At 37.5% G+C, this 288,358-nt stretch overlaps 2 protein-coding genes and 1 long non-coding RNA gene across 10 annotated transcripts; 2 read left to right on the top strand and 1 right to left on the bottom strand.

The window, feature by feature from the left end:
* The first annotated feature begins 77,230 nt into the window (after positions 1–77,230).
* On the top strand, positions 77,231–78,616 carry LOC100023092 (V-type proton ATPase subunit S1-like). Its single transcript, XM_056800667.1, has one exon. It carries the CDS (start codon positions 77,231–77,233, stop codon positions 78,614–78,616), a length of 1,386 nt encoding a protein of 461 aa, XP_056656645.1.
* Positions 78,617–81,643: 3,027 nt separating this feature from the next.
* Positions 81,644–265,154, bottom strand: NRP1 (neuropilin 1). 8 transcript variants are annotated; one of them, XM_056800037.1, is made up of 18 exons: positions 265,101–265,154; positions 262,624–263,252; positions 259,025–259,199; positions 188,984–189,165; positions 177,751–177,978; positions 169,696–169,851; positions 166,153–166,319; positions 135,511–135,666; positions 132,357–132,501; positions 125,546–125,877; positions 118,755–118,899; positions 112,837–112,941; positions 108,036–108,095; positions 97,572–97,709; positions 90,788–91,062; positions 90,161–90,257; positions 86,998–87,048; positions 81,644–84,663 (listed from the first exon to the last, which is right to left on the bottom strand). In XM_056800037.1, the coding sequence occupies exons 2-18, from the start codon at positions 262,691–262,693 to the stop codon at positions 84,374–84,376; spliced, it is 2,772 nt and encodes a 923-aa protein (XP_056656015.1). In that variant the 5' UTR covers positions 262,694–263,252; positions 265,101–265,154; the 3' UTR covers positions 81,644–84,373. The 8 variants fall into 8 exon arrangements, with proteins under 8 accessions (XP_056656015.1, XP_007504824.1, XP_007504826.1 ...); XM_007504762.3 differs by having other exon boundaries at positions 264,582–265,107; XM_007504764.3 differs by lacking the exon at positions 265,101–265,154 and adding an exon at positions 264,582–265,059 and having other exon boundaries at positions 90,788–91,059; positions 112,858–112,941.
* Positions 132,495–147,804, top strand: LOC130454629 (uncharacterized). The gene is made up of 3 exons (XR_008912400.1): positions 132,495–133,599; positions 134,207–134,256; positions 145,164–147,804. It is a non-coding gene; the product is annotated as an uncharacterized LOC130454629 (long non-coding RNA).
* Positions 265,155–288,358: the final 23,204 nt, after the last annotated feature.

Genomic DNA, 288,358 nt, shown 5'->3' with positions numbered 1-288,358 from the left:
CTCTCCTCCTCCCACCTCTCCAAAGCTGATGTGCAGTTCCACTGGGTTTTACATGTGTCATAGATCCAGACCTATTTCCATATTATTGATATTTGCACTAGGGTGATCATTTAGTCTACATCCCCAGTTATATCCCCATCAACCTATGTGATCAAGCAGTTGTTTTTCTTCTGCTTCCTTTTCTCTACCTCCAATTCCTTATAGTTTCTAGTGACAAACTATGGAAACTGATGGTAAGAGCTCTGTATTGATGCCCTGCTCAGTTATCCTAGGATCCTGGAGGATGGGGATCCTGATGAAATGATTCTTTCCTTCCTAAGACCCAGCTGTTGCTTCCCTTATCCCTGAGACATCTGCTGAGGTGAAAATTCCTTTTGCCTCTTAACTTTTCCCAACTCTCACCAATCACCTATGTCCTATTCCTCTAGAGTCCATATTTTCTTATGCCTTCATACGCTGTTAGCCCATTGGAATCAATGCTCATTGTTTATAAACTGATTATAGTCCTGGAACAGGCAGAAGAAACCAACAAGAAGGTTCAACGGCTGAGATGGCAATACAGCAAGGCACTGTGGAGTGCTTAGGGTGTGTTGGAGCACAAAAGACAACACGGCCATCCAATGCAGCTGAGGAAGTCTCCAGGTGTAACGACTTTTCGTGCCACTCGACCCAGGCTTCCAATGCGGAGAGAGTGGGACTGCTTTGTGCATCGACTTTTCCACTTAAATCTCCTTCACACACAAGTGTCTTTGTGCACAAAAACGCACAAAGACAATCGTCATCCTTGGTTACCAAGAGACTACTACTACTACCATAGTCCTGGATCTCACCTCATACTCTATTCATCTTCTGGTGCTCACAGAAACCTAATTTCCTTTGTAGGTAATAATATCACTGGTCATCCTTTACATCAATCAATAATCCTATATTAAACATATTATAGTGGTTTTGCTCTTCAGTTTTAAGAATAAAAATGGTTATTGGTTTGCTATATGACCCAGTTGAGTGCTCATATATAGGGGTCTGAGAAAACATGGCTAAGACTTTCTCCAACAGAATTCAGCACCAGATGAGTAGAAATAGCAAAGCAGGATAGTGAGGATAACCATAGTTGGAGTCTATCAAGGGGAAAACAGTGTTAAGACAAATGGCAAAGAATTTAAGGGGAGAGGACAGTGATAAGTGAAGTGATCAAGCACAGGATTAAGACTGTGATGGGAAGAAAGGGAGGCCAAAGCATAGGTGATGGATTGGAAGAACACACTAGAGATTCACAGTGAAGGATGGGACAAATGGAGGGAGAAATGGTTAGATTCAGAGAGAGGAATTTCAGAGTTCAAATTGGAGAAGCAGTTTGAATGATGGGAATATTTAAAATGCATATATCCCTGTGAGTGGCTCAGGTAGAATGGAGGTATACATCATGGAGGTTGAGAAGACTGATAGAGGTTGGAGCCAAGATGTTCAACGGGAAATGATTAAACTGAGACTAAGAGAGGTTAAATGATTTGGCCAATAAGAGTCTGAGAGGGGTTTTTAGTTGAGGTCCTCATGATGCCAAGTTCTACTTGCTTTACCCACTATCCTACCCAAGTGAAAATACAAACTCCCTGACATAAAAACTCTTTATACTCTGGCATCCACCTACTTTTCTAAACTTATTTCACACATTTCCCTTTCATGCACTCTCTTTTTCAGCCAAAATGTACCTCTTATACTTTCCTGAAATTGGTCTCGTAGCTCCTGTCCTCATACCTTTGGATAGTATTCTCTCTCCCTTCCTTCTCCCTGTTGACCACCTCCAACCACACTATGCTCACCTTTACTTCTTAGAATCACTAACCTCCTTCAAGTTGAGCTCATGGGGTAAGCCTTGATTTTCTGAGCTTTTACCATTATCTTTTCCTATTAGACAATTGCTTAGCATCTACTTATCTGTGTACATATTGCATTCTTCTAATAGGACATCAGATCCTTGAAGGCAATAATTGTCCCACTTTTGCTTTTGTATTTCTGGTGCATGGCACAAAGTGAGTCCTTAACGACTATTTGTTGAAATGAATCAAACAGATGCTTATAATAAGTGTTCCAGGCAAATAGAACCACTATATTAAAGGCCATTCATTGGCACTAGTATGGCCACTTGTCTTTCCATCGGGGTCCTCATCCACTTTCTTCACTCCCACAGCTTCCATTGATTTGCTGTATGAGTGTGAACTTGTGATACAGCCAGGATGGGAATGAAGGTCAAGGACTTCTGGTTATATCATTCTTACATAGCAGGGCTTCAACGTGGACTGGTGATTTCATTTCATCTGTGAGTGGGCTGTGGAGAATGAATTCAAGATATACAGAATGAAAGATCCAAGGGGAAGGACAATGGAGAAAAGGAACTGGTGACATGGAATTATACTTACAGCTACCCCCGATGAAACTGCTGGATTGTTTCCCGGTAGCTTCGTCTGTCAGATACACCTATGAATGGGCACAGATGATTTGATGGTACAGCCAGACTTGCCATATACTTCTTATCTGGGGAGCAATTACAACTGCCTGGAATGACATTTGTCCGAGGGAATATGGAGACAGCTGAAGAAATTATGTCTGTGCAGCAACTAATTTGCATTTAATTGTAATCGGCATTCATCTCGGGTCCTGGCAGCTGAGAGGCACAGTGTGTCTGTTAGCCAGACTCTTCAGCAGATCACAACGGTAACCAATGAGTGCTTCTGGGATGCTAACTGCATTTGTAACAAGTGTCAATCTGGAGTACAAGCAGCATCCTTCCTCAGAAAAGAGATAAACCATAGAAAGATATGTCAAAATCAAGGATGGAATAAATCTTTGGGCAACTTTGGAACTAACAGTCCCAGCTCTTTTTTTTTTTTAAATTTCTCCTCTATCCCTAGCATCATCTCCTATACCCACTTTCTCTTTAAATTGGCACAGAAGGGGTGGTATTGGAACAAAGGATGCCTCAGTGTTAGGCATCCTAGGCAAAGCTTAACATGAAGGATAAAGAAGAAAAAGAAGCCAAATCCTTGTTGGGCTTGAATCCTGTAGCAAAAGAAGGCTCCGTTAATCATTCGTTTACTTTAGTTCAAATAGTGTCTATCATGTCAGGCACTGTGACAGGCACTGGGAATAAAAGCATCCTTACCCTCGAGGTGTTTACATTCTCTTGGGATGGAGATGTGCTATATATGTAGATCAGTACATGTGAGGTAATTTGAAGAGACATCATCAACAATTAGGGACAATTAGGGTACCCGTTGCAGAGAAGTTGGTGCTGGAGATGAGCTTGACAAGAAGACAAGAATTCTGAAAGTAAGAGCTAGATTGAGAGATATTAAGCATATTTTCTCTGGAAGAAGCCCAGGTATGTCTCTCTTGTCAATATATCTGCCTTCTGAGCCTTCAGCATATATATATATATATATGTATATATATACATATATATATATATACATATAGGTATGTATTTTAATATGCTCTGTGGTAGTGAATCTTTATCTTTTTTATTTGAAAATTTTTTATTTAATTAATTGATTTAGAATATTTTTCCATAGTTACATGATTTATTTCCCTCCCCTCTTCCCACCCCTCTCCCATAGCCAATGAGCAATTCCACTGGGTTTTACACGTGTCATTGATCAAAACCTATTTCCATGTTGTTGATATTTGCACTAGGGTGACCATTTAGAGTCTACATTCCCAATCATATCCCCATAGACTCATATGATCAAGCAGTTTTTCTTCTGTGTTTTTACTCACACAGTTCTTTCTCTGGATGTGGAAAGCTGAATTGTTATCTTTTAAGAACATTTCTTTTTTTCATTGAAATGGGGACAACTAATTTAGAACTAAATTAGCTCAATAAAATGGGTAATCGAGCTGGATGATAATCTTTTGGAGAACATTTTATTATATAAAAATGCTACTAGTTTCCTTATTTCTGTGGCCTGTTGCCCGTCTTTGAAGGGATTTCTTTTTTTTTAAAATATTTTATTTGATCATTTCCAAGCATTATTCATTACAGACATAGATCATTTTCTTTTCCTTCCCCCCACCCCCATAGCCGACGCATAAATCCACTGGGCATTACATGTTTTCTTGATTTGAACCCATTGCTATGTTGATAATATTTGCATTAGAGTGTTCATTTAGAGTCTCTCCTCTGTCATGTCCCCTCAACCGCTGTATTCAGGCAGTTGCTTTTCCTCGGTGTTTCTACTGCCACAGTTTATCCTCTGCTTATGAATGGTGTTTTTTTTTTTCTCCTAAATCCCTGCAAATTGTTCAGGGACATTACACTGCCACTAATGGAGAAATCCATTACATTCGATTATACCACAGTGTATTCTTTGTGTGTTCTCTTGGTTCTGCTCCTCTCGCTCTGCATCACTTCCTGGAGGTTGTTCCAGTCTCCATGGAACTCCTCCACTTTATTATTCCTTTTAGCACAATAGTATTCCATCACCAACATATACCACAATTTGCTCAGCCATTCCCCAATTGATGGGCATCCCCTCGTTTTCCAGTTTTTGGCCACCACAAAGAGCGCAGCTATGAATATTTTTGTACAAGTCATTTTGTCCATTATCTCTTTGGGGTACAGACCCAGCAGTGCTATGGCTGGATCAAAGGGTAGATATTCTTTTGTCGCCCTTTGGGCATAGTTCCAAATTGCCCTCCACAATGGTTGCATCAGTTCACAACTCCACCAGAAATGAATTAATGTCCCTACTTTGCCACATCCCCTCCAGCATTCATTACTTTCCTTTGCTGTTATGTTAGCCAATCTGCTAAGTGTGAGGTGATACCTCAGAGTTGTTTTTATTTGCATCTCTCTGATTATAAGAGATGTAGAGCACTTCTTCATGTGCTTATAAATAGTTTTGATTTCTTTTTCTGAGAACTGCCTATCCATGTCCCTTGCCCATTTATCAATTGGAGAATGGCTTGATTTTTTGTACAGTTGATTTAGCTCTTTATAAATTTGAGTAATTAAACCTTTGTCAGAGGTTTCTATGAAGATTTTTTCCCAGTTTGCTGTTTCCCTTCTGATTTTAGTTACATTGGTTTTGTTTGTGCAAAAGCTTTTTAATTTGATGTAGTCAAAATTATTTATTTTACATTTTGTGATTCTTTCTATGTCTTGCTTGGTTTTTAAAGTCTTTCCCCTCCCAAAGGTCTGACATGTATACTATTCTGTGTTTACCCAATTTACTTATGGTTTCCTTCTTTGTATTTAAGTCACTCACCCATTTTGAATTTATCTTGGTGTAGGGTGTGAGGTGTTGATCTATTCCTAGTCTCTCCCACACTGTCTTCCAATTTTCCCAGCAGTTTTTATGGAATAGTGGATTTTTGTCCCAAAAGCTGGGATCTTTGGGTTAATTGTATACTGTCTTGCTGAGGTCACTTTCCCCCAGACTATTCCACTGATCTTCCTTTCTGTTTCTTAGCCAGTACCAAATTGTTTTGATGACTGCTGCTTTGTAATATAGTTTAAGGTCAGGGACTGCAAGGCCCCCATCATATGTGTTTTTTTTTCATGATTTCCCTGGATATCCTTGATCTTTTGTTGTTCCAAATGAATTTTGTTATGGTTTTTTTCTAAATCAGTGAAGAAGTGTTTTGGTAGTTCAATAGGTATGGCACTAAATAGATAAATAAGTTTGGGTAGGATGGTCATTTTCATTATATTGGCTCTTCCTATCCATGAGCAGTTAATGTTTTTCCAATTGCTCAAATCTAGTTTTAGTTGTGTGGCGAGTGTTTTGTAGTTGTGTTCATATAGTTCCTGTGTCTTGGGAGGTAGATTCCTAGGTATTTTATTTTGTCTAAGGTGATTTTGAATGGGATTTCTCTTCCTAGTTTTTGCTGCTGAGCTGTGTTGGAGATATATAGAAAAGCTGATGATTTATGTGGGTTTATTTTGTATCCTGCAACTTTGCTAAAGATGTTGATTATTTCAATTAGCTTTTTGGTTGAATCTCTAGGATTCTTTAAGTAGACCATCATGTCATCTGCAAAGAGTGATAACTTGGTCTCCTCCTTGCCTATTTTGATGCCTTCAATTTCTTTTTCTTCTCTAATTGCTACTGCTAGTGTTTCTAGTACAATGTCAAATAGTAGAGGTGATAATGGGCATCCTTGTTTCACTCCTGATCTTATTGGGAATGCGTCTAGTTTATCCCCATTGCAGATGATATTAGCTGATGGTTTTAGATATATACTGTTTATTATTTATAGGAATGACCCTTCTATTCCTATGCTTTCTAGTGTTTTTAATAGGAATGGGTGTTGTATTTTATCAAATGCTTTTTCTGCGTCTATTGAGATAATCATGTGGTTCTTGTTGGTTTGCTTGCTGATGTGGTCAATTATGTGGATGGTTTTCCTAATATTGAACCAGCCCTGCATCCCTGGTATAAATCCTACTTGATCATGGTGGATGATCCTTCTGATCACTTGCTGGGGTCTTTTTGCTAGTATCCTATTTAATATTTTTGCATCTATATTCATTAGGGAGATTGGTCTATAGTTTTCTTTCTCTGTTTTTGACCTGCCTGGTTTTGGAATCAGTACCATGTTTGTGTCATAAAAGGAGTTTGGTAGAACTCCCACTTTGCTTATTATGTCAAATAGTTTGTATAGTATTGGGATTAACTGTTCTTTGAATGTTTGATAGAATTCACTGGTGAATCCATCAGGCCCTGGGGATTTTTTTCTTAGGGAGTTCTTTGATGGCTTGTTGGATTTCATTTTCTGATATGGGATTATTTAAGAATTCTATTTCTTCTTCTGTTAGTCTAGGAAGTTTGTATTTTTGTATATATTCATCCATGTCACCTAAATTGGTGTATTTATTGCCATATAATTGGGCAAAGTAATTTCTAATGATTGCCTTAATTTCATCTTCATCGGAGGTGCTGTCCCCCTTTTCATCTTTAATGCTGTTAATTTGCTTTTCTTCCTTCCTTTTTTTAATTAGATTGACCAGTACTTTGTCTATTTTGTTTGTTTTTTCAAAGTACCAGCTTCTAGTCTACTTTCCTTTAGTTTTTAGTTTTACTTTCCTTTGCTAGACGACCCTGCTCTCTGCTGGGGAAGGGGCTGTGGCTTCCCGGAGCTCTGAGGGCAGTGACTTTCACTGAGACTTGGATAGCAGGATCCAGCTGGTGAGGCTGTCTTGCCCGCCCTGAGGGTTGCTGTTGTTTCAGATGACCCTGCTCTCTGAGCGGGGCGGGGCCGCGGCTTCCTGGAGCCTTGGACTCTGCGCTCCTACCCCTTAGGTCCGAGTGATCTCGGGTTCTGGCTTTTGAGGGGGGCTGTACCTTTTGATCCAGGTCCAGGTCCAGGAGGAGGATTCCCAGGGTCTATGCTGTTGATCGTTTTGAATTTCGGTGCCCTAGGAGCCTATAGTTTGAGATCGGTTGGGAAGGGTTTCCAGAGATCTGAACTTTAGCTTTCTCTAAGCCACCATCTTGACCGGAAGTCCCTTTGAAGGGATTTCTAAGAACATAGTACCTAGCATACTAGGTACTTAATGAATATTTGTCAATTTATTGTCAAATACGTGACAATTTTGACAATTGTCAACATGTCAAAAATAAAATTTCCAAAAAATGTATTGAGTAGTGGCCATTCTGTTTGACTATGTGATAAATTTTCATTATGGACAGAATAATACTTCTCTGGATGTACAAGTCTGAGTACGTTTTTGATATTGCTATGATAGTGATTTGATATCTCCTAGGATACTGTGGTATAATAACCTCTTTTTAATTTTTTTAACTAAAACTTAGCGTGTCAGGTGGCTCATTGGATAGAAGGAAATAGGAAGTCCTTCTTACCTGTGTGATCCTGGCAAGTCACTTTACTCCAATTGCCTAGCCCTTCCTGTTCTGCCTTGGAATCAGTAATTAGTATTGATTCTAAGACAGATGGTAAGGGTTAAAAACAAAACAAAACTTAATGTGTCTTTCTTAAATCCTACCTCATACATGAGGCTTATTTGATTATTTGGAACTGTACTAGGGCAGAGGTATCAAACCCAAATAGAAGTGAATTTCTAAACTAGAGATCCCTGTGAAGCACATTGACTTAGAAAAACACATATTCACATTATATGTGTTCTATTGAGTTTTTCATTATTTTTTCAAATATTTCCCAATTTCAGATGTATTCAGGAGTGTTGTTGACCAACGAGCAATTGACACTTCTGTTGAATTATTGTTTTTTCTCACGTTTTGAGAAGAATTTGCTTAGTATTGGTACTAATCGTTCTTCAAAAATTTTATAATATTGTCCTGTGTCCTGTCCTCAGGCCTTAAATTATATTGTACCTGGAACTTGGCATAGAATTTGACAAGATCTTTAATGCTATCTTTAGGGACAAGATAGAGAGATTATAGAGCAATTGATGGGAGAGTTGAGCTGATTCAGAACCATGGAATAATTGAATGCCTGCTAAAATGGTGGTCTTAGCAGAAGAGCCCCAGCTTTTGAATACTTCAATTAATGGGTAGGATGAAGGCATAGATAGTATGCTTATCAATTTGCAAATAATACCCAGGAAGGATGAATTACTAATTCAGTGGTCAAAGGTGAGGAATCCAACAATATAAAGACAGACTAAAACAATGGGCCCAATTCAATTGGTAAATCCAGTACTTGAGGTCAAAGTATTACTCTGGCTATTCTCCTCTTTCTCTGCTGGCTGAGTTACATGTAGAATGAACAGAGCACACTTATGCATTCTTCTTCTTTAATTTTTTAATAGGCTTCCTGACTCAAGCTCTGAATCAATATCCACTGAACCACCCAGCTTCACTAAAGACAATGATATTTAACTTCAAAGCTGATTATTATTTTGGGAAGGCATGAGGGAGAAACAGTTTTCAAGTCATAGGGTGGTCTTCTAGTAAAGAAAATAAAATGATTAAAATATATTCCATACTTCTTGTTTGAGCTTTGGAAGCATCACCTTGTATCATAGTTTTGCTTGGATTGCTGGGCATAGCCCAATCAAACACTGTGGTGATATGAGTTTTTTTTTCTTCTTCATGGTTTAATATATACAGAGATAAATGAAAATTTGACAGGTAGGTTCAGTCAAATATAAATGAATTAAATCTTCATATCTGTGGCTTAGTCTTCTTTATTCTCTTAAAATCTGTAAAGGATAATTGAGCGTTGTGACCTAAACTATGTTAATTATTTGGCTGCCATGGATATCCCAAATATATAAAAAAATAAGCAAGTCACCTGGAAATTTATGGTGATTTAATCGATATAGTGAAAAGAAATTAAGAAGAAGCAAGAAGGAAAAAGGTATAGGGGGCAGGGTCAAGATGGTGGCCTAGAAGGAGCAGAAGTTCAGACCTCTGAATACCCTTCCTTACCGATCAGAAACTGAATATTCCTAGGGGACTGAAAATAAAACTTAACAAGACAGAGCCAAGGAACCCTCCTGCTGGACTTAATTCAAAAGGTACATGCCCCGAAAAGCCAGAATCCAAGAACACTCGCGTTTAAGGGGAAGACAGAAGGAAAGTCCCAGGACCCATCCTCCCATCTCACCTAGAGCGCTGAGACTCCAGCAGCAGTGGGAACTTCTGGGCAGGCAAAGGTGCTGATCTGGAGGGTGTACCTTGCGGGCAGGGCAGTGCCAAGTTCAGAGCATCCAACACAGATGGCGGGGAAAGAGCTAGAGAGGAAGCATAGACCTGGCAGTCTGGCCAGAGCTGTGGAGATCCTCCATATTTGCTCCAGCCTTCCAGGACATTTTGTACTCAGAGCACACCCAGCCCAACTGAGCTGAACTTAATCCCATCAAAAGTCTCCAGAACTCAGGGAAGCCCAGAATCCACACCCACCCTCATTGACTGTTGGACTTTAATCCAATCAAAAGCCTCCAGAGGACAGGGAAGCTCAAACCCCCAACAACCCCCCCCCCCAAGAGACTACACCTAGAGATCTTCTGTTAAAGCTCCAAGAGGGGAGACTGACAGAAGCTCCCAAAACCAAAAAAAAATGAGAGGAGCAAGAGCACAGACAAATACAGGAGTAAAGAAGGGGTGAATATGAACAAACAAGAGAAATACAAGACAGAAACTACAATAGACAGCTTCTATTAAGCAAATGGAACAGAGGGGGAGAGATCAGCAAACAATATATCAGAAATCCCAGCGAATTGGATACAGGTTGTGGAAGAATTCAAAACACAATTAAGAGAGGCTGAAGACAATTGGGAAAAGAACTTCAAAATTAAGATAAGTCATCTGGAAACAGAGGCACTGGAAAGTGGAAATCCAAAATCAACCAGTTGGAAAATGAGGCAAAGGAGATGAAAGACGGGCAAAGAAGATGAAAGATGTCCTTCAAAGAAAATCAGATCAGAAGGATGACCAAAAGCCAGGGATGAAATCTAGTCTTTAAGAACCAGAATAAAATAACTAGAATCATGTGACCTCACACGGCAGCAGGACACTATAAAACAAAACAAAAGAATGAAAAAAATTGAGGAAAATATGAAGCATCTTATTCACAAAACAGACAATTTAGAAAATCATTCAAGAAGAGACAATTTAAGAATCATTGGTCTACCAGAAGACCATGACAAAAGAAAAACCTGGACATAATAGTACAGGAAATTATTCAGGAAAACTACCCCAATATCCTAGAACAAGAGGGAAAAGTGGAGATTGAAAGAATCCACAGGTCATCTCCTCTATTTAATCCCCAACTGACAATACCCAGGAATGTTATAGCCAAATTCAAAAAACTATCAGACCAAAGAAAAGATATTACAAGCTGCCAAGAAGAAGTCATTCAGATACCAGGGAACCACAGTGAGGATAACACAGGATCTGGCTGCATCCACACTGAAGGACCAAAAGGCATGGAATATGATATTTCAGAAAGCAAGGGAACTAGGTCTACAACCAAGAATCAAATACCCATCAAAACTGATTATATTCTTACAGGGGAAAAAGTATGGTCAGTCAATACTGTAAAAAACAGACTCAAATATAGGACTACAGTCCCCACAAGACTTTGCTCCACTTCCCCAAAATGCTTTGTAATCTCACAGGAATTCTGAGGTGGGCCGAGATCGAGGAAGGATTTAAGCTGGTAGCAAAGGTTTTTGTGTGCTCTTTTGAACTTCTGTTTTGGAGCAGATGCATCTCTTCTGTGATGTGAGGTTATCTGGCCTAGGCACATGTTTTTTCTTATTCTGTATTTTCTTTAATCTTTAACCTTTAATAAACCTCTAAAAAATATAATACTCCTTGCAGAGAGAAACTAATTTCTACCTGCCTCAGTCTCCCCATATTCCTAAATTTTAATCTTTACAATACAATAGAATTCCAAGAATTCATAAAGACCAGACCTGAACAGAAAATTTAATGTCCAAGCATAAAACTCAAGAGAATCATCAAAAGGTAATTAAAAAAGAGGGGAAAAAGAAAAACAAAACAAAACAACAACAACAACAAAATTTTTAAAGAGACTCAATAAGTTAAAATGATGTATCCCTATAAGAAAAGAGGTCATTATTAACTCTTAAAAACTGTTGCTATCATTTGGGCAGCTAGAAGAATTACACTTAGAGGGAACAGTGACAAACTGTATAGGATGAAAGGACAAGACATAAATAGGTATATAGATATATACTTGCATAAATACATATACATGTTTGTGTATATATATATGTGTGTATATATATATATATATATATATATATATATATACAACTAGAGCTAAAAAAGAGGTTAATACTAAAAGAAATGGGAAAAGAAACAAATGGGGGTAAATTTATATGTCACAAAGAAGCTCAGGGCCTGAGCAGGAGAAACATTGATATACTGGAAGGGTAAAGAGGTTGGAGATAGGAAATATTCAACTGTTACATGCTTTGAAACTGACCCAAAGAGTGAAGAACAATCCAATCTATTGGGGCAGAGAATAGATTTGCGCCCTATAGGGGAGTAGAAGGGTAAAAAATGGACTATTGGGGAGGGAAGCAGTACAAGGGAGGGAGAAGGTGGGGGGGAAATTTTTAAAAGACTACTGGGAAAATAAGGGGGGAATAAGAAGGGAGGGGAGTAGAAAGGGTAGTAAAATAAGGGTGGAAACTAGGGGGACTCATTATAAACAAACATTGGTGTAGAAGGAAATAGTAAAAGAAGAAAAGGCAGGATCAGGAGTAGAAATCAAAATGCTGGGAAATACACAGCTAGTCATCATAACTCTGAATGGGAATGGAATGAACTCACCCATAAAATGCAAGCGAATAGCAGAGTGGATTAGAATCCAAAACCCTACCATATGCTGTTTACAAGATACACACATGAAGAAGATAGATATACATAGGGTGAAAGTAAGAGGATGGAATCAAATCTACTGGGCCTCAACTGAAAAAAGAAGGCAGGAGTCACAATCATGATATCTGACAAAGCCAAAGTAAAAATAAATCTAGTTAAAAGAGATAGGGAAGGTAATTACATCCTGATAAAAGGCAGTATAGACAATGAGGAAATATCTGTACTCAACATGTATACACCAAATGGTATAGCATGCAAATTTCTAAAGGAGACCCTAGATGAGCTCAAGGATGAAATAGAAAAACTATAGTAGTGAGAGACCTGAACCTTCCTCTATCTGAACTAGATAAATCAAACCAAAAAACAAATAAGAAAGAGGTAAGAGAAGTGAATGAAAGCTTTGAAAAATTAGAGTTAATAGACATGTGGAGAAAAATAAATAGGGACAAAAAGGAATATACCTTCTTTTCAGCAGCACATGGTACATTCACAAAAATTGACCATGTATTAGGGCATAAAAACATTGCAAAAGGGCAGAAATAATAAATGCAACCTTCTCAGATCATAATGCAATGAAAATAATACTTAGTAAGAGTACATGGATAGGTAAATAAAAAATTAATTGGAAATTAAACAATATGATTTTCTAAAACCGGTTAGATAAAGAACAAATTGTAGAAATAATAACTTCATTGAAGAAAATGACAATGATGAGACATCCTTTCAAAACCTATGGGATGCAGTCAAAGCAGAACTCAGGGGCCAATTTATATCCTTGAGTTCATATATTAACAAATTAAGAAAGGCAGAGAGGTCAATGAATTGGGTATGCAAATTAAAAAAACTAGAAAGCGAACAAATTAAAAATCCTCAGATGAAGACTAAATTAGAGATCCTAAAAATCAAAGAAGAAATTAATACATTTGGAAGTCAAAGAACTATTGATTTGATAAATAAGACTAGAAGCTGGTACTTTGAAAAAACAAATAAAATAGACAAAGTACTAGTCAGTCTAATTAAAAAAAGGAAAGAAAAAACCAAATTGACAGTATCCAAGATGAAAAGGAAGACCTCACCACTAATGAAGAGGAAATTAAGGCAATCATTAAAACTACTATGCCCAATTATATGGCAACAAATATGGCAATCTAGGTGAAATGGATGAATACTTACAAAAATATAAATTGCCTAGACTAACATAGGAAGAAATAAATTACCTAAACAACCCCATATTAGAAAAAGAAATTGAACAAGCCATTAAAGAACTCCCTAAGAAAAAATCCCCAGGTCCAGATGGATTCACAAATGAATTCTATCAAACATTCAAAGAACACCTAATCTGAATATTATACAAACTATTTGACAGAATAAGCCAAGAAGAAGTTCTTCCAATTTAATTTTATGACACAAACATAGTACTGATCCCAAAGCCAGGCAGGTCAAAAACAGAGGAAGAAAACTATAGACCAATCTCCCTAATGAATAGTATAGATGCAAAAATCTTAAATAGGATACTACTAGCAAAAAGACTCCAGCAAGTGATCAAGAGGGTTATTAACACTGACCAGGTAGGATTCATACCAGGATTGCAAGGATGGTTCAACATTAGGAAAACTATTTGCATAATTGACCATTTTAACAAGCAAACTGACAAAAATCACATGATTATCTTAATAGATTCAGAAAAAGCCTTTGATAATATACAGCACCCATTCCTATTGAAAACACTAGAAAATATAGGAATAGAAGGGCCTTTCCTAAAAATAATAAACCATATATATCTGAAACCATCAGCAAACACCATCTGCCATGGGGATAAACTAGAAGCCTTCTCAATAAGATCAGGAGTGAAACAAGGATGACCATTATCACCCCTATTATTTAACATTGTACTAGAAACACTAGCAGTAGCAATTAGAGAAGGAAAAGAAATTGAAGGTATTAAAATTGGGAATGAGGAGACCAAGCTATCACTTTTTGAGGATGATATGATGGTATACTTAAAGAATTCTAGAGAATCAACCAAAAAACTAGTGGAAATAATCAACAACTTTAGCAAAGTTGCAGCATACAAAATAAATCTGCATAAGTCATCAGCATTTCTATATATCTCCAATCCATCTCACCAGCAAGAATTAGAAAGAGAAATTCCATTTAAAATCACCTTAGACAATGTAAAATACTTAGAAATCTATCTGCCAGGACAAACACAAGAACTATATGAACACAACTACAAAACACTCTCCATACAATTAAAACTAGATCTAAACAATTGGAAAAACATCGATTGCTCATGGGTGGGACGAGCTAACATAATAAAAATGACAATCCTACCCAAATTAATTTACTTATTTAGTTCCATACCCATTGAACTAGCAAAAAACTTCTTTGCAGAATTAGAAAAAAAACACAACAAAGTTCATTTGGAAGAACAAATGATCAAGGATATCCAGGGAAATCATGAAAAAAAAATGCAAGGGAAAGAGAACTTACAGTCCCAGATCTCAAACTATACTATAAAGCAGTGGTCATCAAAACAATTTGGTACTGGCTAAGAGGCAGAAAGGAGAATCAGTGGAATAGTATAGTATAGTATATATTGTAGTAGTCCCTCGGTAACCGAGGATGATGATTGCCTTTGTGCGCTTTCACCTGTGATGTTGATGAGTGTGCACAAAAACACTTGTGCGTGAAGGAGATTTGTGTGGAAAAGTCGATGCACAGAGACAGTCCCCCTCTCTTGGCTTTGGAAGCCTGGGTCCATTGGCATGAAAAGTCATTACACTTGGAGACTTCCTCAGCTGCATTGGATGGCCGTGTTGTCTTTTGTGCTCCAAAACACCCCGAGCACTCCACAGTGCTTTGCTGTATCGCCCTCTCAGCTGTTGAATCTTCTTATTGGTTTCTTCCATCTGTTCCGCCGAAGCAGTCTTCACATGCTGGCTGAGCAAAGCCTTAGTTCACCAGGGTTCTATGACCCAATGGCTACCCTCACAAGGTTTAGCCGGCCTGTCGAAGCCATTGCCCAGGGTGTGGCCACTGCCGCATGCTAGCAGCTACTAGGAGCCACAAGTGAGAGCTTAGGTGAGGGTCAGAGGTTGGAGAGCTGCCCTAGGAGCGCAGGACAAGCCCTCCTTACCAGAGATACTACTCCTCCTTGAGCACCCCATTGGGGTAAATGACTTCAGCATGACAGTATATGATAAACCCAAAGATCCCAGTTTTTGGGACCAAAACCCACTTTTTGATAAAAACTGCTGGGATAATTGACAGTATAAAAAGTATATTTTTGTACATGTCTTTTTCCTTATTATCTGGGGTACAAACCCAGCAGTGCTATGGCTGGATCAAAGGGCAGACAGTCCTTTATCACCCTTTGGACATAGTTCCAAATTGCCCTACAGAATGGTTGGATCAATTTACAACTCCACCAGAAATGAATAATATATAAAAAGTATAAAAAGACAGTATGGGAGAGATTAAGTTTGGATCAATATCTCAAACCCTACACCAAGATAAACTCAGAATGGGTGAATGATCTGAATATAAAGAAGGAAACTATAAGAAAATTAGGCAAACACAGAATAATATACTTGTCATATCTTTGGGAAAGGAAAGACTTTAAAACCAAGCAAGAGCTAGAAAAAAATCACAAAATGTAAAATCAATAATTTGATTATATCAAATTAAAAAGGTTTTGTACAAACAAAACTAATGCATTCAAAATTAGAAGGGAAGCAACCAGTTGGGAAACAATCTTCATTTCAAAATTGTCTGACAACAGTCTAATTATTCAGATTTATAAAGAGTTAAACCAGTTGTACAAAAAATCATTTTCCAACTGAAAAATGGGCAAGGGACATGAATAGGCAATTTTCAGTTAAAGAAATAAAAACTATTAATAAGCACATGAAAAAAGTGCTCTAAATCTCCTATAATCAGAGAAATGCAAATCAAAACAACTCTGAGGTATCACCTCACACCTAGCAGATTGGCTAACATGACAGCAAAGGAAAGTAATGAATGTTGGAGGGGATGTGGCAAAGTAGGGACATTAATTCATTTCTGGTGGAGTTGTAAATTGATCCAACCATTCTGTAGGGCAATTTGGAACTATGTCCAAAGGGTGATAAAGGACTGTCTGCCCTTTGATCCAGCCATAGCACTGCTGGGTTTGTACCCCAGATAATAAGGAAAAAGACATGTACAAAAATATTCATAGCTGTGCTCTATGTGGTGGCAAAAAATTGGAAAATGAGGGGATGCCTTTAAATTGGGGAATGGCTGAACCAATTGTGGTATATGTTGGTGATGGAATACTATTGTGCTCAAAGGAATAATAAAGTAGAGGAATTCCATAGGGACTGGAACAACCTCTAGGAACTGATGCAGAGTGAGAAGAGCAGAACCAGGAACACATTGTATACAGAGACTGATAGACTGTGGTACAATCGAATGTAATGGACTTCTCCATTAGTGGCAATGCTATGACCCTGAACAACTCAGAGGAACCTAAGAGAAAAACCACTATCTACATCAAGAGGAAACACTGTGGGAATAAAAATACCAAAGAAAAACAACTCCTTGAATCCATGGGTTGAAGGCATATTGTTGGGGTTGTAGACTCTAAATGAACATCCTAGTGTAAACAGCCACATGGAAATGGGTTCTGATCAAGGGACACATGTAATACCCAATGACATTGCATGTTGGTTGCGGGAAGAGTGGGTGGAGGGGAAGGAGGGAAATAATGTGATTATTGTAACCAAGGAATAATGTTCCAAATTGACTAAATAAACTCATCCAAATGGAAAAATAAATTAATAAATTTAAAAAAATAAAAAAAAGGTATAGGATTCCTCCTGCCTGGCAAGTGCCAGGAGGAAGACCAGAGGCTCTAGGAAGATAAGGTTTTTGAAAAGTTAGAAGGAAGGAATCAGGCTGAACTCCAAAGGGCTCAGCCAACATGCCTGAACCTGAATCAGCTCAAGGGCAAACTTACTGCCAAGGATGCTTAGCATGTTGCCAGCCAGAGTGGCCTCTCCAGGGAAAGAGGGAGAGAGAGAGCAAGTGATGTTCCTTATATAGACGGTTTTATGTCACTTTCCTGCATCTCATCTCTACCAATAATAGCTTGGCTTGACTTAGGACTGGCCAGGGGTCTGTCTGCTTTTTCTGCACATGTCTGTTGAAGGCCGTTTCCTCAGATAATTAAATCTTTGAGTATGATGCAGGCATCCTGACCTTGTTAAACTAAGTAGAGTGGAGAAATGTATAGTTCCCAAGACTTGATTCTGCTAGTATCGCCATTGTTACTAAGCAGGAAATAGCTAAATCAGATCTTCTAAAGTATGGCCTGAGTAGGGTGTAGTAGTTTTAAAATTCCCAATTCCCAATAATAGATATCTTTACTTCCAAATTTTGTGATGTCCTTCCCTATGTTTGGGTAATGATGGCATACCTACAGTGCTTAATGACATGATTTGTACTGAAATGGTAATTGTATAGAGAAACACATGTGCATTCTTTAAGTGTAGGACAAGTAGAAAGATGGAGTCCTCTACATACCAAGAATGATCATTCACATTTCTCACAAATGAGATTATTTAGAAAGTACTGAGCACAGTCCTAGATCATAACAAATACTTAAGAAATGTTTCCTCTTCTTCCTTCCCTTCTCATAACTCATCTTTTGTGGCATGACCTGTGGGACTGGTATCATTTTTCTGGTTTCCTCCCCTGGTCATGTTCTAGCTTATCAATTGTAAGAGAAGGTTTGACATCTTGGAAAGCAATGAACTGGAAAGAGCTGCAGAATTCTACAGAAGTAGGGGATGGACAAAAAAAGGAATACAGAATTTGGAGAAAGAGGGGAAGTGAGCTGATACAGTAGTTGGGAAATGGACTTCTGTCTGGTACCACACACCAGAGAGGTTAGCTCCGGCTAATTCCCTGATCCAGTGATCTTTTTCCCTGTGATTCCTGACCCAGATCTCACCAAAGGACAAGTCAATTGGAGAGAACTTTTGAAACATAAGCTATCCAACAAGGAAGATTTTCATTTACCTCCTTGAAGTTGAACTTGGAGATACTCACTGAGCAATTAAGAACTAGAGTGTCTTTACCCCAAGGGTAAAGGTGAACCAACCCTGATCTGCCTGACTTTGATGGGAAGGATACTAGTTAGATAGGGACCCCTTCTCCCTCCTTCCTTCCTGAACATCAATTCCTTACCCTCCATCTGCCCTGTTCCCCTTTCTGTTTCCCTCCAATAAATTTCAGTTAGGAAGGCTCAGGAACTGCCTCAGACTATTACTAGAGGGAAATTTGAGAGTGAAGGGGAGAGGGGTGACATTTCTCTCCCCAAGAAGAGGAGAATTTTTCACCATAAGCCTCTTCAACAGGATCCTTTATAGAACCCAGCAGTCAAAAGTGAAGGCAACCATAGTGAAGAGGGTTTGTCAGAGAGTGCTGAGGGGGAAAGACAAACCCATTCTCCTTTCTTTCCCTTGACTCATCAACATCACTTCATCATTCTGTCCCTACCTTAGAAGGGGAAGACTCCATTCCATTCATCAGCCCTTTCCCCTTATCACAAATCTCTCTCCTTTTTACCCCTCTATTACACAATGTTTTACCTAAAACATGGGACCTGGACTGGTCACAATATTCCATGTTGGGTCTGGCTGGGGCATAGTGCAATATAGGTCTTTTCCTCATCCCCAACCAGTAGAATTTGAAAAACTCAGAAAGTGCTTATTTCAGGTAAATAGTATGAAAATAAACCCAATTAATAGCCTCTCATTGATGATTTTTATTGCTGTATATATAATGTATATGTTTGGGTGGTGATGGTGTACTACTCTCCTGAGTCCTTTTCAGAACAAGCCTCAGTACTGGCCCACCCTGTACTTATATTGCATTTATCTTCTTTTTCTTATGATAGATTTCTCTTAAGCTGAACTGACTCATTCGTGCTACCAAGCACGGATCTCTCTCCAGCACTAACTCACTCCTCCCCAACAGCCCCTGAAGGACCCTCCTGTTCTGAAGCAAATTCTGAACTCCCAAGTCCTCCACACAAACACCCTCTTAAACACTTCACACTATACTCCAACACAATGATGTCTCCATCACAACTCTCGCCCTTCCTTTCCACTCCTCCTTTCATTAGAGCCAAGTGAGCCTCTAAGCTAGCCAACATCAGCAATGCCACCGCTTCCCAATGCTCTTAAATAAGCCCAGAGATTTCCTGGCAGCTGTGTACCCCCTGTACTCGTTCCTCCTTTTCTAGCATGCTCAACCACTGCTAGGGAGAGAAAAAAACCTTCTGTGAATCTACAATGTGAAGGGTGGGAGCATAATATTATGCATGCTCTGCACTGCAGGTTGTAAAAAAGAAAAGACTGTAGATGGATATAATACAAATTAGAACTGTGCTAAGTGCCTAAAAGGAATGTAAAATACTGAGGGATCAGAGCAGTGAGAAACCACTTCCATTTCTGGGGATGCAGGAAGACTTCTAAAGGACAGGCTATTTGAGCTGGACCTTGAAGGAAAAGTAGTGTTTATAGGTGAAGACAGTGTATGTGGTTGGGGAGCATTACAGGCATCAAAGGAAATAGCATGGAAGTCAGTCAGTCTTTAAATAAACATTAATTAAGTGTCTACTGTGTGCCAGGCACTGTGCTAAACATGGAGACGAGAGATTAGGATAAACACAGAGGTTGATAAATGATCTGATTTGTCTAGAGGGTAGAAAATGAGTAAATGAAGTAGGGATCGATATAAGAGGGTAGGATGTGATATGGTGGAGGGCTTTGAAATCCAGACTGAGGAATTGGAGTTTTATTGGATAGCCAATGGAAGGTCATTGAAAGTTTCTGAGCAATGGAGGGATGTGAACTACTCTGTGCATTGGGATTATTGGCCGAGTTGTGTCATTTAACATGGAGAGGAGTGGAGGGAGACTAGAAGCCTGGGATCCAGGAAGGAGACTATTGCAAAGGCTATTTGAATGGCTGTTTTAGTTGGCTAACCCTCTGAATTAGATTCTGCCAGTTGGAAGGCTAGTCCTGGCACTGAGAGCAAGGTACTTGTGCCCAGGCTGTCCTATCATTTCATGCCTGCAATTCATTCCTTTACCTTTGCTTTGTAGAATTCCTAGCCTACCTCAAAATTCACCTCCTACAGGAAGCATAAACTGGTCTTCAACCTCTATCCTTAGTGACTGAAACCCTACCTCCTGAATATCTCTTTGCATATCCTTTTTACATTTACTCTTCTGTATATAAATTGTTCTTCTCTTCTACCCTCCAATAGAATCTAAGCTCCCTGAAGGCAAGAACTATACCATTTTTACATTTGTATCTTTAATATTTTACACTCAGCCTATCACACAATAGGCACTTAAAATTACTTCTTGAATAAATGATAACTGGAGGATATTTCTTGAGGGCAGGAGTTATATTTTCTTTTTTCATATTGCACAGTGCTGGGCAGGTAGTACAAAATTGGAATTCTTATCCTTTTCTGGATTATGGATCCCTCCTTGGATCTGGTGAAAGCTATGAACTCCTCAGGATAATGTTTTTAAAATGCATAAAGCAAATACATAGGCTTACAAAGGAAACCAAAGATTCATGAAAATAGTTGTTGTTGTTCAGTCATTTTAGTCGTGCCCGATTCTTCATGATGCCAGGAGGGATTTTCTTGGCAAAGATACTGGAATGCTTTGCCATTTCCTTCTCTAATCAAATCTTACTGTATAGCATCAGCTATTTTTCTGGTTTTTCTAATAAAAGGGTTTAAAGCCAGAAAAGTGAGAGATTCTCCCAAGTGATCCTAGATTCTTTGTTCTATAAGAGCTACAAGGGTTACATACAGATGTATAAACTTAGAGTATATTTACAGTATAAATGGCTCTGAATTAGTCTTATTCTATCTTCCTTTGTTTCTATTCTTGGGAGCCAGGAACTTCCTATTGAGCCAGGAAGCATGTCAAGACATCAGTGATTAGAAGCAGTTCTATTTGTAAGGAAGGAGGGCTCACTGTGTGGTGAAACCTGAAGGCTACTGAAGTATCCCATCTGTTTTTCCTCCTGACCTTTATTTCACATTTTCTGAAATTCCCACCATTAGAGTCATTTCTCTGAATTAAAGTACTGTCCAGAGCAACCCAACAAACATTTACTACGTGCAAAGCATCCGCTTATGTATCATTGCTCTCAGAGAACATACAATGTTTACAGATAAAGTACAAATCAGTTTAAAGTGTTTGGAAGGGGGGAGGACAGCTCATAAGTAAGGGGATGTGCATGGACCTCTTGCAAGTCCCTGTTAAAATGTGAGTATTATTAAACCATTAACCCAATTCTGATGGGGGTCTGCTGTGAAAATGATCATCTTGAAGAGTTGCCTGGGCACAGAGAGATAAAATGAGTTATCAAGATTCTTTCAGATATTATGCTTTAGAGAGACCAGACTTGACTTCCTGATTTTGAGATTGACTTTCTAACCAGAGTAACATATTGTCTCTTTTCTCCATAGGGAGATGCCTCCTCAGCAGTGACAGCATACCAGTGTTTCCTCCTTTCTACCCTCTCTAAAGTCCACTTTATGCCCTTTGCCCTGGTTGGAGATCTAAGCCACAGAGGGAGTTTGCTTCTCTGGAGTTCCAGTGCCTTTTGTCTTTGCCTAAATTGCCTCCCCCCCAAAGATAACAAAACAACAATAATCTAATCAGCCATGAACACTTGGTTGGATTGAGGGTCTGGTAGGTAGTCATCATTTTAATAGAGAGATATATGAAAGATGCATTGCATCTCTTATTAAGAGAATGGATTAAGGAAAGTTGGGGAATTTTGGCAAAGGTAGAAAACACTTTTCCCTTATTACCCCTGAGATCTAGCAGAAGTTCTTAAATTGGGGGTACAAAGACCCAAAGAACATCCATAAATTTTGATGAGAAAAAAACTATATTTTTATTTTCATTGACCTCTAAATGAAATTTAATATTTCTTTTGACTGTGAATAAAAAAAATAACATTCTGATCCAACCACTACAGAAGGCAATTTGGAACTATGCCCAAAGGGCGATAAGAGACTCTGCCCTTTGAGCCAGCCATAGCACTGCTGGGTTTGTACCCCAAAGAGATAATAAGGAAAAAGACTTGTACAAGAATATTCATAGCAGCGCTCTTTGTGGTGGCCAAAAATTGGAAAATGAGGGGATGCCCTTCAATTGGGGAATGGCTGAACAAATTGTGGCATATGTTGGTGATGGAATACTATTGTACTCAAAGCAATCATGAACTGGAGGAATTCCATGAGGACTGGAACAACCTCCAGGAAGTGATGCAGAGTGAGAGGAGCAGAACCAGGAAAACATTGTACCCAGAGACTGATACACTGTGGTACAATTGGATGTAATGGACTTCTACATTAATGGCAATGCAGTGATCCAGGACAACTTGGAGGAATTTATGAGAAAAAACCACTATCCACATTCAGAGGAAACACTGTGGGAGTAAAAACACTAAAGAAAAACAACTGCTTAATGACATGGGTCGAAGGGGATATGATTGGGGATAGAGACTCTAAAGGAACATCATAGTGCAAATACCAACAATATGGAAATGGGTTCTGATCAAGTTCCAGTGGAACTGCCCATAGGCTATGGGAGGGGTGGGGAAAGGGGAGGGAGGAATAGAAAATGATTTTTGTAATCAAGGAATAATGTTTGAAATTGACCAAATTAAAAAAAATAATATTCTGAGAAAGAGTCCATAAGACTTCATCATACTGTCAAAGGGATCCATGATGCAAAAAGCATTAAATACACCTGATCTAGAAGGCCACTATTCCCATTTGCTTTCCCATTGAAATCTTTCAACTTGATTATACATGATATTCTTGAGTTTTCTTCTGATTTTATACAAAGAAAACTGACCCATTGGTAGAGTTCCTTAGGGAAGTTCTTTTTCAGTGAAACTCCCCAACAGAAAGTCTAGATCTTAAGAATTTCCAGGCAAATGAAGAGCCCCAATTTTTAAACTTTGCAAAGGAACAAGAATATAGTTGCTATTATGTTGTTTTTTGCCCTCCTCCCTCACCCAGTAACATGCTTTTTTTAGTAGCAGTGGAGGCCAAATGATTTCATCTCACAGGCCAATGATGAGACTCTCTTAGTCATGGACTTCTGCTCCTTTTACCTGGCCTGATCTTAATCTGTAAAGCCTTCAGCAAGACCTGACTTTTTATCCTGCATAGAAAATCTATCTTTGTGGAATATCTATGAAGTAATTATGGATAATAGCCTAAAATCCAGGGGTTATGACTTCGGCCACTTTGTTGAGAAATATGAATTCCCTGTCTGCTACTCCAAGACCTCATCATGTGCTATACTGGTGAATCGATAATGAAAAGGCTCTTTTAAAAAAGAGTCTGATAGCAGAAAGGATCCTTTCTTAGCCCAGCTCGCCTATAGAGCAGGGCCTTAGAGAGCAGATAATCTTTAACTGAATTCAATGCAAATTGCAAATAAGATTACCAGTCTGTGACCTTATTGCCCTTTTGGAACTCTGGGGATGTAAGAACAGAAAAAAAAATCAATGAAGTAGAGTGATAAACTGTCATTATAGAGAAAAATCTCCTCTTGGATAGAGGAATAGGAAGAAACACGACTATTGTTTGAGATCCTGAATGACTTGTGAAGCTTTTTTAGATATTTGGAAACCATCTTCCCGCTGATCAAAGACCCAAGGAAAATGAATATAATTTATCATGGTTAAATTCCCAGGTCAGTCAAAGGGAGGAGGAAAAGAGAAGGAGAGATATAAAACAAGTAGAGTACATTTAATTCACCAGCTTCAGGGTTTTGGCTTCTAGTCACAGGCATAATTATTGCCAGGGAAGACCCTGAAAGCTCAGATGACTTGTAGATACTCAAGAATTCAACCCAGAGGAATAAGTGGTGAGATTCACTAGAGAATTCAAAAATTCTATTAATGTAGAGGGATAGGCAAATGCTAATCATTTCACTGTAACAAAGACTTCCCAGATGAGGAAATTCCTTTGACCAATACAGGTCAGCACTTTCTCTGAAACATATAGTTTCTGAGTTGCCTAGAGCATCAAGAGATTAAATGCTTGGTTTGGGATCCAAAGTCCCTAAGTGATAGGAGGATTCAAACTCAGATCTTCATAGTTCTAAGACAAGTTCTCTATTCACCATACTATTATGTCTCCATTAATATAATTTGTAAACAGGACTTGGCATTTCTACTGTGATCAGAGGCTCTAATAATTCCTGCAATTATATTCACATAGTTAAGAAAAACTTGCTAGATATCAATTATGATATCATATAATTTTAGAGTTGGAAAGGATCTTAGAAATTATCTAGTGTTTAGATTAACTCCTTCATTTTACCAGATGAAGAATTAGAACTAAGAAAGTGAAGGTCGTATGGTATAATGGAAAAAAGATTGGCCCTAGAATCAGAAAGTTTGGGTTAAAATCCTGCCTTTGATGTTTCCTACCTGGGGAGCCTCAGGCATATCACAACCTTCCAGGATTTCAGTTTTTTCATCTGTAAAATGGGAGGGTTGGACTAGATAAACTCAGATGCCTTGTAGTTCTAGATCTTTGATCTGATGATAAAGATGATGTTAGTTAAAAGCAGATGTAACTAGTGTGGGGAAACTGGAACCTTTTTCCAGGGTGCTGAATTTAGAAAGCACTGGCAGCATTTTCAGTCCGTTAGCAGCATAGAAACAACACCACTTAGCAACTCCTTATCAAGAATAATTAGTTGAAATAGGAAGCTCCCAGATGGCAGGCTGAAATGGTCACATTCTGCTATTGTCCAGTGGCTTTTTTCTCACCATAGTAACCCAAACCATAGTTGCATTAGCTTAGAGGTCTCTTTATTTTATAGTTTTTGCTTGGGGACTACATATGCCAGCCCTCCAACCAGATTTCTAGCTAACATAATTAAATCAATTATATAAGTTTATATTGGCTAGTGGTATATTGCAGGAAAATCTACAGGCTTCAATAAGACCAGGCTTTAGCCATTCATTTATCTAGTATTTATGTATATTTCCATTTATCCATTTATCATCATCCATTTGTCAATCACCTCTCTATCCATCATCCCTGTATTTGTCCATCCCTCTATCCATTAGCTATCCATCCATGGACTATCTATTTTATTGCTATCATCTATTTTATATTTATTCACCCAGCCATTTATCTATTATCTATTCATCATTCCATCCATCCATTATCTATCTATTCATTTATCCATCTATCCATTCAAATATCTATCATTATCTACCCATCCATCAATTATCTATTTTATCTTCTATTTCTCTATCTTGCTATCTAGCCACCAAATCATTTACCAATCTAGCCATCTATTACGATCTATCCATGCATCTACTTTTGTCTACTTATTTATGCATTGAATTTCTATTCATCCATTAGCTAATCCCTCTATTGTCTATTTTCCTATCTACCCAACCATCTATCATCTAACTCTATGACCCTTTATTATCTATCTATCCATCCATCTATCCATCTATCCATCTATCCATCTATCTGTCTATCTATCTGTCTGCCTGCCTATCAGTTTGTCTGGCCATTCATCTACTATGTAATTTTTATTGGCCAGTTATCTATCCATTCATCTATCTATACTTAAATTTTATGTGTTTTTTATCTTTAAAGTATCATATTTTTTTCAAAGCCCTTTTATTTTCAATATCTCATCTAATCCATTAACCTTATTAAATAGGCAGAACAGATATTAACCTATCATTTGACAGTTAAAGAAGCTGAGGCATAGGGTAGCATAGTTCAGGAAGAAGAAATATAAACCTGAAGTCAGGAGACCTGACTTCTAATTTTATCTTGGCCACTAAGTATGTGACTGAGAATGAGTCATTTATATCTTTGAGCCTAAATTTCCTTTCCTATAAAAGGAGGATAAGAAAGTTTGTAGTGCTGACTTCAGTGATTGTTGTAAGAAATTAAAGATAGGTTGTCTTTGAGCCTCAATTTCCTTATCTGTGAAATGGGGATAAGAATCATTTTTACCACCGACCCCATAGAGTTTTATTTTAAAAAATTGCTTTGTAAAGTTCCATAATAAATGTCTCATGTATAGAGTGGAATGTTAAATGTAGAATCAGGAAGATATGAATTCAAATCCTGCTCCAGTTATTTACTAGTTCTATGACCCTAGGCAAATCACTTAATCTGTCTGCTACAATTTCCCCATTTGTAAAACAGGGATAATAATATTTTGTGAGATTATCATGAGGATGAAATGAATATATTTACATATAAAGCACTTTGCAAACTTTCAAATACTATATAAATGCTAGCTATTATTTAAAGGCATGTAGAAAATGTGGGCTAGAAACAGTATTTTAAGTTGAAGTCTCCTAATACTTGCTGAAGGGATTGATTGAAATTTCATGCCTTGTGAATTCCCCAGCATCCAGTAAGAGTGTAAGAGCTCCCATGTTGGACATGGGCAACCATCCCATTGGTCGGTAACAATAGAAACAGTATCTAAAGGCAGATACTTACAGCAAAGACAGAAAACTTTCCTCACTTTTTAAACTAACTTTACTCCAGAGAGAAATGCCCTCCTGACCCCTACTGGTTATGATGAGTTCATGCTTTGAGACCTGGGAGCTCTCTTTTGCTCTGTAGCGTTTCAGGTATCAATATAGGTGTCTTTACAGTCTCCAATTGTCAGGGATCAGAAGGCAAACGGATCTGAACAGAATCTGAAGACAAAAACAAATGATGGAATAACCTAATAACTGCTCATTGGGGTGACTGCAATAAAATATTTAAGTACTGGATTAATCTAAAGAGAATGTGTTTTAAACAATTTATATTTATCAAGGCAACTGGCAAGGCAGAAGTGACTCAATTATGATACATTGTTAGAGACAAGGGAAGAGGAAAGGGGTTGAGTGCTTTGTTGAACCAAAGGTTAGGGAAGTACAATGTTTAATCAGAGGTGATTAAACAAAGTGATAATGACAGGAAATAAGCCAGGCTTGTAAGTACAATGTGATAGTTGAAAGTCTGAGACAGGAAATGAGACAAACAGGCTCACCGTAGAACCCTACACATCCAAATCCCTTTGCTCAGTCATTCTTTGAGGTTCCTGTATAAATTTCCTTGAAATCAAAGATCCTGCAGACCCCCTAATCCAGCCTGACCTACTTGTTAATGTATAATAAAACAAAAGGGAGATTTTTTTTTTACAGTGATGCTTCTTTCCCCCAACAAAAAATGAGAAGAATCAGGGAGGAATGGCTTCATGATTAATGAAATGCTATTTTTATCTTACAGTCGCCATTTTACTTTCAGTCTGGAAGCCACCAAAAAAACCCTCTGGGAATAGTATGGGTTTCTGAATAACCCTGGGCAAAGTCAGAAAAATAAGTAATGACCATTGTCCTGGTTGATTACTAACAACTCTGTGTGTCAATTTCTCTAAAAGTCTGGAGTAAGGCCAAATATTTTGTTGGTGACACTAGTGACCCTAAATATCCAGGAATAATTTAGAAAAGAAACCCCCTCTTGAATATTTGTATAAAACAAGCTTGATCTATGTAAGTCTATTACAGCTATATTTATAGCAGTAAAATTCTTTATAGCAAAAATCCAGACGATAACTTGATTTGCAAGATAAATATGGATTTTTATTTTATCTTTTCTCCAGTCAATTTCTCTGCTTATTATCCTATTTTAACTGAGTAGTCCCTCAAACACTGGAGGTGATGTTCCTCTATGCCTTCTTGTCTTGTGTTATTTTATCCACTGCTTTCCATAAAACCTTCATAGAAAAGTCACCAAATGTAAGAAAGACATTATGTTCATTCTTTAACTATCTTGGGAGAACCAGTGTAGGCTAGAGTTTTCATTCTCAAAATATAATAGACCCATCTCCCTTTTTTTCCCTCATTTAATATAAAAGATGATCAAATCATCAGTGGTACATTATGCCCTACTCATGCCTCCTGTTTGTCTCTCTATTGCCATTTGTGTTACTTTCATTCATTCATTTCTCAACTCATCAAATATTTACTTATGGATGTTTGTATCTTAACAGTCATAAAGGAAATACTTTTATCCAGATTCACTGGTCAGTGACATCATGGGACTAGAATATCAAGAGAGAGTTTGTAGAAAAACACTGGAAAGGAAGCAATCCAATTTGAGAGTGAGAAATCAGTTTCATTTTCCATCTTGGTACAACCGGGACCTGATCTCCATCTAATTTGAATTTACTTGGTCTTACCAACATTGATGAAATGTGAAGTCAGTGGTTTAGAGAATTTGGAAACAAAATGCTATGTGAAGACTGTTTCTTACAAGGAAGAGGGATATCTTCATAAAGAAATGTGGCATTTAGTTCAGGTTCTAAAAGATAAGTAGGAATTCAGTAGGTGGGGGAGAAGAAAGATAAAAGAATGGCCTCTATGCACAGGAACATTGAGAGGGAAAGCAAGAAAGCTGAAAAGATCAGGGTATATTCAGGGGAAGGAGAATAGTAGAATTTGGGTGGAGTAGAGAGTAGGTCTAGAGAAGTAATATGAGGATAATGCTGGAAAGATAGGACTCCAGATTTTGAAGAACCTTTAGTGTCAGGCTGGGTAGTTTATTTTTTACTTGGTAGACAATAAGGAGCCACTGTAGATTTCTGAAAATGGGAATGATGTGATTAAATCAATATGTAAGAAAACATTATTTTGGAAGTCATATCATATAAGCAGATTTTTGGAAAAGGGCTTGAGAGTCAGGGCAGGGAGCCCTGTTATAAGGCTATTGCAATATTCCAGGCAGGTGGTAATAAGGATTTGTACTATGGTGGTGATGGGAAATAAATAGAACTTCAGCATCAAGTTCAGAGAGCATTGTAGCCAGGGAAAAGGTAAGATGCCTTTAAATCTGTTAGCAGGAAGAGGAAAGAAGAAATAAGTAACTAGTTTAATTATGTAAATGTTTGTAGATAATTGGTTATTTGCTTGAGATGCACTTACAGAACACAGTTGAAGGCAGCTTCTGTTTTCATTAAGTCTTGGAAGGAATCTGATAATTCCAATCAAAGAAAACCTTCATATAGTGAATTCCTGTTAAATAAATTAAGGCTACTCATAAGACTCTTGCTCCTTCTCCTTCCCTCAATTTATCTCCCAGTGCACCAAATAAGCAGTTTGATCAAAGTGAGAGCTAACAGAAATGACAGAGGCCTGAAGACCTTGTTCTAATACAAGAATTTTGCAGAGAACTGAATAGAGTGTACTATGTTTTTGTTAAAGCCTGAGGCAAATAGCTATATATTTGCAAAGGTTATTTTGATCACCTTCCTAAGAGAGAAACCGAAAAGGGTGGAGAGGACTATTTTATTCTCTAGGTTATATTACATAAGTTGAAGGTTTTCCTAGGGGAAAAAATAAGAAATTATTTAAAGGTGAGAAAATATAGGAAGAGGTTGGGGAGAAGAGTGGGTGGGAGTTGGGAGAATTCTAATCTTTGTAATGAAGTTGGAGGGTGGCTGAATGTCAAAAAGTGAAAGGAAAAATGAAGGATAATAGCATTTGGATCTGTTTAATTCAATAAACATTTATTAAGTACTTGCTATGAGTCAGGTACTGTGCTAAGCTCTGAGGATACAAATAAGAAAAATGACAGTCCCTGCCAGCAAAGAGCTTATAGTATAATGGGAAAAAGACAACACTCAAAAGAAAACTGAAAAGAAGGAGTGCATCCAGGGAATCCTAGGTAGGGGTATGTAGTTCTGTGGAATCAAAAGAAGTACAAGTGCTTTTTGGTAAGGAAAAATGTAATTACATGCACAATATATATGAGTATCTTCCATTAAAAAGGAGATGCCACACTGTTAAGAATAAAACAGTATTCTAGTTCTTTAGGGAAGGATGGTGTGGACCCATTACGCCATCAGAAGATACTAATAGTGGTCAGAGGCAGGAGAAAAGAGGAGTGATGGTTGTTTTTAGTCCTTGCTCAAGGGTATTGAGGTCACTCTTTGTTGATGGCACAAACAGTACAGATGCCAACTACCTTCTTGGGATATGTTTCTAGGATGTGAGAGAAACCCTTCAGAGAATTTTTTCTCGTAGATTCCTCCAAGTTGTTCAGGATCACTGCATTGCCACTAATGGAGAAGTCTATTACATTCGATTATACCACAGTGTATCAGTCTCTGTGTACAATGTTCTCCTGCTTCTCCTCCTCTCGCTCTGCATCACTTCCTGGAGGTCATTCCAGTTCCCATGGAATTCCTCTAGTTTATTATTCTTTTGAGCACAATAGTATTCCATCACTAACATATACCACAATTTGTTCAGCCAATCCCCAATGGAAGGGCATCCCCTTATTTTCCATTTATTTGCCACCAGAAAAATAACTTTGCCACATCCCTTCCAGTATTCATTACTTTCCGTTGCTGTCATGTTAGCCAATCTGCTAGGTGTCAGATGATACCTCAGAGTTGTTTTGATTTGCAATTCTCTGATTATAAGAGATTTAGAACACTTTTTCATGTGCTTATTAATAGCTTTGATTTCTTTAATTGAAAATTGCCTATTCATGTCCCTTGCCCATTTGTCAATTGGAGAATGGCTTGATTTTTTGAACAATTGGTTTAGCTCTTTATAAATCTGAGTAATTAGACCTTTGTCAGAGGTTTTTGTTATGAAGATTGTTTCCCAATTTGTTACTTCCCTTCTAATTTTGGTTGCATTGTTTTGTTTGTACAAAAACTTTTTAATTTGATGTAATCAAAATTATTTATTTTACATTTTGTGATTTTTTTTCTACCTCTTGCTTGGTCTTAAAGTCTTTCCTTTTCCAAAGGTCTGGTATGTATACTATTCTAAATACTATTCTATGTTCACCTAATTTGCTTATAGTTTCCTTCTTTATGTTCAATTAATTCACCCATTCTGAGTTTATCATGGTGTAGGGTGTAAGATGTTGATCCAAACCTAATCTCTCCCATATCGTCTTCCAATTTTCCCAGCAATTTTTATCAAATAGTGGGTTTTGGTCCCCAAAGCTGGGATCTTTGGACTTATCATAGACTGTCTTGCTGAGGTCACTTACCCCAAGCCTATTCCACTGATCCTCCTTTCTATCTCTTAGCCAGTACCAAATTGTTTTGATAACCACTGCTTTATAGTATAGTTTGAGATCTGGGACTGCAAGTCCTCCTTCCTTTGCATTTTTTTTTCATGATTTCCCTGGATATCCTTAATCTTTTGTTCTTCCAAATGAACTTTGTTGTGTTTTTTTCTAATTCAGTAAAAAAAAAAAGTTTTTTGGTAGTTCAGAGGGTATGGCACTAAATAAGTGAATTAATTTCGGTAGAGTTATCATTTTTATTATGTTATCTCATCCTACCCATGAGCTGTTGATGTTTTTCCAATTGTTTAGATCTAGTTTTAATTATGTGGAGAGTGTTTTGTAGTTGTGTTCATATACTTCTTGTGTTTGTCACAGCAGATAGATTCCTAAGTATTTTATATTGTCTAAGATGATTTTGAATGGAATTTCTCTTTCTAATTCTTGCTGCTGAACTGGGTTGGAGATATATAGAAATGCTGATGACTTATGCAGGTTTATTTTGTATGCTGCAACTTTGCTAAAGTTGTTGATTATTTTGACTAGCTTTTTGGTTGATTCTCTAGAATTCTTTAAGTAGACCACCATATCATCCACAAAGAGTGATACCTTGGTCTCCTCATTGCCTATTTAATACCTTCAATTTCTTTGTCTTCTCTAATTGCTATAGCTAATGTGTATTGTACAGTGTTAAATAATAGAGGTGATAATGGACATCCTTGTTTCACTCCTGATCTTATTGGGAAGGCTTCTAGTTTGTCTCCATTGCAGATGAGGTTTGCTGATGGTTTTAGATATATATGGTTTATTATTTTTAGGAAAGGTCCTTCTATTCCTATGCTTTCTAGTGTTTTCAATAGGAATGAGTGTTGTATTTTATCAAAGGCATTTTCTGTGTCTATTGAGGTAATCTTGTGATTTTTGTTGGTTTTCTTGTTAATATGGCCAATTATGTGGGTGGTTTTCCTAATATTGAACCATCCTTGCATTCATGGTATGAATCCTACCTGGTCATAGTGAATAACCCTTGTGATGACTTGCTGGAGTATTTTTGCTATAGTATCCTATTTAAGATTTTTGCATCTATATTCATTAAGGAGATTGGTCAATAGTTTTCTTTCTCTGTTTTTGACCTGCTTGGCTTTGGAATCAGCACCATATTTGTGTCATAAAAGGAATTTGGTAGAACTCCTTCTTTGCTTATTCTGTCAAATAGTTTGTATAATATTGGGATTAGTTGTTCTTTGAATGTTTGATATAATTCATTTGTGAATCCATCTGGACCTGGGGATTTTTTCTTAGGGAGTTCTTTGATGACTTGTTCAATTTCTTTTTCTGATATGGGGTTGTTTAGGTAGTCTATTTCTTCCTCTGTTAGTCTAGGCAATTTATGTTTTTGTAAGTATTCATCCATTTCACCTAGATTGCCATATTTATTGCCATATAATTGGGCAAAATAGTTTTTAATGATTACCTTAATTTCCTCTTCATTAGAGGTGAGGTCTCCCTTTTTATCTTGGAGACTGTCAATTTGCTTTTCTTCTTTCATTTTTTCAAATTAGATTGACCAGTATTTTGTCTATTTTATTTGTTTTTTTTCAAAGTACCAGCTTCTAGTCTTATTGATTAAATCAATAGTTCTTTGACTTTCAATTTTATTGATTTCTCCTTTGATTTTTAGGATCTCTAATTTAGTCTTCATCTGAGGATTTTTAATTTGTTTGCTTTCTAGTTTTTTAATTTTAATTTTAATTTGCATGCCCAATTCATTGACCTCTGCCCTCTCTAATTTGTTAATATATGAAATCAAGGATTTCCCCCTCAGTAATGCTATGGCTGCATCTCATAGATTTTGAAAGCATGTCTCATCATTGTATTTTTCTTCAATAAAGTTATTAATTGTTTCTATGATTTGTTCTTTAACAGATTTTGGAGAATTGTATTGTTTAATTTCCAATTAATTTTTGATTTGCCTCTCCATGTACCCTTACTAATTATCATTTTCATTGCCCTGTGGTCTGAGAAGGTTGCATTTATTAGTTCTGCTCTTTTACACTTGTTTGCAATGTTTTTATGCCCAAATACATGGTAAATCTCTGTGAATATATCATGTGCTGCTGAAAAGAAGATGTATTCCTTTTTGTCCCTATTTATTTTTCTCCACATATCTACTAACTCTATTTTTTCTAGGATTTCATTCACTTCTCTTACCTCATTCTTATTTATTTTTTGTTTTGATTTATCTAGTTCTGATAGTGGAAGGTTCAGGTCTCCCACTAGTTTAGTTTTTCCATCTATTTCATCCTTAAGCTCCACTAGTTTCTCCTTTAGAAATTTGGATTCTATGCCATTTGGTGCATACATGTTGAGTACTGATATTTCCTCATTGTCTGCCTTTTATCAGGATGTAATTACTTTCCATATCTCTTTTAACTAGATTTATTTTTACTTTGGCTTTGTCAGATATCATGATTGAGACTCCTGCCTTCTTTCTATCAGTTGAGGCCCAATAGGTTTTACTCTAACCTTTAATTCTAACCTTTTGAGGGTCTACTCATCAAATCAATAGATTTGGCTCCATCCTCTTACTTTTACACTATGTGTCTACTATCCTCAGGTTTGTTTCTTGTATACAGCATATGTTAGGGTTTTGGATTCTAATCCATTTTGCTATTCCCTTGTTTTTATGGGTGAGTTCATTCCATTCACATTCAGCTTTATGATTGTGTATTTCCCAGAATTTTGATGTCTACCCCTAGTCTTGCCTTTTCTTCTTTCACTATTTCCTTCTACACCAATCTTTTGTTTTTAATCAGTCCCCCTATTTCCCACCTGTATTTTACTTCCCTTTCTACCCACCTCCCTTCTTATTCCCCCTTTATTTTCTTTACAGTCTTTTTAAACTACCCCCCTCCCTCCCTTTTACTGCTTCCCTCCCAACCAGTCCATTTGTTACCCTACTGCTTCCCTTTAGAGAGTAAATCAATTCTTTGACCTAATGGATTGGATTGTTCTTTCCTCTTTGAGTCAATTTCAATGCACATAAGAGTTGAGAATTTTATATCTCCAACCTCTTTACCTTTCCAGTGTTTTGATATTCTCCTCACTCCTGCCATGAACTTCTTTGTAACATTTAAATTTTCTTCCTTTTGTTTCTTTTCCTATTTATTTTAGTAATAACCTCTTTTCTAGCTCTAGTTGTATATTATACACACACACATATATATGTATGCATATGCATACATGTATCTATATACATATTTATGTCTTGTCATTTCATCCTATACAGTTTGTCACTGTTCCCTCTAATTCTTCTAGCTGCCCAGGTGATAATAACAACTTTTAAGAGAGTTACCAATGACCTCTTTTCGTATAGGGATATATGTCATTTTAACTTATTGGGTCTCTTAAAAAAAGGGGTTTTTTTTGTTGTCTTGTTTTTGTTTTGTTTTGTTTTTCTTTTTCCCTCTTTTTTAATTACCTTTTGATGATTCTCTTGAGTTCTGTGCTTGGGCATCAACTTTTCTTTTCAGGTCTGTTCTTTTCTTTACAAATGCTTGGAATTTTTCTATTTTGTTGAATGACCATTCTTTCCCCTTTAAGAATATAGTCAGTTTTGCTGGGTAGTTGATTCTTGGTTGTAGACCTAGTTCCCTTGCTTTCTGGAATATCATATTCCATGCCTTTCAGTCCTTCAGTGTAGATGCAGCCATATTCTGTGTTATCCTCACTGTAGTTCCATGGTATCTCAATGACTTTTTCTTTTTCTTTTTCTTTTAGATTTTTTAAAAACATTATTTTATTTGGTCATTTTCATACATTGTTCATTGGAAACAGATCATAATCATTTTCTTTTCCTCCGCCCCCCAACCACCCGCCACCTCTTCCCTAGCTGACACGCGATTCGTCTGGGTATCACATGTGTCCTTGCTCTGAACCCATTTCCTTGTTGTTGGTATTTGCCTTAGGGCGCTCATTTAGCGTCTCTCCTCAATCATGTCCCCTCAACCTCTGTAGTCAGGCAGTTGCTTTTCCTCGGTGTTTTTTCTCCCTCAGTTTGTCCTCTGCTTGAGGATAGTTTTTTTTTTTTTCCTCATAGATTGCAGCAGGTTGTTCAGGGACATTGCAAAGCCATTACTGGAGAAGTCCATTATGTTCTCTTGTACCACAATGTGTCAGTCTCTGTGTACAATGTTCTCCTAGTTCTGCTCCTCTCACTCTGCATCAATTCCTGGAGGTCGCTCCAGTCTCCATGGAATTCCTCCACTTTATTATTCCTTTTAGCACAATAGTATTCCATCACCAACATATACCACAATTTGTTCAGCCATTCCCCAATTGAAGGGCATCCCCTCATTTTCCAATTTTTGGCCACCACAAAGAGCGCAGCTATGAATATTCTTGTACAGGTCTTTTTCCTTATTATCTCTTTGGGGTACAAACCCAGCAGTGCTATGGCTGGCTCAAAGGGCAGACAGTCTTTTATTACCCTTTGGGCATAGTTCCAAATTGCCCTCCAGAATGGTTGGATCAATTCACAACTCCACCAGCAATGCATTAATGTCCCTGCTTTGCCACATCCCCTCCAGCATTTCAATGACTTTTTCTTAGCAGCTTGTAATATTTTTTCCTTGGTCTGATAGTTGTTGAATTTGGCTATAACATTCCTGGGTATTGTCAGTTGGGGATTAAGTAAAGGAGGTAATCGGTGGATTCTTTCAATCTCCACTTTTTCCTCTTATTCTAGAATATCAGGGCAGATTTCTTGGATAATTTCCTGTAGTATGATGCCCAGGCTTTTTCTTCTGCTAGACCAATGATTCTTAAGTTATCTCTCCTGGAATGATTTTCTAAATCTTTTTGTTTGTGAATGAGGTGCTTTGTATTTTCCTCAATTTTTTCATTCTTTTGGTTTTGTTTTATTGTGTCCTGCTGCCTTGTGAAGTTGTTTGTTTCTAGTTGTTGTACTCTGGTTCTTTAAAGACTGGCTTTTTGGTCATCCTTCTCCTTCTGGTCTGATTTTCTTTGGAGGCCATTTTTCATCTTATTTGCCTCATCTTTCATTTTCTTTGCCTCATTTTTCATCTCCTTTGCCTCATCTTTCATCTTCTTTGCCTCTTCTTTCATCTCCTTTGCCTCATTTTCAAGCTGGTTGATTTTGGTTTACAAGACACTATTTTCTTGTTTTAGTTCAAATACCTCTGTTTCCAGATGACTTATCTTAGTTTTTAAGTTCTTTTTCTAGTTGTCTTCAGCCTCTCTTAATTGTGTTTTGAATTGTATTTTGAGTTCTTCCAGAGCCTATATCCAATTCGCTGGGGTTTCTGTTTTTTTCCCCCCTTGGTGTTCCCTTATCTTTCTCTGTTCCACTTGCTCTTTGTTCGTTGCCTGTATAGAAGCTGTTGATTGCAATTTCTTTTTTCTTTTTCTGTTGTTTGCTCATATTTACCCCTTCTTACTTCCTGTAGTTACCTGAGCTCTCACTCCTCTCATTTTTTTTTTTTTGTGGTTTGGGGCTTATCTTTCCTCCTTCACCCTTGGAGCTTTATCAGTAAATCTCTCAGTGAAGTCTGTGGGGGAGGGGTTTTGGAGCTTGAGCTTTCCTGCCCTCTGAAGGCTTTGATAGTATAAAGTCCAGCTGGGTTACTGGATGTGCCCTGAGGCCAAAACTTTGGGATGGGAGTGGGGCAATATTGACTGTCTTTGCTGCTGCAACTGCTGCCTTCTCTGTGCTATGCATTTCTTCTCTAACTGCTTCCCCACTACCTGAGTTGGATGCTCTGATACTGGCACAGCTTTTCCCACAAGGTACTCCCTCCAGTCCAGTGCCTCTGTCCTCCCAGAGGTTCCAGCTGCCACTGGAGACTTAGTGCTCTATGTGGGGGAGGGGTCCCGGGACTTTCCTTCTTCCTTCCACTTAATCCTGAGTGTTCTCAAATTCTGGCTTTTGGGGGCATACCTTTTAAGTTGAGTCCATCAGGAAGGTCCCTTTGCTGTGTCTTGTTGTTAGGTTTGACTTTCAGTTCCCTAGGAGCATTTAGTTTGTAATTGATAAGGGAGGGTTTTCTCTACCCTGCCATCTTAACTCCCAAAATCTCCATTAAATTTTCTAAATAAGTTTGTACACTAAACCTTATGCTATCTTTGCATAGCATTTCCCTTTAGTTGGGAAGAAAATAAAATATTTGATAGCTGAAGTTGTTTTGGGGTTCCTTCTGAACCTCATTAAAGTGATTGTTTTATATCAATTAGACTTGTCCAAGAAATTATTATCAGACCCATTTCTTCACTTTCATTCATTTCCCATTTTTCAGAATCAAAAGTTTATTTTAAAATGTCATTTTGGTGCATTGGTGATTGTACACCACCTTATCTTTGTGTTTTCTTTCAATTTGGTATTGACTTTGTTCTAATCAGTTGATCTTATTATATTGTGTACAGATAACTGATTCACAAAGGTGTTCCACATTGGCAAGCATTTCTCATATTGCAATTTAATTTTTTGTGAGATTATTTAATGCATGCGGTTTCCATTCCCTTCTAATTCAATTCTTAAAGAAGCTATTCACCATATGGAAGGATAAGGCTTTTGAGTACAAGTCTTTGACTTTGATCATTTCTTAATCTCAAGGTGTATTTTCCAAAATATTTCTGACCTTCTGTGCCCACATTCATGCTAATGTCATCACATAGCAGAGTATATATTGACATGATTGGAGGATCTAGTTAACGTCTTCACAGAATTTTTCAGTCTTTTCATTCTCAACAACAGATGCTGGCACATAGGCAACAATTATCTTCATGTGGGTATTTTTGCTTGCAAGCATCATGCGGATTACAAAGCAAGATGGCCAAGTATCCGTGAAATGACGTTTCTTATTGCCTTTGGGTACAATGAAACCAACTCTGCCAAGCTCTTTATTCACCTCTCAGAGGAGGATCTGTTAGCTGTTATTTTATTTAGTTACAACTTCTTCATGTCCTCTGATTTCATTTATGGAAAGAATGTCAGTATGGATATGGTTTGGGTTCTTGAGTAGCATATGAGGTCTTCAGTTGTTAGACCTTTTGTTAGAACTGTTAGATTTTGCCTTCAGAGTAATGATTTAAATTCAGCTTTATATAATAAATGGTATAAAACCAATCCTCTTCCCTTCTCCTTCCCTGATGTTCTAACTCTGTTAGTCAGTTTATAAGCATTTATTAAGAGACTGCTATGTGCCAGGCACTGGGAGTACAAACAAAGGCAAAATATAGTTCCTGCTTTTAAGGAACTTATAGTCTAATGGGGAGGGTAACATATAGACCATTACATACAAAGGCTTATATATAGGATAACATGAATCTAATCAGTAGAGGGAAGAATTAAGTGGCATTAGGAAAGGCTGCTTATAGAAGTTGAGATTTTTGACTGAGACTTTAATGAAGCCAACGTCATTGTAGAAGTAGAAGGAGGCCACCTAGGATTGAGGGTCATTTCACTTTTTTAATCTTTTACATGATTTGCTCTGATCAAATAATTTATCACTATGTAATCAACTTTCTTACAACGAGGCTCTCTATTTAACTTGACTTGTCTTCACAGTCTAGCTAGGAACAGACTTATAGCCATTCCGGCATAGAACGTGCTCTGGGGTAGCAAAGCCATCAAGAGTCACTTTGGTGCCATATGGAGGCATAAGAATAGTATTAATAAAATACTTAAAAATCTTTGAGGGTTACTAACATATTTCTTTATTTTGCTTAATTGTACTTGTTATAAGGGATGAGTTAATAACTAGAAAAGGAGTCACTAGAACATGACAGCAATGTAAGAAAAGACTATAAATAGGAGTGTTAAAAATCTTATATAAGAAGAATTTTTATATTCTTTACATGTATAAATCATGTGGATGACCATAAAGAAATATATTTTAGAAAATAATTTGTGAAAGACTGCTTCTTCATGTCTCCTGTTTTCACTGAGGATTTTAGCCTCAAAACATTTTATAGAGATGAAAAAACAGGCATAATAGAGAAGCACCATCTTTGATCTTCTTCCATTCCTTAAGAATTTTCTCTTCTTAGAGAAATTTTGGAAAATGATTCCCTGGTGCTTTAAAAATTATGTTACTTCAGCAGGGATTCCTCTGTTCTTCAGCCAGGCTTAGGTCTTTTTTTCCAGTTTTCTCTTCTTAGGTGCCCATGGCTATTTTGTTACACTGACCACAACTGACCATAAAGGTGATGGAGTCTGAAGTGGTGGTTCCATTATTATTACTTATGGAAATACTGTTTTCAAATTTACCCCACTCAGAACAATTGCCATATGTCAAGGCTTGTGGGTCACCAGTTCCCATTAGAATCACAGAAAATAGATCTTTGAATTGTTCCATTCAGGGAGTCTTGCCTGGACAATAGTTTATATGAAAAGGACTAGAGGATATTAGTGGACCACAGGCTCAATTCATATGCGATTTAATGGCATACTATGCCATTTTTTTTAAAGCTCTGTGAAATATAGACTGGCAATTTAACTTTATTTTATTCTTTCAAACTTTATTTCCATTTTCTCTGCCACTTATATGTTTTATTTAGTTTCTGAGGCTTAGTCTCCCCATCTCATTGGAAGTGCATTGGCCCCTCATGGGACTGATATCAAAGCTGATCAATGCAGAAGCTTTAATTTTCTCATTTTATGAAAGTCTAATTTATCCCTCCATAAATAGCCTATTGCCCACCACTTTGGGGGTTGATCATATTGGTCCCAGATTTAGCAATGACATCTAATAAAGCTTTAGGCTTTACCATAGCTTAGAACCCCCAAACTCAAGAAATTCACCCACCACAGTCTTTCCTAATTGCAGGGATTATGAGCATGTGCCATTATGTCTAGCTGCAATTTATGGTTTTAGGGAGTTGCCAAAAGCATCCAGTGGTAAAATGATTTGCTTATAATCACACAGCAATTAAATGTCAGGAGTTGGATTTGAACCCAAGTCTTCCTGGTTTTGAGGTAGGTTCTATTCACTCTGCTACACTGACTCTCACAAGACTTAAGGTTATATTGGACACATATAATGTCCAGAACAAAGAAGTGATAGACCATATAACACTTGTACCTAAGTTTGAGTACCACGATTTTAAGGGCAATGACCAGAAATGTGTGTTGCATGATTGCACATGATAACACATCATATCACTGTCCATCTTGGAGATTGGAGAGGAGAGAGACAGAAGGAAATAATATGGATTACAAAATGTCAGAAAACAATCATTAAAAATTATATCTATATATAATTTAGAAAATAAAAAAAATATCATAAATTTAAAAAATTTAAAAGGATATTGACAAGCTGGAAAACATTTAGAGATGAATAATCAGGATGGGTGAGAAGAGCTAAAACCATGTCTAGTATAACTTGTTGAAAGAACCAGGGGTGGTTAGCCTGGAGCAAATAAAACCTTAGAGGAATCATTACTATCAGAAACACTATGTGTAACAGGGAGCAGACCTCTTCTACTTGTACCCTGGGGCTGAAACTAGAACAAAAGCGTAAAAACTACAGTGAGGCAGAGTTAACTCAATCTAAAAAAAAAAAATAAATCCTTAACAATTTAGAATTGCACAAACGTGGGCATGACTGCCTAAGGGGGTAGTTCTATATCCTCAAAGGTTTTCAAGCAAGAGGTTGGACAGGCTATTTCAATGGAGGTTCATATACCTATTGGAGATGGAACTAGATGACCTTTAAGCTTCCTTCTGAAGTGTAGATTCCATGATGCTATATCCTTATGATCCCCTATTTTTCTTTCAATAGACGAATCAACTAACTTATTTTCTTGGGTCTACTGAAGACAACTTTAATATAAGAATGCATGTTTGTCACTAAAAGTTGGGGTACATTGGGAATCCAATGGCACTTTAGAAATAGGAATAATTTTTCTTTAAAAGAATTTGCTAAATCATCATTTAAATAAGGACTAGACCATAATGAGAAAGCAATAGACACCTAGTCTGTTTCCCCCTCCCCAATCCATCTTCCCAAGCCTGGGTCTCTCTATGTTGACCACACTAGAAATGTAATGACCATTTATGTACTAACCTCAATACTGATTCTTACAGGAAGTTTAAACTACTCCACTCTTCCTATGAGGGCTGGATTGTCCTTCTTCAAGCAGCCTGGTGACCTTGCTTTCTGGAGGGTACTTTGTGCCAGACTTACTGTATTTGCCCAACTGCTCTTAGGCTTACCACATTTTCAAATTTCCAAACTCAAGAGCAATTTACCAGCCTCAGTTGACCCCAGAAGCAGGAATTATAGGTATCTGCTTTAACAATTCACAAATAATGTCTTCCAAAGTTTTGATTCCAGGAATTGGTGCAATTTTTTCCTAATGATTTAAGCTTCTACTCCTTCCTTTTGCAAAGACTTTTCAGTAATTTCACTGGTCATTAGCACCTCCAACAAGGGTTGGGTAAAGCCGGAGAAAGATAGTTCTGTGCAAACATTTGGTGGAAAGAGGGAGACTGAAACTAACAGATATGCATTTCACTGGTTCCTGTTTTCCATTACCAGAGATTACAATTGAACAGTTCTGTAGTCCTCATTTTTCAGCAGGCTAAAATCCAGACTTCAGAAGTTTAGCACAAGAATAGGGGAAAATGAAGACATTTTAATGGATACAATGGTAAGAGGAAGCAAAGGAATAAACTGAAGAAGGAAAACTTCATTGTGTTTAGTCCTTTATATTTTTTCATGAAGCAACTTTTCATCTTCTCTGTCTCTCACTCTCATTTTTCTGGACCTGTGATTTCATTGATGTAGTGATATCTCAGTATGGAAACTCAATTCACAGATGCCTATCATTAATTATTCTTTGTAACTTATAGTCTTGGAAAGTTGGCGTGAAGGGCACCAAAGGCCAAATGCCTTACCCTTTGTCTCACAACCATTATGTTTCAAAGTCAGAGCTTGTACCCAGGTCCTCAGGCCTCCAAAAAGAGCCCTCTATTTACTGTGCCAGGCTATTTCTCCTCAGTGGCAATAGTTTTGTTTTAAAATGACTGATTATATTGCTGAACAAGTGAATGGGACTGAGGATACATAAGTGTCATAGGAAAAAAAAAGAGGAAGGAGATGAATCCTAGGGGAGTCTTTAGAAAAGAAATTCCTTTCAGAAATATCCTACATGTTATTGCAGAAGGAAATTAGCTTAAGACAAGGTACTCCTCTACTTAAAACTTTTTAAATGGATTCCTATTGCCATTGAAATAAGTTCTAAATTTCTTAACCATAACTATTCAAATTATTTTATAACCCACCCCTTATCTATCAAACTACCTCCTCATGCTCTAAATAATCAATATTTATTTATTAAGTGCCTACTATGTACTACGTACTGTGCTAGGTTCTTGGGATATAAAGAAAAATAAAGTAAATCTTGCTCTCAAAGAACTTATATTCTGGGATTGGGAGTGGGGAGAAAACATTTTCAGATGTAAATATACAATGAATAATTATAATATAATTTAGAGTTTGGAGGCAGCTAGGTGACTCAGTGAATAGAAGGCAGGGCCTGTAGTCAGAAAGACCTGTGTTCAAATATGGTATCTGACACTCACTAGCTGTGTGACCCTGGGCAAGTTCCTTTCTTAATTTACTGGAGAAGCAAATGGAAAACCACTCTAATATCTTTGCCAAGAAATCCCCATAGACGGTCATGAAAAGTCAGACATGACTGAATGACTCAACAACAAGAAGTTTAAAGTAAGGGAGTACTAGCATTTATTAACTTTCATTTCTCTTTTTTAATCTCACTAGCTTTATTTAGATAGTTTTTGACCTGAATTCCTAAATAAATAAGCAAGGGATTCTGCCAGTGGAGGTCTATGTTCTAGACATGGGGGATGACCAGTACAAAGACATGGAGTGGGAAGTCTGAGAAACTACAAGAAAGGTAGAGTGGTTAGACCATAGGGTTTTAGGAAGAGGAGTAAGATATAGTGAAACTGGGAAGATAAGTTGGGAATACCTTGTGATGGGTTTTAAAGGAGACTGAGAAAAAAATAATCTTAGGAGAAATAGAGAGTGAAGTGACTGAAGTTTATTGAATATGGCAATGTCATGGTTAGATCTGTGCTTAAAGAAAACACTTTGGTAACTTAATGGAAGACGGATTGGAGTAAGAAGAAATTCGAGGTGATCTGGACCATTCATTATTCTCCAAATGTACATAGCTATATACTATCTTTAAGCCTTTGTGCTTTCTCTTCTGTCTATAATCATTCTTTCCTCCTTTCTCCCTTCCTCCTTTCCTTTTTCTTTCTTTCACACACACACTCTCTCTCCCTTCCTCTCCACCTCCAGGAAATTGTGTCTATTGAAATGGTGCTCATCCTTCAAGAACCAGCTCAAATGCCTCTTCCATAGAAAGTTTTTTTTCTGCTGCCCCAGCTGGAAATGATTTCTTCCCTTATAGATTTCTGGAGCATTTAGCTCACATGACTCATATGGTATTTATCATTTACTGCCTTATGTTATAATTCTTTCTTTAAAAGTTGTCTCTACTTCTCAAAAGTAAGCTTCTTAAAACAACAATCCTATGAAAAGTCCAGTGGATTATCCATAGTAGAGTTCACTAACACTTAAGAAAGTCCCTCCCTTAAGGTACTTAAAGTGCAAAGTGCTTTTCAGAATTGGGATACTTGTATAGACTGAAGGGTAAGGAACTGCCAGTACCTAAATGAATATTTGTAGAAAGGAAGAGGGAGAGAGACACACACAGAGGAAAGAAAGAAAGAAAGAAAGAAAGAAAGAAAGAAAGAAAGAAGAAGAAAGAAAGAAAGAAAGAAAGAAGGAAGGAAGGAAGGAAGGAAGGAAGAAAGAAAGAAAGAAAGAAAGAAAGAAAGAAAGAAAGAAAGAAAGAAAGAAAGAAAGAAAGAAAGAAAGAAAGAAAGAAAGAAAGAAAGAAAGAAAGAAAGAAAGAAAGAAAGAAAGAAAGAAAGAAAGAAAGAAAGAAAGAAAGAAAGAAGGAAGGAAGGAAGGAAGGAAGGAAGGAAGAGAAAGAAAGAAAGAAAGAAAGAAAGAAAGAAAGAAAGAAAGAAAGAAAGAAAGAAAGAAAGAAAGAAAGAAAGGAAAAAAGGAAGGAAAGTTTCTGGGAGCACACTTATTTCCTTTATTTTGCAATACTTCTGGTTCACACCTCTCATGGCCAATGTGAAAAAATTAAATGGTTAAAAAGATTACCTGCTGAGCTTTAGGCTAAAGTAAATGCATATCCCCAATGGGCTTTTTTTCTTTTGGAAAAAAATGATCTGCCCAGGTATATTACTAAGAACTTAAAACCCAGATTCCTGCCATTTAGATAATTTGGGATATCTGTGGCTAATCAAGAATGTGAATGGTCTACACTGCTCACAGCACAAATGTGAATGTTTTGCCCTGTTTTATTATATGCCATTGTATCTTGTGCTCGCTCAGGAAATGAAATTAAATCACTTTAGCTCTTTAAAGATTATAATTCTTTACTTTGCGTACAAAATAGATAATTGGCATTGTAGCATTTGACATATGCTTTGCATAATATGTTTTCATGGACTCAGAAAAATGGACCAAATTGGGGGTGGGGTAAAAGGGAAAAATATGGTATGGCAATCAGCTGTTCTGCATTAGCAGGTCCTCTATACCTTACCATCTCATAATAAGAACACTTTGCACTTATACACTTCTATCCATGGGCCTGTAAGTATTTTATAAACATTAATTCAATTGTTTTGCACCCCATGGGAATTTAGAAGGACTGGCTTCTTACCAAAGTCAACAGGCAGATCACCATTTGGCATCAGTTCTGTGTTCTCCCTTTTACCTTGCAAAGAACTCTCATTGCATTTAATGGGAACATTGAGTATGATGGGAAAATTAAGTCTAATAATGATATTTCCTATTAAAAGTTCTCTCTTAAGGTACTTGAAATGCAAAGTGTTTTTCAGAATTTGGATTCTTGCATAGACTGAAGGACGAGGAACTGCCGATACCTAAAAATGATGACCCATCTGGCAACACTGGGAAGGGAACAAGGCCAAATTTCAGAAACCAATTTTCAGATAAAAGGTGCCCCTTGCACCATTTTCTTTAACCTCTATAAAAAGCCTCATATTTCTTATGCATTAAATGGGGATAATAACAGCACCTACCTGACAAAATTGTATGTAATATGATAAAATAGGGAAAACATTTAGAAAACTTAGAGCATCATGTAAATTATCATTATTCCTCCTCCTCTCCTTACATTTCTTTTTTAATATTTCAAGTCTAGGTGCCCAGTTGGTAGCACAGAGAGCTGGCCCTGGAGTTAGGGCTACTGTTCAAATCTGGCCTCAGGGACAAGCCACTTAACCCTGTTTCCCTCAGTTTCCTTATCTGTAGAATGAGCTGGAGAAGGAAATGGCAAATTGCTACAGTATCATTGCCAAGAAAACCCCAAATGGGTTACAAAGAATCAGACATGATCAAAACAACTGCACAACAATAACATTTACTAAATGCTTAATAAAAATAATATTATTATTACTAACAATTATATTAATAATAGTATGTAGCTATTTCTTATATGAAAAGATGCTGGCAATTTTAATTTTTTTGTATATACAACATTGGTAATCCCCATGTTCACACCCAGCCAACTTCCTTGAAGTGTTTATGATATAAAACATGTGAATTGTGGTTAATTTATAATTTCTTAATCCTGAATCAAGTTTTATGATGTGCTTGTTTTCATATTGGAGCCACAAAAGATGCTGAATTCTTTTGGAAGATCTCATCAGTTTCTTCACAGAATTTCTCTACCTTCATATCCTCTACAACAGATGGTGTATTAGTTACAATTATCTTCCCGGTGGTCTTTTTGCTTATGCTCATTATGAGCATTTCAAGGCAATATGATCAAGCACCTCATGGAAAGATGTTTCTTAACTGCCTTCTGGTACATGAGGAGACCAGTTCTGCCAGCTCCTTTATTTACCTCTCCAATGAGAACCCCTGAATAATTCTTCCACTGAGTGGCAACATTTAGGGCTTTCCAATTTGATAGTGAGAGTATTTATATTCTAGCAGTATATTAATTATTGGAAGATCAAATTAAAATGTATAGATGGTTTAAAAGTCATGTTTTTCTTACTATCTTCCGCCTCCTTTTCTTCTCCTCTACCATTGTCACTGCTAAAGTGAAATGGTTGGGGACAAACCCCAAAATGAGGGCTGTTTTTTGGTATCTGGAGTTACCATACCCAAAGAATTAATCATTTAACTGCAAACCATTAGTGGTACTCTCTACTCTTAGCAAGTGTAATCCTTATTTAGCAGACTCAATCTGTCACCAGAAGAGTATTTGATTCTTTTTTAGTTCATACAACCATTCAAAAATACAATCTCCACTAGCAAAGTCTTTTTACAAAATAATATTTCATTTTTTCTCCCATTACATGTAAAAACAATTGGAACCATTTTAAAAAGTTTTGAATTCAAAATTCTCTCTTTTCTTCTAACATTCCCTCCCTTGTTGCCTTCCCCAATCCTTGAGATGATAAGCAATTGGATATATATTTTTACACATGTAATCATGTAAAACATTTTTTCATATTAGTCATTTTGTGGAAGAGATCCAAAATGGAAATGAAAAAGAAGAAAGAAAATGAAACAAAGTATGTTTCAGTGTGCATTTAGACTTCATCAGTTCTTTCTCAGCTTCATCAGTTCTTTCTCAGGGGGCAGATGGCATTTTTTTTTTAGTTTTTAAACATTATTTTATTTGGTCATTTTCATACATTATTCATTAGAAACAGAGATAATTTTCTTTTCCTCCTCCCTTCTGCCACTTCTCCCCTAGCTGACACACAATTCCACTGGGTATCACATGTGTCCTTGATCTGAACCCATTTCCATGTTGTTGGTTTTTGCATTAGGGTGTTCATTTAGAGTCTCTCCTCAATCATATCCCCTCAACCCATGTAGTCAAGCAGTTGCTTTTCCTCGGTGTTTTTACTCCCACAGTTTGTCCTCTGCTTGTGGATAGTGTTTTTTCTCATAGATCCCTGCGGATTGTTGAGGGACATTGCATTGCCACTAATGGAGAATTCCATTATGTTTGATTGTACCACAGTGTATCAGTCTCTGTGTACAATGTTCTCCTGGTTCTGCCCCTCTCACTCTGCATCACTAGCTGGAGGTTGTTCCAGTCTCCATGGAATTCCTTCACTTTATTATTCCTTTTAGCACAATAGTTTTCCATCACCAACATATACCATAATTTGTTCAGCCATTCCCCAATTGAAGGGCATCCCCTCATTTTCCAATTTTTGACCACCACAAAGAGCGCAGCTATGAATATTCTTGTACAAGTCTTTTTCCTTATTATCTCTTTGGGGTACAAACCCAGCAGTGCTATGGCTGGATCAAAGGGCAGACAGTCTTTTATCACCCTTTGGGCATAGTTCCAAATTGCCCTCCAGAATGGTTGGATCAGTTCACAACTCCACCAGCAATGAATTAGTGTCCCCGCTTTGCCACATCCCCTCCAGCATTCATTATTTTCCATTGCTGTCATGTTGACCAATCTGCTAGGTGTGAGGTAATACCTCAGAGTTATTTTAATTTGCATCTCTCTAATTATAAGAGATTTAGAACACTTTTTCATGTGCTTATTAATAGTTTTGATTTCTTTAACTGAAAATTGCCTATTCATGTCCCTTGCCCATTTTTCAATTGGAGAAAGGCTTGATTTTTTGTACAACTGGTTTAAGTCTTTATAAATTTGAGTAATTAGACCTTTGTCAGAGGTTTTTGTTATGAAGATTGTTTCCCAATTTGTTGCTTCCCTTCTAATTTTAGTTATATTGGTTTTGTTTGTACAAAACCTTTTTAATTTGATGTAGTCAAAATTATTTATTTTACATTTTGTGACTCTTTTTAAGTCTTGCTTGGTTTTAAAATCTTTCCCTTCCCAAAGTTCTGACATGTATACTATTGTGTTCACCTAATTTACTTATAGTTTCCTTCCTTATATTCAAGTCATTCATTCATTCTGAGTTTATCTTGGTGTAGGGTGTAAGATGTTGATCCAAACCTAATCTCCCCCACTCTATCTTCCAATTTTCCCAGCAGTTTTTATCAAATAGTGGATTTTTGTCCCAAAATCTGGAGTCTTTGGGTTTGTCATAGACTGTCTTACTGAGGTCATTTACCCCAAGTCTATTCCACTGATCCGCCTTTCTGTCTCTTAGCCAGTACCAAATTGTTTTGATGACCACTGCTTTGTAATACAGTTTGAGATCTGGGACTGCAAGTCCTCCTTCCTTTATATTTTTTTTTTCATCATTTCCCTGGATGTCCTTGATCCTTTGTTCTTCCAAATGAACTTTGTTATGGTTTTCTCTAATTCAGTAAAAAAGTTTTTTGGAAGTTCAATGGGTATGGCACTAAATAGATAGATAAGTTTGGGTAGGATTGTCATTTTTATTATGTTAGCTCGTCCCACCCATGAGCAATCAATGTTTTCCCAATTGTTTAGATCTAGTTTTAATTGTGTGGAGAGTGTTTTGTAGTTGTGTTCATATAGTTCTTGTGTTTGTCTCGGGAAATAGATTCCCAAGTATTTTATATTGTCTCAGGTGACTTTAAAAGGAATTTCTCTTTCTAATTCTTGCTGCAGAACTGGGTTGGAGATATATAGAATATAGATATATAGAATAAGCTGATGGCTTATGCGGGTTTATTTTGTATCCTGCAATTTTGCTAAAGTTGTTGATTATTTTGACTAGCTTTTTGGTTGATTCTCTAGGATTCTTTAAGTAAATCATCATATCATCTGCAAGCAGTGACAGCTTGGTCTCCTCATTCACAATTTTAATACCTTCAATTTCTTTTTCTTCTCTAATTGCTATTGCTAGTGTTTCTAGTACAATATTAAATAATAAAGGTGATAATGGGCATCCTTGTTTTACTCCTGATCTTATTGGGAAGGCTTCAAGTTTATTCCCATTACAGATGATGTTTGCTGATGGTTTTAGATATATACTGTTTATTATTTTTAGGTAGGCCCTTCTATTCCTATACTTTCTAGTGTTTTCAATAGGAATGGGTGTCATATTTTATCAAAGGCTTTTTATTTTGCATCTATTGAGATAATCATGCGATTTTTGTCAGTTTGTTTGTTAATATGGTCAATTATGTGGATGGTTTTCCTAATATTGAACCATCCTTGCATTCATGGTATGAATCCTACCTGGTCAGAGTTAATAACCCTCTTGATCACTTGCTGGAGTCTTTTTGCTAGTAGTATCTTATTTAAGATTTTTGCATCAATATTCATTAGGGAGATTGGTCTATAGTTTTTTTTTTCTCTGTTTTTAACCTGCCTGGCTTTGGGATCAGTACCATGTTTGTGTCATAAAAAGAATTTGGTAGAACCCCTTCTTGGCTTATTCTGTAAAATAGTCTGTATAATATTGGGTTTAGCTGTTCTTTGAATGTTTGATAACATTCACTTGTGAATCCATCTGGACCTGGGGATTTTTTCTTAGGCAGTTCTTTGATGGCTTGTTCAATTTCTTTTTCTGATATGGAGTTGTTTAGGTAATTTATTTCTTCCTCTGTTAGTCTAGGCAATTTATATTTTTGTAAGTATTCATCCATTTCACCTAGATTGCCATATTTTTACCATATAATTGGACATAGTAGTTTTTAATAATTGCCTTAATTTCCTCTTCATTAGAGGTGAGGTCTTCCTTTTCATCTTGGATACTGTCAATTTGGTTTTTTTCTTTCCTTTTTTTAATTAGACTGACTAGTACTTTGTCTATTTTATTTGTTTTTTCAAAGTACCTGCTTCAAGTCTTATTTATTAAATCAATAGTTCTTTGACTTTCAATTTTATTGAATTTTATTGACTTTAAATTTTCTCCTTTGATTTTTAGGATCTCTAATTTAGTCTTCATCTGATGATTTTTTAATTTGTTCTCTTCCTAGTTTTTAAATTTGCATGCCCAAGTCATTGACCTCTGCCCTTCTTAATTTGTTTATATATGAACTCAAGGATATAAATTTCCCTCTGAGTACTGATTTGGCTGCATCCCATAGGTTTTGAAAGCATGTCTCACCATTGTCATTTTCTTCAATGAAGTTATTAATTGTTTCTATGATTTGTTCTTTAACTAACTGGTTTTGGAGAATCATATTTTTAATTTCCAATTAATTTTTGATTTATCTCTCCATTTACCCTTACTAATTATTATTTTCATTACATTGTGGTCTGAGAAGGTTGCATTTATTATTTCTGTCCTTTTGCACTCCTTTGCAATGTTTTTGTGCCCTAATACATGATTAATTTTTGTGAATGTACCATGTGCTGCTGAAAAGGTGTATTCCTTTTTGTCCCTATTTTTTTTTCTCCACATGTCTACTAACTCTAATTTTTCTAAAATTTTATTTGCTTCTCTCACCTCTTTCTTATTTATTTTTTGGTTTGATTTATCTAGTTCAGATAGAGGAAGGTTCAGATCTTCCACTAGTATAGTTTTTCTATCTATTTCATCCTTGAGCTCCTCTAGTTTCTCCTTTAGAAATTTGGATGCTATGCCATTTGGTGGATACATATTGAGTACAGATATTTCCTCATTGTCTATACTGCCTTTTATCAGGATGCAATTACCTTCCCTATCTCTTTTAACTAGATTTATTTTTACTTTGGCTTTGTCAGATATCATGATTGTGACTCCTGCCTTCTTTTTTATCAATTGATGCCCAATAGATTTGGCTCCATCCTCTTACTTTCACCCTATGAGTACCTACTTTCCTCATGTGTGTTTCTTGCAGACAGCATATGGTAGGGTTTTGGATTCTAATCCACTTGTGAGTTTATTACATTCACATTCAGAGTTATGATTATTAGCTGTGTATTTTCCAGCATTTTGATTTCTACTCCTGGTCCTGCCTTTTCTTCTTTCACTATTTCCTTCTACACCAATGTTTGTTTATAATGAGTCCCCCTAGTTCCCACCCTTATTTTACTACCCTTTCTACTCCCCTCCCTTCTTATTCCCCCCTTATTTTCCCTGTAGTCTTTTTAAAATTCCCCCCCCCCACATTCTCCCTCCCTTGTACTGCTTCCCTCCCCAATAGTCCATTTTTTACCCTTCTACTACAATATAGGGAGAAAATCTATTCTCTGCCCCAATAGATTGGATTGTTCTTCCCTCTTTGGGTCAGTTTCAAAGCATGTAAGAGTTGAGTATTTCCTATCTCCAACCTCTTTACCCTTCCAGTGTATCAATGTTTCTCCCCCTCAGGCCCTGAGCTTCTTTGTGACATATAAATTTACCCCCATTTGTTTCTTTTCCCATTTCTTTTAGTATTAACCTCTTTTTTTTAGCTCTGGTTATCTATATCTATATATATATGTATATATATACACACACACATGTATATGTATTTATGCATGCATATATCTATATACCTATTTATGTCTTGTCCTTTCATCCTATACAGTTTGTCACTGTTCCTTCTAAGTGTAATTCTTCTAACTGCACAGGTGATTGCAACCATTTTTAAGAGTTACCAATGACTTCTTTTCTCATACAGATACATATAATTTTAACTTATTGAGTCTCTTAAAATTTTTTTGTTGTTATTGTTGTTGTTTTTCTTTTCCCCCTCTTTTTTAATTACCTTTTGATGATTCTCTTGAGTTCTGTGCTTGGACATCAAATCTTCTGTTCAGGTCTGGTCTTTTCTTTATGAATGCTTGGAATCCTATTTTGTTGAATGACCATACTTTCCCCTATAAGAATATAGTTAGTTTGATGGGTATTTGGTTCTTGGTTGTAGACCTAGTTCCCTTGCTTTCTGGAATGTCATATTCCATGCCTTTTGGTCCTTCAGTGTGGATGCAGCCAGATCCTGTGTTATCCTCACTGTGGTTCCATGGTATCTGGATGGCTTCTTCTTGGCAGCTTTTAATATCCTTTCTTTGGTCTTATAGTTTTTTAATTTGGCTATAATATTCCTGGGTATTGTCAGTTGGGAATTAAATACAGGAGGTAATATGTGGATTCTTTCAATCCCCACTTTTCCCTCTTGTTCTAGGATATTGGGGCAGTTTTCCTGAATAATTTCCTGTAGTATCATGTCCAGGCTTTTTCTTTTGTCATGGTCTTCTGCTAGACCAATGATTCTTAAATTGTCTCTTCTCGAATGATTTTCTAAATCGTCTGTTTTGTGAATGAGATGCTTCATATTTTCCTCAATTTTTTCATTCTTTTCATTTTGTTTTATAGTGTCCTGCTGCCTTGTGAGGTCACATAATTCCAGTTGTTGTATTCTGGTCCTTAAAGACTGGATTTCATTCCTGGATTTTTGGTCATCTTTTTCCTTCTGTTCTGATTTTCTTTGAAGGTTGTCTTTCATCCTCTTTACATTGTCTTTCATCTCCTTTGCCTCATCTTTCATCTCCTTTGTCTCATTTTCCAGCTGGTTGATTTTGGCTTTCAAGACACTATTTTCTCATTTTAGTTCAAGTGCCTCTGTTTCCAGATGACTTATCTTAATTTTGAAGTTCTTTTCCCAATTGTCTATAGCCTTTCTTAATTGTGTTTTGAGTTCTTCCATAGCCTGTCTCCAATTTGCTGGGATTTCTGATTTATTGTTTGCTGATCTCTCCCCTTCTGTTCCATTTTCTGAGTAGAAGCTGTCTATTGTAGTTTCTTTCTTCCTTTTCTGTTGTTTGCTCAAATTAACCCCTTCTTTGCTCCCCATATTTGTCTGTGCTCTTGTTCCTCTAATTTTTTTTTTGTTTTGGGGGCTTCTGTCAGTCTCCCCTCTTGGATCTTTAACAGGAGATATCTTGGTGTAGTCTCTGGGGGAGGGTTGTTGAGGTTTGAGCTTTTCTGTCCTCTGGAGGTTTTTGATTGGATTAAAGTCCAGCAGTCAGTTAGGATGGGTGTGGAGCCTGGGATTCCCCAAGTTCGGAAGACTTTTGATGGGATTAAGTTCAGCTTAGTTGTGCTGGGTGTGCTCTGAGTACAAAATGTCCTGGAAGGCTGGAGCAAATATGGAGGATCTCCATAGCTTTGGCCAGGAGGCCAAGTCTATGCTCCCTCTCTAGTTCCTTCCCCTCCATCTGTGTTGGACACTCTGATCTTGGCTCTGCCCTGCTCACAAAGTATGCCCTCCAGACCAGCACCTTTGCCCGCCCAGAAGTTCCCGTTGCTTCAGGAGTCTCAGCGCTCTGGGTGGGAGGGGTGGATGGGTCCTGGGACCTTCCTTCTGTCTTCCCCTTAAACCCAAGTGTTCTCAGATTCCAGCTTTTGGGGGGTCATACCTTTTGAATTAAGTCCAGCAGGAGGGTTCATTGGCTCTGTCTTGTTAAGTTTGATTTTCAGTCCCCTAGGAATATTCAGTTTGTGATTGGTAAGGAAAGATATTCAGAGGTCTGAACTTCTGCTCCTTCTATGCCACCATCTTGACTCCACCTCTGGCAGATGGCATTTTTGATAAGTCTCTGGGGTTATCTTAGATCTCTCTCTCATTACTGAAAATAACTAGATTATTCATAGTTTCATTTTTCAATTTCTTTTTTAGAGTTGGGATTATTTAACTATTCTATTTCCTTTTCTGTTAACCTGGGCAGTTTAAATTTTTACAAATATTAATCCATTTCACTTAAATTATTAAATTTGTTTGCAGATAATTGGGTAAAATACTCCTAATAATTGTTTTAATTTCTTTTTCTTTGGTGCTGGATTCACCCTTTTCATTTTTGATACTAATAATTTGATTTTCTTCTTTTCCTTTTTTAGTCCAATTTAGAAATAGTTTATCTATTTTATTGTTTTTTGTTTTCAGATAACCAACTTTTTGCTTCAATGGTTTTCTCTCAATTTTATTATCTTACCTTTGATTTTCAAGACTTTCAATTTGGTGTTTAAATCAGGGTTTTGAATTTTTTCTTTTACTAACATTTTACAAATTTATTGAGGTAAATATTTAGAGACATAAATTTTCTACTAAATACTGCTTTTGTTGTATCCCATAAAATTTGATATGTTGTCTCATTGTTGTCATTCTCTTCAATGAAATTACTGATTGTTTTTATAATTTTTTCTTTGACCTACTTATTCTTTTGAATTGGGTTATTTTGTTTTCAATTACTTTTTAGGCTATCTTTCTATATACCTTTATTGATTGAAATCTTAATTACATTATGATCTGAAAAAAGATGCACTTAATATTTCTGCTTTTTTGTATTTGTTTATGAACTATTTATGCTGTAATATATGGTTATTTTTTGGTGTAGGTGCTATGTTTTTCTGAGAAAAAGGTCTATTCTTTTCTTTCCCATTCAGTTTTCTCCAGGGGTCTGTCAATTTTATTTTTCTAGAATTCTATTCACTTATTTTTCTCTTTTGTTTATCTTTTGGTTAGATCCATCTAATTCTGAGAGCTGAAAGTTAAGATTCCCCAAATAGTAATTCTTTTTTCTCATTTTTTTCAGTTTATGATATAACTTTTTTACATTAAAGTTGGGCTCTGTTTCTGAGTTGGAGAAGTCAGTGTCCCAAGCTTGTTCCTGTGGGGCTCAGGTTTTTGCTTCTATCTTATGGGAATCTCAAGATTTAGCTTCTGACTTGAACTGGTATGGGGGAGGCCTCTCTGAAGGAGACTTTGTGGAAGACTTTGTGTCTTTTGTCAGGGAGCTTTACAGTTTGCTTGTGTACCTCACTGCTGGCTTTCACCAACTGGGGACTCTTAACTGCTGGCTTATTCAGTGGAAGGCCTCAGCTGCTGGTTTAAAGTATGCCTGGCCTGATACTATCTTGCATTGGTTAGAGGCTTCTTTGCTGTAGAGGAGGGATCACCATCTTTCCCCACTTGAGTGCTGCCTGCTCTGAATCAATCTGCCTGCTCAAGACTGTGCTCTCCTTCCATCCCAGGGAGATGATTGCTTTCCTGATAATTCTCTGAATTCTTCTGGGTTGGAAAACTGTTTCACTGCTCCAAAATTCAGCAAGAGGCTTTGTTTCTAAAGTGCCTTGGAGGGAAAATTGAGAAATATTAGTCAGGTTCCTTCCTTACTTCACCACCTTGGCACCAGAAGTGGCCCTAGCAAAGTCTTTAATAGATGGTTATTCATGCTAGTTTTCCTTTACCTGTCTAGTCACTCCTTAGTTTCCTTAGCTTCATCAGTGTCCATGTCAAACTTCCATTATGCCTTTTTTCTCTATATTCACTTTCTTGAAAATTCTTTGGATTCCATTATTATCTCTATGTAGTTGACTCTCAGAGCTGCATATTCAGCTATCATCTCTTCCCTGATAACCTAGTCCTGTAATACCAAATGCCTGTTGTTAAATATCTCCACCTAACTGTCCCAAACTCAAGACATCCAGAATGGATATTCTTCCTTCTTCCTAATTCCAAAGACATTCCCCTTTTCTAACTTCTATATTTCTGTGCTGGGTACCCTAGCATTCTGATAACCCAGGTTTCCAACCTTGGAATCATCACAGATTCTTTATTCTCCCCCTCACGTCCATACACATTCAGTTTCCAATTTTTGCTAATTTTCCCTCCACCTTTTGAATGTCCTTCCTTCTCTCCTGTTACACAATTATCATCCTTATTGCTTTGTAAACATGGTTTTGCTAGTTTTATGTGTTGCTACACATGCTACAGCTTTGGTATCTTCGATATTTAACCAAGGTCCAAGAACTCTATAGTATCTGCTTCAGTTGATTTATGACCATTGGAATAAATTGCTCTCATCTGCCCATCCACCAGAAGTTTTCACATACTTGGGGTAGATAACCCCCTAACTCATCAATGGGTATGAAGCCAGTCAGTTACCCTCACCTAGTCTAGCCTATCCACCTTTGGGGTCTATCTATCACCCAACTCTCCCCAAAGTCATCTGCTGCATCCTGGGTCATCACCAGCTGCCTTGAATTTTGTCTTGCCACTGGAATTTAATGACTCTTCAAGAGAGAGTGATACTGAGGACTTTGTGCAATTCTGCCTCATTTAAATCCAATACAGGATCAAGTCATCATCCAGTAAATCACAGTCTTTTAAATTTTTTTTATTTTACAATATTTTCCCATGTTTACATGATTCATTTTCTTTCTCTTCCCTCTTCCCTCCCCCTCCCAGAGCTGACAAGCAATTCCACTGGGTTGTACAAATGTTGTCACTTACTACCTATTTCCATATTATTAATTTTTGCTATAGAGCAATCTTTTAAAGCCTACATACCCATATACACATGTAATAAGTGATGTCATATGTTATTTTTTTGCATTTATATTCCCATAGTTATTTCTCTCAATGTAGATAGTATTCTTTTATAGAAGTTCTTCAGAAGTATCCTGGTTTGTTGCATTGCTACTAGTAGCAAATTCCATTACATTAAATTCTTCCACAGTGTTTTATTTTCTGTGTACAATGTTCTCTTGGTTCTGCTCATTTCACTCTGCATCAGTTCATTTAAGTTCTCCCAGTTCATATAGAAATCCTCTAGATGATTGATCATTCCTCATAGCACAATAGTTGTATCACCATCATATACCACAATTTGTTCAGCTATTCCCCAACTGAGGGACAACACTTCATTTTCCAAATTTTTTCTACCACAAAGAGTGCAATTATAAATATTTTTGTACAAGTAATTTCCCTTATAATCTCTTTGGAGTACAAACCAAGTAGTGGTATTGCTGGATCAAAGGGTATGCATTCTTTTAAAGCCCTTTGTGCATAATTCCAAATTGACTTCCAGAATGGCTAGGTTAATTCACAACTCCACCAGCAATGCATCAATGTCCCAATTTTGCCACCACCCCTCCAACATTTATTATTTTGCTTTACTGTCATATTGGTCAGTCTGCTAAGTGTGAGGTGATACCTCGGCATTGTTTTGATTTGCATTTCTCTAATTATGAGAAATTTAGAACATTTTTTCATGTGCTTCTTGATAGTTTTGATTTCTTTATCTTAAAACTGCCAATTCATATCCCTTGACCATTTGCCAACTAGGGAATGGCTTGATTTTTTTGTACAATTGACTTAGCTCCTTATAAATTTGAGAGATTAGACCTTTGTCAGAGTTTTTTGTTATATCTCCCAACAATTTAATGCTTCCCTTGTAATTTTGGTTGCATTGGTTTTGTTTGTACAGAAACTTTTAAATTCAATATAATAAAAATTATTCATTTTACATTTTGTAGTGTTCTCTTTCTTCTAAATGTTCTTAAATTCCTTCCTTTCCCATAGATCTGACAGGCATACTTACAAGTTCACTTAATTTGTTTATGATTTCCCTCTTTATATTTATCAGTTACCCACTCTGAATTAATCTTGGTATAGGGAATAAGAAGTTGATTTAAGCCTAATTTCTCCTGTTTTCTACTGTTTTCTAATTCTCCCATCAGTTTTTTTTCCAAATAGTGGGTTCTTGTCCCAAAAGTTGGGATCTTTAGGTTTATTGAACACTATCTTGCTACTACCATTTGCCCCAAGTCTATTCCATTGATCCACCCTTCGATCTCTAAGTCAGTACCATATTGTTTTGATGATAACTGTTTTATAGTATAGTTTGAGATCTGGTAATACTAGGACTCCATTTTTCACATTTTTTTCTTTAGTTCCCTTCATATTCTTGATGTTTTGTTTTTCAGATGAACTTTGTGATAATTTTTTCCAATTCTATAAAAAAAGTTTTTTGGAGAGGGTAAAACAAGCATACTCAGTAAGGAATAGAATTCTATCTTTACCCCTCAGAGAAGCAGAAAGGGAATAGAGAGGTAATTGGAGGGAAAGGGGGAGAAGCAGGGGTGACAAAAAGCAAAATTCTAGTGAGGGGGTGAAACAGAGAAAGAGAATAGAAAAGAGAATAGAAAAATGTTTTTGGTAGTTTGATAGTTATATTATTGAATAAGTAAATTAATTTAGGTAGGATTGTCATTTTTATTATATTAGCTCATCCTACCCATGAGCAATTGATGTTTTTTCCAGTTATTTAGATCTATTTTTATTCGTATGAAGAATGCTTTGTAATTATGTTCATAAAATTCCTGAATTTGACTTGGCAAGTAGATTCCCAGGTATATTATTTTGTCTAGAGTGATTTTAAATGGAGTTTTACTTTCTAACTTGCTTCTCAGTTTTCTTGGAAACATATAGGAATGCTGATGATTTAGTGAGTTTATTTTGTACCCTGCAACTTTGCTAATGTTATTGATTACTTCAACTAGTTTATTAGTTTATTTTCTTGGATTCTCTAGGTATACCCTCCTGTCATCTGCAAAAAGTGATAGTTTAGTTTCCTCATTGCCTCATTTAATCCCTTCAATTTCTTTTTCTTCTCTAATTGCTGCTGCTAGCATTTTTTAAGTGTTAAAAATGGTTTGACTAAATTTATGAGTTAAAAATAATTATTGTGGTTACCACTAATAAAAATTAAAAATTAAACTATGCATATGTTAGTAGCTTTAGTAGCTTTATTACAGCAAAATAATGATAGTAAGAGAGAAAATTGTAGGAAGTAGGTTCCCCTCTTGTTCAAGAATATTGGGGCAATTTTCTTGGATAATGTCTTGTAATGTGATGTGATGACTTTTATTTTGTTCCAGGCTTTCTAGTAGATGAATAATTCTCAAATTGTTTCTCCTGGATATATTTTCCAAGTCAGTTGTCTTTTCAATGAGATAGTTCATGTTTCCTTCTGTTTTTCATTCTTTTTATTTTGCTTTATTAATTCTTGCTATCTTGTGAGATCATTAGCTTCTACTTGCCCAATTCTTGTGTTTAAAAACTGATTTTCAGCTATGATCTTCTGACTTTCCTTTTCAGTTTGATCTATCCTGCCTTTTCATGGCTTTCAGCAGGTTGATTCTGGTCTCCAATTTGCTTATTACTTCATTTGATTTCTGTGCCTCTTTTTCCATATAGGCAATTTAGTCTTTTAAGCTGTTATTTTCTTCTTGTATTACTTTCATTTCTTTTCCCCACTTTTCCTCCCATTTTTCTTCTATCTTTCTTACTTGGGTCTTGAACTCCTTTTTGAGTTCCTCCGGGTTTTGTGACCAATTTCCATTTTGGGGGGAAAGTTCAAATGTGTTTGCTTGTTTCTCACTTTTTGCTGTTGTTTCTGAATTTTGCTCTTTTTCTCCATAGAAATTCTCCAATGTCAAGAGTTTTTTTGTTGTTGTTGTTATTGCTTATTCCTTTTTCCGCTAGTGGATTGGGGTCCCTGCATGTTGGTGGTGATGGTTTTATTAGCTTCTGTCTTGCAGGGTTTTTCCTTGGTATCTTTCCTTCCCTATCAGAAGCCCAAGTGAGGGCAACTAAATCTGTGATGTTCTTTGTGTGATCTCCCTTCACTGCTGTTGCAACTCTGAACCCTATCTCCTATGGGTCTGTAGTGTAACAGCATGCTGTACCACATTTTGCCCTGAGGCTATCTTCTTCAGCTGCTTGGGTTGTTATTCCTGCTTCTGTTGCTTGGGAATGATCTCCCTGCTGTTCCCCGAGTCTCACTACCCATGTCTGGCACAGCCCTGGGGTAATTTTGTGGTGCTTTCAGTCAGCTGCCAAGAACTTGGAGATTTCCTGGCCCTGGTTCTCACTGGTGCAGTGAGTTGGGCAAGGGGTAGTCCCTTGTGCAGTTTTACCCACTTATAGTGAGGGAATCCCCTCTCTCTGCCTGCATTTCATGCTTCATCCAGTGTAAGAGCCCCTTTACTCATCCTGTTTTGACTTCTGTCCTTTTGAGATGCTTTGTAATGATCAATTTGGAAGAAATTTCTGAGTGGCTCCAAGTTTTTCCTTCTACTAAGCCACCATCTTGGCTCTGCCCAATCACAGTCTTTTTGAAAACAAAGGAAGAACACCAACAACCATCCTAACTCAACTTCTTATGACACCAGTGCCTTAAAATGTCCTCTGACTCCAGGTTATCCCTTCTCCAATATGTATTCTATGTACATTAACCAGGTTGATATTTTATGAGTCTGACAGCATCAATCATCTGCTTGAGAAACTCCCCATATCCTAGGATATAATGTAAACTCTTCTCTCTGATATTTAAAGCCCTTTACTACCTTATGCCAAACTATATGCTCAGAGCAATTATATGGCACCGTTTTATCAATTTACATGAAAAAATGAAATTAGCTTATTGGATCTAAATGTAGGGTTATTCTGTCTTTTAGTATTTTCCCCCATAACTAGAATGTTCTCTTTTCTTATATCTTTCTTTGTAAAATCCCTTGCTTATTGCAAAGAACAGGTTAGGTGATTGTTCCTATAGAAATCTTTTCCTAATCCACTATTCCCTTGCTCCAAATTGCTTTGTATTTATTCAGGATTTATTCTTTGTTTTCTGCCCTAGGTACATTTTCTTTCTCTGTTTGTTCCAGAATATAAACTTCTTGAGGGCAGGATCTGTTTTGTCTTTAGTCTTTGTATTTGCACTCATGTTTCTTCCTACTTCAACCCATCTTTCCCACCCAGCAGTCAATTTGGGTTTAGCTACATTACATCAGCTAGCCAATAAACCACAGTGGTTTGCTATTTCCCTTAGAATCAAGTATGAAATCTTCTGTTTGACTCCTAAAATCCTTCATAACCTAGTCCCTTCCTACCATTGTATGTGTTTTTTTTTTTAATACTTTACTTTGTCTACAGATTTTATAATTCAGTGACATGAACATTTTGGCTTTTTCTTTAGTATGATATTCCATGGGCCAGTTCTGAGCATTTTGACTGGCTTCCCCCATGCCTAGAACTCTCTTCCTCCTTTTATCCACCTTCTGTTTCAGGTGTTGGCTAAAGTCCCATCTTCTTCAAGAAGACATTCTCAGTCTTAATCCTGTTGCCTTCCCTCTGAGATCATCTCCAATTTATCATGTATGCATGCACATGGGCACACACACACTTATTTTGTTTATATATATAGTCATCTGCACATTGTCTATTACATTAGGCTGTAAGTTCTCTGAGAACAAGAACTTTTTTTCCCTCCTTTCTTTGTATTCCAAGCACTTATTGCCTATCACATAGCAGCTTCTTATTTGTTGACTTCATTCATTTGACTCAGCAAATTCCACATGTTTGGCTTATAGTAGCTTCAGAAATGCTGGTCAAAATTAAAACAGCTCTGAGGTACCACCTCACATCCATCAAATTGGCCAATATGACAGTAAAGGAAAATGATAAAAGTTGGAAGGAGTGTGATGGATACAAATGCATTGCTGGTGGAGTTGTGAAATGATCCATCCATTCTGGAGGGCAATTTGGAATTATGCCCAAATGGCTATAAAAGAATGCATTCCTTTTGATCCAGTAATATCACTACTGGAGGGGAAAGAACCTACTTGTACAAAATTATTAATAGGTATTCTTTTTGTGGTGACAAAGAATTAGTAATTAAAAGGATGTCCATCAATTGGGGAATGGCTTAGTAAAGTATGGTATATATTGGTGATGGAATACTAAAGAATGATGAACAGGATGATTTCAGAAAGAGCTGGAAAGATCCACATGAACTGATGCAGACCAAATAAGCAGAGCAGGAAAATATTGTACACAATAAAAGCAATATTGTGTAATGATCAACTGTGATAGATTTAGCTACTATCAACAATACTATCATCTAGGACAATTCTGAGGGACTTAAGACAAAGAATGCTATCCTCCAGAGAAATAACTGTTAAGTCAGAATATAGATGAAAGCCTATGATTTTTCATTTATTTATTTGGGTTTATTTTGGGGGTTTTGGTTTTATAAGGTTATTCATTTACAAAAAGGAACACTATGGAAAAACGTTTTGCATGATAATACATGTATAACCCAGATCGAATCACCTGCCAGCACAAGGAGGGGGAAGAGAAGAGAGGGAGGGAAATAAGTTTGATCATATAACTTAGAAAAACATATGTGGAAATTTGTTATTACATGTAATTGGTAAAAAATTAAGAAAAGAATAAATCAAATTTTAAAAAGAGCTTGTTTAATTGGATATAATGATATATTGTAAACAGAAAGAGAAATTGATTTAGCTAATAATGACTAAATGCTAGAGAGTATGTGATATGGTTCCATTGTTACTCTGTTCAAGTCATCTGGAACACAAGTTTTCTCCGAATAAGGTAGTATAATCTAGTGCCAAGAATTCTGATCTTAGAACCAGAACACTGGATTTCATTTCTTGTTCTATTATTACTGGCTGTATTACTTTGGACAATTAAGTTACTCTTTTTGAGCCTTAATTTTCTCATTTGCTAACTAGGGATAATAGTGATCTCATTACCTGCCTCACAGGGTTCAGAGGATCACAGAATTAGAGGAAGAAGTGACCTCAGAGGCCAGCAAATTCAATTTATAGAGGAGGAAACCAAGGCAAGTGATTTGTCCCAAGTCACACAACAATTAAACATGTTAGGCTGTATTTGAGCACAGGGCTTCCTGGGTCCAAACGCAGGACAATAAACATTCCATCATATTGCCTTTATACTAATGTGATTTATCATCCTCCTCCTCCTCCTCCTCCTCCTCCTCCTCCTCATCATCATCATCAAATTCAATAGACCACTGTTTGTCTTAAGGTAATGCTTATGCCTTATCAGTTCCAACCAAAAAGGCCAGAATGGTTGTTTTCTGTCTGTTAGGACTTCAGTCAAATATATCATTATATACTTGGATTTGGTCATTAAGGAAGAGTTGAACAAAGATACTTCCTCCCTTGCTCTCCCCTCCCCCTGCCCAGGCTATACACTCCTGTACCATTCATCTAGAATTAGAAGAGATCTTAGTGCTTTTCTAGTTGACCTCTCCATTTTATAAATGAAGAAGTTGGGGTCTGGAGAGGTGAAATAATTTGCCCAAGGGTCATAATTTGAATTCAGATTCCATGATCCCATGTTCATCAGTGTTTCCATCCCACTGTTCTTAATCCTGACTGATTTTGAAGATTTTCTTAAAGGAGGGGTTCCCAGGAATTCATTCCTGTGCTGGGCTATTTGAATGCCCTGTTGGCAGCAAGGCATCCTTTTTCCATCTGAGAACTACCCTCTCTGTAGCCTGAAACCTTAGAGTACTTACATGCTTTCTTAACTCCATGACTTATTTTTGGTCCTGACCATTATATGCCTATGTCTCATGAATTGCTCTTCTGTCACTTTTGATTCCCTTTGCCTGTGATTTTGCCCTTCACCTCCATGCTTTTATGTCTCTCCTAAAGCCTGCTTGCTCCAGCAAGGAATCCCCACCCATGACCTGACCCTACATGACTAATCCCTTTTGCTCTGCTCCTATTTCTCCATCTTGAGATTCTGTGTTCTGCTCTGGGAACCTGCATCACAAGTAGTGAAGAGTCCATGACCAGCTCTTTAGCTGTAGCTGTATACAGGGTCAGACCTGGCAATGTAGCAATACTGGCCCCAGAAAATACACTTGTAGTTGAGAGGTTGGAAAGACTTTAGAATATGGGCACAGAGATCCTGGAGAGGGAAAACTGTTAGGCAACCACTAGAGTGATGGAGCAAAGGTGGAGGGGAGCCCATCTGGGCTACAGCTCTAAGACTGATAGGGGAAATATATCATCTGATAACTTTTCATTTATTTTAATGATATTTTTGGTTGTTACCTAGGTACTAAGCTTCATTATGTCTACTTGTTGAGGGAGTACAAATGCTGTGTCATAAATTTCACCCTCTCAGAACCAATCCCTGATCACCCTGCCTCAGTTATAGCTCTTCTGGCATTCTGTCTTTCAGAACTTATTTCCAGAACCTGATACTCTAACCTAGCACAATATCAGCTCTATAGGAGAAGTCTGGGTCCTCTTTTGGGTCCTACCCCTGGATTAACCTTGGAATATCTGATCAGCACAGAGTAGGACATGCTTATGTTAGTACACAGAGTAACTAAATAAAAGGCCAGGATAAATAAAAATAAGTCAAAGGGTAGTTCAAATTCATAAATAAATAGAATGAAACCATTGCGATATTGAAAAAAATAGGAGACAGAGATTTGACAGGCTTTTGTTTCTGCTCAGGGCTGGCCAAGCTAGGGCAGCTTTGAATGTTGATGAAATGAAATATTGACACAAGAAAAGAATTATGCTTTGGGCTCTGAATCACTAAGCACCTTCTAGATGGAGGGCTTGAGTTCGGAGCGGAGGCACTGAGAAAGAGTTGAGAATAATAATGGTGAGATGGGCTTTAAAAAAATTATGTGTGCTACGTGTTAGAGCAATTCAATCAGCCTTGAAAATGTTGAGAGGCTACATCAAATGGGATGTGTGCGAGTCCTAATAGGAGATTAGACACTTTTCTGGCAGGACTCCACTGAGAACAGCACTCACTGCCAGTGCAATCTTCATATCATGGGGATGATGACTTTGGCGTCCTTGAGCAAAGATATAGAGAAGGACAAGGAACTGACCTGTGTCCAGCATTATAGGGAGGACTCAGGAGCTGCAAGACAAAAGACCAGGGGCTTCTTTCAAGCTGGGGAGCATGAGATGCTCATTAATATTTCCAGGAGTTCAGTTAGCTCAGGAAGGAGAGCTCCTTGTATAGAACTGCTCTGGCAGTTCATTTACAGACCAGAGAATACATGATAGACAAACGGATATATTTTCAGGTAGTCAGACACTTTCATCTCTATTCACAAGGCATAGCTATGAAAAGTAGATACCTATTTACTAAGAGCTCATAGCCTATTGAGATTGAGCCTCTTGAGGTGGGGATCTGGTGTCCCTTTTCTGCTGGGCTCTTTTGATAGGAAAAACCTGCAATGGAACTCTATTTGGCTGCAAACTTCGCTCCACTGATACTTCACAGAATTGCAGAATTGAGCATTGGAAGAGAGCTCAGATGCTATCTAGTCCAACCTTTATCATAATTTTTCTTTATATACTGGTCAAACAAAGATATCTTCAGCACCTACCAATATTCCTCATATGGAAGAATTTAATTTCTAGTTAAGTCATTTCAGTCATGTCCTACTTTTTGTGAACCTATTTGTGGTTTTCTTGGCAAAGATACGGGAATAGTTTGCCATTTCCTCATCCAGTTCATTTTACAGATGAGAGTACTGTGGCAAACAGTGTGAAATGACTTGATTAGGATCACACAGCTCATGTGAGTGTCTGAAATCAGATTTGAACTCATGAAGATGAGTGTGAAGATTGGATTTGGCTCTCCCCTGATTGTAACAATGAAGGTACTTAACTTTTCCTTGATTGTAAAGCTTGAATTGGAAATTATTTGTTGATTTAATCCCCAGAAATGTAAGCACAGTACTTGAATATGAGTGGGAATATCTGCCCATGTTAGATCTCATCACCAAATGTGCAAATCTCCCACTAAATCATGAGGTGGGAGGTCTGTGACCCATGTGTGAGATAGTAAGTAATGAATTAGAATCTACTAACTGCCTTCTGGGCAGTCCTAGAGCACAGCATCAGCTGTGATTGGTAGATTTGGAATTAGGGGAAATGATGCAAGAAAAAAGGTCTTTAAAAGAAAAAGAAAAGGGCTTGAACCAAGTTGGTTATTGAGGGTTGGTCTTCTGGGAAGTGGTGGTTGTTCTTCTGGGATTTTGAAAGAGACACACTTGGAGTGGAGGCTGGCTACTAGAGTGGAGGCTGATAAAAGAATCTGCTGATTGAACTGACAATGTGGTGAGTATAAAGGATGACTTCCTTTCTTGCCCTTTCTGAAGGCGTGAGCCTCTGGGAAAAGCCCATCATCTTGAGACTCCTTTCCCCTGGCTGGGGCCTAGAAAATATTTGGGTCAGAGGAAGCCAGAGCTTGCACTCTCTCTCTGTCTCTGTCTCTGTCTCTCTCTGTCTCTGTCTCTTTGTCTTTCTCTCTGTCTCTGTCTCTCTGTCTCTCTTCCTTAATAATGTCTTCCCTCTATTGTACAATAAACTACCATAAACTCCATTTGACTTTAGTAATTCATTTTTGGGATTTAGAAATTTTATCCCTGGTGTAAGGATAATTTTAGGGTTGTGACCTAATCTAAATTAATTTGGTCACCAGAGAAAATCCCAAATAAAATAATCAAGTTAGTTTGGAAATTTATGGTGATTTTAATTAATACAGAGGGAAGGCATTAAGGAGAAGAGAGAGAAGAGGGTATAGGATTTATCCCACCTGGCCTGTGCCAGAGGGAGTTCAAAGACCTCTGCCATGATGTCTTTGAAGAATTTTAGAGGCTTTCTAAGAAGGAGAAAAGAATCAGCCTAAACTCTGAGAGAGCTCATTGAAGATTCCTCACCTGAACTAGGCTAGTCAGCTTCTCCCAGTATAGTATCAAGGAAAACTCACCACCAAAACTGAACAATAACTGCCACCATGCCAAGATGCCAAAATGCTCAGCAAGCTGCTGTCAGAGCCACATCTCTGCTGAAAGAGGATGGAAAGAGGAAGTGATGCGAAATATATAGACGATTTTACATCACTTTCCTCTGTCTCACATGTACCAATGGTAGCTTTAAGCTTGACTTAGGACAGCCGAGGGGTCTGTCAGTTGTTTCTGATTTGTCATTTGCTGGCACATGTCTGTCATAGGCCATCCTCCTAAATACTTAATCCTTAAGTATGGGTGTAGACATTCCTGTTTTTGTTAGACTAAGTAGGGTGAAGTAATCTAAAGTTCACACTGGCGACCAATTAACTATTCAGTCCAAACATAAAACTAACATGAGTCTTCCTGATTCTAAGTCCAGTTCTCTAGGGTATCACCTAGCATGCCCTGCATATACTTGGTGCTTAACAGACATTTGCTATTTGGGGTTGAATTGTATTAATTCTCAAATGACTATATCCTACTGTATTCTTTAGACAGATAATACACAAAATCTGACCACTAATTCTATCCATACCTTTTAGAAGGAAGGAGGGTTAAAAGAGATTTTATTAAGAATTGATTATTTGTCAGGCACCATAATGAGTAAGAACTTTAAAAAATATTATCATTTGCTTGTCACAACAACCCTTTCAGGTAGGTGCTATTATCCACATTTTAGAGATGAAATTGAGACTGTCAGGTTAAGTAACTTGTGCAGGGTATCTGAGGCCAGATCTGAACTCATATCTTCCTAATATGAAGACTGGATTTGGCTCTCTCCCGATTGTAACAATGAAGGTACTTACTTCTTCCATGATTGTGAAAATTAAATTGTAATCCCCTTTCTATTTTTAGATTTTAATATCCAAAGTATAAAGTTCAGTACTTAAAGTTGAGTATGGAAATCTACCCATTTTGGATTTTAACCACAAAAAGGTGTGAACACCCATTTCATACATTGAGTGGGAGGTCTGTGACCCATGTGTGAAAGAGTGGGCAGACCTGGAGTGGAATGTCGGCTGTGATAGTTAGATGTAAAATTTAGGGGAAGTGACACAATAGAAAAAGGTCTTTAAAAGTGGAAACATAGACACAAAGAGGAACAGACACTCAGACTTGGAGTGAAGAGGAATTCTTGTCTGTGGAACTCGACCCTGGAGGACCTCATGTGGGAGACCTCACACTGCTTTCTTTTTATATGGTCAGTGTGGTGAGTGTAAAGGCTGACTTCCTTGCCCTTTCTGGAGGTGTGAACCTTGAGACTCCTTTCCCCTGGCTGGGGCCTAGAAATTCCTACCTGGGTCAGAGGAAGCCAGAAGTCTTAATCTCTCTCTCTCTCTCTCTCTCTCTCTCTCTCTCTCTCTCTCTCTCTCTCTCTCTCTCTCTTTTCTCTCTTCCTTAATATCTTCCCTCTATTGTAAAATAAACTACCATAAATTCCATTTTACATTAGAAATTCATTTTTGGGATTTAGAAATTAAATCCCTGGTGACCAATTAAATATTCAGTCCAACCATAAATCTAACACTAACTCCAAAGGAAACCTTCTATCTACTCCAATTCCTTTATCCATTTATTTCACTGTAGTACATAGCTGCCAATTATTTTTCATAATACTTTTGTAATTCACTGGAAATCATAGATCTTTTTCATATGAACTGTTTTATAGCCATGCCTTCACCATCTTTGACTTGAGAAGTTTTTTTTGGCAAGATTCAAGTAAGTATAAGACTGTATCTCTATTTGAATGTAACTAAACTTCCAATTTGTTGAAATTTTTTATTCTAATTTTGATACCTCCCTTGTTAGCTTTATGTCACCCATGAACTTGATAACTATTTCATTTATTTCAACTCAGTCATTGATACTTTTTAATGGAACAGGGAATAGTCAAAAGTTATAAACATTTTAGAGAAGAATTGCTAAGTTTTCACAAGCATGTGATAAAATGATCCAAATCACTAATAATATGAGAAAATTAAAATTAAAACAACACTGAGGTTTTATCTCATAGTCTGAAAATTGGAAAAAGTGAAAAAAATTACAATGGTCAATACTGGTTGTGGTATGTTGGTAAATCTGTGAGATGCTACATCCATTTTTGAAAGTAATTAGGAATTATGCAAAAAAAGTGAACAAAATATCCATACTCTTTGTACCAGAGACTCCATTATTGGGTTTGTACTACAAAGAAGCTATCTGTTCTTAAGAAGTAAATCCCCATAAACACCAAAATATTTATAGCTGCACTTGATAAGCAAAGAATTTGAAAGGAAGTAAATGCCTATAAGTTGGAGTATGGCTAAATAAATTGTAATGGTACATAAATGTAATAGAATATCACTGATGCATAAGAAAAGGATGTGTGTGATAAATATAGAGAAGCATGGAAAGATCTATCTGAACTGATGTAAAGTGAAATATGCAAAGCCAAGAGAAACATATGCAGAGTAACTACAACAATGTTGATGGAAACTACTACACACAAAAAATGAAGTGGATGTAACAAAATTATAAAGAAGAAATATGAGAAGATACCCTGAACCTCCCACTTTATGGAGGTGAGAGGCCCCCCAATGTTATACATCACATAGATTTTCAGACTCTTTTAGTACAACAATTACACTGATCTTTTTCCTCTTTAAAGGTAAATGTTTATTATATGAAATGGCTCTCTGTTAAGGGAAGGGAGGGAGATACAAGGGCTAACTGTAATGATGTAATACACAGAAGATAGCAATAAAAACAAACAATAAAATAGAATAGTAAACATATCCTTTCTTGCTGGCATAATAATAGTAACAACAATGATCCTATGGTATAAGATTCTTGTTTAAGAAAGAAAAATTGAAATATGTTGCTGTCAATTTCATTTCATTTAAGCTTTGAACATTGGTACCCCACATAGTATATTAAATATAATGTATAACATAATATATTCAGAAACATTTTATTATGCAGAAAGCATTATTAGCAACTGGGCTGAGTTTGTTATTCTCATAACATTAATGCCTTTCCCTAATCTTTACACATTAAAATATTTTTTTTAACCAACATTAATGCTCCACTAGACTTTTTGCCCCTCTTAGACTATAAGCTTCTTGAGAGCAGGGACTATTTTGGCTTTTTCTTTATCTCACTAGCACTTAGCACAGTGATTGGTACATGTTGTTCGTCATTTGTCAGCTGTGTCCCACTCTTTGTGACCTCAGGTAGTTTCCTTGGCAAAGATACTGGAATAGTTTGCCATTTCCTTCTCCAGCTCATTTTAAAGATGAAGATACTGAGGTAAACAGGGTTAAGTGATTTGCTCAAGGCTCATACAACTAGTAAGTATTTGAGGCTGGGATCTGAACTCATGATTAGTCTTCTTGATTCCAAGTTCAGTAAGTTCAGTACTCTATCTAGTGTGCCACCTAGCTGCCCTTCCTGAAACATAGCAAACATTTAATAAATCCTGATTGATTTGACTTGATTAATGATTCAATATGTGAAAATTATTTTTCTTTATTTTTTCTTTTTTTTTAAATTTAAAATATTTTTCCATGGTTACATGATTCATGATCACCCCCCCCCCCCCCCCCCCGCTTTCCTCCCTCCTCCTGGAGCAAACAAGCAGTTCCACTGGGTTATATATGTATCATTATTCAAAACCTATTTCTGTATTCACATTTGCAGTAGAGTGAACTTTTAACATCAAAACCCTGATCATCTCCATATCAAAATATGTTATCAATCATTTTCTTCTGCATTTCTGCTCCCACAGTTCTTTCTCTGGATGTGGATAGTGTTCTTTCTCATAAATTCCTCTGGATTGTCCTGGGTCACTGCATTACTGCTAGTAGAAAATTCTGTTACATTAGATTTTGCCATAATGTAGCAATCTCAGTGTACAATGTTCTCCTGGTTCTGCTCCTTTCACTCTTGTAACAGTTAAAGGAATTGTTGAGGATTGAAGAGGTACAGGGGATAAGGAAGGTTTTGTAACAGGGAATGGAGGAGTTGAAGGGATAGAGGGAATATGAATGCTGGTGAAGTAAAAGGAGGAGATACCTTCTGCTGAGAGGCTGTCTTTGAAAAATGGGGTTCCCAATAAATGGACCAACTATGATAGCCTGAGAAGACGTCTTCTATTGATTGATGTTGAAAATACCCAAGGGAAGGTAAGCACGGACCTTCCTGAGGGACAAACCTCCCCCTGACCAAGGCTGCTTGGCAGGGGTCCAAATAATTAGGATAATTTATATTTGAATGGCTGTTCTTAGGTTCCGCTTATTCTATGTCCTCCTGAAATGATAGTCCTCTTATCTGAGTATGGGTTATTTAACTCAAGATGAATTTAATAATAAGTTCAAACTGGGAAGGTATCAGGGTAGAGGGAAGAGGGGTGCCCTATACTTTTCACAGGTTGGGTTTGAGTCTCAGCTTTTGAGCTGAGGCTGTAGGCTTGTGGAGGGTTTCTTTTATTCCTGTCTATGCTAATTTTTGCTAGTTTTCTTAAGTTCAAAGTCTTTAGCAGTAGACAGAAAAAGGAAGAAAAGGTTCTGATCTTCACAGCTGGTTGGACCTGTGTCTTCAGGCTGATGCCCCTAAAGACCAGTCTTACAATTTAAGTTGCTCTCCTTAAATTCCCTTGTTTGATGACATAATCACAGGAATTCAGGTAGAGCACACAGTTGGGAAATATCCAGGAATAGAGGTACCTCTATCCAGAGACAGGGAGAGAGTTCTCCTTACAGTCTAAAGGCCAGGAAAAAGAGTTCTTGAGAGCAACTGTGACTCTCCCAATTGCCCCTCCCCCCACCAACTGTCATCACTGTCTGTCAATCTTCACTCTAACATTCCAACTTCTGGCTGCTCCACCTCAGTGGCAGAAAATATAGAGCTTGATTCAGTTTTCCTTTCCACACTCTGCATCAATTCTTGAAGGTTTTCCCAGTTCACATGGAATTTCTCCAGTTCATTATTCCTTTCATCATAGTAGTATTCTATCACCAGCAAATACCACAATTTGTTCAGCCATTCCACAATTGATGGATGCCCCCCTCATTTTCTAATTTTTGCCACCACAAAGAGTGTAGCTATATTTTTGTACAGATCTTTTTCCTTATTATCTCTTTGGGGGTACAAACCCAACAGTGGTATGGATGAGTCAATGAGTAGGCATTCTTTTAAAACCCTTTGTACATAATTCCAAATTGCCCTCCAGAATGGTTGGTTGGACTGGTTGGACTAATTCACACCTCCATCAGCAGTGTATTAGTGTCCTAATTTTGCCACATCCCCTCCAACATTTATCACTTTTCTTTGCTGCCATATTGGCCAATATGCTAGGTGTGACATGATGCCTCAGAATTGTTTTAATTTGCATTTCTCTAATCAGGAGGAAGTTTGTTGCTTTCTTTCTAATTTTGGTTGTATTGGTTTTGTTTGTACAAAACCTTTTTAATTTGATAGTCATCCATTTTATATTTTGCAATGTTCTCTGTGTCTTGTTTGTTCTTAAATTCTCTCCTTTCCTATAGATCTGACAGGTATACTATTCTGTGTTCACCTAATTTATTCGTGATTTCACTCTTTATACTTGTCATTTACCCATTTTGAGGAAATTATTTCTTTTTCCTACCAAATTTATGCACAAAGAAATCAATAGTCTTTTTGTACCTTTTTTCAAGGTCACAGCTGGAAAGCTCTCTTTGAAAGGTATTTTTTGATCTTGAAGGAATCCAGAAATTCTCAGAGGTGAAAGTGAGAATAGAGAGAATTGTAGGCATGGGGGACAGACAGTAAGTGTAAGGACACACAATTGGGAGATGGGATATTTGTGCATTGGACAGCAAATAGACCGGAATGGATGGATTATATAATGTGTAGAAGGCAGTATAAGAAAACAGAAGGAAATAACCAGGTTATGAAGAACTTTAAATGTCAAAGCATATGGAACCCTTGGTTTTTCTTGAGTAGTGAGATGACATGGCCAGACCTACACTTTAGGAAAAATACTTTGGTTGCTTAATGGAGGATCAATTGGAGTGACAGAGATTTGAGATTGGGAGATCAATTGTAAAGCATTATAACAGTCCAGGGAAGAGGTGATAACTGGAAATAAGGCCATATCAATATGTGTGCAAAGAAATGGATGTATAGCAGAAATGGTGTAAAGATGAAAATGACAAGTCTTAGCAAGTGATAAGATATGTAGGGTGAATGAGAGTGAGGAGTCTAGAAGAGCAAAAACATGATGATGCCTTCAAGAACAGCAGAGAAATGTGGAGAAGAGGACTTATTTGGGTAAAGATAATGCATTCTTTTTGGAACATGTTCACTTAGAGATGTCTATTGGATATTCATTTCAAAATGTTCAGTAGGCAATTGGGAATGCAGGATTAGATTTCAGGAGAGACAAGAACTAATTGTTCCTATGTGTGTGTGTATATGTTTATATAATGTGCGTGTATGTGTGTGTTCTGGAAATTGACTGTATAGAGATGATAATTGAATCTGTGGAAGCTAATGAGATTATCAAGTGAGAAGGTATAGAGAGAAAAGAAAATAGGGATCAGGACAAGAGGGGGTATCTTCCATTAGAGGATAAAGATCTAGCAAATGATCCCAAGAAGGAGCTGTCAGATAGATAGGAAGAGAACCAAGAGACAGACTAGTGTCATGAAAGTCCAGAGAAGAGAGAGTGTCTAGGAGGAGTTGATAAGTAGTTTCTAGGGCTGTAGAAAAGTCAAGGAGAATTAGGATTGTGAAAGAACCATTAAATTTGGCAATTAAGAGATCAATGGTAAATTTGGAGAGAGCAGTCTCAGTTAAATTATGAGATTAGAAAGCTAGATTCATTCCAAAAGGGAGTGGGAGGAGAGTACTTGGAGGCATTAAGTATAAATACTTAAGAAAAAAAATGGAATTTTGCTCATTAGGCAGCTAGGTGGTGCAGTGGATACGTTGCTGGGCCTGGAGTCAAGAAGATATGAGTTCAAATTTGGCCTCAGACACTACCTGTATGATCCTGAGCAACTCATTTAACTCTCCCTTGTGCCTCAGGTTCTTCATCTTTAAAATGAGGTGGGTGGGGGTGGACTAAGTAGGTCAGTGGGTTGAAAGCTAGGCCCAGAGACCAGAGGTCCTGGGTTCAAATTTGACCTCAGACACTTCCTAATTATGTATCCTGGGGCAAGTCACTTAACTCCCATTGCTTGGCCTATAACTTTTCTGTCTTGGAATCAAAGTATAGTATTGATTCTAAGAAGAAAGGTAAGGATTTAGAAAAAAAAATGAGGTGGAGAAAGAAATGGCAACCACTCCAGTATCTTTTTCAAGAAAACATCAAGTTTGGTCATGTCAGACAAGACTGAAACAATTGAACAACAAACAAATTAGCTCAGAAGAGGAGAGATACAAAAATGATCACAAACAGGGAAAGCAGGATCAAATGAGGGTTTTTAACCAATTACAGGTAATAACAAATTTCCACACAAATTTTCCCAAATTATATAATCGAATATGTCTCCCTCCCTCCCTTTGCTTTCCCATCTCACTGATAGAAGGCAATTTGATCTGAGTTATACATGTATTACCATATTTCTATCTTTTTCATTAAATGAGAGTATTTTAAGGAAAGAGGATACACAGTTGTGTTTGTAGACAGAAGGGATGGAGCAAAGAGATAGGGATACTTTGTTGAACTATCATGACATTTGGCTAGAATGCTTTAATGGTATTTTTTATGATATGATGATATTTAGGGCCATTTTAGGTGATGGATGCCTGTGATTCTTTTCTTTAAGTTTAAATTAAAATTCTCAAGTAATTCCTTCCCCCTATCCCACTCTTCATTAGAGAAGGCATGGTTCTACAAAAAGATACACATATATGTATATATAAAACTGTCTTGCTTATTTATACCCATCAATTCTTTCTCTGGAGGTGGATGTATCCAAGTCATTCTTCAAACAATATTTCTATCACTGTATTTAATATTCTCTTGGTACTTCTCCTTGTTTCATTCTTCATACTTTCTTGTAGGTCCCTTCATGTTCTTTTAAAATGAAACTGTTTGGGTGATTTCAGAAAAAGTTGGAAAGACCTACATGAACAGATGCAGAATGATATAAAGCAGCATCAGGAGAACACTACACAATAGCAGCAATAGTGTACAATGATCAATTGTGAAAGACTTACCTCCTCTCATCAGTACTATGATTTAGGACAATTCTCAAGGACTTATAACAAAGGATGCTATCCATTTCCAGAGAAATAACTGTTGGAGTAGGAAAGATCATAGCTTATGATTTTTCTATTTAGTTTATTTGTACTTTTGTTCTGAGGTTTTGGTTTTATGTGAGTATTCTCTTACAATAATGACCAATATGGAAGTATGTTATGATAATACATATATAACCCACATCAAATTGCTTACCATCTCTGGGAGGAGTGAGGGAAGAGAAGTAGGGAGACAATTTGGGTCTTATAATTTTGGAAAATGTATTTTGAAAATTATTATTACATGTAATTGGGAAAAAATTTTGAAAAGTATATACATATTTATAAATCAACCTGATTGTCATTTCTTATAGCATAATAGTATTCCATCACAATCATATTCTACAACTTATTTAGCCATTCCTGAATTGATAGGCATTTCTTTAATTTCCAGGTCTTTATCACCACAAAAGGAGCTGATAAAAATATTTTAGAACATTTAGGTTCTTTTCCTTTTGTCCTTTTAAACTTGGGAAATAAACCTAAGGATGGGTAAGAAGTTTTATAAATCTTTGGACATAATTTCAGATTGTTCTCCAAGATGGTTGAACCAATTCACAGTTCCACCAATAGGGCATTTCCCCCCTATCTCATCCCACATTTGTCATTTGGCCCTTATATTATTTTAGCCAATCTGATAGGTATGTATACTTCAGAGTTTTGATTTGCATTTCTCTGATCAATAATGATTTTGAGCATTTTTTCCATATAGTTAGTTATATATAGCTTTGATTTCTTCATCCCAAAACTGACTATTGATACCATTTGACTATATATCAATTGAGGAATGGCTTATATTCTTATAAATCTAATAAAGTTTTCTATATATTTTATATATGAAATATGTATTGGAGAAACTGTAAATGTTTTCCGCAACTTGATGCTTTCTTTCTAATCTTGGCTACTTCAGTTTTATTTGTAGAAACTTTTAAATTTTAATATATTCAAAATTATTCATTTTACATCTCACAATATCCTATCTCTTGGATATTTATAAAATTTTCTCCTATCCATAAATCTGATAATATGTTCCCTATTTTTTAATTTGCTTAAGATATCTCCTTTTTTGCCTAGGACATGCATACATTTTGATCTTATCTTGGTAAATAGAGTAAGATATTGGTCTATAGTTTTTGCTAGGTTCCTATCCAATTTTCCCAACAATTTTTTACCAGATAGTGAATTCTAATCCCTAAAATTGGCTATTTTATTAAAATACAAGGTTACTATAATATTTTACAACTCTTTGTTGTATGTTTTTTGTGTTCTACTGATCTACTTTTCTGTTTCTTACCCTGAATGAGATAGTTTTGATAATTACTGTAGTTGAAAATATAGTAATGCTAGACTTCCTTTACCTTTTTGGATTAGTTCCTTTGATATTCTTGACCTTTTGTTTTTCCAAATGAATTTTGTTATTTTTTAAGCCCTTACCTCCCATCTTAGAATCAATGCTGTGTATTGTTTCCAAGGCAGAAGAATGGTAAGGGCTGGACAATGGGAGTGAAGTGACTTGCTCAGGGGTCGCACAGCTAGGAAGTATCTGAGACCAGATCAGAACCCAAGATCTCCTGTCCCAGGGGCTGGTTCCCAATCCAGGAACCATCTAGCTGCCCCCTATTATTTTTTTTTTTCTAATTCAGTAAACACCTTTTCTGGTCATTTAATTGGAATGGCATTGAATAGACTGGGAAGGATTGCAATTTTTATTATGTTGGCTCTGACCATTCACGAAGAATTCCAATGATTTAAATCTGACCTTATTTGTATAAAAACATATTATAATTTTCATGTTGTTTCTGGATTTATTTATTATATTCCTAGGGATTTTATTCTATCTATGGTTGTTGGAGGCCAGTAATTCATTGTAAGCCTTCTTACCCTCGGGTTCTATTTTGCCTGCACTTCCTGTCTCTCCGATCTAGGCTGCTGCTCTAAAGTCAGTTATTTGGACCAAAGGGAACTGGTTCTTTATGTGATTCAGCCTCTTACTTCCAACGGAAACTGGTGTCAGGAGTCACCTGAGCGGCGCTGGCCTTCGAAGGTGCTGTTGGATCATGGCGGTAGTGGCACGGGCTGCCGCACCCCAGCGAATGGCCAGTGCGAAGACCGCTATGTCTTTGCCCTCCCTCCCGCCGCTGTTGCTGCTGTTGGCACTGGTCACCGCCTCCGCCGCTGCCTCTGATGTGAAGAGGCCGGTACCGATGTTGATCTGGTCCAGCTCTCCTGCTGTGTGGGTCCCTCCAGCAAATGCCCACGAAGGTCACGTCACTACGGATCTCCAGCTTTCCTCTTACCTACAGCTCGCCCTGGATAAAGGACCCCCAATAGTGTTGCTGTTACTGCAGGAAGAACTAAGCGTAGAGGATTTCACTGTATTTGGCGGTGCGTTTGGCAACAAGCAAGATAGCGCTTTCCCTAACCTGGAGAACGCGCTGAAATCGGCCCCCTCTTCCTTGATCCTGCCTTTAGTGGAGTGGCGTGCAATCAATATTACCTTGCCCTCCTTCCTGAAGAAATGGGGACCAAGACCCGTCATAGTGGAGCGGGCCAGCCTGGAGGAATTGAAGCTCAAAGACAACGCCTCTGTTTCACTGCACCTGACACTGCCCCATGCCAACAATTCAGGCTTGGTGGCTCGAAAAATGCTGTTAACAGGCAATGATGAGATCATTGGGCAGGTGGTGAGCAAGTTCAAGGCAGAAGGTGCACCCTATACAGCCATAATGACTGCTATTCAGCCTTCCCGGGTGGTTCGGGACTTGTTGCTGCAGCATCGGACTCTGAATCCAAAGCCAGTGAGAAAATCTATACATCCATTGTGCTACAATGATACACAGCCTCGAATCCTCTTCTGGGCCGATCATATCCTGGTGAATAATGAATATCAGTCACTCGATCTGAATAATGCCACCTTTAATAATCCAATCAACCTGACCGGCTCCAGCTGGAACAGCACCTTTGCCCAGCTTGTGCTGACATATGACAATATCTTTGGTCCTTTCCTGACAATCAAATTTAAATTGAGCAATCGTTTCTACCCCATTTCGGCTAGAACGTGGTTCAACATTGACCAAGTAGAGCTCCACACCACTAACTCAGCTGTGGTCTTCCAGGGCACAGGGCTCACGGGACCCAGCCCCTTCTCCTTCCACTGCCACGCTTTTTCCACTGCGGAGCCGGATGGTTTCTTAACCCCTCCACCTGGGCCCCATCTCTGGAATATAACTTTCAAGGGCTTCCGGATTCAAGCCTTCCATGTGAAGGCTAACGAGTTCGCCTATGCCTGTGACTGTGCCGGATTCTTCTCAGGCTTCATCTGGATGGGGCTATTCTCCTGTTTCTTCTTGCTTTTAGCCTTCATATATGGACTGCATATGCTGCTCGACCTCAAGACCATGGACACTTTTGAAAACCCTAAAGGAAGACGTTACTATGATTAAGAGAAAGAGTGACCCCTTTGGTCACGTGGGGGGACCTGAATGGACTGGAGGTGCCGGCACTTGTTGACTTTACCTCCTCCCTTTGGAATAGCTGCCAGGTTATTATTCATTTGTGTTTCCTCAGTACATACCGATTTCCTCGCTTTCCCACCTCCATCAACTGTCCCAGAGCCCTAGTTTCCTTTCTCTGCCCTGTCCATGATAATAAAAAACATTGTCTGTCTCTGACAAATACCAGTCTCCCATCCCTGTCTCCTGAAAACCAGGAGGCTAGAATTTAGCTTTGCCTCTGATACCCTGAGGAAACTCATTCCTGTGGAGAGAATCATCTCTATGGTACAGGAGAAGGCAGCACCTCCCTATTCTCCCCCTGGTCAACAAGAACTAAACATTCACTTATACAGACACACACACACACACACACACACACACACACATCTAAATATATATCCATAGACACTTAATTGTACATATATTCCTTATTTTGAAGTGGAATCCCATTCTTTCCCCACTGTTGGCTGCCTATCCTTATTTATTCTCCTCAAATCCCTGCCTTTAGGATTAGCCGCTTCATTGTGGGAGATGTATCCTGGGGATTATAGTCAAAATGTAATCCTAAAGTTGGGAAGGGAGCTCAAGATAAAGGTAAGAAGGGAGGGAGTGGACTTGAAACTTAGTTATTTGTCTTGTTATTTGCTTGTTGTTTGGCCTTTTGGGTTGGTTTTTTTTGGGGGGGGGATGCTAAAGTTGGATGCGATAAGAAATTGAAATAAAATTTTAACCAGGTATCCATAAAAAAAAAAAAGAAATTGGTGTCATTATCACTGGGAAGCTGAAACTTCAGGGGAGCAGAAAATTCAGGACAAATTCATAATTGAAATTGCACATTCAAACAGGGCAATTCAACCCAATTGGCAACTAATCAAGTTACCAGGGATTGGAGGCAATGGAATCATGAATAATCTTTGTGTTTTAAGTGCTTAAATCCTTGTGATTTATTTAATTCCTGAATTTAGGACATGCACAGAGACTTAGCTCATCAAACACAGTGGGAAATACTCGATTTTGCTAACCTCAAATACTGAAAAGGACAAGGTGAGAGTTGTCAGGTTTGTGGTCTTTCAAGGAAATCAAACAGGAGGAATTCTATAGGTACTTTTTCTTTTAAACCCTAACCTTACATCTTAGTATCAATTAATCAGAAGAGTGGTAAGGGCTAGGCAATAGGGGTTAAGTGACTTGCCCAGGGTCACACAGCTATGAAATGTCTGAGGTCAAATTTGAATCTAGGACCTCTCTTCTCTAGGTCTGAGTCTCAATCCACTGAGCCACCCAGCTGCCCCCAGTATTTTTTTTTAAGTCTTTGAATTCATTAAACTAGAACTTTATATGTAATATTCACGCAGGTATTTTTGTTTTTTTAAAACAAGTATTTGTGTTTATTCTAACTTATATATTACAAGCTGATGGTTAGTAGTGGGATAGCTTATACAGGGGAAAGAATGCTTACTTGGAAGTCAGGACTTGGATTCAAATTCTACCTCAGATTCTTACATGTATGACTGTGGAAAAGTTACTTTCAGTCTCTGAACCTCAGTTTCCTCATCTATAAATTGAGGAGGTTGACTAGGTGGTCTCTGAGATCCCTTCCATCCCTAGGATAATGATCCTGGTTTGATTTCTGACTCTGCCACTAAACTACTGTGAGTTAACCAAATTACTTAACCTAAGTCTCAGTTCCCTTATCTCTTAAATGAAAATGATGAGTAGATGAGTAGATATTAAGCTCAAAAGAATAATTTATGTAGCAGCATAGGGCTAGATTTTAAGCTGTTGTTGACAATAGCTTTATTCTCAGCCAGCCTTCTTAGGTCTAGGCCTCCTTACTTAGACTCTTGTTCAGGAGGAATTCCATTTTAGGTTGATGTCATTAATCTAAGATTATTATTCCATCCCAGTAAAACTGTCTTTTGCTTACAATCTTAAAACGAAAGTGTTTCTTTGTCTTTGGTGCAGGACAGGAAAGAAAAGAATGAATGGAAATAAACTCACACAGGGAAGTAATTTTTCTCTTTGGGAAAGACATCCTTAGAAAGAATGGGGTGCTGTAGAAACATTCTCTTCAATGTACCTAAATATACCTATAATTAGGTATTTCTAAAATAACTAAGGAAAGAAAAAGAAAGGAGGGGTTTTGGTACCTTCTAGATTATAATGGACAGGAGGACTACAGATTATTCTATCTAGAGAGTAACCCTGAGAATTATGTTGATCCTACAATTCTGCTTTTTCATTTTTCCAGATGGAATTGGAAATTCCTCAAAGGCTACTGAGTGGGTTGGTTGGTAATGAATCTATCATATGCAACATGGTATGGTGTTTATCCCTAAAAGGAGAATGAACTTACATGTTTGTTTCTGTGTATGTAGGTATACAAATAAGCAATATGACACAGTACTGTGGAGTCAGAGGCCCTAGGTTCAAATCCCATCCCTTTTAACTACTACCTGTGTGCATTTCAGAAAAGTCATCAGTTTCCTCACCTCTAAAATGGAGGAGTTGGACTAGATGGCTTCCGCAGTCCTTTACTTTTTTATATCCATGATACCATAAATGCTATACACATCTCTCTTTCTATTGCTGTCTCTCCCCTCCGGCCAACTACCACATCATTAAAATGCACTGCCATGTTCTTATGGCTCTTATAGAGGGCAGTATTAGCTAATGGAACATAGAGCCCCTTGATATAACATAAGAGATTAAAAAAATGGCACCCCATACCCATACAACTTGATTTTCTCTCTTCACCCAAATTTAAGCTTTCATTAGGGCAACCTGATATCTATTCTGACCGAGGTTTATTCAGAAAGGATCATCTTCTCAACCTTTTATTCTGAGGAGTATATTCTCTTCTAACAATTAACTTCTTAAAATTCTATTCTCATAAAGGGAATCTGATTCTTGAAGAAAAAGACCGTCTTCTCTAATGATAAGAGCCAAGGATAATAAGAAGCATCAAGTTTGGACTATTTTATGAAAATGTTTAATCCAACTGTTTCTTTGGAATGTAGTAGTCATAGTTTGGGATTTCAGTTACAGTTCAGTTCTAGGTGGATTTTCTGCTACTCAGTGTCTGAGAATACAAACGTCATTTAAAGTTAAGGCTTCACTGTTCATTTTGAAATAACAATTTACAAGTGTCCTATTGTCATAGAAAATAAAAATTTCTGTAAAAAAAATCTGCACAAAATTTCATGATGGTACAAAACATGAAGCAATAATATACCAGTAAAATGAAATCATTTTACTACAGAAGATTTTTTTATAGTTTTTCAATAAAGAAAAAAATATGTTATTTTACACTTTTAAAAATTATGAAACAATCTAAAACAATATAAACTGAACATTCTGTAACACTGCCTTTACAAATTAATAACTTTATAAACATATAATTTTTAAATATATTTATCAGTGCAAGATACTTTTTAATTTAAAGTCGCAGTATCATTTTTCCTTGGTTGAAGGTAACTTGAAGTCTGTTACCTTCTAATAAATGAAGTCTTTAGTGCTTTAGTCCTGGTTCTGGACTGGATGCCATCAGGGACAAAACTTCTTCTTTTTTGGCCCTCCATACTTTACAAGAAACAAACAGCATTTCCAATCCAATTAAAACAAGATGAATGGGTGCTCCACACTAGGATGCAAATGTGACTCCCAGGAGTGTATCTGAGAGACCAGTCCTTGTGCAGGAGAAGGGGAAAGACTTACAACTCATTATATACAACATGACACAAGTACACTGAAAACAATCAAAACTTCTTTGGGATAATTCACAGGCTGCCTTGATACCAGGATGACTCACTTGCTATGGCGTTAGGAGCCCTAAGTCCTGCCCCACAGAAGGCTTCTATTTTGTTCAGCGACTTGGAAAGAAGCCCAGGGGCATTCATTCACAGGAGCCACCACTTCCCCCAGCTTCTGAGTGAATTTTTTGATAGGGGTTTTGACGTTTCCTACTTTCTTCATCTCAAAACATTTTCCTTTCCTGACCTCCAGATCTGGAGTTCTACTCTTGAATTAATCACTAGCTCTTTTATTTTCCTCTCATCTTGCAACCAAATGGTGTCATCAGGGTTTAAAGGAATCTGACAACCTTACTTACTTAGGCAACCTGAGACCCAAATAAGAAGGTTCCAGTGGAATATTTCTCATTGAGATTTTGTCCAGCCTTTCTTGGAGGTCTCATTTGTAACTCAGTTCTGGAAAAAAGCACACCCCATAGGCCCCCAATTTCTTTTTTCCCAACTGAACCCAAATACTTCAATTAATTTTGATTCTGATTTTGAGATAAAAAAGGCCAAATGAGCATAAAGTTGAAGGAAAAAGGATACTGTCACTTTACAGAGTTAACAAGAAGCCCAAAGTTAGACTTTGGGGGAGGGGGTAAAATTAGGAATATCCCCTTATTTATTTATTTTTAAACAAAGTCTAGTAAAATCCTCTGCCATTGTCAGCAAATTAAAGCTGCAGGTTTCTTTCCTTGACAATGGCAAATGCCTATCTTTTAATAAGAGAGAAAAGACAGAGATAGGGGGGAGAGAGAGGAGAGAGAGAGAGAGAGAGAGAGAGAGAGAGAGAGAGAGAGAGAGAGAGAGAGAGAGAGAGAGAGAGAGAGAGAGAGAGAAGAAAGAGTTTACATCTGAAAATACATTCCATATGAAAGGACAATAAAAGAGGATATTGCAGCTTTCTACAAAAGGGTCAAGAGACATGAAACTGAATTACAGAAAAAGTAGAACAATCAAAGCCAAGTTGCCCAATCTTCTGAGCCCTTGCCTTCCTGGGGGTGGGGGTAGGATTTGAAGGTGGGGGTTGACATCTCACACTAAAATATACTTTCTTCTTAGTCAGGACACCACCAGGGTTTGATTAGAGATAAGGGCTTCTTTTTATCAGAGGAAAAGATAGCGGGTTGGTCAAGTGAACACAATGAGAACCAGTACAAACGAAAAGGCACTTGAGAGGACATAAATTAGCTAGTGCCAAGGACTGTTTGTTTCGGTTTCCGGCGGTACACTCGGGTTGGTGGCCAGTTGTGGCTGATGATGGCACGTTATTGTGTATGGAGTTCACAAGCACGAAGTCGATACAACACTGAAAACATCAAGGGAGATTGGACTGTATTGCTTCGTAAACAGAGCTGACACACTATACCGGTACTGTGGCGACGGTACTCAAGAAAACAGCCTAACCCTTCTTTGCCTATACACAACACGAGCAATTATACACAAGTCAGGCGTGAGAGTCCACTAAATCGCTGTTAATCCAATCTTTTCTGGGCACTGAGCTACAGGCAGCAAAGGGACCCCACTGAATACACTTGGTGACAGCATCTTGGATTTTGCACAGTTTAGAATAAAATCCATCAAAGGAAAAGGAGAAAGAGAGGGGTATGGGGAAGGACAAAAGGAATCATTAAAAGTCAATCCTACTTGGTCTCAACACCAGCATCTGATTATTTAAATCAAACCAACAGAAAACGTTGACTGTCCATGGTTCGGATTATTAATACAGATGATTGTTCAGGTTTGTCTGTTGGTTATACTCATCAAACCTCCTGAGAAAAGCTTGGCTTAGCGTCATCAACGCCTGTTTCAGCCTGTATAGTAAAGGAAGATGAACAGGATTAACAGTTCCCCAGCACGCTTAAATTATGTCCTTCCATTTCATTTCCTTGATGTCTTTTCATCTTTGCCTTCATGCCTCCGAGTAAGTGTTTTGTGTGTTCAGTTTGTCTTTTTTCAACTTTACACCATCCACAAGTTCAAAGTTGTAATTCTCCAGGGCAGATAAATTTCTTTCAGACATCCCATTGTGCCAACAGGCACAGTACAGGACAACACCACATATGGCTCCCAGAAGGACACCAAGAGCACTCATGGCTATGATGGTAATGAGGATGGGGTCCAAGGTCTTCAACACATTGCCTGGCTTTCTAGAGATGTTCTCATCACCTTCTCCCATTCCTTCATATCCTAGCGTGCTTCCTAAGGAGGTGGGGGAAAGGGTAGAAATAATATCTCTGTGAGCTGTCAGAATACCAATAACAGTAAATGGTAAAAAAAAATGAGAAAAATGCAAGCCCTGCCCTTTCTGTCACTAGTGTCCTTAGTAAATTTATAAAAGCTAAGGCCTATTCCCATAATAATATTCCATCACCAACATATACAACAATTTGTTCAGCCATTCCCCAGTTGATGGACGCCCCCTCATTTTTCATTTTTTTGCCACCACAAAGAATGCAGTTATAGATGTTTTTATACAAATCTTTTTCCTTATCTCTTTGGGGTAAAAACCCAGGAGTGCTATAGCTGGATCAAAGGGCAAGCTTTCTTTTAAAGCCCTTTGGGAATAGTTCCAAATTGCCCTCCAGAATGATTGGATCAATTCACAACTCCACCAACAATGATGCATTAGTCTCCCTTGGTATCTTATGCTTGGGTGAGGTCAGAGGGAGGTTGGCTTTGGGTTGTGTGGCATTATTGACTAACAAGGGCTATATTTTATTCTAATTCAGATTTCCTAGGGTTTGGAATGCCTCTGTCTAAATTGGATAGCTAATAATAATGACGATAGCTAACATTTATATAGTTTTTACCAACTGTTAGGCATTGTGCTAAGAAGCACTTCACATTTCTTACAACAACCCTCGGAGATAGGAGCTATTATTATCTTCACTATATAGTTGCCAGAGTCACCTAGCTAGTAAGTGTCTGAAGCTGGATTTGAACTCAAGTTCTCTTGACTCCAAACTCAGAGCTCTATTCATCATGCTACCTAGCTGCCCAATAACTCCATGCAATAAATACCAGTCAAACCTTTGGTCATCATGCTTTTTGAAATGCTTACTCAACCCACTAAGTCAAAACACTTAGTGTAAAGATTAATGCATCACTTGTTCATCTGACTAACTCCAAAATTAGACATGAGGAAAGGTTCAGTGCCCTCCTTTTATGTGACAGAGGCTCCAATCTCCCCGTGAGTATTACACATGTGCTTGTCCTATCCAAGTGTACAATTTTCACTCCACTCAACAATATTTTTCCAAGCCTACTGTGTTTTTGTTCAAGGTAGAATGAAGCCTTCAAGATATTCTCATTCTGAGAGCTAAAAACATGGAGAAATTGGGCAGGGCTCAGGAAAGCTGGCATGTGTTTTAGAGAGGCATATAGTATAGCCAAGATACCATGCTGGCTAGAAGTTATTTCATACTCCATGGCTTCACAATCCTGGTGGTTTCACTACAGAAAGCAGCAGAGCTCTGTAAATCAGTCACTGGGGAAATCTGTGCTTCAGTTTGGTGCATAAGGAATTATTAACAGGAGAGCCTGGTGACTAATTACCTTGTACTAGAAAGGAGACTAAAAAGTGTTAATGCTGGACAAGTTTGGTGTTTACTTAATGGCGTTCAGAACAACAACAATTCTAATCAAAGAAAACTAAAAATATATGCAGTGGGTCCCTAACCAGGGCAAGGGGAATACAAACCAAGGGACATATTAATACTCTCTCCCTTGATGAAATATTGTTTTGAAACAATGTCTAGTAAGGTTTACATGACAGTGTGGAGACAGTAACTAAGAACCATGAAGTATATATTAATATTAATATGCTTGGCAGCCCAATGGCTATACACCAAGTGCACTTCTGGATACAGCAGATGAATGGAAGATGCCTGCTCTAGAGTCAGAGGTCTTGCGTTTGACTTCCAGTTCTTTTATTTATTTAACTGTGTGACCTTGGGTCAAAACATGGCCTCAGTTTCCTCTACTCTTAAAAGAAGGGGTAACATTGCTCTAGGAAGTTCCTTTTGAATCCTACAAAGGGCCAAGTTTGGTTGCCTTTGGCAATTCCTAAACCAATTTAAGGTAGACATTTCTCAGGTGAGGATTAATTAAAAACAAAAATCTTGAATTATCATGAAAACCATAATTTTTGTGGATGAAGAAGGAAATGGAAGAAGGAGGCCAAACACAATAACATCAAGAGGAACAGTTTGTTACCATTTTTGGATAATTTAAATCTGGTGAATAATCAGGAAGAAGAGTTTGAATTGGTCTCCATAAGATGTCAAAGCATGAAGATGTTTTCTCTAGGATAAGTAGGGTTTGGCCTTCATCAGAGTCACAAAATATTCCACTGGACTGAAACTCTTACGCAAAATGAAGTAGGAGTAGGAGCTAATTGATATCATCAAGGGGAATCTTATTATGGTACATTACAATAATCCAAACCAGAGCTTGAGGATTTATATTAAAAAATTCACTACAATGACAGCACAAATAACAATTAAAGAGAACCTGTAATTAAGACAATTTTACCTGTTCCAGCATTTGAGTTTTCTTTGTCCTTATTATCCAAATCTGTTGATTCTATTGAGGAAAAAAGAAAATAATTATAATTAAGAATGTAAACACATAGAACACATATGTGTTTTCCTTTCCTTTCCTTTCCTTTCCTTTCCTTTCCTTTCCTTTCCTTTCCTTTCCTTTCCTTTCCTTTCCTTTCCTTTCCTTTCCTTTCCTTTCCTTTCCTTTCCTTTCCTTTCCTTTCCTTTCCTTTCCTTTCCTTTCCTTTCCTTTCCTTTCCTTTCCATCTTAGTAACAGCTCTAAGACTGAATGCCAAAGGTTAGGCAAATAGGGTTAAGTGACACACAGTTAGGAAGTGTCTGAAATCAGACTTGAACCCAAGTCCTCCTGACCCCAGGCCAGGTACTCTGTCCAAGTTTCTAACTACTCCAGTCTTCCTACAGGCATTCTTCAGGTAGGAGGCATGGAGTGCTGTGCTTTGGTCTTTCTAACCAAATTCAGGTCAGGTTTCTATAATGAAATCAATGTTGTAAAGCAATTTAACTGGCTAAACACCCTTGGAGTACATAACACAGCCACCTAGCTGCCCTGAAAATTTGAGTAATAAACGTTCAACAAGTTGAGTAACTGATCTTTTACAAGGGGATACTTCCCAAAGGTTGGGGAAGGGGAGGCAACTCAAGTAGATATTGTAAAACATACAAATGAGCATATAGAAATCTCCAGAACCCTCCTTAGTATTGCTTGAAGAGCCCCCAGGATCTGCCAATTGGGAACTCCATTTATTCTCTTATAGCCCTATGCTGTGCCCTAGCCATGCTGGCCTCATGAGTAATTGTCAGTGGCCAGCACCAAAATATTAAGCATTACTCTTCCTTGTCACAACCTGATAAATACAATTTATACCAGTCTACTGGGATATCAAATGTAATATCTCCTTCCATAGATCAAAGAAATAAGTGTTTTTTTCACCCTTTTTCCCCCAGTTGCCACTACTAAGTCAGTCACATTTCTACCAATGCTTCAGGGTCTGTGTGCAGTTAAACACACTGGAGGGAAATGATTTTGGGAAAGCAATGGAATTTCCAAAAAAAAATCCATTATGAAGAACAGGTTTCTTTCCCCTTAAACTGATGTTATAATCGATGTGATGAATTTCTATGATGATAAACAACTTTGAAGTTGTTCTTAAGGTGCTTAAGAAAAATAAACAGGCATGCTATTACAATAATATTAACAATGACTTTTGAAATTAGTATAAAAATAAGGATTAAAATTTTTTTGAATTTTGAATGAAAATTTATTTTGAATATTTTTTTCAATATCAGACATGCTTCAAAGTGGCACTATCACCATAGCCAACTTTGGGGGCAAAACATAATTGTCTTTATTCCATAAAAATTAATTTCAGGAATTTTGGAGTAGAGAAACCTTTTTTGCTAGCTCTTAACAATACATGATGTTTATGGTGTTCATAATTTCATAATATTTCATGCATTCAAACTTTCCAGGTTGACTATATGCATATATCTACTATATACATCAAAATACTTAAAAATTCTTAAATTACTTAAATATTTTAGTTATCTTCCAGAAATTTTTGGTGTAATATAAACACTGCCCTTAATAACACCTTTTGGACCATACTTAGAGAAGCAATGTGGCATAGTAGAGTATGAGACAACCTTGGAAACAGTAAGACCTTGGTTTAAATCTCACTTCTGATACCAATTGGCTATGTGACCCTGGACAAACTCATTAACATCCTAGTGCCATGAACAATTATCTAAGACTAGGAATTATAGGGAAAAGGTTGTGATGCCAAGATAAAGAAAATTTCCTTATCTAGAAATTTCTCCTTATGCCAATTAAATCAAAAGTCTAGTCTCTATGCCCTATCTTTATAGACATCAATTATTAGATATAGCTCTGAATTTACCCTATTCTTTACTGGTGCATCCAAAGCAGACATTTGATGAACTAAGGGTTCTAGATGTATGCTATCACACCAAGGAACCAAGCTAGGATGCCATCCAGGAGTAGGTTCGTTTACCAGTCCTTTCCTCCATTTCAAAAGCATCTATAGCCAGCAGACAAAAAGAAGAGTGCTGGGCCTGGAGTCAAGGAAGACTCATCCTCTTGATTTCATATCTGGCCTCAGACACTTACTATCTGTATGACCCTGGGCAAGTCACTTAATCCTGTTGGCCTCAGTTTCCTCATTTGTAAAATGAGCTGGAGAAGAAAATAACAAATCATGCCAGTCTTTGCCAAGAAAGCCCCAAAGGAGGTCACAAAGAATTAGGCATGATTGAAAAAAATGACTGAAAAACAAAAAGCAGGGAAGATTTATTTATGTATTATAACAACATATTATATCAATCAATTTATTTAAATATTATATCAATATATTATATGTTTATATATCATCTCAATACATCAGATATTGATATAGCATATAAATGTATTTATATGTTACATATTGATACATGATATCATATCATATATTAGTTAATATGTTATGTAAAATATTATTTATTTATATAATATATCAATCGACCAGTCAACACGTATTTATTAAATGTGCTCTGTGCAAAGCTCTGTGTTAGCCTCTAGGGATACAAATAGAAAAGTGAGACAGGGGAACTCCTGGATTAGTGTTTGTCTAAATGGCCCATTCAATGACTATTGCAAAGCTATTTGTTCTGGAAGATCTGGAAGAACTGAAGAGATCATGAACCAGGTGAGACCTCTTTGTGGTGAAATAGTATATCTGTGAGGGTTAATCTAGCTAAATTTCCCTATGTTCACTTGTGTCCTATGTCTGTATCCTGGAGCATTTTTTTTTTATCATTGACTGAAGTCTTTAACCTTTGAACATGAAAAAGCTATGGTGGTGAAAGTTGTTTGTTATCAGAGTCATTCAGTAACCTGGATAATACTTTTTGGGGGTGTCTATTCTCCCTGGCATGCCTCCATCAGAGGTAACAGGACCCTGAAGATTGGAAATGACTTAATTTGAAATATGATCTTACTGATATTTGTAGCTCGCCAGTACCTACTGAATCTTGAAAATCTAGTCCTACAGGAACAAGATAAAGACAAGAGCAGAATGGAGAACATTTTTGGAAGTCATATCTTCTTTGGTTCCACTCTGTGGCACCTCATACTTACTTTTACAATCCTCCTGTGAAATGTGGTTATTAATACTAATGTCATCAACTGCGATTCCTCCAAGGTTTCCTTTTCCGATTTCACCCTCAACAATCACCTAGTGAAGTGAGAAGATTTTCACACTGTTTAACTGATAGTGCCAAATTGCAGTGCTCACAAATGCTTGCTCAGCTCTAGCAACAGCACCCAAATTAAATTCAGGAGCTTTCACATAAGCACATGCTTTGCTCATCAAGTTATTAGTTGGTTGGTAAGGTAGAGAGCATCACTTCACACATTCTTTTAAAAATAGAAACTTTAAAACTAGGGGAAAAATCAGATGAAAAGAATGAAACATTGTGATGTCCCAGAAACAGTTTGTAAGGCAGAATTTTCATATAATTTGGGAGACCAGAAGACAGGCTGCCACGATTACTTTCAAAGCAACAATATCCCAGACTCAGGTGATGTCTTCTGGAATTTCTGGAATATATTCTGCTTTCTCCTCATTTCTCTTGCATAACCTCCAAACCAGTTTTTCCCCCAAAGGGAGCTTGGTCTGATTTCTCTGCCTCTGTTTCCAAAGCCTTTTAACATTATCTAACTGAAATTAATCAACTGTCCCCAAACCCAAGAAAGCCAACATACCTGATAATGCTTTAGAGATTTATGAAGAAGAACACGCCCTTCTTTCCAGTGGTTCCCTTGATGTCCAATGGCAGTCCAGAGAGTCTGATCATATTCATCTGGCTTCTGGTAGCGAAGCTTGACCCTCAAGGTACCAACATGGGAACCAGACATATGGTACCAGAAAGTCATGCAGTGGGCAGAGTTCTGTGAATAAACGACGGGGCTCAGCAGCCGAGCCACTTTGCCCTTTTGATTTTCATCAGCTTGGGAATAGATGAAGTTGCCATCTCCTGCTGTGACAATAAGACTGTGTTAGGAAGAGTGGCTACATTCACTGCTATTTTATTTTTTGCTTCTTTTCATTTGAAATGTCCCTCTCCCCTATTTTTCCCCAGATGGGACCCTACCCAGAGAAACTCTAAAAATCCTTGCTTGGTATCCAAAACTGTTCTGTGCTTATGTTTGCAACAATAGCCCGATTAGGAGAAAAGCCTGGTGGTAATTCTCTATTCTGCAAAGCCTCATTAATTCATCTCCTGTTCATTTGGAACCAAGATCATTTTGTCATGGTTTGGGGATGAAGTCTGGCTTCTTGGAGAAAACAAACTGCTTTTGAGCACCTTTAATACCACTCTTGCCATGTTCATTTGCATACAAACATCAACTGGACTAATTAAAAGGGATTCTTGACTCTTCATTAAAACATATCCAGAACTTCTTCCTGGTGACATTTGTTGTCAGTGTTTATTGAATGGCCTTGTAAATGTTTGTTGTATTGAATTGAATCTATGTGTAAATGACACTGTGCTAGGGACCAGCCAAACTTGAACAGAGCCTGGATGGACTATCTACTAAGGCATCCTGCATTATCCTGGTCAGAGATGAGGAAGAGAATGATGAAGATGCTGACAACTGCAAAGTACTTTATATATAAAAAAGATTTCTACATACATATGTGCAAATATATCTATATATATGCATAGAATATATATAAATATTTATATGGATACATGTGTGTGTCCATACACATCTGTGCTATATCTATGTTTCTATCTAGTCTTCAAAACAATTCGGTGAAGTAAATGTTCCTATTATCTCCATTTTACAGCTGAAAGGGGTTAAGTGACTTTCCAGCTAGGTATGGGATTTAAACTCAGGTTTTCCTCACTCCTGGTCCACTGAGATGTCCCCACTGTTCCTAGATGCTACCAGTACTGACAAGGGCATGCACATACACACAATGAGCAAATTTACAACAGATAACAGAAACCTTTTTTTTTTTTGGTAGAGATGTTGGTCAAAATGAATCAACAACACTTTATTAGCTGCTGCCCTGTGTTCTGTATAAAATTTGAATTTAGACTATTAAAATTTATAAAATACCAATGCATTGCTTTAAAAAAATTGTCCTGGTTTTCTTCCCAGGTGGCATGAGATGGTTGGGTCTTTCTTATATTTGAAGGATAGGGGTAAAGTAAATAGAGATCTGGTTCTGGAGTCATAAGGACTAGCATTTGAATTCAACTTCAAACACTTAAACTTCAAAACTCTGTGGCCCTGGGCTAGTCACTTAACTTCTATTTGCCTCAGTTTCCTCAACTATAAAATGGGGAAAATAATAATACCTTCTAGAGTTGCGAGGATCAAATGAAATAATATTTGGGAAGCACTTAGCACATGTCTGGCACATAGAAGGCAGAATGTAGATATTTTTATTATTAGTGGTAGTGGTGGTAGTGGTGGTGGTAGTAGTAGTAGTAGTAGTTGTAGTAGTAATAGTAGTAGTAGTAGTAGTAGTGGTAGAAGAAGAAGAAGAAGGAGGAGGAGGAGGAGAAAGAGGAGGAGAAGGAGAAAGAGAGGAGGAGGAAGAGGAGGAGGAGGAGGAGGAGGAGGAGAATGCCATGGGAATAATTTTAAAGTATTTCTACTAATTAAGTAATCAACATTAAGAAATAGTTAACAATAAAAACATGGTTGAGAACCAAATAAATATTGATATTTTAGAAAATAAAATTTTAGAGTTGGAAAGGTCTTGAAATCTGTCTAATCTAGCCTCCTCATTTTACAAAGAAAACTTGAGGCCCAAGGAAGTAGGATGATTTGCTCACGTTAGTGGTAGTAGATGAGAGGATCACAATTTACTCCTGGATAGTACCATAGAGACCATTAATTAAGATTGGGATAAGAATTTCCTGAATCACAATCCAAACATATTTCCCTTCCCACACTACTGCACTGCCTTTCCAAATGTAGACAAAATCCAACTTGGACTAAAAACAAAACAAAGCAAAAAACTTAAGACATAAACTCAATTTGATTGAATTTTCCACCCAAAGCCCTTCTTTTATTGAACACTAATAAATACCTAAAAAGTCAACTAAAGCTGGAAATGAATCTATATATTTTCTAAAACTATAGAATAGAACAAAACCAGAACATTGTTTTCTTCATCTGAAAGATGAAAGGGTTGGACTACATGATTCCAGACCCTTTTTAGCTTGCAATCCTATGATCTTAATGCTATATGAACTCAAAGTGAACTAATATTAATTCAGTTCAAATTCTTGGTTTGAATGAATTAACATTATTTTCCCTTCTCTAAATTAAGTTTTAGAAATTAATTAAATTTTAATCAAAAAAATGATTCCCCTAACCAAGAGAATGGAGAAGGAAATGCCAAAACAAAAATCCCAAATGGGATCACAAAGAATCAGTCATAACTGAAATGAATGATAAAAATCCAAGAGAAGCCAATTTTCCTGACTTCCTGCCTTTTTATCTGGGGTATATAAGAAAAATATAAAAGATCAATGATTCAACAATTCAATCGAACAAGTATTTGCTTAGCACCTACTATGTGTAAGGTACCTTGATAGGTTCTAGGGATACAAAAACAAAATGGTTCAACCCTCTAGAAACTTACATTATACTAGGGAACAATACAACATTGTCTTAGATACTGCTTGATTAAAGCTTTGCTTACAGATCTGTGTTTCCCTGAAAGAAAGGTTCTTCTGGCTCAATTCTACCTCTCTCCACCAAAGAAATTCCCCAAACGCAAAAACCTTGGCAAAGAAACCATCATAGTTAGAAGTCTAATATGGAAATTCCAACAGTGCTACTTTAGATAAATTTAACGTTGGGCAGCATGACATAGTGTCTGGATAATATTATTTTAAAATTGTTCCCATGGCTTGAATAACAAAATTTTCTCAAGAGGAAGGATAAAAGGAAGTAAAGAAGAATAGAAGAAAGATGGAAAAGAAAGATACAAAGAAATGGGAAGAAAGATAAGGAAGGAAAGAAGAAAACTAGTGACTGTGAAAAACTCAGAAACTGTGTGTGTATGAGTGAAATTTTTGTTAGCTTTTTAAGATGTTTATTTATTTTTGGTAATGGCAGAACTGGTCTAATAACCAAGCTGAGATGGGTGGTCATGAAAACATAGGAAGCAGCACTTTTCGGGTTGTTAATTTAAGCTCAGAACAGCCCGTGTGATACGTCTACTCAGACAGTACACATATTTTTTTCCTTTTAGGGATTTTATCCCAGTTCTGGGTCAGGAACTCTGTGTTCATTGTCTCAATTAGTGCTTTCCTTCTGCAGCCTTTTAGCTTTTGTCAGTCTCTGGCTCGCTTAGCTTTTAACCTTCTTTGAATGTCAGATCCTACTGAGCCATTTGCCTTCACTTTGCATCAATTTTTTCACCATTACTGCCTTCATTTCAGCTAATTGCATTTAGTTAATTTGATGCCATTTATATGTACAGTGCCATTTGTAGTCAAAGTATTTTAAGTTTTTTAAAAGTACTTGTCTTGAGATTCAATGGAAAGTGTCTCAGGACTGAAGGAGTCCAATTTTATCTAATTTCCTTGTGATTCTCATTAGGGCAAGGGGGAGGGTGAGGTTAGAGCGGTGCAAGAGGAAAGCCCATCTAGCACAATTAATGACTCGATTCACTAGCTAAAAGGGGAAGAACAAAATGGGCCAATAATACACGTGCCCACTGACCCACTCTACCAAAGCACTAACATGAGGGGGATATTCTTTTAATGAGGTCTCAACACACCAGCAAATTCCGACTCGGAGGGATCCTTGGGGAAGCCATTACTTCCGAAAAAGCAGTATTTGGAAAAATACCAGTGTGTGTTGAAAGTTTTTATCCAAGATGGGAAATTCATACTTCTCTATATTATCAGCTAAGTGAATGTCAAAGAGGAAGTGAGCTGGGAAAACAAGAAAAAAGAAATTGGGATTGTTCCTTCCTAGCTTGGTGTTTTATTAGATTCTTTCTACAAAGTGTAGAAGGATTATTTTGGAAGGTAATGGTAGGTTTGGTTTGGGCTTTTTTATTTTTTTATGAAAACTCCACACATGTTTGGAAATTAATGGAGTAGAAGCCTTTCAAGACAGAAATATCACAACAAACCATCTAGTTCTATTCTAACTTAAAGCCTAAGGAAGACTTTAAGTACTGGGTGACTTCAACTTTCCTCAGCTCTGAATATAAAGGAATATTGCAGACATAGTATACTTATATTTCATTTGAAGAGGTCTTATGATACCCCTGTGGACAAGGTGAAGAGATATGGGCTAGGGAAAGTACAGCCTGTTGGACTTGGAAATGATTGAATGGATAGACTGTAAATATTGTGTTTATTGAATGGATTGAAGTCAGTCTGGAATAAGACTTCTAGGGAACCATCAGAGGATTCTTCTCCTTAGCCCTATTATATTTAATATTTTTGTTAATGACCTGAATAAAGGCATAAGCAAGGGAGCAGCTAGATGGATCAATGGATTGGGAACCAGACCTAGAGACGGGAGGTCCTGCATTCAAATACCTCAGATACATTCTAGTTTTGTTGAGTTAAATTCAACTGGATACATATGAATCGAAGAAGAACTGTGTGACCCTGGACAAGTCTCTTAACTCACATTGATTAGCACTTATAGTATTGATTCTAAGACAGAACATAAGGGTTTTTAAAAATAAATTAAAGGTATAAGCATCTAGTTTATCCAGTTTGTAAATAATATGAAATAAGGAGAGATTATTTATCCATATCTGGATATAACAATAGCATCTATCTCTCAGGGTTATTGTGAGGACCAAATGAGCTAATATTTCTAAAGCATATAGCATAGTACCTGGCACATAGTAGGAGCTATAAAGATGCCACCTATTATTATCATTTTTTACTTTCCTTAGATTGTCTTGTATTTATTTTGCATATATTTTGTACATATACTTATAGGCAGATAGATTGTCTCCTCCAAAAGATGGTAAGTTTCTTGAAGGCAGGGACTTTTTCATTTTCATTTTCATGTACAGGATCTAACCTAGCAAGTATGTAGCCCCTAGTAGTGAGAGTGGACCCCAGTAAAAATCAAAGCCATGGTCTGGCCAGAATCACTCTTCACATGAGGCCCCCCAAACCCCTCCTTTCTAACCCCTCCCTGCTGCACTTTGTAAAAACTGTATGTTCTTCCAAGAAATTATTGATGCTTAGCTAGGTGGTTACATATTTTCCTGTGATTTATTATCCTTTAGAAAATTCTGTCTAAGCCTTGGTGAGGTAAACTAAGTCATTGTAATAAGATTATAAATCATTACTAACCATTGCCCCTGAAAAAGCTTACCTAATCCCTTAGCTTATGTCACTTTCTCTTTAAGTATCTATCTTCAATCAATAAACCTTGTCACTCATCCACAAAAGGCCTTTGAGTCTGTTTGTAAGTCTGTCTGTGACCCTCATGATCCCAACCTCATTCCTCTTATCCCATCCTGTGACCCACAAATAATTTGATGAGCTGGACTCATCACAAGTACATTGATTCCTAAACCTGGCTCTTTATCTGTTATACTTATCCTAATCAGGATCCCCAAACATCTTGGCAAGCTAGAATGAAGTACCAACTCTAATAAGATGACATTTAATGATGATAAATATAAAGTTTTATGAGTTAAACTCAACTAGATAAGTATGAATTGAAGAAAGACCTGGCACTCAACAATGTAAGAAGGACTAGTAGGCATATAGTTGAGAATAAGGATGATTATAGTTCCACTGTTATATGCTCCTGATTTTATAAGAATATTGAAAAACTTGAGGTTTTCTGGAGGAAAGTATGTGAAATCAAGCCACACATCAGATGAGATCCAGAAAAAGCAGAAGAGCTAGCTGGCTTCAAGTGTTTAAAGAGCTATTTTGTGAAAAAGAGATTACATTTGTTTTACTTAGCTCCAGGGGGCAAGACTAGGGATCATGAGTGGATAGTTGCTGAGAGACAAATTTCAGCTAAATAAAGGAAAAGTTTATTAACAATTAGAACCCTCAAAAAAATGGACTACCTTGGGAGGTGGTGAATTCCTTGTCTCTTGAAGGTCTTTAAGCCTTTGTAGGGTAAATGGCCAATTGTATGAGCTGTTTTATAGGTGACTTCTGCCTTTCTAACTGTGACTTAATTTTTTTAAATTTTAGGTACAAAAAGGACTAATTCATGGGCATTTTCCCTCTTCTATATGCCTTCCCAGGAGGGACATTGCTCATTGGAGAAATAAAGCTATCATTCTTTTCTCCTTGCCTTGAATAAATCTTTATATTAAATGGAAAAAGACAAATGGGATATCTTGTCAATGGAATTCATTTGTAAGTCTCTGGTCTCAGGATGACTTTCTAACTCAAAAGATTCACAGACAGCAGTGTGGTGCCTCCTTCTCCCCCTCTCCCCACCCAGAATTCTCTGGTTCTAAAGGGATTTTTGAGCAGAATGGAGTTTACCATGAACTCATGTTTACCTGTGTGATCTTGAATAGGTCCTGTTTTGCTCGTCAACACACTCCACTTCAATTCCACTTGATTGTCATGTTCCCACTGACAGAATGTCTTATGAGATCCCCAGCCAAATCCACAGTTAAAACCATATGCTGTAAATTCTTCGTTGGGCAGGGAAGAGAAAAAAGAGACAGACAGAAAAAAAGACAGAGTTAATCATCCAATTTAGAATAAGATAGAGACCTCAATTAATCCCTGGAAGGAAAATTTGTATGAGTTTCATTTCTACTTGAATATTCTGGGAAGGCCATAAGTATCAGGATTGCCAGGAACTCAAAACCGGGAAAATGTCAAATGTTTTCAAAATTTCATTTAGTTGCTCTTTACTGGCTTTGAACAGATTTGATAGGGCAATGTCAAATTAGTTTTACATTAAAAAATTAAAGATGGTATCTTTCAATGACATGAATAGTACCAGTTGAAGTCCTTCCTTTCAAACAATATTTAATGGTCCTTGATGAGGCTGAATTGTATGAACTGACATCCAGAAACAAGAAGTGTATTAGGAAACTGACCCATAGACTTCAAAAAGTCTGGACACCGGGACTCTTTTAAGAGTGTGATATTGATGTCTATCCAAATTTTCACAAGACTCTTTTAAAGTTTCAAGTTCTCAGAGTTATACTAGATATTCCTGAGGAAGTTTTTTTGGGAGAGGAGAATTAGATGTTCTTCATATAATAAGTTTAAATATGTTTTTGTTTTATGGTTTGTGTGGTTTCTTTTTCCCCACTTAAAGCATTTGATATACCTAAAACCATGGAGGTAAGTGAAACTACATGTACATAACATTCAGAAATTTTTCATCTTTAAAAACTTTTCCTTTGGAATTTGTGGATTTCATTGATACACATGAACTATTTCCCCATTCATCTGGCAAGGCATTGTCTGACAATGCTCCTTTCTAAATACATAATCTTAAAAGATTTTCTTATGATTCTATCCTTTATTATTTTCACTTAAACTTGTGAATGCTGAAAAACAACAACAACAAAAAACTATTGAATGTTGGAAAATTTTGGCAAAATGAAGGCTTCCCCCCTTCCCCAATTCAAACTTAAAATGGATACAGTGACAAGCTATGGATGCCTTGACCCACAATTTTTTTGTCAAGGAAAATAAGGCTTTCAGAAATCATTTGGAGGGACAAGCAGCAAATTTCATTGCCTTTAATTTAGTTTAGACCGCCCACAAGATGGCAGCATTGAAATGGAAAGGGGAGAGAGACAAATAGGGCACCCTACCAATTGCACTTTAAATAAACCCCACAACAAGACTTATGTACAGCAAGGTAAGTTCAGTATTTTAGGGCTTAAGATGGCCAGAATGAGATCATATCTTGTTTTGAGCTTTTTTTTTTTTTAGCTTTTTCCAAGTATGTTGCTTTCCCTACTACCTAGGTTATTCTTTCCGCCCTAGCCCCTTCCTTCTTTGCACTCTAACAATAGTACTTGGAATTTTAATGGAAAGATCTATTAAACAGATAAAGATGAAATTCTTTACATTTCAGGTGTCCAAGGAACACTTTGAAAATGCTAATATTTGCTTCTGGTTATATCAAATTCTGGAAGAAGGGTTCCAGCCAATATACTGTTAAAATGGAATAGAAAAAGTTCCTAATTCTAGGGACAATGTGACCTCTCCAAAGGATGACACTAGAACTCCAGAGAAATAAACTAGGAAACCAGATGAAGTGTATAATGTGAGCATTATCAGCTAGTGGAAAAGGGCCATATTTCACAGCTCTGGTGTCATCGGAGAGATATATTTCATGCCTAGTCTTTCGTAACCATGAAATAAGACTTCTTAAAGAAAGAGAAAGCCGCTCCAAAATTTACCATACTTTTGTTTAGCAAGATTAAATTATGTAGATGAAGGACAATAAATTGAAGTTGGCATGGTTGGGTAGCCTTGGCTTTCACAATTTGATCACACTCTGGGCTATATTGTTACATAGCTATATGTTAGAAAAATGTTAATAGGAACATTTTATTTCTTGTGTGTCATTCTCAAACATCCAGTACAGGAAGGCAGTGAGGCATTTTATATATAACTCAGATTATGTTTTCTTTGCTAAAACCCTATCCATAGCTTTTAGTAGAAGAAAGCACCACATCGGTGAATGAAGCTAAAGGATTTCTACTCGTGTCACAAATAGATGAGTTCAGATTCTTATTATTACCAGGACTCTCTTTGCCTGGAAGTCTTTAAAAAAAAAAAGACTTAGATTATCATCTGTCTAGGAAGTCATAGGTGTGGCCTTGTATGGTGGGTCAGGGACACTTCCAAGGTTCCTCTCAGTCTGGCAAATCTAAATTTTGATCAGAGCCTGCTGATTGCTAGGTGTGCCTTTATTCTACTCTTTCATTCTTTCCTTTTGGCCATTGAATTTATACTAGCTTGTGGCTAGTTTTTCATTCTATAAGAAATGGTGCAAGGGAAGGCATTTTAGGGTGGTGGATATAGCTTACAGTTTCAAACTGTGGTCTGGGCAAAAAGGCAATTAGAGGCACAAGATACCCATAAATGTAAACTGAACATTGGAATATTGACCCCCTAAATCTTCCAAATTCTATCTGGGCACCATAGCTGCACAATTCTCATTAAAGCAAATGGGAATAATGTGGTTAAGTCCCTGCTTGACTCTTAAAAAATAGCAGGAAACAATATTGTGAACTTAAAACAAATTTATAGTCTCAGAGAGCAAGCACCAGCTGTACTTATAGAGTCTATCTTACTCACAGTTGAATCATTAATGGTGAATGTGCATGAGGATTTAATTTTAAAGTCTAGTATACAAAGTTTCTATTGAGTAGTGGAGCATTCCCAACTCACAGGCTGGTCCTTACAATTCAAACAAGGAGAGGTGATGAGGGGCATGGAAATTGCAAGGACACTAACACACTTTGAGTTGCTATAGCAATTTTTGAAGACATAAGAGCATATGAGGCCTTGTAGAGGGAAAGTATAGTTAAAAAGATGGTGGTTGCACCAGCTGTCTTGGCAAAGCACTAATGGAATCTTGCATATAATGCAACCACTCCAAGGTGTGAGAATAACCTTACCGAGCTTACTAACTCTGGTAAGAATTAGACTTTGGCTGGTTTTATATGACTAATTGTATTCTGATAGAAATAACTGGTTTTTTCCATAGTTTATGAAAACTAGTGAGAGAGATCTAACCTTCTAGGTTCCTTGGTGCACACAGAACTAGATAGACTGGCTGGGGGAGAACCAACTGGGCCAAATGAACCCTTCAATCATTTCAGTATCTGTTTTGGTATAAATTTTGCCTCTTGTTCTTCATGGCTCCAGAGGGCAGAAGTAGAGGTGTCAGGGGGGAGTTACTAGGGAAGCAGATGTAGACTTGATATCTATCAAGAAAAACTTCCTCATAATTGGAACCATCCAAAGGCTGCCTGGAGAGGTAGTGAACTCTTCCTCACAAGTGGTCATCAAAACACAAAACAAAACAAAAGGAAATGATCTTTAAGCAAAATGACCATCTGCCAGGTGAGTTTTAGAAGAAATTCCCATTCAAGACTAACTGGCCTTTGAGGTCCTTGCCAGATCTAAGATTCTCTATAAACATCCAGTCTGCTTTATGATTGATGGCACTAATGAAATAGAATTCAATAAATAATGTTAATATAGCATTTTAAGGCTTACAAAATACTTTCCTCATTACCAACCTGGGAGATAGATAGGAAAAGTTTTATTTTTCTCATTTGGTAGATGAGGAGATCAAGCCTCTAAGAGGATAAATGATTTGCCTAGGTGGCTCAGTAGACAAAGTTTTGCATCTAGAGTCAGGAAACCCTGAGTTTAAAGCTGGCCCCAGACATCTAGAAGCCATGTAACTCTGGACAAGTCATTTAATCTCTATTTGCTTCAGTTTTCTGATCTATAAAACGAGAGTAATAATAATAATAATAATACTCAGCACCTACAGTAGTTGTGAGAATCAATTAAGATAATAATTGTAAAGCTTTTAGCACTGACTGGCACATAGTAGGTGCTAAAAAAATGTAAGCTATTAGTTGTGGTTGGAATAGTAAGGAGCCTGGGGCAAGTGTCTTTTGACTACCCATCTAGTGCTACATCCCAGATGCTAGACTGCTGCTGTTCCTCAGCTTTTCTAAATGTATCGGATCATCAACCTTCACTTCCACAGTAATTTATCAACGTGGGTGTGATGTAGATCAGTGTTTCCTCAACAGTATGACACCATGACACCTTCAGACTAGCCTGAAAGCACTGGTCTAATTAGTGTACTTCCTTAAAGGATGCTGTCATGACTGACTTCAATAAATTGGAAAACAAACATGTTAGAGGAAGTTCTTTGTGAGTTACTTTTACCCGCTTTGTTACCCCACTGCCACTCCCAAATGGCAGCTGCTGATTCAGCAGTCCCAAACTACCCCTTGGACAATAAATAGGCAGTAAATTAGGGAGTTGAAAGAAAGATCCTTTTTGCACACAGAAATGAACCTGCATTCTTTAGTATCAGTAGGATATGATTTTTGAAGTTGTTAAAATTTTTTCCCTACCCAAATTAATTTACTTATTTAGTGCCATACCCACTGAACTACCAAAAATTTTTTTACTGAATTAGAAAAACCATAACAAAATTCATTTGGAAGAACAAAAGATCAAGGATATCCAGGGAAATCATGAAAAAAATGCAAAGGAAGGAGGTCTTGCAGTCCTATAAAGCAGTGGTCATCAAAACAATTTGGTACTGGCTAAGAGACAGAAAGGAGGATCAGTGGAATAGACTTGGGGTAAATGACTTCAGCAAAACAGTCTATGATAAGCCTAAAGATCCCAGCTTTTTGGGACCAAAATCCACTATTTGGTAAAACTGCTGGGAAAATTGGAAGACAGTATGGGAGAGATTAGGTTTGGATCAACATCTCACACCCTACACCAAGATAAACTCAGAATGGGTGAATGATTTGCATATAAAGAAGGAAAGCAAATATAAGCAAATTAGGTGAACACAGAATAGTATACATGTCAGATCTTTGGGAAAGGAAAGACTTTAAAACAAAGCAAGAGCTAGAAAAAAATCACAAAATGTAAAATAAATAATTTTGATTACATCAAATTAATTTTTTTGTACAAACAAAACTAATGCATCCAAAATTAGAAGGGAAGCAACAAATTGGGAAACAATCTTCATAACAAAAACCTCTGACAAAGGTCTAATTACTCAAATTTATAAAGACTTAAACCAGTTGTACAAAAAATCAAGCCTTTCTCCAATTGAAAAATGGGCAAGGGATATGAATAGGCAATTTTCAGTTAAAGAAATCAAAACTATTAATAAGCACATAAAAAAGAGTTCTAAATCTCTCATAATCAGAGAGATGCAAATCAAAACACCTCTGAGGTATCACCTCACACCTAGCAGATTGGCTAACATAACAGCTATGGAAAGTAATGAATGCTGGAAGGGGATGTAGCAAAGTTGGGACATTAATGCATTGCTGGTGGAGTTGTGAATTGATCCAACCATTCTGGAGGGCAATTTGGAACTATGCCCAAAGAGTGATAAAAGACTGTCTGCCCTTTGATCCAGCCATAGCACTGCTGGGTTTGTACCCCAAAGAGATAATATGGAAAAAGACATGTACAAAAATATTCATAGCTGCGCTCTTTGTGGTGGCCAAAAATTGGAAAATGAGTGGATGCCCTTCAATTGGGGAATGGCTGACCAAATTGTGGTATATGTTGGTGATGGAATACTATTGTGCTAAAAGGAATAATAAAGTGGAGGAATTCCATGGAGACTGGGACAACCTCCAGGAAGTGATGCAGAGCGAAAGGAGTAGAACCAGGAGAACATTGTACACAGAGACCAATACACTGTGGAACAATTGAATGTAATTGACTTCTCCATTAGTGGCAATGCAGTGATCCTGAACAACTTAGAAGGATCTACAAGAAAAAAACACTATCCACATTCAGAGGGAAAACTGTGGGAGTAGAAACACAGAAGGAAAACAACTGCTTGATTACATAGGTCGAGGGGGATATGGTTAGGGATGTAGACTCTAACCTAAATGAACATCCTAGTGCAAACACCAACAACATGGAAATAGTTTTTGATCAAGGAGACATGTAATACCCAGTGAAATTGTGTGTCAGCTACCGGAAGGGTGGAGGAGGGGAGGGAGGGAAATAATATGACTTGTGAACCAAGGAATAATGTTCTAAATTGACTAAATAAATTAATTTTAAAAAATTTCCCCACTCCTTTATATAGCTGTGATAGGTTGAACTGAATTTAGTCGGGTGGGTATCCTTTGACTCTTGTAAGATAGGTGGAGAGATAGTCCTCTGAGCAGAGAACAGTCTCTGACAGAGACTAGCTGAAGAGAGAATGGAGGAGGAGCAAGAAGAAAAAACTGAAAATTCTAGGAGAGAATCAGAAGCTTGGAGGTCCAACTGGCCAGTCACTTCCAGCTGGGAGCCTGAGGAGGGAGGTAAATCTCCTAGGCTAGGAAGAAGCTTGTCTCTCTGCAAATCAACTGTCTCTTTCTGAACCCCTGGGTACCTCTCACTCAACTCTCAATATTAGCAACTGAAGCCATGAATGGTTTTTGTGGACTGGGACTTTGAAGAAAGTTGTCCACAGATCCCTTTCAAGGATTTCCCTCTCTCTCTCTTCTCCCTTACCTGTCCCTGGACTCCTATATTCAAGTTAGCTAGCTTAGGAGTAGGGACAAAAAGAGGGATCAAGGCTGAGAAGCTTTGAACCCCTAGACTTTGGAGGGCCAATTTTCCAGAGGTAACAAGTTGTAGGGCTTCCTGTTCATCCATTTCTTGATACCCTTACTACTCCTTCCCTGTTTGAACTCAAATAAATCATCTATTACTCTAGATTTAGGTCTGGGCTAGTTTCTAACAATAGTAAAGGGGATTGGTGATTTGGGGAGGGTCACACCTCTCCCCTAAAAAGAGGGTTAGCCTCTGGATCCCAGTGATCTAAAACTGCCAGACCCAAGGAATAGACATCTCTCCTTGGCAGTGGGATAGTCCCAAGATCCTGAAGGGCACTAACAGTGGTGCCCCTGAGGAAAACAGAGGCATAAGAATTCATCTAGCCTCTCAAAAATAGATTGGACCTCAAGGGGGGTATTATGCCATCTTACTAAGGCTTCCCCCTGTAGTCTCTTGTCCTCCATCTCCTAGAAACATTCTATGAGGAGACATACTCCCTCTTTCAAGGAGACAGGACTTGGCTATCCCCTCCCCCCAAAGAAGGGAGGGGAATAACAATCTCTTCGCCCTTTCAACCCCATTCCGCCCCCCTCATCCTTATTTCCCTTCAGTCCCTATAATACACTCTGTCATTGGTGAGATGGTGGGCTCACTGTCTGTGTCTATGGAACAGAGTTTCTTTATGCAGAACTAAAGAACCGTGACCTTGACTTCAAGTTCAAATCAAATGAGTCAAGTAGTGGAGGGTTTTTTGGGTCACTTTCTTAAAGCCCTTGTTAGAAATTCTTAATTATATAAAACTATCTTGACTGTGACTTCCAAGTTTCTTGATTCTCCAATCTTCTTTCTTTCAAAGGTTTATCTTTTGGTCAGTTTTATGTTACTAATACTTGGTTTTATATTAACTATACCTTGTTGAAGGCTACGATAGTAGCCTACAAACTCTGGCTAGTAAAACTGTGGAAAACCCATATGGCCTCATATTCTTTATTGTTTAAAATCTGGGCACAACACAACCAAGATAGAAAGGTTTGGAGTATGGAGTCAGTGAAGGACAATATTTGTTGTCTGAGTACCACAGAGGGAATCATCATGGTCCTGTGGAAGGAGCACTGGATTTGGTTATAAGATTTGAGTTTGGATCAGTGACCCTGAGGAAATCACTGAACTTCATTAGCCCTCATTTTTAAAGTGATAGGGTTGGACAAGATGATCTCTAATTTTAGACTATGATCCTGTGACCTATGACCAATCTAGCTAAATTCAGAAGGGTTCACCTCCAGATGGTTAGCCCCTAGGTAATGAGAACTTTTTGTATATATCAACTTCAATTAAAAAAAAATTCTTATCTTCTCTCGTAAAAAATTTAAATTCTTATTTTCTCTCTCAGAATTAATACTAAGTATTGGTTCCAAGCAGAAGAATAGTAAGGATTAGATAATGGGGGTTAAATGACTTGCTCAAGGTCACACAGCAAGGAGGTGTCTGGGGTCACATTTGAATCCAGGAGCTCCTGTTTCTAGGCCTGGTTCTCTATTCACTGAGCCACCAGGTTGCCCCACCATATTGACGTTTGATTGTAAGAATTAGAAGTGTTGGGAGCTACATTGGTAGAGTAAGGGTCTAATCAGATGTAGCACTCTCGGGGATGAGCATCTCCAGCCGAAGATGGACGGGAAATTAAACTGATAGCAGTTTCATCACAAAGTCAATAGTTGTTCCAACTGAACAGAAAATTGGAATGAATGACTAAAGCATTTAAGGGAATTATCAGTACTTCATTTAATCGATCCTATCCCTTTTCCCCATTCATGTACCTAATGGACAGTTGGTTGTATTTCCTTTCCCCATTAGCACCTATAGTGGAAAATTGGCTGTATTTTCTTAGGACTGATTATTACCATCTTACTTAAAGCCTTACGTTGACTGCAAAGAGAGTTCTAAAAAGGCGCGAGACACAGATTTTAGAGAACTTCTCATAAAGTCTAGAGAGTGATGCGGAGGGATACATTTCACAGCAACTTCACAGAGTAGGAGAGAAGGAGTGATCGAGCAGAAAAAACTAAACAAGGGTTCTACAGTGTAGCGTTTATCACGACTGCTTTACACTCTGAAGGTCCTGGGATTGACCCAGATTTTAGAGGACTTCTCATAGGGTCCAGAGAGTGATGCGGAGGGATACGTTTCACAGCAACTTCGCAGAGTAGGGGAGAAGGAGTGATCGATCAGAAACAAGCTAAACTAGGGTTCTACAGTGTGGCGTTTATCACACTCTGAAGGTCCTGGGTTTGAATGCCGGTGGAACCAAACAAAATTCTTTAAAAAACAAAACAAAACAAAACATGAAAGAAACAAGCGAAACTATGAGAATTCATCCCGCTGACGAGTGAGTTGTCACTTTTATTCTTAAGTATTAAGAGTAAGCTAGGACTCTGAGGCAGCAACCTGAATGCCCAACAGGGACTTTGCGGGCTAAGTTCAACTTGAGTGAAGTTTGTTTTGCTGCCTAATTAGGTCAATGGTGACAGTGTCCTTTAAGAAAGCATACTAATTAGGCCAATCCTTTCTGCTTTCAGTTGGCTGGATGGTGTCAGACTGTTGAGGAAACATTGATATACACCACATGCCCCATTAATAAATTACTGTGATGGCCATGGATGATTGTGCTTTAATAAAGGAAATGGGAGAAACTGAAAAACTGACCTATTCACCTTACCATAATGATTAACTCGAAAGTATTTAAAAACTGCTGCTTTTGCCCATACCGATTGTTTTCCCTTTGGTGTGTGTCTGTGAGGAAGAACTGCTCAAAATACTTAAAGGAAAAAAAAAAGAGGCCATCACCCCAAAGTGTGGTTAAGCTCTGATAAATGGCCACTGAAAGACTTTGGAAGTCATTAGCTTTTCTATTAATACAAGAATGAGGAGGTGCTGCCCCAGGGCTCCCCGGAGGACTTTCTTTCCTGCACACATTTAGAGCAGCGGTTTCCTGTGCCCCGTTTTTTGTGGCCCGCCCACTGGCCCACTGGAAACAGTACTGTAAGACTGCCAACTCTGTGGCAGGCAAAACTGACAAACTTCGCCTGTCTTGGTTTTTGCAGTATTGAGAGGAAAATAAACAGTCAGGCTGCTGCTGCCGCTGCCTGCGAGGCTTCCTCTCCCCACAGTTTGCAAACACAGTCCATGTCCTAGATGTGCGGCGTTTAAACAAAGTATGTTATTCCGTTCCTTTGGTGGAGAGCTGGGATTGTCACCATTTGGCAATGGCTCATGGGCAAGGAAATCTCAGTCCCTGATGCATATACATGTGGATGGAAGGAGTAAAAAATACATCTACAGTATGGCACTCGGAAACCAGATGCTGCTGGAGGACTGGAGAGCAGAGGCAGCTAAGTGGAGCAGAGGGGAGAGAGCCTCTCATGTTGAGCCTAGAGTCAGGAAGACTCATCTTCCTGAGTTCAAATCTGGTCTCAGACACTAACTGGGTGACTCTGGGCAAGTCACTTCACCCTCTTTGCCTCAGTTTTCTCATCTATAAAATGAGCCAGAGAAGGACATGGCAAACAAGTCTCGTATTTTTGCCAAGAAATCTCCAAATGGGTCAGGAAGAGTCAGACACAACTGAAAAATGAATGAACGACGAATTCCTGCCCATGATTCCTGCCATGCTTAGGACAAACAAACACAGAATGCTGTACCTGACTGCATTGTGCTGTCTATTACTGTGGGCTTTTCTGTGGTCAGGATAGTGGTACCACCTGGAACAGAGAACACAAAGGAGGAGATGAACAGAGGGCACATTACATTAGAAAGATGATATATTTAAATGCACGCATTGTAAGCATCTACACACTATACCTATAGCTTTTGGTATAGCTCTGTCTTTGTCTCTCTGTTTTAGCCTCTGTCTCCTTATTTCTGTCCTACTCTCTGACTCTATTTTGCATGCATATGCTGGCACACACATCCCTATAGTTTATTTAAAACCTAATGTTCTTCACTTAGCTTGCTGAATTTCAGCATTCGCAAAAAGGTCAGAGGAACTAGATGTCACTGTGGGTTACTGAAAACAAACACAAACAAACAAATCAATGGGCTGGGGGAGTCCCAAGGACCTGGGTTGGAATCTTGGTTACAACATTTACTACATGTATGACTGTGGGAGAGTCACACATCTTTCTGAGCTATTACCATGTAAACTTGCAGGCAGGGACAATTTCATCACTCTTTGTATCTTCACTGCTTAGCAGAATGCCTGAAAACTTAATACTTATTGATTGACTGAACCTCAGTTTCCTCCCTAACAAAATGAGGGTAATATTAATTGATAGGGTTTTTGTGAGGAAAATACTTTGTAAAATTTAAATTGCTACAGGCATAAAAGTGATTAATGAAAATATCAACAACTAACTTTCCTAACAGATTTTTATAAAACCTAGAAACATGTGAGATTTTGTTAAAGGACTATCTAGCTTGAAATCCATATAAGATATCAATTTTAGGAGCAGCACATCATAGAGAGTATTCATTTTTGGAGGTCTCTGGTAATTTGGAAATGAACTTGGTCTAGAGGACATTACTTGAAACTGATCTCCAAATATTTTAGCTATATGATCAGAATGAACTCTTTGCCTTGTTTTCAAAATCAGAAGGTTATTGTTAGCTGCCATAGCCTCTCCTTTCCAGTGATGAAATTATTTTTTCTAAGGCTAAGGTTTATGCCCAGTTCATCTCAAACTGATTGGTTACAAGGAAAGAGGAAGAGAAATCTTTGAGTCCTTAGAAATAGAACTATATAAAAGTGAAAAAGAAGCTCTAAGCAAATCCTTTAATCAATATTAAACAAAGACCAAAGACTTAGCAGACTAAGTCTTTCACTCCTCTATTGTTTCTTTAGTTCTTGTATTCCTTTTCCTTTTTTTCCTCACACTCATGTATTCTCACTACCCTTACAATTGAGTAGTATTTTATTTAATACATACTGCTTGAATATTCAAGAACAATATTTCCTATATTAGTGTGCTTGTCAGCCAAGCTAATTCACTTGCCATCTCCAATGCAAAGTATTAGATAAGCTCTGTGTGTGTGTGTGTGTGTGTGTGTATGTGAGAGAGAGAGAGAGAGAGAGAGAGAGACAGAGACAGAGACAGAGACAGAGAGACAGAGAAAGAGAGACAGAGAGACAGAGACAGACAGAGAAGGAAAGAGAGAGAGAGAGAGAGAAAGAGAGAGAGGGAGAGAAAGTGAGAGAGAGAGAGAGAGAGAGAGAGAGTGAGAGAGTGCTGGAGAGTGTGTGCTTGGAGAAGGAGTTTAGGAATAAATGAAATAGGACAGGCAGGAGTCCAGCTAGAAGATAGAAGTTATTATGAATTAGGGAAGATCTCTTGCCTTATGTGCCCGGCACATAGTAAGTACTCAATAAATGTTAGTGGTTGTTACAGCTGATGATGACAATACCCTCCAGCTCCAGCTGGGCCCTAGTCCTGTGCTTGGAGTTCCCACTGATATTCCATTTACACATGGAGCAGAAAAGCATGGGGCACATGCTACACATCCCGAGTGTGAATCAGAGGCAGGCAATGCTGCCCTTGGAATGTTCTTAAGATCTCTGAGATAATCAGCAGCAGTAACAAGTCTCGATACACTCTCCCCCAGTAAACCTGCTGGATGTGTGGTCACCCATGAACAAAGCCTCAATGAGGCAGGCTCTGGAAAGAAAGAATTATATGTATTATGGGTTAAGGAGGTGAGTCTATAATGGCAGAATTGGAGGTAGTCCAGGGAACATTAGCATTATGTTACCCGTGGCCCTTTGGAATAAAGATTCAAGGTGAAAATTCACTTTAAAAAACTGATATGCATTATCAGTTTTACACGCATGCTGTAGGTTGGGAGCCAAATTCTGCTTTCAGAGAGATACAGAGCTCCAAAGTAAAAAATCAGACTCCTGGTGCCTTTGAAGTCAATTGTATTATCTAATGACTCCAAAGGCATTTGCAAATGAGTTACTTCTGGGGTGAATTTCACCTTGGCAAGCATGTATGAAAGAGCAGAATTGTCCTCATTTGCATGCATTTCTTATAAATTCACCTGGAACTCAATGTATTCCTTAAGGAGTGGGCACTCTGCTATAATACTTGTCCTCTCAACCCCATACAAATAAGTCATGACAGGAGCAGAAATGAAATCAACCTCAGCTGTGTAAAATAACTTTCAAAACTCTAATGAGAGCATTAATGAATGGATTAGGATGAATAGAACCTAATTTCTATGTTCCCGCCAATCAGTATCAGAGCAAGAAGGGTTTGATTTGGCTTCGTGAAATTATGAGGCACCACAGTGAAAGTCCTGTTGGAAGGGGTTAAGAAGAAGGGGCAGGATGAGTCTAGACACAGGACTTGTGTAGGTTAGAGGGACGATGGCAGGGGAAGTTACATGGATTGGATAATATTATTACTCTTGGTGAACATTTATGTCTCAGCAAATATTTTTCCAGAAAGGGAGAGAGGGCAGTTTAATAAAACAAAAGATGTTTTAAAATAATAACTTTATCTCAGTTTAGTAAATTAACAATACACTTGGAAGGTGGGCATAAAGGAAGCCTTTGATGCCTGTGGCAAAAGTACTTTCTTATATCCCTCCTCCTGCATCCAGCAAAGCAGTGTCCATACCCTAGACACTTTCTTGTGTCCAGACTCTTACTATTTTCATGAATATACTTAGAAATTCCTTGAGACTTGTAACAATTATTAGTGAAAGCAACATTTGGCCTCTACTTGGACTCAAAAAAATACCAAGTGCATTTATATATCTCTTTCTAGAAGGGGTAATTTAGACCACTATTGATCATACAACTGCTCTTGAATAGTTAAAGCGTTGTCAGTGTTTCCTCTACAAATGTCTTATTTTTGCTGATTTGCAACTGTATGCCATACACGATTTGCTCCGGGCTAACATACTTGCCCAATTTTATTCAAAGGCTTTGGTTTCAATTGGTTCAGTCATGAATGAACGTGAAAGCAAGGAGGTTAGTTATTCTGATATCAGCAGTAAAACTGAAGCTTTGTTTCTAATCAATACCAACTGCCTACTTTAGTGGGTTATAAAGAAAAGAGCTGGTTTAGGACAGGGATGTACAATGATTGCTGTAGTCAGCTCTTTTCATGAGGAATTTCAATATGGATATAGGCTATACTTCACCAAAAACTTAGCATCTAGGGCATAATGTTTGTGGGAAATTATGGATAGGCTCAGAAAGAGCTGCTTGTATAAATGGTACTCTGCTTTTGCATCTACTCTAGGGTTTTCTATGGGATATCAGTAACATCAATAAAACATTTTTCTGCAGTTATAGACTTAGGTAACAGTAAACAGTTTAAAATGAAGGAAAATAGTAATATAGATTTCATTAACAGCATGATCAAAAAATGACTAGCCTGGAAATTAGGAGGGTGGTAACACTACTCAATGGAGTTTTTTTGAACTTCCCTATCCTCTCTATATTTCCCTTTCCCCTTCTTCCCTCATCCTATCTTCTGATTTGGGATTCTTGCTTAGAGATTTATTAGTGAAAAATACAGAGGGAGAGATTATGCAGTCATTAGTAAGGTATTTTGGGAAATATACTTTGAAATCTTATAAAAACAGTTTAGCCAATATATGGAGCCATTCTGACTTCCCTCACACCTTTAACATAGCCAATGGAAATTAATTATGTCAACTTTCTGTTTCCCTGCTGTGTAAAGATGCAAACCTTATTATAAACACTAATATTTAATCTCTGAGATTTGGGATTCTCCAAATGAAATTCAGATGATATGAGAAGCTTCATTATGACCTGGGTAGAATTAAAGGTCCCATGGTATCTTTTGTAACAATAGGGTGAAAATCCTTGTGCTTTGTCCAACTTCTAAATACTGTAATCACATTTTCCCACTTGACTAATATTTCCTCTGCTGTTCCAACTAGACAGAACTCTCTCACTAACTCTCTCTCTCTCTCTCCCTCTCTCTCTCTCTCTCTCTCTCTCTCTCTCTCTCTCTCTCTCTCTCTCTCTCTCTCTCTCTCTCTCTCTCTCTCTCTCTCTCTCTCTCTCTCTCTCTCCCTCTCTCTCTCTCTCTCTCTCTCTCTCTCTCTCTCTCTCTCTCTCTCTCTCTCTCTCTCTCTCCCTTTCCCCCTTCCCCCCTCTCATATTTATTGTTGGATGAAATACTAAAGTACAGTATTTGCCATGTCACTTATGGGTGGATATAAAATCTGACAGTTAGGTGAAATACTGAGTTAATATGTTACATATAAATTGGCATATAAGATATTTTAGCATCTTTTTTCCTGAAAGGTAAAGATGTCTTAAGTAACATAATATAAAATTTCTGATAAAATTTGTCATCATCAGTGAAGTTATAATGCTCTTCTGCTATGGAATTTTAAATATTAGTTGGAGATGACCATGATATGAGCAAAAATGATGTTGCAATGAAATGAAGATGGTTTCTGCACCTGTCAGTTGGAAGTCATCACCTGTTCCACTGTGACAGTTGGCCTGGTCATCATCACATTCATCCACTGGATTCCCATTAGGAGTGGTTGGTCCAGCTGTAGGTACTGAAATAAGACCCAAGGGTTATGATCCACCATAACTAAAATGTGTTCTTCAGCCTATAACAGTACAACTTGCCAATACTGGGGGAAAAAATCTCCAATCTATGCTGATAAAGGTAAGACACATTATCTTGTTTTTTCTTTTAGGTGCTTTCTTTGAAGGCATCATGGAATGCTTAGTCTGGATATCTGATTTATTCTTTTAATGAGTTAGCAAACCCAAATTTGATCAATTACATCCTCTAAAGACATCTTTTTTATTGCAGAAGCTTGGGTTTTCACTAGGTATTCAAACTAAGGGATTAAGAACATCAATGAGACATATTTTAACTGATTTTTCCCTTTCTTTTAATTTTTGAGGTTCTGGAGAAACATACTTGTCATGACTACATTTGCATAATTAACATTTTATAAATTTATTCAAATCTTAGCATAGCTTCCCTTTTCCCAAATGGCTTCCCCATTCTGCTACTTAATTCTATTTTTCCTCTAAAAGTTTATTAAGTTTTTCTCTAAGAAAGCTTTTCCACATACTTGGTAATAATTTTTTCTATTTGGAGCAGGTTTGTGAGAGGCATTGTCTCAAGGTAACTTGGCATCAATTTTTGTTAATTTCCATAGAACTGCATTCCATGGTTGGTAGGTATCCCCATATCTTTGAGTTTGCAGTTGAAAGGTAGCTAACATTAATCAAAAATTCCTTTAAATTTAGTTCAGCACATTCTTCCCCCCCCCCAGCCTGTTACTCATTTTTCCAGTCTGTTTAATATTTTACAGTTTTCAGTATTACATTTCATTTTACAAGACTTGAGATATTGTACATTTCTATTGAAGTTTGAAAGCCAGACAAGCTGTAGCCAAGGGGGGTGGGGAGGGGATCTGTTCACTCACAGCTTCTGGCCAGTGGAAATGTTCTGGTAACTGCTGCCTTCCCAATAAAAATCTGACACTGTTTGTTATTGTGATTAAGTGCTCTGCAGAGTTATGACAAATGTAGCTAAGCTCCAGCTTCCTCCAATCTCCAAACATACACATCGACAGTCCACTCACTCAACATTCTACCAACATTTGTGGAGCTTTCAGTATGTGCAAGGCACTATGCTAGGTAAAAATGCAGATAATGCATATACTATTTACTGCTTCACTCATGATTTCATAATAGGCAAGTTCATTCCACTCCATGCTCTTCCCTGGGGTATCATTGAGTCAATATAATCAACCAGGGCAAACTCTTGATAGACTTGGATGTCCATAATGCTGTCCTACTGTGTTAGAACTGCTGTCATTAAGAACTTTAGACTCTTTTTTTGTCCTTCTCCCCAATTTATCACAATATCCTTGTTGTCATGAAGGCTCAAAGAGGAGAGAGAGCACCTCCCTTGGTCCTATCAAGACTCCATTGGAAAAATGTGGAAAATGAAACAAATGTGCTACCTGACTAAATGCTATCATAGACCATTCCTTTATTGCTTCCTTTGCCTGAACTTGATTTTCTTTCAAAGATTTAAGTCCTTCTAGATTGGGGCCAAAGTTCAATTACTCTTTTCTCCTTTGTATTACTAACACATACCTAGTGCTCAACAAATGCTTATGGACTGATTTATAAGAAAATCCACTAATTTATATGGGGAAGTTGAATAGCCATTTAGTAAGTTGGGTTTGAGTTGTCATGGACAAATAACTTGATCTTTTCAAGTCTCAGTTTCCTCATCCATAAAATAAGTAAGATGTGTTAAATAATCTCTAGGGTGCACAGCAGTCTGAGTGTCTGATTTTTGGTGCCTACTATGTGGAAGATCCTATGCATAAAGATGAAATAAATATAATCTCTGGCTACAAAAAGCTTACAATCTAATAGGGGACCTATGATATGAACCAAAATAGCCCTGTTACAAGGAAGAAGAAAAGAGGAGATTTAGACACAGAGCAGGGAGAAATGTGAGCAGGGGAATATTATCTTCACTTGAATGTCAGAGGCAGCATGAGGTGGGTATTAGAGAAGAGGAAGGTAGGCATTAGGGAAGACTTCATATGATAACAGATTTGAGTTTTCTTCTTTGTATCTATATCTGTATATATGAATATCATCTATATGCAGTGTATAATAGCTATGCTTATAAGTATAGACATACAATGCATATACATACATGTGTATATATTTCATAGTATTAGAGACTCCCAGAAAGGACTTTAGGAGCCATCTAGTCCATCTTCCCCATTTTATAAATAGGGAAATTGAAGCTCTAAGACGAGTTCCTTAGTTTTATGAGTTCTTGAATATTTGAGGGCAAATTACATGAGCAAATTCTCTTATCTATTTCATGGAAAGCTGCCACTCAGTTTAGTCTTTCCATCCATTGCATTCATCCCACTCATCAAGCCAGCTTTTCTTTCCAGAATTAGGGACAGAATTAGTTATAGTACTGTAAACTAACTTCTTCTCCAATGGACTCCAGCCCTCACTACTTTGGGTGACTGAGTCTGCCCTCAGTCCATTTTGTTTGTTCCTAGCAAGTTCTCAAACCTACACAACCGGTATTCCAACTAAAATCCCTGAGACATGGTTAACTGAGATCTGTTTTGAGAGCATTAAGATAATACAGTGGCCTGGGGGTGATGCTGTGAATATAGAAACATAGCTACAATGTTAAGGAGGGAGATAATGGGCTTGTTTTAAATAAATCCATAGAAAAGTTGCCATGAATTATTCAGTAGTAGTGAATTGATTGAACTAAGCACATGTATATTTTTATGGTGTTTAATTTGCCCAGGAATGTAATTATATTTGATTAGCTCAAGGCCCAAATACTTTTGGAAACCAAAAGAAAGAGGTATTTTTTTAAAAGGCATTCCTCAGGAATAGTATGAGTATAGGTTTAATAGTTTAATGTTTGGTTACTGACATGTTGGCAATACTTATAATAAATAGAAATAAACTAACAACAGTCATTTTCCTAAGTAAATCTTGAATTAAACTTTTGAGTTCATGAATTGGTCAGTCTTAAGGCTACTTTGTGGTGAGAATGTACATGGGTATAAAGTTATATAAAGTTATATACAATGAATCAAATCAATACTTACACCGCAAGAAGCCATCATTCTACTTAGCAACATTTTCATCATAAACCATTGTATAGGTGTCCCTTCCACATCTTGAGGGTTAGGGGTAAGGTGCCCCCACTATCTGGAAAATCCTTATAAATATTTTTGGCCCTCCCTTCATACCAGAGAAGTCTGAAATCATTTCTTTTTCTTTTATAAAGTATTTACACTACCTTATTGTAAAATTTGGGTCAGTGTAGGTCAATATTAAGTAGAAATACTGTGAAAAAATTAAAAATATAAAATAAATATAAAAATTAATATTTTAACTTTTAAAAAGAAATAGTGTATATTTGAGGTATTAAAAGACAAAATATGTTAATGTTAGATAATACTATACATATATTTTATGCATTTCTGAATTTCTAAACTCTTTCTGTGTTGTACGCTGCCTTTATGTGTCACCTGTAGTTTCCACAAAATTTCCCCAGATTCTCATTTTATTTCTTATGCTGACCTGCAATATATTGAAATTGCAATGGGAAAAGTTGCAATGTGGAAGAGATACTTATGTTTATTAAATATAATTACATTTTAAAAATGGAGTTAGACATTATTACATAGACAGTATTTTAACTCTGCTTGGCCTTACTGACACTCCCAAATGACAATAATGAAAACTGAAATATACAGATCATCTGTTTTTATAAACCCTTACCTTCTGTCTTAGAATTGATACTAAGTATTGATTCTATGACAGAAGAACAGTAGGGGTGGGCAACTGGGGTTGTGACTTGCTTAAGCTCACACAGCTGGGAAATTCTGAGGTCAAATTTGAACCCAGGATTTCCCAACCCCAGGACTGGTACTCTGTCTCTTGTGCTACCTACTGCTCTGAGGGCATCTTTATAAAAATACAAAGTGCCTTCACATAAATGGCTCCATGAGAACCATAGAAATGCAGGGCTGGAAAAGACCTGAGAAGTTACCACACTTGACCCAAAATTACCTTGACAACATTCCCAGTCACTGATCATTCATTGATAATTCACTGACTAAACCTAATCCTAATTCAGTCTCTATGCAAAGACTTCCAGTGATAAGAGAACCATTGCATCCTAGGACATTGTATTCTATTTCTACATAGTACAAATTGTTAGGGAATTCTCTTCAATGTTGACCTAAAACATGTTTCTCTATAACTTCTACCTCTTTTTTTAGTTCTCTTCTCTGGGGACAGACAGAACAAGTCTAATCTCTCTTCCACATGACAGTCCTTTAACTATCAAAGACCATCATGATGGATCCCTTAAGGATGCCTTTATCCAGGCTAAACATGTTCATTATCTTTAACCAATTCTCATGTGCTATGACTTTTTATTCCCTTCCCCATCATTGCCATTCTGGTTACTCTCTCCTGGACACACTCTAACTAGCCAATGCTTTTCCTAATCTGGAGCTAAATACAGTATTCTATTTGTGGTAAAACTAGGGCAGAGTACAACTGAAAAATCACCTGTGTGTTCTGAACATTCTGCTTCTGTTAATGTAGTCCAAGATTGCTTAATCTTGGATTAGCTTTTTTGAGTGCTGTCACACTATGAACTCATGCTGAGCTCACAGTTCACTTTGACTTCTCCAAATTAACTCCTAAATATTTCTCTACATAGCCAATTAGACTGTAAGCAACTTGAGAGCAAAATATCATATAAACAGTGCTTGATGTTTTCAAGACAATGCCTCATACACAATAAGTGTTCCAGTTTAATCATTTGCTTTGTCAACAGAAGAGTCACTTTATTATCAATCTATCAGTCAATAAACATTTTTGAGGCACCTATTATGTGCAAGGATCTGTGCTGAGTTAAAATGAAGCTCTGTTTCCTAAAAAATTTAAATTTAAAAAATTTTTGAATGATCTGCCCATTTTCTCCCTCATACCTCCCTTCCTCTTACCTCAATGAGAAAGTAAGAAATCTAAAACCACTGTTAAAAAATATGTATAGTCAAGCAAAACAAATTCCCACAGAAGCTATGTCCATAAAATGCCTCAATCTGCAATCTGAGCCCAAAATCATCCTAGCAGGAAGTGGACATCATGTTTCATCATGACTTCTCTGGACTTGAAGATAATTAATCTATGGCTTAGAGTGTTCAAATTTTTTAAAGTGTTTGTCTTTGTTAATATGTAGATTGCTGCCATTGTTCTGCTCCCCTGATTCTGTATCAGTTCACATAAATCTTTCTGGGTTTCTTGGAAACTCTCCTTGAATTTTCTTTCTTTCTTTCTTTTTTTTTAAGTAGCATCAGATAATTTATGGCACAGATAACTATTATATAGCCATGAAATATTTGAAAAGCAGTGGGGAGTTTGGATCTGAAAGTAACCTAATGATAGGTTTAAATATCCATTTGGGGTGGGTGGGAGAAACTATTTCTGAAAATTAAATGGATAAAGATTACCTAGAGAAAAATGTTTGCCAAGGCAGTTAGTTACAATACACTTGGGAGGATTAATGGAATTTCTCCCACCACTTCCATATAATTCCATTGTCATAATTATAATAGTATATAATTCTGGCAGTGTTCTGGTGAATGAGTTGCCTTCCTAGAACTTTGTACAGAAATGGTTTTTACAAAAACATGGAAGGACCTTTACTACCTGATGAAAAACAGGTAGTTATCAGTATGAGCACCAGTGAGAACACACACACTTTAAGAGGAAAAACCAAGCCAACCAGCTAGAACTGGCTCTGAAAATTATAATTAATTACCTTCCACTTCACAACCCAGCAGCTCCATTCTTAGCCCTAGTCCTCCATGAGTTGCTCTCTCCGGGTAGATCCTGATGAATCGGGTGGTCAGAGGAGTAAAAGTTCGAAGCTCAGGTGTATCATAGTTGTTGTTACCCTCAAAGGACTGTGGAGTGTGAAAAAGGTGATTTATTAGGATAGTGCTCCTTATTAGCAAAGAACTTGCCTCCCTGCCCCTCTCGAAGCCCCTTCCATCTTAGGGCTCTGGCATTTGGGCTAAGAAGTAGGCTATATTTTCTCACTGAGTGTACAGGTATCGTTTCTTTCTTAAATAAGGAGGGAACAAATGGGTAGTTAAACCTTTGATGACAAGTGAAAACATTTTTCAGAAACAGTAGCCTTCAATGTCAGAAACTAAAGATTTAATGAGGGAAGTTTTTAAGTGATTCTCGGATGTGTAGCTAGCACTTCTTGAAGGGAGTGAAGGGCTCTGAGTATGTAGGAAAATAATTGAGAATAAGAACTTGCCACTTTTACAAGCTTATCATAAACTGCACAATTTAACTAAATATGGCTGTTTGATTCTCTCCAAGGAGTGGGGTCCCAGTCAGATAAAATCTAGTCTTCTCAAAGAGATGAAAATTACATTCCAGGAGGGTCAATTTTATCTAAGAAAATTGCTATTTGTTTAAGAACTGCCTACTCATTGAAAAAGGGTATTTATTTAGGAAATGCCAGCCCACTTCAGCCATTTGGAGATAAAAGATTTCCTCGGCTCTGGGAAAGTAGTAAGTGACCCAACTGGCAACATTTTCAAATTCATGTTATGAAGAATGGCGAAATCATAACATGAATCTGAATTTCCTTTGAAGTAGATTCCTGACAACTGGATACATTTTCCTTGTCAAATAATGGATTGGGACACAGACATCCTTTGTATTCCTGAGTCAGCACCTTCACCCTATCCTCCCTGGAAAGTTGGGGGAAATGACAATAAAATGCTTTTAAGCTACAAGGGATTTTTAGCTTAACCTCCTTGTTTGACCAATAAGGGAAATAAGAACCAAAGATGTTGACTGACTCCAAGATCACATCAAAAATCAATCTCATCAAATATAAAAATCCTGAGCTTGCATGTGATTTAAAGGTTCCAAATCCTATTTATCAGAAAGCAATAATGGTCAGTCCAAAAACCACCGTATATAGCAGCACATTTTTATTTAAAAAAATTTTTTTTAAACCCTCTTACCTTCCATATTAGAATCAATACTCTGTATTGGTTCCAAGAAAGAAAAGAAGTAAGGGTTAGGCATTGGGTATTAAAAGACTTGCTCATGGTCACAAAGCTTGGAAGTATCTGAGATCACATTTGAACCCAGGACTTCCCACATATAATCCTGGCTCTCAATCCACCTAGCCACCTAATTGCCCCAGCTGCACATTTGAAAAAAGATAGCTTAAGAACATGGGTCAGCACCCCCCTACCCCCATGCCACTAGTGGGATAATCTAGAGTGCCACCATAAGGTGCTAAATCTTAAAAATCTCACCAAGAAATTATAAGCAAAATGAAACAACTGGTCATCAGGTGAGAGGACATGGTGTGAATTCAAGAGGAATTTCAACAGACAAGTCATAAAGGGAAATAGTTGTTGGTTCCAATAACAAATAACCCATCTTCATGCCATGCTGCCTCCACTCTGCCTATCAACTTCACCTCCTCCCAGGAATCTTGCCCTCTGTCCTTGGAAGCACTCTAGTTTCAGAGGTGAGCTCTTTCCCCGTATTCTACCCAGAATGAGGCTTCCTCTATTTCCTAGCCATCTCTCAATCATGCTGCCATGCATGTATGTTTTGCCCATCTTCCATCCCTCCAGTTCCCCCTTATATGTTGTTTCACTCCATTAAAATGCAAGCTTCTTGAGGGCAATGGCTGCTTTGCTTACTTGCATTTGCAATTACCAGCACTTATCACAGTGCTTGGCACCTAGGACATAGGCATTTACTAAGTGCTCTGTCTTTCTGTCTGCTTGGCATATAGAGAGAGCATTTAGTAAATGCTCTCTCTGTCTGCCTGTCTATATGAGCAGACAGGCTACCTAGTCAGAAAGGCGTTTGCTGGCCAAGAGGAGCTATCAGAAATCTAACAATAGCCCGGGCACCGGAGGACCCTCCAAGTTTCCCATCATTTCAGAAAAGTGGGCATGGTAGTAATAGACCTGTATTCCTCAGAAGGCCCTGGAAAATTCAGAGGTAATGAGCTTTTAACTCTCACTGTTATTAGGGTCTAATTAATTTGTTGTCAGTAAGGCACTAATTATCACAAAGATTCCATTATTACTTAGACATGCTTTGTGTACATTAACATAACTCCAAAGATCCTGGGAACAAAGCATGTGAGGAGACGTCCGTATCTACAGAATTCCAGACTCTTCTCTTAATAATGGTCTTAATAGAAGCACGAAACAATGAAAACTGAACTACTAAGATATTGGTGCTGAATACTGATGAAGAGTGGAGCGGAAGAGGCATATGGAATCAGGATGAATCTTTGTCCTTGGTGACCCAGGTCTATCTGGCAATGGAGTTTGAGTTCTGCCCTTTGAGCAAAGGAAGTGGGCTTTTCTTGGAAAGGGGGCCCGATTCTATCCATTGGGAAAGTCTGGTTACTCGAAGGACAGTGACTTCCTGGACACACGAGTGTGCTAGGTGGGCTTTAAATCCCTGGGAAAGGGCATGCTTCATTTCATGAACTCGAGCCCTCTTTTCCTCCTAACTCTCTACTGCTTCTCTCACATTTTCATATTTAAAAACTGAGGGCATTTCATTGTCCTTATAAAAATGTAAAGGAGAGCCTCCTAAACAGGAAAATTTACTGGATTTCTTTTTCTTGCGAGAAGTTTCTTTTGGTCGGAGGATATTTTCAGCATGACTGTGAAAGGCGCTATATAAACAACTTAGATTTTTTTTACATTTCAGGCTGTTACAGGAAGATAATGATGCTGGTCTAGCTCATGTTTAAGAAAAAAAAAACAACAACAACAGATCTCTCTCTCTCTCTCTTTTTTTTTTTTTGGTTAAAGATGAAAACTGTGAGTAGCCCTCCTGATGAATCTTTCTCTCGATTTGCTGTGTAGGCTGAGAGCTTCAGACTTGATTACAAATGCCTGGATGAGATAACAAAGGCTCAAGAAGCATATGATGCATGGTATAAAAAGCATATGGTGATTTTTTTCTCTCTCTCTTCTAGAACTGTGGTGTTGAAGAACGTGTCAAAACAACACACACTTTATTCCGAGAGCAGCTATGTGAAGTTGTTGATTTACACCATATTCACACTTTGCAATGAAGTCACAACTCACAGGGCTGTGAATAATGATTGGTTTTAAGCTATTTCCTGATGTTTATTTTTTGTTTATTTTCTGTTGGTGAAAATTCAAAACAAAAACTAATAATTGATTTATAAGTACTTTGAAGTTTCCAAAGTGCTTTAGAGGCATTATTTTGCTCTATTCTTACATAAATTCTTTAACTTAAGTGCTATAGGTATGATTGTTCCCATTTTAGGGGACTGAGCCTCCAAGAGGTTAAATCGACCTCTTAAGGTCATAGATTCAGAGTTGGAAGAGCCTTCTAAGGTCACATAGTCTGACTTTCTTCTTAGAGAGATGAAGAACTCACATAATGCCATCCATTTGGCAAGAGCAGGAACTGATATCTAAAAACCAGGTCCTCTGACTTGCCTAAGGTTGTCTAAGTGGGAACTGAAAAGACATCTTTCTCTTGACAAGTCAAGCACTTAATCTGCTCTGTGATACTTTTGGGGAAAGGATGGATGTGAAAAAAAGAAAGAATTCAGGAGGGAGAGGCAGATAGAAAGGAAGAGAAAGAGGGAGGAGACAGGAGAGGGAGCTCAAGAAGGAAAGGATGGAGGAAGAAAGGGAGAGTGAGAGGAGAGGCAGAATCAGAGGGAGAGATTGGTAAATTGAGAAAGAAAGGAAAAGGGAGAGGAAAGGGAAAGAGGGATGGAGAGGAGAGGGAGAAAAATCGAGGATGTGTGTGTGTGTGTGTGTGTGTGCACGCATGTGTGATGGGGATAAGAGAGTGTTCCCCTATTTTAAAAAGTATAAGCCCTGCGTAGATGGCTTGATGTATTAACTAGTCCCACATGGGAGACATGGCTTGTCTCCACAGAGTCAACACATCTGGAATGAGTGGGAGTTGGAAGCATTGTAGAGTTTATGTTTCCTGCCTCCAGCAACTTGGCCTGCATCACTTTATCAAACCATATTCCCACACTCATTCAGGGTTGGTGTGATGATAATGTTCCTTACAATGATCCATGATTTCTCTTTCTCTAGAGAATAGGTCATACATAGGCAAAGCTGGGTAGAAATAGTGGGGCAGGAGAGGGCTATTGGGGGGAAGATTGAGGACTTTCTTGATTTCAAGGGACAAGTTGTCTCTTGATAGCTCTTTTATTGATTTAAAAAGGGCACTGCATGGCAAAAAATACCAGTGGATATAATCATTCAGTCAGTTTTATGAATTCAATTTTTGATTATACAGATGAGGATTATTCCCTTTGTAGACTAACTGTGGAAAAACAAATCTTTCTGGAAGGAAGGAGAGATAGTAGAATGTGGAAGAAAGAGGCCCCTGTGTCCTAAATTATTTAAAAAAAAAACCCAATTCTGAGAAGGCTTTGCCAAAGGGATCCATGATATAATTGGGGGTCAGAAGATTTGAGGTTTGAGTCCTAGCTATGTTACTAATAATTTGGCAACTCTGGGTAAGTAACTTCAACTGTCTGGGTCTAGGCTTTTTCATGTAAAAAATGATAGAGTGATTTCTGATAATCTTTAAAGTCCCTTATCCCCTTAGCCCTTTGATTCTTATCCAAACATGGTACTCCTGCCCTTTAGCAGTTTCTCAATTGTTAAGAAGTTTAGGGGAGTTTTAGATACCCTTTTTGTTCATGGATTCCTTTGGCAGTTTGATGAAATGAATGGTCCCTTATTCAGAAGAATTACTACTTTAAATAGGTTAGTTACATAGGCTTAACAAAGGAAAACAATTATATTGAAATACAGTAATAAAATATTTAAAAATGCAACAAGTTTATAGACCCTCAGATTTTAAGAGCTCTTGGTTTAGAAAATTCAAACCAATTTGAATACCAGCTGAAACCAACTTAATTAATTGGACAGGCCCATTTATTTTTAAAAATCACACAATACAGCAAAATGAATTTTGGATTATATGTACTACAACTAACAGTGTGCTGGTAAATGTTTAACAACCAACTGTGGAAAAATGTACTCATGACATTTTAAAATCTAATCTGCTATATTCACATTTTCTATATCATTTTCTTAAATCCAGCCAATATCTAAAACAATAACTCAAGTCCTGATTTGGAGATTTACCAATTTCTGAAATATAAATATGCTCAGAGAAAAAATTTAACAATTGGCTTTCAAAAGCTGCTTGGAGCTGGCTTCAGTATTTGTCTTACCTAGAGTCCCCTTTCTTACTATTATGGAGAGACAGTGTATTTTACAGAATCAAGGGACTTAGCTTTAACAATTAAGCTTGGTTAATCTCAACTTCATCTGTAAAATGGGATACTAATACTTTCCCTTATCTTAGAGTCCTTGTGGAGTGAATGCTTGGTAAATTATATACTAATTAAAGTTTAAAGCTGGACTAAGACTTTTGGAACATCTTGTATTTACCCTGTATCTGGTGTATTTCTATTTTTATGTACCTGTTTTTTCTTTCACGTTTTGAGGGGAGGGAGAGTTTTAGTTTTCAATTTTCCTTTGTGTCTCTTGCACTTAGAATGGGGCCTAGAGCATGGTATGTGCTTAATAAATGCTAACTGAACCATGAGTGTCATCACCAAGAGTGACACATTTGAAGCCTTCTGTATTTCAAACATTTCTATACTAAACAAGTAAATTATATTAAAGATCCTCTAGGTGATGACAATGATGAGAATTTATATATAGCACTTTAAGGTTATTTTATCATCACCACAGCCCTGTGAGGTAAAAGCTATTATTTCCCCCATTTTAGAGAGGAGAAATCTGAAAAGTAAAGTGACTTGCCTAGCCTTACAGAACTAGTAAATATCTGGGATCACATTTGAATTCAGGTCTTTCAGATTCCAGGTCCAGGATCACAAAGCCTTACCTGGCAGACTGTCAAGCTACCTTTTTATCCCTGTGTCCCATAACAGCCCCAGAAGCACTACCCTTACCTCTGGAACGTCATTAGCAGTACCCTTACTCCCCAATTCTGCAAGGATCCTAAGAAGCTTCTCATTTCACCAAGGATGGAGGGACTTGGCTTCTACTCTTCTCCCTTCCTTTAATCTCTTTGCCTTTGCTTTTGAAAGCTGGTGCCCTTTGGGTGGCATGCTCTCCCTCCCCACTTCTACCTCTTACACCATGATTTCCTTCAATCTATGTAATCAAGGTCGGGCTATAATTAAGTCAAGCCCCGCCTTCTGGGGGAGTTCCCTCGGGCTGCCAGCGCTACCTTCCATAAGGCGAATTTGTATCTGCCTCATATGTATTTTATATCCACTCATAGATGTATATGTAACCTCACCCATCAAAATAGAAGCTCCTTGGGACGGGGATGGGGATGGGGATGGGGATGGGGATGGGGACAGGGACAGGGACAGGGACAGGGACAGCTTCGCTCTTCTTTATAACCCCCCAGCATGGTATCTGGCTCATAGCAGTAGCTAATAAATGCTCACTGATTCAGTGGGGGGACTATGGCCACCTCCAGTCCACTCACCTTAGTCTTCCGTTTGCTTTCATCCATAATCATTTTCCAGTCGGAGCCATTGTTACTGTATCCAATCTTGAATTTTTTCATGAACACCTTGTTGTCTCGGTGTTTCCCTCCCTGAATGATGATGCCCTTCACGATTTTCTCCTCACCTAGGTCTATCTGGAGCCACTCATTTGTGTAGGAGTGAGGGGCAGATGGGAGCGCCCAACCTGAGCGGCTTGTGACTAGGCGGATGTTTTCAGGCATCCAGTTTCTGTCTCCTTGATTGGAGGCTGTAATTTGTGAGTCTGAAATGAGTCCAGACACCATCCCCAACATTCCCGAGCAAGGGTAATCTGTGGAATGAAAGGAAATAATTAGAAAATGTCAAATGATTTTCTGTGTAACTACACCATCTGAAGGAACCTAGGGCATTAGCAGAAAAGTCTAGAATGTTTAGCCTTAATCTGAAAAATAAGGCATCTCGCAAAGAATAAACTCCAGTAATGAAGGCTTCCCTCCCCCTTCATTCTTTTTTATTTATAGTCAAAGTTCTAAGGCACAAAGGGTCAGTTTGTGCTTAGTTTGTTCAGTAGCTGAGCATTCTCTCTCAAATACTAGTTCTCAAAGTGTGGTTGGTACTTCTTTAGCATCTGCATGGGCAGCTATGTGGATCAGAGGTTAGAGCATCAGACTGATTTTTGCCTACCTGTACCTCCACCATCTTTGAGTCTTGGTTTTGTTATTTGTAAATGAGAGGTATTCCAATAATATTTGGTTAATTGGTTAATATAGTTTTAATTTTCAATTAAATATGTAAATTTATATATATAACTAATGATAAGTATTATATTAATAAGTCTTAATAATATAATAATTGGTTAATATAATTTACAGGGTTGTCACAAAGAAAGTACTTTGTAAACATTAAAGTGCTATATGAGCTGCTGCTGATCATTCTTTCCCTGAACCTGTTTCTTCTCTTCCTTTCTGTTGTAGCAAGGTGACTTAATGGATAGTACACTGGACCTGGAGTTGGGAAGACTTGAGTTCAAATCCAGTCTCAGACATTTACTAGTTGTGTGACCTTGGGCAAGTAATTTTCTCAGTTTTTTCAACTTAAAATGGAGATAATAATAGCATTTATCTCCCAGGGCTGTTGTGAGAATCTAAGAAGAGGCTATTTTTAAAGTACTTAGCACAGTGCCTGAAACCTTATAAGTACTTTGTAAGTGAAAGTTATTATTATTATTATCTTTCTCTGGTTCTATTATCTCTGATTACTCTTTCTGAAATGCTTGGTATCTTGCAAAGCTCTGTCATCCTATATATTTTATTAGTGACTTCAATTATTCCAGCAATTAAACTCCATAATATCTATCTGAGGAATCCAAAATCTTTTTCTTGTTTCAGTTGTGTCCAACTCTTTATAACCCAATTTGGGGTTTGCTTGGCAGATACTGGAGTGGTGTGTCATTTCCTTCTCCAGCTCATTTTAGAGGTGTGGAAACTGAAGCCAACAGGGTAAAGTGACTTGCCCAAGGTCACATAGCTAATACCTGAGGCAGATTTTAACTCAGATCTTCCTGATTCAATGACCTGCGCTCTATCCAATGTACCACCTAGCTGTCCTAAAATCTCTCACATGTGCCCTCTAATTCAATGTTTTCAATCGCCTGTAGGATATATCTAAGCTTTGATAAACTTCATCTTCACTGTCAAATTAGCTTTGCTTTCCAACTATCAAATTTATTTAAATTCAACAAACAGACCTGAATTACTTAACCATGTTGCAAGATACTGTGCTAGGCACACAAAAAAATGAAATATGAGTCAGTCCCTGCCCTCAAAGATCTTCCTCTCTGGAAGAAAGAGGGGATTCTATGAAGGGGATAAAATGAGACCTAATTTCTATTCTTGACATCTGATCTTTCAGGTCTGTCAGACATGAAACCTCAGCATCATCTCTATAGCTTCTTTCTCTCCTTCATTATATCCATTTTTCATAAATTCTTGTCTTTTCTTCCTTCAAGTCCCACTTTCTCCATGAAACCTTTTCCTACAACTCTAGTCTACATCGATCTTTCACTTTTCTACCTTCCATTTTACTTAGTAACATGCCATACTAATTGGGAACACTTTTTCCTCTAGTTGGTTTATGTATGTATGAGTATTGCCTCCCCAGCTAGATTGAGGACTTTTTAAGGGGTTATGTCTTTACACTTTGTGAATTTGTCAACATCTACTACAGCAGTGGAAAAAACAGATGCTTAATAAATATTGACTGATTCATTGACACATCTCTCAAAATGAGATCTACTATTCAGAATTTTCTGGTCAAGTCTCTACCTAAGAAAGCTAACAAGTGACTTCTTGCATCTCCAAAATGGAGATAACCGTATTTACCCTGTTGACTCCATAGGATTGTTGAGATAAAAAGGGTTTATAAAGCTTAAAGCACTATGCAAATGTAAGCTATATTTTTGAATAGACTAACAAATCTTTTTATATCAATTTCTTAACTGTTTCCTTAGAAATTAACAAAAAAATCAAAACGATGACTTTTTTTCACCCAAAGTTGATTGCATGCATTCAACATGTCTTCTGACTAGTCTCAGGTTACCAGAGACAGTAAAGAATTCTTAGATATGATCAGACTTCTTTACAATTAAATGTAAGTACAACTAAAGACATCTGTCATTTCCTCAGTTGAAATCTCATTTTTAGATTTAATTGCCTTTATAATTTAATAATAAATACCTACTCCCTTGGGTTAGGATTTGGAACCCCAGGACTAAACCTGATGAAGATTTAAATACACCCATGCACACAGAAATAAATGAATGAATAAATAATAAATGGACACACATATATCAGGAACTGAATGTGAAATGCAGTGTTAAAAATAGCAGTGACATTTTTGGCCACTGTGGTCACACCTGCTTGTCTTAAAACCAGCTCTTGACAATGGCAATGTTTAGCTGGTAATGGGGATCAGATGTTGCCATTTAGGAAAAAAATGTAATTTACTTGAATGTTGTAAGGAAAGCATAGCTTCTACTAGATGTATGCTATTTTGCTAATGTAGTTTATATGTTCATATAGCTAATAGTGCAGAGTCTCTACTCCAACTGCATATTCATAGCCTACAGCCAAGCTGTTATCTATTGTGTTTGTATGACTCCTTCCAATAATAACTAAGAAACCCTTTAAGACATTCCTTTAACAAAAAAACTATTTGGCTGATTTTCATACTGACTGTGAGAAAAAATGAGCATTTATAATTTGAGATTGGACTCCAGAGAACACATACTTCGATATTTTGAAGAATCATCACACAAAGGAATGGTTCTCATGTCAAATTCACTTTGTAAAGTATACAAATAATTATTGGGATTAGTCTCCTAACTCATCCAATGGCTCTGTCTCCATCCAAGTTCTGTGAGATAGGTTGTAAAGCCATGATTCTTCCATCTAAAGGATGAATGAACTGAAAACCAGTGTGGTCATAGTATCTTATATTAAGAGTTGGAAGGTGCCCTGGAGATCACTGATTTATATAGATGTGGAAACTGAGGCACAGAGAGGTTGTGACCCATTCATCCACAATCATGATAGTATGTGTTGAAGCTGAAACCTGAAACCAGAACTGCTGAGGATTCCAAAGTATAGATGTACAGAAGGATAAGGAGGGATGGCTCTATGACATCTTAAATTCTTTTCAACCTAAAATAGTAAACTTTCTGTTTTGTTTGGTTTGGTTCAGATCTGTAATCTCATTGATATAGGAAATTTCCCATGACAAAGTTCCTTTACCAATGAAGATCTGGAATTGTTAAGCAATTCATGGTCTTAGAAAATTACTGGGAAGAACCGAGAAATACCTTGCCTAGTAACCATTATGAATCAAAGGTCAAATATGGTCCCCGGTCCTTCAGAGTTAGAAGCTGGTTCTTACTCTATAGTATACCATTCTGCCTCTGTCTGTCTGTCTGTCTGTCTGTCTCTCACTGTTAGGGGATAGGTGGTTCTTGTTAATAAGGTATCTGAGTAAATAGAAAGTGAGAAGATTGTTAAATGTCTAGCTGTGAAACTGAGCAATATAATTTAAACATTTTTAATGACTGAAGGTCCTTTAAGATATTGTATTGTCAGAAGGAAAGCCTTATGTATATAATTTATCATAAATACATAGATCTTTGAGAACTCTGGTTATTAGGGATTTAGGTAAAACACTGCTGAAATTTTTTAGTAAATACATGTCTAGTAGTATCTGCATATGCCCATATATGTCTAAGTTATTTCCTTTCAATGTCATTCCCCAGAATTCTATATTTGCCATAAATAAATAAGTAAATAAACAAATAATAAATTGGCAAGCATTTATAAAACTATTTTCCAGGTGTATGTGAAACAACAATGTTAAAAATAGAAGTTACATTTTTGGCCACTGTGGTTTGCACCTGCTTGACTCAAAACCAGACTCTATAATGGCACTGGTTAGCTGGTAATGGGGACCAGATGTTACCATTTGGAGAGAAAAAAAAAAACATAATTAACTGGAACAGGTGATCCTGCTAACAATAATATTTTATGAACTATCATCTACATAGAATGAGATACATTGTTTTAGTATTAGTGTTGGGAAAGTCCAAGATCCTTATTTGGGGGTTCAAGAAGCTGGGAGTCAGAAAGATAAGAGTAACTAGATCATGATCACATTTATAAAGTTGTAGAGCATAGAATAGAAATCAAGAATCTTTACATCTAGTCCAATGCTCTTTCCTCTGTGCCATATTCTTCCTTCCCTCCATTCTTCCCTTCTTTCCTTTCTTTCCTCACTATCTTCCTTTCTCCCCTCTCTCCCTCCTTCCCTATGTTCCTTCCTTCCTTCCTTCCTTCCTTCCTTCCTTCCTTCCTTCCTTCCTTCCTTCCTTCCTTCCTTCCTTCCTTCCTTCCTTCCTTCCTTCCTTCCTTCCTTCCTTCCTTCCTTCCTTCCTTCCTTCCTCCTTCTCTATCTCTTTCATTTCATCTTCAGTGTTCTTAAATACCAAACAGGATTGCTTCAAAGAGAGAAACAATAAGTTTAGTAAGAAAAAATACATCATTTTTCAAATGACTACTATATGCAAGTATAATTTCCCTCTCAGTTAGGTCTTAACATAGTGATTTATTTCACAGAAAATGGTTTGATGGATTATTTTCTTCTCATTTATTCCACTGAATCTAACAATATCAATATTTTTCTCTTTCCAAAATACCAGTCTTAAAGAGTATACATACCAAAATAACAAGGCCAGAATTTATGACAATGAAAAACAAATGCCCTGATATTGTGCATATAAAATGATAAAAGTTTTTCAAACATTTAAAGTCTTCTGTCTTTAAAAATAAAGATGTTAGAGTAGATGATATTTAAAGTTCTTTCCTGTTTCGCCATTTTCTGTAGGGCCAGAGATCCTAAGCAAATCCTTCAAAGAATCTTAACCTCAGAGCACCAAAAGACCTGGTGGGGTGAGGAGGGAGGAAGCTTCCTATGACCCAGAGTTTGGAAAACATGGATTTGCTTTCTGTGAGGGATATTTTCTAGGAATGCCTAATTTTTGCTTTCTTCAGAAGAGGCTATGAAGTTATTCTCTTACACTCTATTGCCCTTGTCTTCCATTCATTTCTCAACCTTTTGCAATATAGCTTCTGGACAACTTAGATCAGCTTTGTCAAGCTGATGGATATGAGATGGGAAATGAAGAAGAGCCACTAATCTCTCCTTCAAGGTTACTAATGATACCTCAACTGTTAACTAATCCCTCCCCCCCTTAATACTCTGGTGATTTAACATTTATGCATTGGAATATTGTAATCATGCTTTCCATTGGTTTTCCTGATCCTAATCTCTTCCTTCTCCAATGTATCAGCTAAAAAGTTGTAAAATTTACATGACTAAAACACATGTCTGATCATATCACTTTCCTACAGAAAAATCTCCGTTTTCTTCTTGTTGCCCTCAGGATAAAATGAAACTTCTTTAACCTGTCAAAGTCCTACACAATCTGGCTCTCATCTACCTTTCTAAACATATGTCATAGTACTCTGCTCTGTTGGTCTTTAGTGTATTACATTTCATCTCTTCCTTACGTGCCACTACACTGGCTGTGCCTTGCACCTAGAATGGCTTCCCATCTCACAGTTATTTCTTAGAATCCCTACCTTCTTTCAAAGCTTATGCTAGGTGTCACCTCTTACTTCAATTTTTCCTTTGTCCTGCCAGTTGCTAATGCCATCTCTTCCTCAAATTATGTGGCATATTTCATATTACATATTCTCTTCCCTTCCTTCTCTGCCACCTAATGTGTATTTGTTGAAATAAATTTTAAAACATTATTCATTATTCACTAGATGGAGATATGTTAATTTGTTGATTTTTTTTTTGAAATCAACTATGAAATGCTACCCATTTTCATGTTTGGAAACTAAGTTTAATCTCTTAAAAATCTCTGGCTTAATAGACTTTGCAAAGTTAAAGCCTATGGTCACAGTAGTAGAGTTGGAAGGGACCTGAAAAATCATTTAACCCAATTCTCTTGTTTTTCAGGTGAAGAAACTGAGGTCCAGAGAAATGAATGACTTAGACAAAAGTCTTCTAAGTGGTAGTAAAAGTGACCACAAAATATGATCTTCAGAAGAAACAATTTAAATAAACATGATATGATGATACCTATAGATTAAAATCTAACAACTGTATAAGACATAAATATAAAATAAACATAAGCTTCCTTTCTTCCCCAAATCCAAATTTCTCCAAATAGAAAATAATATTGCTAATATTTGAACTTACCTGTTATCTTGCAGCCATATACCTCAAATCTCATTGAGATACCAGTTTCCCAAGTTACTGGTTTGATTCGGATAAAACGTGTTATAAAGGGCTTGGGGAAAACCCCATACACAACATCTGTGGGGTTGGTGTTCCCTTGGAAAATCTATATAAAGAAAGAGAAGGACTCATTAAGTACGGCATGCCTATAAAAATATTTTTTGGAAAATCATTTACAAGGAGTGAGGCAGCTTCAATAACTTGCCAAGTCTTTCCTGCTAAAGCTCAGAAATAATCCGTGTCTAACATAGTATATTATGTTAATCATCTATGGGTCTGGAGGAAGCAGAGACTAGAGAAAGACAAGCATTGTTGCAAGAATAACTTTTGGTAAAGGATATATATTATTATCTATAAATAGTGAAACCATTTACTTTACCAGAAATGCCTTCAAAATGCTACAGGAATTCTCCATGAGAATTCACATTATTCCATTTTCCCAGAGATACAAACAAGAGAAGCTTCCCTTCTGTCACTAATCATAGGTAAAGGCATCATGCTGTTTGGAATTCAGTAGAGGTCCTAGCCTCATTTATTGCACTGAGGTAAACAGGCAACATAATGCTTTGGAGAGAGTGATAAACTTGAGTCATGGGACCAATATATATTATGCTTTATATTACAAGAAGTTCCAAATGAATATATGACCTAAATATTAGAGATCATTTCACAAAGCAATCAGAGGAGAATGGAAGGAAGTATCTTAAACAACTAGGCTAGGTGGAAAATTCTTAGCTAAATAATAAATTCTTAACTAGAGAGGTAGATAAAGGATAGAACAGACAAATTTGATTGCAAAAATTGAAAAGCCTTTAAATAAACAAAATCAATACAACTGAAATAAGAAGAGAAGCAGCTAATTGGGACAATTTTCATAGAAAATATTTCTGATAATCTCTGATATTTAAGGTAAATATGAAATTGATACAGATATATAAGAACAAAAATCTTTCTTAATATACGGTGGTTCAAAGTATATAAAGAGGACATCTTCAAAAGAAGAAATGCTAGCTATCAGTAAGTATATGAAAATAATTCTCTAAATTATTGATAAGAGAAAGACAAAACTTTCATTTTCATTTCACCCTCACAGAGTGGCAAAGATGACAAAAGATGACCAAAAAGTTGAAAAGATGCTGAAGAAATTTTGGAGGATTAGTGGAAATGCAGTACACCCAGAAAGCCAACTCTATTTTATTTTAGGGTAGGAAGACATTCAGTGAGGAATTGGAAGGTGGGAAGCAAATGAACATTATTAGATTCTTACTATGTTCTAGGTACTCTAGTAAGCTCTGGGGATATAAATACAAATCAAAAGATGATTAAAAAAAAGACATCTTGAGACAAATTTATGGATGTAATTGTGTTTTAAAGACAAAGACTGAGCTCAGTTTTACATGGTGTATTTTCCCCATTTGCTATCTCTTTTTGTTTTATGTTGAATTAACTTTTAAAAAGTGCTTTCTAAACTAAGAGCATGTTATTTAATCAAGAGGCTCTGAATGGTTTTCTTTCCTTATTGCTCAAGTTGATCCCTTGATCCCTTGCTCATTGTGGGTGGATTTTCTCACACCAGAATAATTGTTTCTTTCCTCTTTTCCTCACTGATTATATGGAAAGGGCTGTGTGTTCCCTTGGCTTGAAAAGATGTATGACCCACAAGCTGTGATTGCATAAGAGCTATTTCCAGGCTTGCTTTTTGCATAGAATCTCTCCAAGAATAAATTTGTTATTGATACTTCAGGAGGGGTATAATAAGAAAAAGCTTTTTTCCTGCCACATGTTGAGAAACCTTTCCTCTTCCATTCCAGATGTGAAGAATGCTTCGCCCACTGGAGTTTGGAAGAGAAATAGAGTCAAGGTAACCATTTTTGGCAACTAGATGGGAGTAGAAGACAAAAGTTTTAGAATACAAATCAGGAAGGTCTGAGTTCAAATCCTTCTCTAGACACTATCTATGTGACTTGGCAAATTAATTTTGGTATGCCTCAGTTTCCTTAACTATAAAAGAGGTGAAATGATGCCTTTTATGGCATAAGATTGTTTTGATGATCAAATGAGATAACATATAAAGTGCTTAGTAAACCTTAAAGCACTAAATAAATTCTAGCTCTTATTATTTTTATGCCCACTCCTTACATATTCATGATTTCACAATACCTGGATCTGAGTTTCTGTATTTCTCTTCTCCTGGTGATTTATTCTGCCCCCAAGGACAAGCTCTTAATTCTTGGCAATCGATAAGTATGAGTTCCCAGAAATCTTTGGATTAGTAAATCAAGGCAAGCATAATTTCAAGTAAGCTGTTTACCCCAGAACATTTCCCAAGTCCAAATGAATTAGTGCATAGAGCCCAAGAGACCTAGCAAGATCCTGCCTCCATGGTTGGAAGCACTAAAGGGACAGCATGTAAATTCTGCATGGACTGGATGAATGACCCTCGTTTCTCATAAGAAGCAGTCACAAACTATAAATTGGCTTGCAGAATCTACTGGCTAGATAAAAAGTTTTCTTAAAAGTTGCTCAGTTATGGAGAAGGGAGAGAGAAATCATGAAAAGGAATGAAACAAGGACAGCTAGGTGACTTAGTAGATAGAGGACCAGGACTAGAGATGGGAGGTCCAGAGCTTAAATGTGACTGTAGATGTTTCCTAGCAAATCACTTAACCCCAATTGCCTAACCCTTACCATTCTTCTGCTTTAGAACCTATACTTAGTATGAATTCTAAGACAGTAGGTAAGTGTTTAAAAAAAAAAGGAATGAAAGAAAATGGGAAATAATATGCTCCTTGAGGTTCCAAGAAAACATTATTTCTCTCATATATAATCATGTCTCTGTGGGATATTTAAAGTGACTCAAATTTTATATTTAATCTAACTAGCATTGACTTTTCTTGGAAGACAATAATTTCCACTTTTTTCCACTGAAATTAGAAAAAATAAGACATGTTGGTCTGGTATAAATTTCTAACTTTACTTTTTATTTTGAATTAATAAAAAGAATAAAGCAGGTCTAAGGAAAAAAAAAGAAACTAGATGCATATTGACTGCTCTTTTAAACAAAACAAAATAAAACAAAAACCAAATCAGTTAAAGGGATGGGAGCCAAACTTACAGTTGGTTTGTTCCCTTCTTTTATGGTAATCCAGTCTTCGCCATTGGAACTAATATCCACTCTGTAAGTCTTGACGTAGTATTCCTTTTTGGTTTCTTTTGAAATCGCCCCCTGTGTCCCTATGGCAGAGACAAAGCGGAGCAAGCCTAGGTCCACCTGTGGCAGAAAGAAAGAATAGGCTGTGTCAGTTTCTCTGAGTCCGAGGTTTAATCCTATGTCACAAGATTGTAAGTTCCATGAGGCCAGGGTGTCCTCACTAAACACCCAGCCTCCTAAACATTCCTGTGCATTCACAGAATCATAGGTTTCAAGCTAGAAGAGAGGGAGTAACTGTAAAGTACTTAGCACAGTGCCTGGCATATACTAAGAATATATAATGCTATTTATTATTTTTACTCAGCTAGTCCAACTCCCTCATTTTATAAGACCCAGAGATGTTAAGAAACCTGATGAAAGTATATAGTTTAGTAAGTGACACTCAGAAGTCATTCATTAAATTTTTTAAATTGTTTAATTACTGAATCTACAAGCAGTTATTAAGCAACAACTGTATGGTAGGTAAAATACAAAGGAAAAGCAAAGTAGTTCCTGCCATCCAGAAGCTTAAATTTCTGGGAGACATGTAAGCATGTAGATTTGTGTAAAATAGAAACAAAACGGATTCATGTTGATGGGGTTGAGGGTACAATGGTGCTATTTGTCATTAGAGAAAATTTGTTCTAGTTAAAATTCCAACTTCCCTAGGAAGTCTTTCCTGATCCCCTTAATTCTAGCGCCTTCTGAAATTTATCTTGTTTATATATATTTATTTGCATGTTGACTCCCATTCAACTATGAGCTCCTTAAAAGGTGGGACTGTCTTGTGCTATTCTTTAGTAGTGCCTGGCACATAAGAGGTGGTTAATAAATTTTTTCCCACTGACTGCAGATAACAATACCTGCCCTACTAGAAGAATAAGAGATCTCTCAATTTTTCTTTTTAAAACATCTCTTATAATACATGTATAAACTATATCATATTGCTTGCCCTCTCAGGGAGGGAAAAGAGGAGGGAATGAGAGAGAGAATTTGGATCACAAAATGTCAGAAAACAATTATTAAAAATTGTCTCCACATGTAATCAGGAAAAATCGAATATTACTAGAGAAAAAAAAACAAAAAACAAAAAAGAAAAAAGAAACCTCTGTTCTTTCATTTCTGAATGATTCTCAAAAAGACAGCAGCTGGACAAAGGCAGGTGATTCTGGGCAGAGATGAGAACAGAAGCCTCTGCTCCATTCTACAAATAAGAATACATGATTTCTGGTGCACAAGGGAGAATGGAGATGAATACCGTATAAATATATTATGAATGCCGTGCAAATATAATTACGTTTTCTGAGCATCTCAAAGTATATTTCAGACATCACTTTATTATAATTCATTTTACAAATGAGAAAACTAAAAGAGAGTGGCTAAGTGCCTTGCCCTAGGTCATCAACTGGCCATTGGTTTGGTCTGGAATGGAATGGAGGCTTTATCTGACCCAATTTCCTTCTCAGTCACAAGGCAGCATTTTGCTTCCCCTCAAAAATAGGGTGCCAGATAAAGAAATAGCAGCGATTTGGGAGGGATGATGAAGTAGGGGTGTAGACTGTGCTTGGGGTGGAGGAGGTGGGGAATAAAGAGAAATCAAAGCTTTTGGTGCTTCCTTCCATTTCCTCCATCTTTTTCTCTTAAATCTTATATAAATTGCCAACTATGAGCTGCCATGCTGGTGAGCTTCAGACAAAGAGGCTTCTTTTAGTAGGCGGTCTTGTCTTTTTTTTCTAGGGACACATTTCCCACCTGAATTTTGGGATCAGGCACCAGAGGAGCTCTAAGATCTCTCTATGGTCTTCCATTAATGGAATTCATAACAGTAGTAACTAAATGGTGATTTTGCTTTGATGGCCTGATCATTGGGAATAATAGCTGACACTTATGTTGGGCTTCAAGGTTTGCAAAGCATCTCATTTGATCCTTATAACCATATTTTGAGGTTGGCAATAGAGCTGGTATCTCATTCCACAGGAGAGGAAACTCCAGATTCCAGAAGTTCAATGACTTGTTTAGAAGTTCAATGACACAGCTAGTTAAGTGTCAGAGGCAGAATTAAAATCTGGGGTGCCCCCCCAATCTCTAAGCTCACCTCTCTCTCTACCACTCTAGATAGCTGGCTTTTAAAAAAAATGATTATTTCATGTAGAACTTGACTCTTTCCTCTGTCTCCACTGGACTGTGGAAAGGACTTTAGATTGAGTCAGGGAATACAAGCCCTTTGTATCAGCAGATTTGCCCCTAACTGAATGAATCATTTAGCATTTCTGGTTGCTTCCTCATCTGCAAGTGAAGGAACTGAACTAGATGATTTCTAAGGTCCTTTAGAATTCTAATGTTCAGTATAACCTTTGAAGAGTGAAGATGATATTTCAGTTAAATATCATCACAGATTTTGATTTTAAAATTCTGTTTCTAGATGTAAGAAATAGGAATATTCATATCTATCATTTATGGAGCACTTTAAAGTTTGCAAATTTTTTTTATCTTTTTTTATCCTCATAGCTACCCTAGGAAGTGGGTGCTATTATTATCTCCATTTTACAGTCAAGGAAACTGAGGCAGAGAGAGGTTAGGAGATTTGTCTAAGGTCATAAAAATTAGTCAATGTCTGCATTACAATTTGAACTCAGGTCTTTATGACCTCAGGTCTAGAGCTCTAGTTATCATTCCATCTAGTCAATCTTTGAATAAACCAATCAGTGGATAATTACAAATAAGAGAGAAGTTCAAGTTTTTTTTAAAGTAATAAATTTGCTTTTATGTTTAAAATGCTTTTCACTTATTTCTATGCTCAATCGTTTGCAGAAACTTTAAAGAAATGAAATCCAGATTTCTGGTAAATGTTTTTCAAAGGGCATGAAACCTTAATTAAATATCAAAATCAGTTACAATTTATAGAACATTACAACAATACATTTACCATTGAGAAAAATTAGAATGCCATTTTCTTTTGGAAGAGACCTTCCTTCTGAATCTTAATCTAGTTGTGATAGCATAACATCCCAATTCACAGGTCTGACTTCAGTTAACCCCTCCAGTTCCTATGTATGGGCCAAGGGAACCTTAACTTGTGACCCATGTACTTGGTATTAAAAATATTTTGCTAACTATCCTTCCATGCACTTGATTTCTTTTGCAGCCCTCCCTATTTTATAGATTTAAAATGATTATTTTGAGGTGGGCTCCATAGGCATCACTAGATTGCCAAAGGGGTTTTTGACTCAAATAAAGGTTCAGAATCCTTGCTAATGGCCATGAATATTGGAAATATTCCCATTTTATGCAATGCCAGCCAATGAAGAATGACTGAGGTCTCCAAGCTCTACCTTTTTCCTGTAGGTCCTTGAAGTAGTTAAAACAACCAGAAGTTAATCTGTTATTCAGGGCAGACTGACTTCTATTTCAATATCGGTGTCACATACAAGTCGTTTTGAAGTTATACAGTACAAGAATTTCCCCTCACTGAGAAAGGATGGATCTCACTTTCAATGACACACTATCTTTTATCTCACTCTAATGATTTTAAAGGTGTAAAACCTCTGCTTCCTATTGCTCCAGCTTCAGGAGAAAAAAGAGAGCAACTTTAGTACACAACTTATCTCTTAGTAGGCTAACAACAGTAAATTTTAGAGTCTGGACTGAGCAAAGGAAAAGGAAAGGAAAGAAAAATTTAGTTATTTACTACAGCAAATAACATACAATAATTAATTCAGTAAATATTTATTAAGAGCCAAGCTTAATTATTTATTTCATTTTCCTTTTAATTTCATTGCTACTGTGCTCAGTAAAGAATGACAGCCTTAAAGAATGATTAGGGAGGAACCCTGAACTTTGGACCAACAATTTGCTAGTAACTAGAGTACCACCAGCCTTCCAACTGCATGGTATGGCAAGATTTCTAAGCAGCCACTTGGAGTTCTTTCTAGGCATTCCATTACTGGTTTATTAATTCTCTAAAGTAGGGAGAAGAGACAGTAAACTTTCATTTTCATACATGTTGTATCATTGCTGTCTATTTGGGAAAAACCCTCCTGATTTATGGATTTATGGCTGAGTTGTTTTTTTTTTTTATTTTTAAACCCTTACCTTCTGTCTTGGAGTCAATACTGTGTATTGGCTCCAAGGTAGAAGAGTGGTAAGGGCTAGGCAATGGGGGTCAAGTGACTTGCCCAGGGTCACACAGCTGGGAAGTGGCTGAGGCCAGATTTGAACCTAGGACCTCCCGTCTCTAGGGCTGGCTCTCAATCTACTGAGCTACCCAGCTGCCCCCTATGGCTGAATTTTTTATAAAATATAAATTCTTATTGTTATAATGTGCACTATTGATATCATCACTTAAGTTTCTCTCCGTATCTATCCTTCCTCCCCATTTCAGACAGTCATCCCATGAAACAAAGAATATTTTTAAAAGAAAAAAAAAGGAGAAAAAATGAACAAAAACAATAAAATGGAAAAAATCTGGCAATATATGCATTGCTTCACACGGGTAGATTTGCCACTTCTGTATTGAGGTGGAAGGTTGTTTCTTTAAATATCTCTTCACTGGGGCCAGGTTTCTTTGTAATTCTTATGTATGAATAACAGTGCCCCTAGCCATTCTTACAGCTCTGATTCTTATTTACTAATAATAGATTTATAAGAACTTTAAAGTTTTCGAGGCACTTTAGCTATGCTATCTGATTTATTTTATTATTTAAGCATCCAAAAACCTAGTCAGGTGTGGCATCCTGGAGGGGAGGTGGCTTTGGAAGCTGTGGCAAAGGTTACTGAACTGTAAGGGCTTGAGATCTAGGTTGGATCTTTAGTTTTGAGGACGAACGCTACTACTTTTAGACAAGGTTGCTAGCAGAAGATTGGCTAGTATATGAAAAAAATTTTTTAAAAAGAACTTCATGCAGGTTGTCTGCTTAGATGTATGGAAGGGTTATATTCCAGTTAAGGAATACTTGCATAGCTCAAACTACCAATCTTTTTTTTTTTTTTTTAATATATTTTATTTGATCATTTCCAAGCATTATTCGTTAAAGACATAGATCATTTTCTTTTCCTCCCCCCAACCCCCCTTAGCCGACGCGTAAGTCCACTGGGCATTAGATGTTTTCTTGATTTGAACCCCTTACTTTGTTGATAGTATTTGCATTAGAGTGTTCATTTAGAGTCTATCCTCTGTCATGTCCCCTCAACCTCTGTATTCAGGCAGTTGTTTTTCCTCAGTGTTTCCACTCCCATAGTTTATCCCAATCTTTTGAAATATTGAAAAAAGTGTGGTGATAAGTACCATAAAGAGCATATTTTTTTCACCATTGTGATATTAGTTAATAGATCTCTAAATACTTATCTCATCTGGCTATCTTTATGCCACAATGAGCAGCTGTTAAAGAAATCAGTTTGGTTCAAGCCATTGACCAATCAATAACTTAACAATAGATCTATGCCAAAGGGATCTGGTTGCCTGTATTAAAGAGGGCTTCACATGGATTCTTATTCTCATGGCACTCAAATCCTAAAAGAGATCATTGGCACATTGTGTGGGATAGATAACAGCTGGAAAGGGTAAAGGGATAGTCCAGGAAAGTTTTAAAAACTGTCCTAAACTCATGCTTCCTTTCAAACAATGACTGAAATTAAGCAACAGGTCTTATCTAAATCCAATCAGTCTTTCTTTAGTTACAGTTTCCTCCTTCTAAAGGAATATTATCATTTTACAGTTGCTTTATTTTTAATTTTTAAAAGTGGTGGTGATTTCAAATTTGAGTTTGATGTACTTCTGGTTTGGATTAAGGCTTATAGTGAGGGGATGTGGTGATGAGAGGCAGGACATGAAGAACTGAACATCAAATGCATTCACTAAAATTATTGGATGTTTCACTCTTATGTGTGTAACAAACATAAACATCTGGTACTTATCTGATGGTATGTAAGCTATTTTTTCTGAAGTTTATCAAACTCCTATTGAGTTCTGGTGGCTACTCGGGGAGGAGAGGAAGCTCATGATGGACATTGCTGACCAGACAAGGTGCATGGTTCCCAATACCAGTATTGAATAGCTCTTTGGAAGAAGGCGTTTTTTATTCTTGTCAGTTTCCTTTCTTCGATGTAATCAACAGTAACCGAATAGCCCTTCGTGGACAGTATAGGAAAAATGAGGAAATCCCAAGCATCTCATTTTGGGTGTGGGTGAAACATTGTCCTATTAAAAGAAAACAGCTGTTCTTGCTTACTTTATCAGGCTACTTGTAGCAATTCCAAGGAAGGCACTGAGCTTTAGAATTACCACTGGCTGTCTGAACCACTGACTTGCTTTTTGTTGTAAGATGCCTTTTCATATACAGTAAAAGTGTACTTTATCGCTATGGCATTGTCTTAGTAATGACAGGAAACGCATTCCCAAGATAAAGAGAAACAAGGAGAGACACACACATTTTACTTTGGAATCACTTCAGGACAAAGAAACACATTTAGCATTGTAGAGTAAATCATAGAGCAAATCTTTGCAAACTGCTGGTTAAACACCAGCATGCAGCCCGCCAGCCGTGAAATGAATATCATTGCTTCCTATAATAATACATAACTAGCTATTGGTCATGTCAGAATGGAGAAAGCCTTATTTCCAAAATGAAAATCTGTCTTGCTCAATAAAATACTGTCCATCGAGCTTGCATTGGCAAGGGAGTAGTTCCCAGTTTTTAACACCCCTGCTGCAGATCTATCCAACAAGCCTGAGAAAATAAAGGACAAAGAGCTGGGGGCTGATTTAAAACAGGAAGATAGTTTGTGCATGAGTGTGTGTGTGTGTAGACTTTGTTTTAGAGTATCTCTTATGACTCAAAGGACTGCTTAATTCATCACTTGACACCATAGCCCAAAGTAAATATTTTTAGGCAATTGTCTCATTTCCTTAGGTAAGCCACATGTTTTCTGATAAAGACTTAACCTTTGAGAATTTTTGCTATTCTGGGATTTCATACCCTAATTCACAGCATCTGAGCTTTGTGTGTTTTCTTGAGCACCATCTACTTTTAACACTGTGTTGGACCATGACTCCCACCAAATAATCTAGTGCCCATTAATTCACTTTCTCTTTAAATACTCCACCAACCCATTATCATGTTGCTCTGTTGAACTATTTAGTCTTTTATTTTTTAAACCCTTACCTTCTGTCTTAGAATCAATATTAAGTACCTGTTCCTAGGCAGAAGAATGGCAAGGGCTAGGCAATTGAGTTAAAGTGACTTGCCCAGGGTCACACAGCTAGGAAGTGTCTGTGGCCAGATTTGAACGGTGGACCTCCTATCTCCAGACAGGAATCTCTATCCACTGAGCCATCTAGCTTCCCCTGATGAGCGATTTATTCTTAACTTTGTTGCTAGGAAGGTTCTTCTGATTTCCTTGGCAAATAATAATTAACTCTGGAAGCCGTTTCCATCTATACCTCATGTCCATCATGGGAATAAGGGATTTTGGCAGCTGTCCAGAAGTGAATGTATTATAATTATTGCAACCATGCATAGGTTTTGTTTTGTTTTAAATTATATTATCACTAAGAGAAGGAAAAGTCTACAAATGTTTGGGGTTTACTGTTGAAAAACAAAATGGTGCATTGGGCAGAATATAAATGATGGGATAGTAGATAGACTATCAGACTTGGAATCAGAAAGAACTGAGTTCAAATCCTGTCTCACATATTCACTAGTTATATGTTTCTGGTAAATCAAATATCCTTTCTATATGCCCCATCTATAAAATAATGAGGTTTGACTCAATGGTCTCTAAGGTCCCTTTCTGTCCCTCATAAAGGATCCTCAACATGTCTTTTAAAAGTCTGGGTCATTGAAAAATAAAATCACCAAACAAGAAAAATACAGTGTCAAAATCTCATTGGGTATCTTATGACCTTAGTTCCCTGGACTGGACACTTTGTCCCAGTTGGATAAATGCAAACCTTTGCCGGGATGGAATAAATCATTGACTGTAAGAAAGTCTTGGCTAATACTAAGCCAATCCCAAGTGACTAGGCAGATGGATTTTCCTACGGAGACGGCTGGAATGATAATTTTGAATAATATTTGGGCACAAATATGAGAGCATGGATTCATGGGGGATAGGAGCCTTGTTGCCTTTCACTGTGCTAAACTCAAAAAAGAGAAAAAGAGCAAGGAAAACAAAGTCCCCCAAAGAAGAGCCCCTGTCTTTCTGACAGATAAAGAAGATAATGCTTGTGTGGGATGGGCTACATCTGGATTCACAGCACATTCTCTCACTCTTATGGTAATTTTTCTTGCATAAATCAGAAGCGACTAATTAAAAAAGAAATATTTAATTCTGACATGTTCTTTGAACTGGTGTTCCATCTGGTTCTGTTTGAATAGTAAAATCTGCTGTAGTTGTTAAAATTGGCAAGCAGTACACTGGCAAAAAGAAACAAAAGGGACTCAGGGCAGCAGGTTAATACACTAGCATTTCAACTTGAGACATTTCCAGAATTCAGCTACCCAAATCACTCCAATATGGAAGCTATAAAGATCAAATGTGAAAGAAAAGAATGCTGTTACTGGGGTGGAGACCCCAGTACCACTGGTCCCCATTAGTTCAGTGTGATATTTATAGCCGTAAGCTTTGAAAGGACTTTGGTTTGAAGGCAGTGTATTGGGGACAGCAACACCCTCAAATATGCTCAATGTACTTCATGAAATGCATTAAAAGTAAATACAATACTGAAAAGAGTTTTCAAATATTCAATTCACTCTTCTACCTGAAGGAGTTCCGTCCACCCCACTCCCTTCCACATTTCTGGGAAGAATATAATTACATTCAGAAAAAAATCAGACAAATACTCTATTCTAATTCATCTCTTATTTAATAAACCCATAAAACCTGAACACCAAGATACAATAAATTCTGATAACAAAATGGGAGAAAATGTAATGGTATTGGGGTTTCTATGGACTCTAGGATTCAAGTAATCAGCAGTGGAGGCAATTTGAAACCTCTGTGCAGCATTGAACAGAAAGACTGATTAAATCCCTGTGCTTTAGAAAAGATTGTTTTACATCTTCAAGAAGTATAACTACTCATAAAATATTTTCCCCCTTAACATGAAATCCTTTGCTTCAGTACTATATTAACTTGCAGATGGCTATACCTAGGGCATAAATAATAGTCTGGTCAAAAAGGGAATATTTCAATAGTCCTTTTTCTGACTAAGATACTGAGAAGCCCTCACTGAGCAATAAATGATTCAGGAACTTAATACTTTTAATTAACATTTTTTGAATACTTATTTGTAATTTACATTTAATTTTAAACCTGAGCTTCATCCTCTCATCTGGAAAGAGGACAAGTATTCTGAACAGACCCAGTATAACCCCTGCAAGCTTGATTAAGAATTTGTTTAACTGAAAAACTCTAGAGCAGCAATTACCAAACTGGTGTGTCTCTAAGAGAAGAAAATAATTATACTACATTAAAAAAATTTTTTTTAACAAGCTTCAAATACATATAAATGTGAAGCAAGCTTTCAAAGTCTCCAGTCAAATGCTTTATGTGAAAGTCCTGGCTTGTTTTCTTCCTAGATAATGGCTTCATCCTATTACTCTGGGTCCAGTCCTAACAAGAGCCTCCTTTTATGCATAACCCCCATTAAAGGCAAAGAGAGTTCTGCACTCAGAACTAAAGGGGAAAACAACACACCAAGAGTGGCCAATTATAGGTAAGTAGGCCTTGTAAACATCACAGGGACATATGGTACAGACACAGCTGCTTACTGAGATATGGTTTTAAGCATCCAGGCAAGCAGAGCCAGCCGGATACCCGAAAGCAGATTGTACATGAATGCGAGTCTTTGGCTCCCCTTACCTGGCTTTGTCAAAGCAAAGGAAGTAGCAACAAGTAAGAGAAAGGATCATTCCTTCATTCAAGAGCTATCTATTGAGTGTCTACTCTTTGCAAGGTATTATGAGGAAGATAATAGGATTAAATAAACCATGCTCTTGCTCAGAATGACCTTGCAGGTTATCAAGGAAGGATGGCTTTGGCATCTGGGATCTGGCTGTGCAACTTACTACCAAAGGGCCATATTGGATGAATCACTTGACCTCCCTAGGGCTCAGTTTCTCAGATGTAAAAAGAGGTACTTGGACAAGATGATCTTTTATGTCCCTTCAAGTTTGTAATCTATGATCCTGTAACCTGATTGACTGAAAAATGGGCAAAGGAGAAGAAATAATCAAAGAGGACTCCATGGTGATTTGGAAAAAAATGGAAACAGTGTTAGGGAAGAGAGGAGAAGCCCATTTGGAGGTGGCAGATGATTGGTTTTGGACGAGGTGGGTTTGTGGTGCCAGTGGGACATGCTGCTAAGACTTTCTGGAGATAAAGATTTAGGAACTATATAATTATAGGGAAGGGTTGAAGTCAAGTTAGTTGATGAGCTTGTTAGTTGATGAGCTTGCCAAGGGAGAGATATAGGAGAGAAGGAAGAAGGTGGAGCCTTGGAAAAAATGGCTACATCTCAAGGGCTATTTTCTCTCAAGTCTTCCATATTGTACCTTGCTAATCACACATTGCTTTTTATTCTGCTTTTGATCTGGTTTACATAAATCGTTACAACATCTTTCAGTTATATAATTCCCGAGAGGCAGTGAAGTTCAGTAGATAAGAAAACTGGCCCTACAGCCTGGAAGATCTCAGTTAAAGTTCCTCCTCTGACCCTTAGCAAGGCACTTGACCTCAGTGTCCCAGAAAACTTTCTTAGAATAAGTTATTGTAAGTACCACGTTGCCTTGGTAGAAAGAGAATTCTCATGTGGGAAGCTGATAGACCAGTGAAATCACAGGTCCAAGTCCTAACTTTATCCTGGTAAGAACAAAAAATGTCTACATTTTTCAGATGAAAGAAATCTAGGCACAGAGAGTTAATAATTGGCCAGGACTTTCCCAACCTTTGTTTCTTCATCAGTAAAATGGTAATAATGCCTGCTGTACCTATCTTTTAGTTCTTGCAAGTTGAGATAATGGATGTGCAAGGGCTTTGCAAAGTATGAAGTACTATTCAAATGGAAAACATTCTAATGTGACCTCTAACTTGGCTAAGTCATTTGGGTAATTTTGACTAGAGTTAGTTCTGCCTGAGTAACTCAGATTGTGGCTATTATGAAGTTCTGACTTTACTAGCATATAATGGAACTTCCCTCCAGCCCTCTCTGCCGCCCCCCAACCCTCCCACCTCCCAGTTCTATCCAACTGTACAACATTGAACAAGGGATGAAAACTCCTTTGGCAATCATCATGTACCCTCGAGCAAGGGATCTGATTATTCTTATCTTGGCATTTGTAACTGCAAATACTATAATTGGTCATAAAATTTCCAAACCTTTTAAAAATCCACTACTTGACTCTAGAGTCTCTAGTTGTAATGTTTCACTGGCTAGCATCATGCTGTGCGAAGAAGCATTGCTTTTTATTTGTGTCTTAATTGACCCACCATTAACTTCACAAATGCATCCTCCCCCTAAACTTGTCCCAATAGATAGCATATAAAAAGAACCCATTGGTTTTTACCATACTCATCATAATTTTAATGCTTTACTCAAATTCCCGTTAGCAATTCCTTTCCTAGTTTGTTTTTTCTTCTTTTCAAAAGTGGAATTTATCAGGCTATCGATTTATGATCATTTCTGTTCTCCCAGACTTTCCTCCATGTTCATTTCATTTTTCTTGAGGGACTTGAGAGAAAATAATCATTCCAATAATAAAGGGTGTTTTTTTTTTCCTTCTAAGACTCTTACCTTCTGTCTTAGGATCAATACTGTGTGTGGTTCCAAACTAGAAGAATGGCAAGGATTAGGAAAGGGGAGTTAAATGACTTGCCCAGAGTCACACAGCCAGAAGTGTCTGAGGATCAATTTGAATTCAGTACCTCCTATGTCTAAATCCACTGAGTCATCTAGCTGCCTTACCCCAACCAGTAAAAGTTTGATAGCTAACACTATTCCTTACACTGGGAGCATAAGATGTGTGTATTCAGGAGGTGTGGAGAGTGTTTAAAGGGAGGGCAAATCATGGACTAAGAAAGAATTTAAAGGTGTTGAGTTCTAATCCCCATTCTGTGCTGGTGTTCCCAGATGCAGACAGAGGCAAATATACCTTCTTCAAAGTCCACTGGGGATTTAAAGTACTAAAAAAAAAAGTCTAAGGAAAAAAGTTAAATAATAAAGCACAGACTATCTTCTTTCATTTTTAAAAGCCTGTTTCTGGCCATTGCACAAAAAAGTTTCAACTGATCTGTTGGCAAGACTCCCAAATAATTGAAGGTAAACAAATATTTGTGCTCAAACAGCCTCTGTCTTTCCCAGTACACACAAAATGGTTTATTTATTATGAGTTTCACAGTAGGTCACGCCTGTAACTTTCCCCCCCTCCTTCCTACAAGCTTGGTTTCAAAAACAAACACGAGGATGGATTTATGGAAACTAAAGACTTGCAGATGGGGCAACGGTCTCAATCAGACATTTGGCCTGTGAACTTTGACAACATCCTTTTATACCCATTTTCCATGTACTGCTTCCACCCCCTAATTCGAGGTTGGCTTTCCATTGTTAATGAGGGTTTTACTTCCCGACTGAAGACCCATATGTATAGATGAGTATATTGCTAGAAAGCACATTTCCTGGGTACTAAAGATTACTTAGACTTAAATCTGCCACTACACCTGGGATCACAATGGATCCAGCCCTGGAGACCCCAAAGAAGAGAAAGAACAGACTACCTAGGTACAGCTGGTTGCCAGAAATTATATATAAACAGCCAGTCTCTGAAGAGATGCCAATTGTTCTTGAGAACAGATGAAACGAGCCTCCTCTTTTAATGTTTGGTCTATTAGATTTTCCCTCATGGAAGCTTTGTTTACTATTCAGCCGAAAAGTTTACACTCATTCCTTTTGAAGATTATGCTTAAAGAATTAAAAGTGTGCATGCACGCGTGCACATACACACGCAGGCACACACACTCTGAAATCATGTTATTTCAAAGAACCACTCCTTAATAATATCATTTGGACTTGAGGACACATCTTGAAATTTTGCAGGTGGGGGAGAGGAAGCAATGCCTCAACTGTGGTTGGGGGAAGATAGTGGCATTCTAGAATTCATTGGGATAACTCACATCACTACTGTGCTTAGCAGTTTCTATAGTCCTTTCCCCAGGACAACCTTCTCAGATAGGTAGATAGTGCTGCTGTTATTACCCTAAAGGTTGGACCATGCCACTCTTTTGCTCAATAAACTCTGATGACTCCCTATTTCTTCTAGCATCAATCAGAAAATCAACAAGCATCAAGAGAGATAGAGGTAAAGTGGTCAGACAGGTCAGAAGATAATGCAGGAGAGCAACATCACAGAAACCCACAAGGAAGAGATAGTCAAGGTGATTAATAGTGTCAAAGATGGCAGATATGTCCTGATCTTCCCAAGTATTACTAACTTCCCTTCCCAATAAGCTTGTATTTAACTACTTTGCATTGACTGTGTTTCATCTCATTCTATTTACTCTGCATATATTACATATGCACTTCTTGTCTCTCTCAGAATGTAAGCTCTTAGTTGTGTAATGATTGCTATGTTCTTTTTAGTTGTATTCCCAGTTCCTAGTACAGCGTCTCCTGGCATAAAATAGGTACTCAACTGATTGACTGCTTATTGCTTTACATTCTAGATTCAAACCTGGGGGAAAATAGGGCTTCTGCTCCTCATCCATTCACAGTATTACCATCCATCCAGTCTCCTAGATCACAATCTCAGGACCATCTTCAACTTTTCCCCTTTCCTCATCCCTACATCTAATCACTTTCCAAGCGCTGCTGATTCTACCTCCACAATATTTCTCACATCCTTCCCCTTTGTAATCATATGGCTACCACCCTTAGTTAGGTCCTTATCACCCCTTACTTCTTAATTTGTCTTTTCCCTTCCTATCTCTCCTCTTCAATCTATCTCGTGTATGGCTGCCAAAATCATCTTCCTAAAGCAAAGATCAGAACAAAGATCTGCTCAAGAATTGCCAGTGGTTCTGTATAATTGAAACTCTGTTACCCTAAAAAAGAACTACAAGACTGTCTGCCCTTTGATCCAGCCATAGCACTGCTGGTTTGTACCCCAAAGAGATAATAAGGAAAAAGACTTGTACAAGAATATTCATAGCTGCACTCTTTGTGGTGGCCAAAAATTGGAAAATGAGGGGATGCCCTTCAATTGGGGAATGGCTGAACAAATTGTGGTATATGTTGGTGATGGAATACTATTGTGCAAAAAGGAATAATAAAGTGGAGGAATTCCATGGGGACTGGAACAACCTCCAGGAAGTGATGCAGAGTGAAAGGAGCAGAACCAGGAAAACATTGTACACGGAGACTGATACATTGTGGTACAATAGAAGGTAATGGACTTCTCCATTAGTGGCAATGCAATGATCCTGAACAATCTGCAGGGATCTAAAAAACACTATCCATAAGCAGAAGATAAACTGTGGGAATAAAAGCACTGATGAAAAGTAACTGCTTGACTACAGGGGTTAAGGGGACATGACTGAGGAGAGACTCTAAATGAACACTCTAATGCAAATACCAACAACATGGAAATGGGTTTGAATCTAGAACACATGTGATACCCAGTGGAATTGCGTGTGGGCTATGGGAGAGGTGGGGGGGGGAAGAAAAGAAAATGATCTTTGTTTCCAATGAATAATGTTTGGAAATGACCAAATAAAAATAAAAATAAAAATAAAAAATAAAACATTAAAAAAAAAGAACTACATTTCCCAGGAGCCCACTGACTCCCTGTTGTAATGTACTTCCTATAGACAGGGGATATTAGGCAAGAACATGGAAGGTCCCAAGGCTTTACTTCCTTTCCTGAGCTTGGTGGTGGTAAGGCAGGCTTTTGAACTGACTGATCAGCCATAGGCATGTGATCTTTATTTTGTATCCCTTTTATTCCTTTATTTTTAATGATCATTAATAAATCTCCTAAAATATAACATCTTATATGTGAGATTTAATTTTAATTTTTACAGTTCCCAGTGATTTCTAGGCTAAAATACAAGGACCAACTTGGTATTTACATACCTTCAAAATTTGGTTCAATCTTACCTTGCTAAACTGATTATACATTAGTTCTCTTCATGCACTTCAGATTTTGGCCAAGCCTGTCTTTTTGCTGTTCCCAAAACTTGCTGTTCTGCTGCCTTCTACTCCTGCCTCTGCCCTTGCAAGCCCCTTCTCCTGTTGATGAGTACAGACCAGAACTTTTATTTTGAGGAGGGTCCCAGATTAACTACCTTTTATTCTTTGGCCTTTGTCACCATGTCTCCCATTGACATTCCAACTTCTTCTTCCCTCTCTTCTCCCTGCCTCACTTCTTACCCCAGCTTTTCACTTCTCTTTAATGTTCATGTGTTTCATCTTCTCCTATAGAATGCAAGCTCCTTGAGGGCAGTACTGTCTTTTCTTTTTACTTGTATTTGTAAGGTCATTATTTAACCCAGGCCTGGTACCTAGTAAACACTCAATAAATAATACTTGTCAACATTCCTTTTTCTATCCATTAGAATCTTTAGATCCTTTAAAAAATTTTAATTTGAAGATTCTCTTTATTTGCTTTTATAAGAAGTGCTATCTAATCTTCCTTTTTGTTATTACTTTTTCCTCAAATTAAATTGTATCTACTTATATGTTTTTATGATATGTCCTTTAATAGAATGCAAACTCTTTTGAGGTTAGAGGATTTCCTCTCTCTCCCTCTTCTTCTTCTTCTTCTTTTTTTTTTTGGTTCAATTTTCAACTTCTCTAGCACAGTGCCCTACAAAAAATAAGCAATTTGTAAATATCTGTTGAATTGAGTTGAAATAAAATGACCAAAAGAGCCAATACTTAATGATGGATCTAATAAACTGAATCAAAATATGTCTTAGCTAGTTATGATAAAAAGATTTTAATTAAGATGCAGTTGAAGGGATACTTATGAATATTCCATATCCAGATATTATTGAGAAATGCATTTTAATGCTGATAAGCTAGTCAATATTTAGGTAGACCCTCCTGCAAAATATTATAATTTATAGGAACTCACTTTTAGTGTAAAAACTGTTAATCAATGCCAAAATTCAGGAAATATTTGAAACAAAAAGAGGCATGCATTCCTTTACTTTTTATATCATCTCTTGATTCTTAATAACCCAATAAATTGTGGAGGAGGGGAAGTCTGAAGAAAATGCCTTCGATATTTGCTTTTCTAGAAGAAAATTCATTTATTATCTCTTCATTGATCCTAGTTTAGTGGAAATAACATTATAAATGAACAAATGCACGTATGGATTTTTCTCCCCAGGGCAAATGATTTTTCAAAGGAAAGAGTCTTATATTCCAGGTGCTCAAATTAACCAAATTCTAGCAAGCTAGCCCCAATTATCTGAAATATTGGGAACCACTGGACATAATACTAAGGATACGTTCTGTGTTTGTGGGCATGCACAGGCATGCATATGTATCTGTATATGTATGTGGAAGGTCAGGGATGGTGGCGATGTATTTTGCTGGGTGAATACAACAATCAGTGACTTCATTAGCTGGAAATTTGATTGGTCCAGAATTGCTCTTTCATGCACTTCATTTATTTATTCGGGTTATAGATACTTTCATTTCAGTTTTTCATGTCACCCTCACTGATGCTCCTATATATATATGTGTGTGTGTGTGTGTGTGTGTGTGTGTGTGTGTGTGTGTATTTATATATATGTATATATATTTGACTCAAGGAAATAATTTTGCTTCAAAGCTCCCCCCTTCTTTACACTCTTTTCATTCTCCCATTTCCAGCATTTACCTCTCTAAGCTTTATGTTTCATTTTAGTGTTGTACACAATATTCTCTTCTTGCAAGTCTTAGTCTGGGTCTGACCCATTCTTTCTATTGATAAGGGGTTTTGCCTTCTTCAGTATGGACTCAGTGCCAATATACCAAAAATTACAGAAGAGAAAAGCCAATCTACACGACCTTCCACACATCTGGATCTGAAATAAGGCTTTTTACAGTGTTTTGTTTGCTAGTATGATCTACAAAATGACCCAACCTGAGGATTTAAGCTGATGTCTTTAAGGAAGAAAAAAAAAAGAATAGATGATTGCTGCTGTTTTTAGGTAAGCATAGCTAATCAATGTACTGACCAATAAACATCTCTTAAGCTCCTGCTATAGTAAGGGCCAAGCACTGGGCTGCTGGGCACTGAGGACACAGAGACATGAATAAATGGAAAAAGCCCTGAAAAAGCTCTTTTTTTAATATAATATTTTATTTCTCCCCCAACTACATGCATTAACAATTTTTAAGGGAACTTCCCTTTTAATGTAGGAAAACACTATGGATGGGGCTTGGGAGTCAGGAAAACCTCAATGTGGTCCTTGAGTTTAACTTTGAAGGAAATGAATAATCCTAATTTCTTAATGGTAAGTCTATGGTTCAGATTATAGGATGAAAGGGTCTAAGTTCTAGAGCTGGAAAAGACCTGAAGCTCATTTTATAAATTAGTGACTCTCACAAAGTCACAAAGGTCATCAGCAGCACAGACAAATTTGAAGCCAAGCTCTAATTCTAAAATTGAAAAATGAAAAGAGGATTAAAAAAAAAAATTAGGGTTTCATATTATCTCACCCTGGACTGATATGATTCCTAACAAACTAACTGGAAGAAAAGCATGAAGAAAGGTTCAGTACAGAGAGGAAGGTAAAACTTGAGGGGTAAAGCTTGATATGGCAGAGGGAGCAGGGAGCAATCTGTTCACAAAATAAAATTGTAGTCTTATGTGATTCAATAGAAATACCAAGTGTGTCTTAATTAATCCGAATTAAAAATATAATTTTCGACATCTCGAAGCCCATAATACGAAATGATAAAATATAGGTATTTCTAAAGAGTCTTGTGAGTTAGAAGGTCTGTGAGAAACTCTCAGACAGTAGGAATTAAGACTTACTAAAAGGCTTATTAAAATGATAGGTTCCCATAATGTATTGAGAAGTTAAATGAAAGAGAACTGAAAGAAGGAATTCTCTTCCACTAACTATGTTTTTTTTTTGTTTGTGTGTTTTTACTCTTAAATGGGGTCAATGAGAGGAGTATTCTATGACAATTTTTTCTACAGGGAAAAAAGAAATTGAGAAATGTATTAGAAAAACACAATAATACTGAATTAGTTCAACTGCCTTCAGTCTAGAATGAATGATCTGTCCTACATAACTAGAACTGTAAAAGCATATGAAGTATTTTAATTAAAAGATGCTATTGGAAGTTATTTATAAGGCATTGCTACTCAATCCATTCTTCTCCACTCATTCCAACTCCCTTCCCCCACCTTTTTTGTTCATGGATCCAATGATTTTTAATGAGAAGTGGTGATAGGTTAGAAGGTGAAGGAGAGAAGTATATATAAACAGAGGACAAGAGAGAACTCACAAATGCATTCAATTTTGTCATGGATCATGTAGCACTCTCTCATTTTATCCAAATGTCTCTTATGAGCCTTCCTAATGCTCTAAGGAAGGATTTTTAGTTTTAGGACATGAAATATTTGAGGACCACATATATGTATCCAGAGCTTTCAGGACTTTGCTATATATATTTCTCTCTTTTGTCTCTTGAAGAGGGGGACAAAAAGGTTGGTTAGCATCTGTTGGGATGCTGAGGGAAGTGAACAGAACTAGGAGAAATACCAACATTGTAAAAATAACTTTTGAAAGACTTATGAACTCCAATCAACAAAATAATCAGCTATGATTCCAAGAGACTGATTCATGGCAGTATGGTGATGGATTAACATGAAGAATAAAAAATGTATTTTTGGATGGGGCTAAGGTAATAATTTGTTTTTACTATTTTTCCTTCCTTCCTTCCTTCCTTCCTTCCTTCCTTCCTTCCTTCCTTCCTTCCTTCCTTCCTTCCTTTTCTGCTTGCTTTTTGGTGGATGAGTGAAAGTGAAAGGGAGAAAATAGAAGTTTGATCATTGAAATTATTTATTTATTTGTTTGACATGTTTATTTAAGTTTCTACCAGGGAAGGCTCTGAAGATGAAGATATTCACAGATTTTTAAAACAATGAGTCTGAAAATAATTTATTAAAAATATAAGATAATGCAGACATCTTCCAGTTTGGGGAAGGAATGTACTTTTTTTTTTTTACCAGAGCGTTCAAATCAAGATATGAAGGGTATTCGAAACCAAGAATTTCATGTGTAACATTACACATTGCATAAATGTAACTATTGGTACTAAATGTGAACATTAATTCACTCTGTAAAAGGTATGATTATTACTGCCAGGGCAGAAATCAACAATCCCTTGTGAGGAGATGTCTTGAAACTGCTATCATAAAATCTGCACATGCTATGGATTTCATTAACATTTTAGTCCCTGAGGATTCCCAATTGTATAATAACAGAAGTTCTTTAAATTTTAAAGACCACAGACAGGAACAGCCTTTCACCCAAAACAGATGTGGAACCCTCAGACTTGCCTTCTCATTGGTTCTAAGACATAGAACTGGTTGGTAATTGATAGCTATTAACATGTTTGTTGTTTAGGTTACAGAAATGGAAACTTTATACTATTTTTTTCTGTGAAAAGATAAGTTAATGAGCAATAGGACTGGCTTTTCAACAATAGAATCTTATTCTTGATTAAATCATATTTCTCAAAAAGACGAAGGGTGCATACTTTATGTGAAACAAACAAGGGGAAGACCAGGGAATTAGCAGTGTTCCTTTCAAGGATGAACTAACTTCAGTCTTGTTTTTCCCAGTTCTCATCAACCCAGTGAAATTTTGTGCATTGAATTTCCTTTTCTTCATTCCACTCTTATCAGGGGAGTTGAAGACCCAGTGGAATAGCCTCCCTAAAAGAATGTCCCAAATGACTCCAGCTAAATATAGCCTTTTGTAAAATGATTTAAAAAAATGAATCATAAGATATAAAAGTAGAAAAAGCTCATGATGCCATTTTCCTGAAGAATGCACATAGACATCTTTATTTTTAAACACAAAAAATTCACATTCAATTGATACTATCATAAGTGGTTGAAAAGTGACCAAATCATTCAATAAATCAGTTGTTTTCTTGGCCTTGAAATGTCAAATAATCAGTTACTTGGATTTATTTCCCTCCATTGTGATTACCTCTTGGGAGTTAAGGCATTATGTAAACACAACCCAAAAGTTTATATAAGACATATGGTTCAATCGAATAAGTATTATTTACACAACTCCAAGGACACACAGAGAGACTGATATTTGGCTTGAGGCAGCTAGGTGGCTCAGTAGATAGAGCTTTGAGCCTGGAGTGGGGAAAACTTGAGTTTTAATCCAGTTTTGGACACTCACTGCCATGTGACCCTGGGTAAGTCCCTTAATCTCTATTTGTGTTCATCCATTGGAGAAGGAAATGACAAACCATTCTGTGACCCCATTTGAGTTTTCATGGCAGAGAAAACTATATGGAGTCACAGAGTTGGACCTAATTGAACAACCCAACAACAACTAAATACTCAAGGCTGGCTTTGGGTCACCTAGGTGTGACTCAGAGGCTCTGAAAACTTCTCTCCTAAGCTCTACTCCATAGGCAGGATGGAATGATCCCCCCCCCCCATTTAGCTTTTCTCAGTATTTTAAGGGTATCCCTAAGGGAATGGTTTTCTAATGATGTAGCTTATGAACTCTCTTCACTATGCCTTCTTCCCAATATTTATCAGTTGGTATAAATTATTAGCCAGATCTAAATCCTAGAGACATTCTTCCACCAGTCCATAAAGAGTCTAGGGCTAAGGAGTAAAGAGAATAACTCACATTTGTTTAGAAGTCCTTTGTCTAAAGTCCTTGAAGTACTCCCCTTAGGAGTAGCATAATTTTCTGTGTGATCCTTGTTGAAAGAGTTAGTACTCCTTTTTTTCAGTATATCATGAATTCTTAGCTCCTGATACAGACATTGCCACCAGTCACTCACTACTGGGAGATGCTACTAACTAGGATGTGGCTGGAGAGGGCAAAGAAAGAGAGGTCTTCTCCTCCCTTCCCCAAGCTATTTCCTCCAAAGGCCTTCCAAGAGACTGCTTTCAACACTCATTGGTCAGATATTGGAATTCTGCATTCCAAAGAAACTTGTGCTATTTTATAGAAGACCCACACATACAACATGACCGAGTTTCTACATTTAATTTAAGTATTATCTTCCTATGCAGCAACACTCACTCAGTTTCATCCAGTAGATTCCAAGCATTTCTCAAAACTTGTCTATGCCCTTGATGGGCAGATTCTTTGATTACATTCTATGACTGAATGTTGAGATATTTCATAAAGATAGAATTTTGTACTTTGAATAGAGTTGAAAATTATATTTAACAAATATATGTTGGCCTTAGTAAAAGAAGATAAAATACTAAAAGGGTTTTCATTATAAATAAACCACAATGGTACTTCTGATACAGTTCTCCTTTATCTTAAAGTTTCAAATGCATCCATAAATCTTTATTTTCTCAAGAGTGTAGCAAAATGTTAAATTTGTCATGGGCTTAATTGTTATTTTTAACTGAATTCAAAAAAATTGTTTGACTAAAATAACTGGCCAATCAAAATGTAAGGAAAAAAGGCTGTTTTTGCATGGGAAAAAAATTAAAAGTGGAAAAATCTATTTAAAATACTCTTTGGCATCATACAGGAACTTCCTTTTCTCCAAGAGAGCTAGTTTTTTTTTGACTAAATATCATGAATTTTTAAAAGCTGAATTCAGTTTAACTAATATATATATATTCTCCATATGATGAATGTGTGTTAAATATACAAAATGTGAAAAGAATGTAAAGTTTCGGAAAAATATTATGAAAATCTTTAGCATATTAGATTTTTCTCTAAAGTTAGGATGTTTGTCTCAATGGACTTCTAACTACTTTTTATTCATAGTGATGCATTTATGTCAGAATTGACACAGACTATGGCACTATGTATATGGCCTTTTCAGTGTTTATTTTACATTAAAATCAACATTTTTGTCAGAAAAGTTAAAAGCTCACTCTGAGTTCCTTAGTATCAAATTATATCCTCATATTGAAATTTAAGGAAGTCACCAGTTTAGTAATCTTATTGGTTGAACCATTGGACCCCTCTGTGCCTCAGTACCCTCATCTATATAATAGGGATATTAATCATTGTACTACCTACTTCATAGTGTGATTGTGAGAAAAGCATTCTTTGTAAATCTTAAATCTATAATTCACAAATAAATGCAAGTTTTCATAACTGCTGCAAGTTAATGTTAAACATTTTGCAAATCTTAAAGTGCTATGTAAATGCTAGTTATTATCATCATATTATTTGTTGTTATTATTTAAGAAATATAGAGGCATATTTTGGTTCAGCAGCATTTTTCCTAAAGTGTATAAGACATATGGACAGAGTTTGCTTGTTGTCTTCCTCCTTGAAGGAAGGGACTATGGGATTATTTTCAGCCATTTTTTTTGTTTTTCTTTTCATGTCTTATAATTTTCTTTTTATGAGGAGGAGGAGAAAAGGAGAAAGAAGAGGAAGAGGAGAAGGAAAGAGAGAAAGAGAAGGAGAAAGAGAAGCAGTAGCAACAATAGCAAAATCTGGATCCATTATTTTCTTTGTGGATGAAGAACGTTTATGTTGTCTGGAAATGAATTCTTCCTGTGACTTCTGCCACATTTCCAATTAATTCTCATTACAAAAATACGTAGTTTTCTAGAGTAAATATTTCTAAGACTCTGTGATTCATTAAATTCATATTTAAAGTTTTGGCTCTCTGGATGGCCCTGGCGATCTCCCATTTGGATGTTCCCTTCAGTTCCATGCCTCTTGTTTCTTTGTGGCCATGCTCATGTAAGCTATTTAGGTAATATTTTTTCTCTTGTTTAGTAGCTGCTATTGAGATTCAGAACTATTCTCTACCTCCACTCAAGAGTTGAGAACATTGGGGAGGAGTTGCTATAGGGAAAGGACTTTCTAGGTTCTAGGTAGGTCTTATGCTAAGGGCTTCGGGTTGGTGGTCATGGGACCTGAGCTCTTGTCATAATTATGACCCTAAATAGTCTCGACATCTTCAAATACAAAATGAGAATAATAGAATAATAATTCATATTTAAAAAGCATATTTCTCACAGTGGCCATGTAACAGATGAGGAAATGGAGACTCCTCTTACTCCAAACCAGAACTCTATGTGGCACAACCAATGATTCTCCTGTTATGAGCCTCCAAAGCAATTCTTCAGACTCTCTCATCTCTCTTCCATAAGAGAGTCTTCAAATATTTTAATGTCCCCAGTTCCTTCAAGAGTTCCTCATGTGGCGAGAGGAGCAGAACCAGGAGAACATTGTACTCAGAGACTGATACACTGTGGTATAATTGAACGTAATGGACTTCTCCATTAGTGGTGGTGTAATGTCCCTGAAAAATCTGCAGGGATCTAGGAGAAAAAAACACTATCCACAAGCAGAGGACAAACTGTGGGAGTAGAAACACCGAGGAAAAGCGACTGCCTGACTACAGCGGTTGAGGGGACATGACAGAGGAGAGACTCTAAACGAACACTCTAATGCAAATATTAACAACATGTCAATGGGTTTGAATCAAGAACACATGTGATACCCAGTGGAATCACGCGTTGGCTATGGGGGGGTGGGGGGGAAGAAAAGAAAATGATCTTTGTCTTTAATGAATAATGCATGGAAATGATCAAATAAAATATTATAAAAATTAAAAAAAAAAGAGTTCCTCATGTGACAGAGTTTGAAGACTTTCTTTTTGAGACCTCTTCTGAATACTTGGTATTCTGTCCATTTTTCTCTTAAAATGTGAGGACCAGGCTTGCCCAAAATCAGGCAAATGGTTTGAATTTGAATTTAGGTCCTTGGATACCAAATCCACACCATCACTGCCTCTCTACAGAGAGAGCGAAGACATCCTCATTGTCAAAACAGCACAGAAATGAATTATCACAAAAGGTGACTTCCAGCTTCTCTTTTTCAACTCTATTTCCTCACTTCACACTTTTGGAATCAATATCAGTCTCAGAAAAAGGGAGGGAGGAAAAAAGCCAGTGGTTTCTAGATGATAGAATTATTGTTGTACATGGAGGCACATAATGTGTAGTGGTGAGTGATTTTTTTCCCTCTTTCTCATTCATCTGGAAATGTTGTGATTTGCATACAAGAAGACAGATTTACCAAACCTAACAGGATGTGGTTATGTGTTACCACCAGAATGGTGTAAGTGTCTTCCCAGGGCCAGATTTTTGACTCAGAGAGACAAAACATACAATACAGAGTGGAGTAAAGCTTCATTTTGCCTAAAAAAAAATTGCCAAGGAACTTGACTTCTGGATCCATCAGAGGGTGTGGTGACTGGTTAGTAGTCCCCAAGGCTATCTTCCTTTCTTCATGGTAACATTGTCCTCATCCTACCCGGTCATTTTTGTTTCTTGGTTTTTTTTTTTTCCTGTCTCCTGGCATTTTAATCAGGGAAAAGTCTCAGTTGTTTTGAGGGAAATATTCCCAAGAGTTTTAATTAAAAATAGGAAGATAAATCTGTTTACAGTGTGGTGAATATTATCATTAATAAAACATTAAAATAATTAAATGAATTAAATTCTGCTTTGTCTGAGAGGTTGCTTTTTTTTTTTTTTTTTTGGTCTCCAAAGCAAAAGTATTATGTCTCTGTTTTTTTGGAATGAACAGGAGAAAAAAAAAGATTGGGAATATTTTTTTAGAAGATTTTCAGAATTAAAGAATTGAAAGAAGCTTAGTGATTGTTCTCCCTCTTCATGTAACAGATGAGATCACAGAGGCTTATGGGGTAAATGATCTGGATACCTCTGTGAACCTCATAAAGTAAAGGCATCAGTAGCAGCAAGAATATTTCCCGTTTTGACCAGGAATTGCTATGCTATTTGCTACTACCAAAACCAGAAGATCAGCATAATGACGAAATCCAACTAGTAAAATGGGGGAAATGCTTCCAGGAAACATGCTTTAGAATGACTTTGTATATACATAATGATGAAATATCCAGGTGGAAGAAATTTCAAGGGAAAAACTTGATTCTTCATCTTCTAGACCACTAATGTCAAAATGAAATAGAAACAGGGGCACTGGGAATTTCATGTTGCCTTAGAAAACTAGTCTTCTGGCTGTTTAACATCTCTATTCCAGACCGTGCCTTCTTAACCCTTTTGATGTCATGGACCCCTTTCATCATCTGATGAAGTGTATCTTCTCCTACCTATTGTTACCTGCATTCATAATGGAAGGAAATGCTAAATTTTAATGAGAGCTTAGTGAAACTACAGATGTATTTTCTTTTTCTATCCAAGTTCATAGATCCCTCCCCACCTGGATCAGAGGTTGAGAACCCCTCTGTGATCTCCACATTTCTCTGGATATTTTAATGGATGTTTAGTATATGTGCTGTACATCCACCAAAGCGGGTCTCCTTTTTCTTTTTGATCTTTGGGGTTCAGATGATTAATGTTGAGCTCATATCTGCTTAAACTAGAGGAGAAGAGGCTGTGCCACACACGCTAAGCATGGGGGACTTGGCACTTCCTGATTTTGAAGTATGATCAATTCTCTCATTGACAATTAGGGATTTTCAGGAGCCCAGGATATACGTGCAGGGGCCTTTGAGCAGGATACCTGAGAGTCCCATTGGGTCCAGTCTCTGAAATGAAAGACCTTCTTGTTTTTTTTCTTTCACACGAAAGTACCACTTGACTTGTTTTTAAGCTTTCTTGCAGACAACAAATCTCACAGGAAACACTGTTATGACCATTCATATCAGTGGTTAATGAGGCATTGTTTTTTTATGTCACTCAGTCATTTCCTAGGAAAACAATGGGAACCCAAAGAATGTTCCTTTCTTAAATTAAGGGAAGATTCCAGTGTGCCTTATTAATTTAACATATGCCAGCATTTATCCCTGCTACTACCACAGAAATGTAATTTGGGGCACATTTTATGCAAAATTTGAAAATTATTTAAAAGTCTATGTGTGTATAGACATATATGTACAGATACATATATGTATACACAACATGGAATACAAAATTTTGCATATGTATTTATAACTGCATGAATATAAATATATAATTCATTGCCTCAGTATTTCTGTATGTGTATATTTCTGTCAATTGCATGAGAAATTGAATGACACAGGAGATGGAAGAACGGCTTTAGAATCAAGGTTTTGAGTCCAATCTTGCCTCAGACACATATTAGTTAGGCAACCACAGGCAAGTCACTTAACCACATAGGGCTAAGGCTGTGAGTTCTAGGGAGTTGCAGATCTAATTCCATGCCAGGAGTTCAATATAGAGATGAAATCACAGGTACAGACCAAAGAACTCCCTCTCACAAAAGTGTATATTCCTGTAGCTGCATAAACAGAAATTAATCTATACTTAAATCCCTTAGTTTTAAGATGTGTGACCTTTGCTTTTGGCCTAGACTGTATTTTGCTTGTTTTAACAAATTCCAGTGACCCCGAATAGCCCTAGGATTAAATATAAACTCCTTTGTTTAGTTTTTAAATCTCTTTACAACTTGGTCCCCGCTGGCCTTTCCAGCCTTATTAGGTGTCACATCGTCCCCTAGATTCTCTACTCCACTCAAACTGATCTTCTCTCTACCATCTCCAAATCTTTGCACTGGTCATGCCTAGAATACACTCCCACATCATCTGCAGGTCAATGAATTCCATTCTTACTTCAAGACTCAGTTGAAGTATATCTATATCTATGTCTATGTCTATGTCTATGTCTATGTCTATGTCTATGTCTATGTCTATGTCTATGTCTATGTCTATGTCTATATCTATCTACTCCCAATCTGAATATAAGTTCATTGCAAGTAGGGATTCCTTTACCCTTTGTATGTGTATCCCCAGCACTTAGTATAGTGCCTAAGTACATAGCAGGTTTGTTGACTGATTAATTTGTAAATCAGCAAGCAGATAAGAAAACTCTATCACCCCACCTACACCTTCCTACATATTAAGACCAAACCAAAACAACCAAAAGAAACAAAAACTGAGAAACACAGAAGAGCATCCATAATGAGGTTAAACATTTAATATTAGCATCTTCTCTCTCTTATTTATTCACTATTTATCCTGAATATAACATATTTGTACATGTTTGTTTGCCTGCCTTTCCTATTAGATGGTGAGCTCCAAGAGGGCAGGGGTTGTTTATTGCCTTTTTTTTTATATCCCCAGTGTTTGTTTAACTCAGTGCCTGGCACAGAGCAGGCTCTTAATATATGTGTATTGGCTGGCTGATTAAGCCCAACATGTAAATATACTCACAAAACTAATATGATAATTTTCACTTCAAGGAGAACTTTGTGAAATGTCACATCTGTGTATTTGACATTGCATTCAGGAGCACCTAGGTGGTTCAGTGAATAGAGAGCCAGGCTTGAAGATGGGAGGTCCTGGGTTCAAATTTGTCCTTAGCACTTCCTACTAGTGTGACCTTGGGCAAGTCAATTAACCCCCATTGCCTAGCCCTTCCAGCTCTTCTGCCCTGGATCTAATGCTTAGTATCAGCTCTAAGATGCTAAGGTAAGAATTAAAAACAAAACGAAACAATGTATTCAAAGGCCAATGATTACTGGATCAGACACCATCTTCTCTAAGATGAAGACAAATTTAGAGGAAGCTATTTGATCTAAGGTAAGAGGACCACTCAGAACAGAACAAAACTTACTTGGGGGAATGGTTCTTCTTTACCTAGACACTTATCTAAAGTGTACCGAACAGCAATAGATGCTACATAGCATAGCCCACACTTCTTACTGACAAATAAATAGTAAACAAAAGTCCATTTGGTCTTCTTTTTTCTGCTTAAAGATGACTGGAGGCCTTTCATTGAAAAAAAAAATGCTATTGCTGCAATTTCCAAACTTCTGCTAGACCACTATTATACTTATTATTGAGTTCTTCCTTCATGATAAAAAGTAGGATTTCATTAACATTCTGACACACACACTGAAAACAAAATATATTTTGCTCTTCTGAGCTAGGGCTGTCAATCACCCCCAATTGTGTGTTGGTTTAGGGAAGCAGAAGAGCAAATTACGAAGAGCTAGGTTGACATAGGCAACCCCATTTCAATTCTGTCTTAATCCAGATCAGTATTCAATATTCTCAAGGTAACAGTAGTTTGTCTTTTCTCACCCCCAGAGTGATTTGACATCCTTTTATTTAGAAGGCTAGTTGGAATTCAGTGAGCCATAATAGACCATTTCACTTTAAGTGTATGTTAAGCTAATATTGACTTTTCCACTGTAAAACAAAATCTCTGTTATTTGTACTCAAAAGACTGAAACAAAGCAATAGGCATGGAAATAGAGGATTAATCATCCTAGCCTCTTCTCTCTCAGACCTTTGGGGAATTAGTCATTTTTATTTACCCAGCAAAGATGCAAGGTAGGTTCTGTCTCTATAGAAAAAGAATGGATCCTCCAGCAAACACCTTTTAGATGATTCATCTATTGTTTCTTCTATAGGTCCAGATGTGACTCCTTAGGTTTGTTTTGGGTCAAGGAGTCATTGAGTTTGTAGCTGGGTGGAGCTAGAGGGGCCAGAATAGGTGGCAGGAAAATGAGCAAATTCAAGTCGTAGGGAATGGGAAAATGTCTGGAAGTAGAATAGCAAAACAGGCTTTAGAAGGTGCCAAGGGGGAAAACCAAGTGGAGGAGAAATGGAAGAATGCTGCTTCTACAAGAGCAGCACCTACAAGGAGGTAGGTGGTACTAATAGTACTTCTCCCATTTTGTAGATGGGGAAATTGAGCCCTGGAGAAGTTAAATAATTTGCCTACTTCGCATATAGCTCTTGAATATCACATTCAATATTTCAACAGGGGCCTTCCCAATCCATATCTATGCCACACTTGTATAGGTGGACCCCAAAACTAAGGGTATCTAAACAAATAATAATTTTCATTTATATAAGACTATTGGGCAGTAGGAGGCTAAATGGTTAGAATGCTGAGTCCAGTCAGGAAGAACTGAATTCAAATTTAGCCTCAGTCACTTATTAGCTATATGACCCTGGGCAAGTCACTTAACCCTGTCTGCCTCAGTTTCCTCATCTGTAAAATGAGCTGGAGTTGGAAATGGCAAACCATTGCAGTATCTTTGCCAAGAAAAGCCCAAATGGGATCACAGAGCCAGACCCTGCTAAACAATAACAATAACAACATGCATTATTAGAGTCCCTAATGCTCAAAGGTCAGAAGACTTCTTAACTTCAAGTCTGGCTTCAGACACTAGCTGTGTGCTTGTGGGCAAGTCACCCTGTTTGCCCCAGTTTCCTCTGTAAAATGAGCTGGAGGAGGAAATGATAAACCACTCCAGTATTTTTGTCAAGAAAATCCCAAATGGGGTCACAAATAGTCACATGCTACTGAAAACAACTAAACAACAACAAGAACATATAAGAGAAAGTTGCAGAGAGATGCTGATCTCCTTTGGGACAGTGAGGATCCTTCCCCAAGAGTTCCTCATCCTGATAAAATCACAGGTTCAGGCTCCATCCTTATCCATTTTTTTTTTTGGCAGAGTGGATAGAGTGATGTGCCTGGAATCAGGTTAAAATCCTGCCTCAGACACTATCCACAATGTTTCTGTATCTCAGAAAGATGACTCATGAAGGGGTTAGACTGATGGCCAATGAGGTCTCTTCTAGCTCTCCACCTAGGATCCATTTAAAGTCTGTGAAGCACTTTACGTAGGCAGTTAAGCCTCAACCCTGTGAGGTAGGCACCACAGGTATTATTATCCCCATTTTACAGCTGAAGAAACTGAGTAGTAAAAGGCCTTACTTGCCCTGATCATACAACAAAGAAGTGCTGGAGGTGGGATTTGAATCTAGGTTTATTTGACTCCAAGTTCCATACTCTATCCATAATGCTAAATTTTTCTTCATTCATTAGTCTATTTTTTGTGTACTATATAGGTCAGTGTAGAAAAAGCCAGAAGTTAAATGTCCCCCAAATTCTTTACACTTGGGAAACTTTCCCAAGCAAACATACCCATTGTAGTCCAAAAAAATGAATTTTAAGCTCTTGAAAAACAGAAATATCTGTAGAATATTTCCTTGTGGTGGAAACATTCCAGATCTACTGTGAACAATGTAGTTCATTTGGATCAAAAGTCTCTGAAAAGCAACTTCTTTTCAGCAGAGTAGCTAAATGTTTGTTGAATTGAAATGAATTGAATTGAATTGAATAAATAGATTTGCAGGGAGTTTATTTTGTCTTCTCTTGACTCAGACTGTTAATACAAGAACACCATAGTAACTTGATTATTCTCACATCCCACAGAGTGATTTGACTTTGTATAGTTTGCATTTTTCCTTTTCATTTAAAGGCATACAGCATAATGTTGATACAGGCACTATCTTTTCCCTAGGTTAGTAATAATCTGGGTAAATGTGTATGTGGATCATTTCCTTACCTGAATCCACTCTCTATAGGAATCTTCTCCAGGAGTCCATCCATTCTCAGGGTAATTCAAGCGAGATCTTTCTGCTGACCAATTGGTGCTATACTGAGAAGAAACTGTGATTTGGTCTGAATGAATTTCTCCTGATTCCATGCCCAGTGGTTCCATACATGTGAAATCTGAATGGGTGGAAAAAAGGGCAGAATCCATTAGAGCTTTCTATGGAGTCCCTAGGTTACACTGAACATGTTTTATTATTATTTTTTTAATCTTTTTTATTGTAAAGAATACTTAAAGTCCATAGAAACCTGAATTGAGGCAGCAAAATTAGTAAAATAAGTAGGGCTTAGATTAGCACTATCACTTCTGTTTCCATGACAATCCTTTTAAAACCAATGAGAGAAAAAAATATTTTCAAACCAGTAAGGAAAACTCCTATATATGGAACTTCAGTTAACAGAAATGTTCTTTCATTTTTAGTGGTAAGTGAGGCACACTTTGATCTAGTTTGGTAGCTGAGTTTTTATATAAATTCAACAGATAGGAACTTTTAAAAAGTGAAGGGCAAGTCAATTTTTTTCATAAGTGCAATCTTGTTTTTTCACTGACCCACATGAAAATATATGAAATACTTTACGTGCACAGGTTTGCAAAGGTTAATTTCCTGGCCTTTTGTTTATAGATTTGGAGAAGAATGAGGGGAGGTTAGGTAAAGGAACTTAAAGTCAAACACGTAAGTGCACCAAGAGTTACTACTGAAGGAACTTGGCATTAATCATTTTTGAAGGAAAAGATTCCTTCTGTATTATGAGTCATTACTCTATATTGTAAATGTAATACTTCATCTGGTGCTCAACTCTTGCTAATAGGAACACAATCAAGAACTTGGAATTAAAAAATAAAAGATTTTTGAATGACAAAAAGAGAGGTTACAAAATCACGTGTGCACTATTGGTTTATGAGTTCTTTGCTCACCTGAGAATCCAGGAGGTCCCTACTCAGTCTGATTAGTCTTCCACACAGATCTAGCAAACTTGGCTGTACTATTTCTAATGTCAGAGAAGACTAAAACTATGGGGGATGCTCCAGACAGGTGTGTCTTGACAATGAAGAGCGGAATCTCATAGAATGATACTTGAGAAGAGAATTCAAAGCCAAACACAATTCTATAAAAAGCAGCCCAAGAATTCTAAAATAAAAACACTAGTGAGATGGTCACTGGAGGGGAAAAGAGACCTGCAGGTTTCAATAGGTCTTGATAGAATCACTATAATACAGTATACTGAGGAGTCTGATGACCAGAACTGTGATTTCCTTAATATAGGGGAATACAGGATAAGGAAACTTAACCAATGTGGGTCAATACTTTCTCTGCCATCTATAGCCATAGAGAGTTGCTTAAGCCAGAGGTATCAAACAAAGGGCCTGCAGGCACTCCTGAATGTTGCCAGAACCAGATTTAAATGCAATTGGGAAATATTTAACAAAATCAATAAAAATGCAATAAAACATATATAAAATCACAATTGAAAACTAAATCAATATATGGTTATTAGGATCCTGAGATACAGATTAATGGCGCCAGTTTCTAGCCGTAGGATACCTCTGGTCTAGAATTTGCCCAAGAGACTTGCTCATATTGTGTGTTTAACCAGGGTCAGAGAGTCAGGCTATTTCAGAGGGTGGGTTTAGATTCAGATCTTCTTGACTTCAAAGGACAATTCTCAATCTACAATGCCATACTGCCTCTATTGCATATGCAGGTTTAAAACTGATTTTATAGTCATTAAGAGAGGATTAAATTACACTTTATGTCATCTGTTTAAGAAAGCAGGACTAGGAGGGTTAGATTTTAGAAAAATTTCCATCCGAAATCATTAAAGATGAAAAAAAAAGGTATTTAAAGTTATAACACTCAACCATCCAGAACTGAAAGGTCCATAAATTCACTCACTGAATTTATGTAAAGTAAAAGTAAAACTTATACCAGTGGTTGGGAGAGAGTCAAGATATTATTTAGTTTAAGCCTATGTCCTGAAATGCTTTTTACCAATTTTAACAAATGACAATTTTGATAGTGTTGAAGTACTCTGGGCTTGGAAAGTTAATAAGCCCAAAACCTCAAAAGAAAGAGCTTTCGCTGTTATTGTTCCGTTATGTCTGACTCTTTAAGATCCCAGTTGGGCTTTTCTTGGCAAAGATACTGCAGTTGTTTGCCATTTCCTCTTCTAGCTCATTTTACAGATGAGGAAACTGAGGCAAACAGGATTAAGTGAATTTCCCAGGGTCACACAACTGGGAAATTGAGGCAAACAGGATTAAGCGAATTTCCCAGAGTCACACAACTAGTGTCTAAAGCCAAATTTGTACCTAGAAAGATGTATTTTCCTGACTCTACCCATTGTGCCACCTAACTGTCCTAGGCATCATTGTGGGGCAATATCTAATTTGATGATATCATAGATGACTAAAATATTGAAAACATTAAAGTTTATTAAAGATAACACTGCCAGAAGGAAGCATGGCTTAGTAGATAGAGTGTTGAACCAGGAATCAGAAAGACCTAGGTTCAAAGCTCATCTCTAACATACTAACTGTGTGGTCTTAATTAAGTCCCTTATCCACAAAATGAGAAGGATTGTAATGCTTCTAAAACTCAAGTCATTGGGTTTCTGTGAAGATCAAAGAAAAATGTAAAATATTTTGTCAGTCTCAAAGTATTCTCTGAAATGTTGACTATTCTTATGGATAGGGTCAATCTGAGAGTTTCACAGAAAAACAGTAATATGTGAAACAAATCCCTTTTAACCAAAACATAGAAGGAACTGCTGGACCAAAGAGAGACGCAGTTCTGTTTGTTCTCTCACCCTTATTTCAAGATATAAAAGGAGCTAGAGTTCCTGTGTGTCTGTAGGACTGGTCATTAAAGAAAGGGCTTACGTTGGAGAGCAGAGAGTCTCTGTTATCCAAAGGACCTTTTTATTCCATCCAAATGTATATTTATAGAGGGTTTCAAAAATATATTACAAAAGAAATCAAAACATACTTCTGGTTAGTCAGAGAAAAAGAAAATGCATATGGTACCTTCACTATTTTTCCTACTGAATTAAATCCTAGCCTGTGTTCAGAGTGATTACAGCTTAGGTGGCTATGGTGAGTACACATGCATATTCATTCTTTCATTCCAGAATCAATGTTCATCCTTTCATGAACCACAGGCTATCACTCCTTCAAGGGCACAGGGCATCAGGACTGCCTATAATTCACTGGATCAAGGCACTGTGTTTTCATTTTCCAATTTTTCTCTATCATTTCCAGGCTCCACAATCATTTCTTTTTCCCTTTACCATTTTATTAGGAAAATTCACAAAGCCGTGTTCTCCTATTGATATTCAAAAACTTGATTTTTTCTTCTTTTTTTAAGGAGAAAAAGCAAACACCCAGCCCCCATTATTTATATAACATTTCTTTAATGTTTCATGTGGCAGCAGGTGTGTGGGAAGGCCTAACAGAGCATATTTTCCACTGGGCTTTAGAAGATGAATAAATACTGACCTTCTGAAACACTGCTCTGCAAGACACTGTAGTTCGCAGAGAATCCCTCTTTTGCTATTGCACTGTCAGTATAAAATGCTAGCGATAGAATGCCAGTTGAGGAACGAATGCGTCCCGGTGTCTTCTGTCCACAATAACGCCCGATATGAGGACCAACTAGAAAGAAAGGACAAAACAAAACAAAGAAGAGAATGTCAAAATGTCTTTTCTCTTGCAGCAGATGAGAGAAGAACAATTTGCAAAGATGAGTCCCAGCAGAACACAGAAGTGTTTTTCTAACCCAAATCATGCCTTCCCTAGTTAATTGGTTTGTAGTAAATATATTGGGCCAGGTTTGCAGGGAGGATTTAAAAGTGTGCTCCTAGGAGCAATGATGGGCAAAACTACATTCCCCAGTGAACAGGATTATTTTCAGAAGGAGAAATGAACTGTTTGGTTCAATTGCAAAGAATGAGACTTGGGCAGCCAAGTGGTACCTCAGCATTCATCTCAGTGCCCAAAGCTGGATGCACAACTTGCCATGGGAAGCATTGGGGAGATGCCTCAAGCTGTGCAATGATCATCAAACCCTCCTCCAATCTCATCCAATTATTCCCTCTGTCCTAACAAAGGAAAACTGAGAAAGTGTCCATATCTTTAGACTCCCAAGCAGCTTCAAGAGATTTGTTCCAAGCATGGGCAACCTCAGCTGCTCTCCTTGCTCTGTTCCTTAAGTGATCTTTTGTTTGGAAAAGCCTCAGTGTGTAAATGGTAATGCACCATTTACCCCTCAGTGGCCCATCTGGAGTCAAGTTAATATTTGCAACTGTTAACAACAGAGTTGAGACTGGAGACATCAGTAATTGAAACTGAATAACAAATGGATATTCATATTGAAAAGAATATTGTTTTCTCTAGGACTTCTTGAGAATGTTGCCTAAAACTACCTGCCGTCTGTGTTTGTTTCAGGCAAATCAAATGATCAAGAAATAATAGCAAACATGAATTTGATTGTATAGGCTGGGAGTAGGGGAAATATTGGGAGGTAGGGAAGAAACCACGCAAAAACTTACAGCGGTGGTCTGGGGAGAGTCAAATTGTTATTTAATTTAAGCCATCATCACCTATGTCTTGAAATTCTTTTGACCAGTTTTGGTAAATGGTAACTTTGACAATGTTGAAGAATTCTGGGCTTGGAAAGGTAATAATTTCTTTGGGATGGCCAATAGTGGCATTAAAAATGACTTTCCTGTTTCCATGTCAGAAACTAGGCTTTTTTTTTTAACCCTTACTTTCCCTCTTAGAATCAATACTGTGTATTGGTTCCAAGGCAGAAGAGCGGTAAGAGCTAGGCAATGAGGGTTTAGTGACTTTTCTAGTGTCACAGAGCTAGTAAGTATCTGAGGTCACATTTGAACCCAGGACTTCCCATCTCTAGACTTGGCTCTCAACCCACTGAGCCACCTGGCTGGTTGATCATGTCAGGAATTCTTTACTTGAGGTCCATAGACTATGAAGGGCTTCATGGATTCATGTCAAGGGGTTCATAATTTGAATGGAAAACATTAAATCTTAATTTCAATATAATTGGTTTTCTTTTTAATCCTAACTTTTTATTTTTATGTATTTAAAAACATTCTCTTGAGAAGCAAGCCATAGGCTTCACCAGACCCCCAAATAGGGATTTTATGACACAAAAAGAGGTTAAGAACTTTTGCTAGAGGCTTCTGTTGTATAACTAATGGAAATAGACCAATTGATTTTGGCTGAGATGGACAATCTTACATCACCCTTTTTTCTCCAGGAAGTCCACAGTTCCTTGTTGTATAATTCAGGTTTGTTGCTTTGCCCAGGGAAGCATAGAAAATAAGTATCCCTGGGGCAATGGATGCTGTAGGTTACCAAGCCTTTTCTATAAACTGAGCAGGCAAGAAGTCCAAAGATATTAGTTAGATTGAACTCAAGGCACAAAGGATGATACCATTCCTGATTGGCTGTCTCCATGGAGCTTGGTTACCAATACCTTTGTTTTTCTGCTGTTGCAGAACACATTAGCAGAACTTTACTACTTAAACCTGGGCCTATTCAGATAAGTTAGTTAGAAAAATGAAGAAAAACTGGGCTGAAATTGTCAAATAATGCATTGTATATATGGTGTGTACGTGTGTGTGTGTGTGTGTGTGTGTGTGTTTGAAGCCACCTGTAAAACTAAGTTGTAATCTGACCAAATTAAATTCTTCCTTTCTCCCCCCCATCCAGTTTGTGATTATAAGTTGATTAAATGGGAAGGCAAAAAATTAAGGAAAGATGTAATTTGCTTAAACAACTCAAAGGCAGTAAGTGTAGCGCAAAACCTGGAAAGGAGTGTTGCCCAATTAGATTTCTTAGTAGGAAGGAAAAGGCAATTCAGAAGAGGCAAGTCTAGATGTCTTTATGATACCCATTTTTGCGCAGCCTCCTGAAAACTAACCCCATCCAAACCATCCCAACCCTCACCCTGGCCATAAGTCTTTGTGACCCTACTACCTACTACCAGTTTTCTTTTATTCTGAATGATCCTATAGCTAACATAACCATATGGTGTAAGAGGGAAGAGAGCCAAACATAGAGTCAGGAAAGAGTTCAAATCTCAGTGTTTAAGCCTGAATAAGCCTTAGATTTTGGAAAGTCTGTATGGATGAGAGAAATAAAAACTAGTCTATCTACCTCATGGGTTTTATTTATGAGGAAAATACTTTATAAATAAATTGGCATTTTTACTTGAGGTCTGCAGACTTTTTTTAAGTTTGATAACTGAATTTCAATATATTGGTTTCTTTCGTAATCCTATGTATCTTATGTATTTAAAAATGGTATTCTGAGAAGAATTTTAAGGGTGTTACCAGATTGCCAAAAGGCTCCTTGACACAAAAAAGGGTAAAAAATGCTTTTTTATAAAACATAAAACAAACTCTACATGAATCCCTTCCTCTTCTTTCTCTACAGTATATCTATTAAACTTTTAATTATTAAACTTTTTCATGTCTAAAAATTAATTAAAATTTTTTAAACTTTTAATTTTTTAAAATTTCAATTGAATTCAACAAGCATTAATCAAATATCTATAATATGCCAGATGCTATACTATGCTGAGGATATCGAGTAAAACAAAAAAGACAAAAAGAAACAGTCTCTGATCTCAAGAAACTTACTAGCTCCAAACCTGTGACTTCATTTATGCAAGAGTTAGCATCTATGAGTCGTAGAGAGGTGTCTGTGAGCATTCAATTGGCTTGCCCCATGATCATACAGCTCACAAGAGACAGTTTTTGAAACCAGGACTTCTTGAAGTCCAGACTGTCCCTCTATCCACTACTCTACTCTGACACTGGTGCTTTTATTAGGCAGATATATAAACAGATCATGTATAAGTCAAGACATCATCCTGTGATGTCATCGGTCCTCTTTGAAATGAAAGATGAGCAACATATGAACGTGTTTTGCTCAGATCTTGACGTAGATTTTTCCAAGAAAACTGACAAAATAAGTATTAGTCATTATTTTGTCTAATTGATGAAATGGACGGCTTTCTTGTTTGGCCTTTTGTCCTTCATGGACTCCTTTCCTATTATTAAACATATTATTTCTCTATTCGGATAAATATCTATGGATGGTTCTACTCCTTTGTTCAATGGCTTCTGCTCACCATAATCACCGATTTTACCAAGAATTACAAGTGACAAAGGGAAGCTGTGGCCTTTTTATTAGGGCAATTTAGTCCCATCCCTTCCCCCCTTCCCCAACTCCCACTGTTATCCAGCTCCTTAGGGGAAAGGAACCTTTGAAATTGCAAACAGAAGAGAACTTTGTTTAATGCAGACTCATAATTTAGAGAGTCTCCATGACTCACTGGTTTATAATTTTTAAGACATGCTTGGTAAATTCTGCATTCTATCTTTTAGACTATTGCCCCTGGGTATCATAGTGCCACTCTCTTTAGTAGCCCTCAAGATATGGAAGTGAAAAGGCTTTTTTGAGTGTACTACAAAGAAGTATTGAATTTTCCTGTACAACAGTAAGACCTTAGCCTAGCAAACTAATGCAATATTGATCTGCTCTGGAGGTGGAGGGGAGGGAGCAGGGGGACTCTCAGCCTTCTTGTGTATGTGGCCAGTTGTATATTTGGATGCTCAGAGCTGTTGGATTTCTTTTTTTTTGCTCATCTCAACTTTTGCAATAGCAACAAATTAGCAATGTGTAGAATGATACCACTGTAAGTAATACTTTTTTGGTTGAGCATATGCTAAAAACAGTATAATTGCAATTGAAGAAAAAATAAATTGTATTCCCATCTTTGTGATAAAAGATATAAGTATAATGCAATTGTTCTTGGAAAATTGTGCATGCAACCAATGGAAAACTGGTAATGGGGGGGGGGGGAGTTATTAGATTAAGATGATAGAATCTTAGAAAAAAGCATATATCTCTGACTTTAATGATATCTAATACTGTTTATGATTATTTAAACCACTTTCTTTTTCCTCTTCCTCTTTCCATTTATTATATTCCTGCTTTACTTTTCTTCTATTGTACAAAATTTGGTTCATCTTTTAGAAAAATGATAATCAACCTTAATAAAGGACTTTGGATGAAGAAAATGCATATCTTTTAAAAGTATATGTCATTGGGGGCAGCTGGGTAGCTCAGTGGATTGAGAGCCAGTCCTAGAGACGGGAGGTCCTAGGTTCAAATCTGGCCTCAGACACTTCCCAGCTGTGTGACCTTGGGCAAGTCACTTGACCCCCATTGCCTAGCCCTTACCACTCTTCTGCCTTGGAGCCAATACACAGTATTGACTCCAAGACGGAAGGTAAGGGTTTTTATAAAAAAAAAAAAAAGTATATGTCATGTGTAATTTTCCATGCACTAATTAACATTCATTTTACTACAGGATTTCTGCAATATAAAGAGTACTTCAAGGAGTACCTAAAGGGCAAAGATCTAGGATTCATACTTTAATAGTTTCAGGAGTTTAGCTTTAATAACAAATTATATATAAATGAATTCTATTCTGAGCCAGAGTCCATTCTTAAAACGTTTGTAATCGCTGGAATGTAGATAACAACCAAAGATTAAAAAAAAAAACCCAACAACAACAGAGACTAATGGCTGACTTTATCCCCACTTATGTCAACAAGTGGAACTAAGCATTAATTTTTCGTTCCATAATTTGGTGCATGCACATGTGGTATCGACCAGAACAATTACCTATGGCTCGCAAACCATATGTAAACTTCCTGAAATTACTTCTGAGCCAATATTTGAGAATCTATAGCACTTGGGAAGAAGCAGTAGATAGAGATGAAGCATTCATCATGTGCATGCTTTGTTTTCTGAATTTTTAAGTAAACTGCTTTTCTTCAAAGCCAATGTAAATCAATGGGTCGCTTTCAATTACTTAGCCATTTAATTCAATGTTTATGATAAAATGCAACACAAAATCACTCAATGGCTAAAAGCCTTCAGTGCCTTCTGCTTGTTGTTTTTGGAAAGGATTTCAAAGATCCATTGCAATTTTACTGGCAGAGGAACTGTATGCTTTGAAATGCTATGACAAAAATGTCTCTAGTGCCATCGAAAAGCCCAGGAGAATCTAGTCTCTCATTTGGGCCAGAAAATTAGCGAGACATTTTGTTGGAGCAGGCTAGACAAGGTCAGCTAAATATTAACAAATACGTAAACACATTTATCATATTCCACAAGCCAACTTACTCTGGGAATAAGTCAAACATGCTAGACTTTTAAAGCATGGGTGAATAGCAAGGCTGATAACTTGTATGGTTAATTGTTCCTCATTTCAACTCAGTGATTTTCTAGAACCAGAAAATTACTACTTTGAAAAACCCTTGACACTAATAACAATGTACTCCATTCTGAAAGTGTTCTAAATAAGTTGGTTGATTGGACCTTTTTTTTCACATGTCAGTTTAAATGAAAGTTCTAGAGGGGAAGGCTGAAAATTTGGGTTGTACGCAAATAAACCCATTATTAAATGTTCCAGCTATTGTTATAATGTTGTTATCACATTGTTATAAGACTGTTTTCCTAATTGATGGATTGAATGCTGGGTAGTCAGTCAGCCCACTGTTTTGGCAGTCTCATTACTTAATGAAGGAGTTTCAGTAAGATCATCATAACCCTATTTGTTTGATAAAAACCCTAAGGAAGGATTTAATGTTAACTCACCCATTTCATCTAATGACAATATAAGCTTTCACTAAATCTAATTTTCTCCTCAATTGTTTCTACATTAAGAAACTTCTCAAAGTCAAACAATAACCAACCTTAATATCAAGGGAAGGGGCATTCCTTTATTTGGCTATAGTTGCTACCTTTAAGTATGGCATCAGAAACAAGGATCTTAGATGATATGATTTCTAAGATCCCTACCAGTTAAAAAAAATAATTCCAGGATTCTTGGAAATAGTTGGTTGAGCATTACCTATTCTCTGATTCTTAAGAACCTTCAAGTTGCCCCATTTGGATTCATGACCTGTACCTTCTCCAGGGAAACACGGATGTCAAACCAGACTAAACAGACCACAATCAAAGCAGCTGAAACAAATTATTTGATATAATCTCCCTTGGCCAGAATTCGGGGGGGGGATGTATTTTAACCATTTATCTTCAAATTCCCAAAGATTAGAATTGAAAATGTTAATTTGGAAGATAAAGAAAATCACTGTATTTCATATTGGAGTATATGGCGACTCCATCAGAAGATAGGGTCAGGTGAGCTTGGCCCCTGCTAGACAGCAACTCCCTGATGCCCAGTTTGGAATGAAAAGGACACTAAAAATCAGAACTCATTCTTTCCTGGGATTGTTGAAAATTTATGGCTCTAAGTTTGGAAAATAATATCACTTTTAAAATGAGCATTTGTAGTTGGCTAGTCAAATGATAGTGTATGCATGTGTGTGTGCTTCTGTGCCTGTGTGTTTGTATAAATGTTTTTATGAATCCTGAAGTCCCAGGTATTTGTTTCAGGTTTGCTACAAACTCTTTTTGTGACCTTGAACAAAATACCTAACCTCTCTGGGCTTCCATTTCTTCCTTTGTACAATGAGGGGGTTGGTTCAATGGTCCTAAGCTTCCATCACTGTCTAAATTTGTGATTCTACAATGGATCTCTTTTTAAGATAACTCAAAAATGACAGATTGTATCTTATGACATTTGAAAAGAGAATCCTTGGGAAGTCAGTGATAAAAAGCAAGGTCTCATATACCTCTAAATATTTTAATAGCAAGTTTTATAATAGTAAAGAAATGGAAAGTAGATGCTTCTGGATTAAGAAATGGCTAAACTAATTGTGGTGCATAAACGTAATGGAATCTTATTGTGCTATGAGAACCCTGGGAAGATATATTAACCGATGCAAAATGAATTAAACAGAATAAGAAAAACAATCTATAATAGGAGTCAGCAAGGTCCAAAGCCAGCTGCCCCATATTTGTGCAGCCTGATCTAAGAATGGTTTTTACATTTTAAAATAATTTACTTTAAAATTTAAAAGCCATCCTTACCTTGGGCTAGAGAAACAAAATCCCATAGAAACTGTATGAAAAAAGGCAACAGGCTTTAGTTTGCTGACTCCTGATATACACAGAAACAATAATAAGGTAAATGAAAAAATGCCAGCAACAACAAAACAATTGAAACCAAATACTGTGAAATTATAATAATCAAGTTTGGCTCTGAAGAACAGATAGGAGTGGGCATAGCCTTCTGCTTCAGAGGCAAGTGATTATGGGTGAGGAACACTGAATACAATGTCACTTATACAAGTCAGGATATAATAACATTTTCAATATGTTGGTTAATTTTCTGGACTTTTTTCTCCCTCGTTTTTTATTCTTTGTTATAAGGAATTGCCTTTTGGAGGGAAAAGAAAGAAGTGATATATTAGGAAGCACAAATGATACCCCCCCCCCAATTTAAAATGTATTTCAAAAGTGAAAAAAATTAAAAGAAAAATAATCTATTGTCCTCTGTTCAGTTCCTCCCTTCTCTGGGATACTGCTTATTTTTGTTCTTACCATCAGGGAGTCCATCCCAGATTTCCAGTCGGTCATATCGACAGAACATCCCCCCTGGAGGATTAGAATCAGGTTCAAGATCAAAGCTTTCGAATTCCAAGATAATCTCTGACATCTTTGGTGCAAAGATAATGTAAGTGCATTCAAGGCTGTTGGGATACTTTTCAGGGAATCCAGGGGACTTTATCACTCCAGTAGATGAAGTATAGTTTCGGGAACATTCAGGACCTACACAGGCAAAAAAGGAAAAAAAATGAAGTCCTAAAAGGACAATAATCTATGAAAGAATCTACTACACTGATAGCTCACTGTGTTAATCACCGATTCACTCAGCCCTTTCCCATTATTGATAGGTATAAAAATCATTGTGTTCACCCCAGTTTTCCATTTGTGTGGATCAATTTGAAAACTTCTGCTGGCTTGGGAGAAAAAAAATGACAACTCTAAAATCATGTGGGAACAATGAATGAGTAAGCTGCAGAAATCTCGACAGAGCCCCAGAGAAATAATTATAGTCCCTTCAAGCTTAAATCTTTAAATCTTAAGGTTGACAGCCATTTATTGGTGAAATAGAACATTTACAAAAGCGGGTGAGTGAATTCAGTAGAGGGAGTGCTGGTTTCAGATTCCTACACCAGTGCCTGAGTAACTCTACCAGATGTGACCTCTGCCTCTTTGACAAACTAAATGTGAAAGGTAATTCGTACATGTACCCAGGGTGAGTGACTCATTCTGAGTGGTGTTGACACAGGTGTGCCAGTAAAGTGTTGCTGTTAGTGAAGGCATGATAAACTGTGATTACAGGCAATGTTGCTGGAAGTCACCTAATATCAATGTTGACATACTAACCTTCCCCAATGTATCAGTTCTAGTATTTTCTGCTATTCTAAAAATGGTTGTTTATGGTGGGAAAGCTGGTGATGAGGGGAAAAAAAAATACCTACAACCTTTAATTGGGCCTGACTGCTTAAACTACTCCAACTCTACAAATGGTGGTGGGTTTATATTTCAAGCATCGGTCAAGGGCAGTACCAGTCCAACCCCTTCATTTTATAGAGGAGGCAACTAAGGACCAAGAGAGGTTAAGCGATTTGTCCTAGGGCAGAAGGTCAGTGGTCGAGTTGGGATTTGAACTGAGGTCCTCAGTGCAAACACAAGAGCTCTTTCCACTGCAATGCATGGCCCTAATCAGGGTACTGCCACCATCTGATTCATTCATTTGTGCTCTAGATACAAAGAGGAAAGAGCTGCCTTAACTCTTGAAAAATACCTATCTAAATGGTCATGTGAGGAGGATATATGCTTTCCCCTCTGTTTTTCTTCCATTATGCACTTGAAAGGATTCATTTTAAGAATCCCCATGTGCATGCAACATGCCAGCACAACCTTAATATTAAAAGAACAAATTTTGGGGAGCTCAGCTCCACATTTCATTCAGCCTATGTCCCCAGGAGATGCCAGGATGGTCTTAATATCATGAGGACAAATTTTGGGGAGCTCAGCCCCACATTTCATTCAGCCTATGTACCCAGGAGATGCCAGGATGGTCTTACTATCATGAGGACAAATTTTGGGGAGCTCAGCTCCACATTTCATCTAGCCTATGTACCCAGGAGATGCCAGGATGGTCTTACTATCATGAGGACAAATTTTGGGGAGCTCAGCTCCACATTTCATCTAGCCTATGTACCCAGGAGATGCCAGGATGGTCTTACTATTATGAGGACAAATTTTGGGGAGCTCAGCTCCACATTTCATCTAGCCTATGTACCCAGGAGATGCCAGGATGGTCTTACTATCATGAGGACAAATTTTGGGGAGCTCAGCTCCACATTTCATCTAGCCTATGTACCCAGGAGATGCCAGGATGGTCTTACTATCATGAGGACAAATTTTGGGGAGCTCAGCTCCACATTTCATCTAGCCTATGTACCCAGGAGATGCCAGGATGGTCTTACTATCATGAGGACAAATTTTGGGGAGCTCAATCCAGCCTAAGTACTCAGGAGATGCCAGGATGGTCTTAATATCATGAGGACAAATTTTGGGGAGCTCAGCTCCACATTTCATCTAGCCTATGTACCCAGGAGATGCCAGGATGGTCTTACTATCATGAGGACAAATTTTGGGGAGCTCAGCTCCACATTTCATCTAGCCTATGTACCCAGAAGATGCCAGGATGGTCTTACTATCATGAGGACAAATTTTGGGGAGCTCAGCTCCACATTTCATCTAGCCTATGTACCCAGGAGATGCCAGGATGGTCTTACTATCATGAGGACAAATTTTGGGGAGCTCAATCCAGCCTAAGTACCCAGGAGATGCCAGGATGGTCTTAATATCATGAGGACAAATTTTGGGGAGCTCAGCTCCACATTTCATCTAGCCTATGTACCCAGGAGATGCCAGGATGGTCTTAATATCATGAGGACACATTTTGGGGAGCTCAATCCAGCCTATGTACCCAGGAGATGCTAGGATGGTCTTAATATCATGAGGACACATTTTGGGGAGCTCAGTTCCATATTTAATTTTCTAGAATAGAAAGACACAGAGATCTCTTCATGAATTCATCCTTGAGCAAGTCATGAAAACAGGTTCCTGGAATTAAATTCAATTAATATTTATTAAATGCCTACTATGTGTAAGACACAGTGCTAGCTGCTGGGGATACAAAGGCAAAAGGAAAACAGTCCTTGTTATCCTGGAACATACATTCTCTGAATGGGTGGAGATGTTTTTATAAATCAACAAGTTCAAAATATATACAAAGTCATTTCAAGAGGAAAAGAACATTAGGAATTGGAGGATTTGGGAAATGCTTTGGGTAGAAGGAAGTGTATCAAGAGAACTCTGAAAGAAGCTAGAGATTCTACATGGCAAAGGTAAATGGAAATACATTTCAGACAGGAGGAACAAATTGTGCAGGTGGGAGATAGAATGTTTTCTACTAGGAACAGCTAGCAGAAATCCTACTATTTTATAAATTCAACTTGGAAGGGCTCTTAGAGATCAATTAATCCTGAACCTCATTTTACAGATGAAAAGAACTAAAACCTTAGAATGCAGGTGCACCAGGAAGACCAGAATCTATGAATACTGAGGAGCATGAAGCTCTATCAATTGACATAGTACATTTAAAAAATCTATATGGCAAAGAAAAAATACCTGATGAAATTGTTTATTTCAAAATAAGATTATAGTTTGTTGTTCAATTGTTTTTCAGTTGAGTCCCATTCTTTGTGATCTTATTTGGGGTTTTCTTGGCAAAGATTCTGATTAGGTTTGCCATTTCCTTCTTCAGAACATTTTACAGATGAGGAAACTGAGGCAGACAGGGTTAAGTGACTTGCCCTTGGTCATACAGTTAGTACGTGACTGAGGCCAGATATGAACTCAGGATTATAAGTCTTCCTGACTCCAAACCTGGTGCTCTATCCACTGTGGCCCCACTTTTAATTATTAGCATCTAAAGTGCATTTGTATAGATAGAAAAATTTGTGGCATATTTTAGTAAAATTATTTTCAAAAACTGTATCAATTGATGTAGTTGAACTTGTATTTCTAGCTAAGGTTCACCTAGGTAATAAGTAATAGATCTCAGCTTTAAACCCAGGTCCTTTGGCTCAAATTTAATGTTTTAAAGGTAACATTTTTTTATAAAACATAATTTTTATAAAATATAATTTGACTGAAATATTCTTGACTATCCCTCAAAAAAGTTAACAAGAAATTGAAAAGTAACTTATTAGACATCAAGACAAATTAATTTTATTTTCATTTAATTCAATTAAACAAAGGTTCATAAAGCTCTTACTGCACACAAGACACTGTGCTAGATGTCATATAACATTACATATACATATGTATATATATAATAGAAAAATAAAATAGCAAAACTTTGGGTTTATGTGTGTATATAAAACCTCAGATGGTTATGATATAGACCCTGTTTTCAAGAGGCTTGAAAGCCAGTGTTGGGCAGTGGGCAAAAAATGATAGGTGCCAAGATTATTGTGACACAAGAGAGAGATTAGTATAAAAGAGAAGGTATAGGTAAATGCACATAAACTAGGGCAGCTAGGTGGCACATGGACAGACAGCCAGTTCTTAAGTCAGGAAGATTTGAGTTCAAATATGGTCTCAGACATTTAACTGTGTGACCCTGAACAAGTCACTTCATCCTGTTTGTTTCAGTTTCCTCATCTGGAAAGTAAGCTGTGTCTCTGCCAAGAAAACTCCAAATCCGACCCTAGAGTTGGATGTGACTGAACAACAAATGCACAAAAAACTTGAAGAGAAGACAGTTCACTTTCAGTTGAGGGAAAGAACTGAGGCCTCTGAGAGGGGCCTGGAAAGAAAGGAAAAATCTCATCAGATGAAGACAAGGAATGGGGAAGAATCCATTGCAAGGGATAATAGAAATAGGGGACAGAAAGCAATTCTATTTGTATTAGAGTACATGAGTGATTAAATTGAATTTAGTTGAAGAGTTTGAGGGTTTTTCTTTTTCCCCTATGCATATTATATTATTTTGGCTCAATTTCAGCCTATGAAATATTTGGAAATCTTTTAAAGGACTGATTCCCTTTCTTTCTTTCTTTCTTTCTTTCTTTCTTTCTTTCTTTCTTTCTTTCTTTCTTTCTTTCTTTCTTTCTTTCTTTCTTTCTTTCTTTCTTTCTTTCTTTCTTTCTCTCTTTCTTTTTCTCTCTCTCTTTCTTTCTTTCTTTCTTTCTTTCTTTCTTTTTCTTCCTTCCTTCCTCCCTCCCTCCCTCCCTCCCTCCCTCCCTCCCTCCCTTCCTTCCTTCCTTCCTTCCTTCCTTCCTTCCTTCCTTCCTTCCTTCCTTCCTTCCTTCCTTCCTTCCTTCCTTCCTTCCTTCCTTCCTTCATTCCTTCCTTCTTTTCTTTTTTTCTTTCATCTCTCTATCTTGTTCAGGTTGAAAAGTCAGTGGTCATTCATGGGTCATATCCTAATACTGTTTGGCATGGAAGCTATGACTGACTCTGTTTTTCCAATCTGGGCAGGTTTATGCCTCCGTCAGTAGCCTGGTGGTCCTTCCCTAGCACCATATTGGTGTTAGACTTAGTTCAGAAACTTGACTGGGGTTAGCCCCTCTGTAAGGAGAAATCTTGAACTTAAGTGACCCACGAACCATAACCTCCCTTGCATCAGGGACCACAGGTGTGCTCATTCTTTCCTTTATAAACAATTTTTTCCGGTTAGTTCTATTTCAAGAATCAGGAAAGAGACAAGATGGACGCTGATAGAGTAAATCTAACGAACTTGGGAAATTTAAAGGGGAAGGGAGGATATTCCTGTTTGGGACACACCAAAGTGGAGATGTCAGTGGGATTCAAATTTGTTTTGAATGTGGCTTGCAAACCAACTTTTTAAGTTACTCTGGTGGCCTCTTAGCCAAAAAGGAACTAGAAAAGTTTGAGTCATTAACACATAAAGGAAAAGCAAGGTGATAGCTTTTTAAAACTGTTTATTTGCAGGATGTAAAAACTCAGTAGAACAGCCCAAGCCAGTGTGGTTGGGTCCTCATGAGGCAAGGCAAAAGGAAAGAGTTATGTTCTAACAACCATTGCTAAGTAATAAAAGTAAAGGAAGCCTTATTCTCTCTCCAGCCCCTAAATTGCTCAGGTAATGGGGCTGAGGGAGTTAAAGACCACCTGACAGGAATAAAAGGCAGCATTGGCATAGCTGGTTTCAGTGTACTCCCTAGGCTGTTCTCCATTTTGTCAAGCTAGTTACCTTGTGAAGGTACACTGAGAATTGGTAGTACAAAAGAACTTCAATCCTGGCTCTGACACGTGGCAGCTGTGCAATCTTAAGTAATCACCTAATTAATTTCCTGAGCCTTAATTTTATCATCTGTATAATGGGGATAATAATGCAGTGGTACTTAAATCACAGAATTATTAGTGAAAAAAGTGAATTAGTTATATAAAAGGTAAAGCATTATGAGCACACTCGCTATTATTTACATTATAACCTTGATTCTAGATGTGGTAGAGTCATTCAGATTGGCATTCAGATTGGTTATTTCATTTTCATAGGTCTTGATTTCCATTTCTGTTGGATTAGATAATGCCTAAAATCCTTCCCAACTCTCTCAGATTCTGTGGTTCTCGGTTTTATTCATCATCTGACAAAACTAGTTTTGACACCTTTTTAAAAATGCAATAAATTTGTAAAGAGAGGCAGTTTGTTTTAAGAGATAGAGGACTAGCCTTGAAGTCTGTGAGAACTGGGTCCAGGTTGACTCTGACATATAACAACTGTGTGGCCATGTGTGGGCAAGTCACTCAACCATTCTGTGCTCTGGGGAGTTTCCTAAGAGCATAAGTTATGGAGGATGTACCCTTAGGCATCTATGGAAGGAATTTCTATAGACATGAAACCACAAATCTAAAACCAAAATAAAAAGGCTTCATAAAATAAATCAGACCAAAAAGATTACTGAAATAGATCTCTCTCTCTCTCTCTCTCTCTCTCTCTCTCTCTCTCTCTCTCTCTCTCTCTCTCTCTCTCTCTCTCCTCTGTGTGTGTGGGAGGGAGAGAAGGAGAGAGGCAGAGACAGAGAAATAGAGAGATAGAGAAGGGGAGGGAGAAGGGAGAGAGAGAAAGATAAAGAGAGAGACAGAGAATGAGAGAAGGGGGGAGAGAGAGAGAGAGAGAGAGAGAGAGAGAGAGAGAGAGAGAGAGAGAGAGAGAGAGAGAGAGAGAAAGAGAGAGAGAGAGAGAGAGAGAGAGAATATGAATGAAAGAAACAGAATTAGCAAGTATTCTGACACAGGACTAAAAAGGTTTTTCAGGCCAATAAACATTTTTGTAGACCCTTTGCTAGCCTGGATGTATATGGTGCACATGGAAGAATGCCATGTTTAGCTATTGTAGATACATAAGTAGAAATTTTATTTTTCTACATTCAAAATCTGCATGTGTCAACCCACAATTCTAACATTCCCACAAGACTCACTGTCTTGACACAGACTGTTCAGGTTACTGGTCAGGATGGATCTGATTGAAAAGTCTTTCCAAATCCACATTCCGACTGGGTAGAGGAGAGTGAGCATTAAACTATATGTTCAGGGATACCACGGGCAGAGGGCTGATGGCCCATTGGGCAGGGAAATATCTTGAGAAAAGCTATGTTAATGGTCCCCAGGAAAATGAAAGCGCATGATGGTACTGCCCCAGAAGTTACAGGCAACAAAATAGCTTGATTTTCTTAAGAACTAGAGTTTAATGCTTGTGAGTCTCAGGGCCAACATGTGAGTGACTAATTTCATAGTTGTATTACAATATAATTAAGATGATTCATGTGTATTGAATTAACAGAAGCAAAGTGTCTTCAATAATACAAATTTATACCATGAAGCTCTGATATCGTTTACTGCTGAAATAAAAATTTATGTAAGCATGTGTATGTGAAGATGCATTTCCTAGAATAGGCAATAAGGATTTACTAAGTGATGGCAGTGCAGAGAACACTTTACTTAGATACATAAGAAATAGAAGACACGAACCTTGTCTTTGGTCTAATTACTGTAATGCAATTTCCCTGATAGAATATAAACCCTTGAGGGCAGAGACTTTCATTTTTGTCATTGTTATCCCAGCACCCATCACAGTACATAACACATAATAGACATTTAATAAATATTTCTTGATTGATACATGTGACAATTTGAGATTATTAAGCAGTAATGTATCAATAAGTGTGTGTGTGTGGGAAGAATGGATACTAAACATGTGATTTTGGTTTATTGAACCATTTACTTCACTGAACATACTGCGAAGAAGCATGTTTAAAAAAGTAATAGTCAGGATATCATTAAACTGGGGAAGAAAAGTCATTCTGGGACTAGATTTTGGACATGATGGGTGAGACCTAAAAGGGAGTATTTTAGATGCAAAGGCATAAAGTTATTAATTGAGTTGTATTCTAGGGAAGGTGAGATTTCACTCTCTTCTAGAACATAGGGGTCATGGAGAGTTAAGATGTCTGTTTTAGCCAAAGATTTTCCATTATGGATTTTTTCTCCAACATTTATTCTCTATGATGTGAAACAAGGATTTACTGGCACATGAAGAGTCTTCAAAGATGAAGCTGCAAACATATAGGAGTCTGGTTGATAGTGTATTTTGAGTTATTAAAAGTAAGCTGACCACTTTAGATTTGAACTAGCAGGCAGTGGACATCCATTATAGATTTTGAAGTTGGAGAGCTACTTTATGATGGCCCTAAAAAGTTTAGCAAAGAATTTGGGAGTGGCTTAAGATGGGAAAGAAAGTCAGGATCTGGGTGCAACTATCAAATTATGAAGTAGATAACCTCTCGTTCCTTCAATCTTTTAACCTCTAATTCTATGATCCCATACTATTCTTCTGTCTCTGACAATCCATGCTCCTATTATCTATGATCCTATAAATCTTAGAATCTCAAGTAAAGCCACCATTAATTAAGTACCTCTGGGATTATAGAGAAAGGAAAAAAAAAAACAGTGGTTATGCCCTTAAGAGGCTTACAAGGAGACAATCTGTGAAATGACTAGTTATGTAGAAGTTATATACAGAATTGATGGAAAGGTATTTGAGAGGGGAAGGCATTAACTGCTTTCTGAAGCAGGTAATATTTGAGCTGAGTTTTGGAATTAGGCTAGTATTCTTTGAAGCCTAAGAAAGTCTTATCTGTGCTGAAGCATTCTTAATGAACTCCTCAATTAACCACTTTGGTTCAGAATATTTCAACAGAGGTGTTAAACTCACCTATCTGAAGAACCAGATTAAAATGAAATTGGGAAATGTTTAACAAAATAAATAAAAGTACAATTCAACATAGCTAATATGAATTTGCTGTTTTGTAATTCAGTTTGTAGCCATAGATCTAGTTTTATTTTTGACATCAATGTTCAGATTACTTGGAAAAAAAATCTGTCCATATTCATAGTGTGTTAAACTTTTAGCTCTCCTAATTCATTGTTAACCCAACAAAAAGGGACTATGACATAGACTGTGAATCTACTGAAATGTAAGTACTATAATCATTTTTTGAACATGATGTTATTTTGGGCTATAAAACTGTACATACTCTTTGATCCTATAATATCATTACTGGGTTCTGCATCTCAAGGAGATATTTTTTTTAAAGAGGGAAAAGATCTACTTGTACAAAAATATTCATAGCTTCTCTTTTTGTGGTGACAAAGAATTGGAAATTGGGAATGGCTGAACAAATTGTAATGTATAATGGTGATGTGATACTATCGTGCTATAAGAAACAATAAGCAAGATGGTTTCAGAAAAATCTGGAAAGATCTACATGAACTGATGCAGAGCAAAATAAACAGAACCATGAGAACATTATACATAGTCATAGCAAGATTGTATGATGACCAGCTGTGAAAATTTGGCTATTCTCAACAATGCAATGGGCTGGGACAATGATAAAGCAGGGAAAGGAAGATCATATGATTTGGGGAAATATATGTTTAAAATTATTATTGCATGTAATGGGGAAAATAAAATATTACTGAATTAAAAAAATAAAGTGATAACATTTTCAAAAATTCTAACTAAATTGTACAATTTTTTAAAAAATGTTTACTATGGGCAAGACCTGAGTCAATGTGATATAGCAGATAGAGTTCTGCTATATACTGGCACATACTATTCTATGTTTCCACTCTCAGTGCCCAAAACAATTCTCTAAGGATCTGAGTTGTAGATAGATTGTTGATCTGTTCTGGTGAAGTTTCCCTCACCAGGAATTCACTGCCCAAAGGTCATAATGATAACAACAGTGATAATGAAGACAAAAATGGTACAAGGTAGCATGATCAGCTCTGAGGATGAAAAGATGACAAGATGACATTGGCCCTGCTCTTATGCAGCTTATATTCAACAGGGGAATTGAACATGAATAGAAGTATGTGTATTGCAAATTTCAATATGAAGGGGGAAAGAACAAATCGAGACAAAGTGCTTTGGGAACATTTTAGGAGGAAAAGATTGCTTCCAACTGGAGAATCCAGGATGATTTCATTCAAGAGGTACCCATGTGGTGTATCACCCAGTGGTGATACAATATGGAAGAGCTGTATTCCTTTAGGCAGGAAGAATGGTCCATGGGAATGTAAGGTAGCAGCACAGGACTACCAGTGGCTCAGGAACATTGAGTAACCCAGTATGACTTATAGGGCATGAAGCAGAGCAATATCAAATAAGGTTAGGAAGGTAGGTTGTGGGGAGCCTTAATTGCCCTACTAAGGCGTTTGGAGCTTATCCTGCAGTCAATTGGGAATCACTGAAGCCTGTTTCCCTTTCCCACGTTTCTGCAAACTTTGGCTCACTCCTCTGTGTGAGAGTGCCAGTTTCAAATAGCTAAGACCAGAGGAAAGCCCTGTATTTAATATGTGTGAGGAACCTAAGGGCTATAACAGCATTCCGTGAGGTGTTTTGCAGGTAAAGTTACACTTTTAAAAATTAATTAATTTGCTTAATGTTTCCATTGGGAATTGAAGCATATGATGAACCAGACTCTCCTCTAAGTTACCTCACAAAGCCTCCTCAATGCTGCACCCTAATAAAAGGTTTAGCAAGTGATTAGGGTGGTGACCTATTCCTGTTCCCAAAGGAAATAGCATTTCCCACTGTTCCTCCGCTCTCCAAGAGGTTATTTTAATAACTAGGGCAAATAGGGACCTAGTGTTTCTCCCACAGGGATGGAAACTAACATAGCAAGGAGTTGGCTTTCTGAGGACCAGACATTCTTGAATATAGTAGCTAGGAAAAAGAGAGAGGTGGGGGGTAGAAGGAAGGAGGCGGGGTGCTGTAGGCCCTTTAGGAGGGACTGGACTTCTATGAATTCAAGGTGGAAAGGGGCTAATCCTGTTTTCAAAGGGGACTTCTTGGCTACTCAAAGGATTAAAGAACCAGGCTCTGAGCATGGCTTAACTCTTTTATTTTCTTTAAAGAAAGAGAAAAGTAAAAAGAAATGCTTTTAAAAAACAGTTTTACCAAAGCACATTCAATTGGCTGGTCACAGCAGTTGAACAACACTGTCTCCTTTCTTAGAAATGGGGTGTGAGAGTGTGTTTTAAGTACTTCTCTCCATCCATCCTTTGCTTCATCCTCTTTCATGAAATATTAAAACCACCTCTTATTAAATGGAAAAAAAAAGACACAGACTAAGGTCTGTCCAATTGTCATTCATTCACTCACCTCTTTTGAAAATTTCATAGCGTATGGAAAATCCAGCACCATGTGTCTCATAGTCAGAGACAAACTTGATAAATAGGAATGGCCCGGTAGATACCACTGGAGGAGGAGCTATCTTTCCACAGTACTTGCCCCATAAACGTCCATTTGCATTATCTCCATCAATGACTTCAACATAGTCATACCTAATGGAAAAGCATAGGGAGAAAACAATAAGGGAAAAGAGAAGTATTTCAGCAAATTCTGAGTCCAAGATGAAATAGTGTAGACTGTTGGGGGAGGGAGGCAGGGATGGGCAAGGATGCTACTCACATTCATGACTCCATCACACAGTGAAATCTAGCAAAATGAAATAATTAAAATGGACTACATCATGTCTGTAGACATCATCTGGCAACGCAGAACTATTAGGAAGAATGGTGTCCATTATACTGGCAGACAATGTCAGCTAAAGTAACCAATTAGCAAGAAAAAGGAAATCTCATGAGCACAATTCTGTATTATTAAATTGTGTTTCTTTGTCTATGGCAGTGGTGTCAATACATAATGCTCTGCATTCTTTTCAAACTGTGAAGTTCTTTTATGAATTCAAAATGTCTCTTTGGCTGGAGCTCTCTATGAACAATACTTTGATTTCTGTGAACTAGCCTCTAAACATATGGCCACAGAATAATAAATGGATTCTTAACCATTTAATTCAGTTCACAGTTCCACTACACTCAGACTACTCAAGGGGAAAAACCCCCCAACAAAACAACCCCCTCAAAATAACCCCAAATCCCAACCCATCAATATCAGAATTCATAAATTCTCTTCTCTAAAATCAAATTTGAACCATAGCACTTTGGTTTTTTCTCCAATAAATTTTGTTTTAAAAAAAAGAGAGAAAGATAGCAAGCCAATTTTATATAATGTTCAACTTGATTTCCTTTTAAAAGTATCCTTATTTGAGAGAAAGGAATAAGATGAAAATATCCAGTGATGATATAGGACTAGTAATAATACTGGTGATGTGATTAAAGAAACAACTACAACTTTTGTATTGAAAAGACAGAACATTTCCCAGCACTTTAAGCAGACAATTCAGCACTAATAAACTAGTCCTTTCCTCATCCCCCAACCCATCCTACCATCCCAAGATAATATGAAGGGAATAAGGCAAAAAAGTTAATCTAATTCTCTCTCTCTCTCTCTCTCTCTCTCTCTCTCTCTCTCTCTCTCTCTCTCTCTCTCTCTCTCTCTCTCTCTCTCTCTCTCTCTCCCTCTCCATATAAATTTATATATGTTACTTTCCACTCTTTTTTATCTTTAAAATATATATATTGCCATGTAGAAGTCAGACAATCTAATTTGTATTTTTCTTCTAGATTTGGCATTAAAATGTTATTATCTATTAATTTTAGAACTTCCTTACTTCTATATTTCACTGATTTAAAAATGATGGAATACTTTAATTTCAGGAAGAGTTAAAAATGGCAGTAACATAAAGTATATCTGACAATTTTTAGGAGATCAAAGGATAAAAAAAGATTCCTCATGATGACCAATGTCATCTTTAATGACCCTTTTCTTTAGCTATCTTGGGCACATTACTTATGTTTACATAAAGTCTCATGAGAAAATCACATAGATGATATCACTGGTTAAAGTGGACAGCTTAAGGGTCTTTAAATTAAAAATGACATTACCTCATCAGTAAAAATTGCATGCCAGCTTTGGTGTATATCAGGGAGAAAATAAAGCTGACATTGATGGAACTGTAAGCATTAACATATGTGAATCATTGCATTAACTGCATTTCCTCTGGTGCATCCAATGTTTTTAGTACATGTAACTTGGCTAGTTAGCATTGCTGTCCCATTTCAAAGCTAGGGAATGAGGAATTGTTCAATTCTCAATGCTCTGGGATTTGCTTTGCTTGTTAAAAGAAGAGAAAGAAGTGTAAGAGGAGGAGGTGGAAGAAGAAAGCATTATATTTCAAAGTTCTGAACCAGCCTTTTACATTCAAAGAGGGGGCAGCTGAAATGAGCACTATCTCCTATTCATTCAAGCCAAATAAATTGGCATTAGATGGAGAACTCTCTTTTATCTCCGTTTCCTCTTTGACAGGCCGGGTCTGCTTGTTTTGCTCCACTATTTCTTATAATTTAGCTGTGATTTGGCCTGTTTTCTGTCTGAACTAGCTACTGTGCATCTAGGCTTTGTCATATAGGATTTTTGCTTGAATCTTGACATGATCTGAATATTAAGTGGTTGAATTCTGGTGCATTTTGCCTTCGAGGCACAAACCAAGTGAGAAGGGTCAGCATTCTGAAGAACCAAGGGCATTTTGGAAGTCCTTTCTTCCAGGTAAAATGAGATCTTTTATTTAAAAAGCCCATTTGTGGCACAGGCAATTTTAAGGAGCTAGTGCTTAAATTGACATGGCAGTCAATAGTAACCACCAGGCTCTCGGCTTGGCCAACACCCAATGTCATTAGAGTGGATAGAGAAAGAGTAGGGTTCCTTCACAGTAAGAGATGGGTCCTGTTGCATTTTCAAGGACCATGATTTCACATGCAGGAATTGGATTATTAAAACATGATTGATGCCTCATCCTTTGAAAACGGAAATGCAGCTGTCACTCCAGTCACACTTCCTCAAGTACCAAGAAACAGAGGCCAGAGAAGAGTTTCACCAATAGCAGTTTTTGTAAATAGTCAGGAGAGTGTACCATCACCACTTGTCAATTATATCATTGCCAGTGAAGTTAAGAAAGCAGCTTGCATCTCCCTCTGGAGTTGATACCAGCTCTACTCCATAAGTTTGTCAGTGGCAAATACAGCGCCAGGAATGTAAGTGTTGTGCCAGCAACCTTCTCTGGAGACAAAATGTGTCACTGCAGCAACGCACCCAGGCTGCCTTGGACTGGGGCCCAGGATACTGAGTTTGCAAATTTGGATCTCCCAGCCGGCCTGCATTGCTCGGTTACTGCTACCAGTATATGACAAACACTGCTTTTCCTGGGATGACAAGAATCACGTAGTAGTAGAAAGGTTAGCAGCAAAGGTTGAAATGTATTTGTCTGCATCTTAGGCTAAACACAAAGCACTGGGTGATCCAGATGATCCAGATGAGTTGACAATCATTTGATGGAGTTGGGGGCAATTGGTGGCTCAGTGGATTGAGAGCCAGTCCTAGAGATGGGAGGTCCTGGATTCAAATGTGACCTCAGAGACTTCCTAGTTGAGTGACCTTGGACAAGCCATTTAATTCTCATTGCCAAGTCCTTATCACTCTTCTGCCTTGGAACTAATACTTAGCATTGATTTCAAGATGGAAGGAAAGTATTTAAAAAATAAAACAACAAACAAACCCAAACCAAATGTATTGATGACATTTTCAGAGCAAGATACTTTCAATCTATACTAGTGAAATAAAAAAACAAAATAACACTCAAAAAAAAAAAGAAAAATATAAGGTACTATGAATGTTCTAGGGATAGAAAGATTTTAAAAAGTGATAGTCCTTGCCTTCTAGCAGTTTACATTCTAATGAGGAAATATGGCATTTCCATAAATAACTATGATATGATATGAAATACAATGACGTTTTTGTCTAGAAGAAATCCAGATCAAGTCCTTTAGGAAAATTTTAGGAGAGAAAAATGATTTTCATCTGGAGAATCAAGGGAGAGTTCATCGAATAGATTTTGGATGATTTGGAATTTTAGAAGATTTGAAAAATCTGGCCAATGGAAGTAAGAAAGTAGACTCAACTTCATTTAGAATGTAGAAAGTTAAATGTACACAATACCAGTTTAAATCTTACAAAGGGGGAATGCTGATGTCTGAATGGTGTATCTGGATTCAAAGCGGCACATTATTATTGTCCCTGTTATTGTTGTTCAGTTGTTTCAGCCATGTCTGACTCTTTGTGACCCCATTAGGAGTTTTCTTGGCAAAGATATTAAAATTGTTTGCATTTACCTTCTTTAGATCATTTTACAGATGAAGAAATTGAGGTAAACATGATTGAAATGTTTACCCAGGGTCATTCATCTAGAAGGTATCTGAGGTCAGATTTGAACTCAGGAAGATGAGTTTTCCTAACTCCTAGCCCAAGACTCTAACCACTCTGCCATCTAGATCTATATCAATAGCAATAAATGAGATCCAATGCATATAATATCTACGTATCATTAAAGAGCATATATACGTGCATATCATTTAAACATTTCAGTTGGACAACCTGTTGAGTCTGGAATTAAACAAGAGAGGAGCAGGATGGATTGCCTTTGGGAAACTGAAAAGCATCTATCCTGATTCCAAAATTCTCCCTGAAACAGTTTCATTAAAAAAAAACAATATTGACCTGCCACTGTTGTTGTATACCTATGAGTCACTGGAAACTATAGTCCCCAGAAATCTCAAAATAAGTACTACTGAGAGAATTTGGAAAGGTGCATGGTGATTGTGAGCAGGCTCATTCATTCATAACAAAAAAAAAAAGGAGATAAGGGCAAAGGATTCATCCCAAAATGCATCTTTGAAAAAGAAGAAGGATTACTAATATAGTGAGAGTGGAAAATGAATGATAGAAAGCCCAAGTGCTCCCAATATTGGGGAAAAGGGAGTAGGTCTGCAACATGTTAGGTGAATCCCTCTGGAGCACTTATGGGAGGATATAGACAAGACCGGAAAGAGAGAAATGAATGGGCTGTAATCTTTATTGATGGAAAAAAATGTCCAAATCAATGAGGTCACAGATCCAATTGAGTCTGTTTGTCTTTTAAAAGCTTCCCCTCTTCACTGAATCTCCTAACTGATGAGGGGGAAAACACTTTTCCTTCCTGAGCTTCCCAGAAGGAATGTCAAGAATTCTCTTTTCTGATTCAAAAGCACATTACACTACCTTACTTCTTTCCGTACAGAGTGTGCAAACACTTCAGTGTCCTCATTTCCAAGGGATCTAAGTAATATCTTATTTAAGAATAGAGCCTCCTTGAAGAGATGGACCATGATCTCTCTTCCCTGGACACCATCAGATGTCTCCCTGCCAAGCTAGGTACACAGAAAATATTAAATAATAGTGAGCATGGTTCAGTTTTCCATAAAGGTGATAAAAGGATATCAAAACCTCAGAATTCTTGAAAGGTTTACTGAGTAACCAATTCTTCTTTTGGGAGGTTTCTGAGTTATGGATTTAGGAAAAAAGCCAAGTAAGGGGAGAAGTAAGTGTTGAGAAAAATGAGACATGTATCCACTCATTAAAGAGGGTGGGGGGGGGGTAGCATTTGGAGACCTCATCCATTTGCAGTGTTGAAGAGAAGATTACTGTACTTTGCTTAATTTTCATTTTCTCTTGTGACTAGATCAATGACCCCTGAATCTCTAGGTACTGAAATCTGTTAATAGAAAGAAAGCTAATCCACTGCAGGGTGTTGTCTGAGCTACTGTACCCGGCTCCTCAGGGTTTCTGGAAAGTGTTATAGCAGTTTAATTAAATTCGGCAAACATTACCTAAGCAACGTAAGGCAATGTGCTAGGTGCGGGGGGATACAGAGAAGATAAAAAGGATATATTCCCTGCCCTCATGAAGCTAGATATTGGCTTCCTATAGATCCTATAGATAGGGACCACTGATGTTAGGGGATGATTCTATTGTCTTCCAACAGAACCTGCTCTCGCATGCTTAAACACAAATACATTGGTGAAATTTGACCCCTGATATAAACAGGAATGAAAATAATAGAGTTAGCAGTATAATTTTCACTTGCCAAAGATGTGTGTACTTTGGATTCTTTGTTGGTCTATTTCTGTGCACTAAACCAAAACAAATAGCTCAAATATTGCAAATGAATGCCTGGGTACAATAGTTATATTATCCAAAATTGGTTTTACACATACCCAAAAGGGAATAGGTCTTTCCAAATATGAGGCAAAATACTTGGGAATAGAAAATTAAATGAAGAAGAGAATGTTTTAGATTGGTCATCTGTGATTAATCTAAGTTAATCTTGGTTTCTGGAATAGAAATCAAGAGATCTGTATTATGATTCCTGCTCTGCCTCTAGCTGGTGGTGTAATCTTAGGATAGTCACTTAAAGTAGCTTGGCATTGCTTTCCTTATTACCCAATGACACTGGCCTCAAATGCTTTAGATTTCAGATTATTTATTAGAAAATATTGTCTTATCATAATGTTTTACTTTGAAGTTAAGTCAAAGGTAAAATAAAAAAAAAACCCACAAAATTACTAGGGTTTCTATGTGAATTTTTGGGGTGTGATTTTTATCTAATCTGGTGTGAAAATTTGCTTCATAAGTCAGAAAAGCCTAGAATATTGCTCAAGGCAAGGAGAAGCAAAATAAAATGCCTAAAGCTACAAAATAAATATGTCTGACAGACAGGACTTGAACTCAGGTCTTCTTGACTACAAGAACAGACCTCAATTTACTATAATATGTTTCCTTTGGGGCAAAAAGATTGTTAGAAACTGCAGGATTGTTGTGATATAAGAAAAATGAGGATGGTTGTAAAGGATACTGAGAAAAAAGAGTCTATAAAGTTTGGCAAATGATTGAATATAGATGGTAAGTGAGAATCCAGAGATGGAGAAGACTCCTCAGTTTCAAATCCACGTAGTTTCCTGCTTTTTTGAATTATTGAAAATGTGACAGGAGACATAGATTTGTTTCTTGTTCTGGGATTATAATAAATGTATGATTTTTTCCAACTAGTATGAGTTTCTCCTCAAGAAAGTAAAGAAATGAGTCAGATTTAAGCAAATTTATCCCTCTGAGAGTATCTGCCTGTGAAATCTTGCTCATTTGAGTAAAGAAGAGGTCATTTGGAGAGTGTTCCCCAATTCCTAGTTTATAATAATATCACTCCTCACTTCCATTGCTACCATCATCTCAACTCTGACTCCAAAGAGCCAAGGTCAATTTCCATGTTGCCAATGATGCTACTAGCCTAAGCCTGGAGAGTGCCTTGAGCTGCATATTTTAAAATATTTATAGCAGCTCTCTTTGTGGTGGCAAAAGAATTGGAAAGTAAGGGGTGTTCACCAATTGGGGAAGCTGTTCTATAAAATTGTGATGGAATACTACTTCACAAGAGGAAATGATGAGCAGGTTAATTCTTAAAAATAGGAAGACTACATGAAATTATGAGTGAAACAAGCAGAACCAAGAGAATATAGAGCAACAGAAATACTATTTGAAGAATGACTTGTGAATGTCCATCTCCAGAGAAAGTACTGATAAATAGAAACAAACAAGACATAGTTTTATATACACATATATCTTGTCAAATGAGTCTTTCTCTCGTTCAGGGAGGGAAGGAAGGGAGATATCTGGGAATTTTGAGGTAACAAATAACTTCTCTAAAAATATGGTAGAGTGTTTGAACTTGGAATTAGAAGAGTTGGGTTCAAATATCAGCTCTTTTACTAATGAGTCCTGTGACTAATGAGCCCTCCCTAACTAATTAGCCCTAATGATAAGTCAGTTATCCATTTTGAACCTAATTTTCTCTGAAAATAAGGTTAATAATACTTGCACAATTTATTTCATGGGAAAGTGCTTTGTAAACAATAAAGTACTATGGAGATGTGAGTTATTAAAAACTATGTCAAATTTAGGTTATTTCATAATTAAACATATCCATTAATTCAGTTACTTGTAGTATGCTGCTAAACTGGCTAAGTTCAAGATTTGATTCCTTTAAAATCTTAGTAGCAAGAGAAACTTGTATCCCTAACTCAGGCAAACTGGCCTGGAATGTGTGCCAATAGTCACAAAATGGACTAGTCAGGAGTTTTGGATGGCTTCTTATAAATTTCAACTTGAGAATATAAAAGAAATATTAATCTCATATCTCACTAATGGAGGATTACAATTGCTATTAATAGCTATGGAGAAGTAGCAAGAAGGTAGTAGATAGAAAGCAGGCTTTAGAAGACTTATTCTGAAGAGTTGGGTTCCAAATGGACCTCTGACAATTACTGGCTGTATGCTGTTTAACTGCTCAGTGACCAAGGCAGTTGTCTAAGAGTAAAAATTGCAGAGCAGTTTCAGTTCTGTGTCAATTTTTACTCACTGCGAATTACTTATATGGATTCTAAACCAATACAATAACACTACAAATACACACTCAAGAGTTCAACCAATAAATGATCCTAGAACTGGAAACATGATCACATATGACTGCTGTTCAGTCTTTTCAGTTGTGTCTGACTCTTCATGACCCCATTTGGGGTTTTCTTGGCAAAGATGCTGGAGTGGTTCACCATTTCCTTCTCCAGTTCATTTTACAGATGAGGTAACTGAGGCAAAGAGTGTTAAGTGAGTTACCCATGGTCACACAGTTAGTAAGTATTTATAGCCAGATTTGAACTTACAAAGATGAGTCTTCCAGACTTTAGGCTTGGCATTCTATTCTCTGTGCTACTCCAACTGGACATACTATTGATATATAAAAACTTTGGAATAAATAGCATTTTAACAGATGTTACCATACTGAATGCTCATAATCTCCTTGGTATGGAAAGAAAAGTTTTCAAAATGTAGATGTTTAGCAGAAGGAATTAGATTCATGGGAATAAAATCAGGTTGGTATTCTTTTCAACATATTTTATGGTACTGGAATTATACTGATGATGTTTCCTTTGAAAGCATCATCGATACAGAAAATGAAATTACTTTCAAATGTTTTTGTTCAACTACAAAAAGCCATTATTTTATTCATTTGGGCTAGTCTTCAGAATATTAAATATAAAAGGGCAAGATGGTCGCTTTTTTTTTCCAGGACCATTTTTTTATCTGAATTCTCTCAAATAACATGAGGCTGAATTTCCCAGGACAGTAAACAACAATGGAGGAGGAGGCTTCCTAGACATCCTCAGCTCATCTCATAAATTCATTAAAAATTTACAGAAATGCTTTTGGAATAGGCAGACATCATTTCATCAAGCAGAAGTAAAGGCTGGCAATAGGAGCATGACAATGGATTTGTCAAATTTAACCCAAAGTGGTTGAACTCCAGATGCGTCATATGAAATAACTAAGATCTGAAAAGAAACAAAAGCTTCCTGGGCTACATCCACATGAACGCCTAGCTACAGGATGATTACAAAGAAGTGTTAGACAAAATGGCCTTAGCTGTGAAGGTTTGTTTATAGAGACATAGAGGCTCATGATGGCAATTCAAGACCAGGTCATCATCATCAGAAATGACCAATGGAGGGGAAGAGGGGAGAGAAGCAATACACATCAAGCCCTTTTATTAAGACATTTTGCTAAGAACTTTAGAAATATTATCTCATTGGAGATAATATGAGACTTATATTTAAGGAATCTTGAAATGGATCACTGCACATTATGCAAAGAAATGGTAGAAACTATATAACACATCACTATAGGTTGCATAAATTTAGCACCTATTGAATACCTTGCAAGATAAGTCAGAATTAGATATCAGAAGCTTGGTAACTTTCATAAAACTGATAGGAGATAGATCACCATACCACAAATACAAATATCAAAAGACCTTTGAGAATTCAACAAATAAATCATTCTGTAGTCAGACATCACAAACAGAGTTGCTAATATATGCAAAACATTAAAACCTAAAGAAGCTCAGAGGTCTACATCTTGATTGAGGTAAGGACCTAGGATGATAAAATTATGTCCTATGTGTATATCTGGAGTCTGTCAAACTGGCTTAAGGGGGAAAAAAGGAATGTATGTTATACTATAGAGATGATGTATAGAAGTGCTTTAGGGTTTTTTCTTTTTAAATATAAAAACCCCTTTTTATAGGAAAATATGGTTTAATTTTTTCATTTGTAAGGAATTTCATGTCATAAACAGTTTTTGGCATTGAAGAGAAACTTTTCATGGGAAAGCATTTTCTATCTATTAAACAAGATTCAGAAACTCAAAGATTCACTTTAAATGAGAAAAAAAAATGAAAACCTCCCTTAGAACTTGTAGGCTTCAGGAATGATGGAGTTTTCCAGTGTCAGACATGCAAAGTTCAGTATTTATAGGAAATTCACATGCCTTTAATTACTCTAAATTCAGTTCCCAAGTAAAAATGTGCCATCTGGAAGATATTAGCATCATTTACAACTTGTTCACCTCCCTATTTCATAGAACATTTTTACTTCTTGCCAACTTTCCACTGTTCTTCAGGGAAAAAAAAAATACTTTTATGTGTTGTCTCAAGATTGGTTTATAAAGCACGTCAAACCCTCAAAAAGTGACAAGAGGATCTTTGGCTCATCTTTGAGACAGGTTTATTTCCTTTTATTTCCTTTAAATCCTTATATATTAATTTTGAGGTGTTTCCCCCTTAAGTCAGCCTTTACACCCTCCAAATTCAGCCTTCTTTACCCCTCTTCCCCACTCCCCAGTAATTAGGGAAGTCTCTCTTTTAAGGACAAATATATAATAAGCCATTCCCTGGTGGGTGAGGTGGGACAAGGGGAAACAGAAGGCTTCAGAGAAAGAGAGATTCTGAATGAGCTATACGATTCTTTTTCCAAAATGGATTCTGGCTCTGTTCACAGCATGTAATAGTTTCAAGAATGCTGGAAACTCAACAACAGTTATTTTGTCCTACTAAGACAAATCTATCCATCATAAGGTGACCGACTCTAGGTATATGTATATAAAACCTGAAATTTTGAGTCACTCAGGAGGAATGATAGGCCATTCTGGAACAACTGCTGAAAAATCTGCCAATTATTGTGATTTCTAGTAGTAGACATAAAGAAAGTAATGTCAACATGCCAGCATATTTTTTTTTAAATAAAATCACTAAATCTGCTAAGTGTTTTCATTGATGTGTTCAACTGATTTAATGACTTGGAGTTGGATTAGTGATGTTAGCCTGTAGTGCAAAATTCTCTCAAAAAGTCCTTTTTAATTGAAGTTTGCCAGAGGCACCAGGATATGTGCTTCCCATTTCTGAGAAGTGGTGCATTTGGCTCATAGGAACATAGAATGATAGACCTGGTGTCCCTTTGAAAAAAAAATCATTAAAATGGAAGCAAAACCAAAAAAAAATCTTTTAGAAACTTAGGGGCTCTATTGGGGAGTTATAAAAAAAGTCCTGATTCTTCTTAATTAGTAATTATTCAGTAGGGATCTGCTTAGTTGCTAATCACAACCTTAGGAATCTGGCTCAGCAAAGAAATGTTTCAAAAACAATAAAACCCACCAAAATTTATGCAATAATTACAGTAGAATATCCTAAGTACTTGGCAAGTAAACTATCATCATCATCATCATCATCATCTTAAATCTAATCTTTCAGGAAGAGGGTGGGGAATTACACTATGAAAAGCAGCCTAGCAGGGTACCATGAAATGATTACCAGGTTTAGAGATGAAGTCTTGGGTTTGAATACTAGCCTCAGTACCTCATTATCTCTGTGACCTTAGACATCACTTTCATTTTTCTCATTTACAAAACAAATGGATTGGGTTAGACGACTCTGAAGTGTCTTTGACTTTGGCATCTAGGTGGTGAAGATGATAGAGTGCCAGCTTGGTGTTAGGAAGATCTGAATTCAAATTTGTTTTGAAGATACTTGCTTAGCTGTGTGACTTTGGGCAAGTCACTTATCCTTGCCAGCTTCAGCTTCTTCCTCTATAAAGTGGACTGGAAAAGGAAATAGCAAACACTCCAGTATCTTTGCCAAGAAAACCCCCAAAATGAAAACTGTTATTACATGTAATTGGGAAAATATAAAAAATTTGAAAAGAAAATAGGTTAACCATGAAAAAGAAAATGGAAACCCCAAATGGGGTTAGGAAGAGTGGGGCACAACTGAAAAGGCTGAACAATAACAAAGTCCCTTGAAGCTTTCACTCTATATCCTATCATTTAAACTGGATGAACTGGAAGGGACCTACCAACTTTAAATCTATGTCCTACAATTAGGCATTCAGGGGACACAGTGGATAGATACAGTGCTGGACTTGGAGGCAGAAAGACCTAGGTTCAAGAATAGTCTCAGACACTTCTGAGCTGTGTGGTACCTTTGGTAAGTCACTTAACTTTCATTTGACTTGCTTCTCTCATCTGAAAAATGGGGAAAATAATAGCACCTACTTCCCAGGGTGGCTATGAGCACCCAATGAGAAATCTTTGTAAAGTTCTTTGCAAACTTGAAGGCACTAGAAAAATGTGAGATACTATCATCTGATCAATTTCTATAGGTTTTTTATGAGGTCCTATGATACCAAACAGCTTGTATGCCTAAAAGTTTAGAATCAGATTGGAGGAGGAGGAATGCAGTTAGTAACATACGTGAGTGGTTTCTTTGTGTCCCTGACACTACTGTAACTGTATTAAAGGGATGGCTAGATCTCTACGGGAGGCAGTGGGCAAGAAAAAATATTGCTTCTTTGTAGAGTCAGCACTTGAGATTTCCTCAGACAAATCCCAAGGCTCAACACTCCCACAGAACATGGATCCTGGAGCTGTGAACCTAGCCCACACTCACAGCAAGAATACATTGTAAATGCAGGAAATTGATAATGTTCTGCAAAGTCATTTTTCTCCTTGCTTAAACTTTAATGTTTATTGAAAGCAGGATGGTGTTTGCTCTAAGCCCTCTTAAACTCCCACTGCTTTCATGCTCAGAATATATAAATGTATATTTTCCATTTAAAATTCTATTAAGTCTGAGGACTGATATATCAACTCCTGCCTATTGGGCTGCTATGATTAGAGTGGGTCACTTACCTTCCTGGCACATATTCAATAACCCCAAATATACCTGTAACTCGGTGAATAATTTATACTTTGAAAAATAGCTATAGACATAAAAAGCTTTGAACTCCAACTGAGGTTACAAATACGACGGCGTGCCTCAACAACCTGCTGAAGAGTGAACTGTTTGGTCAACCATTTATTGGTCCTTTCTAGAAGAAGAAGAAGCAGAATCACAGGCTGATGGAGTTGGGATGGTCCTCAGAGTTTATCAAGTCTAGGGCTATCCTAGCATTCTGGTAAAGGCTTTTTCAGAATAATGTTCTGACTGTATAATTCCCTTTCAGAATAATGTTTTGACCTTATATTATAAAACATGTAAGAAAAAAAAGGAGGCCAATTAGATTGGAACAATTATCAAAACATTTGTAAAAACTAGTTCTCAGACCCCAGATTTAAGAGCCTGAAAGTCAAACTTCTTATTTGATGGTATGAAGAAACCAAGACGAAGCCACTTGTCTAAGGTCACAAAAGTATTTAGTGAGAGTCTTAGGAGTGGCACCTTGGTTTCCTTACTCTTTATGCAATGTTTCTGTTTCCTATTGTTTTCCTGCTACCTGTTGTGTGCAAGTAAACCCGTTTGACTGATTTTAACCAGAATGATTGAATGGACTTGGGGTAGTCCAAGTTGTAAACTTTAGAAATGTCTCTCTATTGGCAACAGACCTAGGAGAGAAAAGAAAAGCCTACTCTTTTAATGACTTAGGCAGTTTCACAATTTATGTGGACCTTAAGGGGCTAACTATGTGTTTAGAAGAAAGGAAAACGGTAGCCATAAACATTTCCAGTAGCCAAAGAGCAGGAGCAGCTCATTAGCTGAGTTTAACTATATGGCCACAGAGAAGGTCAACACCCAGAAACTGTGGCTGAAACACGGACTTAACTCAACCGTGCAAAAGAAACAACCCCCATCCCAGCACCCAAACCCCTCAACAAGTCAAAGACATCCATATGTCATGCCTAACGGAAAGGAAAATTGGAGCATGGTTAAACGAGCTCAAACAAAATATCAAAATAAAGCTGGAGTTTCCAAATTCACTTTTCTCCTAAGTGCAAAATAAACTATTGGAGGTTATAAAAAGTTCCCCTAGATACTACTTAAGGCTCAGCTGTAAAAACAACACAGGTAGACTCAGGAGGAAAAAAAAAAGCCTGATCTTTAGCCTACGTAGATGTCATACTTATTCCATATGTGAAAAGGCTTTTTTTTTTTTTTCCACTAAAATCTGGCTTTCTGGAGTGAACCTTTAAAGTTCTTTCACTCCAGAAAAATTCATTCATTTGGACCTTGCTAATTTGCCATTTGCCATCTTGGGCGAAAGCTTGCCTTGCTTGATCTCTGAAGAAAAGGTTTGCTAAGCAAATTAATAGTGTAAATATAGAGGGGGCAGAGAACAAACTGTATTGAAGTACTTTAGCTATAATTGTTTTTCAGCAAACTAATGCTGATAATTGCAAATTTGCCTTATCTCTTCATTAATGTAGTCTCTGCCCTTTGCTGGTAGATAATCAGGGCTACAGGATGTATGTGTGCATATATTAGTGAGCAGCTTGCTCTTCAAATCTCTTTAACTTGGATTTTTCACCAAATCTGACTGGTCTTTGTTATAATTAGTTCAAATGAGAGGAGGTTTTGCTGTATTTGAATTCATTAGTATTCTCCTTTGAAGTGGATTAGTGTCTATTGGCTACTCCTTTCTGAGCATAGGGAGCTGCAGCAGAGCTTGCACTGAGGTCACAAATTAAGTTCTGACAAAGTCAAGATGAGTTTCTTAGGAATTTTCAGTCAAAAGCTTTCGCCCCTCAATTGTACTATTTCAAAAGCAATTTACTTAGCACCAACCCTAGGACAGAAGCAACAGAAAAGTCGAGAAAGGAAATGATAAAAAGCCGTGAGATTTGGTTAAATGTGGCAACCGAGTCCTTCTTTCCCTTCATCTTCACTGTTTTTGTTTTTAATTTACATCAGTACTTTGGAAAAAAAATATTGGCAATAGCTTTTGGCTGTTGTCAGTATGTAAGACTATATCTATACTTGGTAAGAGGCTTCAACAGAGACTGTAAATTTCAGTTGGCTTGAATGGCTTGATCATTCCTCTGGCAGAACCTTGCAACAAAGAACTGCAGAGTGCTGGTTTCCTTTTATACTACAGGCAAACCCTGCTTATCAATATTAATTGGATCTGTGAAAACCCAGTGTTAGATGAAACAACGTTACAGGGGACAGTTAGTACTATGGAAGTGAGGCTATGAATGAAAAGATTGGCTTAACATTCTTAAAGAGAGACTTGGTGATGTGTCAGCAGAATTTACACACGCTTGTGTATGTGTGTGTGTGTGTGTGTGTGTGTGTGTGTGTGCGGGTGTGTTTAAAGACCATACCAAAATGGTGCTTGTTGGGGGCAATGTTTTGTAGGTCATGAATGGGAAAAGATGGCTTGCATCATATTGAGCTGATCAATTTTTTTATATTTATGGAGAATCATAGATTTTAGAGCTCAAAGGAATCCTGGGTATCATTTATTCAGTTCTTTCTTCATTTTATAAATGAGGAAATTGAGAACTGGAGAGAGTAAATGCTTTGCCTAAGACTTCATAGCTAGCTAGAGAAAAGACTAGAAATGCAGTTATTCTGGTTCAGTCCTCTTTCCCCAACACACCCTACGTCTATAAAAAACATACTTTGAAACATTCACCTATCCCAAACACACCTTCTTCTTTTTTTTCCTCTACTTTCTTCCAGGGGTTCTTAATCTGGGGACCATGAAACTAGTTTTAAAATAGTTTGATAATTTCAATTTTCAATGTTTCCTTTGTAATCCTATACATTTTATTTAATAAATTTAATTTTTAAGATAATTTTTTAAATTAACAAGCTTTTATTCTTTTTCCCCTTCTACCTTGCCCTCTCCAATAGAAAAAAGGAAAGGAAAAAAAAACAAAGCCCTTTTAAGAAATATGCCTAGTTAAAGAAGACAAATTTCTATTTTGGTCATGCCATAAAAATTAATATAATTCTGCATATTTAGCTCATTACCTCTACTTCAGGAACTGGGTAGCATCATGATTAATTGTTGTATTGATCACAGTTAAGTTGCTCATTTTACAATATTGTTATTATATTAATTTTATTTTGATCCTGATCACTTGACTTGCATTAGTTCATATACATCTTTTCAAATTTCTTTGGAATTATCCTTTTCATCATTTCTTCTAGCACAATAATATTAAGCCATTTAGCTTTCCCCAGTTGATGGGTACTCTCTTGGTTTCCAGTTCTTCACTGCCCCCAGAAGAGTTATAAATATTTTTTTACATATATAGGGTCTTTTCCTCTTTCTTTGATCTTTTTGGGGCATTGACCTACTAGTGGTATTGCTACACTCGGAGTATTTCTACTTGAAAAGATATTATTCTGAGAAGAGGTTCAGAGGTTTTGCCAGCCTGCCAGAGGTGTCCATGATAGAAAAAGTTAAGAACTTCTGATGTAAGTTTTCCTGGAATTTACCTCCTTACTTTTGTAATCTTTCTCCGTGATTTCTGGCACTTGAGAGTGAATGCCGTGATGTACAAATGAGCCATTTGCACAGGCTTATGTCAACCCTGTTTCCCCAAAGAACTGGAATCCTTATAAGTGAAGAAAAACATGTCTGTCTGATGTGGGGTAGACTTTGTCACACCCTGTAAGGTCCTTCCAGATGACTAATAGTGGAAGCCCACTAGAACAAAGTTCACTCAGCTAGGAGAGCACTACTTGGCCCTTTGAGTTCCTTGATACAGGTGTACTTTTCAAACTTCATTCTGAGTGCTGATTGTTCTGCCTAGAAGAAAGGAATCTAATTTACTTTGCCTTTAGAACAAAACAACAAAGTGAGAACTAGACTTGCTAGCCAAGAAATCTAAAAACTGGACAGAAAACCCGTCTTTTTCGTACTGTTTAATTTATATATTAAATTCTCACATACTTCTTTCCAACTCAAGTTACCAACAAATTTCACACCAGATTCTATAGGCGTTATCACAGAATGCCCTTTCATATTTTTCAGTGTAATAAAATAAGATTTTTACTATACTGGAAGAAATGTCCTTGATACAGAATACTAACCCTACTATGCCTGAAATAGTAATAACTGTGCTTCCTGGATGGAGGAGAAATACCCTTTTAAACTAATTAAATATACACAATTCTCATTAAATTTCACTTTAACATGGACGTTAAGGAATATAGGCCAAATGGTCTTCTTTCTTTTACCTTATATCAATTTCTTCCTAAAGATCTCTTCCTTAATTATATGCCAATGAATATATACAGTGAAATATAAAGGATAAGAGGTCAGATATTACAGAAGTAGAGGGGATGCTGAACTTGGAAGTCATTAAAAATAATAACTCCTACTTGATATTTTTTCTAATTTTACCTCTTTAAAATCCAATGTCTTGGAAATGCTTTCCCCCTTAATGCATAATAGACATGCTTAACACAGGCTTTGTAAATGTTTAAGCAGGAATATTATTGATCTCTGACATGAAAATTTCCAATGCAAATGGAAAAATATGATTAGAAGACTGATTTTTGTCCCCATTTATTATGGAAGAATTTTGAATGAGAATGGTATATGCAATTTGTAACAAAAACACATACCTTTTCACACTTATGTAACACATCTCTAAGGAGCATATTTTTTTATTGTTACCAATTTGGAAAACCAAAAATAAGTTGAATAATTTACAAAATCTTACAAACAGGAAAAAAGCTTCCACCTGGGGATCCCAGATAGACTAGCCCATTTAGTAAAAAAAAGGAATTTGATTTTTCTTTCTTTAATGAATTGATATTTTAATTGACTAAACTGACTATGTTGATTTGCTGTTTTGGCATCATTTATCCTGCAGTGGCAAAGGGACTGGAAGAGGATCAGGTGGCTAAATGGTGGGGCAGACACTAGGCTTGACTCCTAGTCTTTAGAATGGGCTCCCACTGTCAAGTGAAGCAATGGGTCAGCAATTTCTGTCAGCTAGTAAGAGGAAGAGCCAAGATTCAAATCCAAGGATATGTTGAACAACATCACACTAGGAGCAGCAGACCGTACCAAGGGACTATAAGACATAAAGCTTGAAAATGGCCTGAGAACATCCATTGAACTGTATACAAGTATCTATTTACTTCTGCCTCCAGAGCTACCACAAGGCAGGGTGCATGGACCAGAGTCAAACCTAGAGGAATGCTGGAGCCTAAAATGAATTATGTCTCTTTATTCATTCATTCAGATGCAACTTGTGGTCCATGACTGAAACTCTGGGTTTTTTTTTTAAGGCAGATTTAATTCTGGGGGCAACTCTCACAAACACTCTCTTTGGCTCAGGCTCCCTCCCAGGGTTTCCCTTGGGAACATCAAGATTTGGCTTGCATCTAGGTCTCCATGGCAAAAGGAAAACGGCTTTCCTTGGCTTCTGTGCATTTACTCAAACTAACAATACATTCAATATAGGACAAGCTTTATTGAACCTGACAGAAAACACAAAGGACTCATAAACAGTCAAGGCAATTTTCCTGCTCTCTCTAATGATCCTCAACTTCCCCCTAGGACCTATAGAGTTCTCCAAAATTGTATTTCTAGGCTAGGGTTCAAGTCTTATCACCAGGACAAAGCACTCAGGGTCTCTAGAGGGTTGACCTCTTTCCCTCTGGTGAGGTCTACCTTCCCTGTGGTCTGTCTATATGGTTCTCTAGATGTATAATGCTACTGGAATAGCCTTTCCCATTTCTACTCCTCTCCCATCAAAAAGGGAAACTTAGAACCTACACAGTCCACACAACTCACTTCTCAGTGAAGGCAAGTATTGGGATGACTCTTTCTTGTCATGGGTCTATTACTTATTATTCCTTGGCTCTGGTTTTTATTTGGTTCAGAAATTCTATCACTCCTGCTGTCTCTAAGGCTGAGAGTTTTCCTGATGGGCAACAGAGATTCTTACCCCTTCTACCTAGGAATCCAAGGCCACTAGTTTTTTGGTAGCACCTCTTTCCTCCTCATGTGTTTCTATCCCCAAACTCATCTCTGTGTGTGTCCTGAAGCCGTTTTTTTTTTTTAAAGCCAAGTCCAAGGATATAGCTCAGGTGTCAACTTCATCAGCAGTGAAGTATTGAATAAGCCATAATTACTTTGACCCTTCATTATTTAAACAGTAATAACAGGGGCAAAGTAAATTCATACTTTGTTAAAGAGTTAATTGTCTCACTGAATTTCACACTTTTCCAAGGCACCAGTATCATGGCAGAATACAACCCCAGTCAATAAATTCCCTGTACTTATAGTCTTTGTTTAGACACTTTGACACTTGGGAGAAAGGCAATGCCTGGGTATATCCAAGACACATTTATTCAAGGAACACTTTTAAGTGTCTACTAAATGCAACGTGCCCTCCGCACCCTTTACAATTTTTACTCAAGTGAAATCAGGTTACAATAAGTTTCTTAAAGAGAAGAAACTAGAAAGTATAATAGGCAACAGTCTAATGGGTATGTGGGCAGAGTGGAAAAAAAAAAACAAATCTTGCCTACTTTACATATAAGCTATATATAAAAGGGCTATAGGAAGCCATAGTAGAGAAGGATCATTATAGAATAGCCTAATCAAAGAAGACTTCATTGAGACATACAAATACATATACATATACAGATGAGGAAATAAATAAATGTGTGCATATATGTAGCCAGCTAGGTGAAAGAGTAGATAGAGAGCAGGACTCATCTTTTTGAGTTCAAATCTGGTCTCAGACACTTAATAGCTGGGTGACCCTTGGGTAAGATATTTAACTGTGTTTATATCAGTTTTCTCATCTGTAAAATGAGCTGGAGAAAGAAATGGTAAACCACTCCAGGATCTTTTCTAAGAGAACCCCAAATGGGAGCGGGAAGAGTTAAACAATTGAAAATGACTGAATTACTATTATTTATGAGTATATATACATATACATATGCAAATATAAATATATTATATATGTGTATATAGTTTATCCTTAGGTATTCTAGCATTCGCTGGAAGAGCCATTTCTTTTCTTCTGGGGGTTTCCCTCCTGAGTGACTTGCCCAGCTGTTAGTCATTGTAGTATCCTGAAGTTCCCCATGCTAATGAGCAATTACCCCCAATTTGCCTAGGAACAACTCTGGTCACCTTTCTTCATGTCATTTCTCCTCATGGGAATCCCCCTTCCTCTTTCTCTATGCCAGTTCAAATCCTGTAGGTCTTTTAAAACCCAGCTCAAGAAACATAAACTCTATGAATTCTCTGATTAGCCCATTCCATGTGGATCCTTCTCCAACTATGAATTCCTGTAGCTCTTAATGAACACCATATTGACTTGCTTATAAGCTTTCCTGACATTACCCTTTAGCTTTTCCCACGTGAATGTCTTATCTTTATGGTGACATTTTATATTCCTCAGAAGGGACAAATCTATCCCCAATTCTTTTGAATTCCCTTTACCATAAAGTATGGTGGCATGAGCATAGAAAGAACTTAGCAGATGCTTTCTAAATTAATTAGGAAAGTATAGAATGAACTCCAATTACACTGAAGTACTGGTGTAGCCCAAAGAAATGGCCCATTCCCTACTTTTGAGCATGTTTTATAGTTTTCCAATTTTTCTCAGTAAGAAATGATGAGCAAAACCATGTAGTAATCCCAAGAAACCTCCCTTCTCAACACATATAAATTACTTTTGAAAAAAGTTCTTTATGGTGCAAGGAGTTATGCTTTGCTTCCAATTACATCAAACTTTATTAAAATAACCATCATTACAATAACATCTCTTCAGCAGAACACACCATACGCTTAGGGGCACAGTCTATTTGAGACCTTCTGGGATTTAAGCACATAACTCCTATTAGTGATAATAGGAATTACGTCTATAAATCCCCAGGCATTGAAACCAAGCCTTTCCACTTTTGTTTCTAAAGGGAGAGTGATAGTTCTAATGAGATCAGGAGACTTCAGGGTTTTTTTTTGGGGGGGGTGCATTCTAGAGAGGGAAACAGAAATTACTTATGAAGTAATCTCAGAATACAAAGATAACTTACAAATCACAAATAGCGCTGTCATTCTCTGGTGCTGTTTTGGACATGGTGACATTCACATGGTTCAGATTTTCTGTTTAAGTTTGCAGGTTTCATTTGATTTATTACATACATGTGTGCACCTCTCTCCCTCCCCTACCAATCCTTGTTCATGAGCCCAAACCAAATTAGCGTTTGGTTCACGTAAAAAATGTGCACATGAAATTATCCAAATATTTTGGGGTTTAGGGATAATGCTGTTAATTTTATTCCCTTTCGTTTTTCCCCATCCAAGCTTCACCTCCAGCTTCTTTTATTTCTTCCAGTAAAAAAGAAACATAAAAGTTAATGTTCTTCCTCAATAGTCCTTTGTTGCAACCAAAAAATATATCGCTCTTCTTTCTCTTGGTGCATGAAAATCAGGATTCCTGCCAATTTCCTTACTTACACCAAGGTCAGTGTGCATGCAAGTTAAGATTTTAGCATGACTCTGCTTTGTAGATAATTTAAATTTAAAACTCCTATTCACAATTTTTTTTGGTTCCTTTTCAGTCAAGAGCAATAAAAAACTAAAACCAAAACCAAAACAGTTCATTTCTCCAACAGTGCCTTCTATCTTATACAATATAGAGATGTAAATGATAGGTTTTATGTTTTTTCTTATTAACCTCTAACTTTCATGAAAATGGCATTAAAAAACTAGAATAGAAAATCAAACAAGCACCTAAGAAGGTGGTAATAATAAAAATAATGATAGCTTACATTTTTTTAGCACTATATATCAGGACACCGCATCTCATCACGGATAGAAGACCGGTATTGGACTCAGGAAGATTTGCCTTACAGTCTAACCTGTAATATAGACTGTCTGTGTGACCTATATGAAATAACCTAACCTTTCAGAATCGCCTGGCAGCTCTCTTTAAAAAAATAGTTTAAAAAATTTTTGCATGTTGATACAATTTTTAATAACCGTTTTCCGACATTTCTCGATCCGTGTTCTCTCTCTCCCTTCTACCCATCCCTAAGGCTGCAGGTAATATGAGATAAGTAGTTTATGTGTTATCATACCATACATATTTCCATGTTCATGGTGTAAAAGAAGACATGTATCATTTATACTAGAGAAAAATGAATGGAGAAAACAAACAGAAGAATGGTGTGCTTCAATCAGCATTCAGACTCCCTAGGTTCCTTCTGATGGTAGTGGACAGTCTTTTTCTTTATGAATCCCTTATAGCTGTAAAAGTATCTATCTGAAACAGTGGTTTGTTTTTGTTTCACTTTTTTTTTGTCCCATGGACTCCATAACAGTCTATTGGAACCTTTGGACCCTGTCTCAGAATAATATTTTATGTGTATAAAATACAATGCCCACGATGACAACGGAACCCAATTCTGTTGAAATACATTTATCAAAACATTTTCTAAGAGAACAATGTCACGAATTTCCAGTGAAGAACCTCTCCTATAAAATAATAAATTGACAACAAGATGCTCATGTCTAAGGGGTCCATGAACTTGGTTGGGGGAAAATTATATTTTATTTTCACTAATCTTTGCTTTCCGTTGTAATCCTATATATCTCATTTTATGCACTCAATAACATTAATTCTGAAAAGGGTTTCCTTCATTCGTTTCACCAGATTGCCCAAAGGGTTCATGGTACAAAAACAAAAGGTTAGAAACACTTGATATAGATCTAGTTGCTTGGGGGCACCGAGAGTTTAAGCGAGCCCAGTATCACACAAGTATATGTTCCAGGGAGGCTAGATCCACTGCAGTTCTTCTTGACTCCAAAACCCTCTTTCCACTCTTTTGCGCTGCTGCTCTATATAAATGCTGCTCTGTAGAAAGAAAGTTAGACTTTACTAAGCTTTCTTCACAGGGCTCAAATGCAGCAAGAAAAAAAAAAAACTAGAACATTATTGGTAGTTTGACATAGAAACCAAAATATTTCAAGGAGCTCTGATTTCCTGACTGTGCCCCTACCAACACAGACTACAATTCCTCTATAATTCATTACACGGTCTTTGTAAGTGCCTGTACCCTTAAAATGAGCCACCGTTCCACTAGTCTGGTAATGAGTCTCTCAGAAGTTAGGCTGGTTCTTGGAGAAATGACATCTTTCCTGGTCCAGTCAATCAAGTCAATAAGTATTTCTTATATGCTGGGAACACAAAAAGGACAAAAGAAATCCTTGGCCTCAAAGAACACACAATCTTATAGGGGAAACAACAAGCGAACAAAGGCTTTCTTAGGAGTTGGTAGGACAGCTTTCAGTGTACACTCAGGAAATGAAGAAGGAATAGAATATAACTTTGGTAGAGTTGGTTTTGTCAGGGGGTTTTATTTGGGGGATTTTATCAGCATAAGGAACTCTCCAATTAGGAATTTTTTTTTACTAATGAGAATCAATCCATGGGTCAAAAGATATTCATCAATTGCCAAATATGTGCTGGTTGCTACACTCTTGGCGTACAAAGTTCTGATTGATAACTATTCTACAGTTCAAAGTCTTAGAGAATTACTGGATGTGCCCATGGAGAGAATATCTGTCAGAGCCAGGAATAGGACCTTGGCATCTTGACCCTGAGGCCAGTTCTCTATCCACCATGCCACACTGCATGCCTTGGAACGATGGAGAGAAAGCTGACCACCGAGTCAGAAAGAACTGCGTTTATAAGTCCTATCTACTGGTTGTTTGACCCTTGGCAAGTCACTTAACCTCCTTCTACCCCCAAGCAGTTACTATAAGTTGAAGGAATAGGTCTAAGTTCCTTTGAAAGAGAAAGGTCTTCACTAGAGTTCTCTACATGAAAGAAATCACAATCCTGGTTTAAAATATCCACCGCAAATGCCAAATAACATTCTCATGTGTTAATTTTAATTTTAATTAAAAACTCATAAGTGGGTACTACTCAATCTACAAAATATTGCCATTTGGAGTTAGTTCTGTGTGTCTCAGTTGCTCAGTTTATTTGTTAAACTTTTCTTTTTTTAATGGCAACAACATCAGAAAGCATGAGGAGATGACCCAGACAGAATCATTAGAACTGCAGAAATGAGAGACTTCATTTTTGCCATTAGGATGAGACCTAAATTTCTTCAGGAAGAGTAACCAACTTTGAGTAAGTCATTTCTTAACCCCAAACCATTTACAGAAATCACAAATCAGCCTCACATTCCTATCCACAGCTTCTCAGCAGTGGCGATCTCCATTCTTTGTCGGATTTGTTTCATTTCAGTCAATATTTCTCGTTAAAAAACATGTCACAAGATACCATAGCCTACGTGTGTTTCAATTATCTTTGAATATTACATCAAGATGTACAAACGAGATACCTGTAGCTGCACATATTTAGGGAAAAGCACTATCGAAACAAACAGAAATTCAATTTCTGTACAAATTGCAATAACCCATCAAAAACTAACTTGTCTAGAGGAAGTTGGGGTATGTATGAGGTGTGCAGTGCTATTGTTAAAGGCAAGACAGCATCTCACCTCATAATTTAAACATGGTCCTGTGGCCTGACATTTTTAATGCTTTTTTGATCTCTTTCTTCTGGCACTATGTGTTCTTTGCCACTGTAGGGTGCAGTACATAGCAGGTTATGCCTTAAATACCAAGTTTTATTCTGCCAATAGCACTTTTCGGAGGGAAAAATGATTGGGTACTTTTATAAATAGTCACTCTGTAGGTGTCCATAGGCAGGAACCTTTATTCAGAGCTTTTAAAAGCTGCCTGATTTTTAGAGACAAGCCAATCCATAAAACTGCTAAGTTCAAACTTTCAGCTATTATCTGGGCAATAAGTCTTGGGCATCTCAGTAGGCTGATTTGACATTTTTGTCGGCACAAATTAGGAACTCAGGCTTAACTAATTCAGTCTGGTCCTGAGATTAATTTAATTTAGGAGCCATCTAAGCTCTGGTATATATTCACTTTATGATTCACTGCATTTGGATAAAGCTCCAAGGGTTAAGAATTTTACTTTTGGGGCAGCCCTCACTCTGGAGAAGACAAACAAACACACATTTCTTCCATTGTTTATTGCTTCAGGGCAAGAAAAAGAAAGTCATTGACATTCGAAGGCTTCCCAGAAGGCTATGAGCAACAGCAACCCAAACCAGAGTGATAACTAGAACAGTGTTATGGAAACTTTAAAGTGAAGTGAGAAATTAATAAAAGTACAGAAAATGGACACAAGTATATACAACATCTTTTTGGGAAGAATTGTGTTGGCATGACTTCTGGAGAGCACTCAAAGAGACTGCAAATTGGTTCACAATAAACATTTTATATTTGAAACATTTGTGTTTAGTTGAAATGAGGTAGAGTTTGAAAATGGAAAGGGAACCTCAAATAACTCTGAGAATCAAACTCTTTGTTTTCAAACTTTTCTGAAAGGGTAAAATTTGCCATTTTAAACCCTTGAGTGAAAGCTCCTGTTAGAATCTTGGAAGACTAAAAAAGCCACTTGTATACAAAGTGAACCAAGTAACCCTTCACTGTCACAAGATAGGACTTCAAACTTAACTGTTGGGCTTAATACATGCTTCATTTTTGATGTAAACTCAAAGGGAAGCCATAGATGCCTCGCTGCTTTCTCTGAAAGGGGGGAGGCAGGAAAGTAAAGTACCTGAATCGTTTTTGTTTTTATTTTTATTTTTACAAAAAACAGAAAATGATCACACTAGAAAGGACCTTCAGAGTTTGTTAGCCATTTCAGATGAATGAGCAGATGTGCCTCTGTCCTCATTTTAAAGGCCTCTGAAGAAGGAAATCCCACACCTCCCCTTGGAATCCTATTCCAGTATTTAACTACCCTTGATCTCAGGAAATTCTTTTTGAAGCTAACCTAAATCCTGCAAGCTTCGATTTGAGCTAATTTCTTCTCATTCTGTTCATTTTATGGTTAACTATGTGTGTATGTGTTTTATAGACATATGCAATACATATATGTATGTGCATATCTATACATGTATTTATATATTAACACATATATTTCAATCACCCATTCTTTTTGAGATAAGATGAGAAAAGCTCAATATAGATAGACTTTGCTATTTCCCTTAATTTTCAGCACTAATCCCAATAGAGACTTTTCTTCCGCAGGAATCTTTTTGTTCATGGTAACCTTTGACTCTCACACCTCTACTTTATCTTTTGGCATCCCCTGCAAGGGAAGCAGAAATGGTTTGTTTCCTTTGGATTTTACAACCTTTCCTGGCTCATAAGTTGACTCTTTCTAAAAGCAATTTTCTCTGTACTTAAATGGTCACATAGCTTATCTTCCACTGTACCAAGAATGACCAGGCGTTTCATGAACTAACTCAATATTTGGGTCAATGAATGGCAAGGACTTGGGGGCAGGGGAAGGAAAACATGTTCTGTACCTTTGAAGAAAAATGCTTTCCATCTGCTAAAAGCATAATAAATTTAAAAAATCAAATCCACCACCAACTCAAACACAGCTATTTGCGTAATGAGGATATGGCGCTTTTACTGCAATACAGAATTATCGATTCTTGCATGGCCATGTGAATGAATAGATTTCACTCATCCATGTTCAATGAATATTTTTTTCATCTGTCATGGTTGCAATATAGATAATATCCTTTCTCTATACATAACCCTGGCATGATCAAAACAAGTCACTTTTAGAAATTAAAGACGTTCTTCAGCTATTCTTGTGTTGCCATGTAACAATGCCATGTTGTGAGTTGAACAGAGTTGAATAGTTTACAGAAAATCTGAGGGGAATCTTCAGTCTAAGCCATTGTTCTTAAATTTTTATTGGTCGAGGCTAAACCTGGGCATCTCTGTGGGCAACAATTTTGTCCTGAATGATTCTCCAGGGCCAGTAAAATATATTCAGTTCTCAAGGGCATTTTGGGGGTATATATATTTTTTGTTGTTGTTGTTTTTTAAACATTATTTGGTCATTTCCAAGCATTATTCATTGGAGACAAAGATCATTCCCCCCCCCCACCTATCCCATAGCCAATGCGCAATTCCACTGGGTATATCACAAGTGTTCTGGGGGTATATATTTGTAATAGAGGTTATCTAGATATCTAAAAAGGATTGCAAGCTGGTGAACAATTTTGGTCACTTAATTATATCTTTCTAGGTAATTCAGTGCTAAATTTTTGGAGCCTAATTAATTAATAATTACTTAAGTGGCATAGTGTGCTTGCAAAAATGTATCAAGTTTGCTCCTTGAGGATAGCCTTTCTGTAATTTCTGGTAACAATGACTTGGACTTGTTATCATAAATCCTTATTTCTATAAATAAATAGAATGATCCAACCATTTGTTCATTGTTTCTTTGTCACTCTATCATTGGTTGAATTTATGTGGATGTTGTCCACAGAAGACTTTTTGATATCATTCTTTGGTTATTGTTATTGTTAATTTTATGTTGTTAATCTTATTCTAGCTACTAAAGCACTATTCTGATGCCTCATTGTGGGATGGAGGTAACCCTGGGTTCTTGAATGCTATACAAATGCAATGCAAGCTCCAGCAGGTACTACTAAATTGGAAATACTTTAAATATAGGTTTGATGATGAAGACTATTGAGCAAGGACAAGCCTAACTATATTTGAATAGGTCCATCAATAGATTGACAATAGAATGATAAAGTCATAGCATCTTATGAGGACCAGCAATTAACATACAAAGGGGCTATAATGTTCATCAGTGGAACAATTATTCACAAGTGATGAAATTACAGATCTTTTGAAATATTTAAGTCCTAACATATGAAGAGCTGAATGGGGGCAGCATTTACAAATCAACCATTAAGAAAAGAAACTTCAATATATTGCATGAAAAGAAAATTATGTCCATACAAGCCAACTTGGAAGAGAATAGCTTCCATTTTATAACAGGAATACACAATATGGCTATCCAACCCTATCGTTGTAGGAGGATAATCACCCAAAAGAGAAATTTTGGTTTAGTGGAAGGACGCCTTAAGCTCAGATCCAGGACTCCTACTAATGCTAATGCAATAATAAATGTGTTCAAATTAATATAGTGTTCAAAATAAGAAAGGCATAGTGTTATTTTTCTTTAGACTGCTCTGACCACATCTAGACTATAGTGTTACATTCTGGATGGCATATTTTGAATTCATCCCAAGGGTGAATAACCTGGAAACTATTATCATATGATAAATAATTGAAGCTGGTGATTCTTCACCAAAGAAATGTAGGGAACATACACTATCATCTCAGTTTGTGACTTTATTCAATTATTGACGAGACCTACTTTCCTCCTCCAAGTAGTCAGGTGATGAACATTAGGTGAGGAGTGAGGTATGTGCTATAATGTGGACAATGCATTGGTTTATTTTGCTTGGCTGTACTTGAAAATGCTAATCTCTCTATACCTTTGATTCAATATTTTCTAATCTCTTCTTGGATCTTATCTCTGATAATCTTAATTTTCTTAAATTTTCATTTCTCTTTATTTATAATTTCTTTCCATATTAATTGCAACTATCCCCAGATCTCTACTAAAAACCCTTTCATTTGATCCTACCATCCCTTCAAGCTACCATTCGTTGACTCTTCTCTTTTTTATAGCCAAATTCTTACAAAGAACTGTCTATAGTCATTGCCTCCACTTTATCCCTTGCTACTCATTTCTCAGTTTCTTGGAATCTGACTTCCAATCTCATTACTCAATGGAAATTGTCCTCTCCAGGGTTACCAATAGACTATTGATTGTGATATCTGAAAGCCCTTCTTGACCAACTTTGTACTATTTGTTATAGCTGGTCATCTCTTCCTTCTAGACATTATCTCCTTCTGGCATTTATATGATACTACTTTTTTTTTCTGATTCTCCTTCTAACCAACCGACTACTCATCTCAGTATCCTTTGCAATATCAATATCCTTGTCTCAATTCTCTACGCATAAATATACCCCAGTATTTTCTCCTGGACCCTATGCTCTCATCCATTCCCATGGGTTTAACTATTATCTCTATACAGAAAACTCCCAGGTCTATATATCCAGTCCCCATCTTTTTCCTGAACTTATCCTGAACCAACTGCCTATTGGAAATCTTCAGCTAGGTCTCTTGCAGGTGCCTTAAACTCAACATGGCCAAAAAAAGAATTCATTATTTTTTTGCTCCAAATTCTCCGTGAGCCTAACTTTTGAATAACTATTGAAAGCACTATTCTCCTTCTGGTTATTTAGGGTCACAATCCTGTTATTATGTTGAACTTTTCCCTCTCCTACATCCCTCACATTCAAAGCAATTGCCAAGTTTTGTAGATTCCTCCTCTCTAATACGTCTTGAAATTGTCCCTTTCTCTCCTTCCATACAATCACCATCCTATTCCAGATCTTGTGAATCTCTCTCCTAAATTATTGTAATAACCTCCTGGCTGGTCTTTCTGATTTCAGTTTTTCCCTTCTGCAATCTACCCTCCAACCAATTACCAAATTCATATTATGAAATCAGAAGTCTTCTGCTCAAGAAATTCCAATGACTTCCATTTTCCAATGACTCAGGATAAAACATAAATCCTTTTATTTGGCTTTGAAAGCCCCTTATAATCTGGTTTCTAATATACCATTTTAGGCTTATTGTTCATTAATCTTCATGCACTTGACAACCACTTTGATGTTTCTTGTGCTTAACATTCATTCCATCTTCCATATTTGTACTTTTGTACAGGTTGTTCCACATGCCCAAAATGTACCCCCTCCTCACATTGGTTGATTCCTTTCTGATCTCCTTAACTGGCTCAAGTGTTACTTATTATAGAAAGACTTTTGTAATCACCCATTTTGCGATAACATTCCTCCTGGAAATTAATACACACACACATGTGATTTTCTGTGTAGTGGGTCCCTTCCCAGCATCATTTCACCCTACCCTGCCTCCACTATAGAACATCATCTTTTTAATGTTCAGTACTGTTGTAGTTTTGTTTTTGTAATTCCAGTGCCTAGTTCTGGTGCTTAATAAATGCTGAACTGACTTGAATTCTTTAGGATATATTGCATGACCTAGAGACTGGGTCAGAGAGTCCAACTCTTGAATAATCCATATAAAGGTTAATACGAACTGAACTAGGATAGTAGCAGTGGGAATGGAAAGAAAGAAATGAAAAGGAATGATATTTCACATATAGAATCTAGAGTTGGCAGGTAGTTCCATATAGCAGGGCAAATGAAATAAAGCTATCAAAATGATTACAAGGTTTCATAAGTAACCAGAAGAATGGGGGTGTCATTAACCAAAAAGAAGATGAATTGGTCTCAGGGAGAAGATAATTTTTTTCTTAGGTTGAATTTGAGATATTTCTGAGCGTTATTCAAGTGGAGATATCCAACTGGCAGCTGAAAATTCAGCGTTGATATTAGGGCTAGAGATAGATGGATATGTCACTGGACAGGTAAGTAGTTGGATAGCCTCTAAGGCCCTGCAATTCTATGGCCTGATTTCTGGTGCTACCTATGAAATCTTAAATCTATCCCAATGGGTAGGGTGGAGGCTAGAAGCCCTCAAAGAATGTGCTTGACTTTTGGGTCAACCATGGGTTCAGAGCTAAGTTGATATAGGGTAATTTTGTTCTCAGAAAAGAAATTGGAATGCCATGCTACTCAGCCCAGGCAGGCTTTCATTTTTATCCTATTAATCAGATTAGTACTCAGACAAAAACAAAACAAAACAAAAAACCATAAAAAACCCCAACCAACATTCAGTCAGCAGAACTTCAAAGCACTCAACAAATATTTAAATTGGATATGTAGTTGCTCATAAATTTTACAATATCCTCCACTAACCACGGATGTTTGGGTATAGCTTCTCATATAACTTATAGAAGACTTCGGATCAGGGCCACTGACTTTAGGACTCCTTAATAAGAAGCAACATGCATCAGGGGACAAATCTTTCACTTGTAATGTAATTGTTTTTGATTTAGAAAGCTGAAGCACGTTGATAGCCTGAGGATGCCATTGTGTGGATGCACCCAGGTAGTACTTACATCTAAAAAAGAAAGCTTTTCAAAAGGGACCCAGGGGCTCTGTTTGCAGCACCATCTATTTGAATTCTAACTTTTCATCTCCTGTGGTCAAAGTGCAACTTCTTTTAGGAGTCCTACCTTTTTTTCCCATCAAAGACGTGAGGACCTGGAAGTTGCCTTCATAAATCATGTAGGTCCTGGTGTGAGGGAGAACAGAACTCTGGCTGGGTACTCTACTAGGATCCATACATTTAGCTACCAAGTGCCATTAAAACCCAGGGAAAAGATGCCTGCGATGATTTATGCTGTTCTTAAAAAGAATTCATTTTGGAAATGTATTGTTCTCTTAAAATTAATACTTTATTTTTTGGTGGGTAATGCTCTGGCAAATTCAATTTAGAATTTAAACTTAGTTTTCTTGAACAGGAGATGGGCTATATGCATGTTTGTTGATGATGAATCAGGCTAACTAAGTTTAGAGAGGTTTGTCCCCAAGGAAGAATGACAAGTTTTTTGGTGATGATAGATTTCAAAGATTCTCTATTAATATCATCTTAGAAGTGCTATAGTCTGTGTCGATAGCAGGAATTCCTATTCTGATGAAATCAAACAATTGGCCATATTTTATTTAAGCTGTGTTAATTTTGGCAGGTGATGGATATACCACCTCTTTTTGAACAGAGCCAAAGGAGCTCCCCAAATTCTTAGGACTCTCTGCAAACATTTCTTAAGTAAGAGAAGCACACATTTTCAGACACCCAATATTTTTAATGATCTCCCTAGGCGTGACTTGTTTAAGCCATGCTAAACTTACTTCTTTGATAAGAGGGGGAACCTAAATTTACTAAATCAGAAATAGCTGCTTACATACATGGTCAATTTAGACCTTTTTTTTTTTTCCAACATGCCTCACAGTAGAGCACTTTATTCCATTGTGTTCTTCCATGCAATCTTATATTTCCCTCAGCAGGTTAGCTTGAACTGGATCCTTCAACCTCTTGTTCAGAGAATCAGTTATTCATATTCTGATCTTGCATAGCAAGCACTGTCATTTCCCCAAATCCCAAGTGTTTGAACAGTCATAGTCATAGTGGAAGCAACAGGTAAATGGTATTCTTATTGGATGATGGATAGCTTACTTAGAGTGAAGGCAATGCTAGCAGTCATGGAGAGATGAGTGAAGGTTTCCAGGTATGAATGAATCATGAAAGTATTAAAGATGTATTTAAAAGCTGACTCTAATGAGCAAAGTGCACATGGACCAGACTTAGGGATATGTTTCTAATATTTCACAAGATTGATTGCTGAGCCCTTAAATTTGGATGGAGTTAAATTTGGTTGATCTTAAAAGCCAAACTTCTGCTGTTATCTCTTTATTTGTGTGCAAGCTCCCAGACAAGTTTTAGGGTCCTTTGGAATATCAAAGATCCACACATACATTCCTAAGATAAGATTGGTGCCAGCTTTCTGGAAAGGAGAAGAGTCCTGGCCCGGATAACTGGCGATCTATTGTGTTATCATCCATCCTTTTGGCTTTCTCATTAAACTGTTAAAACTTTTGATGTACCAAATGGGTGATGGAAACCCTGCCACCCCCTCCTTGTGCATCTACCCTTAATAAACAGATCAGCTCTCTCATTTGGGGTCAGTCGGACACTCTCTTCCTGACCATCGGGGTAAGGGACAGACTGGATGTGATGCTGAAAAATCCTGTGTCTCTGTGTCTCTTTTCTCTCTTTATGTCCTTCCTACCTTAATCTTTAACCCTTCCACCCATAATCTCTCAGTCCCTAGCTTCCCTTTCAGGTGCTAAGCCCACACAAGACTATCTTGTAACTGCAGGATGGCTACAATAAGGCTAACTAAATAGATAAATAAAGTTGAATGAATAGGTAAATAGGTCAAGAGATTATAGAGGGGTTTTAATGATAAAAATAATAATTAAAATTTTCTTATTTTATTTAAAAGCCTTACCTTCCATCTTGGAATCAATATTGTGTATTGGTTCCAAGGCAGAAGAATAGTAAGGGCTAGGTAAAGAGGGTTAAGTGACTTTCCCAGGGTCACATAGCTAGGAAGTGTCTGAGGTCAAATTTGAATCGAGAACCTCCCATCTCTAAATGTGACTCTCAATCCACTGAGCGACCTAGTTGTCCCTTTACCATTGAAGTTTTATGAACCATTTCTGAAGCCTTTCATGACGAAAATGGAAAAAATGAATCAACTATGTATTATGGCCATCAAAAAAGCCAATGTAATCTTAGTCTATGTGAATAGGTACAGAGTATCCAGGACTCAGGAAATGAAAGCAATGAAGTACTCTTGCTCTGGCCAGATCATGTGTGACAGGGCACCATGTTCAATTTGGAGTACCACATTTTAGAAAGGTAACGTTGACATGGGGTAGTCTCTTTAGCAGGGGTTTGTTGTCTCGGGATCCTTTTGGCAGGTTGGAGAAGCCTATGGGCCATTTCCCAGAAGAAAAAAAAAGTTTTAAATGCATAAAATAAAATGTATAGGATTACAGAGAAAATAATTATATTAAAATACAGTTACCAAAAACAAATTCATTGACCCCAAGTTACAAAAGTCTGTTCTTGAAAGGAAGATCCCACTACGTGATCATTGTTCACTAAGGCTCTCTACAAAAGCAAATTATAGTGTGAAAATTCAGAAAGAAAAAAGCCCCACAACTCTAAGGCTTGATGATAAATCCCTCAATTTAAGGGATGAGACTATATGAAAAAAGAAGCTATTTCTCTTCAAGGCTTAGCCTGATATCTCTTCAATTAGCATTGCTTTCCAAAAGAAATATATATATATATATATATATATATATGTGTGTGTGTGTGTGTGTGTGTGTGTGTGTGTACATATATATTCAATATTATATGATTCTACCACACTATTTTGACAGTAATAATAACAGTAAGCATTTATATAGCATTTTAAGTTTTGTGAAATACTTTGCATAGGTTATCTCATATCCTTAAAACAACCCAATAAAATAGGGACTATTATTATCCCCATTTTACCAGTGATGAAACTGAGCCACATAGAAGAGAAATGACTTCATTAGTGTCACATAAGTAATAAACATCTGAAGCCAGATTCATTCAAACTCAGTCCTTTCTGATTCCAAGTCCAACAACAACCTAGCTGCCTTCTCAAACAAATATAACCAAAAAAAAAAATTCGATTTGTAAATCCCGTCACTGTTTACTACATATGAGGCATTATTTTGGAAATACAAAAGCAAAAATGAAAAATAGTCTCTGCTCTAAAGGAGTGTAAATTCAGTAGGGGTGGGAGGTGGGAAGGGAGAGGGGATTCCAAACAGTACATAAATAGCTAAATACAAGATAATTTGACAAAGGAGAGAGCACTAAGGACTAGAAAGCTCAGGAAAGGCATCTTTTATGAGGTGGCAGCAATGCTAAGTCTTAAAGAAAGCTAAGGACCCTGGGAGATCAAAGAGCAAAGGGGGAACATTGTAGGCATCATGCAACTTGAATGGAAGCACCACCATGATAGGATGCGAGGTTAAGAGAACAACAATTAGGCGGTTCAGAATTCAGAGTGTGTGAAGGGAAATCAGATGAAACAGATCTGGAAACACAGGTTGGGGCCAGATTTTTAAGAACTCTAAATGTCAGGCAAAGGCATTAGAATTTTATTCTAGAGGCAACAAAGGGATTATTTGAATATTTTTGAGCAGTGAATTGACATGATGTTCAAACATTGATGGGCAACCAAATTTCTCTAAATATACCAAGTGCTGCTCATTTTAGTTTGTGAAATGAGTTTAATGTCTAAATAATGAATAGTAAATAGTCAGTGACTGCTGGTCTTGGAGTCAAGAAGTCAAATTAAAAAGCTTTGACAGAATGTTCACCAAGTGACAGGCACTGGGCTACTGCATCAGAAATACAAACACAAACAGAAAGATCGTCCTCCTGCTCTCTAGGAGTGAGCTTATGTCCTAAAGGAAGAAGAAAAGGGAGCCGAATATCAGGGGAGTGGGTAGTAGAATAGTTGGTATTCAGATATTGAAGAAAGAAAGTCCTGTGTTCAAATTCTGGCTCAAACACTTATGAGTTTTGCAACCCTGGGCATATCACTTGAACTCTGCCTCAGTTTCTTAGGTATAAAATGGGAGATCAGAGCAGCACTTTTAGGGTTTTTGTGAAGATCAAGAGAGATAATAGATTTAAAGTACTTTGTCAATGTGAAAGTGCTATATAAGTGGCAAACTATCATTATTATTCATACTAGCACTGTGCAATGTGGATACAGATGAGAATGACTGATTAGAAGAATGAATATTAAGTCATCATGAACCAAGAATACATTTGTATATCTAGACAGGGTATTAGGATGAGGGAGAACTTTGCTCGGATACAAATTTATCTCTGCCCTCTCATAAAGTTACAATATCTAGGGTCAGACCCAAGTCAGTAGAGGCTTTAAGATGAGCTCCATTATGCTGGTCTTGATCAAACCAGACATTGCTATCTGACAGAAGACTTTTCCTTAAGTTTTCAAATGGAGGCTGACCTCTTGGACTAGCTCCCCTTCTTTTGATAGGATTTTTGTTCCTTCAATTTGATTTCTAATTCAACTCTCTGCCTACTTTCTTCAGGCTCTTCATCCCTATGATTTGAATCCTGCCCAAAGCAGGCAGACGTTTCCTCACAAAAGAACATGAATGTTGTATCATTTGAATAAGAAAGACACTACACAGTCCTCATTTGAATTACGCCTACAGCCAAGACAAGCAGAGTGGAAGGGACATGGGAGAGCGTTCAATATGCACTAAATTTGTCTTGTTGCCTTGTTTGGAAGTGGGTATATGGAGTTCCTCCATAGTAGGGTAACATTCTGGATTTTTCCTTAAGCCCGAAGTTAGGGAGGTAGGCGGGGTAGAGATGCCCTTTGGAGGGAGATTTTCATAAAATAAATAAACTGAATGACAGCGTATAAAAGTTACAAACCTCTTTAGAATGCCATATGTGAACAACTTGTAAATGTTCCATAAATATCACCTGCTGGGTGGAAGTCAAGGAAGCTGATGCAGAATTCTGTACTAACACATTTTTTGTAACACTGAACCATCTGGTAATGACAATTTATTCTTTAGTTGGCATGGACCTACAATTATAAAACATGTTACTACTGACTTCTGTCTAGAAATGGAAGATCAAGATTAAGCCTGTACTGTGGATTAATCTAAACCCATGTGGGTGTGGTGTCATGAATGCAGGAAAGAGAGACTCGGGTATCCTCTGCACATCCCTGCTGATGCTAGCAGGTGAATGAAAGGTGGGGGAAGGCATGGAAGCCTTTATGTGTCTGGCAATGCCTGATGATTCCACAAGGTTGGTTTCAGCAAGAGTAAAAATGACTTTCTGAAGAGGCAAAAGTGATTATGGCATGTCAACACCTCATGGCTTGCTCTATGGGAGGGAGTGGGAAGAAGGAAGAAGAAGAAAGAGAGAGGGAAGAAGGGAAGAGGTAGTGAAGAAGGAGAAGAAAGACCAATGGGATAAGAAAGAGAAGAAGAAGGAAGAAAAAAGAGGAAGAGGAGGAAGAAGGGAAAGGAGAGAAGAGAACCTAACAAACTTCAAAGCTCTTTTTGGGAAATAGAGGTATAGAAAAGGGTATTCTAAATAACAAATCTCTAACTTTTTCTACTTCTTTTAATAGTAAATTTGAATTACTTAGACTTGGGAAATAGGGGGAAGGAAGTTTTCCTCTGGCTAGGTTTCACATATGGACAGGATGTTTATAATTGTGTTTTGACCTCTCTCTATAGTATTCACTTATAGAACCATTAACTACAGTTGGTACAAATCTTCATGTAGAAGATGTATCTCTTCAACTATGTGAACATGAATGACATGGGTTGGGAACAAAACTCAACAGACAAAAGGTAGCCTAATGCCTTTATTTTTACAAGTAGGCATAAAGACTTCATACATTTTAATGGCATTATCCCAATACCTCCCTCCTTACTCCCAACACAAACCTGTAGAATTCTACTTTTAATCAAGAATTCCTACTTAGACTGTTACTTCCTGACCTCTGAGTTCCTATGATATACAGTTTCCATTCTGGCCTCATCCTGTTTTGCCCCTTTTCTCAGAAGCTAAGAAGTCTGGTTTTGTTGTCTGCCAGAATTTTTCAAAGAACCAGCAGTTAGTAAACAGGAAAGATTTCCTTTGGGGCTGAGCTGGTCCCTCCTTGATCAAAAGATGGCTCAGGATAAGGACCTTGCTAAATTTTCAGTTGTTAGGACTTTGGAGATCAGATGCTTTGCTTTCACTGTGGGTAGGTTTCCAGGAGCCTAAGGATAACAAAGAAATTTCATGAAGGGGCAGGGTTTCATCAAAGTAAGGCCATGGAAGGAAGAACATGACTCTTACCTGTCACAAAGATGGGTGACCTAGAATAAAACAACTAGGGAAGAAGATATTAGAAGGTTAGAAAGTGAGGGGACAACTAGGTAGTTTAATGGATTAAGAGCCAGGCCTCGAGATGGAAGGTGCTAGATTAAAATCAAAGACATTTTCTAGCTATATGACCCTGGTCAAGTTACTTAACCTCTATTGCCTAGCTCTTCTTATTCATCTGCCTTGGAACAAAAACAGAGTACTGATTCTAATAAAGAAGGTAAGGACTTAAAAATAAGTAAATAAATAAAATTATTGAATGATGAAAATTTTTCTTTATTCTTTCTCTAAGTTTGGGATCAGATTATACTTTGAAGAAATAAACAAACAAAAAACTAGAAACCAAGAAAGTCTTTACCACTGAGGAATTTCTAACAGAATGAAATGAAGATATGACAGAATATTATACCATAAAAATGATGAAGTGGATGATTTTGGAGAACACTGAGATCTGTGTGGGTCAATGCAGAGGGAAGTGAGCAGAACTAGGAGAAGTTTCTACAAAAATAACATTACAGAGAAAAATAACTTTGAAAGATTTGTAAACTCTGATCAGTCTAATAACCAACCATAATTCCAGATGATTAAGGATGCTACCCATAGCCTCAAGATATGAGAGTCAATGGACTCAAGATGGAGAATGAGATATATATTTTTCATCATGGCCTTTTTGGGAGTTTGCTTTGCTTGACTTTATATATTTTTTACTTGGGATTTCTTTTTTTCTTTTGTTATAGTTCAATTGTGGGTAGAGAAAGAAGAAGATAAACCCTTGATAATTAAAAAAATACATAAATAACAAGTGTCCCATTCATTGTATATGTTGCCTCAGCTACAGAACTCTGTCAAGAAAGTACCTTCTCTGAATTTCTCATTTTCATTTACTTTCTTCCTTTGGGTCTCAACTAAAATCCTACTTTCTGCATTAATGATAGTGTCTTCCTTCTGAGATTGTCCCCAGTTTATCTTGTACATATTTTGCTTACACATAATCATTCATATACTGTCTCTCCCATTAGACTGATTTCCTTCATAACAGGGATTGTTTTTTTGCTTTTCTTTGTATTTCCAGTAAATACCTGGTACCTGATATATGGTAAGCATTTAACAAATGCTTATTGACTTGAAAAGTGTATAACCAATATTGAGTAACACCTATATGCTGAGGCATATAAATTTTGATGAATATTATTACAGTGATGAAGAAGATGATGATGATGATAAAGATGAAGAACATGAAATAGTGCCTAATTTTTGTCATTATGACATTTTTGAAGATAGTCTCTTTAGGTGCTCACTATAGGGTAGAGATGAACCTACAGTTTTCAAGGGTTATGCCAGCAGAATACAACAAAGTTTATTCTTCTGATATTGGCCCTATATTGTAACATCCTATCCCATCCCCCAAACCCTATCATTATTTCACCACCAAATTCAAAAGGTTTTGAGGGGAAATCCAGTAGTAGCCAATAGTTCTGTCCATTGAAGACCAAACTAGCTAAGTTTAGAATGGTTCGCCATCAAATAGTTGTCTAAAGCTTTTAAATTGTTTTTGACCATGGCAGTATTGCCTGGTGGAAAGAACACTGGTTTCTGGAGTCAGATGATCAGGGCTCAAATCCCACCTAAGAGAGCACAGACTGAAAAACATTGGACAACTCACTCAACCTAAACTCTCTGGACTTCATTTTCCTCAGCTGTGTAAAATAAGGAGGTTGAATTATATAGCTTCTGAGGTCCCTTTCAACTCAAAATGTATAATCCTAAGACTATCTAGTAAGGTATGAAAAGGTTATGGTATACATGGTATTCTCTAAAGACATTAATAAAATCAGACATACTCAATTATTTATGTATGAAGTTCACTAGTCAATTAAGTGATGATCTTGACTAAGCAATATAGGGAAAAATCTTAAGCCTCACTTGCTTCTTGTTTAGCAGACCTTTTTCAGTATGAAAACTCTCACAAAAACAAAGACCAACCAATAGGAGTACAGAAATTAGAAATTTAAGAGGGATACCCCCCCCCATGTCACTTTTTTCCTTTTTTTTTTCCCTTTTGTATAAATGTATCCTCTCCGGCTGATTTATTTTCTCATTTATCTACTATGCTTCATAGAAGGTCCTGGTGATGGGTGTTGGCCTTATTTTCCCCATTGCTTCTTGTGATCCATATGGCCCTGGTCTCTGTGGCACCAAAGACTTTGCTGAGCCCTTCTTGTAAGTATTCTGTAGCAGGCGCCACAATGCTGCTTGGTCCAATCCAAAAGCCTTTGCTTTAAGATAATTTATTTCTCCACTTTGTTGGACTTTCCTCTAAAACATCCATAAGAGATACTTATCCAGCCTGAACAGCCCAAGTAATAGGAAATTCATTATTTCCATTCCATTGTTGGATAGCTTTAATTCTTTTCCCCCAATATTGACTCTAAGTCTGCTTTCTTTCTATCCTTTGGTACAATCTTAAGGAACTACATAAAGTCTTAACACCTAAGAGCCATATAGGGCCACTGGGATGGTACAGAAAAGTTTTATATTTTCTAAAGAATAAAATGTTAAAACCATGCAAACTTTCAAAGGATAAATAATAGGACTAAATGAGGAATAAAGGCTTGAGAGTTAGTGTGTTAGTTAAAAGGCTTAGAAATAAGAAAACCTGAGTTTTAGCATTGCCACTACCTGGCTATGTGACCTTGGGTGAATAACTTAACTTCTTAAGGTAATAGCTCCTTTATTCATAAAGAAAGGAGTTCTTTGGATCTTAAGGATTTAAAATTTTATGCTTCATTTCATAATTATTTCCCGTTTTTCCTTTCCTTTCTTCCTTCCTTCCTCCCTTCCTTCTTTCCTCCCTTCCTTCTTTCCTCCCTTCCTTCTTTCCTCCCTTCCTTCTTTCCTCCCTTCCTTCTTTCCTTCCTTCCTTCTTTCCTTCCTTCCTTCTTTCCTCCATCCCTCCCTTCTTTCCTATCTCCCTTCATCCCTCTGTCCCTCTTTCCTTCATTCCTTGCTTAGTCTTGGGAACACTTTTGTTTCACATGGGAGAGTTGACCAACTCTTTCTAATTTTAAAGTATTGAGAGTTTGAAGAAGATACTTGCACAACATTTTTCCATTTTAATTTTAATTTTAGTGTTTCCTAAGTCATGGAATAGAGATTCTGACATTATAAAACAACTAGAACTGGAGAATCAAAATTAGGAAAAATTAATTTGTGGTTTAATAATAACAATAATAATAATTACTAATATTTATATAGTGCTTGAAAATCTGCAAAGTGCTTTATATGTTATCTCATTTGATCTTCATAACAACTCTGGAAGTCTGGTGCTAGTATTTTCTCCATTTTTACAGATGAGGAAACTGAGGCATTCAGACTTGCTTAGAATAACAATAAGTGCCTGAGGAAGGATATGATCTGCCCATTCTTAGACAAGCTGCCATTCTCTCATTCCTAAATCATTGCCATATTGATGCCAAACTCAGTGTGGACACCTGATCGCATTAGCCCACTGTGGCATACAACTCTTGAGCCTAAGAGATTTGCCAGCCTCAACTTCCCCAGTAGCAAGCTTATAGGCATTTGCTACCATGCTTGGGTAAGATGTGAGGAATGTCTATATCGAAATCTCTGTGGAAAGACATATACACAAATGCATAGCTGGGACCATGTGTGTGTTTATATACATTTATCTATGTTATGTCTGCTACTCAATTGTGCCAATGGGGAGGGGGAGAATCCTGGTAGAAGATCACCATTGTAAAGGTCCTTTGGTGAAATCATGTTTTTGTGAGCTGAATTTAAACCCCTTCTACAAAGAACTCTATGCAATGATATTATAATCAATGTGATTTTGTTGAGGTCTAACCCGCTTTTTTGCTATTCCTGCTTGTGGTGTTAAATCTGCAAATGTGGTTCTATTATTATCGCTACATGTCTATGGGCAGGGAACTTTGGTTTTTTAACATAAATAAAGGCCATGTTGGACAATGAGCATAAAACATCCCTGCTGGGCTGTGATATGTTGTTTACAAAGGCAGTCTACTGCAATTGGCTGGGGACACATTGAGATGTGTGAGTGTGTGTAGGCATATACAAATTAATCACAGAATCCCTCCAGTAAATGAAAGCAACTGCCTCAGCAGCTGACATGATGCTTAAAACAATGATATCAAGGAAAGGGAACCGGGAAGGAGACGACCACCAAAAGCATACCACGAAGGCTACTTTCTTACCACCGTTGATTCAGAAGTTTATAGAAAATTGCTAGTTATCAGTGAGAGATGGATATTATTTAAGAAATTCCAGAGGGAGCTGTCTACTGCAACTTTTTTTTCTACTTTTTCTCTTGATAAAAGGACACAGATTCATATTACATGTTCATTTGAAAGTATAGTATATTTAAATAAATATATAATAAGATTTTTTTCCCAATAAATGAATGCTGTGTTAAAAAATGACCCTTGGTTTTGTTTCCTTTGTGTCTTAACATTTTGAAATGTGGTTTATGATAACCTGGACCTGAAATCTGGAAAAGTCATCTTCATGAGTTCAAATCTGACCTTAGACACGCTATCTGTGAAACTCTGAGCAAGTCCCTTGACCCTGTTTGCCTCAGTTTCTTCATCTTTAAAATAAGCTGGAGAAGGAAATGACAAACCTCTCTAGTATCTTTGCCAAGAAAACCCTAACACAGGGTTGAAATGACTAAACGAAATAACTTTTAAAGCATACAACAAGAGGTCATTTATTGAAAAGAAAATGTCTAACAACCTCTGGGAAAAGTGTTCTCTGTAGGAAAGCTTTCCCAGGAAAAAATTCACTTGAGTTTAAGACATTGGAAGTTTGAAGGAGATACATGCGTAACATTTTTCCATTTTGATTTTAATTTTAGTGTTTCCTGTCATGATTTTGACATTACAAAACAACCAGAACTAGAGATCATCAAAATTAGGAGAAATTAATCAGCAGTATGGTAATAATAATAACTACTAGTGTTTACATAGTGCTTTAAGATTTGCAAAGAGCTTTATATATATCATCTCATTTGATCTTCACAACTATGTGAGGATGATGCTATTTTTATCTTCATTTTTATAGATGAGGAAACTGAGGCAAACAAGGTTAAGTGATGTGCCTAGGATAATAAAGCTAGTAAGTGCCTGAGGAAGGATTCCATCTGAGGTCTTATCTCCAAGTCTAAGAGTCTATACAGAGTTAGAGAACCTAGGTTCAAATCCCAGTTCACCTACTTACTGTCTTTATAACTGGGAGAGTCACTTAACTTGACAAACTAGCTAGCCCTTTCTATAGTTATTTACATAGCAAGTTGTGATTACTTTGGGTGTATGTGTGGGTATGTGTATGGAGGGGAAATTGATAATAAAATATATGAAGAAAGACTTCAAGATACCATTTCAGCTGCCTAACAGTGATACAGACAGAAGCATGAATCATATATTACATGTATAACTTATAATTTTCCTTGCAACAAAATCAGATCCATCCTTTCTTCCTAACTAGACTACAGTCAGAAGCATTCTCATTTTTCTTTAAAAGGGGATATTCTAACATTTCCCCCCTATTGCTCTACAATAAAAGATCATATAGGCTCATCATAACTCATTGCAATTCAGAATAGAATTTCCAGTTATTTTAAGAAATAGACACTTGCCATGGCAGTAGCATACAGTGAGAAAGCACGACCTCTGGATACAGATCCAAATCCCACTCCTATGTGACCTCCCTGGGCTGAAGTCTGCTCAAATATAAAATAAGGAGGTTGGATTAGATGACCTCTAAGGTCCTTTCCAGACATGGATAAGTTTCTGACCTTAGGAAATGATTAAGTTTAGGTGTCCTAATAGGCCTCCTAATTTTATTTTCATTTTAGGAAATTGGGAATTGGTTGCTACAGCCATAGAGGGAAAGAGAAAGGTAAATCAATACTGAAAGTCCAGATAATGAAGGAAGGAGAAAGAAGAGTAATGTGGTGATTTAAGTCAGAAAATGGACGTTCAAATCTTGCCTTTTATTGCCCATTGTCTTTATGACTGGCCAGTTTCTTCATCTGTAAATTCAGGAGATTGGGTAAGATTATTTCAAAGGTCTCTCTGCTGTGCTAAATCTATACTATTGTGGCTGTGTCTTTTGTACTCATGTAGGATGTTTTCAACATAAATATGTTCTCTTTACATAATTTGTATGAAGAGAAATAACACCCATATTAAAAAAAACACATATTTGCAAATGAGCAGATGTGTTTTGCCCTGGTTATGGGAGAATTCTTTTACACTAGGGATTACATAGTAGCCTTCATATAGTGGATACTTTATGAATATTTGTTGAATTGAATTAAAGACAATATTAATTTAAGTGCTTTAAATTTCATCAGTTTCCTATATTAAGTTAAAAATAATTAAGTTAATTTTTGAGAAAATTAGGTCCTTATATAATGAAGTAAGTTTACAAAATTGAGGACTGTTGAATTTTTAATTTTGATTATCAGTGAGTTTAAGGTGACAAAGTTCATGTATACTTTAATATTTTTTACTGTAAGTCAAGCCTTACCTGAAGCTTTAAAGCTGTTGTCCTTGGAGGTAGTGTGTGCATTTAGGTCATAACAGTTTCTGGGAGGAAATGGTACTCTTGCCTCCCACTCCTTCCTTGTACTCAATTGAAAAGTTCCTTCCTCTTCCTCTCCCTCCCTTCCTGTCCCTCTGTCTAACTTCATCCAGGCCTGAAGTTTATCCCCTATGGTGACGGTGATGGAGGTTTGGGGCTGGGGGGGAGGATATAAGGGTATTGAGGAAAGAAATAGCTGGGATAGGAAATAGAGAATAATGACTCTTGAAACCATCGAAGTGCAAAAAGGTCTACATTCATTGCCTTTATTTCCTTCCCACCCAATCATTGATTAACTCCTTTCATTATGGATTTCCCCACAGTTACTCAACCAAAACTTTTCTCTGAAAAGTTCTCATTCTCATTAATGACTTCATAACATTTGATACTGTCAGCTACATTGAAATTCCTTCTTTCTTTGGCTTCTATGACAGTATCCTACCCTTGTTGTCCTCTTCTTTCTAACTTATTTTTCTTCCTTTCAAGTTAAGTGAGAACATTCTTCAAGGTTCTGACCTTGGCCTTTGCTTATTCTCTCTCTAAAATCTCCCATGGAAATCCATGACTTCAGCTATTGCCTCAATGAATTTAATTCATGAATCTCCAGTTATCCAGTCCTGTTAGAAATTTCCAACTAGATATCAAATTGCATTAAACTGAATTTTTCATCTCTTCTGCCCACACAAACTCTTCCAAAATTTCATATTTCTAATGCATAAAGCCTCAGTGTGACCTTTGACTGCTTTCTCAGTCCCATATCCAATCAACACCCAAGTCCCATGGTTTCTTCCTTTATGTCTTTCCCATCTTCTCATCCCTGACATATTTACTACCATTTTCTCAGTTTGCTGTAGAGACCTCTCCCCATTTTCCCCTAATTAACATCTAACTATCCTTTACCTCCTCCAGAATTCCATCCCTGACCACTCTAGCCAAAAGTGAGTTGTCTTTCCTCCACATTTTGTAACCTTTGGTTTGGGCCACTTGTGTTACTCTTATCATAGTCTGGGTAATGGAAAGAGTAGAGATTTTAGAGTCAGGGGAACCAGGGTTCAAATTCTAGCTCTGACTCTTAATATTACCAGGCAATTCATTTAGCCTTTCTCAGGTTCAATTTCATCATCCAGAAAATGGGGATATGCATTTCACATGCCATAGAGTTGTTATGGCAAAAAACACTTTGATTTGGGGACAATATATTTTAAAGGCCACTATAAAAAGGGATCAATATGATCAATTATTGTAGCTTTGTACTGCAGATACTTGTTTAATGTGCTTTATCTCCTCTGGAAGATTATAAAGTCCTTGAGCAATAGAAGTAGACATACCTCTTAAAACTTTTATCCTCACACTTACATTGAGGCTTATATAAAGTTAATGGTTAATAAATATTTTTAAATGAATGAATAAAAAAGGCAATAATAGCATAACTCACTAACCCAAGAGAACTGGAATAAAGAGCCATGCACATTTGTGTTCATGAGCTTGAGGGAACATCATGCCTAAGGATTTAATATCAGCCAAGGTCAAGGGGAACGATAGGGAGCATGGTTATTATAAACACGAGAGAACCAGAATACATGGCTGCTTTGTTGAAAACAGCTGGATGACTTTTAAAAGAAAGATCTGGGGTTCTTTTATCCAGCAACTACTTGTGAATAAAACTACTGCCCGCTGAAACACATCTCTTTCCTTTTCCCCCCTTCTCAGCAGTAGGAAGGTGAGAAGGATCATAGAAGCCAGAGATTTAGCTGATAAAGATCCCAGAGGTCATCTGGTCCAACCCCTCTCCTTTGATAGCTGAGGAAATGAAGACCAAGAGAGGTTAAGAGACTTGCCTAAAGACTTGCAGACAGTAAGTAGCAGAAGCAGGACTGGAAGAACTAATTGGCCTAGTCTCCCCATAGTTTTCCCTTCCCCTCTTCTATTTATGTCTGAATCTTATGCAGCTAGTCAACAGTGACCCCAGCCCTCTCGAACTTTACTCTCCCTGTGCAACCTCTGAATGATGCTAAAATGGAAGCCTTTAGAATGGCCCAGGCATCTAGGGTGAGTAGGGATTACAGCACTAGACTTGAATCCTGCAAGACCTGAGTTTGAATTCTTACAATCTTCATGGTCCTTAGTAAGCCATCTCTCAGCCTCAGTTTCCACAGCAGTAAAAAAAATAGGGATGCTAATAAGACCTATCATAGGGTAATTGTGAAGATCAAATGAGATTATATATGTAAAGGGCACAATTTTTAAAGCACCATTTAAATGATAGCTACTGTTATTTTTATTGTTGCTGGACAGGATCCATTCAGTAATCCAAATGATCAGATAACTTCTTCAAGAGTAGTACCAAAGTGACCAGCCTTTTAGACATTGCTATGTATCAGATATTCTGCAGGGCTTGTCCCTCTGGAGTACAGATGGCAGCAGGAGTTCATATATAAGACTCTATTGGGCTGGAATCAGGGGACAAATGGAATGAGGAGGAGGTAAGAACAAGATATGGGTCCAGGGGTGAGTAAAAAGTAGTGAGGAGTCCAGGAGCAATCAAAGCCAGGCATGGAGTCTAAAGAAAAGATCCTGAGGGGACAGCTAACCTTTTGCCTCTTTCAAGGACTTTTTTTAGCTTTTTTTTTTAATTTAGATTAAGTGCCAATCTACTAACTATGGTTGAGGCAAATGGAAGCCTCTAGCTGGAGTGGACAGCTAGTGACCCAGACCCATCATGACAGGACCCCTGTCACTGCCAAATGTAGAGCCTATCCCTGCTGGAGGACTGAACTCACTCCATTAACTGGACTATGGCTGCCTTCTTTGTATAATACAGCTCTCTGCTTCCCTACTCTGAAGCCTGAAGCGGTGGCATTAGAATAGAAGTTAGCCAAATATCCAGGGGCTTAGATCCTTGACTCTAGTCAGAATGTGCTAAGCACTCTGGACCACTAACAGAGAAATGGAATCCATTTGACCCTACATGAAGATCCCCAGGGACACATAATAACTTTAAAAACGATATGTTTCATATATATGTATATATTTGTTATAAATAATATATTATTGATATATATGGTGATAAATAAGTATATTTATTGATATTTAGTCATATATTTTCCACTTATATTTTAATTTAATTTGGGCTACACTTAGAAGTGGTATAGGCTGAACATGGCTGGCCCAAAGGCTGCACACTTGGCATCTCTGGTTTTGGCCATACTCTGAATCTATGGCATGGTCACTGAATTCTTTGGTTACTTATTTCAGATGCCACTATGAAAAGAATTGACTAGGGTCTATATACAGTATAAGTAGCCCTGATTAAAGAGCCAATGACTATGCTTAGTGGTAGCCACAGATTCAGAGGAGATCCAGGACTGGACCAGACGTGTCAAACATATTGCCAGATTAGAATGTAATTGGGAAACATTGAACAAAATAAATAAAAATACAGTAGAACAACGATAATGTTGCTATGTGGTTTTCTAGGTCAATACATGGACCTTGGGCTCCTTACTACTATGACCTCTGTTTCTATTTGAGTTGCCTCTAGTCCGTAGAGACAATTGAGGAAGAGAAGGTAGTTAGACCTCTTCTATTAGAGGTAGACTTTACAGCCTTCAACTGCAACAAGAAATCACATCATGTCATCGCCTTGCGAGAAGTGTGTTGGAAAGTAGAATGGATTTGGAGTCAAAGAACTTGACTTCAGACTGTGGCTCTACTCCTTACTACTGATGTGGACTTTTCTTATGTGTAAAATGAAAAGATCAGAATTTTAGATGGTCTCAGAGGTCTGTTTCATCCCATGTTTGATGGTCCTGTGATTTTTCACATCCCCAGAATTGCATCTATTGGAAATGTTGCCCTAATTTCTAGATTTGAGTGTCTCAGTTACCCCAGATTCAAAAATTCATGGGACCTGAATTAATGAGGTTTTTGCTGTGCATGAGTTGTGGCCAAAAGACTGACATATAATTACTGACTTAATTTCCAACATTAATTTAAGGAGGTCTGTCATGTTCAATGTAAATCAAAACACCAGGAAACACAGGTAGGAGGTGTAGCTAGTATAAATTACAAGGTAAATCACAGGATGTAATCACGAAATCTTGTGTTTCGAAACATTAAATAGCCCCTCAAGGTATTGTTGAATATTACCTAGAAAAGTTAAACATCAATCCACTGATGAACGTATTCTAGAGATCCTATGGGCCTAAAGACAAAATATAACCAGAAAGAATAATAGTGCATGTAAATATCTTGGATGGGGCAGCTAGGTGGCACAATGGATAGAATTCTGGACCTATTCAGAAAAACCTGAGTTCAAATCTGACTTCAGACATGTACTAGCTGTGTGACCCTGGGCAAATCACTTAGCTCTCCTTGCCTCAGTTTTCTAACTGTAAAATGAGCTAGAGAAGGAAATGGCAAACTATACCACTATCTTTGCCAAGAAAACCCCAAATGGAATCAGGAACAGTCAAACAAGAAGCCAGTTAGGGGGCTCAGTAGATTGAGAGCCAGCCCTAGACATGGGAGGTCCTTGGTTCAAACCTGATCTCAGACACTTCCTAGCTGTGTAACCCTGGGCTAGTCATTTAACCCCCATTGCCTAGACCTTACCACTCTTCTGCCTTGGAACCAATACATAGTAGTGATTCCAAGATAGAAGGCAAGGGTTAAAAAAAACCCAAACACATTTCTCTTTTGCTTTGCAAAATAATACACGTAAAACCTAGATCATATTGCTTACTATCTCTGAGAGATGTGAGGGAAGGAAAGGAGGGAAACAATTTGTATCTTACAATTTTGAAAAATGTATGTTAAAATATCTTTGAGTAAAGAGTCAGACATTACTGAAACAACTCAATAACAACACTTATTTTGGGTACTATTTTCTTATACTGTATATAGCAATCTGCTTCTTTAAGCTCTCTTCTTTTTATCCATGTCATTAATTCAAAATACTTCTCATCTTGAGCTATTATATACATATATGTATTTATGGATACATAAACATATATATGGTGTATATATACATATATATGAATACACGAGTCTCATATGTATCCATGTGCATATGCTTTCACAGATGCATACTTGGTACATATATGTATATCCACATACAGTTCCAATTTGGATATACCATGTGTACATATACATACATTATACGCACATATGGGTACATATGCATACATATATGCACATATGGCTTGAGAATAGCAACATAAGATAAACAAAGGAGAGGGGGTGGACAACAAATTTAATCATATTTCCTCCCTACTTAGCCCCAGTTTAGCTGTTAGCAAGTCGCTTTATTTTTATGTGTTTGGGTTATTTTATCTTAAAATTGTCCTTGTAGAAATAAACAATTTCCCAAGGCCGTGTGGATTAACCATCAGTTATAAAGAGTCTTGAAATGATGAAGCGCTATCAATGCTAAGTTGAATTACTAAATTGCACCTTTACAAAAATGCTATTGTGGGAATAAATGAATCTGAGCATTGTATTTACAGTGTGATTTGCTTCTGAAATAGAATATTCATAATGGGCCTCAGCAGGCAACAACAGAGTGCCATCTTATCTGCTGTTGATAGACCACAATTTCAGAAAATTATTTTCACAATGGCATCAGAATCGGCACCTTAATTTGTTGTTCTTCTCCAGACAAGTTACATAGTTTACACTGGTTTTGAGATGTACAGGGAAGGCGGGATTCATTAACAAAATAGTAACTGTCACCACTTTGTATTTCTAAATGCAATTGTTATTCTTTATTACATGACCTTTGAAAGTTGGGTTGAACAAAAGAAAAGACAAAAAAAAAGTTTTCATGATAAGACTAGGCTAAAATTCATCTATCTATCTGTCTGTCTGTCTGTCTGTCTGTGTCTATCTCTCTACTATCTGTCTGTCTATCATCTGTCTATCTATTTGTCTGTGTGTCTGTCTGTCTATCTATCTATCTGTGTGTCAGTCTGTCTGTCTATCTATCTATCTGTGTGTGTGTCTGTCTATCTATCTATCTATCTATCTATCTATCTATCTGTGTGTCTGTCTATCTATCTATCTATCTGTGTGTCTGTCTATCTATCTATCTATCTGTGTGTCTGTCTATCTATCTATCTATCTATCTATCTATCTATCTATCTGTGTGTCTGTCTATCTATCTATCTATCTATCTATCTATCTATCTATCTATCTATCTATCTGTCGTCTGTCTGTCTATCTATCTCTTCATGTATATATACTCATCATCTCTATTGAATTCAAATCTAGCCTCAGACACTTACTAACTTTGTTACCCTGGGCAAGTCATTTAACCCTGTTTGCCTCAGTTCCTCATCTATAAAATGAGCTGGATAAAGAAATGGCAAACCTCTCCAATGTCTTTTCCAAGAAAACCCCAAATGGGATCAAGAAGAATCAGTCACAACTAAAAAACTACTAAATAGCAATAAGTAAGTAAATAAATATGTATGTAAGTAAATCTATATGTGTATATATATATCCATATGTACAATTTTTATATAGGCAATATTATATATTCAGCTGTATACTATATATGTGTATAGGTATATAATATATATATATATATACATATATATATACACATAGCAGGTAAATTATGCTTCTATATTTTGTTTCTTGGTCCCATCTTCCTTCATACCCAAACAACTGGTCAGTATGCAGAATTCTCTCTAACTACACATGTTTCAAATGCATAATAATCACAATGAAGCAATAAATTGATTTCTTAAATGACCATTTTCCAAGTTCTACATTTCTATATATTTTCATGTATTTGATAATGTTCCACAATAGATGGGGAAAGAATATGAATGAAAAACATTGGGACATTCTTTACATTATATTTTCCCAGAGTTAAAGTCTAAAGGCCTGATAAGATTTAAGGCCAGAAAATGCCAAAGTGTACCAGAAGTGTTGGGGTAATGGAATGTGTTAGATAAGAAATAGAAACTGATTTTTGTATTGAGAAATAGCAAGAGCTAGGAGGTTAAATAAAATCGCAAGGCTTGGTATGGAAAAACCAATGATGCCCTAGGGAGGAATGAATACTACAAAAGGAAACAGACTTGTGAAATCTAGTAATATGGTAGCAGAGAAAAATCTAAATACCGTATCTTTAATAAAATGAAGCTGAAAAAAAGTCACCAATATAGGGTCACAGATCTAGAGCTAGAAGAGACCTGAGAGACCATTCAGTTGAACCTTTTCAGTTTTGCTATTGTTGTTCAGTTGTGTCTTACTCTTTGTGACTCCATTTGAGATGTCTTGCAAAGATACTGAGTGCACTGTTTGTCATTTCCTTCCCCAGCTCATTTTACAGATAAGGAACTGAGGCAGACAGGGTGAAGTGTCTTGCTAAGGCTTACCCAGCTAGTAAATATCCAAGGCCAGATTTGGACTCATGAAGATGTATCTTCCTGATTCCAAGTCTTGTGCTCTATCCATTGTGCCACCTAACTGCCCATAGTTTATAGATTAGGAAAATGAGATTCAGAAAGTTCTAGTGATTTGACCAAGGTAATAGAGGTTTTAGGTGACAGAGAAGTATTCAAATATGTCTCCAAAAAAATAAATAAATAAAGTAGGACTTGAACTAAAAAAAAAAAAATATATATATATATATATATATATATATATATATATATATATATATATATATGTCTCCACTCAAGTTTAGCACCTTTTCCAGCATGGTTATTCTTGTTATCTCCCATGAGGAATAGCCAATATATTGTAGATTGAGAAAAAAAGAGAATAGTTGGGCACTCAGGTAAACTTCTGGTCCTATGAATGAATAGCTATCTATCTAATAATTTAATAAAAATATCCAATCATTATAATTTTGTCTGCCAGTAACTAATTGTATAATCACAAGCAAATCACTTAACCCTCCTGGGAATTAGAGTTCCTTTCTCTATTACATGAGGTAGGTATAGTTAAATGATCTCTAAAATTTCTTCCAGGTTGAAAATCTGATATTTCTGGATTTGGATTTCTAGGACTCAGCTACTCTCTTTCAACTTTCTGTGAGTTCTTTTGGGACCTAGTTTGCCTATTACTCAAAATTAAACCCAGAAAATGTTTTATTTAAATTCATAGATTTAGAGATGAAATAGACCAGAAAGGTCTTCTAGTCTGACACCAATCATTTTATACACGAGGAAACTGAGGCTGAGAAAGATTAGATAATTTCTGCAAAGCCACATTGGTAGTAAATGGTGCTTGAATCAAGACTGTTTAAGTTGAAATCCAGGACTGGTCTCATTGAAACCCTCTCTTCTTTTTAGTATCTTTTTATAATTTAGCCAAATTTATAATTTGGTGTTTGAGAACTGCATTTTTCGAATTCAAAAAAGGTTCAGTTCTGATTCAGGATTCTGAGGCAACTGTAAATTTTTTAAAAATCTCTGAGTTCATTAGTTTCGGGAACTTCTAGGGAGTAATATTCCTCCATCACCCCACATCAGTCATTACAATTTAGGGCAGCTAGGTGAGCCAGTGGATAGAGTACTGTGCCTGGAATCAAGAAGACACCATTGAAAGACTGAAAAACAACAAAAAACAGTCTTGGAGGTCTGAAGGACCCAGAGGTAAAGCTCTTTGCTCAAAGTTACAAAGAGAGTATATATCAGAGGCGGAACTTGAACCTTTGTCATCCTTATTCAGAAATAGCACTCTAGCTGTTATTTCAAACAAGTAGAACAACTAATGTCAGCAATAAGCTGGATGCTTATGACTCTGATCAACCTTATGCTAGATATGGAAAAAAAGGGCAAACATTTTTGATTGTCACTGTAGATGCTTTAAAGGACAGAGTAGGTCAGTGGGACCAAAAGGTGTGTACCTCTGGAGCCAGATTTGCAAAAAGAGCAGTATGTCTGCTTTGGGCTGTGTAGAATGCAGCATATTCTTTGAAAGCAAGAATGAATGTGAGTTCTTAATAGTTACCAGTAGCATGTGAAAGAGATCTATGTGCAGCTTAAGAACTGAAGTCTGGGTTATCACTGGATTAAATCAAATTCCAAAGGGGTTCAGGGAACTCCTGGACCAGATAAGAGAAGCCCTAAGGAATGTCCTGAAAACCAGAGTGCAAAATTATCTGGGCAGGGAAGGAACTGGAAAAAGGGGAAGGAAAGGGAAGCTTTGTTGATGGCTGGGAAGACTGCCAGCAACAGGTAGATGAAAATGTGAGTCATAGACCTTTTGTCCATTTTTCTCTCTTCAGTATGAACCAAAGCCATAGAAAGAAAGGTTGCCATGATCCTGAAATCTAGTTGAGACTCAGAGGAGTGTCCCATTCAGGCACACAAAATCCCTCATCATCACTGTCTGATATGATCAAGGATCAAGGATCAAGGATGGGCACACTGGCCCAAGAACCCTCTCAAGCCAACGGCTTGGCCATTAACCTCTTGATAACTGCCTTACCTGTTTTTTTTTGCCTGGCTGGATCGAGGTGATCACACCATCCAGTAGGGGATATCTCTGGCTTTAACTAATCCACTGGAAAAATTCACTTTAAAAATCTCACACTGGCAAGCCTGCTAAGAAGTTAAAATGTGCATTTATCAGGGTTGCCAGCTGGAATGGGAAGGAGGTTCTAAATTATTTGTGTTAAATTTATGTAAAGGTAGTTTGGACTCCAGCCCAGATATGAATATACAATAGATAAAGTTTACAGGATTGTGACACAAAGTCCCAAGGGCTGGGGAAATGTCAGAAAACACTCAGTAATCAGGACATATGCCTACAATGCTAATACATTCTCTGCCTTTGTCTCCCAGACAGATTATGGAGATGCCTGTAAGAATAGAAAAAGAAGGCTTCACCCAACAGCTACCTTTGCATATTTTTCAGGATTTAGCTAAGCTACTCATTTGAGGAAACAGCCTAAGCCTTTTCTAGTAAGAATTGTAAGCCTGACTCTACCACCCAGCAGAATGCTGTGTTTGCTAAGGAAATGAGAAGTATACCTGTGCATTTTGTGCCTTAATTAAGTTAAACCTCTTCGTTCATATGTGAAAGATTAACATTCGAGAGGAGATTCTTTAAATATTAGCCGATTTGCAGGCTGCCTTATCAATCAACCTATCAACATATAATATAATGAGCACCAGCAGTCAGCAAGGCACCCATTTAATGAGAGACTGGTAATCTTTTATGATTGAAAAAGCCCTGGCGCGGGAGTCATGGCACCTGGGTTGGAGTGTTGCCTCTGCTAACTAGCTGTGTGGCCTTGAGCAAATTGCTTGACTCCTCTAAGGCTCAGTTTTCCCACCTGTAAAATGAAGGATTTGTATATTTGGATCTTGAAGTCCCTTCCAACATACGTGATTCTATAACTCTTGTAATCTGGCAATAGATTTTTTAAAACAAATATTCATTGCTAATGGAGAAGCTCTGAAGTGCAATGGATAGTGGTACACTTAGAGCCATGAAGAAGTGGCCCTGCACAAAGCCAACCTCTTTTGGCCCCAGCTACCTCATCAGTATGCTAGCTATTAATATTAGGTATATAGCAGTTGGCAACCTGTCAAAAATTGAGTTTTTCCTAAAGGAGGGGCTATTTATTTTGTATTTAAATTACAAACAGTCCAATCAAGCCTGGGTTATCATACTAGAAAAAGAAGGTCATACAAAAGGATAACTATGAGACCTAAGAGAGAATCAAATAGCTGTTGGAATAATGACATATGTGTCTTGGTATTGCCATTTCCCTTTCCATTACCTCCTCACCCAACCCAAAACCTAGTCTAGTTAAGTGAACAGAAATGGGAAGATCTTACAGAATTTATATTTCAAATATTATTCCCATAAAAGAAGAAACCAACAAATTTTGCTAATTCTCCCCCAGACTTAAGAGCCAAAAGGATCTAAGGAGATCATCTAGTCCAACTACCTCATTTTACAGTTGAGGGAACTAGATTTTTTTGCCCTCTGACAGTCTGAGTTTTTTCTCCCTCTCTCCCCACTCCTTACCTTACTGCCATTGCCTTCAAAGCCAACTAACTAAAAATCCCCCTCAGGCTGCCCAATGGCAGCTTGGCCATTACCAGTAATGGAGGAAGAATGGTAAAAGAAGGAGCTGTGATTGCTGAAATGTGGTGGGTAATTAATAAGTGGCAGCTATATTCTGGAGGTGGAATGTGCCAGTCCAATTAAAGTCTTATTGCCATGGCTATTTTAGTCTAGGTTTCCCCCTATCCCTTTTTGTGTGTGTGTTACAAATTGATGTGGTCTTTACTTCCTGTTGAAATAAGAATGTTTGTGCTTTTCAGTTCTGTGTTTCCTCCCGCCAGCATTCCTTCCATAATGACCACTGTGGTAATAGCTCTCGCTACTCTTGGTAAGTGTGGGTTGGTTTATGTCCTGATTGTAATGAATACATTTCAGAATCCTCTGGCAAACTCCAAAAAATCCAATGATAATTTCTTCAAGTCATCAAAGCTATTATCCAAGCAAGGAAGGCTGAGATCTGCCATGAGATCCTCTAAAAACTCCACCCATTGAGGATATTTTTAAAAAATAGAATGCTGTAGTTTTTGTTTGTTTTGTTTTATCTCTTTTATCTAATCCTATGATTTAATTAGCATAGCATTCTTAGCATACCATTGTAAAGAAATGGTCTAGACCAGTGTAGGCTAGCAATTCATCTGCAATAGATCCTTTCAGTCATGGGATGGATTAGGTGACTGCCAAGGTCCCTTCCAACTTTCAGATTCTCTGGTCCTATGATTCTGTGTCTGGCTGGTTCCAAGAGTGACTTGATCAAGGTCTGACTCCAAGGCTGGCTCTCTCTATCCATTATCCCGTATTATCTTCTGGAATCTTGTTATAAGACAATTACCAAATCAAATCAATTTTAGCCTAGGTAGGCCTTCTTTCTGGCCAAATAGATTCTTAGCACTGGACACTGTCTTCAGTCTAGACATGAACTGTTTCAGAAAAACATACAAGTGAATCCTTTCAGGGATTGTTTAGAATCTTTATTTTAAGGCACAAAACCTTCAGGATGTGCTTCCTGGAGCAATTGTATCCAACTTCATTTAACATCATTTGGAGTTCTAAGGTACTTCCACCTACATTCTTTGCGAAATAGGGAAGAGTACACTTTATCATAGCTAACCAGGTGGCTGAATTAAACACATGGCAAAGTAGGATTGTGCAATCAAGTAACTGAGCAACATTTATTAAGTGCCAACTCTATGATAGACTCTGGAGACAAAAAGAGCCAAAAAACAAAGCCTGCCCTCAAGGAGCTCAGGATCTAATCTTTTTTTGTTTGTTTGGAAGATCAAAAGAATCTCAAATTAACTTATCCAAAAAGGGAACTTATCTTTATCCACACCAAATCCATGCTTCTTCCTAATTTCCCTATTTCTGTCCAGGGTACCACCATTCTTCTTATTACTCAGATTAGAAACTTCAGGGTCATTCTTCACTCTTGCTCACTCACTATATACAATCACTTGCCAAATCTTGTTAATTCTACCCCCATGACATCTCTTTCACAACCATCCTGGTTCAGGCTCTTCTCATGCTCCATCTGCACTACTGTCATCACTTCCTAATCCATCCCTCTGCATCCATTCTCTCCCAGATCCATCCTCCACATAATGGTCAAACAGACATTTTTAAATTGTCTTTATTACAGCATTCAGTTGATGATAAGATTCAGTCACCCTCTAATTTTTTTTCCCTCTAGGACAAAAAAATAAACTGATTGGCTTGGCAATTAATTTATTGTTGGTCAGTTGATTCAATCATGTCTGACTCTTTGTAACCTCATATGGTTTGGGTTTTTAGTTTTTTTGGCAAAGACACTAGAGTGGTTTGCCATTTCCTTTTCCAGCTCATTTTACAGATGAGGAAACTGAGCCCAAGTGGGTTAAGTGACTTGCCCAAGGTCACACAACTAGTATGAGTCTGAGGTCAGATTTGAAGTAAGGTCTTCCCAATTCCAGGTTTGGCACTCTATCTACTGTACCACCCACCTATAATTAAAGCCCATCAATGACTTAATTCTGACTTCTCTTCCAGACTTAGTATGCATCATTCCCTTCCACACTCTACATTTCAGCCTAAATGATCTACTTGCTGTTCCCCATATGTGAAAATAGGACAGGCATTCCATCTCTTTCCTTATTTTTTTGACCAACTATTCTCCCATTTCTGGGAGATCCTAGGTTTCATCAAATCTCCATTTAAGCATCATAGCTCTCTCCTGAAATGAATTTGGACTTATTTTGTTTGTATTGTGTTTTTTTAGAGCAACAAGTTGTTGCAGTGGATAAAGCATCAGGCCTGGAGTCATGAAGATCTGAGTTCAAATCTGAACTTGAACACTTACTAGCTGTGTGACCCTGGGCAAGTCAATTAACCTTGTTTGCCTCAGTTTCCTCATCTGTAAAATGAACTGGAGAAGGAAATCACACACCACTCCAGTGTCTTTGCCAAGAAAACCCCGAAGAGTTAGATGCAACTCAACAACAACAACAACAACAAAATGTGTTTTTACTAATCTGCATCTATGTTATTTCTCCTTAAATTAAATGTAAGTTCCTCGAACTCAGGTACTATTTTTTGGGGGGGGGGAGTCCCTGGCACCTTGGAATCTTTTAGTCAATGCTTGTTAAATGAATAGATAAATGAAAAGGTGTGGGATGGACAGTGAAAAACTCATGTAGCCACCTTTAGCCACAGCCCAAGTAACTTTCAGTTAAGTTAATGGCCACGGTGCCACTACAATCCAGGTGTACTGATTCCCAGTGCTATGTTTTTCCCTAGAGAAGTTCAGACAGCTCCTGGCATACTCCCAACTTGGAGAAGTCCCCAGCCTACCTTAATGAACTAGCACTCCCACATCAATTGTAAATACTAGAATAACAGTGGGCGAAATGAGGCAGCATCTGGGAAGACAGCACCAACACCATTGTTCCACAGCAGCGGGAGCTATGGAGAAAAGCCTTGGACAGTAAGTAGATGGTGACAAAACAAACATTAAAGTGAAACCCAGATAGAAACTGAGACTACTCAATTATGCATGGGGCTCTCTGTGGGCTGCCTACTGGCTTAGTTTTAAAGTGTAATATTATTTATATTTTAGCACATTCTTATTCATTTGATTGTTTCCTAATTCCATAAAAAAAACCCCAAGTTTTAGCTTCCATCTTAGAATCAAAACGAAGTATCTGTTCTAAGAGAGAAGAACCATAAGGAATAGGCAATTGGGGTTAAGTGACTTGCCCAGGGTCACCTAGCTGGCCCTCCCAATTACATTTTAATCCAGTTCTGCCACACATGGGAGCAGGTCAGGCTTTGACACCTCTGTTCTAAAGCACCAACCCTATAATACTGTGCATGTAAAGTTTTCTTCATTAGCATCTTGCTAGGTGGCACAGTGGATATAATGTCTTGAAGCCAGGAAGAATCTACTTCCTTAGTTTGAATCTGGCCTCGGGTATTTTCTAGCTTTGTGACCCTGGACAAGTCACTTAACCTTGTTTGCCTCAGTTTCCTCATCTATAAAATGAGCTGGGGAAAGAAATGGCAAACCACTCCAATATCATTGCCAAGGAAACCCTAAAAGGGGTCACAATGCATAGGACACCCACAGTTGACTGTGATCCTGGATTAGTGTATTGCTCTCCTATAAGAGAGGTCCCATCTTGTCTAATTTTGATTCTCCATCAGCACCCAGTAGGAATTAAATATGTATATATATATATATATGTATATTCATTTATTTATTTATGTGTTCCATCTTATATGCCTTGGAAACTAATTTTAATCAGTCATCATTTTTTTTTTTGCAATCCTCTTGTCCCAAAGTATTCTAGTGACAGTTGATTGAGAAAACCAGGGCAATGCTAGAGCAGACTTTCCATTTGAATTTTGGTCCTAGCAGAGAGCTGGCTGACAGTAAAATCCAAGTGCTTAGCCAGGGCTCATGTGCAAGGTGAATCACAGAAGCAGAGCAAACATTATTTTTTTTTAAAAGGTACCCGCTGGGGGCAGCTGGGTTGCTCAGTGGATTGAGAGTCAGACCTAGAGATGCAAGATTGTGGTTTCAAATCTGACCTCAGACATTTCCTAGCTGTGTGACCCTGGACAAGTCACTTAACCCCCATTGCCTAACCCTTACCACTCTTCTGCCTTGGAGCCAATACGCAGTATTGATGGAAGGTAAGGGTTTTAAAAAAAAAGGCACCCGCATTTGAGGGCTGACCTGTCCTTCCTCTCCCTCTCCCACATAAGAGACTGGGAGTAGTGATCAGGGGTTTGTCCTACATTCCTTTTCCAGGCTCCTGGATGGGCTGAGAGCCTCAGCACAGGAAGCATTTCCCTAGGGCTCCCCCTGGCCACTCCTCTTCAGGCAGACTTGACTAAGCTTCCTGAGTGCAGACAACAGTCCATCCATAACATCTTCCCTAATAGTCATGATTAGAGTAGCTGTCCTTCGATGAGATGAGAAGATAAGTGGTCTGAATTGTGACTCCCCAGACCAGCCCCTCCTGAGAAATATGACCAATTAGGCTTTTGACATCCTTTCTTCCACAGTCTGGATGCTACATCTGGGACACGTCTAATCCCTTGTGGAACCAGACAGGCATACAATCACCTAAAACCTGGATCTCCCACTTTTACACTGGATCAACCTAGATAAAAACAAAACACTCTCAAGGGTCTGTTTCCTTTCAAAAGAACATCCATATAGCACACTTGTCCAAAGAGCCCATAACTCTGGGCAAACATCATCCCATTAACCTCTAGAGCACCATGCGGCAGTGACCATGTCCACCATTTTACAAATGGGGATCTGGGAAGGGGAGAAATTCCTCTCTACTATTTCCCCCAAGATTCCCAATGAACAGACCTGGAAAGGGATTCCCAGTTTCCTCTCCTCCAGTCTACTGTTTTATTCACCAGACTATGGCATCATCTGAAATGGTCTTTTAACATACATTAAAAATTTAACCCAAGTATCGCCTGGTTACTCAGCTTCAAATAAATATTATATACACTCTATACTTCACGATTTCATAATAGCTGACATTTAAATAGCACTTTATGGCTTAGAGAGTGCTCTCCAAATCCTATCTCTTTGCATCATCACAATAATCCTTTGAGATAGGCAGGGCTGCCATTATTGTTCCCACTTTGCAGGTTAGAAAACAAAGACTTTATTTTACAGGACTAGAAGTGCAAGGTTTTGTTTAATGACATTTTTTTTTTAAATAGAGAATGAAATTTTGTAGTTAGATTTGGTGTATCTAAATAACTTGTGCAAGGTCATGTGACTCGTAAATGAAAAAGGTCAGATATGAATCCAGGTCTTCTGATTACAAATTAATTCTTATTTATTTATTTATTTATCTTTGTCATACCAAGGTGAGAGGAAAAAAGGTAAGCAATTTGTCTCCTATTCCCAAAGTAAGTAGAATCTGGGGCTAAATGAATATTAGAGATCATTCCTGGACTTTGCTCAAGTGCTCACTTAAATCAACACTCACACATTTAAAAATCATGACCCTTCACAAGGGAATGCAATACAGCTTTTTGCTTTGTTCTACATTTTTGTGGGCAGTGTCACTGAGCTAGTAGTAGGTGAGAGTTTGAACCAGAAAGAAGCTGGCAAACAAGAAGACGCTTGCCAGCTTCTTCTACTAAACTTGGCATCGTAGGAAGCAGAGTCCAATTCTTTTGACTTGTAAAGGCAAAACGAAACACATGATTATTCTCCTCTGTACATGCTTGGTGTAGCTTACGTTTAAAGAAAAATAATGATCTTGATCTCTCCCATTTGGTGGACAACAGGCTCAGTGAGGAGTTTATCAACGTTATCAAATACAATAGACCTGTACGTTCTGAACTCTCCCACAGTTGATGGTGGATGGAGGCCAGAAGAGTTGTCTTTTCTCAGTTTTTGACCAGGGATCAGCACATTTCCAAGTAAACATGGCTTGCTTAACAGTGTTCCTTATTAGGAATATATACATTGTTTAACAATGAGACAACATAAAAGACCTCAATGTGTGCTGTGCAGACATAGGAAATAGTTCCATCCCTGGCTTCATGTTATTATTGCACATTGACCTAAATACCAGGCTCAAGTCCACCAACAAGAAAATGGAGCGGAGGGAGGCTTTTTGTGTATGCATTATTTCCTGCCAACTCACTGACTCTTACAATCAGGATTGATTACAAACACCCAATTAAGAGGCATTTGGAACATGATCTGAACACTAATCCTGTCTCTTGTTCTTTTTTATACTTAATTATCAACTCTAAGATGAGTATTAGAGCTTTAATTAGGAAGTTTATCCTATAGGCTCCTACCTGTATATTGGCTTTCTACTAGAGAAAGTAGCAAAAATACATTCAAACATTAATTTATGGTGGAAAGGAAAAGAAGGGAATGGTACATCTAAGTTTTCTTTTTGAGGCTATTTAAAAGGGGGGGGGGAGTCTAGATTAGAAATGCTAGATGCTTGATTTTTGGGTTTATAAAATGTAACTAACTTTTTTTTCCTGCTCCCCTCCCTTTCTCTCTCTCCACTCCCCTGCCCTTCTTCCTTCATTCTCTTGCTCTTTATTATGCACACACACGCGCGCACACACACACACACACACACACACACACTTAAAAAAACATACAAAAATGACAAAGCTACTTTGTTATTTTCAAAACTTTCCTCTGATCAAATTGGATTGCTTGCAATAAGAAATAATGAAGAAAATTTCCTTTTATTACACACACAGGGCTTTGTTCAAATTTAACTGGTGTTGTTGGGGGAAAAAAGTCAAACAAAAAAAGCAAATAATTATCTACCTGAATAGAAACCAGCTATACTCCAGAAATAACAATAAGCTAGACCTATGGTTTTCCTGGGAAGGGTTCATTCTCTGCCCATTGCGTCCATTTTTCAATTGGAATGAACCTGCTGGTGGCCCTTTAAAATGTCATTCCCTTCATATTGCACATCCTTGGGAACTCACTGGAGATCTACTACAGAGATGGAAAGATCCAGATAATAAAGAAAGATATTTGGGAAGCCTGACTTCCCCATGCACCAGATGCCAGATCAATATTTTGTTGAGAATTCCAATAATGCTGTAGCTTATGCAACTTATACAAAGATCATAAATGTTCTGTAGGAAGTAGATACTGACCAAAACTATGAAATGCTCCAATGGGACTCTGTTATTATTTTTTTTCATTACTGAAAGAACAGCATGCACTTTCTGGCTTCATTCTATAAGGTTTTGGTGTCTCAGTGAGTTAAAAGTAAGCCATCTACAGAAAATAGCCAAGTATTTGGCTTTAAATATCCTCTGAGTCCTATAAAACAAGGGCAATGTTTTTTTTTTCTTCCTTTGGTTCTAAAGAACATACTCAAATATAAAATAGCATTTATGAACAAAGATCCCAAAAAAATCCATCAATATGTAATAAAAACTGTATTTGAGAAAAATCTCTTTTGAAAAAAATATTAAATGCACCTTATTTTTCAAGTTTAGACTTTATAATTGCATCATATATACTTTTAAAAAACTATATAAAGCTCTTGAATTTTCTTGGCTTGGGTATTTGGTCCCCTATTTAATTATTAAGCAATAAATATTTATTAAGGGCCTACTGTGTGCAAGGAATTCTGCTAGTTGCTAGGGAAATAAAGATAAAGATCTCTCTTCTGAGCTCCAGTCTCCCAACTCTACTTGTTTATTTATTGGCCATCTTGCATTGGATGTCTTGAATATATCATAAACTAAACATATTCCAAATTGAATTCATTATCAACCCTTCTCTCTTCTTAACTCTCCTATTATTGTTGAGGACACCACCAACTTCCCAAACACCCAAGCTCACCATCCAGGTGATTCCTTGATTCCTTGATTCCTCACCTCCTTTTACCCCCCCTAGATCCAATCTGTTGGCAAGTTTTGCCATATCTTTCATATTTCCTTCTGTCTTTTGACACTTTTGCCACCCTGGTAAAGGCTCTCATCACTTCACATGTGGATTATTGCAGTAATCTGCTGGTGAGTCTACCTGTCTCAAGTCTCTCCCTACTCCAATCTATTCTCTAGTAGCTATCCAAGTGACCTTCCGAAAGCATCTGATCATGCCACCCCACTGTTCATAAAACTTCAGTGACTTCCAAATCACTTCCAAGGACATATGGAAAGTTTCTTTGTTTTCCAGTCCAAGCCCTTCTTTATGGAACCTCCTCCCTTGCTTCCTGCCACCAACATCTTATGAACCTTCTCTAGCTTCCTCCACCTTGCAATTTGGTAGCAATGATTTATTGGTTATTCTTGACACAAGCTGTATCATCTTCTGCCTCTGGCCATTTCCACTCCTAAAGTGTTCTTCTTCCTCATCTCTATCCTCTTGCTTTTTCAAATCTCTTCTAAAACCTCATTTTCTCTAGAAAGCTTATCTTATTCCTCCTTAATTATGGTGCCTTCTCTTCTTTCTTGATTATTTCCAATGTATTCTGTAAATAGCATTTTGTACATAGTTGTTTTTATGATGTCTTTCCTGTGAGCTCCTTGAACCCAGGGACTATAATTTGCCTTGTTTTTCTCCATATTCCCAGCATTTACATAGTGCCTGGCACTTATTGACTAGCTCACACAGGACAATTAAACAAGCATTTATTAGGCACCTACTATATGCCAGGTGCTGTGCTAATTGTTGGAGATAAAACACAAGCAAAAGTCAGTCCCTATGTTCATGGAGTTTGACACATAAAGGATGCTGAAAGGGAGGATACAGGTGAAAAGTACTCATGTGGGACATGGTGGCAAAGTGAGGAGAGCTGGGAGAGGAATAAAGGAAAGCTGCTCTGAGTTCCTCCTCAAAATGGAGATTCTAGGAGAAACTAGGGATGGGGGGGGCGGGATGTGTTGTAGTGATATTCTAGAATAAGGAGACCAGAGGGGATAAGAGAACTTCCAGGGTGAGAAGTCATTGGAAGTATGGTGGCAAAGTTTGGAGAGTCAGAAGCAGAGCCAGGAGACTAGTTAAAGGTGAAAAATTCACAACCCCATAGCCCACCTGGTAGTGAATGTCTCTTAGCTTTGTAAGGGCAGTGCTCAGATAATAGACATAGGGTTTTCCTAAGCATCTCATTCACAGACTTGAGATCCTTTGAAATGAACCTCAAGATCCAAAGTTTATATCCTTTTTAGTCAAGGACCATGAATACAATTAAGTTAAATTGGCAAAATGTCAATATTAGATATGTAAGAGCACCTTAGGGTTGGTCCTTGTACAAAGTAAGTGCTGAATCAATATTAGTTGAATTGAAAGAACAATTTCTATAGATAATCCAAATTAGAGTCTAAGAGTTTTTTCTTTCTAAAATAAAAAGTGCAATTTATTCTTATTGCTTTCCTTCAGATTTTAAAAACAAACAGAAACCTGAATATAAATTTCTATTTAACTCTACTGTCACTAATTAAAATCTCTAAGAAACTAAAATTAAAATTAACAATATGAAAATTTTCCTTTTGAATGCATTATTAAAAATGTACTTATTAATCATTCCATAAAAGACAAGATTGCTTTCTACATAGCATAATGAGAGACTTTAAGGGAACAATGCCATAGGCCATCACCCATATTCTTCCATAAACAACACTGTTGTATCTGGTCATGAAATCTATAATTTCTCAGGAAGAAGACTACTACTGGGCTTTTCCTCCAACCATCTCCAGGTCTTTTCTTCTGGAGCTTCACATTCATTTTCTTAATGTTTTTAACCCAATGTCTGTGAAATTTTTATTGCTCCCCAGATGACGACATCTGATCTGAATGTAACCACACACCTCTTCACTCAACGGCATTTGTCACAAACCATTATAAATTATCATGCTGATAGTTTGCATTGCTGGGAAACCGGAAAAGTTCCATAAATTCTAACTACTGTATCAGTGACATTCTTGTTTATTATACAGATATAAAGTTTTATGAGATTCAAGATGTCTGCTTTACCACAGAAAGGAAACCTTAGCGGAGTAAGACCCAGCTAACCTAATGTAAACACTGAAAGCCATTTACAACATGCAGCGGGCATTAAAATGTTCAGAGCAATGCTTTACCATATGCTTCATGGGTGAGTTTTCCCCTTTAAATGTCTCCTGTCACTTCACAAACAAGCAAACTTTTACTGGTGTAAGAACGAAAGGGACTATTCTCTCCTTCCTTCAATTATGTCTCCCTCTGTGTCAGAAATCAGTTTCTAATTACTACCCTGCCCTTCACATAAAAAGAAAGAAAGGAAGGAAGGAAGGAAGAAAGGAAGAAAGGCGGAAAGGAAGGAAGGAAGGAAGGAAGGAAGGAAGGAAGGAAGGAAGGAAGGAAGGGAGGAAGGAAGGAAGGAAGGAAGGAAGGAAGGAAGGAAGGAAGGAAGGAAGGAAGGAAGGAAGGAAGGAAGGGAGGGAGGGAGGGAGGGAGGGAGGGAGGAAGGAAGGAAGGAAGGGAGGGAGGAAGGGAGGAAGGGAGGAAGGAAGGAAGGAAGGAAGGAAGGAAGGAAGGAAGGAAGGAAGGAAGGAAGGAAGGAAGGAAGGAAGGAAGGAAGGAAGGAAAGAAAGGAAGGAAGAAAGAAAGAAAGGAAGGAAGAAAGAAAGAAAACATTTAACTTTCTGGGGGAGTGCAATCTCTTTTGAATGCTATAAACAGACACTGTACAATCTGGAGACTATCTCAGTCATTAATAAGTATAACCTGTTAACAATTAAATTTAACAGTTAGTTTTTCCTGGATTATAAGGTAATGGTCCCCCACACTGTTGACAGAGTGACTCTAAGGATGAGCTTTCTTCTCCATCACATTAAAAAAAAATGTCAGTTCTTTAGTACAGTCATGAAATATAAGCACTGAGACTTCTTAGTGTAAGGCTGTGACTACATAGAATGGTTAGTTGCAACACTGAATTTCCGGAATGTTTTCCTACTAATCCTGTCCTTAGGATATTGTTCCATTAGCCCTGGCTTGCTCATTGTGAAAGTCTAATTACTTCTCTATCTACAATCCCCACAAATGGAAACTGCTGACTTGGCTCTTGGAGATACTCCTCAGTGAGTTTTTATCTTAAACCTACCTGCTTCTGCTTTTATAGTGTACAAGTTGGCCATCTCTCACTAAAATCCTATTTGGATGCCTGATTGTGGCATGCACATGACCTGGGACCTCAAAGAGCATGACCACAGAGTCCTAGACTTCTATTAAGTTTGGAAAGGTTGGAGAGAGCTGGGTAATGAATTGGTGACCAAAGACCAGCTTATCTAAATGCAGAGAGGTTGACCATTGGGTACATTATTTTGGGGGTTGGGGGTAGGTTGAAGAGAGGGACTGGGTCTATAATAACTTATGAAACCAGGTACTAAAGCAAACAGATGTGATCTGTGCCAATGGAAGAAATATCTACACCATCGAAAACACATGCTGTCCAAAGTCTTAAACTGACTTAAGTTGGCCAAAACAAGAGGATGACATGCAAATTCCATGTTGTGAAATACCATGAAATTTTAATTTGCAAAATAGCCCTAAACTACTCTCAGTTACTAGAGTGATGCTTTCAGTACAATATTAGGGTTTCTAGGTTTTAAATGTTGAGTCACAAGGATTAAAAATATGCAAATGATATAATGAAAATAAAAGTACTTAACATTTGAGGACTGTTTTTAGTTTTCCAAATCAACTAATCAACCAACTTTTATTAAGCACTTATTCTATACCAGGTATTTTCCTAGGCACTAGAGATACAAAGATAACAAATGTAATGATTCTTAAGCTCAGGATGTTTACATTCTACTGAGGAAAGCAAGAAGTATATAAAAAGAATAAATACGAGGAATATAAATCAAATGCAAGGCAGTTAGGGACAGAGGGCTCTAGCAGTAGGGGGTGCTTCAACATCTATGATCTAATTTTATTTAAATAATAATCTTGTGAGATAGATAAAACGTATAACTCCATGAGAAATCTGAAGCATAGGATGATTAGGTGAGTTGTCTGAAATCAACAGTTTGCTAGTGGAAGAGCTGAACTAGAATCCAAGGTAGTCTGACTCTCTCAACTATGTTTCCCAAATATGTTCCACTTGTGAACTGTCACACCCCTATTGAATTTTTGTCCAAGGAACAGATTTCTTCTAAAATATTTCTGCTTCCCTCTTGCATGGTACCAAGGAAATTCTTCCCAAAATTACGTCCCAAATCACTATCAATAAAAGGTGATGCTTCTGTCTTCTACCTACTGAAGAGATGAAAATGTCGCTACATTTTCAGGATCTACTCCCATTATCTCTGTTGTATACTAACATAATATTTTACAAAGCAACAGAAGACACTCAGGGCAGTGCCTTAGGTTGACCTTTCTGCACATTTGAAATTCCCATTAGTTACAAGGTCAAAGAGCAACAGTGCAAAATATGGCACAAAACCCCTCATGACTAACACTTCACATATACAATCTCCACCGAGTCCAATCTATCAAGAAGTAGCAACATAGTGAATTGTAAATGCACTTATTCAGAAAATAACATTTTTTTCCCTATAACTCTTCAGGTAGTTCTGGCTGGATGACTTTGGTCAAGTCACTTACTATAAAATGAAAGAGATGAATTCTCTATAATATATATTTCCTTCCAGGGGTAACATTCTGCCCCTTTGTGATATGGTTTTCTTCTTAATCTCACCAGTTTTCTTAAATTCTTTCAAACGTCACTGACATTGTCATTGTTTTTTAGAAATTTAAATTTTCTCTATTTTCTAATTTCCTCCTCCTCCTCCTCCTCCTTCTCTCTCTCTCTCTCTCTCTCTCTCTCTCTCTCTCTCTCTCTCTCTCTCTCTCTCAATCTCTCTCTCCAGAGTTGAAACTTCTAGCAAAGTAGAGACTCTAGAATTCCTCTATTATAAATACATATGGTAATAATTTACAGATGAAGAGAAATAGGAAATAATTTAGACTCAAGTCCAAAAGTATTTTACTTACTGGGATAATATGATTATACAAGATGCAAAAAGATTTCTTAGAGGAAATGTCTATTGGGGTATGGGCATTAAGAAGCAACCAAATAAGCCAGGAAATGTCTACTGGGGGTATAGGCATTAAGAAGCAACCAAAAGATTAGGTACTCGGGTTGTCTAGGTGATAGGCACCAAACAGAGCAAATTATAGCAAATTCCCTGTTGCCTAGCATTCTGATCAGCCAAACTCTCTATGCCCTGATATTTCTAGGTGAGTACACCATAATATTTATGAATTACCTAACTGAAACTCAAGCAGTCTCCTGAAGTAAGAGGCAGCATGCTGTAGATGACAGTATACTGAAACTGGAGTCTGGAAGATTTAGGTTTAAATTCTGCTTTGGACACTTATTAGCAGGGTGTTCCTGGGGGAGTCATTCAGTTCTCTCTTGCCTCAGTTTCCTCATTTACACAAAAAGGTCTCTTCTAGCTCTAAAACTATGATTCTTTTAGTGCTTATGGATCACCAGATAAAGATGAATGTTATTTATTGCTTTTTTAAAAAACATTTTGACTTTGAAAATTGTTAGCCATCTATGTACTGACAATGACTCTCCATTAACCAGAAAATTAGATTAAATAGAACACTTCATTTCTCTTATGCTGCTCTATAAACAATATGTTTACTAAAATAACTCTATAATTGGTAGAAATCCCAGTGGTGAAGATTTTATACATTTTTATCATCATAGTTTATAGTGGTCTCCTTTTTAGGAAAAAAGGTCCTATGTGTACAAAAACAATAAATAGAATTTACCTAATGGTAAATGTGCTGAGCTAACAATGATTTTTTTTTCTTATTGAAGTGGATGCATACATCATTTACATTTATGTGAGACTGTTCTTTAAATCTGAGGGGACTGTCATTCCCCAAGAAACATTACAGATTTGACACTTAGTTTTCTCCCTCCCCTGATAAAAAGATTGATATTTCTGAATTCCACAAATGATTGATATGAATACCAAATCAGCACCTCTGGAGAATAGAGACAAGAGAATATGAAAGACTATAGGATATAATGTGAATAAGGCAGACAGTAGGACTACCAAAGACACAGAATAGATAAACAGCTGAATGTAGTATTTAACCGCATTCAAAAACACAACTCATCTATAGTAGATAAAGCAAAACATAAAAAATACATTTACCAAAAACCAGAATGGATGACCCAGGTCATTATCACAAAGAAATTAAATTTGCATATATTTTCCTAATAAGTCAAGTGGCCTTATCATATATATATATACATATCTATATGTGCTTTTTAAATATATATATATAAACATATGTATTATATATGTGTGGAAATGGTTTTTTAAAAACACCTTTTAATGATGAAGGCAGGCATAATTGAGCCCTTTAACAAATTAATAGAGAGACTAAGTAGAGGCACTTAAAATTCTCCCCTTTCCTGGAAAGGAGAAAAGCCACTGTCCAATTTAATCAATTTTTGTACTTAGACACTGATTTTTAGAAAGTCTTCATAAAAAGCCATTATTTACTCTACCAGAAAATTCACTTATATCCTATTTTTACCACTCTGACTTATTGCCATCCAACACAATTTATGGTTTCCCATGTCAAGCATAAATAAGATAAATATAGTTCTTAAACAGTAAAATGTTCCATAGATTTGCTAAAAATTTCTGACCTCGCTGCTTGTGGTTGCTGTAAATTTTAGTGCCTCACCATTTTTCATAAAAATCTTAGAACTTTTATTTCCAATTTTTATACTCCTCTAAGAAAAAAAATGACTGAAACACTAAGAAAAGATTTTAAATAGCAAAAATTGTTAACAGGTTCCTTCCTACATTAGAGAAAAAGGAGACAGATAGCAAAATTAAATAAAAGCTAATCTCACAGGATTCTGGGGCTTAGAAATCACTAAAGATAACCGTAATATCTTATACCACTAACACATGATCTGGTCTGGCTTCAGATCCTTCTTTATTCATTTGTACACCATCTTGCACACATCAGCTGGTTTTTACCTTTTCTTCCATTCTACTTTTGCTCGCCCCATAGACACTTCTGACCGCTAGATGGTGCCATAGTGCCCTGTTCAGATAAGCAGACTTACTTGCAGTCTCTGTCTTCCAAATCAAAGTGAGGATTGAAGTTGATCATAATTCTCTGGTATGGATCTGGAGCCTGAATCAGCCATTCACATTTTTCGCTGGGGTGATAAGAATGAGGATAGCCAGGAGAAGTAAGGTACCCAGGACTTACAATTTTTATATTATCACCACATTTACCTGGAAAGAAAATAGCATGCTTTAGTTGATTGTTCTCTTTACAATGACAGTTTGACAGTCTAACTTCTTTGATAATTTATTAGTTGTTAAACTTTCCAGAACTTTTTTTCAGGGTAACTTTTTGGAGTTTTTTTTTTTCAGGTTCTGTTGTCTTCAATGGTTCTAAGAAAGATTATTATTTGATATCCCAAGCGTTTGCACAGAATGGAGGACTTCCTTTGAAAGCACCATTGGTACTCCAAAGGGGATTTTTTTTCAAAGTTCTTTCCCAGGAAAAAGACCTTCCAGCATTAAAAACATTAAATCCCCTCAATTGATGTTAACATGGTCCCTAGGGGGCTTCTGCTAGACTTAATTATCTCCAAGAAGTGTAATCTTATTAAGTAACAAGTTCTAAGTAGAAGGTGACTAAGAGATGCAGTTTGACCCACTGTGTTGCTTTTTTGATGATAAGCCTGGTCCGTGTCATTGGTCATTGGGGACTGTCTTCATAGACCTTGCTTAAAGCCAAACCTCCTTTTGGTTTATCAGTTCATAAATCTCAGTACTTTCAAGCTATCTCTATTCTTGAAACCCAGACTGAGCAGAGAACAAAGTGTTTTTAGTGAACCAGAAATAATTCTGCATTATTTCTCTGAGCAAAGTTGCTCAGGCCTGGAGACTAGATCAAAGTAATGGTGCAGAAAGAAAAATAAATAATCACACAGCTTTATTTCTAATTACCTAACTGTTGGACAGTCAATGTCAGGAAGTATAGGTGCCCCATATGGCAAGCCACAGCCCAACATCCTGGGAAAGGTTTTGAGACTCATCATTTCCAAAAGCCAAATGTTGGCGTGATCGCCAAGAGCTAAATAAACCAGTCTCTGAGGCTGCTTTATTGTTCAGCGTAGATTTTCATTGTCACTTTTTATGATGGATTTCATACTGGAGAGCTTCAGCTTGAAAGGCTGCCACATTTACTGATGCTTAATTTTCAGCAATAAAAAAAATCTGCGCATAAACTATGGAAGAGGAACAGGTATGACACCAGTGAGATATATAAGCCTATCAATCACAACTTTTCAGTAATGGTATATATAGATTTTAATATGGTATCTAATAGATTCCCTGTGGAAAGGGAATGGCATTCTTTGCTCTCAGCATGAATTTATAAATGTACAGAATTTTATTACAGGAAAACCAGGTCAAATGGAAATGAAAGATGAAATGCACATCAAAAATGCATAAAGCTACATGCATTACAGAAATCATTTCCCATAAATTAGAGAGAAAGAAGACAATATAAATTCCATTGTTTTCTCAATCACTAGATGTTTCTAACCATGTTTCTTGGACTAGAGTAGACTTATATTGGTTTCTCTTCTCTTTTTTTGGCTTTTAAAAGCTTTCAGCTTGCCAAGACCAAACGATGTTGCGACTGGAGTTCAACATCTCGGCTAATGATCATATTGGACTCTGTTATGCGATTCTACTGAGAGTCTTGCATTATTCTAAATTTGCAGAGAACTTGGAAAGTGACCCCGTCTCATTAAGTCTCCTCCAGCTCTGTGCAAACAACATGGCAGAATCTGGCATCTGTTAAAAGAGTGAAATAAAACAGCTCTGCTCCTAGTCACTTGACAAGAGTCCCTTCAGAACACGATTAGGTGGGCTCAGTACCACCAGTGCTCTTTAATCTGTGACTTCTGAGAAAGTGACAGTATAATAAGATAACTGAACTGCTAGACTCCCTGGCTCTGTTAAATCTCTCTAACAGTTGATTAAGAAAGAGCAATTTCTAATGACTCAGGACCATTAGTCCTAAATAAGGTTAATGAATTAATTTAGCAGGCACTGGCATTTGGGAGGAGGTGGACATGGCTTTAGGAGCTCTGATAAGTTAAAGAGGATGGCCTTGGTGACTCCATTGCTTCTGGAGCTTTTTTCAAACTCAGTCTAGTTGAGTGGCTGCATCTCAGTTTCTTTATCCATTCCCATTACTCCTGCTAAGCATTTGAAGAGACATGACATTGTAGCTGCTAGCTACAACCTTTTATATTTGATTTCAGATCCACCATTGATGCACTCCTCTTACCATACATACTAAGTCTGCCATGAATGGGGATAAGGGGGAAGGTTCTTAATTTCCAAGGACTGGTCAGTTGAATTCTTTCTAATGGAAGAAGGGGTTATTTCACACACCCCACCTCCCTTGTCCTTCCTATGAGAGTTTAGAAAGATACCACCAACTGGAGTTCATTAATAAGTCACAAATTAACATTCACACATTTTTGCTTTCCTAGCATATTTGCTAGAACACTGGTGGTTGCAGGGGGGGAATCTATTGCTTAAATCACACAGCCTCCTGAAAACATATTAGTGAGATTAACTTCCATCATAAAACCCTGATTTAAATTCCTCTCAGTATAAAACACTCCACTTGTGGTCTCTTATTAAAACAATATACCACAATAAGTAGTGGATGTTCTTTTCTTCTAATTACTTTGATTGAAATCCAAGTCAGGCAAAAGCAAATATTTGATAATTAGTTAATAATAATTGCTGAAGACTTAACTGAAAAGAGATTTTCACATCCCAGCCTTCACCTACTTTAAAGTGGGAGACAAACAATTCTACAGCCAGATCACATTTAAAAACATTATTTATGTTACATGGCCCTGTTTATTGCCCACACATTCTGTCATTTACTTAACCCTCAGAGGTTTTAAAACCAAACTGAACAGTAGGGATTTTCAGATAGGCTCGGCTCCACTATTGTATATATCAAATTCCTTTATTGACATTGTGTAACTTTCATTCAAACTCCAAACTGTCAGCAGAGGTTTAGGGGCTGGTTGACTAGGAGCAAGAGGGAAAATACAACCCCCCCCCCCCCCCATTCATACACACACACACTATCTGCAGGTACACACCAGAGGTTGTGGGATATTTGGGATAATAAGAGGACCAGGAAGTTTTCTCCTTAAAGTGTTCATTAACTTTCAGCAGCCATCAAAATTTTGAAAAAGATTCTCATCTAATTGCCTTTGGGAGGAAACATTATTACGATAATTGGTGCGCTGATCTGGTAAGGTAGACAGCTCTGCTTTATAACAGAGGAAAAGAGGAAAACGCACACACGTACACACACAACCCAAAACAACTAGCTTCTAGAGAAATTAGGCTCCAAAATCCTCTTGGGGTAAAACGTTTAACCTCTTCTACTCCCCATCCTCCAAAAAAGTTTCCTTTAGGCCATGAGAAGGCTAGCGAGTGCCTGAGTCTCGAGCAGCTGTGGCGAATTGCCCACCCAGCTAGCAGGCGCAGGCGACTACTCACTCGGAGCAGCGCCCACCCGGAGCTCTTGCGCCCTCCAGCCCGGGGCCCAGCGGCGTGCGTGCGGCTGTCAAACGCGCCTCTCTGGTCGTCTGCTGTCACTTACCGTTCCGAACCGCGCTGGAAACTGCGACCGTGAGCGCTGCGCAGTGCAGGAGAAGCAGCCCCCAATCCATTCTCGTCGCCCAAGATGCAGAAAGCCACCGGCAGAGAAAAAGACCCCGCGGAGGAGCGGGGAAGACAAATAAGAGGGGAGGGGGCAAAAGGGAGAGGGGAAAAAAAAACACAACTCCCCCACTAGACAGCCCCAACTCCTCAGGGAAGCTTGAAAATCCTTCAGGCTGATTTGGAGAAAAGCAAGCAGCAGCAGAGCATTGCCTTGATCCGGGAGAAATGCTTCTCTTTTTGTGTCTCAAGTCGCCTGCATCCTGTCATTTAGCTCCGGTTTCCTCTCTCTTTTCCCACACTTGTTCCACTTCCAAGAGCCGCTGCCCGGGCCATTTCAAAAAAAAAAAAGAAAGAAAGAAAGAAAAAAAGAAAAGAATCCAAACGTGCGAGTGGCGAGTGGGTGGGGGAGGTGTCTATGTTGGAGGGAGGGAGGAGGGAGACACTGGTAGCCTAAAGCCAAATTCCAAAAAGGAAAGGAGAAGAGAAGGAAAAAATCCGATGTCTTTTTTTTTTCCTTGACCCCCTTGGAACTGATGAGATCGAGCCCAGGGGAGGTCCGGGGGTTGTCTGCGGGAAGGAGAGAAGCAAGCAATTGAAAAGATGAGCCGAGACAGAGAGGAGTTTCACAAACTGCACCCCCGCCTCTTTTTCCCCTCCCTCTCTCCTTCCGTCCTCCCCTCCCCTCCCCTCCTCTCCCCTTTTCCTCTCTTTCTCCCTCCCTCTCTCCCCGATAAGCTCGCCTGTAATCGCCTGTCAAGGGGAAGGGCGCAGAATAAGTTTCCTTCAGTGTTTTTCTCCGTCAGTCCGTCTGTGTCTCTTAGAGTCCCCGCTAGGGCTCTCTAAGCGTAGGAGGTGTGTGTGTGGAAGGAGGGCGCCAGGGGCGATGGGTCTCAGTGCCAACTAGTAGGCAGTCTCCCTTTGGGCAATGAAAAGAGAAGGGCACAGCGAGCAAAGCAAGGCAGGGCCTCTGGGTGACCTGCCTGTAGGATGCTGCCAGCTTCGGGGTTGAAGGGACCGGGGAGATTAGTCCAGGCTAGTGGCGGTGGCGGTGGCTGCAGCCGCAGCAGCGAAAGTGATTCGAAATCCTGGAGAAGAGGAGTGAGAAGCGCCCGGGAGGCAGCAGCTTGTTCTTGCAACTCACTAGCCGCCTGCTGCTGCTGTTGCTGCTGCCACCGCTTCCACCGCTGCCTCCGATAAAGGAGGAGCGGGGTTTGTCTGCACCCAGCCCAGCAGAGGCGCAGCTGTCCTAGCCCCCACCCCTGCCTCCTCGACCTCTCCAGCCCCCATAGTGGTCTCAGGAGCTCCAGTGTCGGTTGGAGGAGAGGTGGACTGCTCCTTCCTCACGGGCAAAGATAGGGTGGGTGATGGCAGCCAGTTCCACTTAAAGCCAAGTGAAATCGATTAAGCGTGAGATGCCCATCTGCCTCAAGAGACAACCCCGGGCAGGGCGTCTGAGCGAGCAGCTTAAGGGGGGTAACGCAGCCTATAAGACTCGGTGCCCAGGGCACTGCCCACCCGTTCCATTGTTCACCAGACTCGGGTACCCTGCAGTCCAGGGGTGGAGGGGAAAAGAGGGAGGACAGAAGGAGGAATCTGGATCCAAGACCAGATTTCACTGTCGCCCAGCCCCACCCGATCATTCTACTAATAAGCCCAGGTGCTTGTTGGTTCCCATTTTAATAGCATCATGCCTACTGTGTCCCTAGATTCCCTGGGGAAGGAGTGGGGGAACCTCTGTCCACCTCTACTGGGCGTTCACAGCACCCTTCCAGCAACAGGCAGACATACGTAGGGGTTGATCCTATAGCTTCTTGTCCACCCAACTCTTTCCCCCCACCTCATCCCTCTGGGGAAAGGTATTCACACCAGCAGCTGACTGCCCCCTGCTTTCCTCACCCTAGACTTCTTCCCAGCTCATTTCATAGATAGCTGCTATTGAAGACTGCTAGCTCGCAACAGTAGGTAAAACATTTCAAATGGAATAAACCGGCGGAGACGGAGGGATCCGGCACTCTAGGTAGACGGTTGTCCCGTGGATTCCCACGGAAGGAGGATGTTTTGGAAACCGTGAGGTCACAGCATTTTCCCAGTGTTTGGCGCTCATTGACACACCCCGATATCGGGACTTATTCCGAGTTGGCACGCGAGAGGGAGATCTGTCAAGGACAATTTACAGAGAGCTAGAAAAGGAGACTAGACGAGGAGCCCAAGATCCTGGCGGAGTAGCCAGGGTTGGCAGAGAGCAAGGCGGAATCACGCGTCTCCTTAGTGAGCACTAGGGGCGTTGGTTTCCAATCATGAAATAGTGGAGCCCAGAGAAGTACTCAATGCTGGGTCTACGCGCTGTTTGTCTATCTCCTGGGGACTGGAGGAGGGACTGGAGCGTCCGTCTAGAGCCCAGCCCAGAGCACTCACCCAAACTGCCTGCTGTCTCCCCTTCCCCTGGAGCCTTTTCCCTTGCACCGCCTGCTGAGAACCTCTCACCCAATCTCTTCACCTGAGACCCCGACCAATCCTGCCCCCTGGCACGCCTCCTGGCCTGTCTCCAGCCCTCAGATCCGCCCCTACTCTGGCCGCCCCAAAGGAGACCGCTGGAGGCGCTGCTAGAGAAGCTAGACTCCAGCTAGGAAGGCGCGAATGGGATGTCTGGTAGCCTGATTGTAACCAGGCAGAATGAAGCCCTACCCAACTGACCGAAAAGCGGGAACGGTCCCCTCTTTGGACCCCAAGCTGTTGTTCTTTCCCGGTTTTCTTTTATCTCCACATCTCTCTCCTTTCCTCCTCTTCTTTTCAGTTAGCCTAGTAACTCCAGTCCAGATCCTACTCCTCTACGTGGAACCCGCCCGGAACACAAAGATCTGAGGGTCTGAGCCAATTTCAGCACGCTTCACCCTTCCCTCCCTCCTCCTCCCCTACCGTGCGTCCTTTGGGAGGCTGGATTGGACAACAACACTCGAGGGTTCAGGCAGGTTGACAAATGTTTGGGCGGGTTGGAGGGGGTAGGGGAATTGGAGTATCCTGGGGACATCCGGGAGTCACCCAGTCTGTGTTCAGCCTATGTTCATCCTTCTCACTCAGAGCTTCCAAGGCTAAGCCAAGGGGGCACGCAAAGAATAATTTTACTGGTAGTTCTGTTTGTTTGTTTTTAGAAAAGTGCCAGTTCCCTCTTCTTTCCTTGTTGAATATTGCATTCCCATTATCTACCCCTCCCCAGGGCTAGCAGATTTGAGCTGTCCTTCTATGTCACCCTACCCCCAAAACTCCCTTGGCAAAACTGTTTGATGGATTCCAAGTAAAGCGTGCGGTATTCCTTCTCACCAGCTATGGGCATTTACCAACGAAAGAAAGAAAGAAAGTTTGACTACAGGGGTTGAGGGGACATGACTGAGGAGAGACTCTAAATGAACACCCTAATGCAAAAAACAAACAAACAAACAAACAAAAAACAAAAGAAAAGAAAACAAACAAACAAACAAACAAAAAACAGGTGAAAAAATTCAGGCCCAGAGATATAACCAGACTTACACAAGGTCACAAAAATTGGTAAGAAGATAGCTGGAATTTGAACTCATGTCCTCGGATAACAATTGCAATGTCATCATGATTCTGTTGTCATCTCCAGTGTAGTGTTTTGTCTTTCATAATAAAATTTACAATGAAGAAAGAAAGAAAGAAAGAAAGAAAGAAAGAAAGAAAGAAAGAAAGAAAGAAAGAAAGAAAGAAAGAAAGAAAGAAAGAAAGAAAGAAAGAAAGAAAGAAAGAAAGAAAGTCTGTTATTTCCTTTACGCCATGATTTGCCTAAGTTCTAGTAGCTGACCAGGCTGCTGGCTTTTTGTTCCAGCCTATCCTGGATACGCCTGCATGGGGCTTCCTTTAGAGTAAACTGCACTTGCTTATTCTCTCTTTTTGGACACCAGTGAGTGATGTAGAAAGTCAATCAGAGGGGTGCAGGAGTAGTGGGTGGAGGTAGGAGAGCTGGACTTCTTTATGAGAATAAGAGAAAGAACCTGGAGGGATTTAGCAGTTTTTCCTGGGTTGTCATTATTTTTATGGTCTCACCTTACTCTGAGCTTGGGCCTGATGAACAACACTTCATTCAAGTTGAAGCCAGTCAATAGATCCTGACCTGGTCAGACCCAGTTTCCATTGAATTGCACATTCATCCACCAGTGCTCTCATTTCATTGAGCCAAGGCTTTGGTCCTTGAATTAGCAATAGCCAGTTCCATTGAGGCTCCCAGAAGCTACTCAAGCCTCAGAGACTGGTTTTGATCACATTGAGCCAGAAGACTGGAACCATGGTCTCATGTGTGTGTGTGTTTGTATTTTTAAATGAATACTGGGTAGTAAAAGCTCAGCATCTTATCAATATCAGAAATTAGTTTAAATCCACTGTCCTCATAAGGCCACTCAACTTCATTAAATAATTTTGGGTTGAAGCAATATGGAAAATCAAGTTGACATTTTAGAATTCAGTGAAAGGCTATAAACACCAGGACCACATTAATATTGAAAAGAAACAAAAACGGAATACAACTACACACAGAAGTGGATAAATGTAAAAAAAAAGTTATGTTGCAAAATCATAATCAAAGATGAACTGCAATGAAAATTTATTCCATTTTAAGTGGAATGGCAATTACATTAAGTGGCACTACCATATAAATGATGTAATTTATAAAGAAGGCATGTAGGACCCTATTTATGGCTATCCATCTCTATTTTAAATAGTGGCTGGGGAAGGAAAAGATAAACCATTCCTAATGGCAGCTCCTGTTAGACTTTTTTTTTTAAAGAGCATAATATTGAAGAAACCTCCAATAATTTGCATTTTTAAGGTAAAGATATAATGCAAGTGATTTTTAGTTAGGAATATATAAGATGTCATGTAGTAACAATGTCCAACCTTAAATAATGCATCTAGTCTTAGCCAATAAAACAATTCCTTGGGAATAAGGGATCTAATCTCATTGTTCCAAGTTAATATGTTTGGAGTCTAAGTTATGAAGTTTATCTGACTGAATTTTAAAACAAATATCATTAAAGGAAATTAAGTGAAATTAAAATTATATTAGATAATATTAAGTTCATTAAGCAATTAAGTTTAAAAATCATTAGGTTGAAAAAATAGATGATGAGAAGAAATTATGTTTAAATTATTAGAGAAAATTAAGAATATCATTGAAGAATACTCAAAATGCAAAATAAGTTATTGTTCTTTAAGATTTAATTGAAATCTTATATAGTTTTTTTAAAAATTTAGAAAAGCGCTTGGACTTCCGGTTAAGATGGCGGCTTAGAGAAAGCTAAAGCTCAGATCTCCGGAAAACCCTTCCCGACCAATCTCAAACGATAAGCTCCTAAGGCGCCGAAATTCAAAACGATCAACAGCACAGACCCTGGGAACCCTCCTCCTGGACCTGGACCCGGTTCAAAAGGTACGGCTCCCCTTAAAAGCCAGAACCCGAGATCACTCGGACCTCAGGGGTAGGAGCGCAGAGTCCAAGGCTCCCGGAAGCCGCAGCCCGGCCGGCTCAGAGAGCAGGGTCCTCGGAAACAACAACCCTCAGGGCCTTCTACAGTCCCGGTGAAAGTTACTGCCTGGGGCTTCCGCTGCAGAGAGCTGGTCAAAACAACAGCAACCCTCAGGGCGGGCAAGACAGCCTCACGGGCTGGATCCTGCTATCCAAGTCTCAGTGAAAGTCTGTGCTCTCGGAGCTTGGGGAAGCGGCAGCCCATCCCCCCGCAGGCCGACGAAACAGCCTCACGGCCAGCGATTCTGAAGGCAACTTCCGGAAAGCGAGCGGGGGGGGGGGGGGGGGGGGGGGGGGGGGGGGGGGGGGGGGAGAGTGTGGCCTCGTGGTCCGACCCTTCCATTCCAGTTCCAGTGAGGCATATTCAGTTTAACCCAGGGAAAGCCCATAGAACTATCTGCCCAGGACTGCCTCTGAACACCAGAAAGAGACAAGAAAAACTAATCCTCCACATTCAGAGATGACAAACTCCACAGAACCACAGAAGCCCCAAAATACCAAGAAAAATAAGAAGAAAGGGGCGACTTTGGACACATTCTATGGAGCCAAAATACAAAATACAGAGCAGACAGAAGATAATATAAAAGAAAATGCTCCAAAACCTTCCAAAGGAAATGGAAACTCTCCACAAACCTATGAAGAATTTGAATCAGAAATGACCAAAAAGATGGAAGCCTTCTGGGAGGAAAAGTTGGAAATAATGCAAAAGAAATTCACGCATCTACAAAACCAGTTTGACCAAACTGTAAAAGAAAACCAGGCTTTAAAGGCCAGAATCAGGCAGCTGGAAGACAACGATCGTGTAAAAGAGCAAGAATCAATAAAGCAAAGCCAAAATACCAAGAAATTAGAAGAGAACATAAAATATCTCACCGACAAGGTGATAGATCTGGAAAATAGGGGGAGAAGGGATAATTTAAGAATAATTGGACTCCCAGATAAGCCAGAAATAAACACCAAACTGGACATGGTGATACAAGATATAATCAAAGAAAATTGCCCAGAGATTCTAGAACAAGGGGGCAATACAGCCACTGACAGAGCTCACAGAACACCTTCTACACTAAACCCCCAAAAGACAACTCCCAGGAATGTAATTGCCAAATTCCAAAGCTATCAAACAAAAGAAAAAATCCTACAGGAAGCCAGAAAAAGACAATTTAGATATAAAGGAATGCCAATCAGGGTCACCCAAGACCTTGCAAGTTCTACTCTGAATGATCGTAAGGCATGGAACATGATCTTCAGAAAGGCAAGAGAGCTGGGTCTCCAACCAAGAATCAGCTACCCAGCAAAACTGACTATATACTTCCAAGGGAAAGTATGGGCATTCAACAAAATAGAAGACTTCCAACTTTTTGCAAAGAAAAGACCAGAGCTCTGTGGAAAGTTTGATACCGAAAATCAAAGAGCAAGGAATACCTGAAAAGGTAAATATTAAGGAAAGGGGAAAATGTTATCTTCTTCTTTTACTCAAACTCTCTTCTATAAGGACTACATTTATATCAACCTATATATACTAACATGTGGGGAAAATGTAATGTATAAATAGGGGGTAAAGAAAGACCAAATAGAATAATCATTCTCACACAAAGATTCACATGGGAAGGGGAGGGGAAGAAAACTCCTATAAGAAGGAGAGGAAGAGGGGGGGGGGGGTTACTTAAACCTCAATCTCAGGGAAATCAGCTCTGAGAGGGAAAAACCTCCAGATCCATTGGGATCTTGAATTCTATCTTACCCAACAAGGGTAAGGAGAAGGGAAAACCAAGGGGGGGAGGGGGAGAGGGAGAACAAAAAGGGAGGGTAAGAGAGGGGGGAGGGGGAGGGAACAAAAAGGGAGGGACTAAAAAGGGAAACATCAAGGGAGGGGACAAGGGGGACTGTTTCAAAGTAAATCACTGGACTAAAAGGTAGAGCCGAAGAAGAAAAGGTTAGAATTAGGGAAGGCAATCAAAATGCCAGGGAGTCCACAAATGACAATCATAACTTTGAACGTGAATGGGATGAACTCACCCATAAAACGTAGACGAATAGCAGAATGGATTAGAATCCAAAACCCTACCATATGTTGTCTTCAAGAAACACACATGAGGCGGGTTGACACCCACAAGGTCAGAATTAAAGGATGGAGTAAGACCTTCTGGGCTTCAACTGATAGAAAGAAGGCAGGAGTGGTAATCATGATATCTGATAAAGCCAATGCAAAAATAGACCTGATCAAAAGGGATAGGGAAGGTAATTATATTTTGTTAAAAGGGACTATAGACAATGAGGAAATATCATTAATCAATATGTATGCACCAAATAATATAGCACCCAAATTTCTAATGGAGAAACTAGGAGAATTGAAGGAAGAAATAGACAATAAAACCATACTAGTGGGAGACTTAAACCAACCATTATCAAATTTAGATAAATCAAATCAAAAAATAAATAAGAAAGAGGTAAAAGAAGTGAATGAAATCTTAGAAAAATTAGAATTAATAGACATATGGAGAAAAATAAATAGGGATAAAAAGGAATACACCTTCTTCTCAGCACCACATGGCACATTCACAAAAATTGACCATACATTAGGTCACAGAAACATAGCACACAAATGCAGAAAAGCAGAAATAATGAATGCAGCCTTCTCAGATCACAAGGCAATAAAAATAATGATTAGTAATGGTACATGGAAAACCAAATCTAAAACCAATTGGAAATTAAACAATATGATACTCCAAAACCGTTTAGTTAAAGAAGAAATCATAGAAACAATTAATAATTTCATCGAGGAAAATGACAATGGCGAAACATCCTTCCAAACCTTTTGGGATGCAGCCAAAGCGGTAATCAGAGGTAAATTCATATCCCTGAATGCTTATATTAACAAACAAGGGAGAGCAGAGATCAATCAATTGGAAATGCAAATGAAAAAACTGGAAAGCGATCAAATTAAAAACCCCCAGCAGAAAACCAAATTAGAAATCCTAAAAATTAAGGGAGAAATTAATAAAATCGAAAGTGATAGAACTATTGATTTAATAAATGAGACAAGAAGCTGGTACTTTGAAAAAACAAACAAAATAGACAAGGTACTGGTCAATCTAGTTAAAAAAAGGAAGGAAGAAAAGCAAATTCACAGCATTAAAGATGAAAAGGGGGACAGCACCTCCAATGAGGAGGAAATTAAGGCAATCATTAGAAATTACTTTGCCCAATTATATGGCAATAAATACACCAATTTAGGAGAAATGGATGAATATATACAAAAATACAAACTGCCTAGACTAACAGAAGAGGAAATAGAATTCCTAAATAATCCCATATCAGAAATTGAAATCCAACAAGTCATCAAAGAACTTCCAAAGAAAAAGTCCCCAGGGCCTGATGGATTCACCTGTGAATTCTATCAAACATTCAGAGAACAGTTAATCCCAATACTATACAAACTATTTGACATAATAAGCAAAGAGGGAGTTCTACCAAACTCCTTTTACGACACAAACATGGTACTGATTCCAAAACCAGGCAGGTCAAAAACAGAGAAAGAAAACTATAGGCCAATCTCCCTAATGAATATAGATGCAAAAATCTTAAATAGGATACTAGCAAAAAGACTCCAGCAAGTGATCAGAAGGATCATTCACCATGATCAAGTAGGATTCATACCAGGGATGCAGGGCTGGTTCAACATTAGGAAAACCATCCACATAATTGACCACATCAATAAGCAAACTAGCAAGAATCACATGATTATTTCAATAGATGCAGAAAAAGCCTTTGATAAAATACAACACCCATTCCTATTAAAAACACTAGAAAGCATAGGAATAGAAGGGTCATTCCTAAAAATAATAAACAGTATATATCTAAAACCAACAGCTAATATCATCTGCAATGGGGATAAACTAGATGCATTCCCAATAAGATCAGGAGTGAAACAAGGATGCCCATTATCACCTCTATTATTTGACATTGTACTAGAAACACTAGCAGTAGCAATTAGAGAAGATAAAGGAATTGAAGGCATCAAAATAGGCAAGGAGGAGACCAAGTTATCACTCTTTGCGGATGACATGATGGTCTACTTAAAGAATCCTAGAGATTCAACCAAAAAGCTAATTGAAATAATCAACAACTTTAGCAAAGTTGCAGGATACAAAATAAACCCACATAAATCATCAGCTTTTCTATATATCTCCAACACAGCTCAGCAGCAAGAACTAGAAAGAGAAATCCCATTCAAAATCACCTTAGACAAAATAAAATACCTAGGAATCTACCTCCCAAGACAAACACAGGAACTATATGAACACAACTACAAAACACTCGCCACACAACTAAAACTAGACTTGAACAAATGGAAAAACATTAACTGCTCATGGATAGGACGAGCCAATATAATAAAAATGACCATCCTACCCAAACTTATTTATCTATTTAGTGCCATACCCATTGAACTACCAAAATACTTCTTCACTGATTTAGAAAAAACCATAACAAAGTTCATTTGGAAGAACAAAAGATCAAGGATATCCAGGGAAATAATGAAAAAAAACACATATGATGGGGGCCTTGCAGTCCCTGACCTAAAACTATATTACAAAGCAGCAGTCATCAAAACAATTTGGTACTGGCTAAGAAATAGAAAGGAAGATCAGTGGAATAGACTGGGGGAAAGCGACCTCAGCAAGACAGTATACGATAAACCCAAAGATCCCAGCTTTTGGGACAAAAATCCACTATTTCATAAAAACTGCTGGGAAAATTGGAAGACAGTGTGGGAGAGACTAGGAATAGATCAACACCTCACACCCTACACCAAGATAAATTCAAAATGGGTGAGTGACTTAAACATAAAGAAGGAAACCATAAGTAAATTGGGTAAACACAGAATAGTATACATGTCAGACCTTTGGGAGGGGAAAGGCTTTAAAACCAAGCAAGATATAGAAAGAATCACAAAATGTAAAATAAATAATTTTGACTACATCAAACTAAAAAGCTTTTGTACAAACAAAACCAATATAACTAAAATCAGAAGGGAAACAACAAATTGGGAAAAAATCTTCATAGAAACCTCTGACAAAGGTTTAATTACTCATATTTATAAAGAGCTAAATCAATTGTACACAAAATCAAGCCATTCTCCAATTGATAAATGGGCAAGGGAAATGGATAGGCAGTTCTCAGATAAAGAAATCAAAACTATTAACAAGCACATGAAGAAGTGTTCTACATCTCTTATAATCAGAGAGATGCAAATAAAAACAACTCTGAGGTATCACCTCACACCTAGCAGATTGGCTAACATAACAGCAAAGGAAAGTAATGAATGCTGGAGGGGATGTGGCAAAGTAGGGACATTAATTCATTGCTGGTGGAGCTGTGAACTGATCCAACCATTCTGGAGGGCAATTTGGAACTATGCCCAAAGGGCGACAAAAGAATATCTACCCTTTGACCCAGCCATAGCACTGCTGGGTCTGTACCCCAAAGAGATAATGGACACAAAGACTTGTACAAAAATATTCATAGCTGCGCTCTTTGTGGTGGCCCAAAACTGGAAAATGAGGGGATGCCCATCAATTGGGGAATGGCTGAACAAACTGTGGTATATGTTGGTGATGGAGTACTATTGCGCTAAAAGGAATAATAAAGTGGAGAAGTTCCATGGAGACTGGAACAACCTCCAGGAAGTGATGCAGAGCGAGAGGAGCAGAACCAGGAGAACATTGTACACAGAGACAAACACACTGTGGTATCATCGAACGTAATGGACTTCTCCATTAGTGGTGGTGTAATGTCCCTGAACAACTTGCAGGGACCCAGGAGAAAAAAACACCATTCATAAGCAAAGGATAAACTATGGGAGTGGAAACACCGAGAAAAAGCAACTGCCTGAATACAAAGATTGAGGGGACATGACAGAGGATAGACTCTAAATGAACACTCTAATGCAAATACTATCAACAAAGCAATGGGTTCAAATCAAGAAAACATCTAATGCCCAGTGGACTTACGCGTCGGCTATGGGGGGTTGGGGGGGGGGAGGAAAAGAAAATGATCTATGTCTTTAACGAATAATGCTTGGAAATGACCAAATAAAATATATTTAAAAAAAAAAAAATTTAGAAAAGCATCAAAATAGCAAATATTTTGTAATTTCATAGAGAATCTAAATGTCAGATCTATTCTTACAGTTCAAAACCAACTGACTCAAAGCCATAGCCATTTCCCCCTTTTATGGTTTCCTTTACAATTTACCAATATAGGTAGTTTCCAATTTATAAGACTGTTGTGGTCGAAAAGTTCCTCTGGTTATTTGTTATTTGGAATGCCAGTAATTTCCCATAGAAAATATAGTGGTGTCTGAAACCCACAAAAAGGCTGTTTAACCTATAATGTAGCTGAATTATAGCACTAATTCTATTATTTCAGGGTTTGTAAATGTGTGTGGGGGCAGGGGATGCTAGCTTGGGAAGGTGGCTATTATATTAACACATTTTCTTTGAAAAAAATTCCAAAGTATGTAGGTTGAGAGAAACTCAGGGAGATCTTGGACATAGAGTTCCCTTTTTCCTTTTCCATACCATATCTGGAATAAACATTGGTACTTAAATGAGACTGTAACAGGGAAGTATCTCTTGCCACTCACCCTTCATTCAGTGGAGCTGAGATAGCTACTGATTGTGTTATCTGAATTTAAAAGAAAACAATTTTGTTAACTTGGAGAAAATGTACTGTGTTCAAGGAAGAGCTGGGACCCCCAAAGGAGATATATCTTTGAGTTAGGGAATTCTTGTAATGAAAAAAAATGCTTTGCTTACTGGAAATTTAAAATATTGAAATTCTTTTTCTTTCTTTCCCTCTTCCTCCTCCTCCTCCTCCTCCTCCTCCTCCTCTTCCTCCTCCTCCTTCTTCTTCTTCTTCTTCTACTTCTACTTCTTCTTCTTCTTCTACTTCTTCTTCTTCTTCTTCTTCTTCTTCTTCTTCTTCTTCTTCTTCTTCTTCTTCTTCTTCTTCTTCTTCTTCTTCTTCTTCTTCTTCTTCTTCTTCCCCTTATCTTTTTAGAACATATATATGTTCTAAAGCAGAACAATAAGGGCTAGGCAATTGAGATTAAGTGACTTGCCCAGGGTTACATAGCTCTCTGATGTCATATTTGAACTCAGGTCCTCCTGACTTGAGGCCTGGCTCCCTCTCCATTGTTCTACCTAGCTACACCTATTAAAATTATTTTACATTTAATTTTCCCATATCTTAATAATTCAAAGAAAGCAAAGGTTCTATTTGATGTGGATATTGCTTATGGTAAAATTACAAATCTTTATTTATATAAAAGGATTCATTAGAGGAGCTTTGATCAATTTGATGAATCCTACTCCCCCCATCAATGATGAAATTATAAGAGTATGGACCATCGTCTGAAGGCTACTATCTGTAGAGAAAGGTTTGTAATCTAGTACCTTGGTAGGGAGGCTCAGGAAATTTCCCAGGCTGGTTCTCAGTGATTAGGCTTGCCTCCAAGATGATTAAGGCTTGAGTTAGGGGTAGGAGTGGGGAAAAGCAATCTGGACCTTACCAACCTCTCAATTGCTGTGAGGTGCTCAGATTATAACAGGTCTAAAATGAATGAAAAGCACTTGTTCACAGACCCTTCATTTAAGAAAAAAAAATTTCTGGGGTGCATATTTCTATGTGTATGTATGTATATGTGTACATATTTATGTGTGAATATGTATGTGTACATATATATGTATGAGTGAGTTATGTTACTGTAGTTGGTCATGTTCTCCTGTAAGTCCTTTGTGCCTTTGTATTTTCTATAGTGGGTGAAATCAAGGCTGCTTGCCCCATATTATATATTTGATACCCCCTAAGGGTAGGGGACCCTGTTACCAAGATTTGGAAAAACCCAGTGTAAATCATTCCTTGGATTTGTTTTAGAGCTTTCTCAAGAAAGCTTTCAGGGAGTGAGGCAAAAGTCAGAGGAAAAAAATACCTCTCTTGGGGAGCCAGACCACTGTAGTAGACTTGGGTTCTTGTGAATCCAGATTTTGGGAGGATGGAGAACACTGGCCTTGGACACTATCTAATTTGGATTCAGCGTTGTGGAGCATAGGAGGAAGATCTTCACATAGTCCATTGAACTTCGAGCAGGCAGGCAAGAAATAAACATTTAAGTACAACTCTGTGCCAGACACCGTGCTGATCTCATTTGATTCCCAAGTAGCCCTGGAAGGTAGGGACTGTTGTTATCCTCATTTTATAGTTGAGGAAATGGGAGCAGAGAGGTTAAGTGATTTTGCCCAGGCTGAACTCAGATCTTTGCGACTCCAGATTAGGGGCACTATTTACTGAACCACCTTGCTGCAATGCAAACAAACCTTCAAATGGCCAAAATAATCCAGAGGAAAGATTAGCTATAGATACAATTTTGGTCTAGCAATCATTGCCTTAGTCCTGCCTTCATGTCAGTTCCCATTTCAACTCATCAAATCTGTACAGTTGGTACTGAATAAGTGTCATTGATGGAGATTCTCAACTACATTCTGAATTATCTCAATGGAACTGTTCTAAGGCCAAATAATGGATTCTGGTCTACAGAGGAATGGAGGAGAACAGGACTTTCTTGGAATGTTTATAGACGAGAATAGTGTCAGCTCACACATAACAACAGATTCTTAGCTTTTTCAGGCACTTCCTCTAAGTTGTCAAATGATTTTAAATACCCACAACAGAAATTCTAAGTCAGAATGTTGACAGCCAAGAGAAATATCTAATAAGTTTTCAGAATGAATCTCCCTCTGCACTGCCTTACTTTGTCTTCCAGCCAAAATTTTTCAGTAAGAGTCCTGGGTATAGACTAGGCAAAAGAAAATGTGTGCTTAAGGAGGTGAGATTTTAGAATAACAGACTATTAAACCATATATTATCTTAAAAAGTAAGCTTCCCTAAGGCAAGAATTGTTTTGCTTTTTTAAAAAAAATCTTTGTAACCTTAGAACTAGTGCCTTTCCTTGCCCATTGATATTTAGGCATATCTAACTCCTTATGACTCCCCACCTGTTTGTGTTTTCTTGGCAAAGATACTGGAGCAGTTTTTCATTTCTTTCTCCAGTTCATTTTACAGATGAGGAAACTGAGGCAAACAGGGTAAAATGACTTGTCAAGGGTCACACAGCTAGTAGGTATTTGAGGCCAGATTTGAAATCTTGAAGCCCACCACTCTGTGTCACCTATCTGCCCCCTCCTTGCCTATGCTAAAGGCTTAATGAATGCCATTTAATTATCCTAAATGTAAAACAAAAAGGCCAGCAATACAGAAATTTTTCTATACTCTGCAAATTGTGTTTATGCATCCAGGCCTCAAATATTTTATAAATAATTCTCACTTTCTAGAGGGATAAACTGAGGCACCCAGGCCTTACTTCAAGAGCCTGAGAACAACAGAAGTAAGCCCTAACACCAGTCTTGTTTTCAGCCCAATGCCTGCAGCCCTCAACATGGAAAGAGGTGAAATTTGGCAACTATGTTCGCAAATGCTGCAAACTCTTCTTCTGGAACTAGAACTATTGAAGATGGGGAAAAAATGTTCTTGCCACCAGAATCCACTGCCAAATGGTGGCTTAGCATCAGAATGATTTTGGTTTCATCAGTGGAGATAATATTAAAAAAGACACATTATTATTGGCTTTGCAGCTGTTCTCTAAAGACCATGGTGATTCCAGATGATTTGCAGCTGAAACTGCCTCCATTAGAATGTAAGCTCCTTGAGAGCAGGGTCTAGCATGCTTTTCTAAATGTATCTCCAGGTGGTTAGCCCACTGCTTCCTTACAAAGTAAGCACTTTATAAATGCTCGTTAGTTCATTTATTCACAGAGATTAACTGGGCAGAATCACAGAGCTTTGTCACAATGGAGATGCAAATGGAAACCTGGCATTCTGAATCTAAATTCAGTGTCACAAAAAATGTGGACCTAAGATTTACGAGTGAAATAGGATGAAAATCACAACCGATCTATTCTTAGGAATTTTAGCAGATCTGTAGTTTGTGCAGTCAAGCTAGAGGAGAAGATATTATGCCAGAAGTTCTGATAACGGCTTTAAATGCATATTGAAATATAGTCTATAACCCGGTATGAAAAGTTAAATTGGAAACTTTCCTCAATGTTCTGATTTTCAAAATTTTTGAGACTGTGGAAGCTTTCATTGCTTTTCCTGTTTCCCAATTCTAAGCCCTGATATAATATTAGGGTGAGGTCTGAAGTTAATGGAGAGACACATATTACATTTGCCTGTTGTGATGAAAATTTTCTTTCTGACAACTAACCTGTGGCCTTGAACCATAGGATTCTATTTAAAAAAAAAAAGACTAGAGAACTGCAGCCTATCAAAATTACCCATATATGATGTATTTGTCTCTTATGGAATCTTCTGCTTTTGTCAGATCAAGACTTTTGATTACCTTAAAACTATTAATCTGATATTATTTCATAGTAATAAAATATTCCAAGTGATTAAAATATTCCTCAGCTATGTCAGCAGCTTTCACATCACCTCTAAAAAGGAATTTCTCACTTAGAAGCTTAGTTTATACACATTTGCATGCCAATATAGTTATATGTGATCTCCATGAGGACAGAAACCATCTCATTCATCTTTGCATTTCTGTTTCACAGAGTATCTTATACATAAATAGTTGTTTAATTAAATTAATTTAAGCCATATTTATTAATTTAATGAATGAATGATGGAATGAATGAATGAATCAAACAACGAATCTCTATTGTAACAAAAAGAGCACTTTATTTGGAGTCAAAGGACTCGTCGTCAAATTCTGTCAATTACTACTACCTGTGTATCTTTGGGTAAATTCCTTAACTTCTCTGAGCCTCAGTATCCATCTGTGAAAAATTTAAGAGGTTAGACTAAATGGTCTCTAAGATTACTTTGAAGTGTAAAACCCTATGATTCTATGAATGAATATGAACATGTAATATCAGATATATGTCTAGGGATTCTTGTTCTTATTCTATTTCTGATCCATATTTGTGGGATGATTTGGTGCAAAGAACTGAACCTGGGGTACCTTGATACATTTTTGGTTTTAATCTTTTTCAGGGGAAAGGCAAATACTCAAGACCAATATCTTTGCTTTTGTCCATTTTCTGCTTTTATAACCAGTTTGAACTGGTCAGATTGAAATTATTACAACAGTTCATCCAATCTTCTGTTTACCCTTTCTTCTGCTTTGATACTGATTTTGATATTAGTTCTGACTAAACAAAAATCTGAATGAACATGGTTCTTACAGCAGAAGTCAGTTATTTACTGTCTGCTAAAATGACTCAATTTAATTTTTTGGTGATTTTTTGGGGGGTCAGCTATATTCAGTGTCATCTGACTCATTTCTAAAAGCATTCAAGTAATCAATCAATCAGCCAACAAACATTTACTAAGCACATACTTGGTATGTTCCAAAAAATCAGAGGAGAGGAAGGAAAGCATTTGAGGCATGAGGGACATCTTGTGCAAAAATTCCAGATAGAGGATATGAGAGATGTCATGTCATGTACAGAAAACAACAAATAGAGCAGTTTGTTTAGAATTCAGAGTATATGATGGGAAACAGATTCTAATAAGCCTAGAAAGGTAGAGTGGAGTCAGATTGTAAAGGGCTTTAAATGCCAAGCTATGGAATTAATAGTTTATTGTAGACTTATGCATAGTCACTGAAGCTTCTCGAGCAAGGAATTGACATGGTCAGGTCTGTGCTTGAGGAATATCAATTTAGCAGCTGTGTAGAAAATGGAGGAGAGATTGACTGGATACAGCAAGATTAGTTATTAATGGACTCATTAATAACTCATTCTCTCTTGCCTGGACTATTACAATAGGTAATGGGGGCCAAGACTAGGTATTTGTGGTATGGGAAGGCTATAAATGGGAGAGATTTTGAGGAAACAGAATTTATAGGACTTGCCAACTGAATGAATATAGGGAGGGGGTAAATGAAAGGAAAGAATAAAGTATGACTTTGAGGTTGCAAGCCTAGGTAGCTGGAAAAAAGAGCATTGCCTGCAGCAGAAATGTGAGCTTAGGAGGAGGGATGAGTTGAGGGAGCTCAGTTTCAGATATATTGAGTTTGAGAAACCTAATGGAAATCAAGGAAGAGATGCCCAGTAGGCAGTTGGAGAGACAGGCCTAAAGCTTTGGACAGGAACAAAGGCTATATATATATATATATATATATATATGTATATATATATATATATACATATATATATATATATATATATGTAGATTCTAGCATTTTTTTCATTTTTTAAAAATTTTATTTAATTGATTAAGAAACATTTTCCATGGTTACATGATTCATGTTCTTTCTCTCCCCTTCTCTCACTCCCTCCCATAGCTGACGCACAATTCCACTGGGTTTCACATGTGTCATTGATCAAGACCTGTTTCCATCTTATTGATAATTGCACTAGGGTGATCATTTAGAGTCTTCATCCCCAATCATATCCCCATTGACCCATGTGATCAAGCAGTTGTTTTTCTTCTCTGTTTTTACTCTCACAGTTCTTTCTCTGGATGTGGATAGCATGTTTCTCATAAGTCCCTCAGAATTGTCCTGGATCATTGCATCTAGCATCATCTTCACAGAGAGAAACTAGGTACAGATCAGATTGTTGAGAAAGGTTAGAGAGGAGAGGGTTCAGGACAGGATCCTGGACTATACCCAAATATAGGGGATGGGATATAGAGATGATACTGCAAAGAACATTTAGAAGTATCAGCCAGGAAATCAACCACAGCGGTTCATAGTCAAGAAGAGGAAGGGAAGAGAAAGAAGATGAAGGTGGTCAACAGTGCCAAATGCAGCACAATTAAGATTGGGAAAACACCATTGGATTTAGAAAATAAAAATTATTTATGATCTTCCAGGGACCAATTTCAGTTCAGTGGAGGGGCAGGAAACCAGTATTAAAACATAAATGGAAAGTGGCAAAGTGATGGCAACAAAATAACTTTTTCTTTGAATTTGGCTGCAAAAGGGGGAAGAGATATAATACGATAAGATAACTTGAAGGGGATAAGAGAGTTAAATGAAGGCTTTTTAAAAAAGGCCTGAGGAGATATGGGCATATTTTAAAAAACTAGGGAAGGTATTAGTGGAAATGGGGAAGTTAAAAAATAGGGGGAGAGAGGAGATGGCTGAAGGGGCAAGGTGCCAGAAGAGATGAGTCTAAGAGAACTTGTTTTGATGAGGAGGGCCTCCTCAAACATTAAAGTCTAGAAAAAAGGAAGAAAGACTGAGGAATAAAGCAGAAGTGATCTGGATTGTGGGGTTGTGGAGGAGAGAAAGATGATAATGTTTGAGGGGAGTTCTGCTGAGCAAGAGAATAGTAGGCATGGTGTCTGTGGCTTGAGAAGAAAAATGAATATCTGTGAAAAGTGTTGCAAGATATGCAATGGAAAGTCCATTTGGGGAGTAGGAGTGGGATTGGAGTAAATTAGTGAGGACCCAACTGAAAGAATACTATAAATCTGGAGCAACTCTAAGCAGCATAGTTGTGGGCTGATCATAGGAATAGGATCTGAGAAGGAATGGTGAATGCAGGTGGTGGGAGGAATGAAGATCATGGCACAATGGGGGAAGGGACCCAAGGGTCAAGGATGATGCAAAGTTGACTGGGTTCTGTTTATAGAAATGAGATTAATGCTTTAGCTTATTTCCTTTTTGAAACCTGAGCTATATTTTCCCATTAGATTGTAAGTTCTTTTGCCTTTTTTTTTTGCTTCCCCATCACTTAGATTATGGTTGGCACATGGTAGATGCTTAATAAATGTTTATTGATTGATGGATTGACATTTTACAATATGATATTTTTTAAACCAATTACATATAAAAACATACTTCCACATAAGTTTTTCAAAGATGTCATCAAAATTGTCTCCCTTCCTCTTTCCCTACCCTCTCTTGGAGCTGGCAAGTGATTTGATCTGGGTTATGCATGTATTATCAGGCAAACATATTTCCACCAATATAATCTTTTACTAGCACTCCTGGTGCTTGCCTTTGAATTGCTCACCAAATATTGAAATATGATTTGAGGGTGGTCAAGCTCTTCATAACATTTTTCTCCCTCATTAGCCTACATTCCTGGCGGCATATAAATGTCAATAATTTTCTTCATGGTGGGGCTGGTTTGTTTGTTGTTTGTTCTTTTGGCTTATCCAGGGCATGGAGAGATGAGATGGTCAATTATCCCATAAAATGATGTTTGATGTTTTTCTTGGGTTCAAGATGAAAACATTTCCAGTGCTTCTTTTCTACCACAGTAAAACCTGTGAACCTTACTGCCAATAAGCTGAAGTTTCCTTTTGTCCTCTGGTTTAGTCTATTGCGACAATTATCATTAATGATATGGTTTAGTTCTTCTATTAAGATGTCAATTCATTGTTCTTTGGATAACAATCACTTATTTAGAGTATTTCCCACTGATGATCTAAAAAGTGTGGGATTCTTGCACCCTCTGATTCCCTTCCCATTACTGTGACACAATTACTCTGGTGATGAAATGGGATTGGACATGCAAGAGAAACATTTAAATTTTTCTTTGTTTAATGCATTAAGCCAGTAATTCATCACCTAGTGGCCATGGTAGTGGTGAGCATCGTCACTCATTCAGTTTAAGCTCTCTGATTATGGACTTAATAGCTAAGATTGTATGTGAAACATTTCTAGGTTGGCAGAACCTACCCAGGCTTGAGGAGAGAAGAAGATGGATGGAACATCCAAAGTGGGAAATGAGAGGGGAATTTACTTATTATCTATGAGGTTTGGTTTAGTTTGAACTCTTGAAACAAAGAATATGGCCTGATTATGCTGAAGTGTATTGTTGACAAGGTGGTGCTTCTATATTAGTCCAGTTTTGGGGGGGGAAGTTATAACTTTCAAGGGGGAAGGTTACTAAAATGTATTCTTAAGGTAATAATGTATGAATGATGATAGCATGTAATTAAATAAGCTTTACTATTAGCCTGTAGCAGAAGATTCTATTTCCCATCACCATGTCTTTGCACAGGCTGTCCCTAATGCCTGGAATGCACTCCCTCACCACCACCACCTCTTATAATTCCTTTCATTTTCTCTAAAACTTAGGTCAAGTACCCCCTTCTATAGGAGGTTACTGCCTCTTCCTCCCACTCATCCCATTAACTCATAATTATTTTCTATATACTTAGCACAAGTACAAGTAGATTCCCCCAACAGAATGTAAGCTCCATGAAGACAGTGACTATTTCATTAAATTTTTTTTAATCCCCAGAGCACACGGAAGACACTTTACAAATGCTTACTAAGTGGCACAGTGAGTAGAGAGCTAGGTCTGGAGTCAAGAAGATATCTGGCTGAGTTCAAGTCTGGTCTCAGACATTTACTAGCTGTGGGATCCTGAGCAAGTCATTTAACTCTGCTCATCTCAGTTTCCTCATCTGTAAAAGGAGCTGGAGAAGGAAATGGCAAACCATTCTAGTATCTTTGCCAAAAAAAAGCCCCCAAAGGGGCCAAGAAAAGTCAGACAAGACCAAAATGACTGAACAATTCATTGATTTATAGATTAATTCTAACCCGGGCTTCTTCCCCTAACTCTGTTATTACCTTGATCAAGTCACTTGATTTCTCAAGTTTTTCTACCCAGACAGTGGGTTTAGAATATAAGAGTTAGACTAGTTCAGTTCCAAGGTCTTTTCCGGCTCTTACATTCTATGAATCTCTGATTCTACTGTCTTGGTTGATAAATTATTAAAACATTACAGTGCATTTATCACTGTCAAATATCTATTAAGGGCCTGTGTTCATAGAGTGCTGTGCCAGACATCTTGTGAAGCAGGTTAAACTTACACAGGCCTTTTTCATCTCTGAGCTATGGATACCTTCTCAGCCGGTGGGTTTTATTTTTTTCCTACTTGCTGTCTATTTGTCTGCCTAACTTGGACCATAAGTCTCTGGGGTCAGGAACTGTGTCATCTAGGTATCTTATACAGTGCATACTGTCAGCACTCAATAACCAATGATAATAATAAAGAAAACACTATCTAGGGAATGTCAGGAGATGAGAAAAAATGGCATGCCTGTTTTTTGTTAAGTAAAGGCTAAGTCAGTGCTTATATTCATCTGGGAATGGGAAGATAAAGGCAGGATAGGAAAATTTTGAACATTTTTGGTAAGGTAGCTGAGCTAAATAATCAAGGAAGAGGTCCATGGAGAAAAGGTGGAGTAGCTGCATTCTTTAATTTTTTTTTTTGATTAGCAAAACATCAGGTAGTTTCTCTGGTTAAGTTGTAACAACACCATTAAAAAAAAAAACAACATACAACCACCCTGGGTGCTCCAATTAATGGTAATAGCGCATCAGCAAACTGAGTTTCTACTCTCTCATTTCCGGTTTTAATGAGACAATAGTCATTGGAATGCTACTAGTTCTAGGTCAGGTCAAAGGCAAAGAATGAATGGTCTGTGTTTATGAATGACTTTTGATATAGTTTCTGCTCTTTGCACCCTATGGCAAATTAGCCCCAGCCCCCTTAGAATTTTCTAAAAAAATCCTCCAGACTTGATCATCGACAATTTTTCAGCTTAATCCTTGTTCTGATTTGCTCCTGTTAGATAATGTCTGAATTGGGAAAACTAAAGAATTTGATAGTTGAAAGGGATCTCATTGGCTATATATAGTCTAACTCATACCTAAAAGTAAAGTTCACTATACTATATCCAACAATGAAAGGCAATATAGTATAATGAAAAGGCCATGGATTTTGGAGTCAGAGGACCTGGGTTAAAAACCTTGATCTTCTATTTATTGCCTCTTGGCCAAGTCACAACCTTAGTTTCCCTCATTGGTAAAGTGAGAAGATTGTATTCAATGACATCACAGATACATCTAAAGCTAAATCTTTGAGCCTTTATGATGACTATCCAGTTTATGGTCAAGGACTTCTAAAGAAGGGCAACCCACTACCTTCAATTTTTCTTTTTTTATGAAATTTTTTTATGATATCTGGCCTACATTTATTTCCTTGCAAGCTCTACCCATTGCTCCTGGTTCTTCCCTGTGGGCCAAGGAATTTAAAACATACAGCAGCCCTTTAGATACTTGAAGATAGCTATCATATCTCTTCCCTGACTCTTCACCAGACTAAACATCCTGGTTTTTTTTTTTTGCACCCTCTGGCAAATTCCTTTTTCTTCCTCTCCTTTTGCCATGAAGGACATGGGTCCTTTAACTCATCCTCATATAACATAGACTGAAGGAACTTCTCCAAATTAGATGCTTTCCTTTAGACCCCAGCTTTTTAATGTACTTTATTTCTTGAGATATGGTCTGACAAGGGCATCACTTCATTTTTTTTCCTGGAGCTTGCCATCCAAGATTACATTGGTCTTTTTTTTTTTCTTCTTCACAGCCTTATCATACTTCTGACATATTGAGCTTACAGTCCACTAAACTGTCAGATCTTTTCATAGAAATGACTGTGTGTCTCCTATCCTGTATGTATGGAGTTGATTTTTGGAACCCAAGGATAAGGCTTTATATTTATCTCATTGCATTTTATCTTACTTGATTCAGCCCAAAGCTCCCTTCTGTCAGGATATTTTTGGATGACTTTGGATGACTCTGTCATCTAAGGTTCTAAGGTGTTAGTGATCCTACCCAGCTTGGTGTCATCTGCAGATTTGATAAGCATACCTTTGTCCAAATCATTGATAAAAATATTAATTAGTTTTGCAAGGCTAGAGCATAATACTTAGAATAGAGAAGGCTCCTGATGAGATTATTTTAATTATTCATTTACATAAAGGACTTTCCATAACTGGTTACCTCCTGGGGCACATAATAAATCTTCATCCTCATGGATTCAAAATGCTATTTTGTGCTGATGGCATGGTGAGTTTTGGAATAGTTTTTACATGTAGGTCCCAAAAGGAATAAGGATGAGGAAAAGGACCATTTTTCCTTATGGCATAGTTACATAGTTTCTCCACTGTCCCCCTCCTTCAACACCCCCCCCCACAAAAATGCCTCTTTACATCTTTGCTACAATTGTGCCATCCATGGAACTCAGTGAAAACTGTCCTTGGAAAAAACAGGTCAACTGTATAAAGGCTCCCAGCAGTTCTATGTTTCCTAGCTATAAAGATTGCCTGCCTTTTAAAAACAACAACCAACCAACAACAACAAAAAAAGTCCTTATTTTTGGTTGTTGTTGCTGCCTCTGAATTTTCCCATTTCATGCTCCCTGGGTGGATCTCTGTAAAATAAGTCTGTGGAAAATAGGTAATGAGGAAATCATTGCCTTAATTGAAGGTCACATCTACAAAGATCCAGGTAAGTATACTTTGGCTGATGGAAAAATCCCCCAGAGTGATATCCTGCTGCCCTAAAATAGAGGCTCTGTGGTAATTTGTCAGAGCCACCTTGGTCCCCTAGCTGGTGTTTGACCCATTGTCTTTCTTAATCTTAGAACCAAGTAATTTCCATCACTAATGGCAACTTAGAGTTGAGGGAGTAAAGGGAAGAGACTCTAAGGGGAGTCTGCAAATGATTGGGAAAGCTTTGGACTGTGTTTAAGTTCCCTGGACACAGATTCATTCGAAATCCTCTTGCTGCTGCCTTGATGTGATTCGCACAACATAGAACAATTTGTGACCTTTAATGTGTCCCTTTTTGATCTAAGCAGTTTATCCTCTGCTTGTGTCTTTGTTGTTCCCCCTTCTTAGAGTTTTACTTTTTAAAAAAAGAGAAAAGGGAATTGCCATTCTTCATGACAGATATTAAGGTTTCAATTTTTAGGCTTAATATGAAAGAAAATTTCAAATGCAAGAAATTATATTTCCATGAATCCCAATTTTTGAATCCTCTGGGGGATTCTGGGATATGTCAAATGACATTGCAAACATCCTGCATTAGCTATGTAATCCTGCACAAAACACTTATGGTCTTGGGCCTCAGTTTCCTCATCTGTCAAATGATGTTTGAACTCAATTCCTATAAGGTCTTTTTAGGTCTAAACCTATTATTCTATGATCCATAGGGCAAAAGGGAGAAAAGTTTATTTACCATTGCTATGGCAATGAGTAGTAATAGTAGGAGCATATGAGCATGACTGTAAAAGGGAGAAGATCTAGGTGACAGCCCCAGATTGACTATTTGATCCTCCTTGGGCAAGTCTCTTAATTTCTGTGAGCCTTGGTCAAATGATCTTAGTGATGATACCATTATAACGCTATCTAACAGAGCACTTGAAAGTATTTTTAAAACTATCAAATTATTATGTGAATATAAATATTAGTAGTTTCACTTAACACTTTTTTACTCATTGCAAAGTTAGCCTTTCCTTTTTTATTGATTCTAGTAGTCCCTATCCTGTTCAGACTGTGCATTTAATGACCATCCAAGGTCCTGATCTCAGTCATGATCAGTTTCCAAAGTCTAACTTGTTCAGTTTTTCCACTGGGGGACAATATACCCCTCCTGAAGCACTCTGGTGGTCTTCACTTCCAAGGGCCCACCATATTGGTCCCAGACTTTATATTACCACCTAATTGACTTTAGTCCTACTGTAGCTCAGAACTCTTGAATTTTAAGTGGTCCACCAGGCTCAGTCTTTCCAGAAGCAGGGATCACAAATGCTAGTGCTTTTGGAAATTCAAATGGTTAGACAATGCTATTAAATAAATGACCTCAACAATTATCTTTTTTACAAAGACATGTACTAGTTCCTTTCTCTTCTAGAGAGGAATGTTAAATTCTGCAATTTTAGTTGTTGGTAAATTTATTTGGGGAAATGGCAAAGCAATTCAAGACTTATAGATTTAGTATTCCAAAAATGTGTAGATAAAATGGTTGTTGGAACTTAGAATATAATTGAACACTCAAATGATATAAGTTTTAGGTCCTCAGGCCAACCAACAAAAACCTATTTAATCCACAATAAATAACCCCAAGTTTTCTGAATTTGGAAATTGAATACATATTCATAAGATCTTAAGGTCCAGAACTGGAATACTGAGCCTTGGGACTGAGTCCTTAGTACCTTCCCCCTTCCCCTATGAGTCCTGTGGGCAAGCAAGAAATTC

Source organism: Monodelphis domestica, chromosome 5 (genome assembly GCF_027887165.1).
Source record: "Monodelphis domestica isolate mMonDom1 chromosome 5, mMonDom1.pri, whole genome shotgun sequence".
Classification (NCBI taxonomy): Eukaryota; Metazoa; Chordata; class Mammalia; order Didelphimorphia; family Didelphidae; genus Monodelphis; species Monodelphis domestica.
This window is presented reverse-complemented; position numbering and strand designations above follow the sequence as displayed.

What these genes read in the sequence shown, in the direction of transcription:
- LOC100023092 (XM_056800667.1), top strand. Translation starts at nt 77,231, where the DNA reads ATGGCGGTAGTGGCACGGGCTGCCGCACCCCAGCGAATGGCCAGTGCG.
- NRP1 (XM_056800037.1), bottom strand. Translation starts at nt 262,693, where the DNA reads ATGGATTGGGGGCTGCTTCTCCTGCACTGCGCAGCGCTCACGGTCGCA. An exon ending in TTGGAAGACAGAGACTGCAA is followed by an intron (nt 189,166 to 259,024) that starts GTAAGTCTGCTT and finishes CTTTTCCATTAG; the next exon opens with GTATGACTATGTTGAAGTCA. An exon ending in AGACAGCACAATGCAGTCAG is followed by an intron (nt 97,710 to 108,035) that starts GTACAGCATTCT and finishes TGCCCAACGAAG; the next exon opens with AATTTACAGCATATGGTTTT.